Genomic DNA, 264,933 nt, shown 5'->3' with positions numbered 1-264,933 from the left:
ATCACACATTCTATTGCGTCATCTAGCACTGGCCTATATTTGTTATCCGGAGTACTCTAACCGGAAGTGACCTGTCACAGTTCACGCGGAAGCAAAAAAAAAAAAAGGTCCCCATTCGTCTGCGCTAGTCTTGCAATAACAACTTGTACAGTGCTAGTGCACTCTGTACATTGTACACACTTTTAGCAGAGACAAATTTACATATATGCGCGCGTACATTGGCCAGGGACAGCTACGCACTTTGTTGATAGCACGAAAGTAGACTTTCACGAGAGTATGGACTTAAATAGCTTATAACGTAGCCTACTTTGCACCTAATGTACTGACCTATATTTTAGTCACTATGTATGTGTCAGAGAGAACAAAGAGAGAGAGAGAGAGAGAAGATATTTGTTTAAAATTTTTTTAATTTTAAGATTGAAAGTTATTTTGTATTTATTGTATTGTTATTATTGATGGTTTACTTTTATTGTACATATTTTATGGCACGAAATAAAAGATCTGTGAATGACAGTGATGTCAGTTAGTGGCAGTGCTGTCAGTGTCAGACAGATGTTCTATTGCAATTGAATATTTGGACGTACGGTCTAGCATCAATGTCATGTCAAGGGCTGATCCACAAATTATGACTTGGGGGGGGGGGGGGGGGGCTTTCCCTTTCAGAACCCTAATCCTATAAAGTATAAATAAGCCATATAGTGTAAGGGGGGGGCGAGCGGTAGGTCAATCGCTCTTAATGCCCCCCTCCACCTTCTGATCCGCCTGTGAGTCGCTTGAGCTGAAAATGTCTATACATGTGTATAAACTGAAGTGTATCATAGGATTTTGATACTGAATGCATGGCGCGTAGGACGTAATCATCTTCTTTTTTGAAGTAACGTCTGTATTATATAAGATAAGATTTTTCTTAATACTATTCGGGCTTGTAGTTGTCTGTCCAAGTGAAAAGAGTAGTGTCCCTTACAATTACCGAGTTCTCTTTGGTTCATGATGTTTTCAAATGTTTTGTTTGGTTTTTTTTAATTTTATCTTATTGAAAATAAAAATGTAAATAAAAAGATTGACGTCATATTGGAGTTTCCTTTCTTTTTTTTTTTTTTTTAATAAAATAAAAATTCGTGGCAACGCAACAATGTTTTAACCCATGAACTGACATGATCCTCCAATCTGCTACTAACGTCTTGAGTCAATTACTTACTTAATCATGTGCACTCCCAGGGGAGCATAGGGCCGCAACCACACCTCTCCACCGAACTCAGTTCTGAGCAGCTTTCTTCATTTGCTCCCATGTCATTCCAGTACCCCCAGCTTCACTGATGACTGACCTCTTCCAGGTTTGCTTGGGTCTGCCGACTTTCCTCTTTCAGTGAAGAACAGAAATATGACATTCCTAAGCTCCACCAGGATGTAGCCTATCATGAAACGTGATCTGTTTGCTCACACGAGATGTTTCCTTTACAGTACAGCTCCCATGTTTGGTCATTGTGTGAGTCACATTCAATTAGATTTACTTTTCAGGCCTTGCCATCTCTAGGGCAGAGGATATTAAGGTCAGCTGTTTCTTGAGCCAACGACTAACGAGCAGGGTGTCATGTGGCCAGCACAAAGACCAACCGTGTTACCTTTCCCAACTTGCGCTAGGTACCGATTAGAATTGGGGTGGACTCAGAAGCGCCCTAAAAACCCCGAAATTCAAAATCCCATTCTTCACCGAGATTCGAATCCAGGACGCCAAGGTTCGGAAGCCAAGCGCTTTACTACTCAGCCACCGCGGAACAGGGAAAACATTTTATTCGCGAAGTTTTATTTTAAACAAAGCGAAATGGTGAAAGTTCTAAATGAGTATTGTATGACATAGTGCATCTTTTCTTCACTATCATTTGGATGGGAGTTATGACCAAAGATATCTCCAGCCCCATTTAGGGCTCACGGTTAATATCAACTAGATTTTCAGCATATTTCAGGGCTACCTCAGATGCTCACGATAAACTCAACAATGTCAAGGACTTTCACTTGATCTTCAATATTGCCAACTTAATAAAACTCACAAACAGAAGAGTTTCAAAACTTTGATTCTGCACTGCTAAACATGTGCACTCTGTGATGATAGAACTTTCTAAAAACAAAACACAAAGCTTATCGACACTGCCTTTATTTTGTACACCGGATACACCACAAAAAGCGTGCTATATTTAGATTCTCCGCCATGTTTGAAAATGTAGGTGATGTTTCGTCCAAATCTGCTTTCTCTAAATGAGATGGATAAACGTATAAATTCTAATAACAAAAAAAGATACTTACACATATGACCTATATATAATGTCAAATGAATGAATCAAGGAATGGCAATGTCTTCAAGCCCAATGTTTAAGAATGAGCTCAGTGTTTCACATGGCCACGTAAACCCACTTGCGACCTACATATTTTCCCAGAACTCATGCAGACAAAGAATTTGTCCACCTTAGGTCTTTGTTTTAGATTTTCTTTAGGTCTTTTGCGCCTGTTTTTTTTTCTTTTTTTTTGGTGGCCTCAAATGTGTGTCCCGCGGCCTTCGTGAGAGTTCTCCAACTGTCTTTTTCAGGAACCATCTGCTGCCTGCTAATTTCCTAAATGTCCAATAGGATTCTTACAAATGATCCATGGGCGTAGCTGGGGGGGGGGTTCTTGGGGTTCAACCCCCCCCAAATGAACCCCCCCCCTCAGGGGGCGGGGGGGGGGGAATTAAGTGACTGATTTTTTGCTTTCATTTTGTTTATTTTAGGTGATATTTTAATACTAAATCATCACTTACCACAGCACAGCCGAGGGGGTTTTGAGTTAAAAACCCTCTAACAGGGGGGTTTGAGTTTAAATCCCCCTACCAGGGGGTTTTGAGATTTAAAAAATCCCTATCAGGGGGTTTTGAGATACAAATCCCTCTACCAGGGGGCTTTGAGTTTAAAACCCCCTACAGGGGGGGGGGTGAATTTTAAACCCCCTACCAGAGGTTTTTGCAGTTAAATCCCCCTCTTCTATAAAACAAAACAAAAAAAAATGCAAACAACAATCCCCAAATTCCAACAGCACAGTTAAGGAAGATTTTGATTTTAAAACCCCCTCCAAAATTTACGATAAACCCCCTCTTCAATATAAAAAAAGCAAACTACACACTCAAAATTCTATGAGCGTAGCTAAAGGAGTTTTGAGTTTAACCCCCCCCCCCCCTTTCCAGTTGGGGTTTGAAGCTAAAAAGTACCTCTTCAATATAAAAAAAAAGCAAATTACACACTATAAAATCTATGAGCGTAGCCAAAAGGGTTTTAAGTTTAAATCCCCCTCCTCCAGAAGGCTTTTTCTTTAAAGTTTAAAACCCCTCCAGATGGTTTTGAGATCAAAATTCCCCTACAGAGCGTTTAGAGTTGAAATACTCTCTCTCTTCAATATTATTTTAAAGAAAACTACAGTCACCAAATTCTATGATCGTAGCTAAATGGGGTTTTGAATTTTAAAAAAACAATAAAAAAACTCCAGAGATTTTTTAGTTTAAAACCCCTCAACAGATGATTTGACGAAATAACTTTCCTTTTCGATATAAAATCTAAAGCGAAATACAGGCATGTAATTCCAAGAGCGTAGTCAAGAAAGGTTACAAATTTCTACCAGTGGCTTGGGCTCCATTAATAAAGTGTGAATAGTCTTCTGCAGAAATTGAAAAACATTAAATGTGGCTCAACAAAGATGGCTAAGACAGATTTTAGGAGTCAGTCATAGAGATCGGGTCTAAATCAAAGAAATCATATTCCGAACTGGGAGTCGAATCCTTAGTAAGGTTGTGACAGAGCGTCGCCTGAGGTTTTGCGGGACATGTTCTCCGACAAAATGAATTACGCAAAATAAGAGTTGCGGAAACAGCTTGCCGGAAAATGCGCCGAACGGCGCGAGAGGGTCTAAGTCAGTAAGAATAGCACATTAGGTTTTTGAAATAAAACTTTTTAATAGCAAGATAATGCACTGTAGATACCTCAGAATATGCATTTTGTTGGCTTTCAATACCTAAAATAGTGCTCGGCGGCGGGGCTGCGAACTCCCCCAGACCCCTTGCTAGCAAGGGCGGGGAGTCTACTATAAACAATAAACGTCTTCCGAAAGGGTCAGAATGTAATAAAGATTAATTATGTACACACACACACACACACACACACACACACACACACATATATATATATATATATATATATATATATATATATATATATATATATATATATATATATATATATATATATATATATATATATATATATATATATATATATATATATATATATATATATATATAATGACCTATTTATAATTTCAAACAAAACGCTTAAAAATGACCTTTACATAATGTCATACAAATGCTTATACATGACCTAAATACAAATTACAAATGACCTGTTGATAATGTCATACAAAACGCCTATATATGACCTGTATATGTCATACAAAATGTTTACAAACAACCTGTATGTATTGTAAGTCATACAAAATGCTTACAAAAAACATGTATGTATTGTAATGTCATACAAAATGCTTACAAATGACCTGTATATAATGTCACACAAAACTTTTACAAATGACCTTTATAAAATGCCATACAAAGTTCTTACCAATGAACTATTAGCTATCAATGAACTTCCTAGAGCTCATACAATGAAGATTTGGATGTTGAATGAAGATTTTGTTGAGCAGTCTCGTGTGTCTGCAAACTTTGAGCAGGACGTCATGAGCATGTGTGTCACGTCACAGTCACGTGACCAAGTCAAGGTGTAGAAGAGATTCAGGTCCATCCGTTCACTGACGACTTTTTGTTTCACATTGGAAGAAGCCACATCCCACCCACTCCAAAGTGTATTATCCAAACTAAAGTTGTTTGGACTGAAGGGAAAATGACCGGATGTAAGCTTTGTAGCTAGTCAGTATCCGGCATGATCTCCATCAAATTGCATACTTTGATTAAAGTGATGCTACTGTTACTGAAATCAAAAGTGCATTGTTTTCTTAGTAAGGGATGTAGCCAAAAATATATAAAGTAGAAATTCCTAAAATAAAATCATGGGTTTATGATTACTTATGGTCATAGACTTTATATATAATCTATGCTTATGGTTCTCTAAAATAGTACATTTCATTTTGAAACAAATATATTCATTAATAAAGAGAAACTATTTTTAAAACAAGATTATAGAGTATAAATTGGCCAAATTTTCAGTTTGGTTTATTGTAAATACTACAACGAGACTCACTTGTAAAATCCGATCCTATTACATGATGACTATGTCCAATATTGTCCAAATAAGGCCGTACTGTACAATGTAGATGGGAACATTAAAGACCAACTGAAGAGGTTTTTTTCGAAATTGAGATAGCGATTGATTTAGATAGTAGATAGCATCAAAGTTAGTTCCTAAAAATTTGAGATTTTAGAAAAGCGTATTTATATTAGAAAAAGTAATTTGAAAGTGTAAAAAATAACGAGATTTGAAAATCAGCTTCAATGGCCGAAACCGGAAGTGACGTATTGTAATGGACTGAGAAAATGTAAATAAAAATAGACATGGCTGGATACGTTATTGATAGCGATTCAGATGATAAACTTATCTAAATCTAGCTGTCCAACAATTTTAAATGATACTTATCATGGGATGCACCAAAATGCCATGAAGAGAACTCTTCTACTTTTTCAAAATATATTCTAGAGCAGAGAGCAGACTATTGAATTAATATAATTATAGATAGATTATAATAATAGGACTAGACACTAGTCACTAGATTGTCACTAGATCATTAGTAGATCTACTACTCAGAGCTCAGATCTAGACTCTAGACCTAGTCTACTCTAGTAGTAGTCTCTAGTATCATCAAGTACTAGTAGATCATCTAGGACTAGGTCTAGGTATACTATACTTACTTTTTTTTACTTAGACTTAGACTATACTAAGTCTAATAGTTATAACAAAACTAAATGGTTAGATCTATCTATATTATTTTCTATATCTCTAAATACTCTAATTCTAGCTAGGCCTTCTAACACTTTTACTAGTCACTCACTAGATCTAGAGTTTATAAATACTTGACTTGTATTATTGTACTAATTGTAGTAATACTACTAGTAGTACTAGTAATAGTTTATAAACTAGTAGATTTAACTAATTAAGACTAATTAAGTAGATCTAGACTCAGTCTAGAGTAATCTAGACTAGCCTCTATGTTAAGTCTAAGCCCAGTCGCCAACATTTTTTGGTAATAGTTTGTAATACTAATAGTAAGACCTAGTGAGTAGTGTCCTAGCAATAGCATAAAGATTATTCATAGATATAAATATAATATTATAATAGTCAAGGACTAAACCTAAAGCCTAAGCTAAATCTATATAGAATATATTTATACTCTTTACTAGCCCTTACTATACTTATTAATAAGGCTAAACTTTAGATCTAAAAAAATAATAAGTCATCATTTATATTGGTAATATAAAATACAGATTTTTATTAAACACATGTGACATTTCTTTAAGTCTTAAACTTAAACAGGGCCGGTCCTAACGATTGCGGGGCCCTATGTGAAACTGATTGCGCGGGGCCTAGTCTGGGTGGGAATAAGGATAATAAGTGAAAATTAAGATCTCGTATTTTAAAAAAATTCGACTTTGAATTTTATTAAATCTTTACTAAGTACAAGATTACGATCAAATTAACTTTACTTTACGAACTTTGCAACCTATGGCATATTAAAATGCCAGTCAATCTATTAAAGTAAATAAAGTATGGAAACTTCTGATTAAAGTGAAAATTTGCCTGATTATTACATTTTAGTACATGAAAGCTGACAATGTCTTATTTCGTTTATCGCGCATAGGATTAGCGTTTTCGGAATGAATGACACCCACAATTTTGTCTATTTTTCAGGAGATTTTTATGAGATTTCCAGGTTTTATATATACCGATATATATATATTATATATATATATATTGCAATTTAACTATTACACCTAGAATTAGCACGAAGCCTATGAAAGTGCAGGGCCCACTGCGACCGCATAGGTTGCAGTGGCTTAAGACCGGCCCTGGTCTTATATATATTAGATTGCCTAGACCTAGAGTAGAGTAATTTATTATTATTAAGAACAATAAGAGTTAGATGTTGATGTTAGATCAGATAATCAGTATAACATATAATATATAATATATATATATATATATATATAACCACTAGTTCTATATATGTATACATAATTAAGTATAAATGTTAATAAATAAATTTTTTAAAATCTATTTTACAGGAAACATATATGACATGTGGCATACAGACAAGTTTACTAGATGGATCTTTCATCATTTTGGAAATACAATATTCCCTGTGAAACAAATCACAGAAACATTCTACAATTTTATTTTATATAATAAATACCAATAAATGTAAATACAAAATCACATTTTAATAGAGTTCTTCATTATACACACAACATTATTTTAGTATGTTCCTTTTCACTTGCTAGGTTTAGACAAAGTTTCGAATCAGGATTTAATATTATTAAGTCATAGCCCAAAACTCCAGCAGGATGTTAGTTAATGGCAGTGGTCAATGTTTGAACCTGAGACCACAGAGAAGACAGTTCGGAATGCAAACCACACAACTTTCTGCGTTTCGAAACCTATTCAAATTTTGATCATTTTTATGTTAATGCAGATCTGAATGTCCATTGCAATGATGACTTGATCTGTAAAGGGGTTACATTTTTTAAAAATAAGTTGGATCTCATTCTTCGAATGATGCTATTTATTAGAAATTGCAACGTGGAATACATATTAGAGGCCAAAAGAAAATCCACTGATGAGGGAAGACGTAGACGTCGTAAAGAACATTTAAATTGACCACCAGCTGAATATGGTTATGTCTTCGCTGGACGCGGCAAAATATCTAGTTTGCAGCTGGGGCTGCGTAGCCATGGAAAATACTGCATTTCTCATTAATCTTTTGACTCGACTGCCAGCCTTATTTATTAAACACTTTAAATTATGAATAGCTCTGCATTTTTTAATAACAATTAAAAAAATATATATATATTCAGTGATTAACTGGCAATAATTGGGTTACTAAAATTTAATAAAATGAGTTGCATAATTACATCAACAGTAGCCTATATGCATTACTTAACATTATATTGATACTATAATTTATTTTCCACTTCCCTGACTTCCCAGAGAAAAGAAAAAAATGACAACTCCTTCTCCAGTAGGATAATCTCTTTCATTTATAGTCTAAACACAATTTAAAACTTTGTTACCTACAGTTACAGATTAACTTGCTAACTTAACTATCTAATAATCTAATGATTCTATTCCAATCAACAAATGAGTCAAGCGTGAGATAAATGAAAACTCTTAAATTTTTAGATATATATTTATAGAACTATGTAAGTATATAGGCCCGAATATACGGTATGAATATATTTAAATAAGAGTGTAATAAAATCCATATTTCGTATATTAATAATATTATAGAATTGGTAGATCTAGGTCTAATTTTTGCCTTATAGATTAGTTTTTAGAAATTTAGATCTAGTACTTTTTTTACTAGTAGATCTAAATCAGACTACTTTTAAGTCTAAGTTAAGGTTTAAGTTAAAGCTATTTGCCTAGTGTTGTACGGGGTTGTGACTCTAGATTCAAACTAAATATAATCGTATACTACAATAACTACATTGAATGAGCTCAACATTCACATTGTAATAATTGTTTTTTTCCCATATTGGGCCTATTTAGGGACGACTATAGGTTAATAATCACTAAGTGTATAGATAGAGTATATAATTTTAAACTTTGTTTTTCTAGATCTAGGCCCAGCACCTCGATCGGATCAGTCTAAATAGATAGGTCTTATCTCCAAATATCCAATACTACTATTACTAGATCTAGACTTCATCTAATTGGATTTAGATCTTAATTTAGGTCTACTTCGTACATCATTAATGATCTGAGAAAAGAACTCTGCTCTTGATCAAAAGCAGTAGATCTAGAACTAGAATAAGCCTGAAGCAGTAACATAAGCCATAAATTGCGTAACTTGACTAAAACGAAACATGTGAACTGAGGCGCGCGGTACTGCGTGGGGTGAAACGCTGTTCGCTTGACTAGATCAAGAATAAGCCGACAAACAGTAGATCTAACATGCAAAGCCATAATTTGCGTGATTTGACCTAATTTCCCCAACTCTAACATCCACTTTTTATAAATTGGCGTGTTTTAGTCGCCTTTGTTTTTAGAAACTAGCATTCCTGTAAAAAGGAATAGGTAAATACGCTAAGCCATAAACTGAAAAATTTGACCTAATTTCCCTTAAACTACGTCATCGACCTTGGTTGTCTGGGAAATACTGATCTCGAATGGCTTCGAGATTGTGAAATTTAATAGTCCCTAAAACTCACATTAAATTGCTTATATCTAAATAATTACAAAGAATATATGTCTAAAATTTCGTATGTATGTTTTTTTAAGCATTATGAATCTAAAAAAAAGTATAACACCGGTTTCCGCGTCTGACCCCAAAACCTCTTCAGTTGGTCTTTAAACTTGCTGTTTAGTTATGTCAGACTTCAAAACAAAACAAAAATACTTTTTTTTACAAACAGAGCTTGCTTATACAAAGTGTAATTGTATCAATTACTTTTGAGCAGAGCAGTCATGTAATAAAATTTGTAGTAGATCTAGACAAGTGAGAAAACTAGGACCCACGGGCCAATTCCGGCTGCGGAATGGCTTAATCCGGCCCGCCACATGTTTTGAAATAATAATTTTTAAAATTACAGCTTTCATTCACAATGTAAGGATTCATTTTTTTGATACCCAAAGGAACCATTGAAGTAATATTGCGAATTTTCATTTCACTCAAAGTTGTTGTCCCATTAGTAGAGTTTCAAGAGTATCCTTAGTAGAGTTTCAAGAGTATCCTTAGTAGAGTTTCAAGAGTATCCTTAGTAGAGTTTCAAGAGTATCCTTAGTAGAGTTTCAAGAGTATCCTTAGTAGAGTTTCAAGAGTATCCTTAGTAGAGTTTCAAGAGTATCCTTAGTAGAGTTTCAAGAGTACCTTAGTAAAGTTTCAAGAGTATCCTTAGTAGAGTTTCAAGAGTATCCTTAGTAAAGTTTCAAGAGTATCCTTAGTAGAGTTTGAAGAGTATCCTTAGTAAAGTTTCAAGAGTATCCTTAGTAAAGTTTCAAGAGTATCCTTAGTAGAGTTTCAAGAGTATCCTTAGTAGAGTTTCAAGAGTATCCTTAGTAGAGTTTCAAGAGTATCCTTAGTAGAGTTTCAAGAGTATCCTTAGTAGAGTTTCAAGAGTATCCTTAGTAAAGTTTCAAGAGTATCCTTAGTAGAGTTTCAAGAGTATCCTTAGTAGAGTTTCAAGAGTATCCTTAGTAAAGTTTCAAGAGTATCCTTAGTAGAGTTTCAAGAGTATCCTTAGTAAAGTTTCAAGAGTATGCTTAGTAGAGTTTCAAGAGTATTCTGAACTCACTTTTAGTGTACGTTTTATGACGTCCTTGAGTCCACTCAACTCCAAATGGGTACCTGACATTAGCTGGGGAAAAGTAAAGGCAGTTGGTCGTTGTGCTGGCTACATGACTCCCTCGATCACGGTAGGTCAGAGGAACAGTTCATCCATCCGCCGTCGTGTCTAAGAGTGAAACTTCATTTTTTTTTAAATTGTATTCAAACATGTTCCTAAAACAGGTTAGCTTTTAAATGTTCAATAAAAACTTTTCTGTACCAGCTGAGAAAATATTAAGTTCGGCAAAGAAAGGGATATCTGGGTGGATTTTACCGTAGTCGTTCTTTTAAAAGCATTTATTTAAAAAAAAAATGAGGAACGACTTAAATTCGAAATCATGTCTCAAGCCTTCTCAAACCTTCTCAAGCAGACATATTAACCACTCTTCTAGTGTGGTGCTTATGAAAATAGAAGATTTTATAGTTATTTATTGTTTTGTTTGTTTTAAAACATAGTGTTAAAGACTTTCTAAAACGTTCCTGCCAGGAAAATGAGAAGAGAGGTCGTTTAAAAAAACAACAACATTGTGCTATAAAAGTCAAGAAAAGGGAAATTCTAGACCTTTAAAGTCAAGACCAGTAAAGTCAAGACAAGTAAAGTCAAGACCAGTGAAGTCAAGACCAGAGAAGACAAGACCAGTAAAGTCAAGACAAGTGAGGTCAAGAACATTAAAGTCAAGACAAGTGACATCAAGACCAGTGAAGTCAAGACCAGTGATGTGAAGACCAGTGACGTCAAGACCAGTGAATTTAAGACAAGTGAAGTCAAGACCGGTGATGTCAAAACCAGTGACGTCAAGACCAGTGCCGTCAAGACCAGTGACGTTAAGACAAGTGAAGTCAAGACTAGCGATGTCAAAACAAGTGAAGTCAAGGCCAGTTCTTCTTCTATGTTCTCATTGTCATGTTGGAGCGTTCAGATGACTAGACCAATATATGAAATGAACTGCGCAGTGGTTTCCAAATCAGGGAGCTCTCCATTTAGTTTTCTTTCTATTGGGGTGTTTTGAGGCCAGAGATTAAGCCCAGTGAAAGCTGATGTCTTAGCCAAGTCGGTCATGCAAACTAGAGATGTAAAATGAAATAACTCGTTGGTGAAGTCATATAACTTATTCAATGCTAGAATGTTACGTGTTAAGAAAGGTTTGCATATGGGTTTGTCTCAGTTTAAATCTCAACAACTTTTTTTGTATTTTCTAGTCTGGGTATTTTTTTTTCACTATTTCCATTAGTAAATTACATGGGATGGACATGAAAAAAAATCAATACAAACATAACGTCTTCCTGTGTATGCTGGGCAATATCATCTGTCTGGGCAATATCATCTGTCTGGGAAATATCATCTGTCTGGGCAATATCATCTGTCTGGGAAATATCATCTGTCTGGGAAATATCATCTGTCTGGGCAATATCATCTCTGTCTGGGAAATATCATCTCTATCTGGGCAATGTCATCTCTGTCTGATATCTAACTTTCAATGTCATCTCTGTCTGATATCTAACTTTCAATGTCATCTCTGTTTGATATCTAACTTTCAATGTCATCTCTGTCTGATATCTAACTTTCAATGTCATCTCTGTCTGATTCTGATATCTAACTTTCAATGTCATCGATGACAATTGATAAATATGTTCCTAACATTTAATGACATCAAATTAAAAGATTCTTAATATTTAATGACACCAGATACACAAATTCCCAATCTTTAATGACATCTTTAATGAAATCAGATACACATATTCCTAATCTTTAATGACATCAGATACACATATTCCTAATCTTTAATGACATCTGATATGCCTTATCTTTAATGACATCTGATATGCCTTATCTTTAATGACATCAGATACACATATTCCTAATCTTTAATGACATCAGAAACACATATTCCTAATCTTTAATGACATTAGATACACATATTCTTAATATTTAATGACATCTGATATTCCTTATCTTTATTGACATCAGATACACATATTACTAATCTTAATGACTTTTTATTTGTGTTGTTATTGTTATTAGTATTACTTATTTTTATTTTGTAAACTTCTCTCTCTCCTTCTCTCTTTCTCTGTCTCTCTCCCTCTCTCTCTTTCGATTTTTTTTCTCTCTCCCTTTCTTTATCTTCTCCCTCTCTCTCTCTCTCTCTCTTTATCTCTCTATTCTCTTTATCTCTTTCTTCCCTCTCTTTATCTTTCTCTCTCTTTCTCTCTTTTCTCTTTCTCTTCTTCCTCTCTCTTTATCTCTCTCCCCTCTTTATATTTCTTTCTCTCTCTCTCTCTCTCTCTCTCTTTCTCTTCTCTCTCTCTCTTTCTCTTCTCTCTCTCTCTTTCTCTTCTCTCTCTCTCTCTCTTTCTCTTATATAAAACTGATCCGATTTCGTCTTCATTTCAACTTGTTTCTACTTGACTCTAGTTCAAGTCTTTGTCCCTTCTACATTCTTTCTTTCTGTGTCTTTCTCTCTATCCTCTTGACACCCCAGCGCACCTTGACCCCCCCCCCTCACCATGCTCGGCCCTACCCCTCTGTGGCCTTTTTTTTCTTTCTTTTTTTTTTCTCACTCTCTCTCTTTTCATCTGATGACGACAAGGGCGGGGTAGGGGAGAGATGAGTGACAGCTCATGGTCCGGGGATCTTTCAGCGGCGGATGGATTAGGTCCGACCTTATCACGGGCTCGTCCCTCGGTGTCAATGCGCCGGGTCACTCATTCGATACACAATTACACCTGACCCAGGGGCCCTCGCGCTGGGGGTAAATGGGAATTTGATTGGTCATCTGTCAATCAAACAGCCGGATTGATTCTATCTAGCCGGCCCCACACCCCCCTCCCCACGGCACTCACCTACCTTACAAACCTGATCAGCTCAACGGAAACATGGAGAGAGAGTTTGTGTGTGTGTGTGTATTATGTTTGTGTCGATGTGTGTGTGTGTGTGTGTGTTGGTGTAGGGCATGGTGATTTTGTGCAACTGTAAAATGTTTACAGTTGACTAAATGACATTGAGGCTTGTCTCCTGATGACAGAAACTATCCAATGGCACGACGTTTGAATGTCATAGGTTTCAATGAAAGAGCCAGAGGTCACCTGGTCAGTATTGAGCCAAGAAAAAAAAAGTTGACTACATCATGTATGAAACTGCTCTCTCAAATTGTATTTGTGTCTGTTAGATACAGACTACTTAATTCTATCCACCCTTCTCCTTAGTGGCGTAATATTTGAAATAACTTGACTTTGAATCTACTTCACTTGCCTTGACTTTACTTGTTTGACTTCACTGGTCTTGACTTCACTTGTCTTGACTTCACTTGTCTTGACTTCACTGGTCTTGACTTTACTTGCCTTGACTTCACTGGTCTAGACTTCACTGGTCTTGATTTCACTTGTCTTGACTTCACTGGTCTTGACTTCACTGGTCTTGACTTCACTTGTCTTGACTTCACTTGTCTTGACTTCACTTTTCTTGACTTCACTTGTCTTGACTTCACTGGTCTTGACTTCACTGGTCTTGACTTCAAGTCTTGACTTCACTTGTCTTGACTTCACTTGTCTTGACGTCAGTTGCCTTGACTTCACTGGTCTTCACTTGTCTTGACTTCACTTGTCTTGACTTCACTTGTCTTGACTTCACTGGTCTTGACTTGTCTTGACTTCACTTGTCTTGACTTCCCTTGTCTTGACTTCACTTGTCTTGTCTTCACTTGTCTTGACTTCACTTTTCTTGACTTCACTTGTCTTGACTTCCCTTGTCTTGACTTCACTTGTCTTGTCTTCACTTGTCTTGACTTCACTTTTCTTGACTTTACTTGTCTTGACTTTACTTGTCTTGACTTCACTGGTCTTGACTTCACTTGTCTTGACTTCACTTGTCTTGACGTCACATGCCTTGACTTCACTGGTCTTCACTTGTCTTGACTTCACTGGTCTTGACTTCACTGGTCTTGACTTCACTGGTCTTGACTTCACTGGTCTTGACTTGTCTTGACTTCCCTTGTCTTGACTTCACTTGTCTTGTCTTCACTTGTCTTGACTTCACTTTTCTTGACTTCACTTGTCTTGAGTTCCCTTGTCTTGACTTCACTTGTCTTGTCTTCACTTGTCTTGACTTCACTTTTCTTGACTTTACTTGTCTTGACTTCACTGGTCTTGACTTCACTTGTCTTGACTTCACTTGTCTTGACTTCACTTTTCTTGACTTCACTTGTCTTGACTTCACTTGTCTTGACTTCACTGGTCTTGACTTCAAGTCTTGACTTCACTTGTCTTGACTTCACTTGTCTTGACGTCAGTTGCCTTGACTTCACTGGTCTTCACTTGTCTTGACTTCACTTGTCTTGACTTCACTTGTCTTGACTTCACTGGTCTTGACTTGTCTTGACTTCACTTGTCTTGACTTCCCTTGTCTTGACTTCACTTGTCTTGTCTTCACTTGTCTTGACTTCACTTTTCTTGACTTCACTTGTCTTGACTTCCCTTGTCTTGACTTCACTTGTCTTGTCTTCACTTGTCTTGACTTCACTTTTCTTGACTTTACTTGTCTTGACTTCACTGGTCTTGACTTCACTTGTCTTGACTTCACTTGTCTTGACGTCAATTGCCTTGACTTCACTGGTCTTCACTTGTCTTGACTTCACTGGTCTTGACTTCACTGGTCTTGACTTCACTGGTCTTGACTTCACTGGTCTTGACTTCACTGGTCTTGACTTGTTTTGACTTCCCTTGTCTTGACTTCACTTGTCTTGTCTTCACTTGTCTTGACTTCACTTTTCTTGACTTCACTTGTCTTGACTTCCCTTGTCTTGACTTCACTTGTCTTGTCTTCACTTGTCTTGACTTCACTTTTCTTGACTTTACTTGTCTTGACTTCACTGGTCTTGACTTCACTTGTCTTGACTTCACTTGTCTTGACGTCAATTGCCTTGACTTCACTGGTTTTCACTTGTCTTGACTTCACTGGTCTTAACTTCACTGGTCTTGACTTCACTGGTCTTGACTTCACTTATCTTGTCTTCACTTTTCTTGACTTCACTTGTCTTGACTTCACTTGTCTTGACATTGTTGGGTCAAATTGAAACATTACATAATCAAGCATAGTCCATGACAATACACGAATCAATCAATAAAATAACCAATCAAGTAGTGGTAAATAATTTTGCAGTATTGAGATATATGGCGGTGATTGTGTGGTTTCTTGCCCTATGATAAGCTTTTTTAAAAACATTATTAAAAAATATTTTCCTTTTTACTTTTAGTGATATGTACTAATAAATATAACTCAAACAATGAAACTCGAGAATGTAGGTCAGTTAACAAAAGTTGGTCTCAGAAGTGTTCCACTTTGAGTCAGTCCAGTAGGCCTGTCTGGGTGTGATCCTACTTGAGTTGATACTCACAACAGTGCTCATTGAGGAGACAGTAAGAAGTGATAGTACTCACCAAGACCTATCGCGTCTGTCTGTCATTGACGCTGAGAAATCTCACCCTTGACATCGTTTTGGGATCGAATATTAGTTGTTTCAAGTTCTTGTTGAAATATTAGATAGTTGACGTTCTTGTTTTGAGATGTTTTATGTTGTTGAGATGTGAGATGTTTTATGTTGTTGAGATATGAGATGTTTTATGTTGTTGAGATATGAGATGTTTTATGTTGTTGAGATATGAGATGTTTTATGTTGTTAAGATATGAGATGTTTTATGTTGTTGAGATATGAGATGTTTTATGTTGTTGAGATATGAGATGTTTTATGTTGTTGAGATGTGAGATGTTTTATGTTGTTGAGATGTGAGATGTTTTATGTTGTTGAGATGTGAGATGTTTTATGCAGTTTTGAGATATGAGATGTTTTATGTTGTTGAGATATGAGATGTTTTATGTTGTTGAGATGTGAGATGTTTTATGCAGTTGTGAGATATGAGATGTTTTATGTTGTTGAGATGTAAGATGTTTTAAGTTGTTGAGATGTGAGATGTTTTATGTTGTTGAGATGTGAAATGTTTTATGCAGTTTTGAGATATGAGATGTTTTATGTTGTTGAGATGTGAGATTTTTATGTGGTTGAGATGTGAGATGTTTTATATGTTGAGATGTGAGATGTTTTATGTTGTTGAGATGTGAGATGTTGAGATGCGAGTTGTTTTATGTTGTTGAGATGTGAGATGTTTTATGCAGTTTTGAGATATGAGATGTTTTATGTTGTTGAGATGTGAGATGTTTTATGTTGTTGAGATGTGAGATGTTTTATGCAGTTTTGAGATATGAGATGTTTTATGTTGTTGAGATGTGAGATTTTTATGTTGTTGAGATGTGAGATGTTTTATATGTTGAGATGTGAGATGTTTTATGTTGTTGAGATGTGAGATGTTGTTGAGATGCGAGATGTTTTATGTTGTTGAGATGTGAGATCTTTTATGCAGTTTTGAGTTATGAGATGTTTTATGTTGTTGAGATGTGAGATGTTTTATATGTTGAGATGTGAGATGTTTTATGTTGTTGAAATGTGAGATGTTTTATGTTGTTGAGATGCGAGATGTTTTATGTTGTTGAGATGTGAGATGTTTTATGCAGTTTTGAGTTATGAGATGTTTTATGTTGTTGAGATGTGAGATGTTTTATGCTTTTTTGAGATATGAGATGTTTTATTTTGTTGAGATATGAGATGTTTTATGTTGTTGAGATATGAGATGTTTTATGTTGTTGAGATGTAAGATGTTTTATGTTGTTGAGATATGAGGAGTTTTATGTTGTTTTGAGATGTGAGATGTTTTATGTTGTTGAGATGTGAGATGTTTTATGTTGTTGAGATGTGAGATATTTTATGTTGTTGAGATGTGAGATGTTTTATGTTGCTGAGATGTGAGATGTTTAAGCCCATTTACCCTTTCGGATCAATACATCATCATTGGCAATCTCACAAGAAATTTTCAAACGCGTATCGAAAAAAAAAAACTATCAGTGAAACAAAACATCCTGATTAGGGTTAAAATGTAATATTTAAAAAACAAATTACACTAATACGTACACAAAAACACACATTTTTTCTGAACATGTTCCCCTTCCCCACAATTGTTTTTGTTTTGGAAACACCCTTTAATAATAAGAACAGCTTGTCAACTTTCTTCACATCGTGATGGAGTAAGTTGTTGCCAATTTGCCATATCTCTTTCAACTCTTGTTCTTCTTCTTCTAGCCAGCTTTATTGCTGCTGAGCTGTCAGCTCTTTTGCAGACTGTGCCAAGGAAAAAAAGTGTGCTGTTTTCTTCAGTTGTTGAGCACTGCCGTACAGGGTGTTGGTTATATTGGGCTGTAGTGGAAGTAGAGTCTGCCTAAGGTGGATTAGGGAGGGGCATTCAAAGAGGATATGGTTAACGGTTTCAAAGGGGTGGGCGCAATGTCTGCAAAGGGGTAGTTGTGTGGAGTTTATTTTGTTCAGGTGGTAATTTAATAGTGGTGTATGTCCTGTTCTTAGTTGGAAGATTGTAGATTGTTCTTTGCGGGGGAGGAAGTTAATACTGTCCAGTTTGTTAGGCGTAGTCATTTCTCTGTACATGGCTCTGCCTGTGTTTCCTGATGCCCATTGGTTGAGTCACTCCTCTTTGTGATTGTTGACTAACATTGACCTTAGGGTGAGGTAGTTAACAGGTCTATCTGGTTGTTCCATAGATGAACCTGCCTTTGATAGCTTATCTGCGTTTTCATTTCCCATGATGCCAATGTGTCCAGGGATCCACTGTAGTGTAATATTGATATTTAATTTTGATATCATCTGGTGGATTATCACAATGAGTGTTGTCAACTCTCTTGGGCTGTTTGAGGTGCTGCTGTTAAGTGCTTGCAGAGTAGATTGGGAGTCTGTAAAGACAACAATATCTGATGGTGGTTGCACTCCTTCATATAATTTGTTTTCCACTGTCTGGAGTGCTATGGTAATTGCCTCAATTTCGGCTTGGAAGTTTGAGCAGTAATCACCACAGGGTGCGCTTATCTCAAAGTGTTTAATTTTAGGGAAGACCAGGAAGGCACCAAGACCAGCATTGATGGTAGCTTTGAAAGCCGATCCGTCTGTATAAATATGGATAGCTGTTTTTTGATAGCTTTCGATTGTTTCAAGCGTGCCTACTTTGAGCTCCAGTGGATTTGATTCTTTTGTTAAGGTGTTATTTAGTAAATGTGTTTTGATGGTTGGTTGTTTGTAGTTTAGTCAGGGTGTAATGTTTGTTATATAATTCTCACAATAGTGTCCAAACATTCAAGGATTACACAGCACTACAGACAGCAGGTCTTGTACATATATACTCCACTCGGATCACGACATAAGGCAGATAATGTAAAGGTCATCTGTTTCTGTGGCCTACGGTTAACGAGGGTGTCATGTGGCCAGCACAGTGACCAAACGCCTTTACTTTTCTCCAACTAATGTCAGGTACCCATTAGAGCTGGGTGGACTCAGAGGTGCCCGAAAATTACAGTTTCACCAGGATTCGAACCCAGGAACCCGGTTCGGAAGCAAAGCATTTTACGCCTCTGCATGGCGCATTAACCTACCGGTGTGTATACGTCATGTCCTAGAAAATGTATTCTCTATGCTTCTGTAATGTCACCAGCACATTACAGTTCATTCATTATTTACATAGAAACAACAAAAAAGCGATCAACACTAGTACAAGAAAGACTTGAATATAAATGTTTAGATATTTAAAAAAAAAAAACTCCAGTAAAAAACAAGGTTACAAAGACAGTTTGTGTGGAAACACAAACTTAAAATCGGCCCCCGAATTGGTCCACCCAGGCAGGCTTCAATATTTTCAGAAAGAACATCTAAATGAAATTATATCAAAGACAAATGAGAGATAAGAATGGAGAAAAAAAGGTTGACAGATCTTGTGTAGTGCCCCAACGGTCCAGCAGATCAAAGGATAGGTGCAAGTTAATGCAAAGTTAGATGTGAACCTGGCCTAACTAGTTCCCCTTTCAGACCTTGTGGTCTATAGGGCAGATGATGTAAAGTTCATCTGTTTTTGTAGCCTACGGTTAACGAGGGTGTCATGTAGCCAACACAACGACCAACCACTTTTACTTTTCCCCAGCTAATGTCAGGTACCCATTAGAGCTGGGTAGACTCAGAGGCGCCCAAGGATTCCAAAGTTGAAAATCCCAGTCTTCTCTAGGATTCGAATTCGGGACCCTCGGTTCGGAAGCTAAGCGCTTTACCGTGCCTCTCCTGGTCTTCACTTGATGTAATTGTTTTAAAAATACTTCTTCTCTTATTTGAATTCTGTAGCCTATTACAATATAGAAATGTTCAAGAAAATAAAGTTTATAAGATTACTATTCGTTTTAAATTTGGTCTAAATTATAATGCTTACTAATAAGCTTTTTCACTTTGAAAAACTGCTTTCAGGAAAAAAAAAGTAGCCGTTGCATCGGAACTTTGAATGGTCTAAACTCTAAAATATTGTGATGTCGGATTTTCAATATCTTTTCTAGTTTACGAGATCTAAACGGGACAGACGGACAGACGGACAGACATTTCGCACAAAACTAATAGCGTCTTTTCCCCTTTCGGGGGCCGCTAAAAAAACAATTTTCATTCATCGGTACAATAGTTAAATAGTTGTTGCTTTACCACATAGAATTTTCAGAATTAAGTTGATCCAGTTATCTGCCCTATATTTACACTTTCAATTCAAAAGATCAGGATAACGTTCTTTACAGCAATAATACAACGTCATCGAAAAAAAGAAGAAAAAGCGATAAAGAGATACGCGAGGCATTGTAGGGTCCTTAGGTTGGAATCCAAGGGAAAAAGAAAAGAGGAACTTTGGGAGAGACGCCATATTGAAAGTTCTCTGTCACCCAAACGAGAGAGTTTAGAAATGTGGAGTGCTGAAAAGAGGAGATTTTTAAAAAAAAAACATACTCTGGTATCCCGACTGTATTGACCATTGACCACAAGCTTTTGTTCCTGAATGTTCCTAGCATGTAGACACCGTCTGAAATTTGTGTAGACATTCAAAAAGAAGCCTCTTGACCCTTCTATTTATTTGTTCAGTAATGGGTTCTCTTCCATTAATTATACGCGATATATCAAACTTGACACTGGCCTATGTATCTCCTTATATTCTCCAACAAAGCGGTGGCACTAAGCGAGCAGAGGGTCTGGGCAAACAAGTCTTTTCAGGTTGAGCTGACCTTCCAGCAGACGACTTCAAGCTATTGATGAAATAAACAGGCACGCATGTTTCCTTGCAGGCCAAAAGCGTCTCCATTGCAACCCCCACCTCCTCTCGCTTTCTAGTTTCTCTTGTATTCAAACGTGTTCTGTTCAATAGTAAAAGACGTCAACAAAATAGATAAGGATGGAGAAGTTTTGGAGCTAAGAGAAGTTTACTGGTGGAGAAGAAGAGGAGAGAGAAAGAATAAGACAGAGAAAGAGAAGGAGAGAGAGAGAAAGAGAGAAGAAGAGAAAGAGAAGAAAAGAGAAGGAGAGAGAGAGAGAAAGGGAAGAAGAGAGAAGGCGAGAAGGAGAAAGAAAGCGATGGGGATAGAGAAAGAAAAGAGAAGGAGAGAGAGTTGGAGAGAAAGAGAAGGAGAGAGAAAGAGAGAGAAAGCAAGAAGCAGAGAGAAAGAGAATGAGAGAGAAAGAGAGGAGAAAGATAGAAGACAGAGAAGAAGAGAGAGAGGGAGAGAAATTAAGCAATACACTGTATCAAAGAAACACATCTTATCAAAGCAAACACAGTATTCAACACTACAAGCATTAGCAGCACACTGTATCAAATGTACATTATTCTAGTCATCTCCATGAGCTGAGACTCAGTACTGAATACTTCCTAAACTGAATACTCATGACCAGATACAATTCCCCCCCCCCCCACACCCAAGCACACCACCGTCTCCTCATTTATATCTTGTGTCTTGTGTCTCTAACGACTCAACTCAGACAAACTAGAACACTCTCCTAAAAATCAATTCCTTTAAAAAGTCTGAACAGTAGAAGAAAAAAAAAAAAGAAACGAACTAATTTTAGCGCTGGTAAAAACAAGCGGAACAATTAAAAAAAAAAAACTTGATCGCGAGAAAAGAAAACGAATAATTCCCGGAGATCGGCAGTCAAAGTCATCCAGTCATTGAGCACCTCAGCAAGTGTTGACACCGTGTCAAAGTCACGAGGGAAACGCCGAGTGTGGACAAACATAGACAGTGTCCTACACGGGCTCTAAGCAGTAGCCTACAAAACTAACACGTGTTTCCCCCGCCAATAGAAGTTGGGGTTGTCTCCCTTCGCTATTAAATACGTTATGAAAGGTATCTCTTGACAGCCGCGGGGATCTTTTCCCCATTCACTGATCAGGAGAGGGCAGGGAAGGGGGGAACACGTCTCTATTGTGGAGCCCCTCCCTCCCACCCCAGACTAAAAAGTGTTAGCTTTGAATATTGTTCTATGAATGGTACTTTGGCTTGTTGACTAGAATTTTTTTTCTTTACCTGCTTTTTGTTTTCCTTCTTACTTCCGACATAAAAAAAAAACAAAACACTTCAGTATAGAGCGGCCAACCAATTGAGGCTGTGCCGTCAAAGTCAGAATAAGACAATTTTAAACATGGGGGAGGGGGGAGAAATGGAAAAAGGGTGGGGTGGGGTGCATGGAAAATGTAATATATAAAGTCCTTAAAAAAAAGCTATATAAGAGGAAGAACTCCGTTCTTTCAGTTATATCACTCAAGAAAGTTAAAGTTATCTCCCTTTTTCGATATATTATAATAATAATAATAATCTTTATTATCCGTAAGGAAATTGTCTTACAATTTGTGCATTACACCAAACAAAAAACATTATAACTATAAGAAACCAAAGTGTACATTCACACCAGACTCACTCATAATTTACATGTGATATCAGATTGTTCTTATTTAATGATTTTATTGCCAGGGGAACAAAAGAGTGTTTGTGTCTGTTTGTCTTTGCCATCGGTGTCTTGTATCTCTTTTGTGATGGTAAAATCACAAAATCCTGACACAAAGGGTGATTCTCCATTTCGAGGATCTTGTTAGCTTTTTTATAGATGTTTGTCTCAAACAACTGCCCAAATGGGGTTTGTTTTTTGCCAATGATTTTGCCAGCAGCATTTAGGATTCTATAAAGTTTATTCCTATTTTTAATGCTCAGATTGCCATACCAGGCAGTGATATTGAAACTTAAAATATTGCAGATGTGAGCGTGATAAAACATAGCCAAGGCCTTTTCGCTAACATTAAACGAGGACAATTTTCTTAGTAATCGTAATCTTTGCTGCCCTTTTTTGCTGATATAATCAGTATTTGCAGTAAAATTTAGTTTATTGTCTAGGATAGTACCAAGGTACATGGGCGTAGCCAGGGAAGGGGGGGTTGGGGTTCAACCCTTTCCCCCCCCCCCCGAAATGAGGGGGGGGGAAACGGAATTCAGTGACTGATTTTTTGCTTTCATTTTGTTTATTTTAGGTGAGATTTTAATACTAAATCATCACTTACCACAGCACAGCCGAGGGGGGTTTTGAGTTAAAAACCCTCTACCAGGGGGGTTTTGAGTTTAAAACCCCCTACCAGAGGGTTTTGAGTAAAAAAAATTAATAGTGGGTTTTGAGATAAAAATCCCTCTACCAGGGGGTTTTGAGTTTAAAACCCCCTACCAGGGGTTTTGAGTTTAAAACTCCCTACAGGGGTTTTGAGTTTAAATAAAACCCCTACCAGGGGTTTTGCAGTTAAATCCCCCTCTTCTATAAACAAAACTAAAAAAAAAATGCAAACGATAATCCCCAAATTCTAAGAAAACAGCTAAGGAAGATTTTGACTTTAAAACTGCCTCCAAAAATTATGATAAACCCACTCTCAATATAAAAAAAAGCAAATTACACACTCAAAATTCTATGAGCGTAGCCAAAGGGGTTTTGAGTTTAATACCCACCCCCTCTAGTTGGGGTTTGAAGCTAAAAAGTACCTCTTCAATATAAAAAAAAGCAAATTACACACTCAAAATGTTATGAGCTTAGCCAAAGGGGGTTTGAGTTTAAATCCCCCCTCAGAGGGTTATGATGCTAAAAAATACCTCTTCAATATAAAAAAAGCAAATTACACACTAAAATTCTTTGAGCGTATCTAAGCTAATGAGGGGTTTTGAGTTTAAATCCCCCTCCTCCAGATGGCTTTTTTTAAAATTTAAAACTCCTTCAGGTGGTTTTGAGTTTAAAATTCCCCTACAGAGCGTTTTGAGTTTAAAATCTCTCTCTTCATTATTATTTTTAAGCAAACTACAGTCACCACATTCTATGACCGTAGCTAAATGGGGTTTGGAGATTTTTTTAGTTTAAAACCCCTCAACAGATGATTTGACGATAAAACTTTCCTTTTCGATCTAAAATCTAAAGCGAAATACAGGCATGTAATTCCAAGAGCGTAGTCAAGAGAGGTTACAAATTTCTACCAGTGGCTGGGATCCATAATAAAGTGTGAATAGTCACATGCCGAAATTGAAAAACACTAAATGTGGCTCAACAAAGATGGCTAAGACAGATTTTAGGAGTCAGTTATAGAGATCGGGTCTACATGAAAGAAATCATATGCCGAACTGTGAGTCGAATCCTTAGTAAGGTTGTGACAGAGCGTCGCATGAAGTTTTGCGGGACATGTTCTTCGACAAAATGAATTACGCATAATAAGAGTTGCGGAAACAGCTTGCCAGAAAATGCGCCGAACGGCGCGAGAGGGTCTAAGTCTGTGAGATGAGCACATTAGGTTTTTGAAATAAAACTTTTTAATAGCAAGATAATGCACTGTAGATACCTCAGAATATGCATTTTGTTGGCTTTCAATACCAGAAATAGTGCTCGGCGGTGGGGCTTCGTCCCGCACAGAGCTCCCACACACCCCCTTGCTAGCAAGGGTGGGGAGTCTACAAGTTTTCCATTAATTCCAGGAAGAACCTATTCTAGGGCACAAAAAGCGTCTTCCAAAAGAGTCACAATGTAATAAAGATTAATTATGTTAAACACACACACATATATATAATTTTTTTCCTCGGGGGGGGGGGGGGGGGCGGGCTCCCCCCCCCCCAAACCCCACCCGAAAAAAAATTCTGGCTACGCCCATGCCCAGGTATTTAAAGGTTTGCACAATTTCAATAGTCTCTCCAGCTACAGAAACAATATCATTTTCCTTCTTGTCCCTACGAAAATCGATTATCATTTCTTTGTTTTTTTTTTACATTTAATAATAAAAAATTATCTTTACAGTATTTTTCAATGTGTTTTATTTCTTTGAAATACTCATTTACGTCTGAGCTCTCTGAAAGCAGGGCAAGAAGAGCCGCATCAGCAGCGAAGTTTGTGAAGGAGCAACAAGAACTATCGGATTGAAAATCATTGGTGAACAAAATGAACCACAATGGCGATGTCACAGCCCCCTGCGGCGCCCCTGTGTTAACTATGCGTTCATTAGATATAACATTGTTTACCCTAACCCTCTGAGCTCTCTGGGTCAAAAATTCATTAGCCCATAGTATTGTTATGACTTTGCCATGCGCACCGCCATCCAAGATAGTGCAGAAAGAAGGTGCGCACTATCAGTGACCAGACAAGTCGGATGTTGACATAAGAGACTAACGATTTCCGCCCAAGTGGAGAGCCAATATGGAGATGCTGTGCTCAAGGCAGATGCCCCTTTGTGTTTGTCATGTCTTAGTGTAAATAAACGTCTATGTCCTCGTTGAGTTGCCTCACTGAAGTTATTACAGTATTATGTATGGACTAATCAGACAAAATTAGTGGCAAGCTGATCAAGCTATGTGCAGAGCAAATTTCTTCTATCTTCTGTCATATCTTTAACCAGTCATTGCAAACGTGCGTAATTCCAAACATCTGGAAAACTTCAGAAATCATACCAGTGCCTAAGAAACCAAAAATAGATTGCTTAAATGATTTCCGCCCAGTAGCACTAACACCTCTAGTTATGAAATGTTTTGAAAAATATATCCTTAAACAACTTGTAGCAAAAGTCAATAACAGCCTAGACCATCACCAATTTGCATACAAAGCAGCTAGAGGAACTGAGGATGCCATTCTATTGCTTTTGGACCAGCTTTATAAGCATCTCGATATACCCAAAACATATGCACGGGTCCTCTTCGTAGATTTCTCCTCGTCTTTCACTACCATACAGCCACATCTAATGATAAACAAACTGAGTAACTTAAATGTAAGCCCTTACTTGCAAGCATGGGTTCTAAACTTTTTAACCCAACGGCCCCAGTATGTTAAAGTCAACAACACCAAATCGTCAACTCGAGTACTATGTACGGGTGCCCCACAAGGTTGTGTACTTTCTCCTGTACTATACACTCTTTGCACTAAGGACATAAGAAGCATCTATGACTCAGTTAAACTCATTAAATTCGCTGATGATACTGCCATAGTCGGTCTTATCTCAGGAGACGAAACTCAGTATCGAAGCTCGATAGAAGAGTTTACAAACTGGTGCACCGACAACTTTCTAGAAACTGAATGTAACAAAAACCAAAGAACTTATAATAGATTTTAGAAAGAAAAAACAAACTATACGTGAACTGCAAATAAACACTACATCTATAGAACAAGTAAAGGCATATAAATATCTAGGCGTTATCATCAACAACAAGCTTTCATGGGAAGACCACCTTGGAACTCTGACAAAGAAAACAGCCCAGCGACTCTTTTTTCTGTACAAACTTAACAGTTTTAAATTAAACAAGAAGATCCTTGAGACATTTTACGGCGCGACTGTACAAAATCTGCTAACATACGGAATAAGTTGTTGGCAAGGCAACGCCTCATCTAAACTGTTGCAACGTCTAGAAAACATCATTAAAAAAGCATCAAAAATTACACTCACAACATTACCACATTTAAAGGAACTTTTTGAACAAACGTGCCTAAGAAAAATAGAAAAAATCTTGGAAGACAACGGCCACCCGCTCCATCAGAACTACGCCAGGTCGTCGCGAAGTGGGCGACTGCTGTCAATCAAAACAAGAAGGGAGCGGTACAAAAACTCGTTCGTACCTCACTCGGTCAGACTCTATCACCGCCACTCATTCATCAGGGAACATGAAATGCACCAAGATACCTGTGTGTAGTCGCTGAATGAACTCTTTTTGTTGTCTGTTGTATTTATGTGTATTTTTCTGTTGTGTTGTCTTTATATGAGAAACGAGTCCTTGTAATCACAACAAATTTCCGTAAGGATCAATAAAGCAGTCTAATCTTATCTTATCTGTCTTATCTGCAACGCTTTCATCTTTTCAATGAGTAAATGAAGTTGTATAGTGTTAAAAGCTGATGAGAAATCAATAAAGAACAATCTTACATAAGTGTTCGGTAAGTCCAGATGTTTGTAGACAGTTTAAAATATTTAGGATGGCATCGACTACACATTTACCCTTTTGGTAAGCAAATTGTAAAGGGTCTAACTTACTACAAAGATCATTCAGAAGAAACATTTTAACCAATTTTTCTAAACAATTAGACACAATGGAAGTAAGTGAAACAGGTCTATAGTCATTCATTTCCTTCGGTTTGGAAACCCGTATTAATTGAGTCTTCCAGCTGCGGTAGTTTCTCCTCCCTTCCTCAAGAACGACGTTGAGATTTCGTTGAGCAATTTTCCTTGTCTGTCCATCGCCACTCATAAATGCTCTTTTCTTTTTGATTATTTCCCGTTTTATTTTTGCAGTGACCCATGGTTTATTGTTGGGGTATATCTTGATGCTCTTAGTGCTGACACACATCTTTTCGCAGAATTTGATGTAATTTGTCACTGCGTCGACCCATTCTTCCAGATTTGAAGTGATCTCTTTAAACAAATTCCAGTCATCGCAGTCTAGACATCCCTATAGTTTGAGAATATTGTCTTGTGTCCATTCTTGTACGTTTTTTTGAATGATTTTTCCTTCTTTAAGTTTTGTACGGTAAGTAGGCAGCAGTTGTAGTGTTTTGTGGTCCGATGATCCTAGTGGTGGCCTTTCACGAGATGTGAATGCTCCTTTGATGTTACAGTAACATAAGTCCAGAGTTCTGTTCTCTCTTGTCGGACATGAAATGTGTTGATAGAAGGTGGGTAGGTCAACCTTCAAGGTACATTTATCAAAATCACCCAGTATAACTACTGGTGCGTCCGGTGACCTTGTCTGAAACTCATGCACTACGTCAGCGATGATTGCAGCTGCAACTTCCGTTTTGGCACCAATGAATAGTTGTGCAATATTTCAACATGATCCGAGAATGGGTATGGAAGAAATAACGTGTTCAAACGTTTTACCTGACAGACAGAAGAACAGACAGAGTCGATGTAAGCTTTGTTTAAAAAAAAGTCCTTGCTTCTTTTAAAAGTGATGAAACTATTGCTAAATGGGGTGTCTGCTCAATCATACATACTGTTGAAATCCTGTGATGCTCACGACGTCCTGATAGGAAAAATGTGTGCACCATGTTGTGTGAACTGTTGGAAACTGCAATCATAATGAAAGGTTGGCTAAAGAGAAACTGGATTCCCACGAAGGTTTTTGTCGTACGTTTGTTAACCTTCGTTGTTGCTTTCTTTCCCGTTGTTTCTGTAGATTTTGTAACAATTGATGTCAGAAGTGGGATCTTTGTCGACAGCTCAACGGAAGAGAGCTGAGATTAGTAATGGCTTTCAATACCATGAAATATTTAGATCAGCTCTTAATTAAAGAACTGTGGTAGAAAGAAGACGCTTACAGCTCAGCTCTGATCGATGAAGAAGAAAAGTCGGGCATTTACTTATTCGAAATAGAACCTGATATCGCTGAGCTCTATGGGAATACAAACTACTCCTTCGTGGGACTCGGTCTTCAGGCTCAATGAGTCATAAACTAACAATAGACAGATGGTTGTACATGGACTAGAACAATGGAAAAGATAAACGTGATTCTGGAACGAATAGGCGCATTTGTGACGCAATTGGGTTTACTGGAAGGCTAAATAGACTCGCTGGTGAAGGAGCCGTTACCTAATCAAGGCTGCGGCGTACAAACACTTTTCACAGAGTCGCTTGGGGTTGTAGCGCTGTCTGTGACTGTGTTGTTAGGAATTCCTACGAGCGTGGCCTTCAAGACAAGAAACGTGACAGCGACTGCTGCATCTCAACGATAAGTCCCGACCTGAACGGGAAGAGATGGAGAGACGAGAGAAGAAGTAATAAAGAAGGAGACATCAAATGTAGCCATGGGACTTATTTCAAATGTAGCCATGGGACTTATTTCAAATGTAGCTATGGGACTTATTTCAAATGTAGCTATGGGACTTCTTTCAAATGTAGTCATGGGACTTATTTCAAATGTAGCCATGGGACTTATTTCAAATGTAGCTATGGGACTTATTTCAAATGTAGCCATGAGACTTTTTTCAAGGTTAATAAAAATCAAGCGTCAAATGTAGCAATGGGACTTATTTCAAGGTTGATAAGTCAAATGTAGCCATGTGATTTATTTCAAATGTAGCCACGGGATTTATTTCAAGGATGATAAAGTCAAATGTAGCCATGGGATTTATTTCAAATGTAGCCACGGGATTTATTTCAAGGTTGATAAAGTCAAATGTAGCCATGGGAATTATTTCAAGGTTAATAAAGTCAAATCAGATATATTTTTTAAAAATCTACTATGACAAATGGACAGTCAGACAAACATTTATCCAATTGTTATTAAGACGTGTACATTCAGCTACGAAAATTGGTATCCAGGCGTTTCGTGGCCTTCCTCATAAGAGTGTTATAAAATAAATTGAGAAACGTTGATAAATTGTTGATCAGAATTTCGGATTCGTCTTCACCTTCATGTCTGTCTTACCTGAACCGTCTATCTTTACATTCTATCTTTACATTCTATCTTTACATTCTATCTTTACATTCTATCTTTACATTCTATCTTTACATTCTATCTTTACATTCTATCTTTACATTCTATCTTTACAGCGTTGTCTGTTTCTTGGATGTTGTTTTCTTACCTTTACATACTTACCTTCTAACTCAAACTTTACAGTAATGTCTCTCCGTCAATTTACAATCCTGTTTTGTTTTTTTCTTCAAAGTAGTATTTCTTTTTAATTTGTTAAACACTAACACCAAATCTACGCACCAAACTAACACACACACTAAAAAACTATCTCTACCATGCTAAGCATCTGAAACTAAACTACCCACCAAACTTGGCAACAAACAACGAACTACCCAACAAATTTTTCACCAGTCACCTAACTACCCACCAAACTTAGCAACAACACCAAACTTATCACCAAACTTTGCACCAAACACCAAATTACCCCCCAAACTTGGCATCAAACACCAAACTAATCACCAAACTTTGCACCAAACACCAAATTACCCACCAAACTTGGCATCAAACACCAAACTAATCACCAAACTTGGTACCAAACACCAAACTACCGACGAAACTGGGCATCAAACACAAAAATATCCGCCAAACACATTTTAGAGTCTTCCAGACACTTTACTGACCACCAACTGAAACAATTCTAGCAATGACGCGAACATCCAAGAAAACAAACCCCAAATTTGTTTCTGTACGAATCATTTTTATTGCTCGGAAATCTGGCTTGTAACAAAGAACTGAAAAAAAAACCACTTTATTTTTAGTTCACAATGAATTTGAATTAGGATACGTCATGCAGTTGCAGCATTTTTTAAATAGAATAAATGTATTTCAAATGTTGTTATTGCGATGTTTTTAAGGCCAGAGATTAAGGATGAGTGTAATTTTTCACATGACTACGGAGACCCGGTTGCGACCTCCATATTTCGTCCCATATAATGCGGACAAAGCCGTTATCCGCCGGGGTTCTATTAAAGTTTTCATCTTCTGCACTTGTCTTCAGCACGGGCTTGAGGCTTCACAGGTGTGTTTTAAGGTCTTCGAGAGATATCTGCAACTGTATCAGAGGTTAGCTGTTTCTAGTTATTTTCCTCAATGCCAGTAAGGGCAAAAATGGCGCCCACTTTGATCTTTATAGCGTTCCCGAAAAGGAAACTTTGTCACGTTGTCCCTCTCTAAGCTTCCCCCCAAAAAGATCGCCTTTTGTATGCTGTGGTAAAAAATGGTCTCATCTTGGTTACAAGCAAGTTCACGAGCCTGAACAATCACAACTCTAGAACCCCTGCATCCAATAAAAAGAGAAAAAATAATTAAAAAAAAAACTTATCTAGGAGGAATAACTCCACATTTTACAGCCACTTATCTCATTACTATAACAATATTTCCCGTTTAGATATCAAACAAAATTAATTACAACTATTTGCTTTATTTTTGTGGTCGGTGTATATGTTGTCCTGGACAAGAAATAATTGTGCGAAGTTTGAACTTAGTCTGAGAAGGGGAAGTGGGAGAAATAACGCGTTCAAATTTGCATCAGACAGACTTGATATCAGCGTCCTTATCTCAGTCATGGCTCTTGTCACAGCCTTTTAAAGATGAAGGTCTTAAAGGGTTAACATATTTAGTATATTTATCGTACGACTGGCGTAATTTTAATTAACCCACATGCGCCTATTGCCTTTGAGTTGCTTCCTGTGCATGTTGTTTAACAAATGTTGGTAAAATGACCTAATTAATAGTAATAGTTGTTATTGTAAAGAAAAAAATATATTAGAAGACGGGGGCCTTAAAGTATCAATTAAATTGGGCATCGCAATTCGTAATTCCGGCCCTGCTGGCAAATTGAAAAGTAAATGATATGTATTTGTTACGAACTTGTAAACAATAATATGTTTCAGTAGATAGTGTACCCTTACTTATAGTAGGTATATATATGTGGACCTTCCAAACTATAGTGCAAGCGCAGCACTTTCTTCCATTTACATATGGTTTTATAAATAGTGAATACCCTTGGACATATTTATATTTCATTATGTTTTAATAACAAACCGCAACGCGTTCAGAATACCGTAGGTGACTTTATAGCAACAATGAGTAGACGGTGCTAAGTTTTCCCCACTTTTTTTCACCCTGGCATATTGTAAGAGAGATAATCGTGGATTTGAAGTTTTTCTCGATAGAAAATGTTAGAGTTATCGTTTATAGAGACATTTCATCCAATGAAAAGTTTGTAAAATTTATTACATTATTATATGTAAATATCTACATTTATAGGGTACATATGTTTATAACTTTATAAAACAAAATTGTCAACGTTAAGTGTGTGCTGACGTAGTATTATAATAATAATAATCTGTACTCCAGATACACATTTCAGTTAGTCTGTTGAAACGTTGGTCCACAACACGTGATCTGTTGTTTCTGCTACGATCGAAGTTTTACTTAATATATTTTTCTTGCTAACTAAGATATACCAATGTTCTAGGTAATATAATCTGTACTTACCGGACAAATTTAAGTTATAAATTATACACAAGCTCTAGTTAGTCTAGTAGTACACTTACCTTTTAAGCTTAGCTACTAAAATTCGACTTTTAATTACTAATATCTAATTACTAATATCTATTTCGTAATCACCTTTGACCTGCCAATGTTTATGTTTTGTTGCTACGTGTTGGATTATTTTTTCGTTTCCATGTATTGCGGCAAATTTTGAATGTGAGCAAGAGAGGACTGGTGACGTTGTAGGTGTAGGGACCCTAAGGGAGTTTATCATGTGATGTTGAGAAGGACTGGTGTCGTTGTAAGTGTAGGGTCCCTAGGGAGTTTATCATGTGATGTTGAGAAGGACTGGTGTCGTTGTAAGTGTATGGTCCCTAGGGAGTTTATCATGTGGTGTTGAGAAGGACTGGTGTCGTTGTAAGTGTAGGGTCCCTAGGGAGTTTATCATGTGGTGTTGAGAAGGACTGGTGTCGTTGTAAGTGTAGGGTCCCTAGGGAGTTTATCATGTGGTGTTGAGAAGGACTGGTGTCGTTGTAAGTGTAGGGTCCCTAGGAAGTTTATCATGTGATGTTGAGAAGGAGGCATAGAACAATAGCGTGCAATAAGTGTGATAGTCTGCTGTTGTGTAGTGCGTGTTGCTAGGGGTCTGACAGTGCGTCATCTGTTTTTTTTTTCTGTTTTTTTTTTTTTAAATTATAAGCTCTTTAATTGTTTGGTCATTATTTCACACAGAAACAAACACCAATTATATGCTAAGAGTATTCAAGCAAATACATCAAAATTAAAAAATGTCCATACAATGAATTCAACTTGACAGGATTATATAAAACAATGGGTGTCAGATATTTATAAATAGAACTTTTTTACTCGTGGCTAGGAACAGCAACTCCTTCACACCATCCTTCTAATGTCAGGATGTACACATTAAGGGCAATCTTTAACAGCCTGGCCAGTCTTGACATCTTTACAGTGCCATGGATCAATTAAGCGGACATTAATCTAGATATATACCAATAAATAGTGACTCTATATAAAGACTTAATGATGCTACTTGGCTATAATAAGGATCATAACAATCTAAGATTTATGCTGGGAAAGAAAAAAGAATATATTCTAGCATACATACTACAGTAACCATTGAATACAGATTTGTAAATAAATGAGACTAATGGGTTTTTTATTCTTTTGATTTTGTTTTATTTTTGGTTGTTTTTTTTAAATAGGAAACCTCAGAATTTGCGCTATTCAATTTTAGCTTTATCATCATAGGAATCCTTGGGCCTTAGGCCTCTTTTCTTTGCCTCCTTATTGGGCTTATATGCCTCTTTTTTGGGCCCTTTTGCCTCTGTTGTGGGCTTTATTTTTATTTTATTTTTTTATTTTTATTTGTAAGTTCTCATAATTCACAAGTATTAAATCATAAACAATTGAAAAGTGATTAACCTAAAAATATAATAATAGTAATAGAAATATTATTTAATAGTTTTTTGTTGTTTTCACTGATATATTAGTTTTTTTAAACCTACCCCCCAATAAAACATGTTTTCGCAATCCTTGAAGAGACATTTGCTCGAACGTAGAAGTGCTCGGTGTGGCAGCGAGTTTGTTTTGTGTAGAGATTAAACCAACAGTTCTAAAAATAACAAAACAAGATGTACATTTTGTGTATCTAAATTTAAAGATAAATACGCAAACTTTTTAGATAGAAGACTGACTCATTAGTAGGCTAATTCTCGCATGTCGAGAAATTGAGAAAACAAAATTTACATATTGAAATTAAACCGTGTACCCTAAAAAATCTAAGCTGTTTTGACGAACGAAATGGCAGTGCTTTAATTTTCCCAAAGCAATAATTTTTTTCCGCAGTTTTGTCCCAAAACATTTTCTCAATGAGCCGACTTACAAATGTTGGATCAAACAAATGTTGAATAATATTGTTGTAACCTTGCCTTGCACCAGCAGTGCCTGTAGTGCATACCAGCGCACTATTCGACAAGGACAGGAAGACGCTGGTATAGAAGAGAAAACAATCGGAATTGTTGGGTTCTAAGAAGCCTCCTTTGTGCTGCCTGAAGACTGCAGTAGGCACCTGGAGCGAAGCGGGGAAGGCTGTCGTTAGTCCGTATTCATGTTGCTGGAGAAAGGACTGGTATAATTAGAACAAGACTCTTGGTACCAAGTTGAATAAACTCAATTTATTTACTGTATAACTTTGTTGAGTTGCCTGCCTTAGATTTACTACTATACAAATGTTGAATGATGTTAGATCTATTATTGAAGCACTCATTATTTTTTTTTTATCCTCTTATCTTATATAATACAGACGTTACTTCAAAAAAGAAGATGATTACGTCCTACGCGTCATGCATTCAGTCATGCATATTAACCAATGACTTAAATTCTGCCAAGTCACTGGTTTTCCTGGCTAGCTCAGGCAACCCATTCCATGCTCTAATAGCACTAGGGAAGAAGGAGCTTTTGTACAAATTTAGAGTCAAAATGAACAGAATTAGGCTATCGAAATAAAACTAGGGCTTAAATTAAAATTGTGTCCGTTATTTAATATAGATATACGCAAACTAATAAGGCTTGACTTCAAGTCCGAAGATAAATGAGGGGGAAAAGTATTTTATGAGGGGCAGTATTTCACGCAGTTCTAACTGCGACTTACATATTTTGTCACATCCAACGCAGACATAACCGTGGTCTGAAGGTGGTCAATTTAGCTTCTAGTTGCACTGTCTACGTCTGTCCTCGGCTTTGAATTTTTTTTTGTTCTAAAAAAACGCAAAATACCACTCACTTATCTATTAAGCAATCTCTGCAACTGCCTGACAAATTAGCACGAAGTCTTATACACCATCACAAAGGAACCTTTTACCTTTTCGGCCTCGCTAAGAAAAGATATTGTTAATTAATTAGTTGATACTGTAATAACTCTGCAGTGGTCCTTGTGGTGAATAGAGCACTAGTTAACAAGCCACATTGTTGGACTATTTAATAGATTCCGATTTTGAATCCCGATAGGTAGAGCGGTTGAAAAGAAAGCTGTATATAATAAAGTATGATGATCGTATTTGACGATGTGTGTTTCATTTGTATTAAACCTGTCTCATTCTTTCACCCGTCGTTGAGTTGCTTGCCATGAAGGTAAATTATTTCAATACAAATGTTTTACCTTCATTTCATTCACCTTCTGCCCATTTGTCTGTTGAATCGTTGGGGCACCATACATGATCTGTTGACGATTTCTCTCCATTTCTTTCTGTCTTTTGTCAGGATTAGAGTGTAGAGATGCACCTAGGCGACTGCTATTGAACGCGCTTTTGATAGATAAACAGACAGTTAAGGTAAGAATTTCTTAGGAACAGCAATTTCGTTATAATGACTGAGACTAGATTATAGTGACTGAGACTAGATTATAGTGACTGAGACTAGATTATAGTGATTAGTGACTGACCTTGGAACTCTGACAAAGAAAACAGCCCAGCGACTCTTTTTTCTATACAAACTCAACAGTTTTAAATTAAACAAGAAGATCCTTGAGACATTTTACGGCGCGACTGTACAAAATCTGCTAACATACGGAATAAGTTGTTGGCAAGGCAACGCCTCATCTAAACTGTTGCAACGTCTAGAAAACATCATTAAAAAAGCATCAAAAATTACACTCACAACATTACCACATTTAAAGGAACTTTTTGAACAAACGTGCCTAAGAAAAATCGAAAAAATCTTGGAAGACAACGGCCATCCGCTCCATCAGAACTACGCCAGGTCGTCGCGAAGTGGGCGACTGCTGTCAATCAAAACAAGAACGGAGCGGTACAAAAACTCGTTCGTACCTCACTCGGTCAGACTCTATCACCGCCACTCATTGATCAGGGAACATGAAATGCACCAAGATACCTGTGTGTAGTCGCTGAATGAACTCTTTATGTTGTATTTATGTGTATTTTTCTGTTGTGTTGTCTTTATATGAGAAACGAGTCCTTGTAATCACAACAAATTTCCGTAAGGATCAATAAAGCAGTCTTAGTCTTAGTCTTAGTCTTAGACTAGATTATAGTGATTAGTGACTGAGACTAGATTATAGTGACTGAGACTAGATTATAGTGACTGAGACTAGATTATAGTGATTAGTGACTGAGACTAGATTATAGTGATTAGTGACTGAGACTAGATTATAGTGATTAGTGACTGAGACTAGATTATAGTGACTGAGACTAGATTATAGTGACTGAGACTAGATTATAGTGACTGAGACTAGATTATAGTGATTAGTGACTGAGACTAGATTATAGTGACTGAGACTAGATTATAGTGATTAGTGACTGAGACTAGATTATAGTGACTGAGACTAGATTATAGTGATTAGTGACTGAGACTAGATTATAGTGACTGAGACTAGATTATAGTGATTAGTGACTGAGACTAGATTATAGTGACTGAGACTAGATTATAGTGATTAGTGACTGAGACTAGATTATAGTGATTAGTGACTGAGACTAGATTATAGTGACTGAGACTAGATTATAGTGATTAGTGACTGAGACTAGATTATAGTGATTAGTGACTGAGACTAGATTATAGTGACTGAGACTAGATTATTGTGACTGAGACTAGATTATAGTGATTAGTGACTGAGACTAGATTATAGTGACTGAGACTAGATTATAGTGACTGAGACTACATTATAGTGACTGAGACTAGATTATAGTGATTAGTGACTGAGACTAAATTACAGTGACTGAGACTAGATTATAGTGACTGAGACTAGATTATAGTGATTAGTGACTGAGACTAAATTACAGTGACTGAGACTAGATTATAGTGACTGAGACTAGATTATAGTGACTGAGACTAGATTATAGTGACTGAGACTAGATTATAGTGACTGAGACTAGATTATAGTGATTAGTGACTGAGACTAGATTATAGTGACTGAGACTAGATTATAGTGATTAGTGACTGAGACTAGATTATAGTGACTGAGACTAGATTATAGTGATTAGTGACTGAGACTAGATTATAGTGACTGAGACTAGATTATAGTGATTAGTGACTGAGACTAGATTATAGTGACTGAGACTAGATTATAGTGATTAGTGACTGAGACTAGATTATAGTGATTAGTGACTGAGACTAGATTATAGTGACTGAGACTAGATTATAGTGATTAGTGACTGAGACTAGATTATAGTGATTAGTGACTGAGACTAGATTATAGTGACTGAGACTAGATTATTGTGACTGAGACTAGATTATAGTGATTAGTGACTGAGACTAGATTATAGTGACTGAGACTAGATTATAGTGACTGAGACTACATTATAGTGACTGAGACTAGATTATAGTGATTAGTGACTGAGACTAAATTACAGTGACTGAGACTAGATTATAGTGACTGAGACTAGATTATAGTGACTGAGACTAGATTATAGTGACTGAGACTAGATTATAGTGACTGAGACTAGATTATAGTGACTGAGACTAGATTGTTCTCCTTCTGGATTAAACGTTCACATTTAAAGACTGTGTTACGCAGGGCCGGTCCTAACAATTGCGGAGCCCTATGCGAAACTCTGGGTGGGAATAAGGATAAGAAGTGAAAATTAAAATTTTGTATTTTAAAAAAATTCTACTTTGAATTTATTTCATTCTTTTCTAAGTACAAAATTGCGATCTTATTAATGTTACCTCACAAACCTTGAAACCTATGGCATATTTATATGCCAGTCACTACAGAAGTAAATAAAGTATTGGACCTTCCGATTAAGGTAAAAATTCGCCTGATTATTACATTTTATTACATGAAAGATGACAATGCCTTTTTTCTTTTATTGCGTAGAAATGGCGTTTTCGGCAATAAATGACACCCACAAATGATACTTTTGTCTATTTTTCAGGAGCTTTTTATAAGTTTTCAGGAGATTTTAATAAATTCAGAAGATTTCCAGGAATTTTTCGTATATATTTTGCGCTTTAATAATTACACCTAGAATTAGCGCGGGGCCTATGAAAGCGCGGGGCCCACTGCGACCGCATAGGTTGCAGTGGCCTAAGACCGGCCATGCAGTGTTACGCTTCATCAATTCGTTAAAGAAATCGGCGGTTCCACGACAATTCGTTCACCGAGAAATCGTTCACCCGACAACTTGTTTACCAGCAATTAGTTCACGACGATTCGTTCACCGACAAATTGTTCACAGACAAATCGTTCACTGGATAGTAACATATTGTTAATCTCTCTCTCTCTCTCTCTCTCTCTATATATATATATATATATATATATATATATATATATATATATATATATATATATATATATATATATATATATATATATATATTGTTATAACCCTGCCATGCGCAGGTGCGCACTGTGATCTAAATGGATGTCAACAATAGTAAGAGAACGATTTCCGCCCAAGGAGAGAGACAATATGGAGAAACTGTGCCTAAGAGAAGATGTTGTTTTGTGTAACTGTGATGTCTTGTAAATAAACATCTATGTCTCGTTGAGTTGCCTCACTTAAGTTATTACAATTGGTGTCAAAAATGGGATTACAGGCAACTCAACGAGAGGAGGTAGGATTCGATCTCTATGGCATCGTTGAAGCTATTACATCAGCTCTTAATTAAAGAGCTAAGACAAGAGCTTCGGGACCGAGGTTTAAAACCCGTCGGTAGCAGGGAAACGCGGCAATCTCTGATCGTGGAAGAAGAAGATCCGGAGACCTATCAATTTGAAATTTAACCTGGGATTGTTGATGTCATTGGCAAGATCCAGGACTGTGGGGATGCATTTAAGGAACAAATGAACATGATTAGGATCATGATGGGGAACATGAGCAGGAACATAATTTTGAACAAGGTAGATGAAAGTGTATTGCAAGTAGAAGGCCAAATAGACCAAAGTGATAAAATTTTGTCGCAAGTGAAAGAGGGAATAAACTCGTTAGTGAAAGGGCAGTTACCTGGTCAGAACTGTGGCTGCACAAACAGTGGTGATGGAGGCGCTGGGGATTGTAGCGCCGTCTGTGACTGTGTTGTGAACAAGTCTGGCGGGGATGACTTTCATGGCGAGAAACGTGACAACGATTGCTGCTACGATCTCAACGGGATGTGCCGAATCGAAAGGAAAGAGACAAATGAAGAAACAAGAGAAGTCTGTTATGTGCCTGAAGTTTTTGTTCCAGGTGTACCTGAAATGAGCCTGACAGATCAAGACAACGTTGGGTCTGCGTCCAAGCTTGCTGCTATGGACCTTAAAGACCTCTGTTTATCTGTCAGTACCTTTGATGAGAACTCAAACCATGAAAGCCTCAAGACCGTTTCTGATTCCTTGCCTTGGATTTCGTCGAGTGAAATTGCGAATACGGGCCTCAACAATAGCCTAGACAGAAACAACGAATTTGACTTTGGCAGCGGCATAAGAGAGAACTCGATGCTTGGCAACTGCATCCAGGCGATTGACATGAACTGTATATGCGGGGACAGTGCCCATGCCAAGAAACCCAGCTACAAGACCTGAACTTGACAGAAATGTGTACTTCTGCCCACATCAGAGAGAGTGACTTGAACGGTGGTGAATTAATCCCAGCAAAACCTGATGTAGCGGTGGATGAACATTACAAGAATGCTTCATGGGCATACCTTCCAGATGAAGCTGAGAAAGACTATGTGGTTGAAACCATGGCTAGCTGTGGGCCTACAACTGTGTCACGACACGTCCATGAAAAAGGTCCGCTGACTCAGCGTCTTAGAACAACAATCCTGGAATCTACGGTGATCACCACAACCTCCATTTGTGTTACGTGGCTGGCAACCCTGACCTCCACTAACTCTCCATGTGTCAGCTGGCTGGCATCAGCGACTATCGTCATGAGGTCGAAGCAGCGACCACGATATCGCCTCAAGCGTAGACTGGCCAACTGGAAGAAGAGGAAGCGACGACCACGGGAAACTGTGCAGAAGGCTTTGTGGGCAACAGGCACCCTACCGTCTGTGGTTCCAACCAATCGACCTCCACCTGAACTGTCAAACCTCCACTGCACTGTTTCTTTTCGGGACGAAAAGCTCTAAGAAGGGGGGTGTTACGGTCGTAGCGCAGCACGGTGTGCATGAATAATGGTGCGAATTTGTGTAATGAATGGAAGTGATGTTGAAAAGGGGAAGCCGGGAGAAATGTTATAACTCTGCAATGCGCACCGCCATCTAAGCTAGAAGGTACGCACTGTGATAAACTAGATTGAAAAGGATGTCAACATTAGGAAGAGAAGAGGAGAACGATTTTCTGCAAAAGTTGAGAGCCGACGTGAAAAGACTGTGCCTAAGATAGATGTTGTTTTGTGTACATGTGATGTGGTGTAAATAAGCATCTATGTCTTGTTGAGTTGCCTCACTTCAGTATTAAATTATTATAAAATTCTCAAGCAGTATTCTAAAAAAAAAAAAATATTTAAAAAAAATTGGAATACTTATTAAATATTGTATTATATTTCCTCTCGTGGTGTATAAATAAATAAATGTAAGCGTGTATCATTGTGTGAATATATGCAAATAGACTAGGTGTGTATGGTTATGCGTGTATTTATGTGTACGTATTGATGTGTATTTACTTTTATTTCGGTTAGATATCTATTAATCTTTAATATGCTAATCATAGCATCATATTTTTAACTCTGAATAATCCATCACATCTGATTGTCTCAATAACTATTTACTATATCTTTGTTTTGAAATTATAATAATAAAGATTATCATATCAAATGAAAGCAACAAAATCAAAACATCCTTGTTCTTTCCCATAGCAAATCCTCTTTGAACACAAACACACATGCACAAATGTACACATGTCTCATTCTTTTGAAAGGCAAAATAAAATAAACATAAAATATATCTACAACATTTAACACTAAAACGATCTAATAAAAAAAAAAAGCGTCCAGCTTCAAAAGTGAAGCACCTCAGAATCAATGAAAGTGGAACAAATGGGTTCTTCAATTATTATGGTACAAGGGAGATAGCTGGGGAAATTATAATCTTGAGTTTTCTTTTTCACTTACCTCCCTTTTAGTTTGACATTTAATGCATATTTATGCGGTGGTCTATATTTAGGCAAGTGAAATACTGCACTCCCCCTTATTGTTGGGTCTCGAAGAGAAGTCTTAGTATTATTAATCTATAGATAGGATTCGAACCCATCTTATAAAGTTCGGTTCTATTGAATGTAAGGTTTGGCTTGATAGCGAGATTTGCTTTACATGTTTCGGATGTTCCTTCAGCGTTGAAGATAATTTACTTCCTAATCCCAACCTCCCGCAGGACAACGGGGATGGGAGTGGGCAGGGTTTGAACCCGGGACCATCGATTAATCCAAACTACAGTCCAGCGCGCAAACCGCACGACCAGACAGCTCGGGTTTGGTGCCCTCGGTTAAATCTAATGTTTTGAGTTCAGGTTCGGTTCGATGTCATGAGGTTGGGCAATTGATAAACGAAGTACTAGGACTCAATGCAATTTATTAGTTCAAACAATTGATCTTGAAACTTGACAAATATAAAGATTAAAAAAACAAGTTTTTATTGCTGTGTTGTATCGCAAAAGGAGTTTGACAGGGTATGAGTCTTATTACAGCAGTAATCGGCTCTTAGCATGTGCCAATTAGAACTCTGTTTTATCTATGTATGTAGTCTGCTATATTTTGCTAAGCCATCAACTGACTCGCGTATTTTTTATATGTTGCATAGTCTGTGGTGGGATATGAAGTATGATCGTCGAAATACAGTTCTACTCAAAGATATACCGTAGTTAAGCTTTATTAAACCTTTGGAGCGCTCCGCCCCACCCCCCTTTCAACTACTCTCACGGTTAGATAGGTATTATTGTTGAGAAACTGCTCTCACACTCTCTCTCTCTCTCTCTCTCTCTCTCTCTCTCTCTCTCTCTCTCTCTGTTAACATTTGTTTGAAAGTTTCAAAAGGGCGTCGTTTAATAAAAAAGAAATCAGTGTATTTATGTATGCATAAACTCATTATTTGTTCCCTCCTACTCCTATTGGTCTAGTTCTAATTCCTATGTCCTATGACAGTGTTACTTCGCAATTTACATTGCAGTTAGCAAGGGCAGACAATGCTGTAGAAGTATCTCTTAAAAGAACAAATCCTGAATTATTGCCCTTTGCTTTTTTCAACAAATTGGTAGTGTACTCCAGTGATGCCCAAACTACGGCCCGCGGTCCAAATCCAGCCGCTACGTGGTTGGTTCAACCGGGCCGCCCGGTTTCTGAAACATCTATCCTCGAATGACAGATCAAAAGAAAAAGTAACTTCCAATGGAAAATCTTTGTACAATATTAAGTTGAACGCGTCTGAATAGACCAAAAACCAAATCTTTTCGTTGATTTAGGCGACCCATGGCAAATTGTTGAGACACACAAATTATGAACCGCTGTTCTAAGGTCTCTCGGTGTCAATTGCCAACTAACGAGTACCGACAACAATCAATTATCATGCATTCCCACGAGTCTGCGATTAAGGGCAGTGTACAATCACTGATATTGTGTATTGCTTGTCAGTGACTTAGCAAAGTTCCACTGGTGCCAGGTTCAAGAAAATTGTGATGGGATTTCTCAGGTAGGTTGAGTAGAACAAGAATAAATACCAAATGGAATCGTCCTGTAGAGGTCAGTACATTTATGAAAAATTCTTGCAATGAAGGTCAAACTTTGTACAAGTATTAGTCTCATTATTCTTCATTCAGATACGATTTCTTAAAATTAATACTTGGTATACATGTATACATTTATTTATTCATGATATACATTTATACATTTACACTTGATCTACGATATAAACTCAATTTCTTTTCTCTAGTCCGGGTCCCTGTGTGTCGCTAATGGTTTCAGACTGGACAAGGCAATTAGCTAAGTATCTAATAATAAGAAGAAGACAAAGAATGATTTTTTTTTTTCAGATAAACAAAACAAAAAAGTTTCGATAATCAATTTTATTTAAAACAAGTTGTAATGTCTGTGGATCTCTGGAGCAGGTAGCTCGGACAGACAACTGCGCGCTCTGGCTTCTCAGCTCGAAACTTTTGTTTTGTTGTCTTCTGAGTTTTTGCTTTGGACTGAAAAAAAAACAACAAAATGTTAACAAAATAATAATACTTGAGAACTAATATATGTGTGTGTGTGTTTAAAGTCATGTAGGAGACAAAAAGGTGTGTTAAAGTCATGTATGTGCCTAAATGTTATGAAGGTGCTACAAAGTTATGAAGATGCTACAAAGTTATGAAGGTACTACAAAGTTATGAAGATGCTAAAAGTAATGAAGGTACTACAAAGCCCTAGCTAATTGTCCTGACCTGATGGAAACGGTTGTAAGGGATAATTATTAGGCCAAAAGGGTAAAAATGAGGTGCTGTGGCCGAGGGGTTAAGCGCTTGGTTTCAGAACCTGGTGTCCCGTATTTGAATCTCGATGAAGACTGGAATTTTGAATTTTGAGTCCATCCAAGCTTAATGGTTACCTGGCTTTAGTTGGGGAACGTATAGGCGTTTGGTTGTTGTGATGGTCACATGACACTCTACTCGTTAACCGTTGGCCAAAGAAACAGATGTACTTAACATCATTTTCCCTATAGATCGTAAGGTCTGAAAGGGGAACTTTAAAAAGGGTAGCAAAATAAGACTCCCGTAGATGTGCCTAAAAAGTACAGATCGGGATTGCGAAGAGAGCTCTTGCAACCATGCTAACGATTCACACGCCGTTCCCGCATGGTAAGCTTGGTATAGAGAAGGACGTCCCCGGTGTGCTCAGCCTTCGGTCACGTCTCTAGACCCGTGCGTCCGGAGTTCTCGAGACACTGGAAATATTGGTGTGATACGTAGACAACAAAGCAATAACTCTACACCTACCTACATAACTCTACACCCACCTACATAAATCTACACCTACCTACATAACTCTACATCTACATATATAACTCTGCACCAACCTACATAACTCTGCACCTACCTACATAATTCAATTTGTTCTTTGCAAGAAGGCAGAGGAAACTCTTATATGTTATGCTGGTCTAGATTTTCTTTAGCTTAGCTCTTCTATACCTACATGCTCCTCATTTTATGTCTTCCAAGACATTCAGTCACTGTTCTTTTTTTATAATGTGTGAAGTCTACAGAAGGGATCTGCGGTTTGCCCTTTTAGGGGCCCTGCATTTTGACATTCGACATCATGACATGAGATAATGGAGTTAATAAATATATGCCTAAATTCCAATAGGTACAGTTATATAAGTAAAATTAATAGCAAAAAAAAATTTATATTTATTTTGACTCTTTTATTGAATAATGCCGTAGTTTATTGGCGAGATAATGCAAGATAATACACAAGTGACAAATCTTAATCCATATCACCTCACGTCGTGCTTCCTGTGCAGCGAAAGGTATCTATAACATCATCTAGATCAATGCTGTCTAGTGTTATTGAATCCACGTGAATAGCAAGATTTCGTGGCAGTGGCGTAATATTTAATATAATATTTAATGTTAAAAAAAGGAAAGTCATTTGAGGCCCCTCTCAAGTGTGGACCATAGGGGAACTTCGAATTTTGATTCCCCCCTTCCCCTCCCCCACCCTAGTTACGCCACTGAGAAGACATAACCAATACTTATATGTATTACAAAATAAAAAGATTCTATAGAAGAAAACAACATGGCTGCAAAATGATTCCTTTACAATTTCCCAATCAAACCCCAGTGCTATGGTTCATTGTCATGTCTCTGCTCTCCACCAATAGATCTGTGGTAATATTTTTACATGCTCTTTTATATTTTAATAAGTGAAAAAAAAAAGAAATATATTTTCAATTAACTATCAGCAACTTTAAACAGGAGACTTTAAAAGCGTCTATAACCCTATATTAATAACTGAGGGGGAGGGGAATAGTAAAGGTGTATAACTCTTCATTAAAACTAACCACTGTTGATTTTCCTGGATTACTTACCTTGATTCTCACAGCTATGAGAAGAATTAAAACCATGTTCAAATGCTTTGGTATCCATCTACAACTCTCTAGGTATGTATTAGCTTTCACTTCTATGTAAAACAGAACTGGAGTGTCGGCTGTACAGATATGGAGTCTTGTGGAAGCTCTCACATGGCATGTGCTCGAATCTAGACTCCCTGAGGGAGAAAGCAAGAAATGAATTTTTATTTTCTTTGCAAATTCATTTTAAAACTTTCTGTAGTCGTGCATGACTGGTTGAGTGAGAGAGGGAGGGGGGAGTGGGGAGGGATAGAGAGTAGGGTGGAGAGTCCGAAGGGGAGAGAAAGAGGGAGAGAGGTTGGAGAGGCAGATAAATTATCTAAGCCATTCAATGTTCAAATCCTTAAAGATATTCTACAGTTTGTATATCTGTATATATAACTCTCTACGCCACCCATACGAGACAAGACGATGGAAAATTAACTCTTTTTTTTTCTTTATGCAAGTCGGACAAGAGTTACCACACGTAACTTTCGCGGCGACAGAGAGCGCTGCTCAGAAAAAAAAAGGGAAGGGGGGGGGAAGAACAAGTAATCTTCTCTGTACATATATACAGAGTTCCTTCCTTTCATTAACTCACAGTCGTCTCCCCAAACCCACCCCATTTGGACAAGTGTGTATTTCAGGGCGTGCTCACCCGTCACTAAATAGTGGTGTATGCTCCGTCGCGGCTCGGCTAGTATAGTATATTTTATTATATAGTTTGTATATTGTGTATATTGTAGTCTGATTGATAAGAGCATAGAATTTAAAAACAAAAATGGAGAAACGCCTTATCGAGAGAGAGAGAGAGAGAGAGAGAGAGAAAGGGAGGAGAGAAAGAGGAGTAGAACGAGTAAAGGAAGAGCATAGGAAGAGTAACCCAGTTAGGGAAAGAGTGAGTGAAAAAGAAATAGAAGCTTTCTTTGCTAAAGGGTGCACGAAGCAGGCAAGGGAGGCTTGAATACTCAGGGTGGGACAATTCATTTCTCCTTAAGTTAAGAATGATTAGAAGAAGGGGGAGTAACTGACAGAATAAAGGAAGATGATTGATGCCGGGATATTGTGTGGTTAGGGGGGAGGTAATCAATATGTAACCTGCTCATTATTGATTAGGTTATGGGCCTTGATGAGGCTCACTGAATGAAAATATGCAAAAGGGAGAGTGAAAGTGGAATTGATGTTCTCTGTGAGAGTGGTGTGTGAGAAAGGGGCATAATTCATTCATTACTATGTTGATTTGGGTTGGGAGATATAAGCGGGTAGCTGCTTATGTTACGTAAACACATGGGCGTAGCCAGGATTTTTTTTCGGGGGGGGGGGTTTGGGGGGGTGAAATTCCCCCCCCCCCGCGCGAAAAATTTTTTTTATGTATTTGTGTGTGTGTGTGTACATAATCTTTATTACATTCTGACCCTTCATTCTTTCGGAAGACGTTTATTGTGCCCTAGAATAGGTTATTCCATGAGTTAGTGGAAAAATTGTAGATTCCCCGATATTACTAGCAAAGGGGTCTGGGGGAGCGCTAGGAGCTCCCCCAGCGCGGGGCGAAGCCCAGCCGCCAAGCACCATTTCTGATATTGAAATTCAACAAAATGCATATTCTGAGGTATCTACAGTGCATTTTCCTGCTATTAAAAAGTTCTATTTCAAAAACCTAATGTGCTATTCTTACTGACTTAGACCCTCCTCGTCGTTCGGCGCATTTGCCATCAAGCTGTTTTCATAAAATTGTAGACTCCCCGATATTACTAGCAAAGTGGTCTGGGGGAGCGCTAGGAGCTCCCCCAGCGCGGGGCGAAGCCCCGCCGCCAAGCACTATTTCTGATATTGAAAACCAACAAAATGCATATTCTGAGGTATCTACACTGCATTTTCCTGCTATTAAAAAGTTTTATTTCAAAAACCAAATGTGCTATTCTTACTGACTTAGACCCTCCCAGGACGTTCAGAGCATTTGACGTCAAGCTGTTTCCATAAAAATCTGTCACTGGTAATGTCTGAAGCCTCTTCCCACCTACCATGAGAACCTCCATGAATGAGTGGCATCAAGTTGTACTAGGATATCATTGCAACTCTTCTTATGCGTAATTCATTATGTCGGAGAACATTTCCCGCAAACCTCATGCGTCGTTCTCTCACAATCTTACAATCTCACAATCTTACTAAGGGGTCGACTCCATGTTCGGCATAGGATTTCCTTGATTTAGACCCGATCTCTATAACTGACTCCTAAAATCTGTCTTAGCCATCTTTGTTGAGCTACATTTAGTGTTTTTCGATTTCGGTAGATAACTATTCACTGCAGTTTATTAATGGAGCCCTGCCACTGGTAAAAATGTGTAACCTCTCTTGAATACGCTCTTGGAATTAAGTGACTGTAGTTTGCTTTAGATTTTATATCGAAAAGAGAAGTTTTATCGTCAAAATCTTCTGTTGGGGCATTTCTAACTCAAAATGCTCTGTAGGGGGATCTTAAACTCAAAACCATCTGGAGGGGTTTTAAACTTAAAAAAAAAAGCCATCTGTACAAGAAGGGTTTAAACTCAAAACCCCCGATTGGCTTGGCTACGCTCAAATAATTTTAGTGTGTAATTTGCTTTTTTTTTATATTGAAGATGTAATTTTAGCACCAAACCCCTCTGAATGGGGGTTTAAACTCAAAACCCCTTTCGGCAACGCTCATAGCATTTTGAGTGCGTAATTTTGCTTTTTTTTCTTACACTGAAGATGTATTTTTATCCTCGAGAGGGGTTTAAACTCAAAACCCCTTTGACTACGCTCATAGATTTTAGAGTGAGTAATTTTCTTTTATTTATATTGAAGAGGTACTTTTTAGCTTGAAACTCCACTGGAGGGGAGTTTAAACTCAAAACCCCTTAGACTACACTCATAACATTTTTAGTGTATAATTTGCTTTGTTTTTATTATTAAAGAGGTATTTTTTACCTTCAAACCCCGCTGAAGTGGGGTTTAAACTCAAAACTGAGTCAAAACATTTTGAGTGCGTAATTAGCTTTTTTTTATATTAAAAAGGGGGTTTATCGTAAATTTTAGACGGGGTTTTAAAATCAAAATCTTCCTTAACTGTGCTCTTGGAATTAGGGGATTTTCGTTTGCATTTTTCTTGTTTTGCTTTATAGAAGAGGGGGAGTTAACTGCAAAAACGCAGGTAGGGGGTTTAAAACTCAAAACCCCTGGTAGGGGGTTTTAAACTCAAAACCCCTAGTAGGGGTTTTTAAACTCGAACCTCCCTGGTAGGGGGTTTTAAACTCATAAACAAAATCAAAGCAAAAAATCAGTCACTAAATTTCGACTCCCCCCCCCCCCCGGGGGGGGGGATTTCATTTCGGGGGGGGGGGGAACCCCCCCCCCCCCTGGCTACGCCCATGCGTAAACATCTTACATTGTCTCGCCTTTTATTTTTTGGTTTCTTTGATATGTTTCTGTATGTACACAACCTTTGGTGAAATAAATCGATTACAGAACGGTGTGCATAAGTTCATAAACGCGACGACACAACGAGAGATGACGTTAACAATGATTCCAGACGACGTGAATGCCAGTAGCCATTGTTCTTACAACGCTTGTTTATGTGAATTTTAATGGTTTTAATTGCTACCCATTCTTGTCTCCCTTCCTCCTTACTAGTTGTATGGTTTAGCACAAAGTTTGTATCCACTCAGATTTTGAACACGTCATTTCTTCCACATTCAGTACTCAAATAAAGTTGAAATTTTGCACAATTCTTAATTGTCGATGACAACACATGAATCAATCAAAAAATTAACTTATTCGTTGATTAATTAAGTTTACTTTATATAGAAAAGGGGGAAAAGATCTTGCAGTATTAAGATATAAGGCAGTGAATATGTTAGGCGTCACTTTTATATAACAGAAAGGGAGCCAAACCCTTTAATTTTCTGATAAGCGGTTATCTGAATATCTTAATTCTTCGGGATCTTTTTCCCCTAGATTAAACAAAAATTAATTAATTACTACTAAATAATTAACTATTCGGTTATTTTTTGGATTGATTCGTGTCTATTGAATAATTGTGCGAACTTTCAACTTGATCCAAGAATGGGAAGTGGGAAAAAAAAAAAGATGTTTAAACTTTTGACCAGACAGAGAGACAGAGTGAGTGAGTGCTTGCTTTATAATACATGCTCTAATAGCACAGATTTATTATATCTAGGTCAATCCTACATATGCATGACTGACCCAAACTAATTGATACCATTACACTTAATATAAGCTCTGTTTATACGTTGTTGTTTTTTGTTTGTTTGTTTGTTGTTGTTTTTTTTTATATAGCGCATCTCTTTTGCTTCTATCAGGCCCAGTTCTGTGGGAGGAGGAAGAAAGCTTCCATTCAGCAAACACAACTCAAGTCGAGATTCGACCTCGAACCCTTTTGTTAGGTGTCCAAGCCGTAGCCAAGCGGTTTTGCCTTCTAAGCCACACAAAGACAATCAGTTTATATGATCAAGGGTTTACTAGAGTGTCACGTAACCAACCACAGGCATTTTATCGCTACACTACTCGCTTAACTAAATTTCGTGAGTTTCTGGGGTCCTGTGACCTTGACCTACTCTTGCGAGCCCACCAGCTCGCCACATCATTTGATTATTTATTTATTTTTGCTTTTATTTTAGATTTTTCTTTAAGCACATGCCTCATCACAGAAAGACAATCGTCGAGTGAAAACCAACTGAGCTCTAGCCAAGTCTATTTGATAGGTATCCGGGGGTGGGGGAAGGGTTTGAGTAGAACCCTTTTGATAGGTATCCGGGGGTGGGGGAGGGGTTGGAGTAGAACCCTTTTGATAGGTAGGAGGCCCGTTGGCTGCGCGATAAAAGGCTTGGCTTCCGAATCACGGTGAAGACTGGAATTTTTAATTTCGGGATCTTTTGGCACCTGAGTCCACCCTGCTCTAATGGTTGCTTAACATTACTTAGAGAAAATGTAAAGGCGGTTGGTCGTTGTGCTGGCCACATGACACCCTCGTTAACCGTAGGCCACAGAAACAGATTATCTTCCGATTGTATGACCTATAGACCACAAAGTCTGAAAGGGGAAATTTGATGGGTCGCCAAGTGGTATGAAGTGGTTTCGTTACACATTTCACATCTATGTTTCATGTATTTCGATATACAGTTGTCTACCCCTACATGCGGTACACGACTAATGCATATTACATCTGTAAATTATCGAATTGCCACTATTATTTTTTTGTTCTTTTAAAACAAAGAAAATCCCAAAATACACAACAGTCCGTCTTTTACAGAATTGTTTTGTTTTGGCCACTGAAAGAATCTTGCAGGTTAGATAACTGGTCTCGAATTTCAGTTCAAGGGAGTTCAGGTTGCCTTCTCTTGGCTTGCCCTGTCGTGGTTACCCCCCATTCTTTTAAGTGGCCGATATTCGCAAAGCAAACAAAAGGCAAGGGCTGCAACTCTCGCCAAGCCTTCTAGAATGACGTTTCCCCAAACAAGGGGCAGGTAATTTATGCAGAAATTTGCCAAGCACTAGACAAGGACTAAGAAAACAGAACTTAGAGTAAGGTCCCTCCCCCCACTCTCCTCCAAAGGTCCTCACTGCCCCCCCCTCCTCCCCGTTGTTGTTTTTTTCCCATTGTTTACATACCATCCACTTTGTACATTCATACATTAAAAGACAAACACACACACACACATACAACACACACACATACAATACATACACATCTTCATCTTTCACTTTTTGTACAGTGTTTCGTTCTTTCTCTCTGAACTACCAACATTGTTATTTCTTAATTCTTTCAGAGCTTCTCTCTCTCTCTCTCTTTCATTTTCTCTCTCTCTCTCTCTCTCTCTCTCTCTTATTCCCTCTCTCTCGCTCATTCTCTCTCTCTAATTTTCTGTCTCACTCTCATTTTCTCTCTCATTATCTCTGTAATTTCTCTCTCTCTTGTTCATTTTCTCTCTTTTTTCTCTCTCTCTCTCTCTCTTTCTGTCTCTCTCTTTCTGTCTCTTTCTGTCTCTCTTTCGCTCATTTTCTCTCTTTTTTCTCTCTCTTTCTCTCTCTCTCTCTTCCTCCCCCCACCCTCTCTCTCTCGTTCAAAATTAATCCCAGAATGGCAGTCCTGTTTGTGATGAAAAGTGAAAAGTGATTTATTGACACCAAAAAAATCTTTAAACTTTTCTTCTGCAATATGCAGAAATTGTTTCCTGTATTTTATCAGCTCTACACAGGTGCACACAAACACATATACACATTTAGGTAACGTCAAAATGGTACACTTACACCAGTGATGCCAAACTAAGACTCACGGGACATATTTATTCAGCCTAGCTATCCGACCCACTAAAAACGTCTGTCGACAGTGCTTAGTATCATGTATTGGGGGGGGGGGGGAGAGGGGGGGGGCTGAGTGGTAAAGCGCTTGGCTTCGAACCTAGGAGACTAGGGCTCGAAACTTGGTGAAGATTGGGTTTCTGAACTTCGATATTTTTAGGGCCCCCTGAGTCCGACCAACTCTAATGGGTACCTGATATTAGTTGGGGAAATGGTGATGCGGTTGGTCGTTGTGATGGCCACCTGACGCCCTCGTTAACAGAAACAATTATCTTTGTATCATCCGCCCCATAGATAGCAAGGTCATAAAGTGGTTAACTTTAATAAAGTCGTAGAAATAATCGGTTTCATTAATTCGATTTTATTTTATGTTGTTTTTATTTTCGCTAATGCGGCCAGCGACAAGTGTGACCCCCTGCCGCCCCTGATAAAAAAGTAGCAACAACCACTAACCTTAATCTATATCAATTTTCTATCCAAGTTTATAGACTTACTTCTTCTGGGTATCTCATTAGACTCCTAGATTAATAGAGGACGTATGGACAGTATCTATACAGAGACACAATCTTATGACAGCAGCGACGCCTACATAAACTATGAGAAATGACGAGAGCTGGGGAAAGAGGGTAAATCTTGCATGAAATAATGTATTATAACGAGTCAACAAATATAAACATAAACATCTAGACTGTCTGAGAAATAAACAAAAACGTAAATAAAAAAATAAAAATAAAAAGATACAAAGAGTAGTAACTCCGACCTAGACATAAATATATGCTAAAGGTGTACAAGTCGTGTTCACACCACTGGAGGACGAGACTGATTGTCTGGTGTCTTCTTTTAAGAATTTTTTGAAATAAAAAATTGAACCGCAAATAACTAGATCTGGAACTAATTTAAACAAAAAGAGAAATGGTGTTTTTTTTTTATTCCTTTAATATTACTTTTGAATTGTGACGTTAACAGAAATGTATGGAGCCAACTTCAATATAATTGTCTTCAAATGAGAGTGCACTACACATTAGCTTTAGTATTATAGGCGGATTGTTGAACCAATGCTTCATGGCTGTTAAACTGAACAGAGTTTAGTTCCCCTGGCATACGAACGGACAGACAAACAGCACAACTTATTTTCGAATTCGGTTCATCGGATCAGCCACTTATTCGGACCGAATCCTAAAAGTACAGAAACGAATATTATTACATAGTCTAACCCATTTAAGCTGACCAGCCGGTTGTTAAGACCGCACTGGTCAATACTAATATGCGAGGGACATTCTTGGTAAAAACAGCGCATTAACGTCTGTAGTGAGCGTGACCGACGTAAAATCGTCTTCATGAGAAGCAAGACGATAGTCGCAGACCTTTTTCTTTAAATCGCAAACGTCGACATCATAACGATGTATGGATCGTCCGATACAAGAAAGTGGAGAAGAATCGCGTTTTGAAATTTCAGCTTCAAAATATTTCCAGTCGATATTGTTGTCGACGCCTCTCGCAGAAAAAGGTGTACCGGTATATTGTGAGACGTCCTAGCTGGAATATGAAAGTAGTGTCTCTTATTAATGGCACGTTTTGAAACCTTGTCATGTCATCTTATTAGGATTACATTCAAGTCTGCATTTATAACTACAATAACAACTTTTTAAAATAACTCATTAAAAAAATGGACCCCCCCCCCAATCTCCTTTTTTTTTTTTATTATTGTTGTTGGAAAACGCTGGAATAGAGAGATAGCAATTTTAAAAAAATTATCAAAGATAAACACGACTTCGGTTCGAGTCATTTGTTTATCTCGATTCAAATATTCTACTCAAGTTCAAATTCTACAAAATAAACTCTCACTTTAAGGCAAGCAGGACAAATACATAGATCGTAAAACAATACAAACCCGTTTCAAGATGTATAAAACGATAAATATTAAATTAAAAATACAACACTTTAGTAAGGGCACAGACCAATCCTCGCAATTTAATATACCGCTCCGATTCCCTTAATGTAGATGTGTACTTGTAGCAACTTTGAAAATTGTCTGAATGTGTTGATTAGTAAATACTTAATGGCCAGTCACTAACTCTGTGGTTGCAAACCTACAGTCAAAGGGAGGCAACTATGGTGTTGTTGAGCTTTGACTAGGGTGCAGTGGTTCCTTACGTGATAATTCGATTCAAATTGTGAAATTTGCACCTGGAATGGGATCCTATGAAATTGAGGATTTCGAGTCATTCATCAATTAATTTCATTTTCTGCTGTTTGTGAGGTAATTTTCTCATATGTAAAACCTCTTTTCTAATCAGAATGACAGACAGACAGACAGGCACATACCGAAATTACTAAATACTGAGACAGACAGACAGACAGACAGATAGATAGATAGATAGATAGATAGATAGATAGATAGATAGATAGATAGATAGATAGATAGATAGATAGATAAAAAGACAGACAGACGGACGGACAGACGGACAGACAGATATAGCCTCAGCCTCGTACATAATATTGCCCCCCTCCAAACACACACACACACACACCTCTAATCAGCACCAGACAACAGCACCACTGAATGCTCTGAGTGGTGGTCGATAATCTACTCTCCGTCTGGCCTTCCCATTGTGTGTAGTCCTGAGTGTGAGTACAGATCTGTCCGTTGTTTGCACACATGCAGAAGGAGGGGCGGGGGAGATTATTGATAGGGATTAGGGGTCGAGGACTAATGACAAGCCGTGAACAATGTCATGTGATGATTCAAATGGATGAGCGCTCCCTTTTTAAATTATTTACTCACGTGCTGGTACAGACAAAGGTGAACACTTCTAGGCTGACTAAAGAGCCTCTGTTCGTATTGGTGGTGTTGGTTTTCTAATGACATTGTCATTTGATGACATTCTATAGAATGTAGCATATGCCCATACCAGTTCTATCCACCGGTTACGCCCGTTTTTTTTTTAATCCACTTATTCCTTAAACAAGTTTTTTTTTTTTGTCTAGCGCTATTTCTTGCTTCTACCTTTCTCAGTACGCTATGATCCAGGGCCAGCCTTAGGCTGCAGTAGGCCCCGCGCTAATTCTAGGTGTAAATTATTAAATTAAACCATTTTATAACTTATAACAGAGCTCACGCGTCCCCCTGATATTCAGAGAACTTATGGAAATGGAAATTATTAAAATCTCCTGAAAACGCATAAAATCTCCTGAAAAATCATTCAATTACTTGAGGTCAACAATTCATGAAGATAGATTGAACAACTTGCCAATTCTTGCTATTGAGCCAGATCTATGTAGGAAACATTTTTTTTTTATTTATATACTGTATGAGTTTTCTGCATGCAAGGCTCGTAAAGTAAATTTGATAGTGATTCTGTACGTAGTAAAGAATGAATAAAATGCAAAGACGAATTTATTCTCGAATACAAAATCTTAATTTCTACTTATTATCCTTATCCCTATCCAGACTGGGCTCTGCGCAATCCGTTCGCATAGGGCCCCTCACTTGATAAGGCCGGCCCCTGCTATGATCCTATCACTTATCAGGACCAGTTGGGAAATTTGAGATGGGGGGGGGGGGGGGGGAGACAGATAAAGAAAGGAATATCTGGGTGAATTTTACTGTTTTCGTTTTTTTAAAGCATTTAGAAAAAAAAAGGGGGGGGGGGGCGAGTCGAACTCATGACTTAAGCCGACATTCTAACCACCCTGCTAGTGAGGTGTGTATGAAAATAGAAGATTGTTTAGTTATCAATTGTTTGTTTCAATTTTAATTTAAAGCGGCGACCGATAAAGAGGACTAATTCAGCTTATACCACCACCTCAGTCAAGTACAATTTCTTTACCTTATTAGAGATACAAACAAAATAATTATTTGCCTATAGTCAATTAACTAATTGGTTGTTTGTTTTTTTTATTGATTCATGTGTTTTCATGTAAAAGAAATAACTGTGCAAAATTTCAGCTTGATCCGAGATAGGGTGTGAGAGAAATAACGTGTACAGGCTTTTTTTTTAATCAGACAGACAGACAGAGCGAGTTAATAATAAGCCTTGTAAAAAGGGCATGAACGCGTTTGGTTTCGGTAGCAAATAAAAACAAACTTCAAAGTCTTGGGAACTTGCTAGTACTAAGTAGTAGATAAGGTTTTAACTCAATGCATAGGTAGCGAGATGTACTGCTGTCTTTAAAATCAAGACATTAAGTGCAATATGCGTTTTGAACGCTGACCAATGAAAGGTCATCATTCTTCATTCTAGATCTACCTCTGTTGTCTAGATGGGAAACAACAGTTACATGATGGCGGAACTTACAAGGCAGAAATACATTTGTCTTGAAATATGGGGCCTTGTTTTTTTATATTTTATGCATGTCTAAACAGGTTTATGATAGTATATACAGTGTATACACTCAGTGTGTGTAAAAGGGGGGGGGGGGGGGGGATTTGTGTTATCATTGTGGAGTGTTAGATAAAGATACAATTTATGAACTAAACATTTATACTACACATGGACCTATTCTATCAAGTGAATATAGTGAGTTTGGGATATAGGACGTTATATTTTACTTACTATAATTACGAGATTACCTACACTCCTCCTTACCGTTAAATATGTGTAGGTAATATATAATATAATTTATTGTAACTAGGTGTTGGTATGTGCGATTTCTTCCTACGGAACATATAACTAGATTTAGATACTTACCATACCATCAATCCCTTGAATGAACCGCATTTTAAAACCTATTTATTAAACTAGCAATAGACCTCCACTGTAAAGTCTAATGACACAATTACTGAATTAGTGAATTAGTATTATTGTAGCTAAACCAGATGCCAGATGCTCTACCATAGTGCTATTCTACACTTATACAGGCTGTAGATGTGACTAAATGACAGGATCGCTCTAGTAGCCTACAACATTTCCAAAATTAATATTTTAAAAAATTAGATCTAGACATATTTAAAAAGAAAAAAAGGTGACACGTATCACCGCCTTCTCGGGTTTAAAGCCACTGTCTCTCGCTACGCAGTTCGACCGTTGCAGTAGAACGAGACTCCCCCCCACCTATCAGTCTCGGGCTCAGTGCCCGCCCTTCTTTGCTCTTATTGGTCGCCGCTGTCACGTGGCTCTAAGCCCGCCCACTGCAGAGAACGGGAAAGAGAGGAAGAAGAAAAAATACTGTCATTTCTTCTTGGGCCTAATCTTCCCCTTTCATTTATTTTAGATTTGTCTAGTGCATCGACAGGTGATTTCTCTCCCTTGGCTTTCCATTTGACATTCTTTTTAGCTTAGGGGGCCCTAGTAGTCGCAAGAATAACGCAAGACCAGGACTCTGAAAAGTGAGAAAAAGATTAGGGATTGACCAGGACACATTATGAATTCCGAAGCGGACTACACCCTGTGTAATCTGGACTCACATCACGGTTATCAGAACGCCTACGGTTCCGGTACAGATATTTACGGATTCCACTCTCTCAATGGACGTAGCAGCCTGGACACCGGTCAAGCGTGCGGTGCCTACTACAGCGGGGACTCCCTTTCGCCGCAGCTGGGCACTCCGGGAGAGCTCCCTCTGGGCTCCGGAGGTAACCAGCCGTCGATGGGATACGCTTCGGCCGGGGTGCTGAGCAACAGGCAGTCCGGCAGGGGCGCCATTCACGGGTATCCTCACAGCATACCCGCCGCCCACCATCACCATCAGCACCATCAACAACAGCAGCATCAGCACCACCACCACAACGGCGGGGGAGGACAGCACCACGCCTACGCCACCCACGACCTGTCCATGACCACATCCACCGACTGCTACACCTCATCTCAACAGCAGCACCACGGCTTGAGCACGGCGCCCAACTTCCTGGAAATCGCCACCGTGCGCTCCGGATACCACACGTCCAGCCTCGACTCGGTCAAATACGGCTCCGGCAGCCCTGGCCCTGGTCACCTGATGGGCTCTCCGGCCGGAATGACCAACGGCTACCTGCCGGCGCCCCAGCCGACATCCTCACCACTCAAATCCGAGGTGTGCACAACCCCACAGGGGGTTCAAGGAAAACCGTTCCGTTGGATGACTATCAAAAGGAACCCCACCAAACCAGGTAGGTCAATTAATCATCCTCTGTTCTCTCCTCCGCTATTTACTAGTAAGTCACACTAGTTTAGTGACACTACCAGATGAATGACTTCGCTCAATATCTCTCCTTCCGTAGAATGCAACGTAGATGGTATGGATATTTTCACAATGAACGAAACAATGTCAAGGTCGCTCAATTATAATTTCACTGTTGCCTGCTAAAGTAAAAAGAAATGCAATGTACACGATATGAATGCGTGGCAACTGGTCTTAATGTCAACTCGTGAGCTGTTATAAATAGGCTTTTAAGTCATAAAGTGAATGTTTAGTAGCGAACAAATTTTTTGTTCTAAAAAAGTGGAAGAGCTAAAGAAAATTTGATACTGCAGTACTAAAAAATTATCATATAGATTTTTTAAAAAATAGCACATCAGCACTTCCTGTCTATGTACACCGGATACACCAAATAAAGCTACCTATTTATAGTTTTTTTCGTGTACGATTATCTCTGGTATAAACAGAATGACCCAAATCCTAACTAAATGGTTTAAAGTCTCATTACTACACAGTATGTGGTAGGCTTTGTTGTGAATTTTACACTAGAGAAAAATGTTTCTTTTGAGGTGTTATTTAATTTGAATATTTCATTTACATGTAGACTATTTAAAAAAACAAACTATACGCCTAATTGTTAAAAGCTCACTATAACATGTTAGAAAATGTAGAATTACAGGAATACCATCAAATAAAGTCTGTCGACAAGCTGTTAGCAAACTGTGAAACGAGCCAGGAATAGCATTTCACTTTAGGCTAAAATTCAGTCACCCGTGACGGCCTCTAGATCTCTCGATTTCGGTCTACAATGGGTAATAGATCTACAAAGACAACGCCATAGGCATACAGCCAAGAAGAGTTAGTAAGCATCGCTTCGTTACATCATCATCATCTTTTACCAGAACTAGCACTCCCGCCTTTTTCTGGATGGCTTCTCATCCTACCATTTCCTATCGAATGTCACCCGGACCAAATCTTAAGACTTAAAACAAAACACAAATCTCTTGGACATCTTCATAATAATCTAACCAATGTCAAGGACGCTTAATTGAAAGTCTTTGATGCCAACTAAAAAACAAAGAATTGACCTTTGAACCCTATCTCTAGCGTTGCAGTGTGTATCAACTCTCCTTTAGTGCCGTGACTTAAGTTTTGCCCGTTTGTTGTTCACCAGGTATGAAGCCTTACAGTGAAAGTTGAATGCAGTATTTCCTGTGTTAATCCTAGACTTACCTTATGACAATACGCAAATGTATTGGAGGCAATATAGTGTTAATCTATGATATGACTAGCATAAATAGACTATAAATAAAATGACTACAAATATTTTAGATCTGTTAGAGATGTTTACAGTGGCGTAACTAAGGGGGGGGGATGGGGGGGGAGAATTTTAAAATCCCCCCGGGCCCCCACCTAGGGGGGGGCCCCCAAATGGGTGTCCGAAATTTATTTGTAAATACATAAATTAATATATTTGATTGACAAATAGTGTCAACGGGTGTCTTTTTTTTTATCAACATTTATGGATTAAATTTATCACAAAGACTAAACCTAGATCTAGATCTATCAGTATGTTGACTTTGTTGACATTTATAAATATTTTTGCCGCAGAGATCAATTTAAAAAAAAAAAATTACCCTTACATTTTAAATTTTGTGCCACTAATAAAACTGCATGATATACAGCGAATTCCAGGTATCTTGTTACCTTTACTAATAATAGATCTAAATGGCGAGTATTATATGGCTACACTAATTAACCTTGAAGCAAAATTTACAGAATCGAGTATAACAGATCTCAAAGTTATTCTTAACAATGCTAAAATTGTCCATTATTCGGGTTTGGCGTCTATAATTTCAGAATTAAACTTCACACTCGAGTTATTACCCCTTTATTCATCTTTCCTCAATCCAATGGAAACTCTCTTTCTCTTTTTATTTACATCTAATGATCTAATCCTTTTGCTTTCGCACAAAACATAAACAAAAAATAATGACGTAATATCATATAATATTAATACATCCTTCCTATTGAAGTTATTATCACACCCTTCCTTTTAAAGTTCTTAATAGTGATATCTACTAGCAGGGCCGGCCCTAGCATTTGCGGGGCCCTATGCGAAACGGATCGCGCGGGGCTTAGTCTGGGTAAGGATAAGCATAATGTCAAAATTATTTTTTTTTAAATTAGAAAATAGGCCTACTTTTGTCTTTTGCAATAAATTTTTATCAAATGAAAGTTCGCAATGCCACTTTTTATTTATTGGCACCTCAAAATGTCAATTTCGTCTATTCTTCCGGAGATTTGAATAAATTCAAAAAAAGTTTAGGACTTTATTGTATATTTTGCCTTTTCATGAGATTTCCTGGAGGCCCTGAAAAATCAGGAGGTCGCGAAAACCCTGTTATTTTATATACGTTATAATTGTTTAATTTAATAATGTACACTTGGAATTAGCGCGGGGCCTATGAAAGCGCGGCGCCCACTGCGACCGGCACTATCTACTAGGAACTTTAACAATTCGTCCACTTCTAGTTGTCTTCACTGAACAAGTTCTCTAGACGTTGGTCTATAACTGTCTGTTTCGTTTGTTCCAACAGTTTGCAGTTCATTGTCTTCATCGGTATCATAGTACCCAGAGATGTCTTCATCGAAACTCTTATTTAAAAAGCGTTGATTTCTTCTGTATGTTTTACCATTGTTTGTCTTTATGATGTAAGATCTGGGTGCTGAATTTTTTTTTTTACAACTGCTTTCTGCCATGTTTGACCTAGACGATTTCCCCTCAGAATAATCTTTAGGTAGTCTTGCTTTTGCATCGTATTTCACTTAGCTTTTCATCTGTCGTTCGTTGAGTAATGTCTCTGCATTTTCAGCTACCGATGGTTTCAATAGTTTGTGATCAGCTGGAATGATTCCCTGAGTCTTCTACTCGTCAGCAGTTGTGATGGTGAATACGGCAGTCCACTTATCGGGGTATTTCTATACTCGAGCATAGCGAGATATGGATCTTTCCCACTTTTGTATACTCTGAATCCTTTTGCTTTCGTACAAAACATAAACAACCAACAATGACGTAATACCATATAATATTAGCACAGAATCTTCTTCATGCAGTGGAAAATTAAGAATTTTTTGCCTATCTGGAATTCTGGTCAAAGCTCCTATGCCCAATTAATATAGTTCGGAAGAAACTACAAAAGTCTGGACTGCATATACGGGAAGCTGATAAAGAATTTAGTACCCTTTCATGCTTTCTGCAAAATGATGAGAAACTGACAAAAACCCAATCCATCGAAAAAGCAAAAGAAGGTAGTGAATACTATGGATTCCCTGTAATCAAAACAACCATATGAAAGAAAAGACTTGATGGGAAGTTGAGTTCTAATGTAGGAATGTCAATACAACTGCAATTCAAACGTGTTGCGACAGAAGTGCTGGACAGATTTCATATGGAGATGAAGGGCAGATTCCAAAGGTTGGAAAGAAATTGGATACCTTTGGGTTTCTTCCTCAACCAAGACACCTGTTAGATGAAGACCTGCTTATGACAAACTGTGCTACTTTTCCTGTTTGTATGATGAAATAAATGGAAAATCGCTTTTTCAATGATGTCATTGATGCACGAGAACTTTTCATCAACAAACCAGTAATACAATCACCAATAGACATAGTGAGGAAACAGGCTTCATATGGGAATTACGTGTGCTCAAACTTTGCAACCTCCTCCGAATACCGCTAACTCAGGCCACTTCCATTACGTCATGTGAGAGATCATTCTCAAAGCTCAAGCTCATCAAAATGTATCTCAGGAGCACAATGACGCAAGAAAGGCTTATCATGGTTTTAATGTCATTGAAGTCACAAATACTATCGATGTAGTTGATGTTATAGATGTCTTTGCTGCACAGAATGCACGACGTGAAGCGATATCAATTTAGATTTGTCACTTGTGCATTATTTAACTAATAAACAACGGTATTATTCATTAAAAGAGTCTTGATGATTACTTTTTGTTAAGTATACTGATATACTGAACCAATTTGATTTGGGGCTTATATATTTTTGCGTACATTATCTCATGTCATATGTCGAATGTCAAAATGCAAAGGGCCCCCAAAGAGGTCAATCCCCCCGGGTCCCCTAATCCCTAGTTACGCCCCTGGATGTTTATCTGTGATCTAAACACTAGAAATAGCAAGCTTATTGGTGTATCTGGTGTACAGACTCAAAGTAGTGTTAATCTGTTTTGTAAAGAATTATTATAACTTATATTCACTTTTTAGCTCTGTAGAATCAGTTTATGTAACTTTCTTATTTGAACCTCATTTTTTGTTTCATGTAGTTGGCAATATTAAAACTCATTTTATTGTCCCTGACATTGTTTAGTTTGTCGTCAAAATCGTCGTCAAAATAAGGTTATAAAAAAATTCTAAACATGTTAATTTGAAACATAGACCTAAAACTAAAACGCTACAATAGGAAGAATGATATGTCTGGTACTTCTAAATTGGGTCTTTATGTTTATTATATAAAATTGGTTTATTCGTAGTTGAGCTTTATTATTGTGTTTAGTAATTCTACAACCATATACAGTAGGGGTGCTGTTGTGTTATATTGGTTATTATTATTAGTATTATTATTATCCTATTATTATAGGATTAAATTTGTAGAGACTTATGCAATTAAGGGGAACCTGAAATAAATCAGATTTCTTCTTGACAAATGCAATGTGCAACATAACACACATGTGGGACACACTACCTCTAAATCAGTAAATCAATCCTAAACATCACTGTAAGCATTATAGGTACAGAAAATATAAACAATCAATTCGTATCAGCATCATTATTGTTATTATTATTATTATTACACAATGTAAAAATTATAAACAGTAGTCGGCAATAGTCTAGTTACCACATGGGATTCTCAATTTGTTCGAGAATGGAAAGGGTGAGAAATAAAAGTGTTGAAAATTTGTAACAGACAGACAGACAGACAGACGAGCATAAGCTTTGTTTTCAAAACGAAATCAGTTAATGAAAAGGAAGATGAACTGCTACTCTTGAGATAGTCGCTAACTTTAAAGTTTCAGTGCATCGTTCTTCACATTGATTCTTTCATCTATTTCTTTCCCAATCTTACAATGTCTTCCTTTTTAAATTCTTACTTTCTCAAGTTTTCCCTTTGGTTCTCTTATCTCTCTCTCACATTTCTCCAAATCGCTTTCTTTTTTTTTTTTTTTTATTTTCAAGCACACTTTTAAACAGAAATAGACGCTTTAGGCTCCTTGGACATTGCTATTATAATTCCATTTGCGAGCCATAAATGTGAGCTCTTTAAAAAAATGAAGTTATTCTGGTTATGACGATTTTAAATAGATACGAACTTTATTGTTTTATTTTTATTTTTGCATTATGATGCATATTGTGTGTCCGATCGTTGCATTTTTCCCACTAGGTTTCTTTGTATCGAATATTAAGAAACAATACAATTTCTGGCTATTTGAATAAATATTTAATTTCAAAATCGTATCATTAGATTCAAAACTGTTTCTGTATAATGCAAGACGTCAATGTTAGTAGGCTTAATTTGTAACCACCTATGTAGACGGGACCGTCATCCTCATCAATATCCTCCTCATCATTATCATCATCTTCACTTTCATCGTCCTAAAACAAGTTATGCATGATTGTTTTAAACTTACCTTACATAGTAACGACTATCCATGTCAAGGTTATAAGCAGCTCTGTGTAACCCAGTGTTTCCAAGACTGTGTTCCGCGGAACCCTAATATTCCGCGAGGCCTGTATAGGTAGGTGTTCCGCGAACTACTGAAAAACAAAATAACTAGTAGGCCACCATGTGAATTAATCTCTCTAAAAAAAAAATAAGCAAAGTGTTCCGCTTAATACTCAATATGTGCGAAAAAGTTTGAGAAACACTGGTGTAGCCAATGAGTCACTGGTGATAGTCAGCATGTATATATATGTGTGGTCAACATAAAAATGCGCCATGATTGGGTTTTGTTTTGTTTTTCACCTTTCATGTGAGAGAGCGCAAAATATCCACTTTAAGAAAACAAATATATGCCTATAGATTTACTTACAAGAAGGAACTAGATTTCTTGCCCATTTAATTTACCGTGGAGCGATTCCCTTCAATATCTACATCTCGATATGTTGTTTACATGTGTTGAAGTGACGAAGGCCTCTAGGCCTAAACGTTTCCTATTTTAATCTTTGTTCCTCAAGGTATCTCCACTAACTTGTACTGTGTACACTTAACCTAGTTAGGTTTTTTTTTTGTTGTTTTTTTTTTTGAAGTACAAACCTCATCGTCTGAGCCCCCCTCCCTTCTCTCTAACTACTACTCCCCCCCCCCAACCTATCGCTGACTTTGAGATTTGGTGTACCGTTTGCATGAAGAAAAAAAAGGAGGGGGGGGGCGGGGAGGAGTAAAGATTATGAAAGGGCTTGACAAGTCGAGTAGCCCAGGGCCTTAACAGATCTAACTCCGGCAATGTTTACAAAAGGAGGCATGCGACACAGCCTTAATTAATCAACTTTTTTTTTTTAAAGCTTTAATTAATTTAAATGTCTTAAATTCGAGTGAAAATGGACCATAACCTGGTTTCATGTCATTGGAAGTCTGTTGAGATTTTGACTCGCATGTATGAACTATGACCCTAATATAACTTTCACTTATTGGTCTGTCCTTCACCAAGCATAGCCAGGGGCGTAGCCGGGGGGGGGGGGTATTGGGTCCCCCCCCCCCCCCCCCGAAATGAAATCCTCCACACAAGGGGGGTGAATTTTATGACTGATTTTGCTTTGAGGAGGGATGTGGAACATTGTGACTGAATTTTTTTGCTTTGATTTTGTTTATTTTAGGTAAGATTTTAATGTCAAACCATCCCTTGTCCCAGAGCACCAATGGGGATTTTGAGTTAACCCCCCCCCCCCCTTCTATAAAAAATATTTATACAAACGACAGTCACCAAATTCCATGAGCGTAGTCAAGGGGGATTTTGAGTTTAAAACCCTCTCCGAAAGTGTTTTTAATGATAAACCCACCTCTTCAATATACGACTAAAGCGTACAACAGTTACCAGATACTATAAGGGTAGCCAAGAGGGGTGTTGAATTTTAAAACACACTATATAGGGATTTAAGTTAAAACCCTCTCCAGAGGATTTTGAGCAAAACGCCTTTCAGTGGGGTTTGTAGCTAAATAACCAACTCTTCAATATAAAATTAACTCAAACTACATTAACAAAAATTATATCAGTGTAGCCAAGAGTTTACCCCCCCCCCTTTTTTTTTCCAGAGGGCTTTAAGTTTAAAACCTCCTCCAAATGGTTTTGACTTTAACCCCCCCCCCCCCCCAGACAAAGATATTTTGAGATTTTAAACTAATTTAACCCTTCTCTTCACTATTATTCTAAAGCAAACTACAGTCACCAAATTCTTTGAGCGTAGCTAAGGGGGTTTTGAGTTTATTTAAAAAAAAACTATATAGATTTTTTAGTTCAAAACCCCTCAACAGATGGTTAAAACTTCCCTTTTCGATATAAAATCTAAAGCGAACTACGGCCACCGAATTCCATAAACGTAGTCAGGAGGAGTTACAAATTTCTACCATTCACTGGGCTCCATTAATAAAGTGCAGTGAATAGCAGATTTGGTTTTTGAACTAAAATGTTTTAATAGCAGGATACCTCAGAATAGGCATTTTTTTAAATACCAGAAAGAGTGCTAGGCTCACAGTGATCCCCCAGACCCACTGGCTTTCGGGGTGTCTACAGTCTTTCCACTAACTCCACGAAGGAACCTATTCTAGAGTACCAAAAGCGTCTTCCGAAAGAATGAAGGGTCAGATTGTAATAAAAATTAGTTACGTACACACACAGACACACACACACACACATATATATGTAAAAGGTAAAGATGTAGACGATGCCATCCTAAATATTTTAAATTGTGTCTACAAACATCTGGACTTACCGAACACTTATGTAAGATTGTTCTTTATTGATTTCTCATCAGCTTTTAATACTATACAACTTCATTTAAACTTTGAAAAGATGAAAGCGTTAAAGATTAGTTAATATATAATACTATGGGCCAATGAATTTTTGACCCAGAGACCTCAAAGGGTTAGGGTAAACAATGTAATATCAAATGCACGCATAGTTAACAGAGGGGCGCCCTAGGGAGGGTGTGACATCGCCATTGTGGTTCATTTTGTTCACCAATGATTTTCAATCCGATAGTCCTTTTTGCTCCTTCACAAAGTTCGCTGATGCTGCGGCTCTTCTTGCCCTGCTCTCAGAGAGCTCAGACGTAAATGAGTATTTCAGAGAAATAGAACAAATTGAAAAATACTGTAAAGATAATTTTTTATTATTAAATGTCAAAAAAAAAAAACTAAAGAAATGATAATCGATTTTCGTAGGGACAAGAAGGAAAATGATATTGTACCTGTAGATGGAGAGACTATTGAAATAGTGCAAACCTTTAAATACCTTGGTACTATCCTAGACAATAGACTAAATTTTACTGCAAATACTGCTTATATCAGCAAAAAACGGCAGCAAAGATTACGATTACTGAAAAAAAGTCATTGGCAAAAAAAACAACAAAAAAACATTTGAAACAAACATCCATAAAAAAGCTAAAAAGATTTTAGAAATAAAGAATCACCTTTTGGGTCAGGATTTTGTGATTTTACCATCACAAAAGAGATACAAGACACCGATAGCAAAGACAAACAGACACACAAACTTTTTTGTTCCCCTGGCAATCAAATCACTAAATAGAAACAATCTGGTTTTAAACTTTTCACATGCAGATTATGAGTGAGTCTGGTGTGAATGTACATTTTGTTTTTTATAGTTATAATGTTTTGTAAGACAAATTTCCTTACGGACAATAAAGATTATTACCATTATTATAATTATATATATATCATGGGCGTAGCCAGGATTTTTTTTCGGGGAGGGGAATTTCTTTTTTATATATAAGTGTGTGTGTGTGTGTGTACATAATTAATCTTTATTACATTCTGACCCTTTCGGAAAACGTTTATTGTGCCCTAGAATAGGTTCTTCCTGGAATTAGTGGAAAACTTGTAGACTAGCTAGTTTTGTTTATAGAAGAGGGGGCTTTAACTGCAAAACCCCTCTGGTAGGGGGTTTTAAACTCAAAACCCCCTGGTAGAGGGATTTTTATCTGAAAACCCCATGATAGGGTTTTTTAAAACTCAAAACCCCCTGGTAGAGGGAATTTAAAATTCAAAACCCCCTGATAGGGTTTTTTAAAATCTCAAAACCCCCTGGTAGGGGGTTTTAAACTCAAAACCCCCTCGGCTGTGCTGTGGTAAGTGATGATTTAGTATTAAAATTTCACCTAAAATAAACAAAATGAAAGCAAAAAATCAGTCAATGAATTCTTTGCCCCCCCCCCCCCATGCGGGGTGGGGGTATGGGTTTCATTTCGGGGGGGATTTCATTTCCCCAAAAAAAAACCTCCCCGAAAACAAATCCTGACTACGTCCATGTCACGTTGTATGAATATTTTCCTCTTTCTATTGAGATGAAGACTGCTGTTTGCTAGTGTATGCTAACATGCTGACCTCTGCTAACTTTTGTGGATATTTTATCATGTCACATGAGCGCAAATCGTCACATTCATAGAATAGTAACACGCATAGTCATTTTTTTAAGCCGTTTTGTATTATTAGTTACGTAAATTTAAATGACCTGAATTATAACAAACATATTAATAATAAGAATTTCCACAATTATAGTTTTATTTAATTTGATAATTTAGAATTAGATTAAGTTGACAAGAACAAAAAGTAAAAAAAAAAGTGTTATCAATGAGACGCATAATAGTTAGATTATCAATGAAGAGTTTTGACAGAGAATCTCGTAGGTTTTTAAATGTCCACTGGTAATATAATAATGACCTGAATTATAACAAACATATTAATAATAAGAATTTCCTCAATTGTAATGTGTTTTTGTTGGATAGTCCCAATTAAGTGAAAAAAAAAATAAGTGTCTTCTATGCACAAGAGATGCACAAGAGTTAGATTATTAACAGAGAGTTTTGACAGAGATTCTGATAGGTTTTAAATGTCCAGTGATAATATAATAGTTACATAAAGTTAGCCTCATGTATTTGAAAATGTTGGTTGTTAAATTATTTCCAATTTACTGTAACAAATCAAGTATTTATTTCTTATTTCTAGGAATTAGTTATTTATTATGTTATTGCAATTTGACTCCTTTAGCCTTTTGATTCTCCAAGAAAGACAACAAATTGTTATTTTTATGTTTGGTTTACGTTTTTTTTTAAATAAATAAATCAAAACATTTTTTAAAGATTTTATAAATCATAATTTTGAAAAGTTATTTAAAGGAATACTAAAAGGTATGATTTAAAATATATTTGTGTGTGTAAATGTGGAGTGTATTATACACTACAGAAAAGAAACAAACAATGATAGTGTTGCATGATTGAAGTGATGGAATGACTAATACAAAATAAAAAGAAGTATGGTAAGTTTAGGTTTTTACTTTGCAATGTTGACATTTTTTTTTGTTGTCATAAAACTTTTAGCTAGTTTCCCACTGTCTGTCATTGCTGTGATGTTGAGTTTGGCATGTAGATTTGTGTAGTAGATTTGTGTGTAGAATTGTGTAGATTTGGATTTGGATTTCTTGGATAGTTGACTATAATAAATTGACATTGTTATTGAAAGTTTTTTTTTTTTTTTTTAAATCGTGTCTTGGTGCGGACCTTTTCATGTTTGTTTTGTGTACTAGTGGCTACAACTATGCTTTAATTTAATGTAAACTTTGGTGTTTTTTGTTTTTTGTTTTTTAAAGTATTTTTGTTATATTTCCTTGTTGGTTATAGTCACGTAACAGTACCAATTATCACCATGTTTAAAACCAGATATATCACAGATTTGAATTTAACAACATAGATTACTGTAATGCAATGGAGCGAAGGCATCGGTTTTGTAACTTAAAATAAACGGGCACATTTTAAGGATCCCCCTAACATACTTTTAGCCGGTGAATTATTTTATGAAATGAAACGGCTCGATCTATTTCTCTTTCCTTTTACTTCTCATTCTCTCTCTTTCCCTCTCTCCTTCTCTCTCTCTCACCCTCTCCCCTCTCTCTCTCTCTCTCTGGAACACCATTTTTTTCTCAGCCAGAGCATCGTTTTGTTCTCTGACATAGACTTTTAACTTGATTTGGAACGACCCGCTTCATAACGCCTCTGTCCTCTCTATGTCCTCTCTATGTCCTCTCTATGTCCTCTCTATGTCCTCTCTATGTCCTCTCTATGTCCTCTCTATGTCCTCTCTATGTCCTCTCTATGTCCTCTCACACGTGCACTCATGCTGTTGGACCGTGAATTGTAGTATCACTTTTATCCGCCCCTCACCCACACCACAAAAACAATAAAAGGCCAGTCCTACGTAGAGCGTCTCTCTTTTCTTTTCTCTCCATTCAATATTTCATAGATCTATGTTGCTTTTCTTGGCTCTCCATTCAATATTTCATAGATCTATGTTGCTTTTCTTTTCTCTCCATTCCATATTTCATAGATCTATGTTGCTTTTCTTGGCTCTCCATTCAATATTTCATAAATCTATGTTGCTTTTCTTGGCTCTCCATTCAATATTTCATAGATCTATGTTGCTTTTCTTGGCTCTCCATTCAATATTTCATAGATCTATGTTGCTTTTCTTGGCTCTCCATTCAATATTTCATAGATCTATGTTGCTTTTCTTGGCTCTCCATTCAATATTTCATAGATCTATGTTGCTTTTCTTGGCTCTCCATTCAATATTTCATAGATCTATGTTGCTTTTCTTGGCTCTCCATTCCATATTTCATAGATCTATGTTGCTTTTCTTGGCTCTCCATTCCATATTTCATAGATCTATGTTGCTTTTCTTGGCTCTCCATTCCATATTTCATAGATCTATGTTGCTTTTCTTGGCTCTCCATTCCATATTTCATAGATCTATGTTGCTTTTCTTGGCTCTCCATTCCATATTTCATAGATCTATGTTGCTTTTCTTGGCTCTCCATTCCATATTTCATAGATCTATGTTGCTTTTCTTGGCTCTCCATTCCATATTTCATAGATCTATGTTGCTTTTCTTGGCTCTCCATTCCATATTTCATAGATCTATGTTGCTTTTCTTGGCTCTCCATTCCATATTTCATAGATCTATGTTGCTTTTCTTGGCTCTCCATTCCATATTTCATAGATCTATGTTGCTTTTCTTGGCTCTCCATTCAATATTTCATAGATCTATGTTGCTTTTCTTGGCTCTCCATTCCATATTTCATAGATCTATGTTGCTTTTCTTGGCTCTCCATTCCATATTTCATAGATCTATGTTGCTTTTCTTGGCTCTCCATTCAATATTTCATAGATCTATGTTGCTTTTCTTGGCTCTCCATTCCATATTTCATAGATCTATGTTGCTTTTCGACCAGAAAACCCCACCTTCACCCCCTTTTACTCTCTTTCACTATTTTCGACCCTTTATTTTTAACAATTACAACCGTCCCCTTTATTTTATTTTTAGTATCCTCTAATTAATCGATCCCCAACTACACACGTTTCAGCGTTTGAATTCTAGATTGAGCACCATTGGTTAGTTTTAGTTTTGTTTTGTCGCATCCTTGAAACATAAGGCAATATATATATAAGGTATTACATCTAGATATCGCTGTTATTATTTTAGACCATCAGGCCTAGATGCGGAAAAAATGCAGTTTGCGAAGGCCCCAATTGAGTTCCTCCTTCCGGTTACCCACGCCACATTTATTTCGGCATTGTGCCCACTTAAAAGAAAAGGAAACATCGATTTGGTTTTATTTATTTGTAATCTTTTTTTTTTTGACCTATTTTGAATGTAGAGACTGTATATTTAGTAGAATAGTCTTTGTATGTGTGCAACCTCTCCTCTATCGTAGTTTTATCTACACACGCGCAAACACATTATCATTCCTCACTTTCTCTGGGGAAACAAAATTAGACCTTAGATCTACCATAGTATAGTTCCATGGATTAGGCTAAGTTTTCTTTTCTTTTCAAGGAAACGGCAATGAAATAAAATAAATTAAACATAAGTTGACTTAAGGAGAAAAAAAAAGAAAATATGCTTCAAAATACAGGAAGTGGTTTTATTTCTTAGATTTGTATGTATATAAAGAATGCAGCCATCTGGGGAAATATAGAGCAAAAAAAATTACACAGGTTTAAATAGGAAGCTTGCGGTTTTTTGCGAATTGTGGAGTTCTGGCTGCGAATCTGACAAAGCCATGTCTAAGTGAGCACCTAAGGGGTGAAAGGAGCCAATGTACGCAATTGTATGCCATTGTATATTTAATAGTCTCACTATCTGACTATTCAACCGACTATTCATCTGCTTTTCAGTTCTAAGTCGAAATATTTGATAGTTTTTGGCCTGGACCAATATTTTCTTCTAGCATCCTGCAAATCGTAACATTCACATAATTTGGTCCGAATCCCCCCCCCCCCCCCAACACCTTAATTTTTTATTTTGGTACTTTTAATAAAACTAAAAGTCTCTTTGATGCTTTTTGGCTGGAGCCTTTTTTATCATTGTATCAATCGCTCTACGTCTGGCCTTCACGTGTGGCTCAGATATTGAGTCCGGCGGAACTGTTCTCTCTAACAGGAGAAGGGGCAAATGCGAGTAACTGGTACCTTAACCAGTAAGCTTCGGGCAGGAGGCGCTCGTGAGCCGTGACTGGCTTCCCGCCTAGGAGAAGGAAAACTCTGAATTCAAACTTCTGTTCCCTTGCAGCTAAATCAAATCATGGGAAAAGCTTCGGGAGTCAACCCTAAGGAAAAATCAGGAGCTGGCGACCCTAAGGCAGTTTGCAGCACCCAGTGTTACACCCTATCAGAACCTGCGACGCCGCTGACCCCAAACTGTTTCGGCGCTGCCGTTACTTTAGAAACATCCGCTGCGTGAAGAGGGGGAACTGATGTGTGGGCGACATCGTTCCGACCACGGCTTATACCCAGGCATTCATCTCATTTCCATGAGATGATCTATAGTCGCTTCTCGACTGAAGGGGGCTATAGAATCCCTGGAATGATATTTAAGCCTAACCCCCCCCCCCATTCCCATTTTAACGATCCACTAACATAATTTAAGGCTTACTTAGGCCATGAAGTTTGTTACATAACATTAGAACGGCACGATATCTCGACCTCTAACATATAATAAGCACATACTTCTGGCCTGAGAAATACAGTAGCCTTTTCCAATCCCACATCGGTTTAGGTCGTGAAAATGGCTCAGTTTTTCTAGGCTTCAGGTAAGTAGTAGCAGGTTAAATTAACGTACTTTGGGTCCACCACAAGTGGGAGAATTAGTTATAGGGGAATGAGCCAGGGCGCTTGCGTTGATATTCTAGATGTATACGTACAAATCTAGACAAAGTGGCGAAGTAAACATGGGTCGTGATGTCAGATCCTATTTATGTCACAAACTGACTTGGCATGACTCCAGACAAAAAAAAAAAGTGTTACATTATGCACATTCAACACTTTTGAGAATTATTTGGTTGAGATAATTTGTGTGTGTGTGTGTGTGCTTAATGTGTGACATGTTAGACGATGTTTTATTCATTCATTAACAGCTCACTTACACACACAAACACAAACACACATACACAATTACATAAACAAAAAAAAAAACGAGGTTTGAGGGATGGACTGCCCCCTCTCCCCACCTCTCCCTGTCCCACAACGAGAAGACCGGAGCGTTGGTTGATGTCACGAAAGACATTGGTGTGCATTATTGCATGTCGCTTCATGTCAAGTGTGACAGGGTGATGATGTCACTTGTCATGGGCACCCCTCCCTTCATTCTCATGTACATAGATGTTGTAGATATCAATAAGGCGCCATGTAACACCATCTATCTATCTATCTGTCTATCTATCTTTCTATCTATCTATCTATCTATCTATCTATCTATCTATCTATCTATCTATCTATCTATCTATCTATCTATCTATCTATCTATCTATCTGACTGTCTATCTGTCTGTGTGTCTGTCTGTATCTAAAACAAAATCTAAATCCATTCATTCTTACATACCTACATGCATATTATATACATACATACATACATACATACATACATACATACATACATACATACATACATACATACATACATACATACATACATACATGCATACATACATGCATGCATACATACATACATATATACATAGTATTACATACATACATACATATATACATACATACATACATACATAGTATTACATACATACATACATACATACAGCATACATACATACATACATACATACATACATACATACATACATACATACATACATACATACATACATACATGAGACTTTTAATGTAAGAAAACAAATTGTCTCCTGTACCCAAAGACAGACATTGTAGACAACTTGATTTGCACACACAAAGTATTTGTGAGTTCATGTCGCTAAAGAAGAAGAAACTCCGAGTATTCTTACACTGTAACAAACAAATGGGCTCAAAATGTGAACGCACAAGTGGGAACAAAGAGATGTGAACATAAAAATGGGGGGGGGGGGGGGAAGGAATGTTAAAGTACAAATGGGAACAAAGAAATTTGATTGTAAAAATGTGACTGTAGAAATTTGAATGTAGAAATGTGACTGTAGAAATGTGAACAAAGAAATGTGAATGCAGAAATGTGAACGTAAAAACATGATTGTAGGAATGTAAAAAAATGAAATGTGAATGTAGAATCGTGAATACAGAAATGTGAATACAGAAATGAGAATATAGAATACAGCTCTGCTTATCAGGTTCAACAGTTTTCTATGCTCATCCCAGAACTTCAGATTCTAACGCATGACGGCTCACACAGTAATCAAAGTTTTCTCTGTTAACTAATACCAGTTAGCACCAGAGACAACACCTCACACACACACACACTCTCTCTCTCTCTCTCTCTCTCTCTCTCTATCTCTCTAGCACACACACACACACACACACACACACACTACTAGTCTCTAGCATACTCTAACACACACAACGCGCATTTCTCTGCGGATCAATTTGAACGCAATTAAAAGTTTTCTTCCATCTCTGATGACGTCCGAACAGCCGCCCCCCCCCCCCCGGCCTCACTCTTACACCCTCACAGTCTGATCACCTCTCTCGTTCTCCCCCCCCCCCTCCCCCTCTCTCCATCTCTCTGAATCTCCCCACTCTCTCCTTTTGAAAATTGAGAAGCAATAACTTGTCCAGATTATTTCCTCCTATCAATGACGAGCCATGGGTTCAATCCGGTCCGCTATTCCAGCTCATTTGGAGGCTCTTTTGTCTCCCCGGGCGCCGCTCACTCTCTCCCTCCACGGGAGGTGCTACCACCTTGCAGTTTCCACTGGAATCACACTGGATTTTATCGCTAAATAAAACAATACAAGGAGAAATGGGGTCTTAGGGGTTGGGATCGAGGGTGAAAATTAGGTTGGTGGGGGGGGGGGGTCCGCCCATATTAGATTTTAAAGAGGAGAGGAGGGGGAAAACAAATTATGTCCGAGGAGGTATAGAGTTTAAATTAGCGAGAAGACAGAACTTCCGGTAGTTGCATAACGGTCGTCTCGTATTGAAATAAAAATTAGAAATTAGGTTTTAATCGAAATGTGTCCATTTATTGCATTGTCCAATAATCTGACCAAATGTCTGACCGAGCAGCTTGGGTAATCAAAAAGAAATGGCAGTGTGAACACCGGGGGCTTAATAGGCTCTTTATCTATGTATTTAGTGCTCTACAAATCGTGAAAAAAAAAACGCTATTTGTTTTGTGCTGTTCGTATGTCATTCTGTTTGTCACGATTAGATTTATAAAAAAAGTATTAGCACTAATTTAAAGTGAAGTTTTTTGTTTTGTTTTTTTTTAGCTCCGCTTTGATTTAGATGGTGACATAGGGCGTATTAGCTGATGATTTGAGTGATTTGGTTTAAATCCTGGTGGAAAGTTGTATTGGTATTCAAAACGTCTGGGTGTTGTTGTTTTTTTTAAATCCTGCCAGTCTTTTGCCATATCTCGGGAAGCTCCAAAGAGAATTAGGTCAAAGGCAAAGTTCAAGGACACAGACACGACAGAGAAGAACCACACCTTTACGTAAGGGACTAACCCCAATGGTTTGGGTCAACGAAGAATTTATCGGAAGAGTGAAGAGACATAAAAAAAAAATGCAAACTTCCGCCCCCATCCAGATCCCCACAGGGTACTGCTGGGGTAAAGAGAAACATAAGAACTGAGAAGTAAAAAAAAACTAACGTGATTGGACTATATGACATATGATATTTCAAGCAGGATAAATTAGTCACCTTGTCAAGTCATATTGTCTCTTTTCTCATTTCTCGTAAAGTTTGAGAAATTCTGAGATTCCTCCAAGAGGTTCAAGCTTGATGAAAAAATACGCCATAGTGTAACCCGTTTAAGTGCATAGCAGATTCTTATTATGCAATTCTTATGCGATTAACAGAACTATGCGAATAAGCGTTATGTCACATTTTTTTCGTAATTAGTTTAGAAAGGCTCAATTCGTGAACACGCACTCGGTCTTGCCTGTCAGGTGATCATTGTTTGATATCTAGTTGTTTGTTTGTTTGTTTGTAGTTTGTCATGAGGGCACCTCAGTCGCTCCCTTACCCTTTCAATCTCATGTCCATAACTGTTATAGATATCAGTAGGGCGCCATGCAACACTATCTATCTATCTATCTATCTATCTATCTATCTATCTATCTATCTATCTATCTATCTATCTATCTATCTATCTATCTATCTATCTATCTATCTATCTATCTATCTATCTATCTATCTATCTATATGTCTATCTAAAGAAGAGTTACAGAATACAGTCTTCCGTATGTCCGAGTCAAAGAATTCAGGGTATAATTCCCGCATGCGCGAAACTCAATAGTCTTGAACTCGTGGTCTAAATGTTTCCATTTTATGTTTCTCATCTGAACCACCTCCGATCAGTTTTATTGACCAATTCAGTTTCAATTAGCTACTGCCATTGTCTAACTAAACGAGAATGCGCGCTGAAATTAACCGCAACCCTCCCCGCCATTACTGCCCTAGCCCCCGTCCGTGTCACTTCCGGTATAAACCTTCTCTCATTTCCGGAGTTGGGATGGGGGTGGGGAGACTACTCGTGGCAGTGCTGCAACCATCAGATTATCTTATCTTTGTATGTGAGTGACGGAGAGAGAGAGAGTGAGAGAGAGAGAGAGAGCGAGGGAGAAATAGAGAGAGAGAAACTCTGGAGAGTCAGGAGCGAACGATGAGAAAGAGAGAATGAAGATGAGAGTGGAAATAGAAATTGAGAGAACTTTAGAAAGCTAAGAGAGACAGAGAAAGAAAGAGAGACAGAGAGAGAGAAAGAGAGAGAGACAGAGAAAGAGAGAGAGACAGAGAAAGAGAGAGAGACAGAGAGAGAGAGAGAGAGAAATGTTACTTTTCAATAAGATTATCCCAACTATAACAACATGCAAACATTTAGCAATTAAACTAGTAATGTAGTAGAACTATGGCCCGTGAGGCACATCCAGCCCCTCAATACTTCTGCTCACCGTGCTTAATGAAGTTGCAGAGACTGGGATCCGTTGGTGGCCCCTTTTTATTTTTTTTTACTAAAAACCATCAGATTATCTTATCTTTGTATGTGAGTGACGGAGAGAGAGAGAGTGAGAGAGAGAGAGAGAGCGAGGGAGAAATAGAGAGAGAGAAACTCTGGAGAGTCAGGAGCGAACGATGAGAAAGAGAGAATGAAGATGAGAGTGGAAATAGAAATTGAGAGAACTTTAGAAAGCTAAGAGAGACAGAGAAAGAAAGAGAGACAGAGAGAGAGAAAGAGAGAGAGACAGAGAAAGAGAGAGAGACAGAGAAAGAGAGAGAGACAGAGAGAGAGAGAGAGAGAAATGTTACTTTTCAATAAGATTATCCCAACTATAACAACATGCAAACATTTAGCAATTAAACTAGTAATGTAGTAGAACTATGGCCCGTGAGGCACATCCAGCCCCTCAATACTTCTGCTCACCGTGCTTAATGAAGTTGCAGAGACTGGGATCCGTTGGTGGCCCCTTTTTATTTTTTTTTACTAAGCTTATATCAACTCACTATGTCTGTCTGTCTGTCTGGTACAAAGTTGGAACAAGCTATTTCTACTACTTCCCATTCTAGGTACAAGTTGAAACTTTGTACAATTGTTCATTGTCCTTACAAACACGTGAATTTATCGAAAAATCGACATATTAGTTAAATGAATAATAGTAAAGAGTTAATTTTTTTTTCAGTTAAAAAAGAGAAAATAAATCTTACATTATAGAGATATGTAGTTGTAAATGTGGCATTATTCCCTTTAGATGAGCTTTTGTTTTTTTGTTTTAGTTAGCTACTTGCTTTGCTTGTGTATGATGAGCCCAGTGGCTCGTGTACAAACTATTAAAATATCTCTCATAACAATAAGTTTGTATAGACCTACTATTAAGCAAAGTGGAAGGATTTAGTTACTACCTTTACTCGCAGATTATAATGTCTTTTTCTTCTTGACTCGAGTGCATTACTATTACTGATCTCGCTTTAAGCAACGAATTCTGTTTCGTTCCTTGAGTCTGTCTTTTTGATGTTTGCAATTTGAAACGTAAACCACGTGTAGTTATTAGTGTGTGTGTGTGTGTGTTTGTGTGTATGTGTTTGTGTTTGTGTGTGTGTGTGTCTTTGTTTGTGTGTGTGTGTGTGTGTATACTTCAGTTAACTGCGAGACACATGTCAGACACATAAAGATTTCTCTTTGTCAAGTACAGTGTTTCCCAAACTGTGTTCTGAGGAACCCTAGTGTTCCGCGAGGCTTGTATAGGTGCTCCAAGAATTACTGAAATAATTAACTAGTAGGCCACCACGTGAATTAATCTCTCTCTAAAAAAAAAAAAAAAAAAAAAAAAAGCAAATTGTTCAGCTAGATACTCTAAATGTGCGAAGTGTTCCGATGAGGAAAAAGTTTGAGAATCACTGATCTAGTGTTGTAGTATTGGAACAAGTTCAAAACTCAGTCATTGTGTCCGGTAGAAGATAATGACAAAAGATCAGACTTCTCAAACATTTGAGCGTCCTGGTCTCGACTTCTTAATTGTCTCAAATTTTACCAACTTTGGTTGACGTCCGTGCAGGATCTTTTTAATTATGTACATTTTTAGCGGTTCCGAAAGGGGTAAAAGCGCTATTAGTTTTGTGTGAAATGGCTGTCCGTCTGTCCGTTCGTCCGTCCGTCCCGTTTAGATCTCGTAAAATAGAAAAGATAGTGAAAATCCGACATCATATTTCTTCTATTTTCTGCTGCAGACCGAAACTTTATATTACATACATTTTTTCTCTCATGATCTGAACGGATTTGTGATGATGAAAACAATAGTCTTTGTAAACTACAATCATATGCATTCTTTTTCTTAGACTAAGTCTGATTTATTGATCATTATTGGATATTCTTAGTGATTACAATTTAAATAAGGTTAACAAGACAGTTTGTGTGGAAACACAAACTCAAAATCGGCCCCCGAAGTGGTCAACTCAGGCAGTCTTCAATATTTTCAGAAAGAACATCGGAAAGAAATTATATCAAAGACAAACGAGAGATAAGAATGGAGAAAGAAGGTTAACAGATCTTGTGTAGTGCCCCAACGGTCCAGCAGATCAAAGGATAGGTGAAAGTGAATGTAAGGTTAGATGTGAACCTGGCCTAACTGGTTCCCCTTTCAGACCTTGTGGTCTATAGAGCAAATGATGTAAGGTTCATCTGTTTTTGTGGCCTACGGTTAACGAGGGTGTAATGTAGCCAGCACAACGACCAACCGCCTTTACTTTTCCCCAACTAATGTCAGGTACCCATTAGGGCTGAGTGGACTCAGAGGCGCCAAAGGATTCCAAAGTTAAAAATCCCAGTCTGAACCAGGATTCGAGCCCGGGACCCCCGGTTCGGAAGCCAAGCGCTTTACCGCTCAGCCACCGCGCCTCCCCTGCCCTAACTGATGTCTTATAATTGATCTAATTTTTTGAAAAGGCTCAATCTCTTATGTGTATTCATACTATATCCACTAATAGATGTTACGCAGGAAAATGAAGTTCATAAGATTACTAAATGTTTTAAATTAGGTCTAACTTATAATGCATACTAATTAGCTTTTTCTCTTTAAAAAAAAAACTACTTGCATAACTGATTTTAAAAATTAGATTTTTCGCTTGCAGAAAAAAAGAAGTAGATGTTGCATCAGAACTTTGAATGGTCTAAAATATTGTGATGTCCGATTTTCAATTTTTTTTCTAGTTTACGAGATCTAAACGGGACGGACGGACAGACGGACATACATTTCACACAAAACTAATAGTGTCTTTTCCCCTTTCGGAGGCCGCTAAAAAAACAAAGAAACAAACAAACCAACAAACAAACAACATACCACAAAAAGACATACAGAGAATTTCATTGTGACACCAGACAGACGTCTCGATCTTTTGTTTACCTTCCTTAGCCAACGAGTAACGCAAATACAGTCTGACCATAGCGTCATCTGACCAAAGAGTCATCTGACCATAGAGTCATCTGACCATAGAGTCATCTGACCATAGAGTCATCTGACAGAGTTTTTCTCTTCTTCTATGGATACAATTTACAATAGCGGCAGGACACTCAAGTCGAAGACAGAGGCAGAATTATAAAAAAAAAAAAGAAATGAAATAGACCTTGGCGGACATTGGCCTTACCTGCATTCCATCCGCCTATCCCAGTCCATGTAGAGCTAAGCCTCAACACATTCCTCCATTCAGATCTCTCCAGAGCCTTTTGTCTCCATGCACGAACCCCAAGCTGTTGGAGATCTGCCTCCACATCATCACTCCTACTCGTGGTCTGCCTCCACATCATCACTCGTATTCTCGGTCTGCCTCCACATCATCACTCGTATTCTCGGTCTGCCTCCACATCATCACTCGTATTCTCGGTCTGCCTCCACATCATCACTCGTATTCGTGGTCTGCCTCCACATCATCACTCGTATTCTCGGTCTGCCTCCACATCATCACTCGTATTCGTGGTCTGCCTCCACATCATCACTCGTATTCTCGGTCTGCCTCCACATCATCACTCGTATTCGTGGTCTGCCTCCACATCATCACTCGTATTCTCGGTCTGCCTCCACATCATCACTCGTATTCTCGGTCTGCCTCCACATCATCACTCGTATTCGTGGTCTGCCTCCACATCATCACTCGTATTCGTGGTCATCCTCCACATCATCACTCGTATTCGTGGTCTGCCTCCACATCATCACTCGTATTCTCGGTCTGCCTCCACATCATCACTCGTATTCGTGGTCTGCCTCCACATCATCAGTCGTATTCATGGTCATCCTCCACATCATCACTCGTATTCGTGGTCTGCCTTTGGGTCGCCTGCCTGTTAGTATATAACTTTGGCTCCTCTGTTCTCTGACGCTTATCTGCATTACATGTGGTACAATATCCAGGTCGCGGGTGAGTTTGCCTGGTCAAGTGGAATACTGCACTCATCTTTATTCTACGGAACCGAAGACAATGCCTTATTGATTATTAAATAGTAGTTAGCGTCTTTCTCCATAAATAGAAAAATGTTGTAAACAAAGGTCATGACGTCATCACATGAAAACCCTGCCCCCCCCCCCTCGAGCGCAACATTGAATTCATGACAACCATTCTATAGGCTATAGGCCTACTGTTTGGATGGTTGGAGATGTTGGAAGCATCGCTGGAAGAAGTACATAGATCTCAAAGAAGATAATGTAGAGTAATGTTTCCCAAACTTTGTTCCGCGGAACCGTATTGTTCCGGGAGGCCTGAATAGGTGTTCCACAAACTACTGGAATAATTAACTAGTAGGCCACACTATGAATTAACCTCTCTTAAAAAAAAATATAAGCAAAGTGTTCCTCTAAATGCTCAAAATGTGCGAAGTGTTCCATTAAAGAAAAAATGTTTGGGAACCACTGATTTAGAAAAAAAATATTAATTTGAAGTAAAACTACACGTTGGATGATTAGGTTATAGAGTGTATATTTTTCCGAACATCCAGCGGTGTAATTATGTACAGACTTGACTTGTAAACTTCAAACTAGTCACTCAGTAAATACTGTTCTCACCCAAGTAATACTCACACACACCCATATACCAACTAAAACACACGCGCATTGAAAGGGAGACTACAAACCGGAAACGCCTAGCTAAAGTTATCAACTGACCACGTGATGATGGGTTGCTAGGCAGCGGTACCAAAGACAAACATTTGATTTTCACTTACAAGAACTGGTTAGAGAATGGGGGAAGGGAAAAGTGGGGCTGTGGGGGGGGGGGGGGCGTGATATCAACGCAGGGTGGGATGCTGCGGTAACTGGTTTTGTGAATGGCGCAGGTTGCGCCCCAAGGGGTGTTGATTTAATGATTAATTTCTGGAAATGAAAATACTGGAGGAAAATGTCATAGCGAGACATGAGGAGCATGTCATATTTTTGGAGAGAGAGACAGAGAGAGAAAGAGAGAAGGAGAGAGAGAGAGGGAGGGAGTGATGAAAGAGAAAGAGAGATTAGTGAAATGATTTTTCTAAGTTAATACCAATTAAAAAGGACGAAATACATACTTTTAAAAATGTTTTTGTGAGATAAGGGTTGTGTAGTTGCAAGACAAATGTCTGTGTCTTCGTCTATTATGCATCCATATTTGTCTTTGTATGGTTTCTTTTGTATGTAAGAGGTTGTTATGTAGAAGTGAGGGTTACGTTTTATACCTTAAAGTTTAGGCATTGTCCTGTGTATCCGCCTGGCTACACACTACACACTACACACATTAAGCACAGACACAAAATATCCCATCTCGTCACGGAAGTCTTTCTAGAACAATACAATCACAACTTCTGTTTGGCTGCCTGCAAGTTCCTGTTGATCTGTAAACAATAGAACTTACAAATCAAAACACTGTGGCGGTAGGAAAGAGACAACAGTCATACAAAAGGGGAAGGGGGGAGGAGGAATAAAAATTGGGGCTAGAAGATTTGCAGGAGGTGTAAAATACTAAGAATTGATTGTCGTCCCACCCCGCCTCCTCCATGGGCCAAGACATCCACACATACACACACCAACTCTAACATACAAGAAGCCCAGACAAAAATATGTCCTTTTGTTTCTTTGTATTGTGGACTTCTGGAAATTGTTCGGACATTTCCGTCAAGTCTTTCATTTAGATTTATACTCGAACCATAAGCAGTGGCGAATCCAAAATAAAAAAAAAGGGTGGGGGGAATGCTTGACTTAAACTTAGGGTTGGTATGTGCTTAATTAAACTAAGTGGCATAAGCCGGGTGGCTGCTAATCCAAGAGCTTGAGTTCGATACCTATGTCAAGGCATTATTGAGTAGCTGTAACGATATCTACCATTGGGTTTCATTTGTTCAAAATTAGGGGTGCACCGGATAGTACTTTTTGATATCCGGCCGGGGCCGGATATGACCGGATAGTAAAATTTGATATTCGGCCGGGGCCGGAGCCGGAGCCAGATACCTAAGTGTCTTGTTAATAGCTTGTGTTGCTGAACATTTTACGAAACTGTTAAATAACATACCTATATTGGTTGGTTTTTTTTTTTCCTTTTATGTACCTTATTGTTTTAAACTCTGTTACTGATTGATTTATTCAAGCTTAACAGTATTTCTAAAAATCTGTATAGCATGAGTGTGTCTGTGTGTATGTACGATGCCACCAACTGTAAAGGATGTGTGTAGGAAGGTCAATGTAAATAATGTTAGTATATATTTGTAAAATGTTTGTGAAATGTTTTACTTATTTCGGATGTTCCTTCAGAGTTGAAGATAATTACTTCCTAGTCCAAACCGGATAGTAAAAAATGCCGGATATTCGGCCGGAGCCGGAGCGACTATCCGGTGCACCCCTATTCAAAAGTAGCCTAGAGTATTTAAACTAATTCAGGTGTACAATTTGTCAGTGCAAGTGCATCACCTCTTTAACCTGCCACTCCCCCCCCAGTCCTTTTAAGTGTCGTTAGCTGCATGGTCACGTGGTAAGCGCTCCAGACTGTTGGTCCCACTGCCGTCCCCTGTCGTCTTCCATAACGTAGTCAATTAAACAAGTCCGCTTCTTGATAGGAAAGAGGATCAGGCCCTTAAGAAGACAGAAGCCTTATTTTGGACTTATTGTTATCATGAAGTCATCGAAAAGATGTGTGTGTGTGTGTAAGGCGAGACTATGGGTCGAACCGAAACCAACCGTTACCGTAGGCCTGAACCTGTGACGTGGCGAGCTATGGGTCTACACCGCCCACAGGTTGCAACGTCACAGGTCAGTGTTCAGGTCTTCTGTAACGATTGGTCTCTGTCCTCCACCGTTTGGACACCACAGCCATGACTCACCCGAGGACATTCCTAATAGCATTGTGTTTTGAATTCCTTTCCCTACACACACACATACAAACGCACACACACACACAGAGTCAAAGTAGTGTCCGTTATTCAGAGCGGCGCGGCAGTGTCATGGGGCGCCGTAAGTGAGGTAGTAGAAAGGAGACCTCTGGACGACCCACCAACTCAGGCCTCCACCCATTTTCATCGATTTTGCTTGGGGGGGGGGGGGAGGGAGGAAACCAGTCAGTCACCAAGTAAAACTAATATTTGAGATTTGAGATAATCGTTTCTCCATTTGTGCCATGACGTCACGCATCGGAGGAAGAAGCGAGGGAAGAAATGACAGAGAGAGAGAGAGAGACAGAGAGATAGAGAGAGAGACAGAGAGAGAGAGAGACAGAGAGAGAGAGAGAGACAGAGCGAGAGAGAAAGGAAAGAAAAAACAGAAAACGGCATCATGTTCCTGCGTGCTGGGGAGGGGCGAATTGATACTTTTCCCGACACACAAACTTTGAATAAATGCGTTTATACCAGCATCGAAACGCCTGATGGACACAAGAGGGGCTAATTAAGTATTTGTGAGCTCGTGTTTATCCATAGTTTTTTTTTTTTCTTATAAAGTGTCCAAGTCATACACTATAAAGGCAGATAATACACAAGAAATACACATAATACACAAGAAAAACAGATAATACATTCAGAAAAAATGAAGAAACTAATAATGAATAAATGAGAAATGGACTAGCTCTCATGCGAATCACAAGAAAGATGACGCCTATTATCAGCTATCCCGACAAGATCAACGTCTAATCTTCCGACTCAGGACCGGACACAACAGAATGACACAACAGAATGAACAACATATGTACCGGAAGCTCAAAATTGGAACAAGTGAAATCGGCCCATGTGGAATGTCACCAGAAAATGCTGACCATGTCCTCTTAAACTGCATTTTTTACCAAGAAACCCTAATAAGACACTGGTCCCATAACACCCCAACAGGAAGAAAACTATATGGAGAGCTCCTTGATTTGGAAACGGTTGTGCAGTTCATCTCATACTTTGGTCTAGTCACCTGAACGCTCCAACATAATAATGAGAACGAGGAAGAAGACAAATAATACACAATAAATACACCTAATACACAATAGATACTGGGTGATACAAGTGGGACAACGATTGTGACAACCTGACATTCTCAACTTAGCTTTTATTTGGTTCTTAAGCATTTTTTTTATGATGCGAAGTAGTCTTATCAATTGAATTCGTTCAGTGGCTGCAGACACCCTAGCCTATGTCTGGCAGGGTTAGTCTCAAGCACCAAGGCCTTCACAATTCTTTTCTTCAGCTGCTGGATTAGTCCTTAGATAATCTCTGGATAAAATGCATTAAGTATAACTGAGTATGTGGTAGGTAGATCTATCAGTTGTTGACCTAGGGAGTTCCTTTGTCACGTGACCGCTATATAGTTTCTTCGTACTAAATATACGTGTTACCAGCAAACTATAAAATCTGGGAACTATACAGTAAACAAACGTCTGACAAAGTAATAAATAGCTTTGGTAATTCCCGTTTTCTCTAGGCATTCTATTGGACATTTGTATCAAAAGGCTGATAAACTATTAATAGCAAGCTTTTTTGGTGTATCCGGTGTACAAAATAAAAGAAGTGTTGACAAGCTAGTTGTTTTGTTTCAAGAGCTGTGTGAAGATTTGTGTGTGCACTCTTTAGCACTCTGCAGAATTACATGATCTATGTGCTTCCAATTGTACCACAAATAATTTCAACATGGGGGAAACACTTTCACTCTACGATTTAAAAGTTGTTTCAACATCTAAGGGGCAACTAACTAGCGGTGACTTAAAGGAGATTTGATACGAAGATAAATTGTTACGCATTGGGAAAGTGTTTCAAATTATTGCACATTTTTTTAAAAGGTGTTATTTAGTTGGCAATAGTCAATTTCAAATTAGCGTCCTTGACATTTTCTAGTTAATGGTGAAAATCTCAAATAGAATACTACTTCAAGCAAAGTAGAACATTTGGTATCTAGAAAAATAGTTAAAATTAAAAAAAAAAAAAAAAAAAATAAGGTTAAAAATACCTTTGTATTTCTTTATTCAAAATCCAGTTTTCAGAGTATCCAATTTTTCATAGCAAAGAAATTTGATGTGGATTTTTGTTGTTGTTTGTTTGTTGTTGTTTGTTTGTTGTTGTTTTTTGTTGTTGTTGTTTTTTTTTGTACTAACTAGAAAAAGTGTGAATACGCGTAATGTTTTACAATATTTTCATACTTAGCGGGTCAAACGGCTTAAATTAATAGTAACAAGAGTTGGCTGCCTGGGTGTGTGGTATGTGTTCTGGACTATCGTTTTGGTGGTACCGGGATCGAATCCTGTCACCTGCCATATTCCGCTGTTTGGAACATCTGAAACAAGTCAATGTAAGAAACAAGTTTCAAGTAGTTCCCAAGTAGCTGCCAACTCAGAATTGAAACATAGTGTTTGTGCTCGTTTCTTTTCATGTACAAAACAAGATAAAATGTTCCAATTGGTCGCCTTTATTTCTATCATCTACACATCCATAGGAGGACCAAAAAAAAAAAAAAAAACCGAAAGGGGAGATAAAAAGGTTTTAAAAAATAGAAAAATAAAATTTTAAAAATCTTCCTGTAAATGGTGCAATATGCCGAAACAAATATTATTTTTAAAAAATATGAACCTGGTTTCTGCCATTACTACTTCCGTTAGATTTATTGTCATGAAGAGATCTGTGTGTCTGTGTGTGTTTAGTACTTTGAGTTTTATTTATATAAGTAAGGACTGAGTTTCGAAAATAGTCACCTAAGGACCTTTATTATTATTATTTTTTTTTATGTAGAAGCTGGCCTTTCTCCCCGGTCCACCAGCACGGTCTGCATTCACCTGATATCAACTGCTGAGGTAGTCAGCATGTTTGCTTTGCTAGCTAAGCGCGCGCTGAGGGAAAGGGGGGGGGGTTGTCATTGGGGGCGGGGGGTGTTGATAGTTGGTGGAGGGGAAAGATTGGCGGAGGGTCAACGTCATCCCACTGCGTGGACATCCCCGCACCGAGCGGTCTTACCTGTCTCATTGTTGTCCACCTCGTGTCCACTTCAAGAGACGTAAGTGCTTTGAGATGGACTGATGGCCACTGGTCTGTTTCATCCTCTTCTTTAGCTCATCTAATACAGAGTGACCAGTGACCTATATAGTAACATAACAGTTGATGTTTAGTTTTAGACTATCCGGAACTATTATTATGTAAGAAAAATATGAAAAACAATCATTCAACTATAATTTTATTATGACGTAAGCAGGCCTACATTTATTATTAGCAGTCCTGATTAGGGGTGTAGCCGCTATTTGTATGTGTTTCCGTCCGTCCGTCCGTCGGATTGGGATGTTTGGATCCCCAAAACTAGTTTTATTATAGTGTTGCTCTTTGGGTCAATAAAATATAATTATAATATTTTAATTAATATGTATTTTGCATTTAGAAATTCCCCTTTTAACTTTAATTTTTTTAAAATAAATTTTATTGTGCCCCTTCGACACATCGTCACTCAGTAAATTGCCTCCCTTTGTTTTATCTCTGACCATCTTTGTAAATCATATTTGTTTTGTGATCAGCTTTGTTTAATAGTCACAGACTCCCAAACTAACTGATTGATGAATCTTGAGAGTTTTAGTTTCCCGTGAAAGTGATGCTTCCGACTCGCATATCGGAATATACTAATGGTGCTAATAATTATTGTGTTCTGACCAGTTTGTGGACGTCTTCCATTGCATTGTAATAGTCGTTTTGAAGGCTTTAAGGACATCCAGTCAATAATATCTGAATTGAAAAACCTTTACCTGGACATAGCTACTGGCCAACTATGATAATTACAAACTCAGAATGTGGTATGTCAGTCAAAGCCCATACGGTGACAGTGCTATTTGGCCCTTCAAAATTTCTGCCCATGGTGGAAGCCAGTACTTTGTGGACTTTTATGTACTGTTAGCGGAGGTTTCGACGAGTCAAAAAGCAGTGCATCTTGGCCCGGATATGGACCGCGGGTGGTAGGTTGGACATCACTAGCTTACAAATGTGACATAATTTATTAGGCTTTCTTTTATTGAACTCAACAGATTTTTTGGGGGGTGTTAAAACATTAAAGTGTTATAAGCAATATAAGCTATAGCTTAGCGCCCCGCTTGTCTGGTGCCCCCCCCCCCCTTCCTGAAATGGTTACGGTGAAATTTTGAATTATTTGGAAGAACGAGCAGAGGAAAGATGACCTTACAAGGGGCCCCATATCTCCAATAGCTGGGGGCCTTAGCTAGTCTAAGCCCTACCCTGCCCACCACTCTAAATCTACAACAGGTTGTGCTCACTCTTTTGGATTGTTAATTTGCCTTGTGTTTGTTATATCTTTTTTTTTAAGTTGATTATTTAAGCGTCGTTCATTGTTCTTTTAAGTTTATAACGATCATTGCTGGTTGACTTGGGCTTCTAAGTTCCACCTAAGTTCCACCTAAGAAAACTTTATTTTATATTTTACTTGAAAGTTTGTTTTTCTTTCTTTTTTTCTTTCTTTAATCTTAAATTCCCAGGCCCCAGTTAATATTTAGTGTCAGCCGATGCCGGCGTCTTACTTTTTAAATCGACAACCGTTGGTCATCCCTGTGTTCAAGTGGACGAACTAGGTACTGTACTACTGAGGTGGGGTTAGGGGTAGCACATTAGCATGTGAGGATGTCAATGCGTATGTATGCCCCCCCCCCCCCCGGGAGGAGGGGGGAGCTCTGTAAGGGGGAGGGCTAGGGGCGTAGAACATATGTTGCAGATAATGACCATGCAAATATTATAGCACGATAATAAAATTTGCAAAATAAAAGAATCCCAGGTCTTATTTATATACATTCTGATTGTATAAATCTTTTTGGTAAGCAGTTTAAAACCTTTATTTTTCTGTTACTTTGTATGTTAGAATCAGAAGATATGAAGGATTGAAATTGGCCCCCGTAGAGTGTCATCAGAGAATGCCGACCATGTCATTTAAAGCTGAGAGGCCTCTGACACTAGAACACCCAGTCAAGAAAAACTACCTGGAGAGCAGCCTGATCTGGAATTTAATGAGGCGTTCTCTCAGATACTGGACTAGCCATTTAAACCCTCCAACATGACAATGGGAGGTGAGGTGGCTGAGCGGTAAAGCGGTCCCGGGTTCGAATCCTGGTGAAGACTGGGATTTTTAATTTCGGGATTTTTAGGCGCCTCTGAGTCCACCCAAAGTCGGTTGATGGTTGTGCAGGCCACATGACACCCTCGTTAACCGTAGGCCACAGAAACACGTGACCTTTACACCATAAAGACCATAAGGTCTGAAAGGGGAACTTTATTCCAACATAATAATGAGTAGCAGAAGAAGAAGAAGGATTGTGTTTGATTACAGCGTAAAATACAATGACCAACACAATTGACCAACACAATTGACCAACACAATTGAACAATATAATAGACCAACACAATTGACCAACACAATTGAACAATATAATAGACCAACACAATTGACCAACACAATTGAACAATATAATAGACCAACACAATTGACCAACACAATTGAACAATATAATAGACCAACACAATTGACCAACACAATTGAACAATATAATAGACCAACACAATTGACCAACACAATTGAACAATATAATAGACCAACACAATTGACCAACACAATTGAACAATATAATAGACCAACACAATTGACCAACACAATTGACCAACACAATTGAACAATATAATAGACCAACACAATTGACCAACACAATTGACCAACACAATTGAACAATATAATAGACCAACACAATTGACCAACACAATTGACCAACACAATTGAACAATATAATTGACCAACACAATTGACCACCCACAATAAAAGCCGAACATTTTCACATTTTAGCCAATGCCTGCCGGACGGAGAACACGGACCCGATTAGGCGGATTTGTCCTCCTTTAGCCTGACGACTGGTAACTTTAGATGCTAAAAAGTTAAAATAGGTATCTATAGTGACATAATTTTTATAATTTTTATCCCGTTATTTAATATTTTGTTTGGAGTTTCAAAACAATGGAAATCCTGAGATCAACGAGGCCAAACAAGAATATATGCTGGACCGTTTCGTTTGTGTGTCATCAATGTTTGCATTATTTCCAAGTGTCGTTGTTTGTAGACTGAAGTTGTTGGTTGTAGGTCTACCATAGAATACGACTAAGAGGCGGATGGATTATAGACAGAAGTTGTTTGTTATAGGTCTGCTAAAGAATACAAATGGGGGGGGGGGGGGCGGGGGGCGGGTGGTTGGACTACAAAAAGAAGACCAAAAGAAAAACATTACAATCCCACAAAGCATCCGGAAGTGGCGCTTGACTTAGAGACCCCCGATTGCCTTTCTTGATGACTGCCCTGCGGGGTTACTTGACACCACACGAGGGTAGGGATCTGCACGAGGAGTGCTGGTCATTTATCATCCAACCCCCCTCCACCCCGACATAACAGCTGACCTGCCCACTCGTTCACTCACGATGGGAAAAAAACTGAAATAATTTTTAGGGGGGGGGGAGTCTGCACAATAATAAACTGAAAATACTAACAATAACAATAATGATTAAAAAATATCTCGATCCTGACCTCGAGACTTGGGGTTCAAGTTAAAATTGTAAAAGCCAAAAATGAACAAATTTGCACTAGAAATTAACTATATTATTTCAAACATATTTTAAGAAATGCATTAGAGGGGTCATTTTTTTTTTTGGTACTGTTATCACCCGGTCATCTGGTATAGGATTAGATGTGTCTATTTATAGTAACGATGATGGAGCTGCATAGTTTGCAGCAGCAGTGAAGGAATCGCTATTCAAAATGGTAGATATTTCGCCTCTATATGGTCCTGTAGTATGCGCATAGGATTATTGATGTGACGATCTGGATTCAGCTTAATATTCGCTTTTATCTCTGTCCGCAAGGACGTCACAAATATAATAAGATAAATGACGTTTGTAATAAGACACTAGTCTACATCAGTACCTAATGTATTTCTCTAACAGCCTTATACTTGCAATTATATACGTCTTGTTATTTCAGACTTTGGATTGCACATACACATGTAAGGTAAACGAGTACTATGTAATTAGTTGTGACCAATTGTTTTACACAATTTTAAACTATATCAAGTTGTTTGAATTCACTTTCATTACTATAAGAAGAGTATAAATCTTTCCAATTGAGAATTACATTAAAAGGGGATTAAGTATTGTTTGATGCTTAATTACATCAGGGTTTATTTAATGGTTTTGATGATGTCTAGAAAACCGCCTCCATCACCTAACAACAAAAAAATTAGTTCGGACAATATTCCACTGAGCATCCTGGAGTATTATAAAGGCGCTATATATAACAACAGTATATATATATATATATATATATATATATATATATATATATATATATATATATATATATATAGCTCGTCCTTCGTGGTCGAAGATGAGCACATTTCTCATTTCCTATGGACTCGAAGATGGCTGTTAAGTTCAATCCTCGCTTTAAAAAGCCGGCCGCATATGTGGGATGGGTGGGTCATGTCAATTGCAGATATGCCTGCTTCTTCTCTCAGCCCTTTGTTGATCCGGCGCCCTTTCGCAACAATACTAGACGGACAGAAGTACATGGTCTTCACCTTCTTATAGTCCTGTATGTTAGATCATAGAAAGACAAATGCATTATGTCCCAACTACTGTTTGATTGCGTTATGTCCACGCTCTTATTGTCAACAACAGTCCGCCCCCTCCCCAGCCACTATGCCCCACTTCCGTGCACGCTTCCTTGTGGCCCCAAGACGAAGACTTGGCTGCCATTAATAGGGCCGCTAACGAAGCCCCAGGAGAGGCCCGAAGGTCCGGCTGTCTGTTTTAGCTCACCGGTGAGACCCCCGTCACCATCCACAACTTCGACTTAAGGGAGGAAGGATTTAGACATAGAGTGGCTCCGCGGGTGGAGCTGGCACCCGCTCGTGAGGGTTAGGGACTCGCTGTAATGAGACGTTTGATTTTATCTCCTTCTCTTTCCTGTTACTTTAATATGCTTTAATAATTGTTATATGGGTCAGTGTCCTGTTACTTTGTTCATTTTAATAATCGTTTATAGGTTAGTGTCCTGTGACTTTAATGTATAAATAATAATTGTTTATTGGTCAGTGTCCTTTGACTTTAATGATTTAATAATCGTTTATATGCCATTGTCCAGTGACATTAATGTTTATTAATCGTACATAGGTCAGTGTCCTTTTTTTTTGTTGTAGGTGTGTGTATTTCATTACAAACGTATCAGTGAAAGTCAACCCATAATGACTCTCCCATTATTATTGTTCACTGCTACCTTTTGTAAAGGAAATATAACAAAATAGAATGAATGAGCATAGGATATTATTTTATCTTGTCTGAGTATTTTGTTCATTTTTTAGTTAGAAAAACTGGACACTGATGGAAACTGTACTTCATTTCAAAATTATACAGGGCTCAATGAAAACAGACAACTGCACTGTTTATTTTTTTTTTTTTTTTATCTTTTTCAATTGTTGGTATCGTTAAGTCGCTAAATCTCATCTATAGTGAACACATTGCTTATTAGTTTATGAAAGAGTTTCTCCATGTTTCGGAAGAAAACTTTGCATTAACAATATTCAATTAGGTCACAACCAAAAGGACATGTGTGATTGTTTCCGTAATATGACAAATCATAAATTTTCGCTTGGTTACAATACTCAGACTATTTGAGAATTAAAAACTACAGGAATGAAAAAAATAGGGAATGATTCTTACAACTAATCATATTCTATATTAAGACAGACTTGTCCAATGATAAAACAGTTCGGTAGTATCCCAGGTTTGACCAGCTCCATAAAACGTGGTTCATTTGATATTTTATTTAACTCCTACTTCACACAACTCCATTGTTCTCACAGGCTCTTTCACAATTTGTCGTTGCTAGTTCCTAACACTTGGTGGTGTCGATATGACTGATGGCACTCCATTGTCGTGTCAGTGGACTGCCAGCAAACCAATGACACCCTCCTGACTTCTGAGGAAATGAAAGGGGGGAGGAGGAGGGAGCACGCTGCACCCACATTTTTTTTTTGTCTTCTCATTCATAGAAAGAAAAACCCAACTCTGGAGCCTAAAATAGATACTTCTGTGGGTTTTTTTTTTCTGTATTTTTTTAGCACCCATCGGTCAAAAAAAAAAAAAAAAGGACAGCTAGACTGGACATTAGGATGGACATTGTATGAGCCATCTGTTATGAGGTACAGTCCACTCAAATCGGAGTGACTGAGTTTAACTATCGTTCACTTTGTGCTTCGCTATTCGAGGGCGGACACACCTACGACAGAACTCCATGATCTGCTGGGTGACTGTCGAATCATGAGACCTTTTTTTTTTGTTGTAGTCTATGAAGACTCGGATATGATATGGTAAACATATGCCATACACCTGACATACACCAACCAGGCAGTGGAGTAGCTAGGGTGGGGGGGGGGGGGGGCGAGGGGGAGAATACAAAAATACCCCCATGGTCCAAATTGAATTTTTTTTTACATTAAATATTGAATATTTACGCAAAATGCAGGGGCCTCCAAAGAGGTCAAGCCCCCCGTACCCACAAAAGATAGAAAATTCATAGCTACGCCCCTGCATTCTATGGTTGATTTCTATGGCAAAGTGGATGTGACAACATTACATAAGAAGCAAAATATAAAAAAAAATCCTTTTAAAAAAAGCGTATTTAAAGCAGAAGAGCTCCGTCCGTCAAACTATATCTACCAATAATGTGCAGGTGTTTGCCTTATTGGATTTTAAACAAAATAATTAATTACAAATAATTAATTGACTAATTGAGTATTTTTCTTCATTGATTCATGTTTTGCTAGGTACAATAAATGATTGCTTAATGTATCAACTTGATTGGAGATATGCGTGAGGAAGAAATATCGTTAACAATTATTTAAGGGGACTAAACCCAACACATTTAGCAATATTTGTGAACACTGAACTATTAGTTTCCAATGTTGCTATTAAACAAAAGTAATGAATTACCAGTAATTAATTGGTTACTTATTTTTATTGATTCATGTCTTGTCTACGTCAATGAATAATTATGCAAAGTTTTAACTTGATCCGAGAATGGGTGTGGCAGAAATAACGTGTACACATTTTTTACCAGACAGACATGAGATAAGCTTTGTAAACATGAGATGAATTCCTCGGAATTTCTGAACATTAGCTGTGGTCGGACGATGTTGACCACACATTAGTCTACCCCCCCCCCTCTCCACTTAGCTGATGTCTCGAAAGGAACAAGTGTCGACACTGCTTGAGATCTGCAGCGTCGCAAATTCTGCCAAGGTGCAGCACCCTGTTGCTGGAAGGTGCCCACGTGTTACCGGCACCTGATTTCTCCTCATGTTGGTCTCCTAGAACTTTACCCTGTTAGGGTATAGCTTCAGGGCAGAAAAAGTTTGATTTCCATATTCTAAGACAAATAATTCATCGAAGTGTTCCTTCTTCCGTAGAGCATTAACAGGTCGCGTGAATCAGTCAGGAAAGACCAATGACATGGCAGAGTTTGGTCTGTAATTAACATGCACGACTTGATTAATTATGACGTAATTATTTTCTTTAGAAGGGACGTCTGTGATTTATAAGATACTTCTAAGATAGTTCTTAGTGCTTGCATCTCGCTTAACGCATATAGGAGGTACGGTCATTGTGTGTTATGACTCTTGTGATTTGAAAAGAAAGTGAAAGATAATGTAAATAGAGATTTTATTTATGACTGAAGCAATTATGACGTTTTGTTATAAGAAAGCGGGTGCCTGATGGCGTGAATATCCTTTTACCTTTTGTTTGAAACAGTTTAGTTAAAAATGTGGCTACTTACAAAACACGATATCTGCATTCTAAATTCATTGTTAGAGTTATGCTTACTGCTTTTACTTTATGCGACCTCTCTGCAATAATGATTAAAACCAATATTTATATATGTTAAGATGTCTGTTAAAAAGTAGGTTCCTACTGTTTGCATTGCGTCTTTAATTACTATTCTTAGTCCGAATTATAGACTGGACATAACCAAACATATACTTGTAGCTTAAATAATTGTATCGAAATAAATTTTAATAACGAGAATTGAAGAGATTGAAGAGAAATGTTGTTACTGACCTTGTGATCTCTACACGTTAAATAAAGTATACACATGATTGAAACCCGAGACGATGTAGTATTATTACATGAACTTTGCTACTAGCACAAAAGCGATATCCGGCTTTATTCGAGTTTATGTTAAAAAGTAAAACAAATGTTAAATTTCAAAAGAGCTTTCAATAATATTACTATTAAAGCAGAAATAGGAAACATTCTACATAGTGATTGATATAGGGCGCTAAGTCAGAATGCAACATATCAAAAGTCTAAGGAATATTATTGCAAAGTTTCATCATTTGAAATTGTCGAAAGGTGTTGATAACTACAAATAACATACTTAAAGCCACACACCTAACAATCTGGTTTTTCGTGACCCAACTTTTTTTCTCCCTCCTGTGGATTAGTGAAACTCTGAACCTCTTCATTCAATTCTTCGTGTGCGGTGCAGACATTTTTTTTTATATCCAAAGTTTATCCCCTGGGTCCTAATATTGTTTCCTTTCATTTGTGTCGCAATAAGATGCTGTCCCTTGAAATGTGAGTAGCCTCCCCCATTGTCTTCCCTTGGATCAAACGATGCTGTAAGTTATTTTGTTCAGTTTTTTTTTTTTTTTTTTTTTTTCGTTCTGCTTTTTCTGGTATTTGTCTGTCTGATCCACAGGAGAAGACTTTAATAGATAAACATTTGTTGAGATTAGATTTCGGTCTGTTTAGAGCTTGTCCCGGGACAGACCTATGTTATTGTCTTTTGCGTCCTGCTTTCTAGTGTGCACCTTGAGTTGTGGTTCTTGTTGTCAAGCAATTCTCTCCCTTGTTTCCCCAACTGATCCTATAATTACAGCTTCCACCTGAAAGTTCCCAGCATGGGGTACACACAGTTAAGTCCGAGGGGGAAAAGAAAAAGTTAAGGCGTAAACGATCCCACGACAAGAAGGGTGGAAGGTTGAGGTTGTAGGCGCCCCTTACACTCCTTTTTATTTTTTTTCCCGACATTCGACACCCCAGGTCTATGTGACTTGTGGCTTCTTGGGTGTGGGGTGGGAATTAGCGTATGTAAGAGGGGGGGGGGGAGAATAGATGGGGCGCTATAAGATCACACGATGCGCCACGGATTGGAGTCCGTATTCTGTTTGACGGTCTGCGCAATACGAGCTGGACCTTGATTTAAGTCGAAGTTAAGTATTTGTTCTCTTAGTGTTATTCGAAATTCTCCATTGCTCGATGAGATCATATACAGGGCCGGCCTTGGCTATTTGGAGGCCCTAGACGAAGAGTATTTGGTTTCCCAAAAGGAAATAAAAAAAAAAACAGTGAAAAATAAAATTACACATTTTTTAAAAACCTGGCGTCTATATCTAAATCGACAAATAATTGAGGCCCTATCCCAATGCGTAGTAGAGACGAGTTGGACTGACATACTGCATATGGTTAATATTGTATATGTGTGCGTAGAGTTGCTCTCCTAGGATAGGCTGATGCAAGAATTAGTGTTACCGCTAGGGTAGAGTACCGTGTATTGCGTCGTATCTAAAATAAAGAGTTTTACTATCCTTTGAGTTTTGGAAGTGATACACACTTCCTGGGTAGGTCTAATTAATATAAATATCAGGTGACCGAGCCTCGCTCGGATGAATAATTTGTTAAGGAAGGATATATACCCGAAGTCATTTTGAGAATATTTTTGTACCAGGTGGCCGAACCTCGCTCTGTTAAATAATTTCGGAAGGTTATATACCCGAAGTCATTTTGGGAATATTCTTGTAATTACGAAAATGAACGATCGGATAAAGACTACTAATCTGAAGAGTTGTTTTAGTGTTCTGTTAGTTCTAATTGTAGGCCTAATTGTACATGTCGATTAAATTTAAAGTCTTTTAAGTCCTCCTACAGTCTAGACAAACTACAGCTCACGTCCGTCTTATAGTTTTACAATCTATCTTTTGCGTAAAACTATTGTAGGCTTACTATTATTGGCTTGGAAGAAAGTCTTTGCAATGTAACTTCTCTACGTTATAGGGTAAAACATGCACTTAGTGACAAAGTAAAATGGCGCATTTTTTCTTATTAGACTTAAATCATGGCATTAGTTTTCTAAAGAAACGTTTCCGTGGGGCACCTCTGTTACGCCAAACAATATGCTCGTTACCCATACGGGATACGTGCCCTGCCCAGCCTGACAGTCGGACTATAGGAAGTTCATACCGGCTTTTGCCATCCATCCATCCTTGTGGTACTATGGCCTGCTTTTACACATCCACCCATTCAGATCTCTCCTGGCCCTAACTCCAAGCTTTTTACCGAGGTTTATAGTTAAATCAAAAGAGGCTGCAGTGTACTCAAACTCGTTGACCGCTAGATGGATATCATGTTAAGTGTGAGCAAGTAAGGCGTAGAGAAGCTGTGTTATGACCAGTTCCTTTGTTTTGGTACAGGAGAGGTAGACACTGAAGCATGAACACATGGTAATAATTCACCAGCAAAATAATAATAATAATAAGGCTTGTCTTAGAGTCCGAAAATTAATGAGGATTGCAGCTGTGACCTACATATCTTGCCACATCCAGGGCAAGCATAACCATTGTCCGCGATGCTCGATTAAGATTTTCTTTTAGCGTCTGCGTCTGTCCTCTGCAGCAAATTTTCTTTTGGTCTCAAATGTGTATCCGCGGCCTTTGTATAGAGGGAATTCTTTAAGTCCGACAGTTACGCTGGACAGAGCAGTATCCTGTATGGGAGACGAATCTCAGACGAACGCATGCCAAAGGCAGGATTTTTTGGTGAGCTAAAAAGTGGTCGACGTAACACCGAAACCCTTAAAAGACCAGCTTATGGCGCAAACTTGACTTAGCTGACATAGAAGAGAGCACATGGTTGCATGCAACCTCAGAACGAGACAGCTGGAGGTCACCAGCAAAATAAACAACAAAGTAAAAGGTATCTACACCGCTCTACACAATTAAAGTGTAAACAACTTATTTAGCACTTAAAACACAATAACTAATCATATATCGGCACATTTAATTTCATTACTTTTCTTTCATAGTTCTATAATAAATCAATCTACAGTAAGATGGTGCGCAAATGTTTAATTAGGTCTATTGATCCTTTAAAACTCGTTCTTGTTTGCAAAGAAATATTTTAGTATACTGCGGTAAGCCTAGTGACGTAAACAGCGTTTTTCCCGTTTACGTCATGGAAAATTTTCATTCATAAAACATTCTAGCCAAAATTAATTTTTCGATAATGAGGAATTTTCAAACTGATATAACGGTCGACCTCGAGTTTTCCCGATGTGGCCAATGAGTTGAGAATTTTTTTCTCACTAATATGCACATACCTTGAAATTTTAAAGAAAATCGTTAGAGCCGTTTTCGAAATAAAATTTATATATATATATAAATATAAATATATATACATACATACAAACAAGAATTGCTCGCTTAAGAGTATAGGATTTATATTTTGTTAATACCTCTCATGCCGATTTTGATATATATTATTAAATTATCCAGCAGAAATAAAAGACATTGTTGTTATCTCCCATGATTATTTTTTGTTACTGGAAAATACGTTTTTATTCAGTTACCTCCCATGTCTAAGATGTATTTAAGCACTGTTTTATGTGGTTACCTCCCAACTTGATGTAATAATAAAAAGTAGCATGTGGTTACCTCCCATGTTGATATTACATTTTGAAAGAGGTGAGCTCTATTTTTATAACATTATTTATAAATATATGGCCCCAGAAGATTACTTATGAAAGTTGACCACAATTAACCTCCTCATTATTATGTTGGAGAGTTCAGATGACTATACCATCATATGAGATGAATTGCACAGTGGTTTCCAAATCAAATAGCTGTCCATATTGTTTTCTTTCCATAGTTGTGCTTTGTGGCCAGTGCCTTGTTCGGGCCTCTTGATACAGAAAGCAGTTTTGAAAAACGTGGTCAGCATTCTCTGGTGACACTCCACATGGGCATATTTCGCAAGTTGCTTATGAAACAACATACCAGGAGAACCATGGTGATGAGATCGCTGAAGGGTTGGGGTTCACATCCAGATCATGGCATAGATTTCCTATTCTCCGCTTCACTAATGTATTATTCGCTACCACGTAGTGCTACCCTCCAATGCTGCATTCTATCATATTATCATTTGGCTATAATTGTTAATAAGTAGTGATCTCAAAAGTGTTTTACGGTCAGCCTTCCACCTCAACCATCCCCCACCCACAAGAGAGCTGTTCAAACCTTTCACCTCAAGAAGATCGCTCTTCAACCAAAGCTCGGTTGGAGTAGATCGCTCTACTAATTATTTTGTACAAACTTTGTCCGAACCGGAAGTGATCTCTTGGAAGAAAAAAAACACGTCATCGCCTGTGTCCCCTAGACGTCACAGACGTCACATAATCATTACCCGGCACCCAATTAACGTCATTGACGAGCCGGCGGTTTAATTTCTGCGACGTGCTAACTAATGAAACAAGGCAAACCGCAAAGAGAAATCATCATAACGAGGGCGCGTCGAGGGCTGCGTGAGGGGCGCGAAAGGAGCGGCGTAGGGGTGTGAGAGAAAGGCGTCGATAGCCCAAGACATTGGTCTCGTATTGAAGCTAATTTCAATTTTGGTTAAAGCCTCTTCTATTTTAACGCCTCCATGATAAAATACAAGGGTCAGAACCCACGGCATTCATCATAGGATTAGACTTTGTCACCAAAAAAAGAAATGGAAGATTTTTTTTTTATCTCTGCCCGTCCCCTAGCACTTTGCGTGTGTATTTGTGTGTGTGCGTGTGTGTGTATGTGTGTGTGTGTATGTGCATGCAGTCCTTCCCTTCCCCACCTCCCTGTTCAAAATCCACGTGCTCACTTCGGGAGATCTTATTAAAATTTCTTGACTCCAAGAATGTGTGGTTTGGCCAAATGGGAAAACGATTGTTGCCATGGCAACGCATTAACTTAACATCGTCATTTAAAGCATTGATTTATTTATTTTTTTCGAAAAGGATTTTGAGAGTTTGCTCCTACAAACATTTTAGGAGATTCATTAACAAAACATTTTAGGTGATTCTCATACAAACATTTTAGGAGATTCATTAACAAAACATTTTTAGGTGATTCTCATACAAACATTTTAGGAGATTCATTAACAAAACATTTTAGGTGATTCTCATACAAACATTTTAGGAGATTCATTAACAAAACATTTTTAGGTGATTCTCATACAAACATTTTAGGAGATTCATTAACAAAACATTTTTAGGTGATTCTCATACAAACATTTTTAGGTGACTCTCATACAAACATTTTAGGAGATTCATAATAAACATTTTCATGTCATTCTTAAACAAACGTTTTGCCTTTGGTTTTTTGCCTGTGAACAATCTTTGCTTCTCTGTCCTCTGACATTCACTCGAAGTGACCTGCCCCCAACGTTATCTGTTTCTTTCCTTCACTATGGAAGGGTCTTCATACAGCTGGTATATTTCTTGGTTGGTGCGAGTCCTCCATCCGGTTTCCTCGTGTATGGCACCAGACATTTTTCTGAAGATTTTTCTTTCCCAAGTAGTAAGGAGATTTTCTGTTGTATTTGTCAGCGTCCAGGTTTCCCCTGCATACATGACTACAGGTCTGGGGAGGGTTTTGTACATGGTTTTCTTTGTTTTCTTTTTGAAAGGCAACCACAACGTCACAACCACAGAACGTCACAACCACAGAACGTCACAACCACAACATCACAACCACAACGTCACAACCACAACGTCACAACCACAACGTCTGGTCAATGTCTTATGTTCATTTTATCTATCGATTCAATTTGTGATTGGAATTGTTTTAATTAATTTATTTTCTGACTTATTCATGCTGCATCTTTTATGGTGGAATAGAGCTTAGAGACTGAGAGAAAGAGAAAGTGAGAGAGAGAGAAAGTGAGAGAGAGAGAGAAAGTGAGAGAGAGAGACTAATGTAATTTATCTGTATCACTGTTAAAGATTTTGTCAACAAACAAAACAATGTCGAAAAGGCCAACAAAATAAAGTTACAAGAGGACAGAGATTTAAATGTTTGATTAGACAATACACAGCAGGTTAACATAGCCCAGAACAAACATTTGAAGAACAACAAAACCTTACCAACATTTCCTTGACTTTGTACACCGGCTACAATTAGCCACACACACTAACGTCTCATGCAAGCTCAGTGCTCTATGGTCCAATCTCTTGTGTGTAGACACCTAGAGAAATGAGTTGTCTGGGAGAAGGGTTCCGTGCTGTCTTATAGCCACTTACCAAACACAACTCAGCTCAAATCATTTTCCCCAATTTAAGAACTCTAGTCTGAATCGGGGTTTAAACTCCAGTCCACTTGCTAGGTAGCCAAGCGGCTTACGCCTCCTATCCACACACCATTCAAGTTGAGCTGTGTTTTCTTCGCACAATAGTGGCCAGTGGTCATACCAGGACTTTTAAATTAGGTCAATTGAAGCGAAACAGTTTTTGAAATTCCTTCATCGCTTGATACTTGTGCTACCTAGCTCATCAAACCGTAGACCCACCTCGTTGACACGCTCTATAATTCAGACGTATCTTTGACAAAAGCTTTATCTTGATCCAATCGACGTTTAACATTTTCCATGCAGTGTTATTGCTGTTCATATTGTTATAGTATCGTTATTTCGTTTCGTTACACTTTATTGAACTTTCGTTTTACAATGTCGCCATGCAGAGATTCTATACAAACAAATACTATATTAATAAGGTCGAGAGGGGAAATAGAAAAAAAAGAACAACTCAATTCTTTTGAAAAAAAAAAAAAAGAGGGGGGAAAAGGTCATCACCGAAATTATATTTCCTTTATATTTTCTTCCTTCTTGCTGTCCGCCATGAGAAGCACACGATCCCTCAAAGTCTCGCGCATCGCGAGGTCTCGCGAGAGTCTCGTACCATGAGCGATTATGGAAGCTATTCCTCACAATCGAGAAAACAGAAAATTGGCAATTTATCATTTAAGGTGACAAGCCATTTCGGCCCCGGCCGGCACACGCAATTTGCTCATCAATGCACGCCTACCACAGCCGCGCCACAGAGAGCTACAGCAGTCCCAACTACTGATAACAATGAACTCTTTTTGGATTTAGTCGGAGGCTAGCTGAAATTATTTGGGGGGGGGGGATGGAAATCTCGCTCTCTTAAAAAAAAATAATCTCAGAGGATACTAATGTGTTTCCAAAATGCTACGGACTTTCTCCGGCACTCTGGAGGAATTCACTCGCTGAAATCGCATGAAAGGTAGTGAAATTTTAATAACGATTCCTCACCCCGGGGAGGAAGCTGGGAGTTGTAGTGTGGTGGAAAGGGTAAAGGTAGGAACTGTGGCATCAGAGTAGTTGGAAAGGGTGGTCGTAGGCGCCCTGTTAGGTGTGGGCTGGGTGGAGAAAAAAAGAAGGGGCGCTAGGGGAGCGACAACAACGGTGTCAATCTTCGGGTGAAAGCGGTTTAACTGTGCATAGCGTCACGCATCGTCTAGGAGGAACGCGACTCTCTAGCTTGGGAGTTCAAAAAGTTGCACGACGAAACCAGTTGGCGGGAAATTAAATGTATTCTGTCTACTGGTACACCTGGGGAGGAGAAGGGGGGAGGGGTACGAACAAATATAAGATACTCATTTACAGTGATTCTTATATTTAAATGTAGTGGAGCTTATTCACTTGTTCATATTATTATTATTTGTGTAAACATGAACCAAATGTTCATTCTCTGGCACTACCATAATTGAAGTGGTTGCTGTCGATCTTGAATTGTGATGCCAAGGTCTAGAATTCCAGCTTTTCACAATGCTTAAAGTGCAGCCTTGTCGATGTTGTTGCCAATGTTGGACATTGTCCGTTTGATATTTTCTTTTCATTGGTAATTACCACATCAGTTTATTTTTCCTTATTAACAGACTCGCCTATTTAATCCTATATAACCAAATGTTTCAGACCTAGCCTATTTAATCCTATATAACCAAATGTTTCAGACCTAGCCTATTTAATCCTATATAACCAAATGTTTCAGACCTAGCCTATTTAATCCTATATAACCAAATGTTTCAGACCTAGCCTATTCAATCCTATATTTATCTATGGCCTCCTTCAGTCGCGAAGCGACTATGGATCATCTCATGGAAATGAGATGAATGCCTGGGCATTAGCTGTGGTCCTATACAAACAGATGTTTCAGACCTAGCCTATTTAATCCTATACAAACACACATACCCACAAAAAAATGCTTTCGAACATGGAACTATTGAGGCACTGATGCTCAAACTACAGCACTCGGGCCATATTCGACCCCCTGACTTGATGCTAGCTATAAAATAAACTTCACGTCATTTTCTGTCAATGTCCATTGAGAAATTCTTTGATGATATAATAGCTCTGCAATTGTACCACCTTTTGATTGGGCACAGGGATATTATTATTACTATTTTAATTTCAAACGTGATTTCAAATTCTCCAAAAATGCTAGGATGGAGATAAAATTAGATGTTATCGCCCTTAATTTTGAAATTTTCGGAAATGTGTCCAATTCTAAATGCAAACAAGTGAAATACAAAATGTTTGAAATAATTTTATTTTAATATGTTAAAAAAATAACAATTGTTCAATTATCATAAGGCTCTAAACAGAATCAGAGCGAAATAGTAACTCCGTTCATATATCAAACATTAGTCGGCCAGTTAGACTGTACGTAAGTCACACACTCAATGAATGAAAGGCACTACCAAGGAATATAAGGTGAGGGGGGAGGGAGATAAAGCTAATGAGAGACAAAAAAAAAAAAACAATAAGAAAATAGGGAATACCGTCCTAAAAAAGAGAGAGAGAGAGAGAGAGAATTCCAAACTCTTAACCCGAGACCCGAAAGACTAGATCTAGAGTTCGAGACCCTATCTGTTTAGGTCACAACAATTCACTAGAGAAGGTAAAGACGAATGATGCAGACACTTTTTTTTTTCACTTGAGTCAAGTCAATGTATTTCCTTGTATTTTTGGGTTGGTTTTTTTTTTTTTTTTGTTTTTTTTTTGTTTTTTAACTTATTCTTTCTAATATTTTCTTTTCTTGTTTAATTTGTCCAAAAGAAATTGAAAAGCACTGATTGGTCCGTCATCCTCTGGCGCCGACTAGCACGCGCAGTCGTCGATGTTGTTTTTTCCTCCTGCTCGAGGTATTCTGTGAACTCAGCTCGTTCATCTTCATCTGGACAGCTCGCCGACTTCTGCAGACAATTCTTCAGCATTGAAAGAGAGAAGAGGGGTGGGCAGTGTAGGAGGGGTGATAGTGAGTTACGATGGAGGGCGGGGCGCGGACTTGAGGCCCGCAAGGTGACACCCGCAGACAAATTGAAAAGGGATCTGAGTGAGAGCTTTTGGAATGGGGGCTTCAATTTTTTAGGGAGCCAGTGAAGTGGGTGTTGAAAGCATTATAAATTGTGTCTCATGAACATTTTAACTAGTGATATCCAACCTACTGCCCGCGGTCCATATCAGGCCCAAGATGCACTGCTTTTTGACTCGTCGAAACCTCCGCTAACAGTACATAATAAATCCGCAAAGTACCGGAATCGACACAATTTTTTATAGCGATTTGATTCCATTACGCATGGGTCGGAAATTTATATTGCTTCTAATCCAAAAAAAAAGGCTTGCATCCACTGACCAATTTATACGAAGGGATTGTGGCTTTAAAGTTGATAAAAAGCTGATTTTTCAAGAAATGAAAGTCGTCTAATTGCAGTTCTTTGATAAGAAGATCCCTACGTTTGAAACACTTTTAAAGTAAAGTACCCTTTACAGACCTCGCAATCTATAGGACTGATGATGTAAAGGTCATCTGTTTCTGTGGCCGTGGCCATCACAACGACCAACGACTTTTCCCAAACTAATGTCAGGAACCCATTAGAGCTGGGCATCCTGACAATCAAGAAACTAAAATTATCAGTCCTCACCAGGATTTGAACCCGGTGCCCTTTGGTGTATCACTCAGTCACCGAGCCACTTTTATAGCTTGAAAAATCAATTTTTGAGGAGCTATGTGATTTCTTAAACAAGTGACCTTTTTATACGTGGCTGTTGTGTGGCCAGCACAATGATGTAAAGTCTTGGTTAGAAACCAGAAGCAAGGGACAGACACGAGCCTTTAGTTTGTTTTGTGCAACTCAGATGTTCTAGACCACGCCTATTTTATCCTTTACAAACACACATACCCACAAAAGTTGTTTTTAGGCATGGAACTATTGTGTGATGCGCAAACTACAGCTTGCGGGCCAAATCCTACCCTTGACGTGATGCTGGCCCCTAGAAACATCTGCTCAGTGTATACTGAAGCCACAGGAGATGAGTTCTGGGCTCGTGATCGACTTGTGTCTAGACAGAAGGTTATACCTGAACAGTTTTGAACACAGTATAGAGATGCGAAGGAAAGCATGGGCTTCCATTGACATAGGAAACATTATGTCACACATACAATGGTTTGGATGACCTATATAAATGACCTATATAAATGGAAAACTCCGTTTCTTAATCGTTCACTGCATCACAGGAAATGACATCACAATCATTTTTTAAAATTAACTCCCAGGTTCAGAAGTTGAAAAGAAAATTGTCGTGGAGACAAAAATCGACATTTTATTTTTTAATTTATTGCAATCTCCGAACTTTTGAAAGTCACTGACCTCTGGCATTAGTTTATTTCATAAGTCGCTCAGCTTTTCAAACTGTATTCTTTCATACCGTTATTTTAGTATGAATCCATATTTTAAAACCAAAAATAAGCCCCGGATGTCACAGAGTAATTGAAAGTTAAAATTTTAGTCTTTTTTCCAATCTAAGAAATGAGTTACTGATAGATTTTTTTTCTTAGCAAAGTTGTGGAGTCACTTAGACTTGGATCTTTTTTATGGAACTGCGGTCACGACTGTACAAATGTTTTTGTTTTTATTTTTTTCAAAATTTCTTTGATATAAGAATTAACTGAGATATTCTATACATTGGTATTGATTTGGATTTGTTATCAGTCGAACAAGCTGTTATCGCAATCACATCCCGCACTGATCTGATGGAGGCCTCGTCTGACTTAAATATTGTGCTTCAAGTCGTTCATCCATATGTCCGACATACATATTGTACAACGTGTCCTTGACACATATTTTTGGCACACATATTATGTATCTCGTCAGCTGATGTTTACATACAAACAACCTGGGGGGGGGGGGGGGGATTTCATTCTATTTGATGATATTTTCTTTAAAGGTAGGAAAAGAAACAACAAAAAAAAATCAGAAAAAGAAAACATTTAATTTCAGAGCGTATTATTTAGAATTCTTACAGTAATTGAGAATTTGAAACCCATACTTGACAGAGTGGATGTTCAGTTGCTAGCTACGGAATGAGGAAAACGTTGTTGGTAAGGTGAGTGGGGGGGGGGGGAGGGGTGGCAAGAGAAATTTGTGAAAATAAAAAAAGGGGGGGGGGCTGTGGGCATATGAGTACCTGACGATGGCGTGTGTCTGTTTAGTTTTTACTTTTAGTTGTCACAAAAATATGTCAGTTATGAGGTCCAACATTTGATTATCCGAATGTGTCATTAAATGGAAAGGTTAATATAAAAGTCCTCTCAACATTTCCTACTTCAAAAGTATTTTGCTACTTGAAAATAATAGATATATATAATTTAGAATATGATTTGTTATGCTTGCCATAGATGTGGGGAATATGTAGGTCACAGCTGGGGCTGTGCAGCTACGAGGAAATAATGCATTCCTCACTAATTTTCGAACTCGAAGACAAGCCTTATATAGAATATGATTTCATTATTATTATTATTATTATTATTAAACCAATTAAAAATAATCCGACCTATAACTTTGTAATAGATGGAACAAAAGATAAAATCCAAGCTCTCCAAAGGTCAAAATAGTCATAGTCCAAATGTTTTTGAGTTGTATCAATGATTGACATATTTAGATCAGTATTATTCTTCATATGTCTTATAAGGTTAGGTCTGAGTTACTGTTTAGGACGAGAAGGTAAGAGTTAGTAGAACATTGAACGTGTTTAGTAGTCAAAGTGTTTAAATAATCTGTGTGTGTGTGAGTGTCTATATGTGTGTGTGTGTTCAATACAGCCCGACAGACAGACAACACAATGTAGTTATGAGACACTGATCAATGTTCTGCTTGTTGTCATAGAATGACTTTAAGACTACAAAGTAATCAATACAAAGATGGCTGACTATTGATATCTGTTTATCTCTTTATCTCTTTCAATCTTTACTTCTCCTCCCTCTCTTCTTCTTACTCTGTTCTCTCTCTATCTCTCCCTATGACATTCTCTCTCTTACTCTCTCTCTTTTTCTCTATTACGTTCTCTCTCTTTCTCTGTCGCGCGCTCTCGCTCTCTCTCTCACGCTCTCTCTCTCTCTTCCCCTCTTGATCTCTCTCTTTTTCTTGCTTTCTGTGTGTGTGTGTCTCTCCTTGTTTCACTTTCTTTCTCTCACTTTATTCTTCTCTTTTTCTCTCTTTTCTTTTTTTCTCCCCCTTTATCTTTCTATTTATCTTGTTCACTTTCCCCCTTCTTCTTAACTCTGTCTCCTATTTTAATGGCACACATTTTTTTTTACAAATCATCACCGATGTATGTGTTTAGAATAGTGTATGTGTATGTGTGAGCGTTAAATCATCGGGATTTCCCACAGTGGTTGTAAAGAGAAAAGAAATACCACAACAAGGGAGACATGGGTTTGTTGTGTGTGTGTGTGTGTGGAGGAGGGAGGATGAAACATTGTAAAAACAGATTCCTGTTCGCTGGGAGATATATTCACATCAACTTACACCCTTTGAGAAACTGACTCCAGTTAATTTAACTCCGCAGTCGATTAAAGCTACTTCCCCTCCCACCCTGCATTTTTTCCCCATTCTCATTCTACTTAATCTATATTCCTCCGCCGTTCCGCTCTCTCTCTCACTTTCATTGGCTGTAAGTAGATTACTGTAAGACTTTTTTTTATTGCAGTAAGAAAGAACTTTTGGGCGTTTTCCTGGACAATAATATTGTGTTAAAAAATTAACGTATGGTGAAGGGGAAGGTAACCAACAGAAACATAATTTCCCTCTAAGTACCGACACTTATTTTTGTACACAATAAAAGCACTGTATATATATATATGTGTGTGTGTGTATCTATACCTCACAAGAAAACAACTGTTCGATAACTGATGTCACAGGCAAAACTGATAAATCGTTTACAAAAATTACGAGTTCACAATACAACATTTTTTGGACTTATGGATTTAATAATTAAACAAGGTAATAAAGACAGTTTGTGTGGAGACACATACTCAAAATAGCCCCCTCCCCCCCCCCCCCGGAAGTGGTCCACCCAGCCAGGTAAAAAGGCAGGTTTCAATATTTTCAGAAAGAACATCAAAGACAAATGACAGAGAAGAATGGAGAAAGACGCATCTTGTTTAGTGCCCCAGCGGTCCACAGACCAAAGAATAGGTGAAAGTGAATGTGAAGTTGGATGTGAACTTGGCCTAACTAATGTCTTATAATGAATATATAATTGCTCTAATTGTTCTGTAGTGTGGTGTACTCTTGTTCCTCAGGAATAATATGAAAAACTATTTATTAATTGTTGTTTTAAATTATCTCCAACTTATATGCATACTAAATAGATTTTTTCTCTTAAAAAAAAAGTAAACATTGTTTTTATGTAAATGTAGTACTTAGTATAACAGAACTTACTTAACATAGCAATACAAATGTACAAATAAAAATCTAAAACCGTTTGCATAAATGTGTTTAAAATATGATAAGTGGTTCCCTCCTCTATTAAGAAGCTTCCCGTGTTTTTTACTATTAATAGTGAATAGTTGTAAAAGTGGTGTATTTTTAAAAACAAACTGCTTGCATAAGTGATTTAAAAAATTAGATTTTTCGCTTTCAGAAAAGAAAAAAGTAGCCGTTGCATCATAACTGTGAATGGTCTAAAATATTTTGATGTCTAATCTATTATTAGTCCCGTCCTAAAACGTTTCCGGAGACACTTCTGTTGACTTTGAGATCCAGTCAGCACCAAATGGGTTAAATGCTCCGTCCATTGCAGGTGTCGCGCATTAATCATTGTCTCTCATAGAGACATTGTTCCAAACATTTTGTTCTGTGGTGTAGTCTGGACATTTTGTTCTGTGATGTAGTCTGGACATTTCCTTCATCATGGAGTGCAAAGGACATTTGATGCCATTGTTATAGATGAAAAGAAAGAAAAAGACATTTTCATAGAGAGACAAATCCACAAGCTTTGTGGTGTATCCGGTGTAGTGAAAACGGAAGTAGTAATACGCGAGGTAGTTTAATTAACAACGTAATAATTGTATGCGCTTGTCAGCAGCGCACAGTTCCATTTCTTATCTCTTGGGCTTGTAGCACAAACTAAGTTTTTTAATTTTAGTTGTCAACAGTCGCCTATCATTGACATTGTTTGTTTTGTGCTTTTCTATCAAAATGTTTCTCTTTTTTTATTTTCTTAGTTAAAGCTTTTATATAGCGCTACTTTCATGCTTATAGCATGCTCAGAGCGCTGGGGTCCTTTTATGTATCAGTGGTAGGAGAGGGTATCTGCCTATAGGCTCTCGGTAAACACAACTCTACTCGAGTCGGATGTCAGGTACCTCATAGGTAGCCAAGCCAAGCCAAGTTTAAGTGTGCTTGGCCTCTCGACCACGCTGCCCACATTTTCTAACTTACATTATATCGCCACCCCATTTCTTCAGATTGCTTTTCTCTTCCTTTTCTCTTCATCCCACGTAAATGGGATCTTTAAAATAAAAATACATGTACCAACAAAGAACAGATTACTCTTTTTAACTTTTAATGTGAAATCTCCAATTCAAATAAATAAAAAAAAATACTCAAATATTTCACAATAAAAAATTCGTAGTTAATAAATTTTGTGAAACAAAAAAATCTGCTTTATAATAAAACAATTCTAAATTCTTGAAATGTCTCTATCGTAACTCTATTACCAATGTCTGTAGCCCCTAAAACAAGCAGACGTTTTATTTTTAACCACGATGGTATCTCCGGCCCTGAGAATGAACAATTCCACTAACATTCATCCACCTGCACCGCTTTCCTGGTGAGCTCCGAAAAAAAAAAACCGCCATACTTTTTGTCTCCGTGGTCAGAAGAGTGAGGCTAGTGGCACATTCTCGCCAGTTATTTCCCCTTGAGGGTTGCCATGACAAATGGACGCCACCATTCATCATGGCGGCTCTGACGGCTCTTGTTATGATCCCGTTAGAGTTTGATTATAGAAAAAGTTCTTTGGCTGTCATTAGCCACTTGGTCAAAGTGAGAGTCTGTGTGTGAGAGAGAAAGGCTGTGTGTGTGTGTGTGTGCGTGTGTGTGTGTGTGTTGTCACCATTTGTCTTCTGGGTGTTGATTGTATGAAGTTAGTCATTTATTCTGAACTGGGCTTTTTGTACACTTTTATATTAAAAGATTAGAATTCATCAACGGACTGTTCAAGAAATGTTCATTCTGAGACAAAGGTTCATGTATCACCCCTTTACACTTACAGTGAGGACTAGAGTTAGAAGTTTTAAATGGAAATATTTTTTAGTTAATAAAAAAAAATACCGAAAAGGAAAATATAATCTTAATTCTAATTACTTCCAAAATCGATTTTAATTTACTTGTAGTGTCCAATCAAAAAATTATTAGTATTATTTTTTATAAAATTAAGTTACCAATGAAAGGTTCAACACGCAATGTAGTAAGCGGTTAATCGGCATACATAAATACTCAGGACCTAGATTTACTTTTACCTTTACCTATCCCTTAGTCTGTTGGATCGTTGGGGCACCATGCAAGATCTGTCGACTATCTTCCTCCATCCCTCTCTGTCCTTTGCTTAGAACTTTTTTCAATGGCAGGTACGATTTTCCCATTTGACCATCACAAAGAAGCTTTAAGACACCGATCACAAAAACAAATAGACACAAAAACTGTTTTGTTCCTTTGGCATCGTTGAGCGGTATGTAACTTACAGTTGTGACATTAGAGAGGATGAGAGGAAGCAAGAGTGAGGTAACGAGAGAGAGAGAGAGAGAGAGCGTCAGTGAGAGAAAAAGAAAGAGAGAGAGAGGGAGTGAAAGGAAATGGGAAGAAAGAGAGAGAGAGAGAGAGAAAAGTGAGAGAGAAAGGGAGAGAAAGAGAAAGAGGCAGAGAAGGAAAAATGAGAATTAGAGAGAGAGAGAGAGTAAGAGCGAGAAGGTGAGATAGAGAGAATGAAAGACAGACAACGAGAGAGAAATATATGTGAGACATAGAGAGTGAGAGAGTCCATTTGTGAAACCATATTATATGTAGATTTTTGCTACATATGCAAATTATGTGTGCTGTACAGTGTACAATGGAGAAAGACGGTTGACAAATCTTGCTTGGTGCCCCAACGGTGCAACAGACTAAGGGATAGGTAAAGGTAAAAGTAAAGTACAGTGTAATGGCAGTAGAAACAAGTAACCCCCCCCCCCTTTCCAACCTCCTACGAAACACCGTCACTATTACACTTACATAACAGGTACTGTGTAAGTCTGTCATTGTACATATGTACTAGTTTACATTGTATAATGTGATGACCTCATCATTGGGTCTCAGCACTGCCACATATCACGTGACTACGCTAGGTCTCCGTGGCACGACCTGTTGTCAGTGTCACCGTACATCTAGATCTCACGACATCGACCTCCGCCCCTCCTTTTACACGTCATGAAAATCACGAGGGGGGTGAGTCGCACGACCTGGCGCCATTCTCTTGGTACTTAAAAATGGTGCTTTAGTATCTTAGCCACTATTGTTCCTTCTCCCACAAACACACAGCCAGCGTGAGTACTAAGGCCTCGAAGTATAAGCTGCACTTTTTTTTTTGTAGTACCCTTATTATTATACATGTCCCAATAAGATCATAGGGAACGTCTCGATATTACGTGTCGCGTGGCATAAAGCAGCTGATGCATTAAGTTTATTTTTAGATTTCTGCTAGCGTCTGCACAGGAAGGTCATGGTTAATTGTCGACAAGTTCTTGGAACAAGCATGCTTTCTTGGGACAGAAGCGGGCAAGTTAACTCTATAAGGAGCGAGTTTGATTGCTTCTAAATATAGTACGAGGTAGATAATAAAAAGTTTTTGAACGGGCGGAGAAAGTCAATTGTAGTTATGAGTTCGAACGAAGATTAATTGTATTGCATTGTATAGTGTGTATCAGTGGCGTAGCAAGGTACCCGTGGGCCCGGGTTCAGGAATGCGAAGTTGGGCCCCCTCTTAGAGTGTGACTGAACCCAAACTGGGATCTACTGTATCTAATGAGAGAACACATGTCAATGAAAACAGACTTCTACATCAGACAGTACACAAAGTACACATGTTCCTTATGGGGTAAGAGAGCGATTTCCTCAAACTTTGGATCTGTTCTGTCTTGTCCTGTCTTGTCCTGTCTTGGATTGTGAGTGTTGTCTTACACTACTTCACTTATTCTAATGTGAGTCCTAAAACATCCAACAATATAACATAATGCAACTTGTGAAGACTTCAACTGATGTTTATTTACAGATGGGGTTGATCGTCTTGTCTCTCTATCCATCGTTTTAATTAGCAGTCTGTTCACTAGACATCTTTCTACAAGCCCTAGCCATAGTCTTCTCCTATCATGTACCCGTATTCTGCAACGTCATTCGCCCGTCTGACTACGTCACTACTTTTTACCGTCGCTATAAAGCTTAGCTCAATATATTTATTTACAAAACTAACATAATCTCTAAACTAAACTCGGTGACTGCTGAACTAACATAATCTCTAAACTAAACTCGGTGACTGCTGAACTAACATAATCTCTAAACTAAACTCGGTGACTGCTGAACTAACATAATCTCTAAACTAAACTCGGTGACTGCTGATCATTGGAAGGGCCAATGTCATAAGTCAACCATGTAACATTTCTAGTCACATGCTGAATCTTCAGATATTCTGAATATGTATTGGTCATCACGTGGTATGGGAACTGCAGAACTTCCCATAGTGAAATAGTCCAGTTCTACACCAGCTTCTTTATCCAGGAAACAATGAGTCCTGTTCTACACCAGCTTCTTTATCCAGGAAACAATGAGTCCAGTTCTACACCAGCTTCTTTATCCAGGAAACAATGAGTCCAGTTCTACACCAGCTTCTTTATCCAGGAAACAATAAGTCCTGTTCTACACCAGCTTCTTTATCCAGGAAACAATGAGTCCAGTTCTACACCAGCTTCTTTATCCAGGAAACAATGAGTCCAGTTCTACACCAGCTTCTTTATCCAGGAAACAATGAGTCCAGTTCTACACCAGCTTCTTTATCCAGGAAACAATGAGTCATGTTCTACACCAGATTCTTTATCCAGGAAACAATGAGTCATGTTCTACACCAGCTTCTTTATCCAGGAAACAATGAGTCCTGTTCTACACCAGCTTCTTTATCCAGAAAACAATGAGTCATGTTCTACACCAGCTTCTTTATCCAGGAAACAATGAGTCCTGTTCTACACCAGCTTCTTTATCCAGGAAACAATGAGTCCTGTTCTACACCAGCTTCTTTATCCAGGAAACAATGAGTCCAGTTCTACACCAGTTTCTTTATCCAGGAAACAATGAGTCCAGTTCTACACCAGCTTCTTTATCCAGGAAACAATGAGTCCTGTTCTACACCAGCTTCTTTATCCAGAAAACAATGAGTCCAGTTCTACACCAGCTTCTTTATCCAGGAAACAATGAGTCCAGTTCTACACCAGCTTCTTTATCCAGGAAACAATGAGTCCAGTTCTACACCAGCTTCTTTATCCAGGAAACAATGAGTCCAGTTCTACACCAGTTTCTTTATCCAGGAAACAATGAGTCATGTTCTACACCAGCTTCTTTATCCAGGAAACAATGAGTCCTGTTCTACACCAGCTTCTTTATCCAGAAAACAATGAGTCCTGTTCTACACCAGCTTCTTTATCCAGAAAACAATGAGTCCAGTTCTACACCAGCTTCTTTAACTAGGAAACAATGAGTCCTGTTCTACACCAGCTTCTTTATCCAGGAAACAATGAGTTCTGTTCTACGCCAGCTTCTTTATCCAGAAAACAATGAGTCCTGCTCTACACCAGCTTCTTTATCCAGTAAACAATGAGTCCTGTTCTACGCCAGCTTCTTTATCCAGGAAACAATGAGTCCAGTTCTACGCCAGCTTCTTTATCCAGGAAACAATGAGTCCAGTTCTACACCAGCTTCTTTATCCAGGAAACAATGAGTCCAGTTCTACACCAGCTTCTTTATCCAGGAAACAATGAGTCCAGTTCTACACCAGCTTCTTTATCCAGGAAACAATGAGTCCAGTTCTACACCAGCTTCTTTATCCAGGAAACAATGGTTTTTAAAGTCCCTTTGTAAAGAAATTAATGATCGACCTACTGAGTAGAAAGTCGATTATGATCTCAGGCTCGCTTTCCATGCACACATGTTTGTGACTTCAAATAATTGGAAGACATATTGTCTATAGGTGGGAGATTCTTGTATTTCTATACTTAGATATGATTAGATATACAGCAATGCTAAGAAATGTTTGTTTGTTTCTTTCTATTTGTAAAAAGGTACAATTTAAATAATTACAATTTAATATAAATTAATCGCAGTGTGAACAAACATGGAAATGGAAATAACGACTTTGAGGTTGACATAACATTGTATCGTTATAGGTGCAATGTACAGGTTATTCATCATAAAACATATGTATTAGTGCAGCGGTTCTCAACCTTTTATGCTCGGCGACCCCTTTTTATAATCCCCCACTCTGCCGCCACCCCCCCCCCCAACACACATACAGCAATAGAAGAATAGACAATAACAATCCATATTTTCGATGGTCTTAGGCGACCCCCAAGGGTGTCGCGACCCACAGGTTGAGAACCCCTGTATTAGTGTATGAATTTTTTAATCGTTTTATTATATATTTTTTAGTTAACATTAAGCAGTCTTCATCGCGCAAGAATACAAATTTAAATCGACTGTATACTTATACAGCTAATTCAAGTATTGCAACTAGTCAATATGCGTTGTAATATTGAAGAAATAAACACTTGGACCAAAAAAAAATCAAATATTATACATCATATTGTCTATAGAACACTTTCACAATGAATATGGCCATAATAAAGTATAGTTATTTAGTTATTATTTCTATTATTAGACAACAAAAATTCCACACGTTAGATTTCATTGAAACGCAGTACTGACAATTTAAGAGTTACTTACCTTTAATAGATTACATACTAAGTAATAAGATGTACATAGATTTGTTATTTTGCTCGGGCACCAGACATTTAAAAACAATGAACACGATTTCATTAAAATAATGTAATAATGGAGTGATCGTGGGCCCGGGAGCAATGAGCCCCCCTCGCTCTATAGTGTGTATGTGATAAAAGTGGTTCCTAGTTCCAGAATTAAAGCTTTCTATTCATTACTATGGTATCTTTGTTGCTGGAAGTAATAGTTTACATTTGAATCACCGGCATCACGATATTATTTGAGTGTCTAGTAATGGTTTAAAATAAAAAAAAATCTACACTAAATTATAGCATCAGAAACGCATTGTCTAATCAACACAATCTTATCGTAGCATCAAGACATCTCCACATCTAGCATTCAAATAGGAATGACCGTTACATCCGTAACGCCCCCCCCCCCCAAAATTACTTTAGGTTAGACCCTCCCTCCATTCCTTTAGACTCGAGCAGAAAACACAATACTAAAACACACACACAAACACTCAGATAGAGTAACATAACACACACACACTCAAAGACAGAGAGACAGAGTAACATAACACACACACACACACTCAGAGACAGAGAGACAGAGTAACATAACACACACACTCAGAGACAGAGTAACATAACACACACACTCAGAGACAGAGTAACATAACACACACACTCAGAGACAGAGAGACAGAGTAACATAACACACACACTCAGAGACAGAGAGACAGAGTAACATAACACACACACTCAGAGACAGAGAGACAAAGCAACATAACAAGGAAATTCGAATTTTATAAAAACATTTTTTATCATTTTCTCAAATTACATTTTTCAGCGTGGTATCGATAGAAATTCTGTGAAAAGTATCGACCTCTTTCGTTGTTTCGATAGAAATTCTGTGAAAAGTATCGATCTCTTTCGTTGCATCGATACCTCATTATCTAAATTACCAAAACGATCTTCACAAAATTCAATCACGTCTCTCTATTCCACCTCATTGCCATCAAAAACTAGGAATTTATAGTTCGTCAAATTTTGTTTTTTCGTTTTGTTACGTAACAAATCTTTAGCGCCCTCCCCCTTTCCCCCTTGTAATAAATCGTAGCAAATATTTAACACCACCCTTTGCTTTGTTACGTACTATATAGGCAGGGTCCCTTATGACGTTGTCAGAATAAAGTCCTTCTAAAGCTGAACAGACTCTGGTGGGCTAAGCACTTCCGCTAGAAACAATGAGAGTTATCTTAGGCAACATTAGTACTCTATAATTTGAGCAGTTTATTGGATACTATATTTACTTATAATTATGGTTATGCTTTCCTGGATGTGGCAAAATATGTAGGTCACAGTTGGGGCTGCGTAGACACGAAGACAAACCTTATTATTATTATTATTATTATTATTATTATTATTATTATTATTATTATTATTAGAGAATTAACTCAGATGCAATTCTTCATTTTGCTCATTACTATTTCACTACCATATTATGATTAAGCTTCAATAGCTTTGTTCGTTGGAATCAGAAAATGTTTTATTTGGTATCGAATTAAAGGGGAATGCATGATCCTTCTATATAACATAAATCAATCGTCGATTAGGAGAGAAAGAGTTTTAATGAAGTTCACTCATATAATGTAATCAAACTGATCACATTTACACCCGCGACATCCAATCAAATTTACATAATAGGACTAGGACCACCTTTCTCTTGAGAAATATTGATACGGGGCTTGTACTCCTGGACATTAACAAGTCTTGAACATCTATGCCATACATTCTGGGACATGTATGTCATATATTTTTACTTTATTGGACATCTAAGTCATACATATTGTTTGAACATTTAAGTCATATATTCTTGGACATCTAAGTCATACATATTGTTTGAACATTTAAGTCATATATTCTTGGACACCTAAGTCATACATATCGTTTGAACATTTAAGTCATATATTCTTGGACATCTGAAAGTCACGGGGCCTAATCATGTTTGTCCTGGAGTCACGTACGGTTGAGCACTTTATAAGTCATACTATTTGTTCACATAAAAGTCAATAGAGTAGACGATAAAGATCTCATCCGAGTCAATGACTAATCTGCCCAATGCGTGTAGTATGTCCTAGTCAGTAACCAATCACGAGCTTCACTGTTTCTGACTGATACAAAGTCTGGAGAAACAACCAGAAGACCTGATGAACAAAAAATGTTGCTGTCAATCAAAGAGTTCACCAAGAGTTACCTTCCCAAAACTCGTGTTAGAATGGAGCGATTCCCCCCCCCCTCCCGCCCACCATTTCGTACTTCTATTTCCCAACGACCATATCTTGGCTTATATCTTTTTATCTTCCTCATCATAGCTGTTCATTCTGTTTTTATTTTCTCTGTCTGTCTGTCTGTCTGTCTCTCTTAAACACACACACACTTTTTTACTTTTCTCCTCCGTTCTACCCCCCATCTAAATATTTCTCTTTCTCTCTCTCTCTCTCACTCTCTCTCTCTCACTCTATCTCTCTTTCTCTCTCTCTCTCTCTCTCACTCTCTCTCACTCTCTCTCTCTCTCTCCCCCCTTTCCACCTGACTCCCTTAGCATTATGTTCCGGCTGTGACGTCACGCCGCCAGCTGACTTGGACATTAGCATCTTCAAATATTTGGACATTTGTCGTCAGTGACTTTCCCATCCCCCCCCCCACACACTCACAATGAGGCCTGACAAAACTGATATAACAAAAAAAAAAAACCTCCGCCGTTGGCATGCACTTGTGTGAACCTCAACTGAGGCGATCTAGAGGGCTAATTTATTTCAGATAATCGCCCGTGTATTGACGTAAGGACAACAAGACGATGGCTAGTCGGCGAAACTCTAGCCTCGCGCCATGCCCCCCACCCCCTTCATCTCACCCCCCCCCCTCGCATTTTCCCCCCAACCACGCGTCACTTCTCTTCCTGGCAGCGAGCCTGGAACCTGGTGACGAGAACTAGAGAGTCCGATTGCTGGACCACTTTCTTACAGTTGTTTGTTTTACTTCATTGTCATTCGCTCGATAAGACTTGAGCACAACAAATACTACTTGGGTGAACTTACTGTTAGACTTTAGATGTCCTTTGTTCTATTTAGACTTAAGGCGTTCTATGCCATTATGCCAGATTTAAACTATAGATGTTCTTTGCAACTGCTACACTCTATATCATGGGCGTAGCCAAAAAAAGATTATAAATATGTGTGTGTGTGTGTACATAATTAATCTTTATTACATTCTGACCATTCATTCTTTCGGAAGACGTTTATTGTGCCCTATAATAGGCTCTTCCTGGAGTTAGTTGAAAAATTGTAGACTCTCTGCAGGTGGATTTTAAACTCAAAACCATCTGGAGGGGTTTTTAAATTTAAAAAAAAAAGCCATCCGGAGGAAGAGGGTTCAAACTCAAAACCCCCCATTGGCTTGGCTACGCTCAAAGAATTTTAGTGTGTAATTTGCTTTTTTTGTTATATATCGAAGAGGTATTTTTTTAGCTTTAAACCCCGCTGAAGGGGGGGGGGGTTCAACTCAAAACCCCTTTGGCTACCTCAAAGCATTTTGAGTGCTTAGTTTGCTTTTTTTTATATTGAGAGGTATTTTTTGCATCAAACCCCGCTGATGGGGGTTATCGTAAATTTCGGAGGAGGTTTTAAAATCAAAATCGTCCTTAGCTGTTTGCATTTTTTTATAGTAGGGGTTTTAAACTCAAAACCACGTAGGCTGTGCTGGGGTAAGTGATGGTTTAGTATTAACATCCTAACTCAAATAAAATAATCAAAGCAAAAAATCAGTCACTTAACTCCGATCCCTCCCCCTGCATCGGAGGATTTTATTGGGGGGGGGGTGAACCCCACCACGGCCCTGGCTACGCTCATGCAGTCTAGATGTTCTGTGCAATATTGAAACTCTAGGTGTCGTCTGTTAGAGATTAACGTAGATATGAACCAAATACAATGTTAATTGATTTATCTTATCTTATTGTTTCATTAGAAAAACAAAATCTAATAAAATATTCAGAAAGACACAAAGATAAGGCACATTCCTCATTCCATAAGCTGGGACAAATTTGTACAAATGCTCCATCTTCCCAAGCGCTATTAGAGCATGGAATGGGTTGCCTGAGCCAGCCAGGAAAACCAGTGACTTGGCAGAATTTATGTCATTGGTTAATATACATGACTAGATGCATGACGCGTAGGACGTAATCACTTTTTTTTTAAACTAACGTCTGTATTTTATAAGATAATTACGGAGGTCCTAAGAGTATCCATGTGTCAATTTGGACGGTCAAGTTAAAGACAATAGTTTTCCTGGCTGATTCAGGCAACCCGTTCCATGCTCTATTGACACTGGGGAAGAGGGAGCTTTTATACGAATATCCTAGCATACAGAATAAGAAATGCGTCTTTACCCTTGAGTCATTATGAGTATTCACAAATTCCATATAGTTACAAAGTCACAACTTACAAACTTTGCCTTTTTAATATTTTTATGAACTTTAAAATAGTTTTTAAAAAACTTTTTAAGAATAACATTTTTAAAAAATATTTTAATTTCACTATGTAAGTATTCATTTAAAATAACTTTCAAAATTATATTTAGAAAGGCAATGAAATTAGAAATTTTTTCTTCATTAACAAAAAAAAAGGCCCGCATATCGATTACAAGTTCAATATATTCAGTATCGATCTTTTATGCGCCCTAATTAGTTTACAACTTTATTGAAAGATCGATGCCGTTATTTTTTTCTATGGCAGTAATCGATTTGTAAGTCAAGCTTGTATAACTTCGTTTAGGATCGAAAACAGACCCCAAAGATTTTTTTCTCTCTCCAGAAAGTGATTAGTCAGGAGTTTGTATAGGCGCTACAGTCAATTGATTTTTCATTTCTTTGTCAGCTTTCTTGAAATACGAATACCAAGACGAAGTAGTAGGTCATTGCCTCCTTCTGAAGCAGACTAAAGGCTCCAAGTAGTGCCTAGTTCAATGAAGACCTAGACTCTATACATTAGACAGTGGCATAGTCTTCCGCGAGGACTATATCTCCAACGTTGACTTCGACCTAGATTTCAACCTAAACTTCCACCAAGTGTTTGCCTCCATCCAGTAAGACTACACATGCTGAGATTATTTCTACCAAGATTCAATCTAGAGTAATCTAGACTTCAACCAAGATTCAACCTCGACTTCTAATCAGCGTGCCTTAACAAAAGTGCATGTATGTTAAAAACAGTAATTTTTTCATCAAATCATATACCACTCCTCTCTCTCTCTCTCTCTCTCTCTCTCTCTCTCTCTCTCTCTCTCTCTCTCTCTCTCTCTCTTTCCTCTTGTTTTTCCACAAACCAATACACATACACAAAAACACATAATAATAAGTCTTGTCTTCGAGTCCCACACAAATACATGACAACACATTTAAACACAGACAAACACATAACACCACACACTTTTTAATTAGGAGTTCAGAGAGGAATGTGGACCTAGTTCTGTTCATATTTTACAAGAACAAAACAACAAAACGAAACCATGTAGAGTACATAAATCATTACCTTGGGGAGGTATCTGCAGTCTATTACAACTCACTCTATGCCCAACTTCTGACACCATACCCCTACCTCTAAACATAATTTCTAATTATTTGTCTATAGACTGTGTTAACGCTTAACTTCACGGCGCATTCTAACTATGTGAACAGGGGCGCGTTTTCTACCGCTCCCTGCGTACTTCTCATAGCGCCCTCTGGGCCACCACGCATACCAAGATTTAGATGAGACGCCAGCGGGAGTAGCTCGCTGGTTAGATGGGAGGAAAACGATCTCATGGTGAATTTAAGTCTCGTAAAACTGCACACCCCAGCTCCTGTGGATCTAGCAAGGCTTTTCACAGACGTTGCTTCTAAGGAACTGATCGCGGCTTAAACAAAAACAGCCAAAACGCTCAATGTTTTAGACACATGCTCCTAGCGCGCACACACACACACGCAATGGAGAGTATCCCTTGAATATATCGCAATTTAAACCTGTACAAAATTACGGCGGTTCTAAAAATCAGAACAAGGTAAACCATAAAAATAACAAAGGGCGCTCAGAGAAAGCTGTAACTATAGACCACGCGTGAGTTACCTTCGTAGAAGCGTAACCGCCATCAGGGCATGGAACCCTCAAGACAGGGTAGTCATAAAATCTCCACTCTTTCACTTCTCTGTTGCCTTCAGCTCATCCTGAGCCTCCCCCCCCCCATCCTCACCCCCTCCCCCCACCTTTCTGCACGTGTTTCCCATCTCCACTCGCCCCCCGTTCTGGTTTTGCCGAAATGAAAATGGCGAAGACGCGAAAAAAACAAAAATCATGGTTCAGGCCATGTCCATGACAAGAGAAAGGTAGAGCAGGGGTGGGGGGTGGGGTCTCAATGTGCCGATTTGTTACAATGTACAGTGTTTCACTCCTCCCCCCCCCCCAACACACACACACACACACTTTTAGATCCATTTTCGTTTCATTTAAAATTTCTCTCTTACTGATGTCGGAAGTGAAATTGACTCTCTTGCGTTGGAAAGTGATCTTCTGTGTCTGAGCATTGTTTTTGTTTCATCTTAAAGACTACATTCCAGAAGTATTCCTGTCACAGGATGAAATTCTAAGACCTTTTTTAAACAAAAAAAAAAACTAGACGGTCTATCACTAATCAAAAGACTGAAGAGATTCTGCATGAGAAACAAAACAAAAAAGTGAGTTTTGGTCAAATACAGAATGGAAATTGTTGTTTCGTTTGTAGTGTGGGAAATTGTTACATTTAGTAAAAATCTTTTTGAATAATTTTTTCCCACATTCCTTCTTTCTTTTGTTTTTTTCTTAATTTCTTTCTTTTTTTCTCTCTTTTTTTTTTGTTTTTGTTTTTTTTCTTTTTTTCTCTTCCCCTAGTTTTCAGAATTCAGAAAAAATCTTAATGTTCAAATCAAGGAAGAGAATCACATAAGAATCCTGTCAGGGGGGCTGCACTGCTGCAGGCCTGCCATTTCATTATTAAATTCCTACGTAGGCACTGTTCGGGGGAGACAATTCTTTTATTTTTCTTTATAACGAATCTTGATCCTGGCAGTGTCAGGGAATGTTGGCACCTATCTAAATATATTCTTATAATTTTCTTTCGTAACTTCCATTTGGGAAATTGGGTTCATGTTTTGCATCTGACTTGTATATCTAAACTTGCAGCAATATGGCCCATTTCCGCCAGTTTGAATTTTAAAACCAGAAAAACATAAAAGAATACTTTAAAAACAAAAGCTTATATAAAGTGTAATAGTATTAATTAGTTTGGATCAGTAATGTAATTAAATTTGTAATAGATCTAGACTATCATAATTTACTAATATGTAATTACTAGACATGTTGACCTGTTTTAAAACTTAAATTTCTCATCAGTGCATAAACTTTAAGATTTCAAACCTTCCATCTTTTGCTGGACAACAAGTGGCATGCCTGCTTCCTCCTCCTCCCATCTTTTATTCAACTGACCAGACATCATCTTTTTTCTAGCTCTGTTGTCCTCTACACATACACATTGATACACACGCATACACACACACACACAGACGATAACACAGACAGGTGTAATTATTATTTTATGATTTCAATCAGAAAGACTTTATGTATTCCTTAACTCTGGTCGGCAGGTTTGGAGAAAAATGGACTCGGTACCCTCACGCCTCACTCAGGGCCCTGGCGCTAACGGATAATCGCGGGAGACATTTTTACGATCGCTCCCGCCGTCAAGTTGAATGGAGTAGTGCGCATTGAGAGTAACTCGGGAGAGCGTAGGCTACGTCTAGGTTACATCCAGACTGCGGATATCTGTTACTCGTGTAACTTTACTGTTTAATATTTATAAAGGATGTTTTGTGAGTGAAAGTACATAATGTGGTATTGTGGGATTTTTTTTATATTATTTAGGTCAAAGAGGGTATTGTGTGCTAAGTAAAATTTTAGCCTTCTAAAATTTGCATAAAATATAAAATGAAATTTCGGAAAAAATGCCTGGTATTAAATAAAATTTGGTTTTTAAAAGGAATGTCTGTAATTCATAATAATAGAAAAATATTATTATGTATTGTATATTTAACTATTTTTATTCTATATAATTCATTTACATTGCCTAGATAAGTTATGCCACGCCAACTTTTGTGGGTTGTTAAATAAGTGCTCATTGTTTGTTTTCTTTTTTTCGTTCTGACGAAGGCGTGATGGCTCAAACTTACCTTTTTTTTTTTTGTTCTTCTGAGATGAAGTCTTTTAAAGCGTTGAAGTCAACACTGACATCCCTGGTAGTGTTTTCTTTTAAGTATATTCAATTTCTCTATACTGGGGAGATAGAACATTAATATATGAGGTTTCGTAAATCAATCAGTTATGTATAAGTCATAGATTGCATCTAAAGTCAACTTTTTTGGTCTAAGTCCATCAGTTGGTGGCTGATAAAAAAAAAATAGAAAATACATTCCTTAAGCGCCCCGGAAAGTTTGGTCAAAATATTTTGTTGAAAGAGAATGTTGGACCATTATTTGTCTATTAGAAAGGGGGAGATAGAGGAAGAGAGAGTGAGAGAGGAGGGGTGAGAGAATGAGGAGGAGTACGATAGGGGAGAAAGGAAGGAGAGTGAGAGAAGGAGAAAGAGGAAGAGAAAGAGAGAGTACAATAGAGAGGGATGATGGTGGAGGAATAGAAAATATTAGGCCTATAAGTATTGTTAGTGAAAATTCGTCCTAAACTACATTTCTTAAAGAGAAAGTAACTCTCATTCATTGATTGACTCTTAATTACGGATCTTGAGGCCTCATTATGCCGTTTAATATTCACTGAAGATCGATGATGATTAAAAATCAATCATTTCCCGCAAATAGTTTTTTTTTAAGTGCATCGATATTAGCAAGGAAAATGCAATAGGGCGGTACATCACCTTCACCTAGACTAATCATCAGCAGAATTGAAAGATTTCTAGCGAAATAGGTCTACAAATATTTGTTAGTGGCCAGTGTTTTTATTTAATAAAAATAATTTAATAATTTCGATCGGTTGGATTTAGCTTTAATTTAGCTTTAATTTAGCTTTCATTTACTCTTGCACTGTATTACCGTGAATCAAAAAAATAACAAAACGATACACAAAGCAATTACTATTTTAGTCTATTTTTAGCTCAATGAAGCTATTATGCATACAGGTATAAACCACATCAAAGCTTTAGCACATTATAAAGGGAAGTTATTCAATATTTTCTTTCATAACTTCTACGACATTTTCGAATTGAGATCTAGATCTCATAGACGTTCTCTCATGTCAATGTTGTTGTTTTTTTAATGTTTTTTTTTTTAATTAATTGAAAAACTTTGAATTTCATGCCCCGAATGATGGCAAATTCCTAGCTACACCCCCTGCTACAATACACAGTTACTTTTCATTTTCACGTAAGCAATGACACTGACTCACACAGTGCATAGTGGAGGATTTTCCTTGTTATTTTGTGCTCCTCGTGAGTATCACGTGATAAGTGCTCAGATCTACCAATATGTTTCTTTCATTCCTTTTCATATAAATGGGCATTAATGTGACCTTATACATACATGTGCGTACAGCCTCCTTCTGTCGCGAAACGACTTTGGATCAACTTTTGATGAGATGAATGCCTGGGCATTTGCAGGGTCGAACACAGCAGTTTCCTCAATTCCACGCCGCTGGTCTATTCGAAGAAACTATTGTCAACACAGTTCAATCTCAGCCAGGAGTGTACTTATGTGTGATGCATACTGCCGAAAGGTCGCCGCTCCTGATTTTTCCTCGGTGTTGACTTGCGAAGCCTTTTTCATGTTAGGGTCTAGCTGCAAGGCAGCCGTTGTGGCACCACACAAGATTGGTCAAACGTCTTTCTCCATTCCTCTCTGTCCTATTCTCCTTGCCCCAAAGTAGCAGTTTCCCCCCTTCCCGGTGTCCGCCTATGCCATATTCTAAATAAGCAAGGTTTACAACGTCCCCCTGTTTAAAAAAAAAATGTAATGATCTGATTGAACATGTCAGGAGCACAACAAGATGTGACTGTTCTCACAAGGTGACGACATCTCCTACAGGTGCTTGTCAAGTTAAAATTGCTTTTAGATCCTTTGATTTGAATTCGCTTCAGAAGAGATTTGAACTGGGAAGAACAAGAAAACGCTGGAAGATTTCCTACAATTTTCTAAATATGAAAAAAAAAAAAGAAAAGAAATATAGGTCCCAGTGAAATGTACGGGAGTGTGTGTGTGTGAGAGGAGGGGGGCAGAGGGCTAAGACCTGAACCCATACAGAAAAAAAAAAGTACCTCGCAAATTACAAGTTGTCTAACTTGTCCTGCGTGATTTATCGCCCCTTGCACATGTCTATAAATATGTTTAAGTTTTTTTGTTTTCTTTCTATGTTAACTTGCGTCTGTGTTCTTGAAATCTTTTAAGTTTCTTTGAAGGAAATAAACCTGCGTGTGTGTGCTTGCGTCTGCGCATGTGTGTGCGTGTGTGTGTCTATTGCTATTGTTGTTGTTTTGTCTCGTGCATGCTAGCCTATTGTTCTGTCAGATCAAAATATTTCCGTAAACCCAAAACAATGAGGGCTTCTAAATCGGAGGGGGGGGGGCATTAACGCCGGCACTGAAGCGAACTTAACAGCAATCGCAACAGCGTATGTTCCAGTTTTAATTACATCTGTCACCGCAAATGATTTTCGCAGATGGTAGGATCAGAGAAAGGGATAACGCGAGTTGAGGCGTGGGGGGTGGGGGGATAGCTAGAGCGTGCAGGGATCACATGTCGCAACTCTTAATACTAGGTCTACTACGCGTAAAAATATAGATCCCACAATGACATACTTGCATAGATACGCTCACACCAGAAGGGGAAACACGCTCTTTTGAGAGAGAGGGGGGGGGGGGCACTTTGCTTTTTCACCACGCCAAAAAAAAAAAGGTTATTTGACACGTCTCGTCATTGCTGTAAGCGAGGCGGGTGACGAGGGTGCGTTGAGCACATTGTTCTAATTAGCTACGTGCTAGGTAGCACTTCAGGGGTAATCTAGACCGATGTCTCTATGGTAGCCGTGTTTTATGGGCCGGACTCCGCCCGCGGTTGTGAGAGAAGAAGTTGTCGAGCTTCATATTTTGTTGACTTTTGGTGTGTCTGGAGTTAAGGTTCTTGCATTCCGGAACTCGGATGAGGAATGGCAATGAAAATGTTGAGACTCAGGCCAATCAAAGCCCCGCCCCTAAGCACGTGAGAAGTGGATATTTATATTTTACTTTTGTCTTTTTAAGTTTTCTTTTTTTTAATAGCAATGAAATTGGGTTTTAAATTGTCTCTCACACCCACCCCCTTTTTCTTTTCTTTTTATTTCCCTTTTCAATGTGCTGAACCGGAACATTTTTTTTTCTGATGCTTGATATAATAGATGTGTACTTTTTGTGTTTTTTTTTCTATTCACCCCCCCCCCCCCCCCGTTCTTTTTCCACCCCTCTCATAACGCTCCATGACATGATTGACATGAAACAAAGGCCCACTATTCTTGCTCTTCTTTGGCTTGCCGTGCTTTATTTTAAGTGTGTGTGTCTTGGGTTGTTGTATTTACTTTTGTAACGCTGTCAAGATTGTTCTCATCTGTCTACTGTTTGTACGATATAACTTTGTTGCAAAACATTGGCCAGGCTCATTCAACATTTTCTACACTTGGACTTTTAGCTGGAAATACAATGTTTTAATAGTAAAGTTCCCCCTTCAGGCCTTGTGGACTATTGGGCAGATGATGTAATGGTCAATGTTTTAATAAGATGAAATATTATAATCTCAAAAAGTGAAGACCTGCTAGTCTTTTATATCCTGGTCTCAAAAAGTGAAGACATGCTGGTCTTTTATATCCTGGTCTCAAAAAGTGAAGACATGCTGGTCTTTTATATCCTGGTCTCAAAAAGTGAAGACATGCTAGTCTTTTATATCCTGGTCTCAAAAAGTGAAGACATGCTAGTCTTTTATATCCTGGTCTCAAAACGTGATGACATGCTAGTCTTTTATATCCTGATCTCAAAAAGTGAAGACATGCTAGTCTTTTATATCCTGGTCTCAAAAAGTGAAGACATGCTAGTCTTTTATATCCTGGTCTCAAAAAGTGAAGACATGCTAGTCTTTTATATCCTGGTCTCAAAAAGTGAAGAAAAATAACCTTTTGATTAAAATGCGTTTTACTATGACTTTAGTTTGGGAAGCTAATGGCGGTGGTCGTTGTGCTGGCCACATGACACCCTGCTGGTTAACATTTGGCCATAAAATCAGATGACCTTAAAATCGTCTGCCCCATAGATCGCAAGGTCTGAAAGGGGAACTTTACTTTTTTTTATTATTATTTAGTATAGTGCTTTACATAAAGCATCTCAGCTACTCAAATGAAATGCACATGCATACCACATTACATGCGAAGTTTACATCAGAAAAAAATTGCTCTTATTTTATTTATTTATTTTTTATTTTTTTTTTTGTAATTTGTGTCAGAAAAGTTCACGTGTCTGTTTGTATTTATACTTTGGATTTTTTATTTGTGATTTGTTAAACATCACTTGCCTTATTGACCGTGTAGTTTGAAAACCCTGCTTGAATTTCTCTGCTACTTCTCTATCATGTAGGTGTCTATGTACAAAGTAAGGTACCCCCTTTCAGATCTTCTGATCTCTAGGGCAGATGATGTAGAGCTCATCTCTTTCTATGGTTAACGAGGGCGTCATCTGACCAGCACAAATACCAACTGCCTTTACTTTAATACTACCGGTACTGTTACCCATGAGAGTTGGGTGGGGCTCATTAGTGTACTAAAAGAAATCCCGAAATTCAAAATCGCAGCCTTCAACGAGATTTGAACCCGAAACCTTTCGGTTCAAAAAGCCAAACGCCTTACTACTAAGCCACTCCACCACCAGGTGTCTTTGTACCATTTGTAATGTAAATTTCAGGTTAACTTCCAGATACTACCAGACTAGCAGTCATTACACAAAGAATAATTAATCAGTTATGAGACTTTCAAATCACGTGACTACACAGACATCTTAAAGCTGCTCACTCTGACAACTTGTTGAAGACGGACGTGAGTTATTTACTGCCTTCTCCTCCCTAAACCCCTTGTCATTACTCTTCTCATTGCATGGACTTTTCTAGTGATGTTTCGGCCAGTCTGAGTGAACTATTGGGCTGCCCATGCATTAAACACACAAATACTTGAAGCACACTTTTTGTAGTGGGTTGATATAATGTGACATGGTGATCTATAAAACATTGGTATAGTTGGGTTTTTGTTTTGTTTTTTTTTTGTTTTTCTTAAATAACATTGGATACTGGTATCCGATAAGAAAATCCATTTGAAATCTTGAAGAATTACACAGGCTTGTGTTGGCTCCTTCTTTACATGCCTTCTAGACAATACTATTGGTGAGCAATATGTTCAATTAGAACTCATGTTAAATACACAGATTAGGGTTGTTGTTGTTGTTTCATCTTTTATTTTTCTTATCTCTCAATATACATTCTCTCACTCTCTCTTTTATTCTATCTCATTCTCTCTTACGCGCACACACACACTCTCTTTCTCTTTTTTTCTCTGAGTGGCTGAGTGGTTAATCTCTTGGCTTTTGAACCTGGGGGTCGTGGGTTTAAAGCTCGGTAAAGACTGGGATTTTGAATTTCGGGATTTTAAGGGCGCCCCTGAGTCCACCCAACTCTAATGGGTACCTGACATCAGTTGGGGAAACTAAAGGCGTTTGGTCGTTGCGCTGGCCACATGACACCCTGCTCATTAACCGTTGGCCAAAGAAACAGATGTACGGTAGTTAACATCGTCTTCCCTATAGATCGCAAGGTCTGAAAGGAAAACTTTATTTTTTGCATTACCCTCACTCTCTTTATTTTCTTCTTATCTCTCTCTCTATTACTCTCTCCCTCTCTCTCTCTCTCCCTCTCTCTGTCCGTCTCTCTCTCTATCTCTCTTATTATCTTGCTTTTATTCCCTCTTTGTGTTTCGCTTTCTTTCTCTTCCTCTTTATTTCTCCCACTCATCCCTCTTTGTCTTGCTCTTTTCCTCTTCCTTTCTCCCTCTCTCTCTCTCTTTCTTGTACCTTCTCTTTTTCCCTCTCTCGTGCTGTCTCTCTCTCCGAATGTCCCCCACCTTCATTGGTTTCCTAGTCCTCCTTCCTATCTTTAAATGAACTTCTCTTACTGTGTCTCTCTTCTCTCTTGCTTCCTCCACTTCTGCTCCCAGAAAAAAGATGTCTAACGTCTCAACACCAGTTGGCTGTGAGGGATGAAGCTGTGTTTATCCAATGACTTATCACTGACCTCCACAAATCACAGTCCTTCCAGTTTTACGGGAATTCCCCACACAAAACAATAAGCGATTAGTTCCGGTTCATTTCTTGACAACGACCCTTTTTTCGGGACAAGAAGTAAAGACACGAGCACGCTGTGAAAATACGGGAATTTCCTTTTTTTTTTCCCTTTCGTTCTCTGCCCCAATGAGAACTGGGGAAATGCCTCAGATTCGAAGATCCAAAAAGTATGCAAATTATTCTTTCATCTCCTGGGCGAAAATACCGTTTTAATCAGACTGGAAGAAACAGAAAGGGAACAGGAAGATTTTTTTTGTGTTTAGGTTGGGGGTGTACGTCTTACGGAGACGTCCTGTTTCCTTGTGAGGGGGGGGGGTTAGGTTTTTTTGTTTTGTTTTGTTTTGTTCGGCGTTTGTCTCGACTAGCTGGATACAGTGAATGATTGATACGTCTGTCAGGCGATACGTCCATCCGTCATTCAACATGGTATCAATTTAACGAATGGGCGTACAGTGGGTCAAATAAACAGAGAGACAAGAGGGGGGGGGGGGGCATCCAATTTACTTTCTGAGCCAAGGAGAGCTCACTTTCTTGGGTCTAGCCTCCTCCAAGAACCCCCCCCCCTCCACGACTCTTTGCACCGCGCCCCAATTTTCTTTTTCCAATTAAGCTCTTGGAGTTTATCAATTGAGATTACTAGAGACTTCTCCCATACCTCCCCCCCCCCCCGCCACTGTTCTACGATTGTTGTATCTTTCGTTTATCAAAGCGCTGCTGATATCCCTCCGCCCTTTCACTCATCACCCAAGGCACGTGATGTAGAGATAGGCTAATGCGATTGGCTACCACTAGGTACATGGAAGAACCAAGCTCGCGCCGAGATAAACCGGAAACGCGATACATCGCTGACGACATCGCCATTGCGCAGGCGCATATAAAGGGTGGGCGTGGACATATCTACATTGTTGGGTTTTAGAAAGCAATAAAAATATCCCAAAGGTTCGCTTAGATTAAATGGCTACCGTGCTTTCATTTCTTAATATTGTGCATCATTAGTTTACGTTTTTTAAAAATTATGTTATTGAAATGGATGGCTGTCTGCAGTGGCGTAGTATGCGCCATTATCGCAATGATTCCGAGTTCCAACCTTACCCGTTACATGGCTTTTGAATTTAAGTAATAATATTCATTTCAAACTTATAAAACAGGGATGAATCCATATAAGAGATTGCTCGCATCCTAGATTCTAACAGTGTCTACTTTCAACAAAATAACTATAACTCTGTAGATATTGTCCGATCTTAGACGTAAAAAATATTTTGTATTGTCAACGGAATAGTTTTTTTTTAGGGTTGAATATTATTCCATTATTTATTTATTATTATTATTATTATTATTATTTCTACTACTACTACTACTACTACTACTACTACTATTTGGAAATAAATTAATTTTAATTTCTGGCACTGCCAGGGTCGAGCTTCGTTAAACGAAAACAAAATTCATTGTAGTCCCTTTTTAAAATGATGACCTGGCAGGTCTGCAGCAGCACTGCCCCTTTGACAGGTAATATGGATCCTGTTAGGAACGCTTAGGGCTTCGAACGAGTCTGCGAGGTCAGTTGTCATTATCCATTCGATCGATTTAACAACAGGGTATATTGTTACTATTATTATATAAAAAGAACTTTCTAGTAATTTTCTTGCATAGCCAGGATTAGGATTTTTTGGAGGGAAAAAATGCACTTTTATTGCTTTTTATATTATAAAATAATTCAATTTCAACTCTCCCTATGGACTGGTGGAACACCACACAAGATTGGTCGATCGTCTTTCTCCTGTCCTTTCTGTCTTTGCCTTGGATAGAATCTTTTTCAATGGCAGGCCCGTCCATTCTTTGATATTGTCTTCCTATCGCTTGTTCTGCCTGCCTCTTCTTCTTTTTCCTGGTATTTTTCCCTGAAGGAAGGTCTTTGCAAGCCACGTAGACCTTGTAATATGGTAATAGAACTTAAATTTGCGTTTTTATACAATAGTTAGCAGGTCACTCCACGATGACCTTTTATATTTATAGAAAGTAAATATGTGACAAGTGTTCACGTGGACATTACTTAAAGTGAATCAAGACATTAGTGAAACCGGATGTTCACGTTTGTTTACACTAGTTACAAGGTCATCGTGAAGTCCAGTCACTGTAGTAACCCTGTCTCTTATATCTTCGTTTATGATGCGGTCTTTAAATGTGACACCTAGGATCCTTCTGTAAAATATTACTTTATCATAATCAAAATCTTTATATCTTTATAACTTGATTTATCTTTCTATCTGTATAAATTTGATTCCATGTTGTGACTTATGTTGTCCTATGGTAACAGTTACTTCCGCTCCCCTCTTTCCTTACCTCCACATGTATTCTCAATGCAATTCGTAATTGAGCTGTGCGCCATTACTCTCCCCTTTCCAACCTCACCCCACCCCACCACCATACACACAGACACCTCTCAAACACGCCATCAGTCTTAGAAACATTAAAGTCATGAAACCAAAAAGGGCGGTTTGTTGAAGTATGTCATTACTGCCTTTATTTTTTTGTTTTATTTCTATCACTCACTCGCCAGTGTATACCCACTCACTCCATCACGTCTTCACACACATACACACACACACACCGACTCGCGCACACTTTGCACAGACACACAAGATGGAGGAGAAGATAAATTAAAACTGGTCTCCCTGAGCAGAAGAGCTCAAGTGAAATAGAACAAGGGAAGTAAGAGCGGGTAATGTTAAGTCATACTTGTCTACCCATAGTAATTTGGAGAGATGGCACCGACCAGCGTGTCTACAAGGCCAGCCTGCTGTACACTTGGTCGGCCTAGGTAAACAAATAATACGCAGCGAGAAAGTAGATTTGTGTATTCATTCACTTGAACGAAAGGGACTACTTTTTATTGCGTCACATAGTAATTACACACACAAAATATGATAGTTCTGGAAAAAATATAGATAATATAGTTGTTACTTTAAGCTTTAAAAGGTGTTAAATGTTTCGAAATTGTGCATTAACTTCACTTACTGACTTCACCTAGTGACTTCACTTATTCCTGTGAGCCCCCAGGGGCGTATAGGGCCGCAACCACACCTCTCCGCCGAACTCCAGGATGACTGCCTGGTCTTGAGGTATGCGCGCTGGACTGTCGTCTCGGTGGTCCCGGGTTCATACCCTGCCCTCCCTCGTTGTCCTGCGGGATGTTCGGACTAGGAAGTAGATTATCTTCAACTCTGAAGGAACATCTGAAACTCTAGGGTTAGCGAAATATTGCTATCATTCCAATATTCTTTGAAGATTGTACTTAAAGATCATATTTGTGTTTTCCTTTAGGTCTACGGCCACCTACCTAACAACGACATATTGATCAAACTACAAAATCATCACCGTATTGATTGCATTGTTCCTGGTTGATTTAATTTTTGTCTGAATACCAGAGACGTAGTGAGCAAAACGTGCGCCAGGGGCAAGTTACTTTATTGGCGCCCCCCCCCCTATTTTCCATGAACATCACAGCAATAAAGGCTGAGTGCCCCCCCCCCCCCCCCCCCGTTAAACCGATACATTCATATCTATTAGAAACGAAAGGAGCGCGAGATGAAAAGGATATAAAGTACAATTAAAACGGGTTTACACGATTAGTTAATTGAATGGGATTATAAAGTACGTCAGGACGTCTAAATTCGCAGATATATGGAACGAATTTATGTAAAAATGCTTTTGAAACACAAATTTGAAGGTTAATTTTATTAAATACAAAAATCAATAGACCATATTTTGTATTTTCATGTGTCAAAGTAAAAAACTATCTGTGCAAATTGTAGTTTTAAAAATAATATCTAGATCCTTTCGATCTAAACATGGTAAACGTGGCCTAGATCCATGAAATAGTAATACTTTCATAGAGTTGAGCAGCTTTTTTTTTTTGAGGGTCTTTAGTTTTTTTAGGGCTACTATACATGCGTCACGGTTCCAGTTAGCACCCAAGGAATATTTGTGTAAAGTTTCATCAAGATTGGTCAAACGGTTTTGATTTCTATTCGGCACATACATACATACGCCTTACATTCTACTTTAATATATATATATATATAGTTCGGTGAAAATTTCATCAACATTGGTCAAAAGGTTTTGATTTCTATGCGGGACATATATACTCCTTACATTCTACTTTATAGTATAGATAAATGTATGTTTTAAAAGAAGTCTGTTCAAGTAGAGTTCACTCAGAATTGAATGCACCTACAAAGGTTTAGGTGTACTAACAGTGTGGAGCTACAAACCAATTAGCGACCATATAGTCTTGGTACCGAACACCCTACAATCAAATATAGCGCAGTGGTTCTCAGAGTGTCTCCCTCAATAGGTCACTGGCTCATCGACATTTTCTCTGCTTTTTCTTTAAAAAAAAAATCTTATGGTTGACTTGTTCGCGCCTTTCTCAGCTCTTCAAAACGAGGCTGGTGGTAAAACACAGTCGATGTTGTCTGCAATGAAATATTAGACTCCTGCGCGTTTCGCTTCTCTACGCGCGCGTTTGATGAATCTGTGTAAATGAGTTTGTTTTTTAATGTTTGCATATTACATCATCGTCCGCCCAGCGCGGTATTTAACTTTCAAGATGTGCTCACTACAATAAAAGTTCTCACTGTGGGTGTATGTGGGTTTTTTAACGACCAACTCATCAGTCAACTAACCGTCACCCTCCCCCGTACCGGGAGTTCGGACTAGTAATGATCTTCTGCTCGGAAAATCTTGGGTGCTAGCTTGGGTGCTAGCTTGGGTGCTAGCTTGGGTGCTAGCTATACAGATGTTTGTTCGTTTGTTTGTTTTTGTATTTGTGTTTGGCACATACGCAGATTGCATGTTTTGTTATCACAATCTTCCCCAATGGCACTACAGCCCATGCTGGCCTGCTCTAGCACATCTCTCCAGTCTGATCTCTCCTGGGCTTTACGTTTCTTTGCCTCGGACCTTTAGCTGTTGTAGATCTGTCTCTACGTCATCAAGTCACCTTGCTCGTGGTCTGCCTTTGGGGCACATGTCTTTTTTTTTCTTCATTAAACCAAAGATAGATAGATAGATATAGATAGATAGATAGATAGATAGATAGATAGATAGATAGATAGATAGATAGATAGATAGATAGATATAGATAGATAGATAGATAGATAGATAGATAGATAGATAGATAGATAGATAGATAGATAGATAGATAGATAGATAGATAGATAGATAGATAGATAGATAGATCATATTTCACTGGTACAAAACCTTTTTGGCTTGAGTGGACCATACAGAACTGGATTTAGACTTGCTAAGGCCCTAAGCTCCTAAGCTATTTGAGATCTGTGGCCCATTGTAATCATCTTATGGCAATTTTACCTTTGCTTTTTCTTCAAAATGATTGGTCGGGGTCCTAAGCTGTAGCTTATTTTGCCTTCATGTAAATCCGTCACTGGAACCATATAGGAGTAGGCCCTGTGGACCCTATTGACTTAAAATTTAGACAATAATGTCATGGGCCGCATCATTGCACAGAAAAAAAATTTGGGAGCTACAATGGGAGCCTCTAAGGCTCTGCAGGAATTTCAAAAGGCCGGACAGCAACACTTCAAGGACAGGATATTGCCCTCGGGCCCTAATTTGGGCATCAATGCTCTGTATTTTTATGGTAAAAAAAAAAGTTAAAAATTAGAAATTAAAAAACTAATAGTACCAAAATATAACTTTTATAATTTGACAATTTGACCGCTTTTTCGTTGGGAGCTGTGACTGCATTCCATTTCTCCCTCACATCCACACCTCCCCGTACACACACACACACACACACACACACACACACACACGCCCTATTGTTGCACCCCCATCTAGGCCACATTCAGGGATGTTCAACTCAGTGACTCTCTCTGACTACGGACACGACATGATAACCTGACATGAGTGTTTGGTTAGTACCTGGTGAACTGCACTACTACTTGGTCTGTTTTCTTTGGTACACGGAGGTATACAGCCTGAGAATCAGGAGGGGGGGGGGGGAAGGATATAAGTGGAGCAAGGGAGGAGGCCTCATGGGGGTGCATAACAAAAGAGGCACTCTTCGTATTTTTCTACGTCAGAGAATGATGAGACTTAGCCAGTTGGTTGCAAGGTCGTGTGGTAAGAGCTTCGGATTGTCAACCCAATGGTTCCGAGTTCGAGTCATGCTGCTGTCCTATCGAGCCGTCCTGCAAGAGGTATGGCCTGGGATATAATACTCTTCATTTCTGAAGTATTATCTTCTTATCTTATATTATTCAGACGTTACTTCAAAAAAGAAGATGATTACCAATGACATGAATTCTGCTAAGTCAATGGTTTTCCTGGCTGGCTCAGGCTACCTATTCCATGCCCTAATAGCACTAGGGAAGGAGCACTTGTACAAATTTGTCCTAGCATATGGAACGAGGAATGTGCTTTTTTCTCTGTGTCTTTCTGGGTATTTTATTAGATTTTGTATTTTGTATTTGAAGATTATGGTTCAGTGTTTTATGTATAATTGCTACTTTACTTTTGAGTCTTCTCGCCTGAAGGCTTTCTAAATTTAGTGATTTGATTAAAGGCGTCACTCTAGTCAAATGTGAATATTATTTTTGTTATGAATCTCACTGCTCTATTTTATATTGTCCTAAATGTCTAAAACAAAACCTAAACAAAACCATTCTTCTAAGCATAACCTACTTGAGTCTAACATGACCTACTTGAGTCTAACATGACCTACTTGAGTCTAACATGACCTACTTGAGTCTAATTTCTTTACAAGTCAGTTATACACTTGCCTCTCCTTAAAAAAAAAAAAGAACATTTTTTTTTTGTAAAGCAGTGGCGTCACTATTCGTCTTAAGAGAGGGGCGGGCCGCCTTAGAAGGTGACAAAAAATAGCTTTTTTATTAGACAATTTCTAAACAGATACAGCAATAGCTAAATAGGTCAAGGAGAAATCATGAAGGTCAGATAGTAAACACACCAGAACCAGAAAGAAGCAAAATATAAAATAAAAGAAAAACTTATCTAAAGGAGAAGAACTCCTCCCTTAAAACTATATATATATCTATATAATACAAGTTATTTCCCTTATTCGATATCAAACAAAAAATTAATTACCAAAATTAATTGACTTATTGAGTATTTTTGTTTATTGATTCATGTTTTGTTACGTACAATAAATAATTGTTTAAAGTATCAACTTGGTCGGAGAATGTCTGAGGTAGAAATAGCGTTTAACAATTATTTAAGGGGACTGAACCCAACACATTTAGCCATATATGTGAATACAGAAGTATTAGTTACCCTTGTTGCTATTAAACGAAAAAATGAATTACCAGTAATTAATTGTCTAATTGGTTACTTTTTTTTTCTCTATTATTTCATGTCTTGTCTATTTTAATGAATAATTGTGCGAAGTTTCAGTTTGATCCGAGAATATATGTGGGGAGAAATAACGTGTACACACTTTTTACCAGATAGACAGACAGAGTGATTTCATATAAGACTCACAACTCTGCAGTGTCTGGCTAACCAGTGACCTTGGATACATCAAGAAACTTCTGTAGATCTAATTATAACAAGATTTTAGTTTTTTAATTATATGGGGAAGAGATGATTGGGAGAAGTGCACCAGTGGCTAACCGTGACATCAAACCTAGTGACGCCTCTGATTTTAAGAAAAAAAGTTATTTAATCATACTACGCTTGCACGAACGTCCATGAAATATTGATTAATAAGTATTTTTTAAAATAAAGTATTCAAATAATGAAAACTAATAATCAAACTTAAATTTTCAAATGGTCCACATCTTGCGTTTTGAATGACAATCACACAGGCAAACATATGCTGCCAGTAAAATAACCGGTACGATCATTCAGAGCTCCGCACCTGTTGGCAGCTCCGAGTGGACCGATATATTTAACGTTTAGTGAGATAAGTTTGATGTTAAAAACATCGCTTTTCTAATTGTCCCGGGCCCCGAATCATTTCAAAGAACGACTCGCACAGACTCTCTCTCTCTCTCTCTCTATCTTTCTGTCTCTCTTTCTTTCTCTCTGAGTGTCTTTCTTGTCATCTCTCTCGCTATCTCTCTCTCCCCCTCTCTCTTTTTCTTTCCTACACACAGGGTGGAACCTGTACGGTCACAAATTGGCCAACTTCGACTTCACCATTTCGCAAGTTTAAAAATGTAACTGTAAAAGATTCGGAATAAATTGAACACATTTTTGTTTACAATTTCATTGGCTGTTATTAGTCTTTCCGTAATAAAAGACGTATAACTTTTTTTTTCCCTTTTAATCTTTTTGGGGTATTTCATGCGGTGGGAAGTATAGTAATGGATCGGAATTAACTTTTTTAATTTAAAAAAATAATAATAATGGTTTATATCATTTGCAATTAAAAATGAATATATCGTAAGATTTCTTAAAGATTATTTAGTTCGTATCTTTCAAACGAGAACGTAATGACGTAATGCTTTACTGTATTTGTATAAGTACCACTTTGTCCCTTACTATTTTACGTCACGGATGTATGTTGACAGGCTACACAAGTCCAAACATATAGCATTATCTCCCTTTGTAGCTACATTTCAAACTATTTCTGGCAGGCCCATTATTTTAAACTCCTTCGTACAAAGTCCTTACTTTATTGTCAGTGTCATTATTTACATTTAATTGCTCTCTCCTTTAAGCTAAGGAAGTGAAGAGGTGGCGGCAGCTTTGGTTGGGCTCCGTGACTGACTCCAGCAGCTTCTAGTCTGCTACAGAGAAAATTATATTGATAGCTAGTGGCCCCGCTAATAGCACCGGCAAGAGGAGATTGGGTGTTTCAATAGCTCCAGCTATGCAGACAACCATTTTATAGTAGGACTTGTATCTCCCTTAGATTTACTGAGGCCATTGGCCCACCTCACAGATTCACATCGGGCATAGTATATTAGATTATAAGATGAATCTAGGACATTAAGTTGAGAGTCTTTGCGTTGACAATATGATTTCGCGATTGTCAAATTCTTCATGGCATTGTCTCTATCAGTAAGGATGAACTTGAACGTGTGATATAGTAGTCCTTTATTTTGTAACCCGATACATTGCTCATAACTGAAAGATCGATACTCTGGTTTCGCTTGTATTTTTACATGACTTTATGACTGAAAACATTTTATGAGATTGGGCCTGGGAGTTGTTTTGTGACTTTATGACTGTAGCTGAAGTCATTCTTTGACCCTGTATATGAAGTCATTCTTTGACATTGTAATAGAAGTCATTTTGTGTCTCGATGACTGAAGTCATTTCGTGTCTGCGTCTAAACGGACTATTTGTTATTTTATTATCTGTGAAGAGCAACTGGACCCCGTGTGTGTCCAGAGGTCTCCAGTGTTTGAAGTCTGATAAAAACTCAACAGAAAACTAAGCTAGCAAATTGTCAGTCCCCAACCACCCCCACCCCGAGAGTTGATTCTTGGGATCGAATGTTCCGGAGTGAGTAAACAAGAGAAGATAATCGCTCGAGTTTTTGTTTTTTTTTGTTCCCAGTCACGTGGTAGTTGAAAAATGGGGAGAGACAAAAAAAAAGGAAGGGGGAGTCGTATAGTTTTAGAAAGTATCAAGTTAATTATTTGAATATCATCTGCATGCCACACACCAAGTAAATAAACTGACAATGAAAACATTGAAAAACATAGGTAATTATTACCTGTTTATGTATACATTCGGGTCCCCTGACGAAATTTGGAATATGACATAGTTTTGATTTTTTTTTCAAGTTTTAACGTTCAATCAAAATCTGTAAGTCTCAACCCTTAAGTCTAGAGAGATCTACTTCCTAGATCTAACTTCTAGACATCTCTACGTCCTAGATCTAACTTCTAGAGATCTTTAGGTCCTAGATCTAACTTCTAGAGATCTTTAGGTCCTAGATCTAACTTCTAGACATCTTTAGGTCCTAGATCTAACTTCTAGACATCTTTAGGTCCTAGATCTAACTTCTAGACATCTTTAGGTCCTAGATCTAACTTCTAGACATCTCTACGTTCTAGATCTAACTTCTAGACATCTTTAGGTCCTAGATCTAACTTCTAGACATCTTTAGGTCCTAGATCTTACTTCTAGACATCTTTAGGTCCTAGATCTAACTTCTAAACATCTTTAGGTCCTAGATCTAACTTCTAAACATCTTTAGGTCCGAGATCTAAATCTAGAGATCTCTACGTCCTAGATCTAACTTCTAGACATCTTTAGGTCCTAGATCTAACTTCTTGAGATTTTTAAGTCCTAGATTTAACTTTTAGACATCTTTAGGTCCTAGATATAACTTCTAGAGATCTCTAAGTCCTAGATCTAACTTCTAGAGATCTTTAGGTCCTAGATCTAACTTCTAGCAGGACATCAGAGTTATCTGAGTTTGCAGGGTTCAAACACGAGACCCTTGTACAGGAGATTTACATATTTAAAATGAAAATTCCACGGCGCCCCATACCACTATGGCGTTTGTTCCCCTCAATCTTCTCCGCCTGTACTCACTGCTTACTTTAGCTCTTGCCTTTCAATTCAATGTGTAATTAGGCCTTATATATTTTGTTAGCCAGACGTGTAACTACTGGGTCCTGAACAGTCAGCCCACGTCCTAAAACAGGACAAGACTGGACACGGACAAAGATTTGAAATATAGTTTCACATGGGACATAAGGGAGATAATCAGCTCCTCTTGTACCTCTTCTTATCTAACACCTCTAAGCTCATACATACACACACACGCGCGCGCGCACGCACGCAAGCTTTCACTAGCTTCATTAATGCTGGTATTTAGAGTCCCCTTCAACTCAGTTACAAAAACTTGCACAAAAACAAAAAAAAAACCTACCCACACAGAAACTCAAAGAAAAAAAAAAGTATGGTGTCTAGGTCTGCTAATCCCGATTGACCCGCCATCCATCATCGATTCACTCCCCTTCAGCCAGAAGTTGTCGTCCCTTGTCAGTGCTCTTCAATATTTCGGAAAAGAGGATTTGGCATCGAGGATTTTCCACCTGAGGCTAATGTATTGTTTGTTTTAAGTTGGGTCTCTCAGTCTCAGTGTGTTTCTAGGCACACGTGTGCTCGGCCTCCCTTAGCTACACCAATACCTGCCACATTCATCCAATGTTATTGAAGTTGTTTACAACTTTACTTATACAACTGTTCATAGTTTTGAATTTGTTTCGCTGTTTTCTCTATCGCCTGTCTTACAGTCAATGTCTTCTTCCGTGTTTTTAATTGCAACATTTTCTACTCCTTACCAAGTTATTCTTGTTGTTATTTTTTATTTATTGTTGTTATGGTTGCTGCTTTTGTCGTAGTTGTTATTGTTGTTGCGGTTGTTGTTGTTGATGATGATGTCTTTGTGGTATTTGTGATTATTGGTGTCGATGTTTTTTGTTTATTTTATTTATATTTATTTTTTTTTATTGTTTTTTTGCTGATGCCAGTGATAGATCATGATAAAGACAGCTTGCCGCCTCGTGCGGGAGGATCTAAGTCTAAGATGTTGTTGTTTCATTCAGAAGATCAAATATTTTGAGATCCCAAAAAAATTTTGACTCTGGTCTGTAATACATAAGAGGACGAGGGGTTTCCGCACCAATGAGTATGAGTCCAAATCGCAAGAAGTATGGACCTCATTCACCAATCGTAAACAAACAACATTTAGCCACGTGGTGCTTTATCTCTTCTATATAATTTACGATCTCATGTTTAATTCATGATGGTTGTCACGTGACAGTTTTTTTCCATTGTTTTATCAATAAGATCACGTGACTAAATGTTGTTTGTTTACGATTGGTGAATGAGGTCCATTCGGCGTTAAACGACCTTGTGCCGACCACGTGGCTTTCTGGTTAAAAGCTGAACGCATGAACTTTACATCATCAATACATCCAGAAAAGGTGTTTGTTTTTTTTTTAAATAAATACGAGGGGATGCGTAAGTACCGATTGATTCCTTTCAATTTTGTAGTCTAGAGTTCTCTCTGTCGAATGCATTTGTATAGATAAGTCTCTATTGTGTTCACTGATTATTTAATTTGGTGATTCTCTGCCTGTGTACGTCAAGGGATAAAGAACTCAAAAACAACCCAGTTTGTACAGAAGAAGCACATCTTTTATAAATCCGTTTCGTAAAATTAGTTATGTGCTATATAGTCATACAGTGAATAAGTCCCACTTTCTGTTACGTTTTTATTGATCAAGCGCCTCCTGAAATATCTAGTCATGTATATAACAGATTAGGCGCCCGTTCAATAGCATCACTCATATCTTAAAATATGGTTCCCCTAGTTACGCCCCTTTGAAACAGTCCTATAGATTTATCTGTCCCTTAAACTTTCTCTAATGACAAAAATAACAATAAAATGGCGTCACCCTCTGCTACGTCACCCTAAATGACTCTCTCGACGACTCTCCCCAGGCCATTATTTCTCCCTCTGTCAAAAAAGCCTGACTCAAGTTCCACGTAACGGCTACCTGTTGCCCCGCTCCCCCTCCCCGACCCATGCACATATTGTTAACCCTCGAGGGGCCCTGCCTCAGAAAAAAAAATCACGTCTGTCTTTTGACAGTTATTGGCATGTAAGACTATCAGCTGAGAACACTGGGCCCCCTAGGGGCGCGAGTGGCTACATGGACTTCTGAAGCAGGGCTGAGCGTATATGTGTTTGTGGGGGTCCAGGTAATGGGCGATGGGCTCCTAAGAAGCAAGGACGTGACGTTATTTAAGATGCCTCCTGGTCATTCTCGCCTCTGTCCTTACCTGTCATTAAGCAGAGAGAGAAAAAGAGAGAGAGGGAGAGAGAGAGCAAGAGAGAGAGAGAGAATGTGCTATAATTAGAAAATCGTCCGATATTGAAATATTATATTATACTAGTCGACCCACGGAGTAGCATACGCCGTTATTTTGCAGGGCCGGACTTTGGCCAATGCACCCTATGCGACCGCAGTGAGCCCCGCACTTTCAAAGGACCCGCGCTAATTCTAGGTGTAAATTATTATTAAATTAAACCATTTTATAACTTATAACAGAATTCCCGCAGCCTCCTTATTTACCAGGAGCTCATTGAAATTGCAAAATATACGAAAAAGTCATGAAAATCTTCGGAAATTATTAAAATCTTTTGAAAACTCAAAAAAAAAATATTTTTCTAATACAAACTCTTAAATTTCATTCCGTATCCCTACTTAATCTTGGCCCCACGAAATCCATTTCGCATAGGGCCCCACAACGGTTGAGTCGCTAGACTAGTATAATATAATATTTCAATATCGGACGCTGTTTATTGACGGGTCAATAAAGAGTTGATTACTTGTTCTGCTCCCCCCCCCCCATCATTTTTTCGCCGCTAAAACTACGTGGGGTAGAAATAAAAAAAGTGATCTTTCCATGACTTCTTGGTCACAACGGTTAAGTCCGGCCCTGCTATTTTGTGACGAGTGAATACTACTTGTTCTCCCCCCCCCCTATTTTTTCTTAGGGTAACTCTAGTCCGACTTGCAGAAATAATAGAGTAATCTTTCTTTACTTCTTGACCAAACTCTTGAGCCATGAAGAGAATTTTATATATAGATTTACTTATTGTCGTAAAAATACACCAAATAGAAGCTTAACGAATGTTAAAAAAACAAGTTCTTATTCCCTTTCTATCCCATAACAACTGGCGATCAAGTGTTTAATATATACAGCTTCCGAATGAAAATACGTACAATGTAATATTGAATCGAGTTTCAAACAGACTGTGGTCTTTCTTTTAAAAATCACTTACTATGAACTTTTTAAAGTGCTTTTAGGTTGTATTACATAGGTCAGCTCTAGATTTGTGTTTGGATTATCTGTGGACTTTTTCCTCTCAATCTCTTTGTTATTTGATGTCATTGTTGCTTTTGGGTTTTCTTAAGCGTGAGAAACTTGGTTTTACGTTGTTTTGTGTGTGTTTCAAACTAAGTGTTATAATAATGTATTGTCTGTCGCTACAGAAGTATTGTACTAGCTTGGGTTAGTCTTTGCACTGTTCACAGTAACACTGGAATGAACGGGATAGAGAGATCCGACTTGAAGAAATTAGGGTGAAGGTTTGGGTTGATATACAGGTGTCATGTTCTTGGTCATACTTGATAGCAACAAGAACAAATGAATTCAGCAGTCGTAATAGCTAGCTAGCTAGCTAGCTAGCTAGATAGATAGATAGATAGATAGATAGATAGATAGATAGATAGATAGATAGATAGATAGATAGATAGATAAATAGATAGATTAGATAGATAGATTGATAGGTATGTAGATAGATAGATAGATAGATAGATAGATAGATAGATAGATAGATAGATAGATAGATAGATAGATAGATAGATAGATAGATAGATAGATAGATAGATAGATAGGTAGGTAGGTAGGTAGATAGATAGATAGATAGATAGATAGATAGATAGATAGATAGATAGATAGATAGATAGATAGATAGATAGATAGATAGATAGATAGATTAGATAGATAGATTGATAGGTATGTAGATAGATAGATAGATAGATAGATAGATAGATAGATAGATAGATAGATAGATAGATAGATAGATAGATAGATAGATAGATAGATAGATAGATAGATAGATAGGTAGGTAGGTAGGTAGGTAGATAGATAGATAGATAGATAGATAGATAGATAGATAGATAGATAGTGTACAAACTAAGTGTACACTGTTATGTTTCTATTGTTAGTTTCTGGTGTAACGTACACATACATCGACAGCACGACCCTCCTCCTCACGGTAGATCAGGCCAGCTTAAAATCATAAAACGTTAATCCGCCCCTGGGGATTACGACTGACAAAAGACATGATCGACTTCCCTCTCGTCCAACACGCTCACACACACACACACGTGCGCACACAGACACACACACACAAAGAGGCTTCACTTGTTTGTTGTCTTTCATTGCTGTGCAGATTAAGTTGTTGGGGTTTTTTTTAAACTTCTATTCTGTGTTTTTTTTCTTGAAGTTCGTTGTTGGTATCAAAAAGTTTTCTCCTAGCGATATACATTGAATGGCAGTGTTAGACACCTTTTCGCTGTGTCTTGTGGTAGCTAAGTCTGGACGGTTAACACAGGCTAAAGGCCAACAGTAGGAAGCTAGTCGACGCTGATAAACAATGTCCAACTAGAAGTTGAATACGTAATGAAGAACCGTCGAATGTCAATAATAAATAAATAAAATTATAGCTTTTATATAGCGCGATTTTCATGCTTATAGCGTGCTCAGAGCGCTATGGTCCAATCTCATTTGTGGACCTGTTGGGGGGGGGGGGGGGGGCGGAGGGGGGTATCTTGGAGAAGGTTTTCCGTGCTGCCTTTAGGCGCTCAGTAAACACAACTCGTCTCGAGTAGGGTGTCGAACCTCGATCCCCCTTCATAGGTAGCCAAGTTCAAGCGTACTTAGCCTCTCGATCTAAATATCTACTCCAGAAACTAAAGCCGACCTATCTCTAAAGCTGCCAACAGTATTCTGCTGTTTACTTTCCTTACACTTTAAATCCTAGTCTTGTGTTGTGACATGGCTTTACCATATTGATGAAACAACTATTCGCGACACATTCCTAATCATGTCATAACAGTAGTATTCTAAAACAGAAGATGATATTATATAGATATCAGTCCGATCGGTCTAGTGGCCTCTTCAGTAATTGGTTATGCTGTAAACAATGCTGTTTCATTTTGTGTGAGTAGGCCTACCTGTCAACCTTCAGCAGACCTACTGACCCGACCAATCTATCCAATAGACAGTTTAGGTGACGACTCTGAATGAACATATGTGTATGTGTGTGTGTTTGTTTTACAATGTCCTACGTTCCTTTTTGTTTTGGTCACTTTGTAATGTTGAACTATTTGGGTTACTGAACAAAATGTGTCACGTGACTACAGCCTCTTTCCCTCTCCTACTCGTACCGGTGGCAATAAATTTCCTACTGCTGGAGAAGAGATCGGGTTCGAATCACGATGGACAACTGGGTATTGTTTTCCAATGCAAAATGGAAAATATTCGATGTATCTTGGATTATTTGATTGATGGAATTCGCAGACGTACATTGCGAGTAACAGCTGTAAGAATGGCTTGCAGGCCAGCGTCAAACTTTGGCCACGATGATGCCAAGATCAAATCCCTAGCCGCCCTGCAAGAGGTTTTTAACTCTTTCTCTCTTTCTCTTTTTCCACGTTCCAATGGAATTACTCATTTTGATGATTTGTATTTCACTATCCTGTTTTGATTCAACTTCAATAACTTTTGTTTGTTTTGCGAAAATGTTATAGTTGGTACAGAATCAAAGAGGGTTGCATGTTCTTTTTACACAACGCAAATTAATGTTCATAAATCTAAAATTAATTTAATGGGGTCAAAGCGACGTTGGTGTCATCAATAAGGAGAAAAACAGTTAATCCAGGTGGGAACGTCGGAAACGTTTAAAAATTTCTTAGACTAAAAATTGGAAGTGGTCCAGAGCCCACAATTAGTTCAGTTTTAATTTTACAAAAAAAAAAAAACTAAATTTATCTATATTTTATGGAGTGAAATTTACAGTCTGCAGTGTTATGACAGTATCTTATATTTAGTAGGAATGTGTCGGCTAAACTGGTAAATCCATTTTTTTTACATTCTAGTTTTATTTTCGTTTTAAAATTAAATTTGACATAGATGTAAATCCAATGCACTTGATCAAACTAAGGCCCGTGGGCCGCGGGTCTTATTCGACTAGTTTAATTATCAAAGTACCAGGTCACAGTAATTGTAAATCCTGTGTTTTAAAAGTACCAGGTCACAGTAATTGTAAATCCTGTGTTTTAAAAGTACCAGGTCACAGTAATTGTAAATCCTGTGTTTCAGTGGCGCGTGGCTCACGATTATCTATCCTCTTCAACTTTATCAATGTCATGGTGACCTCAGGGGTTTGATGACCAAGTGATACGATGACGCTGTATGGGTCAGTTGACGAGACAGGGTGTCAATTGAGTTCGGTTTGTCAACGTGAATGTATGGATAGTTTATTTGTTTTTTTTTAATGCGGCGCCTCGGTCACTCTTTGGTGTAACTTTTTTTTTTTTTGGTTGTAACTCTATCATGTCGCATAGTTTCTCGGTGACGTCTTTATCTGTGACATTTCTGCCCGTCACAATTTTCCATCATTGGAGTCAGATCACTCGACAAGCTTCTCGGAATTTGACGAATTGAAACTGCGCTCCAACGATGATTGAAACGATTGATGTCGTTCAAGGAGTTCGTCAAATTCCGGAGACTCTCGTGATTTATTTAGTCCATGTCGAGGCTCGTCTGACTGCAATCAATTAATACATGTCAAGGCCGTTACTCTACTTGCATTCCAAAGGGGAGGGGGGGGGGTATTTTTTAACTTAGGTTTTTAAAATTGATATTATTTGTTTAAGTTAAAATGTGAAATCTGGAATAGTCATTAGTAGATTTGTCTCACTGATAAATGGTGTATGTGTTTGAGACTTTATTCTTACAACCTCACCCAGAGACGTAGTGAGCGAAACGTACGGGTCGAGGTACTTTATTGGCGCCCCGGCCCTCCCCCCTCCCCCATTTACCATGACCATCACATAAAAATATAGGCTTAGAAATAAAGAAAAAGTATTTAATAATAGTATAACACAAATAACATGAGAATGTATTACCTAACTAAAATATATACTTACAGTCATTTTTTTTTGGCGCCTCTCAGTGTGTGGCGTCCTTCTGAGGGTAGCGCCCGGGGCATCGTACCGCACCCCCCCCCCCCCACTACGCATCTGACCTCACCAGATTTCTATTTTCTTTTTGGTATTCTCAATTTTGCGTAAGAAAAACATATTTTAGCGTGGAGTCATCAAGGTGACAGGGATTGCCCCCGCCTCATTTGCATGGTAGGCCATCGGTTTATTTTGAAGATACTAGAATAGAGAGAAGATAGTCAAATTGAAAAGAGACTTATTTTATATAATGTTGTATGATGTTGTCTGATGGTTTATGATGGTATATGATGGTGCATAAACAAAATAGTGTATATGTATTTCTCTCTCTCTCTCTCTCTCTCTCTCTCTCTCTCCTCTCTTGCGTCATCATTATCTCTCTTTTTCTCATATTCTCTTCCACATTCTCTCGTTCATATTCTTTTTATCTCTCTTTCCCTCTCTCTCTCTCTCTGTCTCGCTCACACATCGACTCTCTCTATAAATATATATCTTTTACACTCTTAAGCCGATACTCTCTCTCCCTAACTCTGTCTGTTAGTCCCTCATTTTTCTCTCTTTCTCTCTCTCTCCCTCTCAATCTCTCCTTCTATCTCACTATCTATCTTTATATACTTTCTTTACTCTGTCTCTGTCTGTCCCTCTCTCTGTCTTTCTCCCTCTGTCTCTCTATGTCTCTCTGTATCTCTCTCTGTCTCTGTCTCTCTCCATGTCTCTTTCTCTCTGTCTCTCTGTGTCGCTCTCTGTCTGTCTGTGTCTCTCTCTGTCTCTCTCTGTTTGTCTCTATCTCTGTCTCTCTCTGTGTCTCTCTTTCTCTCTGTGTCTCTCTTTCTCTCTCTGTCTCTCTCTGTGTCTCAGTCTCTCACTCTTTCTGTCTCTCTCTGCGTGTCTCTCTTAGTCTCTCTCTGTCTGTCTGTCTTTGTCTGTCTCTCCATATCCCTCTGTCTCTCTATGTCTCTCTCGCCTTCTCTCAGTCTCTCTCTCTCTCTCTGTCTGTTTCTCTCTCTGTCTGTATCTCTCTGTTTCTCTTCGCGCATTCTTTCGTTATTTAAAATTACTTAAATTTCCTCCTTTCCTTATACTTAGAAAGTATTAATTGCCTCCATTTATCTTAGCTGACCCTTCAATGGACAATCAGATGGTCATCAACGGTCAACATGTAAGGAGGAGGGAGGGTGCCACTTAGGGTCAGCTAATGACGCACCCGGCGGAGTCGCTCACGTCTGCTTTGATACTGATGCCATCAACTTCAAAATGAGGGGAGGGTCAGCTCTGGGTCAAGGTCAATTGTAGGCGTGGCTAATGGTCTATGAGTGACACCTAGCCGATTCCGTTGGTTTGTATTACATAACTTTTACAAGGTGAGGGGTCAAAGAAGGGGCGTGGGTTGGGAGGCGTAGCGGAGGGAGAAAGGAGTCAATGAATAAAAATAGAAGAATTATCAAAGGAGCGGGGTGGGCAGACCCGCTCAACTTTGAAGCGGCCCGGCAAATAGATTGGATCTCAGTGCTGACGCACAATGCAGATTTATGTTTCTGTAGCGTCAGGTAAGGGGCAGATAAATCAAGTAGCGCTTTTAGTTTATAGAAAACATCTCTATAATATATATCTTTTATTTAACTACTACAGCTTCCGTAAAATTGCTACAATATATATAATATCACGGTAATATCACCTTCACCTGTCTCTAAGTCTGTTAGACCATAGAAGTACTACATAAGATCTGTCGACCGTCTTTTGGTATATTGCCATTCCATCCATACCTTAAATATTTTAGTAGCTAGTTGTCATCATCCATGCTTTGACCAGTACTTCAGTCTACCCTATATGAATCCCGTAACTCTTCAAGATCTTTGAATTTTACTTTCCAAAATGTGTAGATCGGAAAAAAGAGTGTAGCAGACTTTCCATGGAGTCAATGAGAGACATTCTGATAGAGAACAAATGAAGAACATGGCGCATGGTCTGAGGAGTTAGGAAACTTTTTATTATTAAATGTAAAAAAACCCAAAGAAATGATAATCGATTTTCGTAGGGACAAGAAGGGAAATGATATTGTTTCTGTAGCTGGAGAGACTATTGAAATTGTGCAAACCTTTAAATACCTTGGTACTATCCTAGACAATAAACTAAATTTTACTGCAAATACTGATTATATCAGCAAAAAAGGGCAGCAAAGATTACGACTACTAAGAAAACTGTCTTCGTTTAATGTTAGCGAAAAGGCCTTGGCTATGTTTTATCACGCTCACATCTGCAATATTTTAAGTTTCAATATCACTGCCTGGTATGGCAATCTGAGCATTAAAAATAAAAATAAACTTAATAGAATCCTAAATGCTGCTGGTAAAATCATTGGCAAAAAACAAACCCCATTTGGGCAGTTGTTTGAGACAAACATCTATAAAAAAGCTAACAAGATCCTCGAAATAAAGAATCACCCTTTGTGTCAGGACTTTGTGATTTTACCATCACAAAAGAGATACAAGACACCGATAGCAAAGACAAACAGACACAAACACTCTTTTGTTCCCCTGGCAATCAAATCATTAAATAAGAACAATCTGGTATAAACTTTGTCACATGTAAATTATGAGTGAGTCTGGTGTGAATGTACACTTTGGTTTCTTATAGTTATAATGTTTTTTGTTTGGTGTAATGCACAAATTGTAAGACAAATTTCCTTACGGATAATAAAGATTATTATTATTATTATTATTATTATTAAACTCTGACAAGTTGTACAACCTTTGGTTGGCATGTTTCATCCATTTTATGCTTAGAAGTTTTTTTTAAGTTTATTTTATCTCGTTTTTTTGTCCTCCTTTGTAAGGTTGTGTCCTCTTTGTAAGTTTCGACCTCCTTTGTAAGGTTTTGTCCTCCTTTGTAAGGTTTTGTCCTCCTTTGTAAGGTTTTGTCCTCATTTGTAAGGTTTTGTCCTCCTTTGTAAGGTTTTGTCCTCATTTGTAAGGTTTTGTCCTCCTTTGTAAGGTTTTGTCCTCATTTGTAAGGTTTTGTCCTCCTTTGTAAGGTTTTGTCCTCATTTGTAAGGTTTTGTCCTCCTTTGTAAGGTTTTGTCCTCCTTTGTAAGGTTTTGTCCTCATTTGTAAGGTTTTGTCCTCCTTTGTAAGGTTTTGTCCTCATTTGTAAGGTTTTGTCCTCCTTTGTAAGATTGTGTCATCCTTTGTAAGGTTTTGTCCTCCTTTGTAAGGTTTTGTCCTCCTTTGTAAGGTTTTGTCCTCCTTTGTAAGGTTTTGTCCTCATTTGTAAGGTTTTGTCCTCCTTTGTAAGGTTTTGTCCTCATTTGTAAGGTTTTGTCCTCCTTTGCAAGGTTTTGTCCTCATTTGTAAGGTTTTGTCCTCCTTTGTAAGGTTTTGTCCTCATTTGTAAGGTTTTGTCCTCCTTTGTAAGGTTTTGTCCTCCTTTGTAAGGTTTTGTCCTCATTTGTAAGGTTTTGTCCTCCTTTGTAAGGTTTTGTCATCATTTGTAAGGTTTTGTCCTCCTTTGTAAGATTGTGTCATCCTTTGTAAGGTTTTGTCCTCTTTTGTAAGGTTTTGTCCTCCTTTGTAAGGTTTTGTCCTCATTTGTAAGGTTTTGTCCTCCTTTGTAAGATTTTGTCCTTATTTGAAAGGTTTTGTCCTCCTTTGTAAGGTTTTGTCCTCCTTTGAAAGGTTTTGTCCTCCTTTGAAAGGTTTTGTCCTCCTTTGTAAGGTTTTGTCATCCTTTGTAAGGTTTTGTCCTCCTTTGTAAGGTTTTGTCTTTCTTTGTAAGATTGTGTCCTCCTTTGTAAGATTGTGTCCTCCTTTGTAAGGTTTTCTCCTCCTTTGAAAGGTTTTGTCCTCCTTTGTAAGGTTTTGTCCTCCTTTGTAAGGTTTTGTCCTCCTTTGTAAGGTTTTGTCCTCTTTTGTAAGGTTTTGTCCTCCTTAGTAAGGTTTTGTCCTCCTTTGAAAGGTTTTGTAAAGTTGTGTTCTCCTATGTAAGATTGTGTCCTCCTTTGAAAGGTTTTTGTCCTCCTTTCTATCCTCGTTTAGGCGTGCAGGTTTCTAGATTAGCAGGTTTCCAGAGCAGCAGGTTTCCAGAGCAGCAGGTTTCTACAATAAATATGTTTCGTTTGATCTGAGTAGACAGAGAATGAAACCAATAAACTGATTGAATTGTGACATTCTAGATCAGTTGTTTTTTTGTTACACCGTTGTTCACTTCTGGTAGCCAGATTTTTCAGTACTTTATGCTAACCACAGACTTTGTAGATTTAACAACGTTATATACAACAACAAGGAAAAAAGAAATAAAGCAATCCAGACATGATTTTAGTTTTGAATATTTCGTTTTTCTTGACACAGTGTTATTATTGAAGTGGTCATTCTGAGGTGGACAATTGTCGTCCTTTCGAATTTTGATTTGTTTGGACCAATACAATAATCTTATTTTATCTTATCTTTTTAGACAGCCATAATCCAAAACAAAAACCAGACAAATAAGTATTTAAATATTAACTGACTAGAACCAAAGACAAGCAATCCAAACATTCTCCAAACATAATACTAAAATAAGCAGTTCAAACAGTATTCGACTAAAACAACCATAATTCAAGAGAAAGCAATTCAAACATATTACTTAGTCAACCAAATCCAAAAAAAAAAAAAAAATATATAAAAATATCGCAAACATTGTTAAGACTAAGAAAGCCATTTAGATCTACAAAAAGGTAATTCAAACCAGGTGATTCATATTTGTACAACCATGTTCAGTTACAATTCACCTAATTCTCCCTTTCATTCGCGAGTCAGTGAGCCTCCTATTACTCCCGCCCCTCACCAGTCTCTGATGCCCCCCTCCCTATCCCCCCTAGAACTCCATCCCACCCAGCCATTTTTCTCAATCAGTGTTTGGAATAATGTTGGAAGCACTTGAAAACTAGAATCGATAAACAAAGTATCGCTAGCAGAGGTTGTCCACGATACTCGCCCCTTACAATCGCGCATAAATAGCTTAGCGTGATATCGATTCTAATTAACGGAAGAAACGAAAAGTTGTAAAGAAGAAAAAAAAAATCAACCTCCCAACCCCCCGCCCCGTCTCCATGACTAGAACGAGGTGTTTTAAAAATAGACCTGATCACGTGACTCGTTAATTAGATTCCTTTTGCACGGCTTACGGTCATTGTGGCGCGCAGAATACAGCACTTTAAAATTATGGCGTGACGGCGCCTAGGTGTGAGAGTCACTTATTTCATTTGACTCACCAGGCGCCCTAGGTGGAGAAGGGGTTGTAGCTCAAGAAATGGAAGGGAAGGGGTGGGGGCTGTGTCGAGGCGCATTATGCACGTGCGAGTCGTCTGCTAATACGATGACTGACAGGAACGACATACGCAATATGGCTGCCATTGTTTCCACAAGGTTAGGGGAGAGGTGGAGATGGATGCTTGTTACGCTCCTGGGGAGAAGAAGGTATTGACATGCAGCGGAGACGATGGCTTGGGACTCCATAGTTGTTCTCTCTCTATCTTAATCGCTCCCTTCCTCCCTCCCTCCCTCTCTCTCTCTGTCTCTCTCTTTTACTCTCTCTCTCTTTTTTTATTTCCAAGAGAGAAAGAGCGAGACTGAAGCCCTAAAGTCCATCATCTTTTGTTGAGTTCATCACAGCGACATGGGTGTATGTGTGTGTGTGTGTGTGTTTGTGAAAGAAAAGAAGTGTGTTTAAGTGTGTGTGTGTGTGTGTGTGTGTTTCATTGTGTTCGTATAAGTGAGTGTACGTTTGAATGTACATAAGTGTGTGTGTGTGTGTGTGAGAGAGAGAGAGAGAGAAAGACTAAGGAGCTGACAATGTTGCTGTTACATTCAACAAGTTCTCCGACATTTTGTTTTAAAAAACCCTCTTGGCGTGAACCAGAAATATGTTAGTTACTTAAAGGTGTCCATTTTGTCTTGAGGAGTAACTGTAGACAGACTAGACCTCGAGAGTGTACACAGGATACACATAGAACAAAGTTACACTCTCTATGTTTCTCTCTCTCTCACTCACTTTCATCATTTCTTCTGTTCTCCCTCCCCCCCCCCTTTCTCTCTATTGTCTCTTTTTCTTTAACTTGCTCGTTTATTTCAATCTTAGTATATATTTCTCTCACTTCCATTATTACTTTCTCTTTCTTTTTCTCTCTCTTTCTCTCTCTTTTTTCCTCTCTCTCTCTCTTTTTCTCTCTCTGATTCTCTCTTTCCCTCTATTTCTCTCTCTCACTCTCTATCTTTCTCTCTTTCCCTCTATTTCTCTCTCTCTTTCTCTCTCTTGTTCTCTTTCTCTTTCTCTCTCTTTCTCTCTTTCCTTCTATTTCTCAATCCCTTTCTCTCTCTCTTTTTTTATCTCTCTCTCTTTTTTTTCTCTCTCTCTCAGTCTTTCTCTTTGTCTCAAACATTCTTAGTAAACTTATTCTTGAATCACTTCTCACTTGCCTATAAACAAAACAACCTCTTTACTTTTAACAACAGATCTGTTTATTTGTATTGGTAACCAAGACCCTAGGACCGACGTGTTATTGCTTCAATCTGGTTTCTTATATCCAAATTATCCTATCACTTTCGTTTGACTTGATTACTTGCTTTGTTGATATTAAACAGAAGCATAAGGAGTCACTATGAGTCTATAAGACTTAACTAATACGCCTACAGTCTCCATTTATCAGCCAATCACCCCCCCCCCCCCCAGATCCAGGTATTTAGAGGGACGATCTATTTCTATGTCTACCCCAGTTATAAAGCTACCCCTGCCATTACATTTTGCTCCCCCTTCTAAGCCTCGGTTACACTTTTCTTGAATATAAAGCTGTTAGCATTCTGTGGAGGGGAAAAAAAAACCTCTTTCACTCGCCATTTCCTCGTGAGTTCCCAGTCAAAATGGATTCTCACGGCAGCCTGGGTATTCACTCCGCGGCAGCAACACCTTTCGTCCACATCCGGTCTTAACCTACCGTTTCCGGTGTCATGGCGGCCTCGCTGTTTATGCAAATAACGGGAGAAGAAGAAAAACGATGGCGAAACTCAACTGAAGAGAGGAAGACCAAAAAAAAAAAAAAAGAAAGAAAGAAACTCTCAGGAATATGCCTTTATGTTAACAGAGTAATGTACCAGAGACTTGTAGTGCCATCGACAGCTGATTCAACGTCAGCCAAATAACTGGTTTCAGAGTCAAACCTCGTCAATACAAATGTGGTGTTGCAGTGTTCAGAATGTTGTATTTGTTTGTTATTGTAATAAAGAGAGAGAAAGAGAGCGAGAGAGAAAGACCAAAAGAGACAGAGACAGACAGACTGACAGACGCAATACATATTTCTAATGAATTTCAATCTTTTAAGACTTTATTTTGATTGTCTCAATTCCTCTAGTAGTGTCATGTTGTCTTCTGCATTGATAAATCAAAGAAATTACAGAGATCTAGATTTTGGAGTATTCATTCATATATTTCTTTTTATTTATTTATTTGCCAATTGAACATTCGACTAAATACATAATTCAGTCAATTAACGTTTTTGTTACGTTCCTGACGAGAAGCTTCAGGGCTGGATCAAGTTCTCATGTCTAAAAAAAAAAGGCGGCCCCTGTGGGTCCGTTTATTTTGGTAAACATTGCAGGTTATAAGGTTTTGAGCATGTCCACCGTAAGCTGAAGTTCTATTTCAATAGCGTTTTTCGTGTAATTAATAGTTAATGTTTAAAAAAATATTTAAGCCAACCTTTTGAGTTAACAACGAGTCATAGTAAGCCTTTATGTGTGGATATCAGAAACTATTAATAACAAACTATCATTAAACAAATAACCTTTCTTTACTCTTACAAATTTTGATTTGATACGCAATTGCCAACGGTTATATCGGATACCAGACTTCTGAAAATAGTGCCCGCAGTTGTGACCTTAGAAGAGGTTCCTCTTAACTTGATATCGACTTCACAAAACCAATAACGGCTTTTAAACTCTCTCTCCCTCTCTCTCTCTCGCTCTCTCTCTCTCCCTCTTTCTCTCTCCCTCTCTCTCTCTCTCTCTCTCTCTCTCTCACGCTCTCTCCCTCTCTCTCTCGCTCTCTCTCTCTCTCCCTCTTTCTCTCTCCCTCTCCCTCTCTCTCTCTCTCTCTCTCACGCTCTCTCCCTCTCTCTCTCTCTAGCATTTAGGAGAATTTCGGGGCACTACATCAGTTCGATACGTCACTGAGTTTCTTTAGTTAAAAAAGCGTGGTGGCGAGTAGTCAAGCGCTTGGCCTCTGAACCGATTGGTCTCTAGTTCCAAGTCAAGACTGAAAATTTGAAATTGGGCATTCGCTTCTGAGTCCATCCAATTCTAGAAGATACCTGAAATTAGTTGCGTAAAGTAAAGAATATTGGTCGTTGTGCTGGTCACTTGACACCCTGTAGAACCATAGAAACAGTTAAGTTGCCCATCACCTGTCTCATGGGTTCGAATCTCGGTAAAGATTTTAAATTTAGGGATTTTTAAGGGAGTCCACCCAATTCTAATGGGTACCTGACTTTAGTTAAATTAGTAAACACACTAATTGTTTGTTTGATTTTACAAAGCTTAAATATTAACTCACTCCGTCTGTCTGTCCGTCTGTCTGTGTGGTACCAAATTTTGTACACATTTGTTTTCTCTCATGTCCCATTCTCGGATCAAAGTGAGATTCTGTACAAGTTTCTATAGTCTATGATAATACATGAAAAAAAAAACAATAAAAAAAAACAATAACCAAATAGTAAATCTATTAATTAATTTTGATTTATATAGAAAAAGGGAGTGAAATATTGCAGTGATTTTTGCTGTTATTCCCCTTAAATAAGCTTTGTTTGGAAAACAATTTTTTTTTATTTATTTTTTTTTTTTTTTTAATTTTGCTTGTTTTTAATGTTCTTTTAAATTAAATGTTCACGAGGGAGTATGTTCATAACAAAATGTTCAATCAAACTAATCAAACAGAAAATCAGAAGCTATTTTTTTTTACTGATTTTATACGTAATAGTGAAATTCTCGAAGGAAGTTATACAAGATGGAATCCGGATTGTAATACACTAGCAGGTGGCATGTGCCTGAGAGTTGCCATTCGGTCCCAGAGTCTGCCACGTTATGGCTCCGACTTCCTCACGCGCGTGATAAGTGTGTCTAAGAATGACAAAAACTATGAACGAGTTTGCGCATGCCGGAAGTTTGTTAGCCTCAGTGTCTTCTTCACATTGCAAATGTACTTTTACAGGTTTACTTTTACGGGTTTACTTTTACAGATTAGTACTTCACTGACATCTATATTTTTACGGACGTTACGGACATACTTAATTGAGACAAAGTTGTCATTGATTGCCTTCAACGTGAAGCACGGGAGAGAGTGTGAGGCGGGCGCTCCCTTTAAATGCGTACACCCGACATTGTCCATTAAATCATTAGGTAACGTGAGTGGTGCGGCCGGGAGGGGGGGGACAAAGGATGTCACGACACTGTTCCACCTGTCAGATGTGTCACAAATCTCTTCTCGATCACGCTATACTGATCCCGGTAAACGAACCACGGTTCCATCAGAAGTTGCAGTAAATGTTACCCCGTTCCTGTAAATTGGGGGCTTTCAAAAGAAACATTTTACACCTAAAAGGTTTGTCACGATTCAATTGGGCGAATCTTAATTGAGAAATTGGCCTCAGTTTCAACTCAAAGTTCACAGTGTACACGGACTTCCGGTTACATTGTTGTCGTTAGTTACGATGACAAGTGAAAATTGTGAAAGAGAGAATGTAATGGGAAGTCTTTAAACTTAACTCATGCACACAAAATGTTTCGCAACGCTTACAAACTTTTTATCGGTTTTTCATAAAATTATTTTATTATAAATGTTTTAACTTTTTTTTTCCAGAATCAGACTTTTCCCGCCCACTCTCTTTATTCCATCTTCTAGTAATGTATGGTTTATATCACATTAGCATTAAGTAGGTCATATTACGTCATGGGGTACATTTGCAATTTTTGTGTTTGTAGAAATGCTTAAGAGACGAAGAGATTGTGTTGAAGGCCCAGTGAGGACATACAATTGGGAGCGTTTCAAGTATCAAACTAACAGTAATTGTACAATTAGAATTTGTTGAACAAAGAAGTAAGCGGAATTAGATTACTTAAAAAGTAAGAAAAAATATTTTTAAAAAGTAAAAAAGAAGAAATAAAAACAAACAAAAAGAGGAAAATACAAAATGCAAGAAATTTAAAATAAATAACAATCATAAAATTTAAAAAAGTTAGAAAACTAAAGTTAAAATGGAAGAAAATAACAATTCTGAAAGTAATAGAATGGGGTAAGTGAAAATAAGAAAAAAGGTTTTCTTTTGAAAAAGGAAGAGAGTACAATCTAGAACAATTAGTCTTGCATTAATCACACATGTGTCAATGGAGAGAAAGAAAGGTTTTCAAAAAGTAAATAAACATGCAATGGTTTCAAATAAACTGAATGTAAGGGAAGATGAATCCAAATGAATGAAAGCTAGAAAGTAAGAAAAGAGGAAAACAGACAGACAGAGGGACAGACAGAGAAGGGAACAAATTGATTCCATCATTCCCTCCCCTTTCCCTTGCTCTGATGAAAACCATTTAAATTAAAGATAGATGAGCGATCGAGTTGTCTCCCGATTGGCATTGCATCTATCATAGTAATGGATAGTTTTAACACAGAGTTCACTCCCTTGAGAGACGGGTGCCTCCCCTGGCTAGTCCACCCCACACACCACTCTTGACTCCCACCTCCAGTGGATTTTTTTATATTATGAACAGAAGAGTCGACCATAATAATGTCTTTTTTTCTTTCTCTTTTTTATCTCTTTTGTTTCTTTTCTCTTTCTCTCTCTCTCTCTCTATAACTCCTTTTTATGCGTCTATCTATCTATCTATCTATCTATCTATCTATCTATCTATCTATCTATCTATCTTATCTATCTATCTATCTATCTATCTTATCTTCATCTTTATCTATTTACTTATCTTATCTTATCTAATCTAATCTGTTAATCACTGTTAATTAACTTACCCAACATATCTACTGGTTCATGTATCTTCGTGTCTAGTGTCCACTATTAGATGTCTATATAGACTTGTTCAGCTGTTGTTCTTATCTGCTGTGCTTATCCTCTGAACTCTTCATCAAGACTTATCTCTCATTGACACACTTCAGCCACGACTGTGAATACACGAGATACGGAATGTAGGAATTGGGGAATGAAGACTTAGAGAATCAAAGGGTTAGGGACTCAATGAGTTTAGTATCGAATGAGTTAAATAATGAATGAGTTACGGAATGAAAGAACTCAAGAATGAATGAAACAGGGAATGAAAGAGCTAAGGAAGGAATGAAATAGGGAATGAAAGTGCTAAGGAAGGAATGAAATAGGGAATGAAAGAGCTAAGGAAGTAATAAAATAGGGAATGAAAGAGCTAAGGAAGGAATGAAATAGGGAATGAAAGAGCTAAGGAAGGAATAAAAAAGGGAATGAAAGAGCTAAGGAAGTAATAAAATAGGGAATGAAAGAGCTAAGGAAGGAATGAAATAGGGAATGAAAGAGCTAAGGAAGGAATGAAATAGGGAATGAAAGAGCTAAGGAAGTAATAAAATAGGGAATGAAAGAGCTAAGGAAGGAATGAAATAGGGAATGAAAGAGCTAAGGAAGGAATGAAATAGGGAATGAAAGTGCTAAGGAAGTAATAAAATAGGGAATGAAAGAGCTAAGGAAGGAATGAAATAGGGAATGAAAGAGCTAAGGAAGGAATGAAATAGGGAATTAAAGTGCTAAGGAAGGAATGAAATCATGGAATGAAAGAGCTAAGGAAGGAATGAAATAGGGAATGAAAGTACTAAGGAAGGAATGAAATTATGGAATGAAAGAGCTAAGGAATGCTAGAGCTATGGAAGGAATGAAATAGGGAATGAAAGAGCTAAGGAAGGAATGAAATAGGGAATGAAAGAGTTCAGGAATGCAAGAGCTTTGTCTGTTTGTTTGTCTTGTCTTTTTTCTCGTTGTGGTTTATGAATGAAAATTTTTGAGATTGGATTTTTCTGATTTCCAGGCGGTGGTGGTTCAGGGGAGAGAGGAGCGGTTTAGCAGAGGCCCCACTGGAGAAACCTTTTGTGTTCTTCACTCGACCTAGTTAAATCTACACCCTTCAGTTTTCTGTGCGCCCTTTTATCTTAGTATCCTGAACCACCAACCTTATTCTCACCTGTATCAAAGCGCCAGGAACTAATCCAGACAAAACTTTACTCTCCTCCCCTCCCCTTTTCCAATGAAAGCGTAGCAGTAATCTTTTAATTTCACACAAACTTTACAGACCTCCTGAGCAGGTGTACAGTATGTTCCAGAAGAATGGACTCCATTTTGTTGCTTCAGTTTTTGTTTTGTTTTGTTTAGTTAAAAAAATCTTTTTTTTTTTTAAACTGAGTCTCAAACGCTAAACTAACATTAACGTAACAATGGGTGAGGGCGCTGGGAGATATGTTTCGGGGGGGGGGGTGCTAGTTATTTACTTATTCTTCTTTGCGACATTAGTATGATTTTATTTTTAATTTTTAAAAGTGGAGAGAAGTTGTATAGAGTCATCAAAGGTGCTCACATGGTCACGGTATGGAAGAAGGTGCTCTCACTGTTTTGCTTGGGAGTCACTGGAGACCAAACTGTTTCCATACATTTCTGACATGCGTGTCACGGGCCGAATCAGCACACAAAATTCTCGAGATCCAATAGAACAAACAAACAAACTGTGTCTTCTTAATGCTCAGATGTTTCGTTTCCATTGTGCCCGAGAGCACCAATTCATAAGCAGGATATGACACGCCCGGGCATTTGCTTCTCAATCTAGACTTGGCGCTCAGGTGGAGACGGTCTTTAAGAAGAGACGATTAGACCAAAAGAGGAACCAAATGAAATCCCGTTCGGGTGCCTAAGGACAGAGCTCATTGCCCTGGCGGGGATAGATGAAAGCTCCAACAAAGACGTCACTACCCACACACATTTCTTCAAAGGACCGTTTTTATGGCTGACACTTGCTCGGCTGATATGGTTACATTAAAGGAACATATAAGAGTCTCCCCGGTGTGCTCGTCATATGGTCACAATTTTAATCCGAGCGTCTTAGGAAATGAACCATTGGTAATGAGGATGTAATAATTGACATCTGCTTGGATCCTTCCCAGACAGAAGTTTGTTCAGGGGCGAGCTTCCACAGACCTTAAGTTCCACTAGTCTTAGACTCAACTGTTAGGACAATTATGAAGGCCGAAGTTTTGGACATCACTGTTTGTAAGCCAACGAGAAGAGATGCATTCTGGTTCGGTGGGGAAGTGGGTTTTGTTTGGCACAAGACTATTCATCGCGTATCGAATACAACCACGACTCTATGACTTATGAAACACAAGTGCTGACTGCTGACCATTTCTCCTATCACAGAATTCCTGCAAGATATTGTGTTTATATTAGGAGACAGTACCGGACACTGTCAGGCTTTATCTTGTTGTCCAGATGCTGACACAGTGTAAAAGATTTGTTCAACTTTTGTTCTGTTTATCTCGACGTTATATTATTCTTTCATGGGCCTACAGGAAATCTTCGAAGACAAGCCTTATAGTTATTATTAATTCATTTAATGTCTTATTGAGTTTGATTTTTGAAACATTTATGGCCAACGGTGAACGAGCAGGATGTCATGTGGTCAGCACAACCACCAATTGCCTTTACTTTCCCAAACTTAAGTCAGGTACCCATTAGAATTGGGGTAGACTCAGAGGCATCCTTAAAAATACCTAAATTCAAAATCTCAGTCTTTACCGAGATTCGAACCCAGGACGCTAGGTTCGGAAGCCGAACGCTTAAACAGTCAGCCATCTTGTTAGAGAAATGCTCAAATTTGCTGTATATCGAAATCTTTGAGTAAAACCTTGATCTCAGCAAGCTCTAAAACTATATGTCTTTTATAATAATATCATTCATCTACAGCACTATTCATCTATCACTAAAGCACTTTGAACTTCATCTACAGCACTATTCATCTATCACTTCTATATAACTATCAAGCATTTGGAGCCATATCTATAGCACCAAGCACTATAAACTTTATTTAACATTATCACTAGCGTTATAGCAATTTCAACCTTATCTGAGCAGCCTCACTTATTTAGAAGACTATCAACCATGTATAGCACCTTCAATCATCTAGAGCACCACTAAAAGTCTAACGCACAACCAGCGATCTATAGCACTATAGTTCTCGTGTACCTCCCAGTTCCAACGAACATAACGGATGTTACTGTGAGAGACGTAAAATTAATTAGGTAGGCCTATACAGTTAAAGCCTACAACACAGTATTTGAGATCTAAAAACTAACTCAGGGATTAATCCGACTCTTTTGAACAGTGACATTTCAACTTTTTGATTTGATACACAATCCTATACAGAAGAGACCAGGAACACAGCATAAATACCTGTACATAAATATTATAAGACCTAAAAATGATTCGAAATGCTTGAAATTTATCAATATATATATATATTGTGTCACTGTGATTTGATTATATAAACACAAGTTATACAAGTTAGATTTTTTACAGAATATTTATGTATACAATTGACTACAAAATGCATTTGTGATTTCTTTTATACTATACAAAAATTAGTAATGAAATTTCTTTTTTTTTTATTTCAGCCGGGAAAACATCAGAATTTTCTACAACCGGAAATAGCTACACTCCAACCAACCAATCGCCTCACGCTACCAATGGCTCCACCCAAGCCGGCGCTGTCGGAGCGGCTGGTTCGGGGCGCACCAACTTCACCAACAAACAATTGACCGAACTCGAGAAAGAGTTCCACTTCAATAAATACCTGACACGGGCCCGCCGGATCGAGATTGCCGCGGCCCTGGGGCTGAATGAAACCCAGGTGAAGATCTGGTTCCAGAATCGGCGGATGAAGCAGAAGAAGCGCATGCGCGAGATTCAGTTCGAGAAAGTGAACAGTGACACTTGCCAACAGTTAGGGATGGACGGACTCACGGTGCCCAATATGGCGGCCCTATGTCACGATACAAGATAATTCCTGGTTGGGTTTTCTTTTGTTTGGTAGAGTTTCTTTTTCTGTTTCTGTGTTTATTTTGCAAGAGTGGCTGTGTCGTACAAACCTAGCGATATCGTCAACCATGACTTGTCATTATTCAGCAAGGTAGATAACTTCTAGTTTGCCGTACAGGAAGTATGACCCCCGAACGATCTCTTCTTGCACCGGATGTGATTCGCCCTCTCCTAGAAGGAATTAAGATTTGTTTTTTAAAATACTATTGTGGCAGACTTTGAGACACTTTCAAAGTGAGGAGTCACGCTTGATTTGCTTGGAAAGGTGAGAGTATGTCTTCCCTTTGCCCCCCTCCCCAAATGACGTCATTAAAACAGTAAAACGTTTGCCAGCACCACCAGGTGCTATAGGATCGAGGGGGAAGATGACATTGAGATGGCAAGACATGTAGTTGACCAGCTCTAGCTGCACATCTAGAGGCATGACTTCACGAAATGCCGTAAAGGTTGGCATTTTTTTTTTCACCGAGTCAAAGGTCGTGAAACACTGAGACAACATGAGTATCTTCGAAACAATTCTTCTGCAGCTTAGACGTCATATTGTAGGAAAGGATAACTCTATATTGTCATCATCACTTGTCAACACGTCTGTATCCAGATCTCGGCGCCATGCACTTCTGGGCCGTCCACTCTCCCTCTTTCCTTTGGGGCTTATCTTGTGAATGTTGGATGCTGTCTAGGAAAGGATAATTCCATATGCTAGGAAATGACAACTCCAGACTAAACTACAAAACCCAGTGACAAACCATGGTTTGTTAAATCTTATCACATTGAACAATATTAATCCCCGGATGTTGATTAAGGTACGCCCTTACAGCCCACTCACACGCCACGCTGTTGTTTCAGACCCCGAGCCGAACTCTCCGCTGGGGGGGTTGAAACGTCACTAAGCATCCAACAGAGTGTTGAGACAGCATGATATTATAGGCCTACAGCCATACCAATGACAAATCCAATGTCAAACTGACACTCTACCCTATTTATTTCTTGGACGTCTCAACTTGTTCATCGATTTCATTGAGTTTTTGGACCCTAAATGGGATCGACTGATTGAATGATTGACTGACTGATTGAGTGAATTGCCCATTGAATAAATCTTAATTTAATGATGTTTCTCTCTCTGTAATGTTACGTGTTGCGTAGAAGATTGTTGTCTCATCCCAATGACACGTGCGTCTGATAAAGTTTTAAATGAGGTGTCGTCCCAAAACATACTATTGACATTCGATTTAGTTTCTTTCTTTCTTCTATTATTATTATTATTATTATTATTATCACCCTTACGTTACATGAAGTCTTTTTTCATTTGAGGGCCAGAGTACCACTGTATGTTTATCTTAAATACATACTATGTGATGATACTATGTGTTACTGCAGAAGACGATGCAACTTATGCTACTAGTTTGCTTAAGTTTTATTTAGCATCTCCGAGATAGTTGGCATTGTTATAGGCAAGAAGAGATGTCAATTGTGTCATTTTAGTGCTAAAAGTCAAAGTCTGGACGAACAAAGAATTTAAAGAAGACTTCTGACAGTAATCTACAATTCTCGTCTGTGAGCACAATATATCAGAGAAACAGCTGTAGATTGGCAAAGACCTGGAAGAGGATTTATGGGTTGCATAAGATAGTGAGTTTTGAGTCAGTTTTGACGTTTTGACCCCCAGTCATAGCCAACGTAGCCACGTCTTCAAAATAGTTTTGGCCCATTGCCTCTTACGTCACAAAACTCACTAAACTGATGAAAAAACAACAGACGACCACATGGTCACCATATATTTTACACTTGCATCACTAAGTTTGTCATAGTAGGACAAGTCTGGAGGATGGGTAAAGGGGGCATCTTGCCCCACTTGCCTCAATATATCTGTAGGCCTTTTTTTTCCTTTCTATTTGCCCGTAATCCTCTATCCTTTCTTATAAAGTGAATATATGTCTGTCTGTCTGGTACGAATTTCGAAAACATTATTTTTCACGCGTTCCATTCTGGTGTCAAGTTGAAACTTTGCCCGATTCATCTTTGTTCCTAACAAAACATGAATCGATCAAACAATTAAGAAGATAATTAAATAGTGGTAATTAATTAATGTTATTTGATTTCGAAAAAGGGAAATATATATCATAGTATTGAGATGTATTGCTGTGAATTTGGCGTTTTCCACTTAAGTTAATAATTTTTTTTTAATTTTTTTTTGCTTGTTTTTCACCATTAAATTCGAGACTATCCTAATTAGACTGGGCGCGGTGGCTGAGCGATAAAGCACTTGGCTTGTGAACCGGCTTCGAATCCTGGTGAACACTGGGATTTTTAATCTCGTGACCTTTAGGGCGCCTCTGAGACCACCCAACTCTAATGGGTAACTGACATTAGTTTGGGAAAAGTAAAGCCGGTTGGTCATTGTGCTGGCCACATGACTTCCTAGTTAACCCTGGGCCACAGAAACAGATAAACTCATCATCTGCCCTATAGATTGCGAAATCTTAAAGGGGAACTTTGCTATCCTAATTCTGATATTGGGGTGTGAAAAACATGACAGAAGATAGATAACAAGATAATCACCTTACATTTATCTTGTATAGTAGCTAGCCATTCTCAACTCTTGTGAGCAAAGAGTTTAAGTTAATAACAAAGAGTCGTCTCGCAATGGGAGATCATTATTACACTTAATGTATGAACAAAGAAAGATGATTCATAAACTAGACTTATCCCCACCTGCCTATAGCATCTCGTGTGTAAGAGTGTCGGTGTGTCTCTAAGGCCTGGGGCAGAATTTATGGCTTACTCTAAGTCCACTGGGTTTGACAAAGCCATTATGTCCCCTCCTCCTCCTCAACCAACCCCGCTGTCTCCCTTCGCGTCTTGCTCATTCATGAACTATGTCTGACATATGACACATTGACATGCCACAATAAACGTTGTCCTTCAAAAACATGACCAAGACGCTCGTGTCACGTCTTAAATACGCGAATAGTGAGAAGAAAATGACATCGGAAAAAAATAAGTCCTTTGTGGAGGTGTGGGCGATGAATGGACACGGAATATTACCCAAATAGTGTTCTGTGTTACTGAAGTGTGTTGGCTTCTAGTCACTATGTACACACACACATACTCACACGCATACGTACATAAAATAAATTATGGCTTAATAGCGCTACTTTCATGCTTATATGCTCAGAGCGCTATGGTCCAATCTCGGACCAGTGGGTGCGAGGGGGTAACTAGAGAAGGTTTTGCCGGTAGGCACTCAGTAAACACAACTCTGCCCGAGTCGGGTGTCGAACCTCGAACCTCGAGCCCCTTTTATAGCTAGCCAAGCCAAGCCAAGTTCAGCACTTAGCCTCTCGACCACGTGGAAATCCCAATCACTTGCAATAACGCATTTCAGGCTGGGATAGGTTGCAATTACTTCTGAATCTTTTCTTGTCAGAAGATTTAATGTCACTTTACATAAAGTGCATATTTTGCATTCGATCAGAGCTAAGCCACGGAAGCTCTAACAAAACAGTAGAAAGATCTAGCGAGTCTGGAGAGTAAGGAGTATTTCACGTTCCTTAGCAATGTTACCTGGGTTCTAGTGCATTCTGGGTTCTTTGCGCCGCGGCCTTGGCAGCAGATCTCGTCGTTTTCGGAAGCCACTTGCTGCTAGGTGTTCTCCGCTATGCCAATTTTAGCGGCCTCCAAAAGGGGAAAAGAAGTTCACGACATTTCGTTCACCCGACAATTCGTTTACCGACAACTTGTTCACCGACAACTTGTTCGCCGACAGTTGGTTCACGACAAATCGTTCACACGACTATTCGTTCAGAGACAAATTGTTCACAGAAAAAAATCGTTCGCTGGACAGTAACATATTGTTAATATTATATATTCTCGTCGCGTGTTTAATTTATATTTACATTAAAACTTTTGTAGCTATTTTTTCCCCAAAAAAATTGATTGCTAGATATCGGGCCTAATCCGAGTTTCTTTATTTTTTTTGTTGTTGTTAATTCTTTGTTAATGAGGACAGTATGCGATAAAAATTATATTTAAAAAAAAAAGAGATCTTACAAGCTAGCTGAAAATTTTTTTAGTTTTGTGTGGAATGTCTGTCCGTCCGTCCGTCCGTCCGGTTTAGATCTCGTAAACTAGCAAAGATAGTGAAAATCCGACATCATAATATTTTAGTCCATTCAAAGTTCTGATGCAACGGCTACTTTTTTTTTTTCTGAAAGCGAAAAATTTAATTTTTTAAATCACTAATGCAAGCAGTTTTTTCATAAAAATACACCACTTTTACAAATATTCACTATTAGTAGTATCAAACACCGAAGGCCCTTTACAAGGGACTACAAATGTATCGTATTCTAAACACAATTATGCAAATGGTTTTAGATTTTTTGTGAAAAACATTTGTTTTACATTTTAATTGCTAAGTTACGTACGTTCTGTCATACTAATTAACTACATTTACACACACACAAAATGTTTATCTCTTTTTTTTTAAGAGAAAAAATCTATTTAGTATGCATATATAAGTTAGACATAATTTATAACAACAATTAATAACTAGTTTTTCATATTATCGCGTGACCTGCAGTAGTGTATTATAATTACAGAACATTTAACTAACGGATATTTTTTTTTCCTGAAGATTTAAATAAGAGGTTGACACTTTACAAAACAATTATGTCGATTAGATATTCATTATAAAACATCAGTTAGGCCAGGTTTACATATACCTCACATTCACTTTCACCTATCCTTTAATCTGCTGGACCGCTGGGGCACCACACAAGATCTGTCAACCTTCTTTCTCCATTCTTCTCTAACATTTGTCTTTGATAGAATTTCATTCTGATATTCTTTCTGAAAATATTGAAACCTTCCTTTTTACCTGGCTGGGTAGACCACTTCGGGGGCCAATTTTGAGTTTGTTTTTCACACAAACTGTCTTAATAACCTTTTTTTTTTACATTTTATTTTATTTTTACTTAGACTTGATTCCGCGCTGATCGGCGCATTAATCGGCAAGCTGTCTCCACAAAGATCTGTCACTGGCAATGTCTGAAGCCTCTTCCCACCTGGTGTCCACAGCTCTGAGTTCCTCCATGAAAGTGTGGCGCCAAGTTATACGGCGACGTCTCTGTCTTGCGTTTTCCTCGTATTAGCCTCCATGTCATTGCAACTCTTGGGATGCGTAATTCATTCTGTCGGAGGACATGTCCCGCAAACCTCATGCGACGCTGGGTCAAAACCTCATTAAGAGGCAGTTGTGCATCAGATTTCTGTGTTGAAAAGGTCATTATGTGATTAACAGTTTGGAAGAACAAGTGTACGAAAGACTGGAAGACACACTATTGGGCGTTTGTTTGTATCTAATGACAGTATTCTAGGGAACCTATCATGTATCATAGTAGCAGCCTATGTATATCAATAGAAAAGTTGCAGATTATCGCAATACTTGCCACAAATCAAAAGCAGACAATTATTCACAGCATAGGGGAAAAAGTAAAATGTAAAAATACTTTTAAAAGCTTTAAAAAAAAAAACTTACAGGGAAACTATACTGTAACATTTATTTCCCCTTTTTCTATACCAAACAAAATTAATTTCCACTAATTAATTGACTAATTTCTTAATTTTTTTAAATGGATTCGTGTTTTGTTTAAGACAATGAATAATTTGTGCTACATTTCAACTTGATACGAGAATGGCTCGTTGGAGAAATAAAGTGTACAACATTTTTACCTGACAGACAGACAGACAGACAGACAGACAGACAGACGTCCCCTGCCTATCTATGGTAGCCTATGGCCTAGGACATAATTATCTTCATTGTTGAAGATACCTCTAAAACGTGCATTGATTACTTTTTATTTAAAAATAGTGTTTAAAAATTGAGAAAAAAAAATGGAATAAAAAGCGACCTGTTGTTAATTGTACTCTTTCAGCCACCCTTCCCCCCCCCCCCCCCCCCAGTCACACACATATCACACCTCTTCTGCTGTTTTGTCTTCCGGTGAAATGGCGGGAAATTAGAGCAAGAGAGAAAAGTCTATTTTATGACAATTTCTATTGTTTGATGCCAAATTTTATTGTTAGATGCCAACTTTTATTGTTAGATGCCAACTTTTATTCTTGGATGCCAACCTCTATTGTTAGATGCCAACTTTTACTGTTAGATGCCAACTTTTATTGCTAGATGCCAACTTCTATTGCTAGATGCCAACTTCTATTCTTAGATGCCAATTTCTATTGTTTGATGCCAACTTCTATTATTTTCGCTCATCTACTTTTGAGATTGTGTGTTTATTTTTGTTTGAACGATAAATCTACGCATGTGTGTTTATGTGATCCTTGCATTGTGTTTATTTTGTATGTGTATGAGCGTCATATAAATAGGTTCAATTGTGTGTGTGTGTCTGTGTGTGGGTGTGTACGTGTGTGTTTCTGAGAAGTTCGGACATATTGAATGAAAAATTAGATCAACTATATACAGACCTATGTTACTTTACCAATGTGTCTACTTAATGTTTTTTATATGATATGAACTGTGTGTGTGTGTGTGTGTGTGTGTGTGTGAGAGAGAGAGAGAGAGAGAGGCAGAGCGTGTAATAGTTTTTACATGTCAGTTGACACGCTCACCCCCATCCCCCACCTACATTTAGAGAGTCTCTCTTCCGTGACATAATTTACGACAAATGTCACACATGTCGATGTCATTAGCCGTTGTTTACTTTGAGATCACAAATGTCAATCGTGATGTCATCTCTTACAGTCATTTGGTCCTACTTACCAATGGAAGTGTATTTCTTTTGTGATGAAATAAATGACTTTAAAACAAATACACATGTCTCCGTCTTTGTTTAGTATCTACTCTGTGACTCAGTCAGTGTTTAGTATCTACTATGTGACTCAGTCAGTGTTTAGTATCTACTCTGTGACTCAGTCAGTGTTTAGTATCTACTCTGTGACTCAGTCAGTGTTTAGTATCTACTCTGTGACTCAGTCAGTGTTTAGTATCTACTCTGTGACTCAGTCAGTGTTTAGTATCTACTCTGTGACTCAGTCAGTGTTTATGTATTCATTGTATTCACTTGGATTCAAAAAAGTTTCCCTTCAGACCATGCGGTCTCTAGGGTTTATGGTGTAAAGGTAAACTGTTTCTGTGTCCCACGGTTAACCAGGGTGTCTAGTGGCCAGAACAACGACAAACCACCATTACTTTTCCCCAACTAATGTCAGGTACCAGTTAGAGCTGTTTGGACTCAGAGGTGCCCTAAAAACCCCGAAATAAAAAATTCCAGCCTTCAACAGGATTCAAACTCGGGACTCTCCAGTTTGGAAGCCAAGCGCTTTACAATTCAGTCAGCGCACTTTCTATTCATTTCTATGTTGAACGAAATAGTAGATATAATCTATATCGATGTGTGAAGGTTAGTTCCGGGGTCGGCAACCTGCGGCTCGCGAGCCACATGCGGCTCTTTGGATGTGAAGCTGCGGCTCTTTAGTTCCATACACAAATATTAGTTATTTTATCGAAATATTTTTAAAAATAGTTCTGAATCGTTCAACGAGTATAAGCCACCGATCTATCTCTCAGACACTTGTACTCGCTTTTCATTACACACTTCCCCATTACGCGTCGTCACTGTTGTCTGTCCGTTGGAAGCTCTCAGCCGTCGTCAGATGTTTCTAGGTAGGTTTTAATTCTCATTTGACGCAATACTAATTATCTTGACCACTCGCTTTGGCTGCGACGTTTAGTTTATTGTTTCATCTAAAGAACCTTTTCGTGGTTTCAAAAACAAACCAGAAATCTTGGGAAAAATCAAAGATTAGCCACTATCCGCTAAATCAGTACAAGATAGAATAGCTAAAATTTCCTCAAATGTAACATATTTGCAGATGGAAGAGATTCAACTTTATTCTGTCTTATCACTTGCTATAGACGAGTCTTGCAACATAAAGACATGGCACAAGTAGCCCATTTTGTCAGGTATATGTTTTCCCAAGGGCTAAAAGAAGAACTTCTAGGATTGAAACCGCTCTCGTGACTAACTAGAGGAGAAGATAGAATGCCGTGCAAAAATATCTTGAAGACAATCGTTTAGATAGTTACTGATGGAGCCAGAATTATGACAGGAAAAATAAATGAGCAACAACAATTCGTCGGAGCAAAGTAAACCGCGAAATTCTGACGTTTCACTGAATTATACACCAAGAAGTGCCCAAAACATTTCTGGCCCGAAATATAGTTGAAGTAATGAGTTTGGTAATCAAGGCTTTTAACAGCAAAATGTTACTTTGTGGTGGATATAACAGAGAAATTAAAGAAGATAAATCTAAAACTGCAAGAAAAGGAAAACCCAGCCTATGTTTTTGGTAGAACAATCGGATGGTTTTGAAGAAAAATTTATTCTTTTTTGCAGAATATATTCAGAGCGGTAAGTTACTTCATTTTCAATGTCTAAAGCAGTATCACGATAAAGTCAGTGCAACTTTTGACACGAATTACTTCAGTACAGTTATAAACAAATCAGAATGAATTCCATGATGGATTTGAGCTATTCAAAACCAACAAAACCATTCTAGCATTCTTAGTTAATCGTCTCAACACAAATAGTAACGAAATCCATATTAAGACTAAGACTGCTTTATTGATCCTTACTGAAATTTGTTGTGATTACAAGGACTCGTTTCTCATATAAAGACAACACAACAGAAAAATACACATAAATACAACAGACAACATAAAGAGTTCATTCAGCGACTACACACAGTTTCATGTTCCCTGATCAATGAGTGTCTGTGATAGAGTCTGACCGAGTGAGGTACGAACGAGTTTTTGTACGTTCTTGTTTTGATACATTAGGAATTAATTCTGGATCTCTAGAAATGCAATTGATCGATTTAAAAAGTAAAGTGTTGTGGAGTGTAAAATTTACAGATTTGAAAAGCTAGGTGGAAATGTTGGAGGTCCAGAACTGTATGTACGTAACGCAACAAGAGTGGACAGCTTTAAAAGGAATGCCGCGAGTTAATTCGGCGCATGGAATAATTTTCCAGAATACTAGTCAGGTGAAGAAGTTGGCATTGATTGATTTTACTATCTTTGGATCAACATATTTGCGCGAGCAAGCGTTCTCTTGCAGGAATAGAATGAAAAGTAAAGTAAGAAACCAACTAACAAATGAAAATTTAGAGTCGTGTTTGAAACTTAAAACAAGCTATGTGTCAAATTTATCCCAACTTTCTAAAACCAAAGCCATCGCTCCAATTGAATTGGTTTTGCTCAATTGTTTGTTATTAAAGTTAGTGTTGTAAGTAAATTTTAAACTTCTTTATTTGTTACCGAAATAAAAAAAAAAACTTTCTGACAGTGACATATATCTAATTTGTTGTTAAAAACACTACTTATATTTGAATTAAATTATATATAGTTGTTGTTGTATTTTTTTCATAAAAAAATAAATTGTGTGCGTACTATTTATTTTTGGCATGGAAAAAATGTTGTGGCTCTTTAAAAAATTTACATTTTGTAAATTATAATTTTGGCTCTTCCGACTCAAAAGGTTGCCGACCCCTGGGTTAGTTGATGGTGTAAATTTCCATGTCTCAAAATAGAGTCTTTATTATAACGAAGAAACATTTGTCAACATATAATAGACATTACAGTACTTGTAAAATTATGATTTAACTCTTTGACTGCTGTGTTTTGTTTTCAAAAAAATGCTACTTTTTTTAAAAAAATAAGAAAATGTTCCAAACATGGCTAAAACAAAAATTTATTGTTTAAGTACCAATGATGCTATAGTAACAAATTTGGTATCAAAGTAAAGGTAAATGAATGGAGAATGTGAAAATGTAAACATCTTTCTATTTAAATATAAGATACAAATTATAATCTAAATAATATGACACTCAGAAAAAAAAATGGATGCCAACTTTAGAACTTTTGAGACCTAAATTTAGATTTTGTTCTTTGTATTACTGTTGAAACAGCATATTTAGACTATTTACAGCATTTTCAAAAAGAAATGTGATAAAACAGTCAATAAAAGATGATGAATCATTGATTATATTATTATTTTTACCTTGTTTTTTAGTCAGAAAAAAAGTGAAAATTATTGCGCTTTTCATTACTACCAATAACAATAGATACCAGTACTAAATCTATCAACCAAATGCACTCAAATATTATGTACATTTGAATCAATGGGATATAGATCTAGATTTGCCTTCTTTTTATTTGCATAGAACATCTTTCATTCTAATACTAGACCAGTGCAAGACATAGGCTAGCGAGAGATCAAAGCCTAAATCTCTAACTAGATGAAGGACAATAAAAATCCTAATTCATTTTACCTAAGATTTAGACATCAAATAGATCATTATTACTGTTCCTTTGTGATATTTTCAAAAAGAAATGTGATAAAATAGTCAATAAAAGATGATGAATCATTGATTATATTATTATTTTTACCTGGTTTTTTAGTCAGAAAAAAAAGTGAAAATTATTGCGCTTTTCATTACTACCAATAACAATAGATACCAGCACTAAATCTATCAACCAAATGAACTCAAATATTATGTACATTTGAATCAATGGGATATAGATCTAGATTTGTCTTCTTTTTATTTGCATAGAACATCTTTCATTCTAATACTAGACCAGTGCAAGACATAGGCTAGCGAGAGATCAAAGCCTAAATCTCTAACTAGATGAAGGACAATAAAAATCCTAATTCATTTTACCTAAGATTTAGACATCGAATAGATCATTATTACTGTTCCTTTGTGATAAATTATGGATTTAGAATAGTTTTATATTTTACTTTTATTTAGTAGTAAACCTTTTGGAGTGCAACTTGAACCAGTATAGTGATGGTGATGATTTTTACAAAAAAACAATACTAAAAAAAATTGCTAGAAAATATACCAAGAAAAGGCCCAGCATGGTGGATGAATATTGGATTTAGATCTGCCATTTCTGTTGTTTTCATTTATCTAAGGGTTAGATCTATAGGAATCTACAAAGGTGTAAAGATAAAAGCATAGATCTAGTCAACCTTGATCTACATTCAAGACCTAGCCCTAGTCTAAGGCTAAGGCCTAAGCCTAAGCATATAAGGCAATACTAGATCTAGATCTAAATCTAAATGCTAATAATGTCCAAGTCTGCTTCATCCTATGCTAAATCTTGATCAAGATCTTCATTATTACAATTCATAGAAGTATAAATAAAACAATAATAAAGCTTCTTCAGTAGTAAACATTGTGGGTGTGTCTTGGACAAGCATAGCCATGATGTTGTAGATTTTTACAGATAAACAATACTAAAAAAAAAAAGAAAATGGGTAAAAAATGCCCACAGTACAGTGGATGATTATTTGATGTAGATCTACCATTTCCTTTCTTTTTATTTACCAGAAGCTTAGATCTAAAGATATATCTAGATCTAGAGTCCAAGTCTAGAGATAAAAGCTTAGATCTAGTCAATCTCGATCTACAGACTACACCTAGCCTACTGATAATAATAGATTTAGATCTAAATACTAATAATATAGATATAAATATATATAAATACGCTAAATTTAGACCTACCTGAATCTAATCTAGATCAAATTCTTCATTATTACTATTTATTTGTGATAATTTTTAGAATAATTATAAAGTTTCTTCAGTAGTCAACATTGTGGGTGTGTCTTGGACTAGCGTAGTCATGGCGACGTTTTTTTACATTGTAAAAAAAGTAATAAATAAATGTCTAAATAAAGCCAAAAGCTTCTAATTTCTATGTAAACAAAGGATGAAGAACTCTTTTATAAATTAAAAATAGTTCCACTGTTGTTAGTTAAAATTTTTAATTTAAAAATGCAACGAAACAAAGGTAGGGTAAGAACGTCTATGGGATAGACGTTCCGTGCGTTTAGGGCAGACAGACCGTCTATGGGATAGACGCTCCGCACTCATTGAGTTAAGTTTTAGTACCTATTACATATAAAAAAGGAAGAATTAAAAAAGCTTATAAAAATATTGTTACCTTATAATTTTTATTTACATGACATTACTAAACCTGATTTTTTTTTATGGTTATCTTATATTTTTATCTGATAACTTGATATATTTTGCTATTGATACATTTCTTGAGTGTATTGTCAGCACGATAATTGTTTAGAAAATTCTTAAATAAGAATAGTACTGAGATCTGCAGTTACGTCCCCTCACTACTCGAGAGCCTATGCTCCCTTTTCAACAAGAAGTTAAAAAAACTTTTTGCGCTAACATTTAAAACCAGAATCCAATAATTATAGCTATCATTGCCGATATCTTAAATCTTGTTTGTAATAAATTGATGATAATTGCTCATATTAATATAATAAACAAATAATTAACAAAGTTTTCTCTTAATTTTTATTTAAAATGTTTGGGTGTCTCCACATATGGAGTCATGATGATTCTACATGTATCTTGTTCTGTTCTTTAAAATGGCGGTAAATGTGTAGCATCTTGTAGCACACAGAGTTAAGGGTCACAACAAATCGTAACCTTGATCTCTGACCTTTGATCTCTTCAGAAATATCTGTTACTGATCAAAGATGTCAAGGCCAAAGGAAGGTTGTCTTGATCATAAGAGAAATGTTTTGTTTGTTTGTAAAAATGCTTTACATGTTTCGGATGTTCCTTCAGAGTTGAAGATAGTTTACTTCCTAGTCCAAACCTCCCGCAGGACGACGGGGGATGGGAGCGGGCAGGATTTGAACCCTCGACCATTGATAAATCCGAACGACAGTCCAGCGCGCAAAACGCACGACCAGGCAGTCAGAAATAGGGATTTGTTTAATTTTTTCTCTTCTTCTCGACATTGAAATAATCTCGCCATTTAAAATTTTCATTCGCGCACAGACTTAGCAAGTCTAGCTACAAAATAACAACTTGCAGTGGTTCAAGACCTAACAAATGGGTTTAAAAAAATACACATTTTATAAAAATAGAGTTCTACAAAACTTCTATTCTCTCTCTGTCTCTCTCTCTGTCTCTCTTTCTCTCTCTGTCTATCTCTCTCTGTCTCTCTGTCTCTCTCTCTGTCTCTCTGTGTGTGTGTGTGTGTCTCTCTCTGTCTCTCTCTGTGTGTCTCTCTCTGTCTCTCTCTGTCTGTCTCTCTGTCTGTCTCTCTCTGTCTCTCTGTCTCTCTCTGTCTGTCTGTCTCTCTCTGTCTCTCTCTCTGTCTCTCTCTGTGTCTCTCTCTGTGTCTCTCTCTGTCTCTCTCTCTGAGTCTCTCTCTCTGTCTCTCTCTCTGTCTCTCTGTCTCTCTCTGTCTGTCTGTCTCTCTGTCTCTGTCTGTCTGTCTGTCTGTCTCTCTGTCTCTGTCTGTCTGTCTGTCTCTCTGTCTCTCTCTCTGTCTCTCTCTCTGTCTCTCTCTCTGTCTCTCTCTCTGTCTCTCTCTCTGTCTCTCTCTGTCTGTCTGTCTCTCTCTGTTTCTCTGTCTCTCTCTGTCTCTCTCTCTGTCTCTCTCTCTCTGTCTCTCTCGCTGTCTCTCTCTCTGTCTATCTCTGTCTCTCTGTCTCTCTCTGTCTCTCTCTCTCTCTGTCTGTCTCTCTCTCTGTCTCTCTGTCTATCTCTGTCTCTCTGTCTCTCTCTGTCTGTCTCTCTCTGTCAGTCTCTCTCTCTCTGTCTCTCTGTCTCTCTGTCTATCTCTGTCTCTCTGTCTCTCTCTGTCTGTCTCTCTCTCTGTCTCTCTCTCTGTCTCTCTCTCTGTCTCTCTCTCTGTCTCTCTTTGTCAGCGTGTCTCTCTCTCTGTCTCTCTGTCTCTCTCTCTCTCTGTCTGTGTGTGTGTATGTCTCTCTCTCTCTCTCTGTCTCTCACCCTCCTCAAAGTACTCACGATCTACATCTACATCTATTGTTGCATTGCTCCATTGGTCTGGATACGTTCCATAGTTGCTGTCTCTAGGCGACTTAATGAGCCTAGATTATGGAGGCACTAATGTCCATCTGGACATACATTTGGTTTGACTTGACCAGCGTCTCAAAGAATCACGGATACAATAATCACATGGATGTATGCATGTGTGAGTGTGAGTGTGTGTGCGTTACTTGGGGCTCAACTTACGCTTCCAATATAGCTTCTAACTGGCGTGTCAGGCTCGGCCCGAAAAAAAAAAGGTCATGTGGTCATTTTAGTACCATTCCTTCCCCTTCTCTACCCAGACTTCTCCAGGCGGCCGCTTGACCATCGCTGAGCAGTCACAGACCATTAACGAAGAATTGGGCTGACGTCCACGTCTGTGAAGTGCCACTAGTTTGACCAGTGTCTGTAGATGACCATTATGGAGTGGACATCATGACGTATGGGTCGCCGGGTCAGAGATCATGTGACCAAGATGGCGAGGGCATTTTCAAGGCATAAAAAAAAAAAAATTAGCGAGCACTTTTGTTAACTGGCCTTACCATTTTGGAGCATCAGTGGGGAAACTTTATAGCATATCACTACAAAAACTGAGCGCAGCTTTTTTTTTTTTTTTTTTTTTTTCATATAACAGAAAAAAAGTACGTCTCCTTATACTGGCTGGGGGGGGGGGGAGAAGTCAGCCGTGGAGCAATGCTGCTATTTCTAAGGCATTACGATTTATCTGTTTTATGCAGACTTTGAACGAAAATGAATTCCTGTATTTCCTAAACATAGAGTTGAAGCTAGGTGCTGAAACAAATGTGATACATAAATATATTAGACATACATGAATAGCAGCACCAGGGACCAAGTTTTTAAGAGAGAAAGTAGTGAATTACATGCTACGAAAATATATGTATGTATCACATCAGTATTTCCTAAGCAGAAATTTAGTATTGAAATTAATCACCTGATCATGCGCGAGTTGTTTTTGTTTATTTTATATTTTTAGGGTGTTCCAGAAAAAAACTGAGGGTGATGGGTTCCCACTTTAGGAGGAAGGTTCTCTACCAGTGCAAATTTCGCCAATGTTTAAATAAAAACAGGGCAACCTCAACGTGAATATTAACTGAAATTGAATAAATCTCAATATATCTTGTGATCGAGGCGGTGCTTATACAAACAAGATTCATAAGAGACGAAACTGGCACATGATTTGGACTTTTTTTTTTTAATTCCCAAAGACGTTTTTCAAAGGATAGATCTCTATTTCTCGCTCTTTGCAGTCTCACGAATGATTACAATAATTATTTATAAGCCTCATTATCCTGAACGAAATGTATTTTGACATTGTTAGCTTTTTTTAAAAACAAATTTAACAATGATAGGGCCGGATTTATCTATAGGCAACATTCGCTATATCTTAGGAGTCCCAAGAAATATTTCACATCGTCATACAATGTAAAGAGCACCAAAAGAGATTCATTCCTCAAACCATTGGAGACTTCTGTAAGTCTCAATACAAAACTGAATGTAACCCCATAGGGAGCCAAAGAGCTGGGGTCGTTTTCCGTCTTTCAGATGGTGATCTTTATAACTTTAAAAAAAAAAAAAAGAGCTTTCTTTTCAAATAGAAATTTAAAAAAAAAAAAAACGTGTTTATGACTACGATTTATCTGGCACCAGATGTTAGAGACTTTATAGTTAATGTTCCGATAACTAAAGCAGGCAGAGAGGCTTCAAAGTAGTGCAGATATTGGCCAGGTAAAACATGACCTTATTGTTTTGTTTGTTTTTTTTTTGTTTTGTTTTTTCATGATCTCAGGAACAAAAAGTGTATGCAAATATTTTTTTTCAATACCAATACCATTTTATTGTTTTATAAGGTCGGGAGTATTCTTCAAATCGGCCCGTGGGAGTGGGGGGAGTTAGGAGGGAATATGCGTCCAGGCAGCTTGAGATTCCTCTCCATTTGGCTGAGGAGAATGGCTTAGAAACAAATCCCTTTGAGTCTTTATAAAATATGTATAACTGTCTTATTTACACGTGAAAAAAAAATTCTTTTTCTTTTATTTGTTTGATTTGCTTTGTGTTGTATTTAAGTTTTATTCTGAGTTAATATTCCACTTTCTCATTTCATATATTTCTAAACTATATAGTAATTAAGAACATTCAACGTAAGCACCTCACAGGCCCGCAAGAACTCACGTTAGGTGAGAGGGGTAGGAGGGGAAGGAATCTATGAAGGCAAAGAGGGGGAGGGGGTGGAGAGGAGCTCGTAAAAACATTCTCAAAATGGACACCAAAAAAAATCAGTGAAAGACACTTGGTCAATTAACAGTTTGGTGGTCAAGCCGAGTGCTTGGACCGATGGGGAAAAAATAGAGGAACCGGCACTGGAATTACAGCTGGGTACACGCGAGGTTCTCGTTAACTGTCGGGTCACAGAATGGACCGCGCGACCTAACGCCCGGAAATATGGCGACGTCCGTTTTGTGTGTAGTTAGAGTCTTCTCAACGCTTTTTTTTTATTTCTGCACTTCTGAACATTTTACAGTGAACTTTTCAGATAGTTAGACATTTTTAAAAGTAAAGTTCATTTCATAAAACAAATATTGATTCATTTAAAATCTATACGTTATACGTTTCGTGACTTTGTATTCTGAATGCTTCTAGAATTGTAACTTTAAGAGAACACATGGCTGAGTGCCAGGACAGTCTGCGCTATGGACTCTCCTAACGATGGTCCAGGATTCGAACACTGCCCTCCGCCGACCCCCGCCGTCCTGCGTGTGATTTTGGGCCAGGATTTAATTATCTTCCATTCTAAATGTGCATCGGAAATATCTAAAACCAACTAACTCCAGTATAGACTAGAGTCACCACTAGAGTGTACTACAACTTTCTGACGTCCTGAAGGGTTCTCAATACAATAGTTTTTATATTTTCTGAAATTCTTGTGAAGAAATATAGAAATGATTACGAAACTAACAAAACTTGTTGTTGTTTTCAGCCTGGAGGCATCTACTGCTGGATTTACGTATAAGCAACATAGTTTAGTGCCCCGAGAGATTGGGTGCCCCCAAAATATCGTCCGAATGATCACATGTATTATTCAATATAGTACTGATCATTTTTTTTAATCGCTACACTCGAGCATGTGTTGAACTTTCTGTCTTTTCAATAGATATAGACCTAGTATTTAGAGTGTGTTTGATCACCATACCCAGGCGTTGTACGGAAGGTTTGGACCTAAGGTTTGGAGTTTAGGTTTGGACTAGGTTGTAATAATCTTTAATTCTTTGTAATAATCTTTAATTCTAAAAGAACACCTGAAAAATTTTGGGGATAAAGGATCAGATGTCTTATCTGGCCTTTCAAACAATATATGATAAATTAATCCAAATTATGGAATAAAAATTAAAAGACTCAAACTTGGATAATTTAAGAAACGGTACTTAAGTTTATTGTAAACCCTTCTTCAGACCGATCCTATATCTGTATATGTTATGGTAAAGCTTGTCTACTAGATGATAGGCTCGAGTCCAATCATTATAGAAGGCCTGAACACTGGCCTGCTACGTCACAACCTGTGGGCAGTTTAGTCCAATAGGTCGTTGCCACGTCACAGGTCTGTTCGACGTGGCAGCGAGTTATTGGTCAAAATTGCCCACTGGTTGTGACGTTGCAGGTCAGTACTCAGGCCATCTATAACCAATGGTCTCGATGGGCTAGCTATCGAACGTTGGATAACTTTCCTAGAGATGGCCAGGTACACAGGAGAAAGTAGAACGAGTGCAAAATAGATTTTTAATTAGTGTCAGGGGCAGTCCTCTGTAGTGTCAGGGGCAGTCCTCTGTAGTGTCAGGGGCAGTCCTCTGTAGTGTCAGGGGCAGTCCTCTGTAGTGTCAGGGGCAACAGGGGCAGTCCTCTGTAGTGTCAGGGGCAGTCCTCTGTAGTGTCAGGGGCAGTCCTCTGATAATGCTGCCAATATGTCTGGCTAATACAAGAGAATGCAAGAGATCAAATCGAAGATGAACAAGTTTGCTAGAAATGTTCCATGTGCTGGTCAGTCTCTGCACCTTGTTGGTAGAGTAGCAGTGGACTGTTGTTTAGGCACACTAAACTCTTTTGGAACTGTTCAAGAAATGTTTATTTTATTTCATTTCTTTACACGCCGATTGGGAGTTTTGTTGGAGATCTATTTAACAAAGATATTTCAAAATTTTGAAGTCTTTGTCGAGGACTAAATGGATAACACATTCAATGGCCACGGTCTTAATAATTGATAGTTATGATGAAATAGTATCCAAAAAACATGATCAAGCCTAGGATTCTGTGGAGTATGATAGTCTGACACATCTGTATAGGGGAATTTTGGACGAACCTGTTCTGACAGAATTCCCTTCTTCGTCTTCTCATAGATTACAGACGTTACTTAATAAAAAAAAAAAAAAGAAAAGATAATTACGTCCTACGCATTTCATGTGTCAATCTAGTCATGCATGTTAATAATAAGGTTTGTCTTCGAGTCCGAAGATTAATGAAGAGTGCAGTATTTCCCGTGGCTACCCAGCCCCTGCTGTGACCTACATATTTTGCCACACCCATAACAAGCATAAAGATTGTCCGCCGGTGGTCGATTAAGATTTTCTTTTCGCCGTCTACGTCTGTCCTTGGCAGCGGATTTTCATTTGGTCTCAAATGTTTATCCCGCGACCTTTGTAAGTGACCTCCAGCTGTCTGCTAAGTCGCTGGTTTTCCTGTCTGATTCATTAAAATAATTTTGTTCCCAATTTAAAAATTGGTTAAATGCTTAATGAATCACCGCCAACGTATTTAAAAGATGAGCTAACTGAATCAAATAAGAGATAAAATATTAAAATACAAAATCTTAAAGTCTTGGATTCAAAACCTAACGACAATGAGAATTGTTATTGTGTTTTTTTGTTTGTTTGTTTGTTTGTTTGTTTCAAATCACTACTTTTTTGTATTGCGTTGTCCACGTGACACCTTGGTATATTTTATTAATGAACAACTGACTAGCCATCAAAATATTTTTTTTATTAAATACAAAATGAAGCAACAAAGTACGAACACAAATAGCAACACAAACACAAACTTTAAACGCCATAAACACTTACATCGTATCAAAAAATCTATAAAGATTTCACCACATAACGTCTACATGTTCAACTTACTAGATCTAGTAGGGACAAAAGGAAAAAATTAACAAGAACAAAAAAAAATCCAATCAATTCCACAATCTTGCAAACGATTGCGCTAGAAAAGACAGCCCTACAGATGTCGCATCAAGTTTTACTTGCAAGTACTTGTGAATTGGTGAAACACGTTGGCCAGATTTCTATTCAGGTGAAAGTTCAGACCAAATAAAAAAAACACGTTGAAGTAATGGCGGGGGGGGGGGTAAAAACTAAAAATAAACAAACTCTACGATTCGGCTGTTTATGTATTTGTTTTTAATTTAAGTTTTACATTAAATCTGAAGTTGCAAAGTGAGATCAAATAAAAGTCCTTCAGTGAAAAGATGCGTCTTAATTTCTTTTAAGATGTGCCTTCATTATCACTAATCTTATATCAAGTCACTGTCTGTCTGTCTGTCTGGGATCTCATACACGTTATGTCTCCCATTTCCCCTTCACGGATCAAGTGGAAATTTTTCTCAATTATTCAACGTCGATGCCAACACACGAATCAATTTTTAAAAAATTGACCTATTATTTTATCAATTAGTTATAATTAATTTTATATATATATATATATATATATATATATATATATATATATATATATATATATATATATATATATATATATATATATATATATGGACAGTAACCTAAAAGAAGATTAGCCTTTTGTATAGAACTAAATCGGCAGCTAAAAATTTGAAACTAGCAATAGACAACTTTCAAACTTTCTATTTTCATAAGTATCTGGCCAGCTCGTTGGTTAGAAGAAGAAACGAATAGGTCGTTGCCACGTCTCAGGTCAGTGTTGAGGCCTTCTGTGACGAATGGTCACGGTTTAACCCATCCACTGTAGCAGTCTGGGCACGCCTCGTAGGTAGGGCACAGGAAAGCTGGCTATGGACACTGTTTTGTTTTGTCCACATGAAGGCTAGTAGGCTGTAAGTCTCTGCTGAAGTCGCAGGAGTGCTGACCAACTACTGCAGCTAAACAAGGTAATCCACACTGGTATTGCAGACATTTTTCCCAGACTCACTTTATTAATTTTATTTTACCATGTGTAAAGAAGATTTTCCATTCTACCTTTTCTTTAACCGCATTGCCTAGATTAAAATTGTAAGCGATACCTAAGTCCAGGTAAAGAGATTTCTACATTTCTGTGGGCGAAACTTTACACTAAGACTGACTAAAAGAACATGAAGGACGAACAACAAAATGTTCCGTTGATCAAACTCAAAATCTTTCAAGTGTGTAATCACGACTGACCACGGACACAAACGGTACGCAATACTACACATCTATACCACGTTAAGTGTGACAGTACAAAGTACAAACTGTTGGGACTTCTAGGGGCGTGAGGTCCTCTTAAATAGGACGCGACGTCCTGACAAAGGGGAGGGAGTAAGAGGCGGAGAAATGTCCTTTTTTTTTAAAAGATTGTAGTTAACAATCTATGTTTAACTGTTAACCAAGTAAAATGACATTATTCCCGATGTTTGACTGTTAACCAAGTAAAATGACATTATTCCAGATGTTTGACTGTTAACCAAGTAAAATGACATTATTCCAGATGTTTGACTGTTAACCAAGTAAAATGACATTATTCCCGATGTTTGACTGTTAACCAAGTAAAATGACATTATTCCCGATGTTTGACTGTTAACCAAGTAAAATGAAATTATTCCCGATGTTTGACTGTTAACCAAGTAAAATGACATTATTCCCGATGTTTGACTGTTAACCAAGTAAAATGACATTATTCCCGATGTTTGACTGTTAACCAAGTAAAATGACATTATTCCCGATGTTTGACTGTTAACCAAGTAAAATGAAATTATTCCCGATGTTTGACTGTTAACCAAGTAAAATTACATTATTCCCGATGTTTGACTGTTAACCAAGTAAAATGACATTATTCCAGATGTTTGACTGTTAACCAAGTAAAATGACATTATTCCAGATGTTTGACTGTTAACCAAGTAAAATGACATTATTCCCGATGTTTGACTGTTAACCAAGTAAAATGACATTATTCCCGATGTTTGACTGTTAACCAAGTAAAATGACATTATTCCCGCTGTTTGACTGTTAACCAAGTAAAATGACATTATTCCCTATGTTTGACTGTTAACCAAGTAAAATGACATTATTCCCGATGTTTGACTGTTAACCAAGTAAAATGACATTATTCCCGATATTTTAAACGTCGTTTCCCCCTCTAAAAAAGGAAGTTGAAAATGTCTACCCTCTTCATGAGACAAGACAATATCGGCTCAATTTTTTTTTAAAGCCTTTACTTTACTGACTATTGGTGTTAGTTTAAAGTACAAGATCTACACTTTTTATTTGGTGGGACCACATCAGTGGCGTAGAGGAGGTGGGGGGTCCAAATTTGAAAATCCCCCTGGCCCCTCTCTTGAATGTCAAAAAAAAATTTCCATTTAATATTAAGCCATGTTATCTTGCCATTCGTGTTGTTATATTAATTAGCGACCATCTTGCATGTATTCCACACAGTAGACTTATATAGTTATGAAGTACATTATCTCATTGTCATGATGTCGAATGTCAAAATGCAGGGGCTCCTAAAGAGGCCAAGCCGTCCCCCTCCCCACCCCAAATCCTTTGCTACGCCTCTGAAGCTTAACGACAAGAGAAAAAAAAACGCCTCTTTGATTAGAGTGTGGAGGAAAGTAATTATAAAAGGGAAAGTTCTCTCCTCCTTGTTCCTACAGAGACAAGGGCACTGAATCTACTGAGATCTAGGATCTATACATTTAGCAGGAGTTATCTGATCCCCAACAAGGCCACGAAAACTGAACCTAACTACACGTGCTGTCTGGGGGCGACCAAATGCTCATCACGGAGCTGACTCCGAGTGGAGTTCGTTAGGTTTCACTCTCGCGCGCTGGAAGCTGTGCGTTTGAAAATTGAAGCCATGATGGATGGGGCATGTCGGGAGTGCGACCGCCATGATGCATCGCTTGGAGAAAAATATTGAAATGATTGGAGGGAAAAAATGTGGGGGGAGGGGGGGGGAGTTTACTTATAAAAAAAATAGAGGTGCATTGATATAGATTTTTTTTTCTTTTTACATCAAGAACAAAATACACAAGATCTCGTATATGTCTGAACATATTATGCGCCAAGTCTGTTCAATGCCTGTAGAGTGCATGTGATTTGAACACATTCGTGACGAACAAATCTACATTTTATTTTGACATTCCAAAGAATATGTTTGAAAATAAGATAATTAATGTTTCTACAAGGCTATATCTGTCTGTCTGTCTGTCTGTCTGTATGTTTGTCTGTTTGGTAAAACGTTTGTGCACGTTATTTCTCCTACACCCGTTCTCGGATTCAGTTGAAACTTTGCACATAGACAAAACATGAATCAATTTTTTAAATTTACCAATTAGTCAATTATTTTCTGGTAATTAATTATTTTGTTTGATACTAACAAGGGAAAGTAATCTTTCAATTTTCACAAATACGACTAAATATTTAGGGTTACATCGCTTTAGTAATTGTACACGTTATTTCTCTCACACCCATTCTCGGACAAGTTGAAACCTTAAACAAGTATTCATTGTACCTAACAAAACATGAATCAATAACAAAAAAAAATCAATTAGTTAATAAATTTTTTATAATTAATTATTTTGTTTCATATCAAATTAGGGAAATAACTTCTGCATTATTGAAAGATATAGTTGTAAATGCGAAGTTCTTTCCCTTAGATAAACCTGTGTTTTTTTTTTTAATAATTACTACCTTATGATTTCTTTTTTCCCCTACCCACAGCACCACCTGTGCACAAGATCATCTGTTTTTTATTAGTTTGTTCAAAAATGTTTCTAAATGTAGATAATACATCATCAGAATAAATGTGTGAGAGAATACTCATTTTTAAGGCGAGTGAAATTTGATATTCTTAGTAAGCGAAAAAGAAATCTGTATTTGTTCATTACAAAAGTAAAACACCTGCGAGATCGTCTGCTGCAAGATCGTCTGCTAGATCCGAAACATCTTCCTTTATCTCCCCTTCGTCTCAATAGCATTGCGTCACAACTATTTGAAAAGAACAAAAACAAAACTCCATACCCTATTTTAAAATGGGAGGAAGCGAAGTAGAAGTTTAAAAAAAAAAAAATCCCTGAGCAAAATGTCCGGACATTTACGGCTCTTGCACTTCCGGTAGATGAAGATTAAAATTAGACCACGACTGGAAGTGTGGGACAAACTGGGGGTTAAACATCACCATCTATTAAGACAATTCTGTGTTATGAACCAGGGCCGGCGAACTTTGGGAACAGAGGTTAGGGCGAAGGGGGGGGAGAGTAGTTTATGGACTAACACGTGAGGTGAAGGGTGCTACAGGTGTTAAAAGTTTTAGGTACAGCATTTGGCGTAGATCTTTGTGCTGTCTGATGGTGTTGTAAAGACATGGGGAGAACCTGTCCACCTGCCGAGGTCTATTGAATATATGTTTACCTGGTCAGAACTTTGAAATGTTGCCAGGGGCGGCTTGAGCAAAACGCGGGACACTGGGCTAGTGCGGGGTCCTTTAGATTAGTCTGGTGGGCCCCACTCGCCATATTGAAAGGCTGACTCTGCTGTAGGGTAATGAAGACATGAGAAAAGCTCGTCGCATAAATAGATCTATTGGTGTAGTTGACGGACGTTGACTTACAGCACCAAACAACGAAACCGCTGGAAGCGTAGTATAGTTGAACTCGTAAAACTTCAAATAACTTGAAAAGGCCACCAACCAGCTTCCTCCGGTCCTCAGGGTTCTAGGCGAATGTCTTCAACTGTCCCCACGTCTTGCTGTTTGCTTTGCCAAGCTTCTCACCATCACCATAGAAACTTACACACACACACAAACACACTCCATAACAATGGGGACAGTGCTTTACATAGCAGAATAGCTTTGTGTGGACATTAGAATTCGTCCATCTTTAAATAGGCCGTATGACTTCTGTCTAAATATCTGTTTATCTGTCTAGCTATCTACCTATCTACCACTATCTATGAAAGTATTTCTCAAAGTGATGATGTTTGTATGCCATGACTACACCCCATGTTTGTATGCTATGACTACACCCCATGTTTGTATGCCATGACTACACCCCATGTTTGTATGCCATGACTACACCCCATGTTTGTATGCTATGACTATACCCCATGTTTATATGCTATGACTACACCCCATGTTTGTATGCTATGACTACACCCCATGTTTGTATTCTATGACTACACCCCATGTTTGTATGCTATGACTACACCCCATGTTTGTATGCTATGACTACACCCCATGTTTGTATGCTATGACTACACCCCATGTGTGTATGCTATGACTACACCCCATGTTTGTATGCTATGACTACATCACAAGTTAATTATGTCATGATTACACCGCATTGTTTGTAGGCCTATGCGATGTTTGTTTGCCTTAGATCTTCGCACTTCTCTCCCAGACCTGAGCACATTTTCTCCCAGACCTGAGCACTTCTCTCCCAGACCTGAGCACTTCTCTCCCAGACCTGAGCACTTCTCTCCCAGACCTGAGCACTTCTCTCCCAGACCTGAGCACTTCTCTCCCAGACCTGAGCACTTCTCTCCCAGACCTGAGCACTTCTCTCCCAGACCTGAGCACTTCTCTCCCAGACGTAAGCACTTCTCTCCCAGACGTAAGCACTTCTCTCCCAGACCTGAGCACTTCTCTCCCAGACCTGAGCACTTCTCTCCCAGACGTAAGCACTTCTCTCCCAGACCTGAGCACTTCTCTCCCAGACCTGAGCACTTCTCTTCCAGACATGAGCACTTCTCTCCCAGACCTGAGCACTTCTCTCCCAGACCTGAGCACTTCTCTCCCAGACCTGAGCACTTCTCTCCCAGACCTGAGCACTTCTCTCCCAAACCTGAGCACTTCTCTCCCAGACGTAAGCACTTCTCTCCCAGACCTGAGCACTTCTCTCCCAGACCTGAGCACTTCTCTCCCAGACCTGAGCACTTCTCTCCCAGACGTAAGCACTTCTCTCCCAGACCTGAGCACTTCTCTCCCAGACGTAAGCACTTCTCTCCCAGACCTGAGCACTTCTCTCCCAGACCTGAGCACTTCTCTCCCAGACCTGAGCACTTTTCTCACAGACCTGAGCACTTCTCTCCCAGACCTGAGCACTTCTCTCCCAGACCTGAGCACTTCTCTCCCAGACCTGAGCACTTCTCTCCCAGACCTGAGCACTTCTCTCCCAGACCTGAGCACTTCTCTCCCAGACCTGAGCACTTCTCTCCCAGACCTGAGCATTTCTCTCCCAAACGTAAGCACTTCTCTCCCAGAGCTGAGCACTTCTCTCCCAGACCTGAGCACTTCTCTCCCAGACCTGAGCACTTCTCTCCCAAACGTAAGCACTTCTCTCCCAGACCTGAGCACTTCTCTTCCAGACCTGAGCACTTCTCTCCCAGACCTGAGCACTTCTCTCACAGACCTGAGCACTTCTCTCCCAGACCTGAGCACTTCTCTCCCAGACCTGAGCACTTCTCTCCCAGACCTGAGCACTTCTCTCCCAGACCTGAGCACTTCTCTCCCAAACGTAAGCACTTCTCTCCCAGACCTGAGCACTTCTCTCCCAAACGTAAGCACTTCTCACCCAGACCTGAGCACTTCTTTCCCAGACCTGAGCACTTCTCTCCCAGACCTGAGCACTTCTCTCCCAGACCTGAGCACTTCTCTCCCAGACCTGAGCACTTCTCTCCCAGACCTGAGCACTTCTCTCCCAAACGTAAGCACTTCTCTCCCAGACCTGAGAACTATTTTCCCAGACCTGAGCATTGTTTTCCCAGACCTGAGCACTGTTCTCCCAGACCTGAGCACTGTTCTCCCAGACCTGAGCACTGTTTTCCCAGACCTGAGCACTGTTCTCCCAGACCTGAGCACTGTTCTCCTAGACCTTAGCACTGTTTTCCCAGACCTGAGCACTGTTTTCCCAGACCTGAGCACTGTTCTCCCAGACCTGAGCACTGTTCTCCCAGACCTGAGCACTGTTTTCCCAGACCTGAGCACTGTTCTCCCAGACCTGAGGACTGTTCTCCCAGACCTGAGCACTGTTCTCCCAGACCTGAGCACTGTTCTCCCAGACCTGAGCACTGTTCTCCCAGACCTGAGCACTGTTCTCCCAGACCTGAGCACTGTTTTCCCAGACCTGAGCACTGTTCTCCCAGACCTGAGCACTGTCCTCCCAGACCTGAGCACTGTTCTCTCAGACCTGTGCACTGTTCTCTTAGACCTGAGCACTTCTCTCCCAGACCTGAGCACTGTTCTCTCAGACCTGAGCACTGTTCTCCGAGACCTGCCTCACGGCGGTATAAACAAACTTAAACTTTAACTCCGCGCACATTTTGTCACCTGTCACAAACAGCGCAGTGAAAACTTGTCACAGAGTTTGTCCCGGAGATGTATGGCTCTGGACCCAGTGACCGTCGCATACAAAAACAGACTTAAAGAAACACAGCCTGAAGTTTTTTTTTTGTTTTTGTAGGGCTTTTTTTGTTGTTTTTTTTTTGTTGTTTTTTTTAGATCTAATACATTTTTAGATGTGGGTCTGTCTTGCAGTTGTCAGTAGCTATTCTGACAGACTAATGTCAACTCATTTATCAGTTCAAGGGAAATGTAAAATCGACTATTTCACAATTGCTTCCCAATGTGTCTGTTCCGGTACTTGCGTTTTCAATGGAAAAAAAAAACAACACTTTTTTTAAAATACGAAACTGTGTTTTTGTTTTCTTTTTTTAAATCGCTTGACCATATCCGTTTGCTTTTTACCAGAGAGGTGTCGCAAGGAAACGTAGAAGGCGGTATGTTGATAGATGTGAGTTGATAGATGTGAGTGCGATGAAGCATGATTACAAAGCATTTATCAACTCTGCTTGGGTGTCCTTTTCTACACGTTATTTTTTTCCCACTTCCATCCTCGGAACCAGTTGAAACTAGGTCACAATGGGGGTCACAATCACTCATTGTCGATGACGACTAATGAATCAACTAAAACAATAAACATTTTTAATCAATTAGTGGCAATAAATTAATTTTTGTTTTATATAGAAATGTACTAAGCTAAGGGGAGATAATCTTGTGTAAAGACATAAGCCATTTGCCAAAACTATAAAACCTTATATTTGTATAAGAGCTTGGATAGCTCAGTGGTCAGCCCTGCCTTAGGCCACTGCAACTTATGCGACCGCAGTGGGCCCCGCACTTTCATAGGACCCGCGCTAATTCTAAGTGTAAAATGTTAAATTAAACCATTTTATAACTCATAACAGATTTCCCGCGGCTGCCTGATTTAGCAGGAACTCCCGGAACTCTCCTGAAAAGTTATGGAAATCTAAAGGAAATTACAAAATATCTTTTGAAAACTCATAAAAATCTTTAGAAATATATAGACAAAAAAATTGTTATTTTAGGGGTGTCATTCAATATGGAAAATGACAATCCTACGCGCGATAAATACAAACCGCATTATGCAGTACCCGTAATTGTGTAATCTCGTGAAAGAAGCTTCTCTCGCCTCGAACTAATGAAGAATTACTTGAGGTCAACAATTCTCGTAGATAGATTGAAACATTTGGTAGTTCTTGCTATCGAGCGTGATCTATGTAGGAAATAAAATTTTTATGATATACTGTATGACTTCGCTACAAGCAAGGCTCGTAAAGTAGTTCTGTACGTAGTAAAGAATGAATAAAATGCAGCAAAGACAAATTTATTTTCTAATACAAACTCTTAAATTTCACTTACTATCCGTATCCCTACCCAAACTTGACCCGCCAAATCCGTTTCGCATAGGGGCCCACAACGGTTGAGTCCGGCCCTGCTATTTAGTGACGGGTGAATATAGAGTAGATTACTTGTTCTCCACCTCCCCCCCCCCTCTCTTTTTTTCGCCGCTAAAACTACGTGGGGTAGAAATAAAAAAAGGGATCTTTCCATGACTTCTTGGTCACAACGGCCCTGCTATTTTGTAACGGGTGAATACTATTTGTTCTCCCCCCCCCCCCCCCCATCTTTTTTTTTCTTAGGGTAACTCTAGTCTGAATCGCAGAAATAAAAGAGTGATCTTTCCTTTAGTTCTTGTCCAAAATCTTGAGCCATGAAGAAAATTATATATATAGATAGATTAACAATATGTTACTATCCAGTGAAGGATTTATCTGTGAACAATTAGTCGGTAAACGAATTGTCAGTGAACTATTTGTCGAGTGAACGATTTGTCGTGAACCAGCTGTCGGTGAATAAGTTGTCTGTGAGCAAGTTGTCGGTGAGCGATTTGTCGGGTGAACGAATAGTCGCGTGAACGAATTGTCGGGTCAACGAATTGTCGGGTGAACGAAATGTCCGGTGGACGAATGTTCGCGTGAACGAAAAGTCGTGAACGAATTGTCGTGGAACCGGAGTCTCGAGTCCTCGAGTTCGAATTAAGACTCGAGCGACATTTTAAAAATTGCTTTTAAAGAAGCGCAGAAACCATTTCCCAAATCCGCCCGCCCCTCAACTGTTGGCCCACAAAAGTGTGTTTGACCCTAGCGCTCTGAGCATGCTATAAGCATGAAAGTTGTGACAAACACAAACAATGAATAAAAACATTCACCGATCGCGACAGTTAGTAATTAATTACATGATTGATTCCAAATAATGGATGCCATTTCACTCTATAAAATGTAAATGGTATTGTGGTGTTGTTTTTTTTAATTTTACTTATTCAGTACTTAGCTTTGGTTTGCTATAATTTTATTTTTTTTTATGAACGGCTCGGTGGTTTGATTAACTATTTCTGTATCATTAGAGCTCCTCTGTTTTGCCTCTAACTTTAACAGTATTAAATATTGTGGATTTTCAATTCATTTTAATTACAGTTAACATTTGTTTATAATTTGATTTTGCAAGATTCTGAAAAGACTAAAAAAAACAACAAAGAGCGATATTGATAAATTTGAAGGTGATATAATGAGTGGTAAAACGCTTGACTTCCGCACGAAGGATCACGGGTTCGAATCCTGGTTTAGAATGTGATTTTCAATTTCGGGATCTTAAGCGCGCCTCTGCTCAAACCTGCTCTAATGGGTACCTGACATTAGTTTGGGTAAAGTAAAGGCGATTGGTCGTTGTGCTGACCACATGGCACCCTCGTTAACCGCGGCAACAGAAACAGATTCAGTGGCGTAGCTACCAATGTGCGGGTGGTGCGGGCCGCACAGGGCACCAAGTGGAGAGGGGCACCAAAATTCCCTCAGTGTGTATTAATTTCCTATTTCCCTGAGCGTTTCAGTAAAAACGACTAATTGCATGGACACGAACAAAGATAAACTACTGTATTTTAAACATGAACTAACGATTTATAAACTAGTCATGTCGCTATTTTGTTTCATCTCCTTGACTATTTCTTCCATACAATGTAAGCTATAGAACAGTTTGAATCTAATTTACTAGATTTATTTCGGACACACGGTACATGTTGTTACTACACTGATCAATGCTCTGTAATATAAAGAAGAAGAAGAAGATAGACCAACCTTTTTTTACTTCATTGTTTAGTACATTGGTTTAATCTAGATATTAAGTTTACAAATATATTACTTAACACTAGCTCTAGACAATTGTCTAAGTTTATTCATTTCTTTATGATTCTTTAAAGTTTAATTTTGGAAATAATTCTATTGTAATGTCAATATTTTAAAATAAGCTAACCTTTGTTTTCTACGAGTTTTTTTTTTTTAACTAACTAGTTAATTGTAATATTGTAACGTAAACAAAATGATGAACAGTGCTCAAGACTGACTAGTCTGGCTGGCGCCTCAAAACTCTTTTAAGCTCAGACGGAGAAATCGGCATCTCTAATTCTGCCCGGCCCTGGGTAGACTATAAGGGCCCCATACCCAGATCTATCGGGGTTCCTCATTACCGACTTATCGGTATAACAGAAAATGGCATCTGATGGGTAGGACTTTAGTGTAGCTGATGCCAAGTTTTGGAGTATGGCAGGTGTTAATCGCCTCTTGGAGGCTCCCTCTTGCCCTATAAGGGACATGTTTATTTGTGGGGCCGGAAATCTCCTCCACGGAGGACAAGTACTAATTCTTCTAATAGGAATTCTAACAGTGGAGAGCCCAGCTGATTTTGACAAATTGGCCACAATGTGGAGGAACGATAGCTTTTTTAATGCTTTTTTTATCTCTCCACTGTTGCACTTAGATTGTGGTGGGTAGCCTAGAGTCACCCCTTTTGTAGCGCTCGTAGGCCGTAAGTACCGCCCTCTCCCTCCTTAAATGTAAAGGGGCCACGTTTGTTAAGATTTCAGCAGAGTTTGTTGGGCTTGTCCTAAAGGTGCCACAAATGAACCGTAGGGCCTGTGCTTGTACTCGGTCGAGTGATTCGAGGGCAGTTTTACTAGCATATACTTGTACTGTATAGCTGTACTCAATTTGTGATCTGACTGCCCCTAAGTACAATGTGCGTAGCATGTAAGCTTTTGTCACCCCACTTTGTGCTGGCCAGCTTTCTTAGTAATGCTAACTTCTCAGAGGCTTTTCTTTCAACTTCCTGGACGTGCTGGAACATTGACAACTTTCTATCCAGGGTTACCCCTAGATATTTTGGCGTGCTTTCACGTTGGAGTCGCAGCCCACCGAGTTTAAGCTCGAATGGAGCCTTAAGAATGTCGATCCCTAGGCTGAACAGGGACCAGGTCGTTTTGGCAACGTTTATCTGAATCTGTCATTTGTCGCAATACGAGGAGGTCTGCTTGTAATGCCGCCTGTATTTGGTCGGCTTTCTTGCCGGTTGACCAGAGGACAATGTCATCCGCATAAAGCAGTTTCTTTGACCGCAGTGAGGTGCGTTTCTTAAATGTCTTAAGTCTAAAGAAGCATCGAGACAATTTCAAGTCACATCATTGCCAGAGTCAACCGACTATAGGCGAGCTGTTATTGGGTATGAATTAACTGAACAATTAAAAGCAACAAAGCAAGATGAGACGGTTATCATTGAATCCAGAAAAAAATGATGAGGCCGACATCCTGAATGATGAAAAAGAAGAAAATACTTCAATACCGCAGGTTCTAGAGACTAAAGGACAACACACAAGCAATACAGAAAGCAGGATAATAAACTCTAGACTGAACGACATTGGAGATTGGCCTGATGTCATCACAGATAATATTCGCATACACCTTGTCACTCAAGGTTCTGAAACAGTTCAGCGTATGGACAGTCAATTCAGAGAGGCGTATAGACATCAAGAATCAGCAAAAGAAAAGGCTATAAAGCTTTCAAAGGCTTGGTTTTTCCGGCAAATGTCAAACGGCGAGAAAGTTCTTAGAAAGTGGATGTGTTATTCGCCAAAAAAAGAATCCTTATTTTGCTTCATCTGCGTACTCTTCTCAACAAGATCAAGTACCAAATCTTCATTTAAATCCAAAGATGGATTTAATGAGTGGTGGAGGTTATCCCCGAAAACAGAAAAACAGAGACCAGCAGAGCTCACATTCAGTCATCGCCTGAGAGTAGGGAACAATATTGACAACAAGGCCCAAGATTTGATTATACAAGAGACGAAAACCTGGAGAGTTAGTAAAATTACTATCAAAGTACGATCCTCTCTTGGGGGAGCATGTGCTTCGAACTAAGCTTTGTTCCAGACCGAATACATACATGTCTCCACAAATACAAAATGAATTTATTACAATATTGAGGGATCACGCTAAAAAACAAATCATACAGCAAGTAAAACATGCCAAATATTTCTCTATTATTTTTGACAGTACACCTGACATCTCAAAGCTGTATCAAACTTCCCAAATTTTACGGTGCGTTGTCATGGATAATGACGGGGTGCAGGTTCGTGAGTCTTTTGTTGACTTCATCGACACAAAGGACAAGCATGCTGCTGGAATCGCTGAGATGATTCTGGAGAATCTGTAGGAGTTAAGGCTATGATAATGCTGCGGTCATGAAAGGTCAAAACTACGGTGTCCAAAACGTATTCTAGAAGTCACTATTCAATGCCTGCTCAGACCTTTTTCTTAATTTAGCAGAAATTCGAGCTGCTGAAGCAGAAGTCAATTCGGTAACATTTTTTGGTACACTGGACCGTTCACACCTCTTTTTCTCAACTTCAACACACCGCTGGGATATCCTCATCAAAATAACCGGAACTAGCCTTAAACTTTTAGCCGAGACCCGCTGGAGCGCCAGAGGAGAAGCAGTCAAGATGGTTAGGGATAAATTTTCTAAAATTTTAGAAACTCTGGAGACATTAACTAGCAGAGATGAAAATTCATCGACTAAATCTGAAGCAGGTGGATTAATTGGTTGCTATTCAGTCTTTTAATTTCCTCACCTATCTTGGATTTTGGGCTTCTGTATTAACTGAAATTAATGATGCGCAATTCTACCTTCAAAAACAAGGATTGTCTATTCGAGACTGCTCACTCAAACTAAAAACATTAGAGACATTTTTAAGTAGTAATCGAGAGGACATCGCTGAAGCCAGCATTACCTTGGCCGAAAGCGTGTGTTCAGATCTGAGAATCAGTACAGAACCTCAAAAACGTATTGGCCATAAGAAAAAGATGCCTGGTGAGAAAAGTGACTACTTTGTACTTACACACAAAGAAGAGCTACGAAGGGAAATTTATTCTACCTTGGACAGGATTGTTCAAGAAATAATCATCCGATTCGAGCAACTTCATAATGTAGCAGATAGATATGAATTTTAGCCGCCTTCCCAGCTATTAAATCCTCAGGTCGAAATCAATCTCGATAGTACTCCTAGCGACATTGATTAAAAGGAATTTCTGCTGGAGCGAAAGAGGCTTCAACGGTTTCTCACAGTTTCATCAGAAGCCTCCGAACTTCCAAAACAAGGACCTGTTGAGCTCTTGAATGTTATAAAAAAAATATCAGCTAGATGATTCAGTCCCGAATATCGTCATCATGATTCGCCTATTTTTTACTATTGTGGTAAGCGTCGCTACATGCGAGAGAAGTTTTACCAAACTGAAACTGATCAAGAATTACTTGCAATCAACGATGACAAATTTACGACTCACTAATTTGTCCATTTTGTCCATTGAACAAGAGCTGGTGGAAAAAATTGATTTCGATAAAATTATTGATACTTTTGCCAGCAAGAAAGCGCGTAAAATTCATTTGTAGTATGTTTATGTAAAAGTGAATTAACAATATTTGATTAATGAATACATATTATTTTGAACAAAAAAGTAAGGTTTTGCAATGTTATTAATTAGTTAGTTGTTGTTTTTTTTTCGGGGGGGGGGGGGCATCATGATGAGGTACCGCACCAGGCATCATATACTCTAGCTACGTCACTGGATAACCTTAACATATTACATTGTAATAACTGAACGAGACATAGATGTTTATTTACACGGAGACATGACAAACACATAGGACATTTGCCTTGAACACAGCATCTTCATATCGGTTCATATCTAGTCACTAATAGTGCGCACCTTCTGCACTATCTTGGATGGCGGTGTGCATGGCGGGGTTATAACAATATCTAGATAACAAGGTCTGAAAAGGGGAACATTACTTGTATAACGAAAATTAAGTAAGAAAATAAAAAGAGTCAAAGATTGGAAGAGATTTTAAACTCAATAAACAATGTCAAGGGTGCGATAGTTAAAGATCATTTTTTTTCCAACTAAATTTGTTTAGGCCTATAATAGAATATGCATCCTCTGTTTGGGACCCCTCAACTCAAGAAAACATTAAGAAACTGGAATAGACACAAAATAGAGCAGTGAGATTCATAACAAACGAATATTCCCATTAGACTAGAGTAACACCTTTAGTTAAATCACTAAATTTAGAAAGCCTTCAGGACAGAAGACGCAAAAGTAAAGTAGCAATCATACAGAAAACACTGAACCATAATCTTCAAATACAAAAACAAAATTTAATAAAATACTCTGAAAGATACAAAGATAAAGGCACATTCCTCATTCCATATGCTAGGACAAATTTGTACAAATACTCCTTCTTCCCTAGTGCTATTAGAGCATGGAATGGGTTGCCTGAGCTAGACAGGAAAACCAGTGACTTGGCAGAATTTAAGTCATTGGTTAATATGCATGACTGAATGCATGACACGTAGGACGTAATCATCTACTTTTTTTGAAGTAACGTCTGTATTATATAAGATAAGATAAGATAGACTACTAGACTTAGGCTACAGTTATGTTTAATGCGTGATACAAGCAGAATAATGTCGAAATTTGATTCTGTAGTGCTAAAGAGTGCAGACCTCAAATGTATGGTGTGTACTACACAGGCTATCACCACTTCCGTATTCTATACACCGAGACTCCATCTATGAAAATCGCCCATGCTAAGTAGACTATTAAAAATGTAAAAAAAAAAAAAAGATGTCGCCTGCCACCAACACGCCTCGTGTTTCGCGCCACCTGCCTCCTAGCCCCCATGGGATTTGCGCAGACACTTCGAAGAAGGGAGAAGTGTGACGTCATTGATGGGCGGTTAGCGTGCAAGGGAAATAATCACCGGCGTCTTAATTCATGCAATAGCCCACAACAAGGGGAGAGTCAGGGGGACTAAGAGAAAGGGAGAAGTGTCCTTTCTGACCAGCTATTGACTGCCCCCTTAATGAAGCCGTCTCTAGCGCCTACACTTTACTGTTAGAATTATCTCTGAGGGCGCGTGCTAGGCAGAAGGCAAGAAAATGTTTTTTAAAAGTGAACGTTGTTTTCTCCCTAAGTGATTTTTTTTTAAACTTAAGCTCATGAATTGTGATTGTGTAACCCTTGGTTTGTTTGCGCGTGCTCTTTAGGCCTAAAGTTTGAAAAGTAGAAACATCAAGACAAGAAAATAAAAGGTGTTTTCATTGAACATAATGCAATTGATAGCATGTCCTGCTGGGAACGCCTCAACACAGAACTAAATCATGTTGTTTTTTCACTTACTTCATGGAACCTGGATCCAGGAACCTGGACAGACGATCTCAAAAACGACTCTAACTATTTTCCTAGAAATTTAACAGTTGATGTATATCACTGTGAAGCGAATTACTAGCTCGTTGGCCAAGTGGGGAAAACTCTAGTCTGTTTGACTGATATAATTTTTCAAAGTTAAAAAAAAAAAAAATGGAAATTCGGATAGAGACTAGATATTGGTTTTGAAAGGGCTATCGCGTTCGGGCGTTTCGAATGTAAGGTTTAAGAGTATAATAAATTAATGTTCAGGATAACTTTTGCGCATCGTCTTCCAAGTCTAGATTTAAAGGCTTATCATTGGAATTATTCAATGGAGCCCATTCACCAATCGTAAATAAACACATTTAGCCACGTCATAACATTGATAAAACAATGAAAAATACATATCACGTGACAGCCTTTATGGATTACATAATTTGTATAGAAGATATATAGAATCACGTGGCTAAATGTTGTTTGTTTACGATTGGTGAATGAGGTCCATTATAAGAATTCTTAACAGCTTGACTTAGTCAGCCATAGTGTTGCGATAACGAGCAAATGTAAAGTTGCTTCAAGTATATTGAAAAATATCTAAGCTTTACCAATATATTTTTTTTTTTTGTAAATTTATATGGATTACATCTAGATTCTAGTTCTAGAAGTAGATCTAGCTAGTTATAGACTAGATCTTAAGAGTTCTAAATCAGAATTCTAGGTCTGGAGTCTAGTGTTAGATCTAGATGCCCATATAATGATCATATAAATAAGAAATCTCTAAACTAGGGCTGATTGGCTAACGTCGTTCTGTCACGAGGGTGACGGTGTCAAGATCGCGGGCTCGGGTTTGAACCAAATATTTGTTTCACTTAATTAGTTTCAATATTTTATTATATTCTATATTCTATAATGGAGATGTTATATTCTTTGTCCTATAATGGAGATGTTATATTCTATATTCTATAATGGAGATGTTATATTCTATGTTCTATAATGGAGATGTTATATTCTATATTCTATAATGGAGATGTTATATTCTTTGTCCTATAATGGAGATGTTATATTCTATATTCTATAATGGAGATGTTATATTCTATATTCTATAATGGAGATGTTATATTCTATATTCTATAATGGAGATGTTATATTCTTTGTCCTATAATGGAGATGTTATATTCTTTGTCCTATAATGGAGATGTTATATTCTATATTCTATAATGGAGATGTTATATTCTATGTTCTATAATGGAGATGTTATATTCTATATTCTATAATGGAGATGTTATATTCTTTGTCCTATAATGGAGATGTTATATTCTTTGTCCTATAATGGAAATGTTATATTCTATATTCTATAATGGAGATGTTATATTCTATATTCTATAATGGAGATGTTATATTCTTTGTCCTATAATGGAGATGTTATATTCTATATTCTATAATGGAGATGTTATATTCTATATTCTATAATGGAGATGTTATATTCTATGTCCTATAATGGAGATGTTATATTCTATATTCTATAATGGAGATGTTATATTCTATGTCCTATAATGGAGATGTTATATTCTATATTCTATAATGGAGATGTTATATTCTATATTCTATAATGGAGATGTTATATTCTATGTCCTATAATGGAGATGTTATATTCTATATTCTATAATGGAGATGTTATATTCTTTGTCCTATAATGGAGATGTTATATTCTATATTCTATAATGGAGATGTTATATTCTTTGTCCTATAATGGAGATGTTATATTCTATATTCTATAATGGAGATGTTATATTCTATATTCTATAATGGAGATGTTATATTCTATGTCCTATAATGGAGATGTTATATTCTATATTCTATAATGGAGATGTTATATTCTATATTCTATAATGGAGATGTTATATTCTATGTCCTATAATGGAGATGTTGTCTTTTTCAGTAGTGTATTTTTCCCCTTGTTTCTTTTTTTTTTTTCCATAAATAAGATTTTAAGACTGAATTAGGTCTGAAACAAAAATACAGAATAAACTCGACGTTCACGTTTTATTAGCGGCCTCCGAAAGGGTAAAAGACGCTAGTAGTTTTTTGTGGAATGTCTGTCCGTGCGTCCGTCCGTCCCGTTTAGATCTCGTAAACTAGAAAAGATAGTGAAAATCTGACATCATTATATTTTACACCTTTAAAGTTTTGATGCAACGGCTACTTTTTTTTCTGAAAGTGGAAAAATTAATTTTTAAAATCAACTGTGCAAGCAGTTTTTTCATAATAAAAATATACCATTTTCACAACTATTCACTATTGATAGTGAGAAACACACGAGGATGTTTAGTAAGGGAGAAAGTAGTAAGTATTATTTACCATATTTTTTAAAAACATTTTTGCAAACGATTTTAGATTTTTTGTAAAAAAAATATATATATATATATATATTATTTTTTTTTTTTTTGCAATTCTTTTGCCAAGTTATGTAAGTTCTGTCATATTGACTACTCCATTTACAAAAAAAAAATGGTTAATATTTTTTTCAAAGAGAAAAAAATCTATTTAATATGCATATAAGCGGAAGATAATTTGAAACAACATTTACGCGATAACTGCACGAAGACGAGACATCTATAAGACATCCACCACACAGATACAGAATGTTTTCTTCCTAAATGAGGCTTTGAATCAGAGACTGGCGCTATTGGAAGCAAGTAGATCAATAAGATAATCATTATATGACATCAGTTAGGCCAGTTTCACATCTAACTTCACCTTCACTTTCACCTATCCCTTGGTCTGCTGGATCGATGGGGTACCACACAAGATCTGTCAACCTTCTTTCTCCATTCTTCTGTGTCATTTGCCTTTGATAGAATTTCATTCTGATATTCTTTCTGAAAATATTGAACCCTGCCTTTTTACCTGCCTGGGTGGACCACCTTTCGGTCCGATTTTGAGTTTGTGTTTCCACACATACTGTCTTTGTAACCTTGTTAAATTTTGTTTTTGGTTAAATATTTTAAGCTCTCTAGCTCTGAATTCAGTTTTATTCTTATGTTACCACTGTGACGCAGTCTGTAAGGAAGAGAGAGCCTTTATATTGCCTATGGATGTATTGTCAAATGAAGTTCTTCATAAATTATTTGAGACATTAGCAGAAAGCAAAAACATGGTAGTAAGTGTAGTATGGTAGTAAGTGTAGCATGGGCGTAGCCAGGATTTTTTCTCGGGGAGGGTTTTGAATTCCCCCCCGACCCCCCCCCCCCGCGGAAAAAAATTATATGTATATATATATATATATATATATATGTGTGTGTGTGTGTACATAATTAATCTTTATTACATTCTGACCCTTTCGGAAGACGTTTATTGTTTATTGTAGACTCCCCGCCCTTGTTAGCAAGGGGGTCTGGGGGAGTTTGCAGCGCTACCCCAGCGCGGGGCGAAGCCCCGCTGCCGAGCAGTATTTCTGGTATTGAAAGCCAACAAAATGCATATTCTGAGGTATCGACAGTGCATTATCTTGCTATTAAAAAGTTTTATTTCAAAAACCTAATGTGCTATTCTTACTGACTTAGACCCTCTCGCGCCATTCGGAGCATTTTCCTGCAAGCTGTTTCCGCAACTCTTATTTTGCGTAATTCATTTTGTGTGAGAACATGTCCCGCAAAACCTCATGCGACGCTCTGTCACAACTTTACTAAGGATTCGACGCCCAGTTCGGCATATGCTTTCTTTGATTCAGACCCGATCTCTATGACTGACTCCTAAAATCTGTCTTAGCCATCTTTGTTGAGACACATTTAATGATTTTCAATTTCGGCAGAAGACTATTCACACTTTATTAATGGAGCCCAAGCCAATGGTAGAAATTTGTAACCTTTCTTGACTACGCTCTTGGAATTACATGCCTGTATTTCGCTTTAGATTTTATATCGAAAAGGAAAGTTTTTTCGTCAAATCATCTGTTGAGGGGTTTTAAACTAAGAAATCTCTGGAGTTTTTTTGTTTTGTTTTTAATTCAAAACCCCATTTAGCTACGATCTTAGAATTTGGTGACTGTAGTTTGCTTTAAAATAATATTGAAGAGAGAGGTTTTCAACTCTAAACGCTCTGTATGGGAATTTTAAACTCAAAACCATCTGGAGGGGTTTTAAACTTTAAAGAAAAAGCCATCTGGAGGAGGGGGATTTAAACTCAAAACCCCTTTGTCTACGCTCATAGATTTTATAGTGTGTAATTTGCTTTTTTTTTATATATTGAAGAGGTACTTTTTAGCTTCAAACCCCAACTGGAAGGGGTGGGGGGGTTTACTCAAAACCCCTTTGGCTACGCTCATAGAATTTTGAGTGTGTAATTTGCTTTTTTTATATTGAAGATGGGGTTTATCGTAAATTTTGGAGGGGGTTTTAAAATCAAAATCTTCCTCAACTGTTGGAATTTGGGGATTGCTGTTTGCATTTTTTTGTTTTGTTTTATAGACGAGGGGGATTTAACTGCAAAAACCTCTGGTAGGGGGGTTTAAAATTCAAAACCCCCTGGTAGAGGGTTTTGAGATACAAATCCCTCTACCAGGGGGTTTTGAATTTCACTGTGAAGCGAATTACTAGCTCGTTGGCCAAGTGGGGAAAACTCTAGTCTGTTTGACTGATATAATTTTTCAAAGTTAAAAAAAAAAAAAAATGGAAATTCGGATAGAGACTAGATATTGGTTTTGAAAGGGCTATCGCGTTCGGGCGTTTCGAATGTAAGGTTTAAGAGTATAATAAATTAATGTTCAGGATAACTTTTGCGCATCGTCTTCCAAGTCTAGATTTAAAGGCTTATCATTGGAATTATTCAATGGAGCCCATTCACCAATCGTAAATAAACACATTTAGCCACGTCATAACATTGATAAAACAATGAAAAATACATATCACGTGACAGCCTTTATGGATTACATAATTTGTATAGAAGATATATAGAATCACGTGGCTAAATGTTGTTTGTTTACGATTGGTGAATGAGGTCCATTATAAGAATTCTTAACAGCTTGACTTAGTCAGCCATAGTGTTGCGATAACGAGCAAATGTAAAGTTGCTTCAAGTATATTGAAAAATATCTAAGCTTTACCAATATATTTTTTTTTTTTGTAAATTTATATGGATTACATCTAGATTCTAGTTCTAGAAGTAGATCTAGCTAGTTATAGACTAGATCTTAAGAGTTCTAAATCAGAATTCTAGGTCTGGAGTCTAGTGTTAGATCTAGATGCCCATATAATGATCATATAAATAAGAAATCTCTAAACTAGGGCTGATTGGCTAACGTCGTTCTGTCACGAGGGTGACGGTGTCAAGATCGCGGGCTCGGGTTTGAACCAAATATTTGTTTCACTTAATTAGTTTCAATATTTTATTATATTCTATATTCTATAATGGAGATGTTATATTCTTTGTCCTATAATGGAGATGTTATATTCTATATTCTATAATGGAGATGTTATATTCTATGTTCTATAATGGAGATGTTATATTCTATATTCTATAATGGAGATGTTATATTCTTTGTCCTATAATGGAGATGTTATATTCTATATTCTATAATGGAGATGTTATATTCTATATTCTATAATGGAGATGTTATATTCTATATTCTATAATGGAGATGTTATATTCTTTGTCCTATAATGGAGATGTTATATTCTTTGTCCTATAATGGAGATGTTATATTCTATATTCTATAATGGAGATGTTATATTCTATGTTCTATAATGGAGATGTTATATTCTATATTCTATAATGGAGATGTTATATTCTTTGTCCTATAATGGAGATGTTATATTCTTTGTCCTATAATGGAAATGTTATATTCTATATTCTATAATGGAGATGTTATATTCTATATTCTATAATGGAGATGTTATATTCTTTGTCCTATAATGGAGATGTTATATTCTATATTCTATAATGGAGATGTTATATTCTATATTCTATAATGGAGATGTTATATTCTATGTCCTATAATGGAGATGTTATATTCTATATTCTATAATGGAGATGTTATATTCTATGTCCTATAATGGAGATGTTATATTCTATATTCTATAATGGAGATGTTATATTCTATATTCTATAATGGAGATGTTATATTCTATGTCCTATAATGGAGATGTTATATTCTATATTCTATAATGGAGATGTTATATTCTTTGTCCTATAATGGAGATGTTATATTCTATATTCTATAATGGAGATGTTATATTCTTTGTCCTATAATGGAGATGTTATATTCTATATTCTATAATGGAGATGTTATATTCTATATTCTATAATGGAGATGTTATATTCTATGTCCTATAATGGAGATGTTATATTCTATATTCTATAATGGAGATGTTATATTCTATATTCTATAATGGAGATGTTATATTCTATGTCCTATAATGGAGATGTTGTCTTTTTCAGTAGTGTATTTTTCCCCTTGTTTCTTTTTTTTTTTTCCATAAATAAGATTTTAAGACTGAATTAGGTCTGAAACAAAAATACAGAATAAACTCGACGTTCACGTTTTATTAGCGGCCTCCGAAAGGGTAAAAGACGCTAGTAGTTTTTTGTGGAATGTCTGTCCGTGCGTCCGTCCGTCCCGTTTAGATCTCGTAAACTAGAAAAGATAGTGAAAATCTGACATCATTATATTTTACACCTTTAAAGTTTTGATGCAACGGCTACTTTTTTTTCTGAAAGTGGAAAAATTAATTTTTAAAATCAACTGTGCAAGCAGTTTTTTCATAATAAAAATATACCATTTTCACAACTATTCACTATTGATAGTGAGAAACACACGAGGATGTTTAGTAAGGGAGAAAGTAGTAAGTATTATTTACCATATTTTTTAAAAACATTTTTGCAAACGATTTTAGATTTTTTGTAAAAAAAATATATATATATATATATATTATTTTTTTTTTTTTTGCAATTCTTTTGCCAAGTTATGTAAGTTCTGTCATATTGACTACTCCATTTACAAAAAAAAAATGGTTAATATTTTTTTCAAAGAGAAAAAAATCTATTTAATATGCATATAAGCGGAAGATAATTTGAAACAACATTTACGCGATAACTGCACGAAGACGAGACATCTATAAGACATCCACCACACAGATACAGAATGTTTTCTTCCTAAATGAGGCTTTGAATCAGAGACTGGCGCTATTGGAAGCAAGTAGATCAATAAGATAATCATTATATGACATCAGTTAGGCCAGTTTCACATCTAACTTCACCTTCACTTTCACCTATCCCTTGGTCTGCTGGATCGATGGGGTACCACACAAGATCTGTCAACCTTCTTTCTCCATTCTTCTGTGTCATTTGCCTTTGATAGAATTTCATTCTGATATTCTTTCTGAAAATATTGAACCCTGCCTTTTTACCTGCCTGGGTGGACCACCTTTCGGTCCGATTTTGAGTTTGTGTTTCCACACATACTGTCTTTGTAACCTTGTTAAATTTTGTTTTTGGTTAAATATTTTAAGCTCTCTAGCTCTGAATTCAGTTTTATTCTTATGTTACCACTGTGACGCAGTCTGTAAGGAAGAGAGAGCCTTTATATTGCCTATGGATGTATTGTCAAATGAAGTTCTTCATAAATTATTTGAGACATTAGCAGAAAGCAAAAACATGGTAGTAAGTGTAGTATGGTAGTAAGTGTAGCATGGGCGTAGCCAGGATTTTTTCTCGGGGAGGGTTTTGAATTCCCCCCCGACCCCCCCCCCCCGCGGAAAAAAATTATATGTATATATATATATATATATATATATGTGTGTGTGTGTGTACATAATTAATCTTTATTACATTCTGACCCTTTCGGAAGACGTTTATTGTTTATTGTAGACTCCCCGCCCTTGTTAGCAAGGGGGTCTGGGGGAGTTTGCAGCGCTACCCCAGCGCGGGGCGAAGCCCCGCTGCCGAGCAGTATTTCTGGTATTGAAAGCCAACAAAATGCATATTCTGAGGTATCGACAGTGCATTATCTTGCTATTAAAAAGTTTTATTTCAAAAACCTAATGTGCTATTCTTACTGACTTAGACCCTCTCGCGCCATTCGGAGCATTTTCCTGCAAGCTGTTTCCGCAACTCTTATTTTGCGTAATTCATTTTGTGTGAGAACATGTCCCGCAAAACCTCATGCGACGCTCTGTCACAACTTTACTAAGGATTCGACGCCCAGTTCGGCATATGCTTTCTTTGATTCAGACCCGATCTCTATGACTGACTCCTAAAATCTGTCTTAGCCATCTTTGTTGAGACACATTTAATGATTTTCAATTTCGGCAGAAGACTATTCACACTTTATTAATGGAGCCCAAGCCAATGGTAGAAATTTGTAACCTTTCTTGACTACGCTCTTGGAATTACATGCCTGTATTTCGCTTTAGATTTTATATCGAAAAGGAAAGTTTTTTCGTCAAATCATCTGTTGAGGGGTTTTAAACTAAGAAATCTCTGGAGTTTTTTTGTTTTGTTTTTAATTCAAAACCCCATTTAGCTACGATCTTAGAATTTGGTGACTGTAGTTTGCTTTAAAATAATATTGAAGAGAGAGGTTTTCAACTCTAAACGCTCTGTATGGGAATTTTAAACTCAAAACCATCTGGAGGGGTTTTAAACTTTAAAGAAAAAGCCATCTGGAGGAGGGGGATTTAAACTCAAAACCCCTTTGTCTACGCTCATAGATTTTATAGTGTGTAATTTGCTTTTTTTTTATATATTGAAGAGGTACTTTTTAGCTTCAAACCCCAACTGGAAGGGGTGGGGGGGTTTACTCAAAACCCCTTTGGCTACGCTCATAGAATTTTGAGTGTGTAATTTGCTTTTTTTATATTGAAGATGGGGTTTATCGTAAATTTTGGAGGGGGTTTTAAAATCAAAATCTTCCTCAACTGTTGGAATTTGGGGATTGCTGTTTGCATTTTTTTGTTTTGTTTTATAGACGAGGGGGATTTAACTGCAAAAACCTCTGGTAGGGGGGTTTAAAATTCAAAACCCCCTGGTAGAGGGTTTTGAGATACAAATCCCTCTACCAGGGGGTTTTGAATTTCACTGTGAAGCGAATTACTAGCTCGTTGGCCAAGTGGGGAAAACTCTAGTCTGTTTGACTGATATAATTTTTCAAAGTTAAAAAAAAAAAAAAATGGAAATTCGGATAGAGACTAGATATTGGTTTTGAAAGGGCTATCGCGTTCGGGCGTTTCGAATGTAAGGTTTAAGAGTATAATAAATTAATGTTCAGGATAACTTTTGCGCATCGTCTTCCAAGTCTAGATTTAAAGGCTTATCATTGGAATTATTCAATGGAGCCCATTCACCAATCGTAAATAAACACATTTAGCCACGTCATAACATTGATAAAACAATGAAAAATACATATCACGTGACAGCCTTTATGGATTACATAATTTGTATAGAAGATATATAGAATCACGTGGCTAAATGTTGTTTGTTTACGATTGGTGAATGAGGTCCATTATAAGAATTCTTAACAGCTTGACTTAGTCAGCCATAGTGTTGCGATAACGAGCAAATGTAAAGTTGCTTCAAGTATATTGAAAAATATCTAAGCTTTACCAATATATTTTTTTTTTTTGTAAATTTATATGGATTACATCTAGATTCTAGTTCTAGAAGTAGATCTAGCTAGTTATAGACTAGATCTTAAGAGTTCTAAATCAGAATTCTAGGTCTGGAGTCTAGTGTTAGATCTAGATGCCCATATAATGATCATATAAATAAGAAATCTCTAAACTAGGGCTGATTGGCTAACGTCGTTCTGTCACGAGGGTGACGGTGTCAAGATCGCGGGCTCGGGTTTGAACCAAATATTTGTTTCACTTAATTAGTTTCAATATTTTATTATATTCTATATTCTATAATGGAGATGTTATATTCTTTGTCCTATAATGGAGATGTTATATTCTATATTCTATAATGGAGATGTTATATTCTATGTTCTATAATGGAGATGTTATATTCTATATTCTATAATGGAGATGTTATATTCTTTGTCCTATAATGGAGATGTTATATTCTATATTCTATAATGGAGATGTTATATTCTATATTCTATAATGGAGATGTTATATTCTATATTCTATAATGGAGATGTTATATTCTTTGTCCTATAATGGAGATGTTATATTCTTTGTCCTATAATGGAGATGTTATATTCTATATTCTATAATGGAGATGTTATATTCTATGTTCTATAATGGAGATGTTATATTCTATATTCTATAATGGAGATGTTATATTCTTTGTCCTATAATGGAGATGTTATATTCTTTGTCCTATAATGGAAATGTTATATTCTATATTCTATAATGGAGATGTTATATTCTATATTCTATAATGGAGATGTTATATTCTTTGTCCTATAATGGAGATGTTATATTCTATATTCTATAATGGAGATGTTATATTCTATATTCTATAATGGAGATGTTATATTCTATGTCCTATAATGGAGATGTTATATTCTATATTCTATAATGGAGATGTTATATTCTATGTCCTATAATGGAGATGTTATATTCTATATTCTATAATGGAGATGTTATATTCTATATTCTATAATGGAGATGTTATATTCTATGTCCTATAATGGAGATGTTATATTCTATATTCTATAATGGAGATGTTATATTCTTTGTCCTATAATGGAGATGTTATATTCTATATTCTATAATGGAGATGTTATATTCTTTGTCCTATAATGGAGATGTTATATTCTATATTCTATAATGGAGATGTTATATTCTATATTCTATAATGGAGATGTTATATTCTATGTCCTATAATGGAGATGTTATATTCTATATTCTATAATGGAGATGTTATATTCTATATTCTATAATGGAGATGTTATATTCTATGTCCTATAATGGAGATGTTGTCTTTTTCAGTAGTGTATTTTTCCCCTTGTTTCTTTTTTTTTTTTCCATAAATAAGATTTTAAGACTGAATTAGGTCTGAAACAAAAATACAGAATAAACTCGACGTTCACGTTTTATTAGCGGCCTCCGAAAGGGTAAAAGACGCTAGTAGTTTTTTGTGGAATGTCTGTCCGTGCGTCCGTCCGTCCCGTTTAGATCTCGTAAACTAGAAAAGATAGTGAAAATCTGACATCATTATATTTTACACCTTTAAAGTTTTGATGCAACGGCTACTTTTTTTTCTGAAAGTGGAAAAATTAATTTTTAAAATCAACTGTGCAAGCAGTTTTTTCATAATAAAAATATACCATTTTCACAACTATTCACTATTGATAGTGAGAAACACACGAGGATGTTTAGTAAGGGAGAAAGTAGTAAGTATTATTTACCATATTTTTTAAAAACATTTTTGCAAACGATTTTAGATTTTTTGTAAAAAAAATATATATATATATATATATTATTTATTTTTTTTTTGCAATTCTTTTGCCAAGTTATGTAAGTTCTGTCATATTGACTACTCCATTTACAAAAAAAAAATGGTTAATATTTTTTTCAAAGAGAAAAAAAATCTATTTAATATGCATATAAGCGGAAGATAATTTGAAACAACATTTACGCGATAACTGCACGAAGACGAGACATCTATAAGACATCCACCACACAGATACAGAATGTTTTCTTCCTAAATGAGGCTTTGAATCAGAGACTGGCGCTATTGGAAGCAAGTAGATCAATAAGATAATCATTATATGACATCAGTTAGGCCAGTTTCACATCTAACTTCACCTTCACTTTCACCTATCCCTTGGTCTGCTGGATCGATGGGGTACCACACAAGATCTGTCAACCTTCTTTCTCCATTCTTCTGTGTCATTTGCCTTTGATAGAATTTCATTCTGATATTCTTTCTGAAAATATTGAACCCTGCCTTTTTACCTGCCTGGGTGGACCACCTTTCGGTCCGATTTTGAGTTTGTGTTTCCACACATACTGTCTTTGTAACCTTGTTAAATTTTGTTTTTGGTTAAATATTTTAAGCTCTCTAGCTCTGAATTCAGTTTTATTCTTATGTTACCACTGTGACGCAGTCTGTAAGGAAGAGAGAGCCTTTATATTGCCTATGGATGTATTGTCAAATGAAGTTCTTCATAAATTATTTGAGACATTAGCAGAAAGCAAAAACATGGTAGTAAGTGTAGTATGGTAGTAAGTGTAGCATGGGCGTAGCCAGGATTTTTTCTCGGGGAGGGTTTTGAATTCCCCCCCGACCCCCCCCCCCCCCCCCCCCCGCGGAAAAAAATTATATGTATATATATATATATATATATATATATATGTGTGTGTGTGTACATAATTAATCTTTATTACATTCTGACCCTTTCGGAAGACGTTTATTGTTTATTGTAGACTCCCCGCCCTTGTTAGCAAGGGGGTCTGGGGGAGTTTGCAGCGCTACCCCAGCGCGGGGCGAAGCCCCGCTGCCGAGCAGTATTTCTGGTATTGAAAGCCAACAAAATGCATATTCTGAGGTATCGACAGTGCATTATCTTGCTATTAAAAAGTTTTATTTCAAAAACCTAATGTGCTATTCTTACTGACTTAGACCCTCTCGCGCCATTCGGAGCATTTTCCGGCAAGCTGTTTCCGCAACTCTTATTTTGCGTAATTCATTTTGTGTGAGAACATGTCCCGCAAAACCTCATGCGACGCTCTGTCACAACTTTACTAAGGATTCGACGCCCAGTTCGGCATATGCTTTCTTTGATTCAGACCCGATCTCTATGACTGACTCCTAAAATCTGTCTTAGCCATCTTTGTTGAGACACATTTAATGATTTTCAATTTCGGCAGAAGACTATTCACACTTTATTAATGGAGCCCAAGCCAATGGTAGAAATTTGTAACCTTTCTTGACTACGCTCTTGGAATTACATGCCTGTATTTCGCTTTAGATTTTATATCGAAAAGGAAAGTTTTTTCGTCAAATCATCTGTTGAGGGGTTTTAAACTAAGAAATCTCTGGAGTTTTTTTGTTTTGTTTTTAATTCAAAACCCCATTTAGCTACGATCTTAGAATTTGGTGACTGTAGTTTGCTTTAAAATAATATTGAAGAGAGAGGTTTTCAACTCTAAACGCTCTGTATGGGAATTTTAAACTCAAAACCATCTGGAGGGGTTTTAAACTTTAAAGAAAAAGCCATCTGGAGGAGGGGGATTTAAACTCAAAACCCCTTTGTCTACGCTCATAGATTTTATAGTGTGTAATTTGCTTTTTTTTTTTATATTGAAGAGGTACTTTTTAGCTTCAAACCCCAACTGGAAGGGGGGGGGGGGGGTTTACTCAAAACCCCTTTGGCTACGCTCATAGAATTTTGAGTGTGTAATTTGCTTTTTTTATATTGAAGATGGGGTTTATCGTAAATTTTGGAGGGGGTTTTAAAATCAAAATCTTCCTCAACTGTTGGAATTTGGGGATTGCTGTTTGCATTTTTTTGTTTTGTTTTATAGACGAGGGGGATTTAACTGCAAAAACCTCTGGTAGGGGGGTTTAAAATTCAAAACCCCCTGGTAGAGGGATTTGTATCTCAAAACCCTCTGATAGGGGTTTTTTAAATCTCAAACCCCCTGGTAGGGGGATTTAAACTCAAAACCCCCTGGTAGAGGGTTTTTAACTCAAAACAGCCTCGGCTGTGCTGTGGTAAGTGATGATTTAGTATTAAAATCTCACCTAAAATAAACAAAATGAAAGCAAAAATCAGTCACTTAATTCCGTTCCCCCGGGGGGGGGGGGGGATTTCATTTGGGGGTGGGGTTTGAACCCCAAGAACCCCCCCCCCCCTGGCTACGCCCATGAAGTGTAGTATGGTAGTAAGTGTAGTATGGTAGTAAGTGTAGTATGGTAGTAGTGTAGTATGGTAGTAGTGTAGTATGGTAGTAAGTGTAGTATGGTAGTTGTGTAGTATGGTAGTAAGTGTAGTATGGTAGTAGTGTAGTATGGTAGTAGTGTAGTATGGTAGTAAGTGTAGTATGGTATTAAGTGTAGTATGGTAGTAGTGTAGTATGGTAGTAGTGTAGTATGGTAGTAGTGTAGTATGGTAGTAAGTGTAGTATGGTAGTAGTGTAGTATGGTAGTAGTGTAGTATGGTAGTAGTGTAGTATGGTATTAAGTGTAGTATGGTATTAAGTGTAGTATGGTAGTAGTGTAGTATGGTAGTAGTGTAGTATGGTAGTAAGTGTAGTATGGTAGTAAGTGTAGTATGGTAGTAAGTGTAGTGTAGTATGGTAGTAGTGTAGTATGGTAGTAGTGTAGTATGGTAGTAGTGTAGTATGGTAGTAGTGTAGTATGGTAGTTGTGTAGTATGGTAGTAGTGTAGTATGGTAGTAGTGTAGTATGGTAGTTGTGTAGTATGGTAGTAGTGTAGTATGGTAGTAAGTGTAGTATGGTAGTTGTGTAGTATGGTAGTAGTGTAGTATGGTAGTTGTGTAGTATGGTAGTTGTGTAGTATGGTAGTAGTGTAGTATGGTAGTTGTGTAGTATGGTAGTAGTGTAGTATGGTAGTTGTGTAGTATGGTAGTAGTGTAGTATGGTAGTAGTGTAGTATGGTAGTAAGTGTAGTATGGTAGTAGTGTAGTATGGTAGTAGTGTAGTATGGTAGTAGTGTAGTATGGTAGTAGTGTAGTATGGTAGTAAGTGTAGTATGGTAGTAGTGTAGTATGGTAGTAGTGTAGTATGGTAGTAAGTGTAGTATGGTAGTAAGTGTAGTATGGTAGTAGTGTAGTACAGCAGTATAATTATTTGTAACGATAACCATTTTTCGTAACAGCTTTGAAGTTACTTCTCTAGTCTTTCACTAGTTCTAGATTATCTCTCTTGAAAGGCTTCTAAATTTCCCCCCTTGAACTTTCATGTTTACTCCCTTGAACATTTATATTCACTCCCTTGAACATTTATATTCTCTCCCTTCTAAGTGGTTTTATTTTGTTCCTTTTTTTTTTTTTGATTCACATGCTATAATCACTGACACTTCCTTCAAGTCTGTTTTGCCGTTATTAGACGGGAAGGAGCTCAGATCATTGTATACATTCCGATTTTGTTAAAAATCTGGCTAACATGAGATAAAATATAGTTGCATACAAAAAGAAGAGAAAGCAATATGGGAATTTTTTTAAAAATGAGTAAGAATGAGAAATGGGGGGGGGGGGGGGTCGATCAAAGGAAACATAGAAAAAAAGCAAAAGGAAGATTTGGAGATTTTGAAAGAAAGTCAATGACTTAACAAGAAAAACATAAAAAATACTTTTGAAAAAAACAAACAAAGCTTACATTAAGTGTAATTAGTTTGGATCAGTCATGTAATTATTATTACGACTATTTCACGTAATGTATATCTATGCAATCAGAAATTTTTCAATTATTTTTAACCAATTGTTTCTGTTTAGCTTTCAGCTTTTTGAATGCGCTATGATCCTTTCACTTGTCTGGACCAGTTGTGAAAGGGAGAGGGAAGAAGGTGGTATCTTTGTGACTGTTTACATGATCGTTTTTTACCTCTTCCTTAGTCTGGTGGACTGTTGGGACACAGTGCAAGATAATAACATGCATGCATAAACAAACAAGCAAAATACAAAATAATACTTTAAAAAAAAAAGTTTATAACGACCTGAATTTGAACTCGTGGGCTAAAGCCTTCTCAGGCTTCTCGCGCCAACACGGTAACCACTTTGCTAGTGAAGAGCACATGAATATGGATGATTGTATAGATATATATTGTTTCAAAAATGTCATGTTTGTGTTCACTAAGCCTCAGTCGACGACCTATAAAGGGGACTAATTCAGCTTGTACCACCACTTCAGTTGAGTACAATTTCTTCCCCTTGTTTGAGATACCAAAACAAATAATTAATTTCCAATAGTTAAGTAACTGATCGGTTAATTTTTTTTTTTAATTCTTGTGTAGTCAGGTAAAAGAAATAATTGTACAAAAATTTTAGCTTGATCCGAGATTGGGTGTCGGAGAAATAATGTGTACAAACTTTTTACCAGACAGACAGAGTGACTTAATATAAGCTTTGTAAAAATAAAGTTCATTGTTGTCAACTAGTATCTTAAGATTAGCTGCTCATCCTCTTATAGTTATCGCTAGTTAGTTTTCAATTGCGCCCCTGAAGGAGATCGATCAACTGATACCTCCTTGTCAGAACTGAGTTAGTGTGAGTCTGGGTCTTCTGTTAACTTTAAAATAGGAAGGGGGAGGGGTGGCTATTCAGGTTATTTACTTGAAGATTGTTTTGTTTTGTTTGTTTTGCTTTGTAAGATGTTTGTTTCTTGTACAGGAAAGTTGGACTTAAGGTTCTAGAATCTGTTTGTTTGTAAAATGTTTTACATGTTTCGGATGTTCCTTCAGAGTTGAAGATAGTTTACTTCCTAGTCCAAACCTCTCGCAGGACGACGGGGGATGGGAGTGGGCAGGGTTTGAACCCTCGACCGTCGATAAATCCGAACGACAGTCCCTAACCCTAACCACACGACCAGGCAGCCATCATTTTGTGTGACTATGATTCGGTTCATGTGATAATGTTCAATTGGATATAAATTGATACTAAATATTTCATTTGCCAGAACTGTGTCTGATTTTATTTATAATTTCAATAAACAAGTTTTATGTCCGTGAATCTGCATTCTGAATCTTCATTCTGTCTTTATATATGTCGTCACAGTTAGGTTCATGACTTGGTGACATTTGGTGGTCAGACTTGAAGTACACTTAAGTATAGCAAGAAGAAAAGAACCTTGACACCCCCCCCTCCTTATGAAACCGTAAAGGCGTAAACCATATCCTCTTTGAATGTCCCTCCCTAATCCACCATAAGCAGACCCTACTACCACTACAGCCCAACATAACCAACACTCTGTACGGCAGTGCTGAACAACTGAAGAAAACAGCACACTTTTTTTCCTTGGCACTGTCTGCAAAAGAGCTCACAGCTCCGCAGCAATAAAGCTGGCTAGAAGAAGAAGAAATGTGTTGGAAACGGGTTTAGAAAGTTGTTTCTGCAGTGCACAAAGATATTAGGCCTATATACTTATTGAAAATACATAGCTTATTGAAAATACATAGCTTATTGAAAATACATAGCTTATTGAAAATACATAGCTTATTGAAAATACATAGCTTATTGAAAATACATAGCTTATTGAAAATACATAGCTTATTGAAAATACATAGCTTATTGAAAATACATAGCTTATTGAAAATACATAGCTTATTGAAAATACATAGCTTATTGAAAATACATAGCTTATTGAAAATACATAGCTTATTGAAAATACATCGCTTATCGATACTTCATGCAGCCTCTGCACCGGATACACCTAAAAACTAGCTAGGAATGAAATTCTCTACGACCTCAAATCATTTGTGTACAAAATATACTGGCCACAGACACACACACATATATATATATATACACAGTGCTTTTTTGTGACGGCACGTACCGGTACACACCGGGCACCTTTTTCAATGTGGGGAAAAAACGATTAGTTTTCTTGTGTTTTAACGTTTATGATTAATTTATAAGTCGTTAAAAGTGAGGCAGTCCATCACTGAGTACCGGCACCTATTTTATTACAAAAAGCACTGTGTGTATATATATATATATATATACAATCTAAATTAGAACCATAAATGGTCTAGCTCTGCGCTTGTTTCAACGTACGTACATTATAAATTGCGTAATTTATCTCAGGCATGTGAGGTTGATTGTTTTATAACTAAAAGTAAAGGCCCAAAGCATATTGCTGGGTTGATCTTAGTTTTTAAAAAATAATTCGATAATTGTAATTTTATCAATTATAATAGATCAGACTTTACGTTAAGATTATTAATTTGACATTTTTTAAGCCATGCAAGTATTTCTAAAAACAAAAATAAATAAAAATGCACGATTAACACCGAACTATATTTCTATAGCTATGGCATTACCTCTCCATAACTAAATTAATTTGACCAAATGCATGACTCGTAGGACGTAATCATCTTCTTTTTTTCAGTAACGTCTGTATCATATAAGATAAGAAGACTAAATGAGACTATTGCAAGCGAGATAAATGCATTTATATCTCAATTACAATTTATTAAAGAGTTATATCCCTTTGATTATATTTTGTTCACTTCAAGTTAAAAGTACGGTAGTTTGACTGATTTTGTTGCGTTTTTAATGGATGATACGAGCTAAACATTACAATATAAAATAGTTAATGACTTTTTTTTATTTGTCTTGTATTATTTCATTTCGAAGCCGTCAATGATTGTAGGTTTAAGTTTATATATATTTCCTCTTAATGTTGACGGCTATTGATTAAGACATTCTACAAGAGATTGATTTTGGATACTATCCTAAACAATGTGTCAGCGACTAGTTTCGTGATGCATACCGGTACGGTAGAAAGAACTGTGCTCCTTTTTCAGGTGCTTTGCACTATCCCGATGTCATTGCAAATATTTTCATAATTATGGAAAAAAGTTTTCTATTCGGACTAATTAATATTGCAATTGTACGATTGATTTTGAGCTTTCATATACCCAGTGGCTTTAATCTTTATGTACCAAAACAATATGTCACGTGATCTAACGCATGCAAGGGTTCAGTTTTTATCAAACTTTACATATTATGACGACTTATCGTATGGCACGCATGATTTTGGTCGATAGCATGTAATGCCCACATTTCGGCACCCAGTCCTCTCCCCCCCCCCCCCCAATGGTAGTACACGGAGTCATAGACTAATTTTGTTTTTTTATTAATTTATTTTTTTCCTTTTCTTTTTGAATCATAAATAAAATATGTCGCAGATGTGGCAGTGACGGTATTTATTTCCTTAGTTGTACTAGCTATTTGGAGCTACAGACCAATGAGTGAATACCACCAATCCCCAAGATAATTTGCCGTATATATAAATGTATATTCAGCTCTATACCGGTAGATGCAGGCCTATTGCACAGTCGGAGCAAATGCACAAGAAGACAGCGTCATAACATTTACTTTAGTATCTCTGTAACAAGACTATATTTATAGGACGGTTGAAATGTATTCTAGCCAAACTTGATTCAGCTTCAATCCTAGTGTCACAAGCAAGACCATTGAAACGGCGATTTCTGGGCTAGAGGCCTACTAGTTGTGTACCTTTACTTTGAAATATTTGTTTTATTATGAACTCACCTCCGGTGACCACATGAAAATAAGTCTACAACTTCAATTGTTTGTAAGGAAACCGACATGCTTTAGGTGAAAAGGTTATGGATTAAACGTGGAAAGTTTTACAAAGCTTGATCTCAACTCACTCTGGTCAAAAGCTTGATCTCAACTCACTCTGGTCAAAACGTTGAAACACGTTCTTTCTCGTATCACGTTGAAACTTTGCACAAATTATTCAAATAAAAATTATCCAATTAGCCGTAATGAATTGTTTTGTTTGATACCGGTACCGACAAGGGAAATTAATTCTTCAGTACCGGCATTCACAGAAATTGCTAAATTTTTGGGGCATTGTCACCATAAGTAATTGTAGAAATGATTTCCCTAACACCCATTCTCCGATAAAGTTGATGAATCAATTAAAAAATTAACCAATTAATAAATTATTGGTAATTTTTGGGATATTGAAAATGGAAAATAGCTTCTACATTAACTCTTTCTCTATTAATTGACGATATCATCGTTGATTTGAACTCATTAAATTATTTTTTGGTTTTAAAAACATTAAATTGTGTTATTTAAAAAGAGCACACATTCCCATTTCATTCTATATCAAATTATGACAAAAGCATTGCTTATTACGGTACCGGGCATATTACAATTTTATCATTCTAGTTGTGTTAGGGTCTTTCTGAAATCAGTTCTTATAAAAGAGTAAACAACATTCAACAATACCGGTGCCGCAGAAGCATAGACTCAGGACGACATCTCAATTAACACTCACACAAAAGCTAATAGACCGGGTACGTGTACACTGGATTCGAGATGGAAAACATATTTAGCAAATAATATGTTACGGTATTGAAACTAAAAAGAAAAGGAAGGCGCATTACAGATTGGGTTATGATTGGGTTATGATTGGGTTATGACTGCTCCGGTAAATCCAGATTTTATGTTGCTGACAAAGAGAAAATCAAGTTTTGCTCTATCGCTATTAATGAGCTCAATCAACTCGCCGCCCTAACACCTTCATCTCTAAATGTGAATAGACCCAAAAAGTATGTCAGATTTGGAAAGTACGATGAAATATCGTCCACAAGCATTCACACAATGCACTTTCACAGATGAGTTGATTACAAAGCTTATATCAACTCACTCTATCTGTCGGGTAAAAAGTGTGCACATGTTATTTCTCCCACACCTATTCTCGGATTAAGTTCAAACTTCACACAGTTAATCATTGGCATAAAAAAAGGCATAAATCAATAATAAAAAAAAAGTAACCTATTAGTCAAATAATTACTGGTAATTAATTTTTTTTTTGATAAGTATGAACAAGGGAAACTAATCTTTCGGTATTCACAGAACTAAATAATTGTTAACGCTATTTCAAGTATTTCTCCCTCAAGCATTCTCCGATCATGTTGATACCATTACTTTAAACAATTATTTATTGTAGCTAACAACAAAAAATTAGTCGATTAATTATAGGTAATTAAATGTTTTAATATCAAATAATGGAAATAACTTGTACATTATTGATAAAGTTTTAAGGGCGGAGTTCTTCCCCTTTAGATAACAGTTTTTTGTGTTTTTTTTAAGAATTTTTTTTTTACCGGAAATTTTGCTTGCTCGTTTGTAAGGCTTATTATTATTTTCGTCATAGAGAGTATGTAAGATTAACAAGCCCTATTTTATTGTCAATGTAAACTATCATTGGGAGAATCGGATTTTTTCCTGACTTAGTTAACCCTAACCACTGGCGGATTCAAGGGGCGGAGGGCGGTAGGGGCCATCGCCCCCCACTCGGCCGATCCCCCCCCCCCCATTAGGGGGGCGGACGAATTTTAGTATAGAATTCATACAATTTGTATACGAATTTATTACTTATGTTAATAATATATGCTAATTATTTATATTTCAACCTATTTTTAGATTATCTCGCCCCCCTCTAGTATGTTGGCCGATATGGTGGGGGTCGGGGGAGGAAGGCGATGGCATCAATCCCGCCCCTCCCCTTTATAAACTTTCGAGTGGGGGGGGGGCGGTCCAATGTATTTATAGATATCATAGCTTGCTAACAGAATCAATTAAATATCTATACGATTAAAACTGGTTATTGGTATTTGAACCAATCTTTATATTATGTTGTTCCACTGTTGGCCGATACCTCTACTGCCCTTCCACTCTTTGAGTGGGGGCGGTCCCTACTTTTATGGAGAAATCTTAGTTTGTGAACAAAATTAGTTGAATTAATATATAAATTTTATATTATGTCGCTCCCCTTCTGGTATTTTTGCCGATTCGATGAGGTAATGGGGGAGGGGGGCGATGCAGGGGCGTAACTAGGGATTCGGGGGCCCGGGGGGATTGACCTCTTTGGGGGTCCCTTGCATTTTGACATTCGACATATGACATGAGATAATGTACGCAAAAATATATAAGCCTCAAATCAAATTGGTTCAGTATATCAGTAAACTTAACAAAAAGTAATCATCAAGACTCTTTTAATGAATAATACCGTTGTTTATTAGTTAAATAATGCACAAGTGACAAATCTAAATTGATATCGCTTCACGTCCTGCTTTCTGTGCAGCAAAGACATCTATAACATCAACTACATCGATACTTTCTAGTATTTGTGACTTCACTGACATTAAAACCATGATAAGCCTTTCTTGCGTCATTGTGCTCCTGAGATACTTTTTGATGAGCTTGAGCTTTGAGAATGATCTCTCACATGATGTAATGGAAGTGGCCTGAGTTAGCGGTATTCGGAGGAGTTTGCAAAGTCTGAGCAAACGTAATTCCCATATGAAGCCTGTTTCCTCAATATGTCTATTGGTGATTGTATTACTGTTTGTTGATGAAAAGTGCTCGTGCATCAATGACATCATTGAAAAAGCGATTTTCCATTTATTTCATCATACAAACAGGAAAAGTAGCACAGTTTGTCACAAGCGTGTCTTCTAACAGGTTTCTTGGTTCAAGAAGAAACCCAAAGGTATCCATTTTCTTTCCAGCCTTTGGAATCTGCCCTTCATCTCCATATGAAATCTGTCCAGCACTTCTGTCGCAACACGTTTGAATTGCAGTAATATTGACAGTCCTACATTAGAACTCAACTTCCCATCAAGTCTTTTCTTTCATATGGTTGTTTTGATTACAGGGAATCCGTATTCACTACCTTCTTTTGATTTTTCGATGGATTGGGTTTTTGTCAGTTTCTCATCATTTTGCAGAAAGCATGAAAGGGTACTAATTTCTTTAGCAGATTCCCGTATATGCAGTCCAGACTTTTGTAGTTTCTTCCGAACTATCTTAACTATATTCGTAATTTTCCACTGCATAAAGAAGATTCTGTGCTAATATTATATGGCATTACGTCATTGTTGGTTGTTTATGTTTTGTGCGAAAGCAAAAGGATTCAGAGTATACAAAAGTGGGAAAGATCCATATCTCGTTATGCTCGAGTATAGAAATACTCCGATAAGTGGACTGCCGTATTCACCATCACAACTGCTGACGAGTAAAAGACTCAGGGAATCATTCCAACTGATCACAAACTTCTGAAACCATTGGTAGCTGAAAATGCAGAGACATTACTCAACGAACGACAGATGAAAAGCTAAGTGAAATACGATGCAAAAGCAATACTACCTAAAGATTACTCTGTCGGAGAGTTCGTCTAGGTCAAACATGGCAGAAAGCAGTTGTCATAAAAAAAAATTCAGCACCCAGATCTTACATCATAAAGACAAACGATGGAAAAACATACAGAAGAAATCAACGCTTTTTACATAAGAGTTTCGATGAAGACATCTCTAGGTACTATGATACCGATGAAGACAATGAACTGCAAACTGTTGCTACAAACGAAACAGACAGTTATAGACCAACGTCTAGAGAACTTGTTCAGTCAAGACAACCAGAAGTGGACGAATTGTTAAAGTTCCTAGTAGACAGTGCCGGTCGCAGTGGGCGCCGCGCTTTCATAGGCCCCGCGCTAATTCCAAGTGTACATTGTTAAATTAAACAATTATAACGTATATAAAATAACAGGGTTTTCGCGACCTCCTGATTTTTCAGGGCCTCCAGGAAATCTCATGAAAAGGCAAAATATACGATAAAGTCCTGAACTTTTTTTTTGAATTTATTCAAATCTCCTGAAGAATAGACGAAATTGACGTTTTGGGGTGCCAATAAATAAAAAGTGGCATTGCGAGGCTGCGAGCTTTCATTTGATAAAAATTTATTGCAAAGACGAAAGTAGGCCTATTTTCTAATTCAAAAAATAATAATTTTGACATTATGCTTATCCCTACCCAGACTAGGCCCCGCGCGATCCGTTTCGCATAGGGCCCCGCAAATGCTAGGGCCGGCCCTGCTAGTAGATATCACTATTAAGAACTTTAAAAGGAAGGGTGTGATAATAACTTCAATAGGAAGGATGTATTACTATTATATGATATTACGTCATTATTTTTTGTTTATGTTTTGTGCAAAAGCAAAAGGATTAAATCATTAGATGTAAATAAAAAGAGAGAGTTTCCATTGGATTGAGGAAAGATGAATAAAGGGGTAATAACTCGAGTGTGAAGTTTAATTCTGAAATTATAGACGCCAAACCCGAATAATGGACAATTTTAGCATTGTTAAGAATAACTTTTAGTTATACTCGATTCTGTAAATTTTGCTTCAAGGTTAATTAGTGTAGCCATATAATACTCGCCATTTAGATCTATTACTAGTAGAGGTAACAAGATACCTGGAATTCGCTGTATATCATGCAGTTTTATTCGTGGCAACAAAGTTTAAAATGGATAATGAAATGCATCCCTAAAAACTGATCTGTGCGGCAAAAATATTTTTAAAATATCTAGGTTTAGTCTTTGTGATAAATTTAATCCATAAATGTTGATTAAAAAAAGACACCCGTTGACACTATTTGTCAATCAAATATATTAATTTATGTATTTACAAATAAATTTCGGACACCCATTTGGGCCCCCCCCCCCCTCGGGGGGATTTTAAAATTCTCCCCCCCCCCATCCCCCCCCCCCCCTTAGTTACGCCACTGGGGCGATGGCATGTACAGCCCTCCCCACACTAACCCTCTGAGTGGGGGGGGAGGTCCTATTTTTATGGAGAAATCATAGTTTGTGAACAAAATTAGTCGAATATCTATATAATATAAACTACGTATTGATATGTGAACCCATTGTATATAATGTCGCACCTCACTCTAATCTATCTCAAATTTTATGATTAGTAAATATAAAATGAAAAAGGGTTGTACCAGGTGGGAGGGGCGATACATGCAATCACATTCACCCCATCGGACAAACCAATACTTTTTCTTTTAGTATTATAGTTAAGAAATTATAAAATAAAAAAAAATCTGTCACTTATATAATTTATATGCGGCATAAATTAAATTCTTATATTGAGTCGCCCCATCCCTATTCTTTAATGCCAAATGCAATCATTAGCAGAAATCATAAAAAGGAGCGAGGATTAATCATTTTCACTCTACCGCCTTCCCCTTTCCAGACAGAGTTTATGTAATTTCACAAGAATTTATCATAATTATTTTAAGAAAGACTTTGCTTTGGAAAAGTTATAATTCCAACGAAATTTTTCAGTATGAGTCACGAATGAGATGAGTTCTAAACCAAGACAATCTTTTCCTAGTCGCCTTTTTCCAACCTTTACTCAAACTAATTATTTATAGAATATTTTTTTTTTTTTTTTTTGGGTTTGGGGGGGGGGGCGATCCTCAAAGCCTTAATCTTATTATGAGGGTTTCTTATCTTTTCAAGGAAATGCGTTTCTGCAGTGAAGAATTCAAGAAAACGCTTTATGCGTAGGGGCTTCGCCCCGAACTCCACTGATAAATAATGAGCTGTAGATGTCAGGAGAATGAGTTTCAGCAGTGAAAAATGCAAGAAAACGGGAAGCTTACCGTACTCCCCCAAGCTTGCAAGAGAAGGGCCTCAACATGACTTTTTTCGCCGAAGGTTGAGAAACACTGCTTTATTTTATTCTCCTATATATATATATATATATATATATATTATTTACAGCATATATATAAGCTGTACGTACCTACGTTTATGCATAGGGTTTGGAAAAAAAAATCGTCCCCCCCCCCCCCACTCCAAAGTTCTGGATCCGCTACTGAGCCTTTACCCTAAATGATGAATTGCTATAATGATGAAATGTCTAGTATGATGTGTCTGGTCACCCCTTTTTTTCATTGCTTCTTGAGGCGGTGTATTCGTTACAAAATTCGCCAATTGCACGCGTTCAATATAATAAAGTATCATTCTCCGCCATGACACCAATGGTTGTTTGTTTATTGCTGAATGTGAACCTAAATTTAATAAATACCATGAGTTCCGAGGACTTTTGGTGAAATCCAGACAGACATACTAGCAAACTTTAGAGTACCATCTGTTTAAGCATTACTAATATTTTTTAATTGTCAAAAAATGAATCCACTTTCTGTAATACTAGTTTTACAGTCGTTTGCACACTCCTAAATCCTACATTACTTGCTGTACATGGCGGCAAAGTTAGGATGTTAAGATATCCAAATAACGTTGCTGTCTATATAGATTCACTGGAATTTTTCAACTCCTTATACAAATCGACTGCCAAAATTCAATGTGTACCGGTGACGAGATAAACCATTTTTATGGGTTCTTCCTTATGAAAATATTTAACCCCAACGGGGTCACAAGCCACAGGTTGAGAACCCCTGGTCTAAGTACGGTAATTATATTTTATGAAGTAGTCTGTTGTAGCCGCATATTTTGAGTTCCTTGCTTTTGTACCAGTAACAACTGCTGTTTTATAAAAAAGTAAATATATTTTTAATGTTTTCATTTCAGCATACTGGTACCCGTTTTTGGGGGTGGGGGTAAGGGAGAGTGTTTACAGTTACCTACTGATCATACCAGATCTATGATAATTCTGCTCATGAAAACACACATCTAGTGATGATGTCATTAAATGGTAAGTAGAAAATATGAACAAGTCCAAGTTATGCCTTGTGTCTGGTGATGACACTATTCTTGTTGCTCTCATTGTTTTTCCTTAAATAATTCAAGCCTCTATCATGCACAAAGGAATTGTTTAATGGACACATGCAAAAATAAAACAACATAACACTTTATCTCTGCCAATGAGCCAGAGGTATATTGCGCTCCTTTATTGCCAAGTGCCCCTGTGGACAGATTTTAGACAAATATCTCTACTACAAACTCATGACAAATAAAAACACTGACATTAGGTAAATTGTTTAGGGAAAAAAAAAAAAAAAAAAAAAAGGAAAAAAAATGAAAACGACTGATGAGTACAGCTACTGCTACCTGATTCTGTTTTAGTACATTACAGTAAGTCTGTTTCTCTCAAGCAAATTCAGCCTAACCAATACAGCTATTTAACCCTATCTATGAGGGAAACAAGAAAGCAAGCAACAGTACAAAAGGCCCTTTACAATTAATAAATGTGCCAGCACAACAAATGTCAAAGGACTTATGAATATCTTTTGATAATCCTTGACATCATAAACTCAAAATCATTTTATTCAGAAGAAAAAATCAAGTAAACATTTCATTACAATATAAATAAAAGTATTTATGATCAACAAGTTTGTAGCAAACAAAAAAAAAATGGCACGTTGTTCTAACACTGTACAAACTACTAGGAGATTGGACAATGGGCTCTACTTGAACTGATTCACTTTCTGTTTCCTTCACATCCTATGGAGGTTGGCAGACCGGTAGTAGAGGCTGGAGGTGGAGGGGAGGCAATGGCTCCATAACGCTAAACTAGTTCCTTTCAAGATTTAATGGGTGGCATTACCAAATGGCATTTCCATTGGTAGTACCACTGTCTAAAGAGTAAAATTGTATACTAAGTATTAGTCCAGTGTGACAAAATTCTGCAGGCCTAGAATGCAGAAAGAGCAAGCTTCTAGGCCTGTATTATTTGAGCCACACAGGTCTAATCCTATAACCCGGTCAACCTTTGTCAGTAGCTTGAGAAATGATCTAGCCATAGCAAAAGATGGAGTGCAAGAGGCTTGGAAGCACATGTACAAATAAAACAAAATTAAAACAACCATTTTTGTTTAGATGAAAATGAATAGCTTACACATGACCAACATCAATTCAATAGGACAAAATAAAAAAAAAGCAAATGATGGTGACTAAATGACAATAAATATGGTTGACAAAATGGAATGTCAAAAAAAATATAAAAAAATGACAATGCTATGTGATGTTAAAAAAAGGTTAAAATGAATGCCCCAAATGATGAGCTTCCAAGCCTGCATGCCACCTTGTGTAAGGAAATCACTAGAAATGGCCTGAAAAAACCCTTAGAAATGGACTGGACCGTTAGAAAAACTGCCTAGATCGCAAACCCCGTAACATAGAAAGAGCTAGACATGATTTTGATGAATGATACTTCTTTCCTCTTGACCAAAGCGTTCATCTTCTAGAGACACTCTCTGGACTCAAGATGTTCCTCTGCATTGGCCAAAATCCCAAGGAGTATACAACATAATCTGAAATCACATTGCAATGTAAGTATCACACTTGGGAAATATAAAAGAAGTCCACTCAAGGGAGGGATATCTGTCTCAGAGGGATGAAGAACGCCTGGTCAACCCACTGTACAAACATTTTTCTGACGGGGCCTTCTTCCACGGGTGGCTAGTCTAGTTCTGCGCTGCTGCCTTTAGGTTTAGATGGGGGGACGCAAATGTCCCCCCTCAGTTCTAGTCATTTATTCATGTACAAAACACACATACAATTCACATTTGTAAGTCAGCTCCGTCTTTTGTAGTACCGTATACATTCAACATTCACACTTGTCCAGACTAGAAACTAGACCTCACACTAGCTTTCCCGCCTGCCTGCCTTTCTCGCATAAATGCCATTGAACCTGCCTGTTAATAAAAAAAAAACAAATATATATTAGCAAACTCAATGTAACAAAAAGAATTTTAAAAATGTGAATACAAGGTAGTTATTTCAAATGGCTGTTCCATATGAAGAAGTTCCGCTCAATAATATGAAAAGATAATTCTCATTACATTCTAATTATTTTGATATATCATATGATACTTCTGTGCATTTCCCATTTATGCAACTCTTTAATATCACAAAATGACACAAAAAAAAAAAAAAAAAAAAAAAAAGCCAAGTAAACAAGTAGATGCATGGATGCAAGCAACAGAACCCTGTTTTGCCTGCAAGGGGGGGTCGGCAATCCCAAAAAACCTGCAAGCATGATGCCTCTTATACTTCTCGACATAAATAAAACATTTACCGCTATATATATATATATATATATATAAAATATATATGTCTTTAAATACAAACTATAAATTCTAAGCTTTTACTTAAATTACTATAATCTACATGTATGTTTAAACATTTCATTTTTTTTTATATATAATATGCACATAGATAGGCCTACCTACTACTACTATATTAGTATAAATCAAACTTTGTAGCACTTATGTTAAAAGTTAACTCTATTTCAAATAAAAGATCTAATAGATCTAAATATTTATTGGCTGAAAGTAGTAGTCAGTAGATCTTACCAAATATAGAACTAGTTAACTGGATCTTCTAACTAATAGTAGCTTAGAGTACTTAGTCTTAGACTGATTTTTATACTAGATTAACTAGATATCTAGATCTAGTCAAGATGTTATTTTAATTCTATGATAATAGTAACAAAGTAGATCCATCAATTTACATCTATCTATATCTAGGTCTAATAAAGAAACTAGTAAGTATTAAGTTAATTAAGTATTACAGATCTAGACATACAATATTCTCTGAGTCTAAGTCTAGACTTTAACTTGTCTAGGAATAGAGTGTCACTAGAGCTACTATTTAACTAGATATTAGATTTTCTCTAGATTTAGGTATAGACTAGACCTAAATCCAAATTATATACTCTAGATTTAGTTTCAGATCTTGAAGTTAGATCTATATACACTAATCTAGTAATGCTAGATCATAGAAGTGAGCCCTGCCCCTACTAGCCCTAGCTAGAATCATCTACTAGATCTAAAATCTAAATCTAGACTACAGTCTTGCCTTTTTTAAATAAGTTTTTTTTATTATTAGATCTAGAATCTAGATTTAATTAGATCTAGACTTTACTAGTAGAATATTATATCTGATAATAGATTATAAAATAATACTAATAGATACTATCTACTTTTGATCTATGCTGCTTCTGCCCAGGGACTAGACCTAGTCAGGCTACATCTAGTGGTAGATTGTAACTGTTTAACTGTAAGATTCTAGATAATTATTCCAATTATCTAGATCTAGCCTGACTAGGTCTAGATGTAGTCCCTGGGCCTGGATATAATTAAATCTAGATTCTAGGACTAGATCTAATAATAAAAAACTTATTTTAAAAAAGGCAAGACTAGAATTGACTAGATCTATATTCTATATTATTATAGATCTCTATAAGTTTTATAACTATCGTTACTATCATTATTAATACGGCGATGATCTGGTACGGTAATTTCGCATTTTCGGGTAAATACGTTCAACTTCTAAGATCATTTTAAAATGTAGAAATAGATCTAGAATCTAGATCTCTAGATCTAGCCTTTAGGTCTGGTTTCAATTTTTATGCCGGCAGATCAAACTTATTAGAATTAGATCTAGATCTAGATAAATAGATCTAATTGCTAGATCTAACTTAGTCTTAGGCGTCTCAGGCGGGGCCATACGGATTTGTTTCTAACTTTTGTTTACGTTTTTGATATAAAGCGAAAATTCGGAAATAGCGCATGCGCTGTAACTTAAGAATTGTAACTTCCTGTCTTTCTTTGAATTCGACTTATTAAGTTTTAGTTTGAAAGTACAAAACGTGAATGTGAAAAAAAAAAAAAAAAGTCCGATACTGAATCGGCAATCAGTCGGACTGGCGTTTGCCGGCAAGCTTTTTTTAAAACTTCGATTTTGCCGGCATGCCGGCGATCTTGCATCCATGTAGATGATACCGGAAAAGTTAAAGTGTAACCAGATGCCAGCATAGAAAGATGTACCCAAGTCTAATAATATAAAACCACTCAGCTCTACAATTAAATACCTGAGAAAAATGAAGACGAGCACTGCTCATCATCGTCTGTTGAACCCACCATAGCCATTTCCGCCACTGTAATTGTTGCCTCCTCCATAACCTGAAATATATATGGACATTTTAAAGAAACACTTTTCTCAATATTTTAATCCAATATCAGAGATGACTACATTTGTTATTGAAATGTCCATTTTCGAGTCCAAATGTGCATTTTAATAGTGTGAATCAAACTTAACATTTTATATTTGTAATGCTCTGTTTAAAAGACAAACACTTGCAACAACTAATAAAGAAAAAAATCTTGTTTGTCAATTACAAAAAGTTGGCACTAAATCATAAATAAATGATAGATCTCTCCCCCACCCCCTTTCCCAAATTTCCATTCTAAGAGGAATAACAGTAAATTTGTAAATAAAGATATGTACTTTTTACTAAAGCATTTAACAGTGCTAACCAAGAGATATAGTTCTAAAACTATTTTTAATATTTAAAAAACTGCAAGATAACCTAAGTGAATAAAGAAAATTAAATGTTACAATTTTTGATCTAGATTGCTAGCTTAAAATTAGAGGTTTCTCTAGAAATGATGGAAAAGTCTCTAACTAATACAAGCTTAAAGCTTTCAGTTTCCATATGAATTAAAAAAAGTACTCATGTACTTGCATTCACCTCTGTACATTAACCTGATGATAACTTACGAGAATTTCCCTGGTTTGGTCCTGGTCCATAGTTGCCATAATCATTGTAACCTCCCTGCCATCCACCTTGACCATATCCCCCTCCATATCCAGGTCCATAACCACTTCCATAGCCACCTTAAGAAGAATAAGTTTAGCTTTAGATATTTAAAGTAATACTAAAAATAGTAAATTTAAAAAAAAAAAAAAAAGGAAATTATGCAGATACCTAGTAGGTGCCATAGAATTTTTTTTAACATCAAGGCAAATAATACAAAAAATGATTTAAGGAATGTTATTCATGAGATCTAATATGTAGTAGTGATGTCTCTAACTGAAGTGGAATATGAAAGTGGATTCCTGCATCCAATAAGGTAATGAATTAGACAGTTAATGAAATATATTGAATTTAATTTCTATCAAATATCTATAATGAAAAAAAATGAGCAAGGTGGTGGATTTACTTGATATGAGGGTGCTATAGAAGGAAGATTTAAGGAATTAACAAATAAGTAAACACTGAGAATGGGCTAATATGTAATAATATAATAGTTTGATAGCAAGTTAATTACAAGAAAAAGCTAACATTTTTGTTTTCAACAAAGCAAGAGTAGTAAGTATGCATTATACGCAACTATTAAGCTGCAGCAATTTATCTTGATAATCAAGTGAAATTATATAAGGCTATGATGATAAGATTTGTTTATTTCCCATGATTGCTGTAAAAAAAAATTTAAAGCCATTTTGCAATTAAGGAAAACTCCAGAAAAATCACATTTATGATAAAGTAAAAAAAATATTTTCAATCATCCATTTTATTTTTCAAAAGTGGTTTTACCAGTACTAATAAAGAAAACTCAATAAGCAAAATCAAGCACAGTAATGGGAACAGACTTCAGAAAATTTTCTGCACAAAGGTGCTGAGGTAACCTAAATAGACATATTTTTTTTGGAGCAAGACAAGTGGTTAAGTAAGTACAAGCTAAAGAATAATGAATCAAAATAGTCAAGATGTTTTATCCATACATCACTTAAGATGCTTTATCCATACATCACTTTGGTGAAATAAATGTACAGTTATTAAAAGTATAAAGAAAAACAATTTCTAGAAAATATAAAGCATAGAAATTCAGTTCTTAGGAGCTTTCCTTAAATAAGTAATGGCATTTTTTTAAACAAACCAAAAAAAAAAAAAAAAGCACTATGAGTTATACCTTAAAACCAAATACAGACTATCAAGTCTGAAACAATAGGGATGGGGGTAAATCATGGGCGGGGAAAAAAATACACATTCTTACCGCCATAGCCTTGGTTACCACCAAAACCAAAATCACCACGACCTGCAAGAAAATCAATCAACTACCTTCACACATTTAGATAAGCAGAGGCTCCAGATTTATAACATAGCACAAGAATAAAATAAAGCACTAAGTTTTGATTTAATAAAGCATTACTCAAAGTATGTCACACATAACTTACCTCCACGACCCATGGGCATTCCCATACCCATGCCCATCCCCAGTCCAGGCATACGACCTCGAGCATCCATTTCTCCTTTAGCAAATGCTTTCTTCACTTCAACTTTTCGTGAATTCAAATTAACTCTTTTTTTCACTGTAAATGAAATTTATATAAATATATATATATATATATGTATGTATATACACACACACATATACATGTTTACAAATTTTTTATTTGACATACCTGCTTGAGATAATCCAAGGTTATTTCATTTTTTTATTGTTTAAATGGAACTTATATTTAAATGGTTAACATTATGTCTGTCAATAATTCTGAATACAGACAGCAATAATTCTACTTACAAACACACTTGTCCACTGAATCATAGTCTTTGAATGTAACAAAGCAAAAGCCTTTACTCTTGCCAGTATTTTTATCTGTAATTAGATCTACAAGTTCAATTTCACCATAATCTGAAAACACTTCTCTTATCATGTCTTCTGTAGTATCCTCTTTGAGACCTCCAACAAACATTTTTTTCACTGTCTGTTGATTGTTAATGCTTGGGTCCTAAAAAAAAAAAAAAAAAAATTTAACAAATTCAGATTTATAATTTATAACATAATCCTGACTAGCACTTGCAGTAAACAAAAGCAAATAAATAAAACACTTACTACTACTGGACTAATACTGTGAACAGCTTTTAAGTAAATACAGACATGCCTACCCCCAATACCCAGAATGTGGAACACTCAGGTTGAAAAAGTGGAATTTGAAGCCCAAATGTTGAACATAACCATGTTTACATTCGGCAGCCATATTGTGTGCATTAAATAAAACTTCAATTATTACTTATAACAATGCCAGTTAGCTTCTTACACATTAAAGATGTAAATAGTATAATTAAAACTAGGAAAACTTGCAGGTCATAATTATGTCCTTTGTATGAAATCAATAGTTATATCTCTAAGATATTTAAGATGAATTCTATTGCCTTAAACTAGACCTAGTGGTGAAAAAAAAATAAATACATTTATTCAGTCTAATAATATATATAGTTACTAGAACAGTTAAATTATTCTAGATCTAGGTGTAGAATATTCTAGAAATTATATTATAGATCTAAATCTAATGACTAATCTTTGTGTATACTAATGACCTATGTTAGAACTATTATCTATTTTTACTTGTTAATACTATTATTGTAGATCTTCTTGAAAATCTAGGGCTCTACTGACTCTAGTCACTATAGAACTCTAGATGTTCTCAAGTTCTTGATCTAAATTCTAGAAATAGATCTAGAATAATATAGAGTCCACTAGATTTAAGTCCTCTTGGCTCTAAGTCTAAGGACACATATTATAATAATTATATTATAAATAATATATATATATATATATATATATATATATATATATATATATATATATATATATATATATATATATATATATATTTATCTCTAGCACTCTAGATCAACAGACTTATTGAGAAATAATTTATTACACCAATATCTAGAATCTTCTAATTCTAGTCATACTTCTCAGTTTCTGGATTCTAGATTAATCTAGAATCAAGTTTTGACTTAGGCGTCTTAGGCTTGGCCTAAGTAATAAGTAGATCTATTGGACTATAGTCTTTTTTAGTCCTTAGCCTTACATTTAGATCTTGATTCTTCTAGATGTAGACTTTAAAAATGACAATAACATATTTTAAAATTAAACCTTTTCTTAGAAACAGGTTAGAATCTAGACTAGATCTAGAATCAGGAAAAGAAAGAATTTGAACGGAACATTTGGCTTATTAGCATTTACTAGATTCTAAGAATAGATCTAGTATCTAAATCTATGTATTGATCTAGATCTAACCCAAACATAACTTCGTAAATCTAGGACACACAGGGTCAGGGAGAAGACAAATTGTAAACAAACACAGACCTGTATACACATTTTATTTTGCATTGAATATTTTCATTTCGCACTATTAATAAATAAGGAAAATTTTTTTTTTTAGGAATCTAGACTTGGCAGAACAAACAAAAAAAAACAGCGAATGAGAATGAGTTTTTTTTTTTGTTTTTTTTAAATGATTTTCGTAAGCACAGCTAAATAACTATAATTAAATTAACACACACAAAATATACATTAATAAACACAGCACATACAAGCCTATTCTTGGATCAACAAATTTAATTGTACAGATTTTAACTGAGGATTAATACTTACATCTCTGGGCATGGCTCTCTTTGTTTCCACCTCTCTATCATCTATTTTATGTGGCCGATCCCTCTGTACACTGTCAACACTGTCTTTGTCCTTGTATGTGATGAATCCAAAACCTCTAGATCTGGAAATATTTTAACTAATAACTGTAAACTGTATTGAATTAAATTAATACAGCCAAACCATAACATTCTTTTTTTTTCTTCATAAAATCTAGCAGAAACATGTATAACTTAATAAAACTAGGAGATACAGTGGCTGAGTAGTAAAGCGCTTCAGCTCCGAATCGGGGGTCCTTGGTTTAAATCTTGGTGAAGACTGGGATTTTCCATTTCAAGATCTTTAGAGCATCTGAGTTCACCCAGCTCTAAGGGTTCCTGACATTATTAGGGTAAAGTAAAGACAGTTGGTCGTTGTGCTGGCCACACAGAACCCTCATTAACAGTTGGCCAAAGAAACAGATGACCTTTACATTATCTGTTCTATAGATCTTAAGGTCTGAAAGAGCGACTAATATATAACATTTTTTTTCTTCATATTTTAGAAAATTTTAAATGTATGTTACAATGGAAGGATAATAAATAGAGGTAACATGAAGCTTGAGAATCTTGATTAAAAAGACTGATTTGTGAATCTCTATAACAAGGCTTTCAAACTAAAACAGGAAATACATTTTTTTTCTTTACCCTTCACATATTGTTTAGTCATAACTAAGAATTAAGAAATCATTAGCCTTCAATGATAAAATGTTCAATTTACCTTTTGCTGTTGGGATCTCTCATCACTATGCAGTCGACAATCTCACCCCATTTTGAAAAATACTGTTTTAAGCTGTTTTCGTCAGTGTCGAAGCTCAAGCCACCAATAAAAAGTTTTCTGAACTGTTCTGAATTGGGATCTGGGTCACCATCACCACCGCCATAACGATTTGGGCCACCTCTAAATCCACCAACAGGGGGACCTCCATATCCTCTCTGTTGATACTGAAATAATAAATATTTATAATTGAAAAAAAAAAAAAAGATTACCAGTACCAGGTTACAACCAACTTTAGTCAGGGTTAAATATGAGAATTACAAATTAAAAAATTAAATTAACAAAACAGACAAAACAAGACAACAAACACAACAAATAACTAAGATTGTTTTCTTTCTATTTTTTTTGGACAGGGTAAATTACTTAAATTTATTAAAGTGTAAATAACTCATTGTGCATGTAGAACAATGCTCCATTCTTTGATTAGAGACTTCTGTTTGTTGCATAAGCATTGCCATCGACAGTGCATTAAAACTTTTTTTTACTTCCATATATGTTCTTAATTGCTTAAAACTTTATCCTGCATAGTTTTCCCCCATTACTTAACATCCAGAATTTCTTTCTTTCATCATGTTTTTACCAAGATTTTTAAAAGCAAGTGCTTAAATTTTCAATGATGGGTACAGACTTTGCAAAAATTATAGGAGGTTTTCTAAACCTGCATTTTTGAACTGGCACGTCGCTTCAACTTACAAAAGAAGTTAAATTATTTTTCCATTATGTAGAATTAATTATAGTTAATATTTTCTTTAAATAATGTTACATAATTACACTGCATTAGCACACAAAATGCAAGCAAGACACTATTATTTGTACATTTAGATGAGAGGACTTTGAAACCTTTTGGCAGATGCTTTATGTATGGTCCAGGGAGTCAGAACATTCTATAATAGATCTTATTTTAAAAGTTACAAAAACGAAATGAAATTGACCTGCAATTTTTTTATTTGTTTAGAAACCTGTGGATCTAGTACTTACATTATTAATGAGATATCTGAAAGTTTTTTTTTTTAAACATCAGAAAAGGGCATCATTTCTCTACTCAAATGTGAGCAACATTGAACTAGCTTTATTAACGACTAATTTTCTTGTCTTTTAGGTAAATATTCCCATCTATCCCCCAATGTCTAGGTGTAGTTTAACAATTTTTTTTAAAATCATGGCTTAAACCAAGAATGTTGTCATATTTGTATTATAATGTTGTTCATTTGTTATTGATTTTCTTCACAGATACAATATATTGGCTAAACATGACTTAATTATCATGTTTCACAGAAAGAAAAAAAAGTAAAGATCTGTTCACTTTTCCTGGTAGATTCTAAATTCAGAGTTCACTTGTAGTTTCTTCAGTTCTCTCATTTCATTAACGTACAAATGTTAAAGGTTATAGTACCAATCCATCAGAGAGAAAGTGAGTTACCTAACGTAGGTAAGATAATTTTAAAACCTTTTTTTCTTCTGGAAAAAAAAAAGGTGTGGGGTGGGGGGGCTCTACATTATGTGCCGGCTTGTTTTATAGATCGTCGCAGGGAGTATTTGGACATCACTGTATTAAACTGTACATGAATGAAAGTGAACTTTACTTTGATCCAATAAAAATGCTGTGAGAAAGATATTGAATCTCTTCTTTAGCAAGAACAACCAGACGAGGAACAGTGCTTTAGAGAGAGAATATACAGCATTAAAACTACATATTGAGACTACCATGTGCGACTAACTTTCATGCAGATATATCAAGTTATTTGCAAGAAGTGGATATCTAGAACTATGGCACTACCAAACTTGGCTTTTAAAGCAGTAGTTCTAATATCTAGGTGGATATAATAATGATCTAAATTTCTAAGTAAAAGCATATCTACCAAACAGTAATCTAGCAAAAAAAAAAGCATCAAGATTCTAAATCTAGGTGCTAATCCGTACATTTTGTTCTATGAGCTTTAAATGATATTTATTTTAAATAAAATCTAGACCTAGATTTATCAATCTCTACTTAGACCTAGACTTAAGATCTGTCTATCTCTGACCTAGATTTATCAATCTCTACTTAGACCTAGACTTAAGATCTGTCTATCTCTGACCTAGATTTATCAATCTCTACTTAGACCTAGACTTAAGATCTGTCTATCTCTGACCTAGATTTATCAATCTCTATTTAGACCTAGACTTAAGATCTGTCTATCTCTGACCTAGATTTATCAATCTCTACTTAGACCTAGACTTAAGATCTGTCTATCTCTAGGATCTAGAGTCATGATGACAATCACCTTAATTTAAATGTACTAGATCTAGATCAAATCTATTCTATAGTCAATACTATAGATCTAGTAGGCCTACTGGATCTAGACCTTTGATGTCTGGATCTAATCCCATTTCCTTCAGAAAACTCCTGGCTGGCGGCAGGCAGGAAATGAAAATGGGTAGGGTTCAAATTACATAACAACAGGGCTAAGCAAATAGCATCTGTGTATACTCTGAATATGATACTGCTCATGCAGCCATTCAAAGTCTTGATCTAGATCAAAAGTATTCAGAATGAAGAACCTAGATCTAGATCCAGACATCTTTCTTTAATCAGAAGAAATTTTAGCAATGTGAAAATACGGATGTTATAAATTTTTTTCAATTTGGTACAAAATAAATGACCAAGATCTAGTGTCCATCTAGATCCAGGAGATTTGTCTACATTCTGTAAGTTTCCATAATCCAAAATTTAATTATATATATCATATAATATTGAATAAGCATGTAGATCTCTTGGACTTGATTTATATAATTTTTAAATACCTAGATTTACTTTTTTTTTCTAAACTTGTTTCTAAATCCAGATCTATAATAAATAAATATCAGGAAATAATCATGCATTTGTAGTCATGCAATCATCTCTAATAGAAGTTATAGCATTTTTGTAGCGAAACTTTCCTTTTTCTGTCACAAAATCTTTTTAAATATAGGCTAAATTTTCACCAATAAAATAGCTATAACCTCTGTTCTAATTAACTTAGAAACATAAATGAGGTATCAAACCTGTTTCAACAAGCTCTATCTTACTATATTAAGTATATTAGATTTATTACAATTCATTGAGTCTGATTTTCAAGTATCTAAGTCATTAGTATGTCCAAGCAAATCTATGAAAGTAAAAAGTCATAGCTTTACAATTAGAGTTATAGTTACAAGAATAATGCTTGAGGCTTATTTAAGGAGCAGGATGATCATTGCACTAGTGTATAAGAGGTAAACCACTAGATCAAGGTGATAACAGTAACTGAATCTTTGAATAGCAGTGATGGGTACAGACTTTGAAAAAAATTTAGGAAATTTTGTAACACAACCCCCCCCCCCCCCTCTTTTGAACTGGCCTCTCGCGGTGACTTAAAAAAAAAAAGATGCTGAATTTTTTAAAATTATGTAGTCATTTTATTTAATGCTTTCTTTATATAATGTTGTATTACATAATAATTACACTGCATAAATACTTCAAAAGTATGAGCTACACTTCTGTTTGTTTCACTGATTATTAAATTTTGTACAGGAGAAACTGTTTATTAAACTTTGTATATGAAGTCCACCAAAAGTGCTTTGAAAAGCAATTGAGAGAAAGCTGCTGAATCTCTGCTGAGTACTTAAGCAAGACAAGCAAGAACAACCAGATGAAAAGCAATGCTTCGAGGAAGAGAATGTTTAGCAATAAAACTGCATATTGAGGATTCCTCTACATCTCTAGATCCAATATATTATTATTAGATCTATATTCTATCAGACTTGTACTCATTAACTCACTAAGTCATGTAAAGTAGGCCTACATGAGTACATCTATAAAAATATAGATGGCCGGTAGCTCTACTAGATCTAATAATAGATCTAAATGTCTAAATCTAATCCCATTTGAACTCATGGAAGTCGGCAGGAAGGGTTCAAATTAGAAAAATCTAGGGGGTCATTGTAACAACAGAGCAAAAATTAATAGCGCATAGTGGCCGGGTACACTGATATTATATACTTTTCTGAACTTTTCAAAAGTAGGCAAGCAGCCATTGAAGTCTAGATGCTCTGGATCTAGATAATCTAGATCAAATTAAAGAAACTAGATATTTTATCTAGAATATATCTATCTAGACTAATTCAAACCACTCTAGTCATTCTATTCAGAAGTCTAGACCGATATCTTGACTTATAAGACAATACAGTACCATAAGATTTTTTAAAACAATAGAACTTTAACTGTGTCAAAAGACCGGATGTGCACATGTTCAAAACAAATCAAAAATAAAAAATACTGATTTTTTTTCTTTACGGAAAAGAAAAAAGTCTTTAAAATTTTGATTTTTTTTTGCTAGAAAATCGGTTCAGATGAAATTTTCGAAAATTCCCATCACTGTTGATTGTACCCCATTCTGCAGCCTAATCGACAATATTATAGTTGATGCTTAGAAAGTCATTTTGTTTTTTTCCCCTTACAAAATGCTTTTAATTGCTCATAAATATATCATGAGTAGTTTCCCTTTGGATAAAATACAATTTTTTTTTTCACTTTCATTGGGGCTTTTTTACAAAAAAAAAAAAAAAAAGATGTTTTTAAAGAGTGGGACCTAAAAAAGTCTCTATATTTCTATGTTAATTTTTTTCTAGGTAGTGTGACATGGGATAGTAACCTAGAGACAATATAATTCTATATGGATCATGAAATATTGCCCAGATCTAGTTGAAAACATTTCCACAGTTGGTAAGTTTAACATTTTGGGTTCCATTATCTAAAATAAACTTTAACTTTGGTTTTATAAACATGAATTTATAATTATCTAAAAAGGGTGTGCATTCCAAATATAACATTTTCTGAAAAAGTGAAATCATAACAGAGTGATGAAATATATATATTATATATATGCACAAAATAAGTAAATCCGTCAAAACATGGAAAATAATTACGGAGAGAAAGAGTTAACATCCAAAGCTGGTTGTTTGGAATAAATTTTGGCAAGAATACCATACTTTTAACCCAAGCACCCTATTAATATTAAATATTTTTTTTTCATGAAATCAAAGAACTTGGCTTATGAAACAACAGCTCAGAATAATAGAATCAATTTTGGTGAGCTCATTATTATAAATTTAGCCAATCAAAAAATACAATCTTAATCCTAGGAGCTAGGAAGAGGTTAACATATGGGAGGAAAAGGATGGGGGGGGGGGGGGGGGGGACACTGACCTACAAATTTAAAATTCTTTATTCTTACAAAAAAACAACAGCAAAATGGAAGGAAATTGGGTCAGAATCATTGAAAAATTGACACTCGCAGTATATAGAGCACTGGTTTTATCTTAAAAATCCGGAACAAATTAATTACTCTGTTGATCAGATTGTATGGTAAGATGTTCATACCACAGACATATTTTCAATTTATAAGTAGTGATGGGCAAAAGTTAACTAAAAAGTTTAGCTAAAAAAAATAAATTAAAAACCAATGTTTAGTTGGGAAAAAAAAGTTTAGTTAAAATCGCAGTTGAAACGCACATCCCTGTTTTCTGGTCACATGATAACAGCTTTGATTATCAAAAAAATGATGCAGTTAACAACTGTTTAGTCAGTCTGCATATGAAGAAGGTAAATATAAGTAAGATGTTTGTATGTAAAAGTTATGGGAGTCAATATCTGCACTTGCAATTAGCAGTATTATAAAATGTTAAACATTTATGCCAAAAGCTTCTATACAAGATTATCAATAGGGTTGTTGAGAATATTTTTTAAAGTCGCGTGGTGGTATTTAATTTCTGTTTATAGTGGGAATTTGATTAGCGATTTAGGTCAATATTTAGTGGTTTGAATCAATTCATTTCCAACAAAAAATAATTTATTAACTGCACTGCAGAAACATCAAGTACACCCTATTTATAGTTTAAACCTTAGATGAAACTGAAAAGTATAATAGATTCTAGTATCTACTTATTATTGAGATCTAGGTCTAAATTGACAATTAGGCCTATATAGATCTAAAAGCATTAGGCTGATTAGGATAACCAACTCTAGGAAAAAAAAAAACATCTAAATCCACACACCCCCCTGACCAAAAAATAAATATACTGTGTCCGACTGATTTTAACAAACCTGGTCAGGTAGACATACACATGTAGGCCTAATGTACTGTATGTGTGTAGCCGATGATACTACAAAACTACCCTGCGTTGTTTTCATTGCGCATTATGCAATAGCGTTTGCTTAATGTCGAGTGGTCAAAAAAGAAAATAACACACTGGCATGGTTAGTCAAGCACGTACGTAGATCTATCTTTGCAATAAAATAGTTAACCACCCTACCAGCCCAAAAAGTAAATAGACTGTGTGTTCCACTGATCTTAACAATCTGGTCAGAGAGACGTACACATGTATATAACGACAAGACCACTCCGCATTTTTCTCCATGCGCCTTTAACAATTATGTGTTAGTTAGTTTCATGGTGAGTGGTCAGAGAAGAAAATAACATATTGGCATGGTAAGTCAAGCATATACTTTACACTAAAATAGTTACACACAGGTAAAAGGTTTCATAAAACTCAACAATTTCGTTTCTATTTCTATGTTTACTAGAAATGTGAAATGTTAAACTTTATCGGTATAAGTGAGATTTTCCGTAATATAATTATTTATTTTTTTTTAAAGTACCATTCTTTTCTAAAGGTTATAATATATTTATATGGCTCCTTATGTCCCAGAAGACAATTGTTAGCCCAAAACTCCAAAATGCCACAAAAAAAACAACACATAACTGTTAAATATGGTCATAGCGATAGTCATAATTCATACATTTGATACACATTGGAAAGTTCTGTTTAAGTATTTTAATGATAATGATGTACTAACGAAAAATTGTTTTTTCAAAGACAAAGATAATTTTTTTTATTTCACCTCCCTAGCCAAGAGTATGGTAGATAAGAAGATAAGATTCAATCATCAATGTGATGAAAAAAAATCGGTATGTGATTCATCAAGAAATATTTTTTGAACTGTAAATAGTGTAAAACTGAGGCCAGAGACTCTCACTCAGCGATGGAGCTTTAGAGTACTTTAAACTCTCTGGATTCTGGATGTCTAAGTCAAGTCTAAACCATTTTTGATTTTACCCATACTGGCCATAAGGTCTAGTTACCTCTAGTCTAGCTAGATCTAGATCCAGATAAATCTAGATCTAGAGTAATGTAGACTCTGTCTAGCTAGTACAGTAGTAGTTAAAAAAAAAAAGGCCAGTCTCAGTCTGACGGCTTCAAAATACACTGCAAGATCATTCAAGATGGTAAATTAGTTGACTAGCGGTTGCATTGTTTAAAAAATTAAGATGCCCGCGGGAGGAACAAAGCGGAAAGAGCACATGTGTCAGGATGTTTTGTCAAATAAAACTTATTACACATAAGAACAAAGTGTAATGTGCGTATTCGTAACCAATGGTAAACAGTTAACAATGTTTTAGCTGTTCTTAATGTTTTTGTTTATTTCATTCATTAGATTTAACAATAAACACGAAGGTCAATATGTTCTTGAGTGACCTCCCCAAAACGCTACAGAAGCATAAAAAATGGCGCTGACCTCAACGAAGCCACGCGCACCTAACTCTGCATCATTTAAAGACATTTATAGCATACTCGGAGAAAAAAAGTTGCCAATATAGCAATAAAAAATGGACGGTAGTTTAATTTTTAAAATGCATTCGATAAATAAAATGTACTTACACCAGGCATCCTAAATCGTTAGGAAGAAAATGTTATTCAAAAAAGTACAGACCCTAACAAAACGACGCCAGTTAGCAAGAGAATTCACACTTGGCGGCTTCTCGTATTCCGAAAACAGTTGTTATAAAAATGCGCCATATGAAAATATAGTCCATTTAAAGTTGAAATAGATTTAATGGGTTTGCTTTTTAGAGCAAATCCTGAGTTCTAAAGAGATATAAACTATTCTAAAACATAAATATAAAATAAATTGAATGTCGATCTATATTTTTTTTAAATTTTAATTAAGTATTTGCACGTTTAGGTAAATACAAGAATATATTCATATTTATATGGCATATTTAAAAATCTTTAATTAAATTACTGCATGTTTCGCCCAGGTCAATTTTATATAGATCCGCAACCTTCTTGATCAAAGTGTTTCGGCATTTGGTATAAACTTAAGTTTTCTTTTCTCAATATGTAGATCTATAATATATAGCAATACTTCATTTTGGAGGTAAAAGTAAGCTCGCCCTTATGGCAAGTGTAAATGATGCTTCGATATATTATTACCAAGATTGACCTAGATCACTTAACATTTAGCCAAACCAAATTGGAATAATCTAAATTCTGAAATGGATCAATTGAGAGAAATCTCGCGAGAGTAACGTACATTAATTATTCAAATTTTTTTATTTTTCTTTAATGAATAAAAGTAGATTTTGTTCACCAAATAAAATGTAGATCTAGTCTATATCGAAAATAAATATTTATTGACGTCTATTTAAAATTATTGGATATTTTGTGCAAAAGTTGTCATATGAATACTTTTCTGGCAAAAACGATTGGACGTTTGCTCTTGCCCTTCTTACCTACTTTCTCGTCCTTCCATGTTCCATTATAATAAATTAGCGGGTAAAAAAAAAAATGATGGAGGTTGCAGGGGAAATTTTCATTCATGCATGGGGGGAAAAAAAAGCCATAAAAAAGAGCTCAGTAGTATGTGATTTGATTATTTTTCTTATGTATGAAACATAGATTCATGTTTCTGGTGCCATTGTTGCTTTTAAATTCCTGTAGGTAGATGTATATAATTGTCAAATCCTAATCGTGTAGTAATAAATGACGATGGCTGATAGTAATATCGCTGTTCTGAGACGGAAAAAAAGGGGGGGGGGAGGGAGGAGCAGAGCTTAGCACAGCGTCTCGGACTCGAACAAGAAGCAAGTTTTAACTAAACAAAAAAAGATCGACATTACAAAACTGCTTTTGTTTTAAATCTCAATAACTCTCAAATACTTTTTGACTATATCTATTTTTATTCTTTCGATAAATTTTCATCGATTTTTTATTTTCAGTAGGCCTATAGTCCTGAAGGGAGGGGATGACTATAGCAAGTCAGTGGCATCACACAGGGGATGCGGACGCACCGGGTGACACCCACTCGCTGGAGCGCTCATCATGCTACCGTGAAAGAACGATTTGCTGAATGTGTGACGGCGATTGAAGCTCTTTGGCACGGCTCTGACAATACAGACACTAGATGCGCAGCTTTAAGACCATTGCCAGCTTTATGTAAATACATGTATACTTATCACTGCTTTACTTTTTTGGGGCAAATGGGCTTACAAAAAAGTCAACACTATACAAGAGTAACTTCATATTAAGCTAGGCTAGAGCACCTCATTGTGTTCTCTAGGAAAAGTGTGACACATTTATCTAAAATTGCTTTTAAGATAACTCTTGTCAAATCAAATTGGCATGTTATTGGAACAGAGAAAAATAAGCTTAAACGATATGAAAATGTCAGGACTCAGGAGAGTATTCTGAAGATGCCATATTCGCTATAGCCTACAATTAGAGAACAAGAGATTAATGCTTGGGTCCATTGATCCTCTGAGCAAGTTGGACAAATTATTTTGTCAGAAATAGCAAAACTAAAATAGGCCTACATCTATAGGCAGCAAAGGTTAATCTTGAAGATATAATTTGGCAGCATTTAATAATAATAATAATAAAAATCTTTATTATCCGTAAGGAAATTTGTCTTACAATTTGTGCATTACACCAAACAAAAAAACATTATAACTATAAGAAACCAAAGTGTACATTCACACCAGACTCACTCATAATTTACATCTTTTTGATAAGTCTTCAACAGCTTCTACCAAATTCACGTCGTTACAATATGTCTTTATTTTCTTTGAGATTTAGAAATCAACTGTTTTGTTTGTTTTAAAATGTTTTCGGGTGTTCCTTCAGAGTTGGAAGATAATCTAGTCCTTAGTCCTTAGTCCAAACTTCCCGCAGGACGACGGGGGATAGCAGCGGGCAGGGTATGAACCCGGGATCATCGAGAAGTCCGAACGACAGTCCAGCGCGCATACCGCACAACCAGGCATAGTGTTCCATGTTTAAGGACGTTGTTTAAAATGAGAGACTCGAGACTTATTGACTAAGACTAAGACTGTTTTATTGATCCTTGTGGAAAATCTTTGTTACTACAAGGACTCTTTTCTCAATAAAAAACAGCACAACAGAAATGTTCACATAGATAGAGCTGACAACAGAAATAGTCCATTGAGTGACTATACACACAGACATCTTGGCATCTTTATAGCAACATATTGCATCTGATTGGAAAACTCAACGGTGGAGGGAAAGATATCAAGGCTAAGTAACAGGATTTCTCTCTCCCCCCCCCCCCCGCATGTCATAAAGATTGAGCCTCAAATTTGTGACGCCACCCATCAGTCCACAGGTGGTCCTCCCACAGAAATAGTGGTAAATTGTGAAAACAAGAGACTGACCTGAAGGGAGGGGATGACAAAATGTTAGGCAAGGACATCTGGACCGTATGATCGCTGGTTAGAGCACACAGAAATAGTTGAATTTGGGACCGGAAATACTCGTTCCTGTTAGTCTCTCAGTGTAGCTTCCTGCCGTGTCGCTGTTGAGGGCCTAAACAGTTAATTTTTCATTCCTGGCCAGTTAGTCCCTCAAAGCGTGGCTTTCTGCGGCCTTGCGCTTGAGTGCCTTAAGAGTTGATCTTTCACTTCTGGCCAGTGGCCTGTTAGTCTCTCAAAGCGTGGCTTCCTGTGGTATCGCCGTTGAGTGCCTAAAGAGTTGATTTTTCATTCCTGGCCAGTGGCCTGTTAGTCTCTCAAAGCGTGGCTTCCTGCGGCCTTGCACTTGAGTGCCTAAAGCAGTGTTTCTCAAACTTTTTTGTCTGGCGGCACAGTAAAAAAAACTACAAAAATTTCGCGGCACACCACGAAGAGCAATAGTTGTTTTATAATAAAAAGAACAACATATTTGACCTGTTTTTAAGTATTACATTTAATGTGAAGGGTGTGACTGTTTTCCAGAGCTAATGCGATCTAATCGAGGCTCCAAAGTCAACAAACTCGCATTTCATCTTCTATTGTAAGAAGTTTTTCTCTTTTCTTACACTTGATTTCAATCAGTACTGAAAATCCAAACTGACAAAACCATGAAGTTGCAAATGGAAGAATTATTTTGATTGCTTTTAAACTGATTGCAGGATATAAGTTGTTAATTGAAATCCAAAACACTTTCAGGCTTTTCTCGGCAAAACTTGACTTAAAAACTGCATCGTTTTTTAAATCAATGAGCTGCTCTGCTTCTTCAGTTGTAAGATTTGTAGCTTCATTGTTTCCAAATGGAAAGCTGACCCATCCATATTCATTAATTCCAACTGTTGGGAAGTAATGCTGTAATGCCGACTGCAAGTGTGTCAAAATGTGCAGAATTTCGGGGGTGATTTCTTTGAAGCACATTCATTGTAAGTAGGAGAAGAATGTCTTTCGAGATCTTACTCTGCCACACAGACAATTTTTCACCAAATGACTCTCAGTTTTGAGGATGCAGTGATGATGGTTTCCAATGGTCATTGAAGACTAAAATTCAATGAATTTAATTTGTTAAATAAATCAGAGAAAAATGTCACCTTAACCCACCAGATCTCGTCATGAATAGAAAATCCGAAGTCTTTTTTTTTTCATCCTCCAAGAATGAAATCAGCTCAGCCTTAAGTTAGACGACACGCTTTAACAGTTTTCCCCTGTAGGAATGTCATCGCAACGTAAAATAAACATTAAATAGTAGGCAGGCCTGTGTAACGCTGCACGTATGGCCTTCTGATAACTCCCGCGGCACACCTGCAAATCTTCAGCGGCACACTAGTGTGCCGCGGCACACAGTTTGAGAAACACTGGCCTAAAGAGTTGATCTTTCATTTCTGGCCAGTGGCCTGTTAGTCTCTCAAAGCGTGGCTTCCTGTGGTATCACTGTTGAGTGCCTAAACAGTTGATCTTTCATTCCTGGCCAGTGGCCTGTTTGGAGAGTTTTCTCAAAATGTAGCATCATCGCTCAAAGTGGCTAAGGAGTTGATCTTTCATTCCTAGCAAGTGGCCACTTAAAGCAGCTAAAGCGACAATCTTGCATTTTTGGCCCTGGGGGAGGGGAATTCATTTCCATTGATCTCAATTTTATAGGGGCACGGGGGAAACTCTTCAATAATCCCAAACACTCGCCGCCATCGCACAGATCAAACAAAAAATTAAGGCATATATTAACTCATTGTTTATATTGCATGTCTTTTACTTGTACTGGTTCTTAGGCTAGACACACACACACTTCATTAGCACAACAGTTAAGGATTACAGCTTTCCAGAACATTGCCCGTTTGAAACGGCAATAAAGAGACAGGCTTCCGAAGAACATTCACAGCATCCCGTGGGCTAACGGAGCACGAGCCACACTACAACAAGGTGATTAGCTTTGTGAAAACAAAAAAAAAAGGGGGCTCGATTATTCCTCGTTCCACTATCAGCCATGCCGTTTCTCATGGAGCAGAACCCAGTGCTGGTTGTACCGTTGTAATTAAGTGAGTGTTGGGTGTGTGTGAAGCTGCATAGTATTAAGTCCACAGAGCAAGTGAACTAAGCTTTGTCTCCAGATTATCGTGGTTGGGGAGTTGGGTGACTTGAAATTCATTTTAAGAACTTGGATAAGGAGGTTGTGGTTGTTCTATTAGCAGCTCATTAAAAAAAAACAAAAAAACAGAATTCAAAGAAATAGAAAACTTTCATAAATATCACATCTCTATTGAAAGTTCACCAGAAAGAGTCTCTTGTTTTGTGAGTGTGTGTGTTTTTCTTTTTAAATTTCTTAAATAAAAAAGAATCAGTTTTACATTTAATTCATTTATAACAATTAGTAACATTATCCACAAATTATTATTATTTTATTAACAATGGCATCATCTTACAAATCTATACATTTGCAACAATAAATATATTTAATTATATTTTCTCAACATTGAAAATATTTTATTAGCATTGAAAAGTAAATCAGGATTATGTGACCTAATCACTACTTGCCAACTGGTCTGAATGGTCTCCCAGACTTAGCAATGGTTACAACTTTCAATCATAAAATCTTATTCATAATGCTAACAATATGTTACATAGTAGACCTCACAGACATAAAGAATACAAACTGTCAGATCAAAAGCGTGCAATGTTTTCAACATTTTGAATTAAATTTTTTTTTAAAGGTAAGAATCAGTTAAAGCTTATCAAAGGGGAAGAACTCCAGATTTACTGTAGGGTTTGAGTTTGAAATTTTGGCACATCTGCACAATTTAGGCCATGTTGTGCTCAAGGATTACTCTCCTTTACAAGAGCTAAATTCCATACAGTTAAATCATTAAAAACAAGGTCTATTCACAGTTAAAATAGTAAAGGTAGTAAAAATGTAATAATTAGTAAAAATCTTATGTAAATATTATAGGGTCACAATTTCACAAATCAGATCTTTGTAGTCAACCCCACCTCCCAGACAAAGCCCAGTATCTTCCCTGGGTCAACATTGTTGAATAGTGTTTTTAAGTTGTGCGCTCTAAAAAATTTTCCCTAACATCCTGGTATCTGGCAGATTTACTGTAGGAGTTATTTTCCTCCTTTGATATCAAACAAAATAATTAACTCATTGGTTAATTTTTTTTATATTGATTCATGTTTTGTTAGGTAAAATAAATAGTTGTGGAAAGTTTTAACTTGATCCGAGAATGGGTGTGGGAGAAATAACATGCACAAAAATTGTGACAGACAGACAGAGTGAGTTGAACCCAAGCTTAGTAAAAATGGCAGCACTGAAATATGGTTTAAATTGAACAGCTTAGATATGTTCAATTTCATTTGTAGAACTTCAATGTAAGAAAAAAAAGTCATCTACAACTACAACAAATCCAAGATTTGAAAGTAAGTCCCCAACAAAATGTGATGTACATAGTCAACTGAGGGCTCTGAGACATTCTAATAATTTAAAAAAATGTAGATTGATCAATGTCATTCTCCAACCTCCAATCAACCTTACACAATGTGACCCCCACTCAACCTATATACTGTGATAACTAAGACGTCAGTTTTACAATTCTTGTACCTTTCAATGTCTGTTCAAGTGGGGAGAGAACAATGCTAAAAAACAACGGAAGTATGCAATTTTTGACAGATTTGTGTTTTTAGGATTTTTACCAATTCACATAAAAATACTCTTTTACAGTATTGTCTAAAACCATTTAAAAAAAAACTTTTTAAACCTAGATGTTTAGAGATTATTTTTAACTTTCTTTCTCCTGATTTAAACCAAGGTACTCTCTAAGCAGTTTTTCAGCTTTGATTCTATTGGCCAGTTTTGTTGCTTTTCCTCGAAATGTTTCTTTATTTGCTGCACCTTTCCCTTCAAAAATATCACAGAGCCTGAAAAATGAATTAAAAAAAAATAAAAAATACATAAGTTCAAAGTTGTTAGTGCATGAATGATTTGTCAGCAAATATCTCACAAACAAACCAGTGCATGAATGATTTGTCTACAAATCTCACAAACTAACCAATCTAGGGAAGAGGATCTGGAAACCATTTATGGAAAAGTACAATTCAAATGTATACATAGGCTTCTCTAAGAACAATACTTGGCTCACAGACAGATGAGAACATGTTCTTTAGAGGGATCTGGTCCTTTACTTGAGATCGCAAAATTGGTTCCTATTTCATTGGTAACTACTCAGAAAGGAGTTTCAAAAAAGTGTTCATTATCCCTATTTAAGAAGTATTTTTAACAGAGAACGCAAGGAACCAGGGGAAGATTTTTATTACATAACATTACGTTTCCTCCTTACTTTTTCTGTGACTGTTTCCCACTAATGATTTTATGTCAAGACATCTTAATGCCTATGACATTCAAACCCTCCAAAAAAGACAGAATTTACAAGGAATCATAACATAAGTGTATACAGATACAAAGGTCAGCAAGCTCTAGCTATAAAACTCCATTTCTGTAGTAACAATCAGGAGTACATATTTCCCCACTGCACTCATGACTCATTGGGTTATTGCAGCAATTCTACAATTCACCATGGTTTCAGGCTGCACTCAGGCAGAAGCAATTTTCTATAACTTATTGTGGGACAGGTAGGTACACTCACAAATGTTATAAATACAGAGTAGTTGTTTTTTTCTGAGAACCTTTCTGGGTGTTTCTTAACGGATAATTAAGTTTAAAAAAAAATCATCCCAGTTTCTCCTACTTGTAAACTATTGATTGGTGTTTTAGTCAGAGAAGAACAATGACTTACCTGCTACCCATTTCCTTCACCAAGATCTCTGAACCAGCCAACACAAACATCCCACCATCTTTGTCATCTCCCACAGTGATCAACTTGGGCAAGGTCTGTGAGAAGAACAGCAACAAGTATAAGCAAGATATGAAACTCATATTCAATGAAAACTGAATAGTCAATGCTACAGGAAAAGAATAAAAAGTTTTTGGAAGACCGAAAATTATGCTAAAACATGCTAGTTAATGCTCTAATAAAAAAAAGATATTCATAAAAGACCAAAGAAACCAATCAGGAACATGATGCTGAAAGTAGTGAATAGAATAGTTCAGAATGATAGGATTCGAAGCTGAATATTTAAATGTAAAATGAGACACTATAGAGGTATATTTGAACTTACATTATCTCCTAATTCACTTATTAGTACACTTATATAATCATTGTCACCATCTTTTCTGAAATGAATCACAAACATTGAGTTCAAACTTCTCAGTTTTAGTTTCAGCAACAATAACTATCAGCTTAGACGTAATCTCATTGGGATTGGCAACCATTTCCTTTAGAAAGACAGTGAGCTCTACAGTACAGCCTAAAAGATCACAAACTCAACTGTTTTATTGGAGGGTGTAAATTTATGGACAATAAACAAGAGAAACAAACTACAGTCTATTTCTACTTGAGCACACCAGGGAATAATAATAATTAATGCCTGGAGAGATGTTTCCACCTTCCATCAATTACTTTTCATATGTGCTAGACAAGAACTTTCTCAAGTGGTGCCTCTTTATCACGTTTTTCAATATCTACAAAGGGTAATTATAAAGAAAGATTTTGATATCTGCAATTTACACGCAATACAGTCTATAATTTAAAATAAAAGGCAATAATCAATTTTAAAGAGGTTTGGAAGTGGGATCATCATTAAGGTTGAGATCTTAGAGTCAAGCACCTTCTACCATCAATTATCAGTAAAGACTTCAGTGATATTGCCATGTTCACTGTAGTCAAGACATGGGAGAGGGGCGGGGGGATCCTTCAAGCAGAGCCACAGAGATACTTTAGAGAGCCATGATGACAGCATTTTAAACAACGTCAAACTTTCCATGATTCAGCAAAGGAAAACAGCAGCAAAAAATGTCTGGAGCCCTCTCTTAAGAGAGACTTAACAGAGGGGGAAAAAAGAAGAACAGAAAACTGGCAAAGCAATAACATAATCTTGTAACAGTCACCCTAAGAGTTTCAGAGACAAGTAAAGATGAAGGAATAGGAAGTCACTCAAAATGAATAAAAACACAGTGAAGCTCAAATCATTACCAACATCATTAACCATCTCGCAGGAAATTTGTATTCAGATGTAATCATCTTAATTTCTGAAGAAACATATAAAACAGACAAGTCACATATCCTGCAAACCGAATGTCCGCTTAATCCAAAATTTAAATTAGGATATTTTATTAATTAAAAAAAAAAAAAAAAAAGAAGAAAGAACAGTGACTAAGTGTATTACATACTAAAAATGACAGAACATTTCAGAGATAAACAGTATAATAAACAAAACAAATAATGTTCTATGTGGTTCTAAACTAGATGTTTTATTCAATGATGTCTTCAATTGCATGGCTGCAACAGTACGATACTAGTATTTTAAAATCTGCTATAGTAATCTAGAAAAATACTTTGACTATTGTATAAGAAACATTTGACTCTCTTGTCATGCACTTCCTACACAGAATTGATTTCAGAGAGAGGAAATAAATACACTGAGCTTATCACTATATCATGTACCAGTTGATGTCATTAAAAGTTGTATTTCATAATTATGGTTATTTCAGTAATATCACTTAATCCAAAATATTTTTTAATCCACCCTATTAAATTTTGTTTCAACTGCTACTTTGTGGACTTTGTTCTGATCAATAAGATTTTTCTTATTTTTTCTTACCTATGCTTAACAAATATATTTTCTCTATTTGGTGACTGCTTATATAAAGCCACTTCCATTGTTGCCAACTCTCTTAGCTGTAAATTGCAAGCCTGGTGGAAAATAAAATTTTTTCTTCTTCATAACTTAGCAAACATTCTAAACCTACTTCAAAGAAAAACAAAATATAGGCCGAAATCTAAATTTACAAGCATAGTAATTAAAATGAATAAAAACATGTAAAAACCAAAATGTAATTTCAAGTTATAATGTAAAAATAACTCCTCATTATCATTACAATTTCTTCACTATTATGAAAATTATGTTAACTGATCAACTTTCCTATCTTTTCTAAAGCTAGATAGAAGTGGTAAAGCGCTTGGCTTCCGAACCGAGGTCCCAGTTTCAAATCCTGGTGACGCCTGGGATTTTTAATTTCGCCTCTGAGCCCACCCAGCTCTAGTGAGAACATGACATCAGTTGGGAAAAGTAAAGGTGGTAGGTCGTTGTGCTGGTCACAGAAACAGATGACCTTTACATCACGTCCTACAGAAAGCAAGGTCTGAAAGGGGAACTTTACTTTTTTTTTTAACCTGCTGGGGTTTCTGAATAATGATTTTGAAATGTAAGACTTCCTTAAGATTAAACTCCCTCCACGTTCAAAATATATTTTTAAAAATCTGGCTACATGCAACTTAAAACAGCGAAAAACAGAGCAAAGTCTTCCATCTTTAATTTATTTTATATTTATATTTTGAAATAGAATTTTTTTTTTTTAAATTTTAAGCTAAGTCTCTTTATAAGCTCTATTAAATAAAAGCATTTCCAATCCAAGTTAAGTTTATTAAGTTTACCTTCTGCATGTTTTTTAACCCTTTGACAGCTTTCTCAGCAAGGTCACAGTGTTTGTCTGATGGACCCCTGTACAATTAATCAATGATTAATTAGCACATTTTTAATTAACTTTAAGATTTTATTACAAAAATCATTACACTTAATTGTGTATATAACCTTAAGAGAGTGAAACTTGAAAAAACAAAATCAAGACATAAAACTAATTAATTAAATTGTACAGTAAATATGTTTGCATCATGAGAAGAAATGTGAATATCTGAAGATTTGTTGGTTTTGTTCAATTACATAGAGTTAGTTAAAAGGTATTGTGCATAATCATTTTAAAACAAGCTTTTTTCTACTCGGTACAGACATTGCATTGCATGATTGAAAAAAGTGAAAATTATAATCTTTGCTTTCCATTTTTGGAAGTGTAATTTGTACAAATATGCACTTCTGTCAAAACCAAAATACAGAAACGTTAACAGAAAATTTAACAAGAAAACCAGCTTAATGATACGTTGCAAGTCTCCATTAAATAAACACAAGAAATCACATACTAGACTATGTAGAAGCTAAACCCAAACAGCTATTTACTTGAGTATTCCAGTCAGTGTTCTTTCCCTTGTAAAACTGTCACCAACATACTTGAGTAGTCTCCCTCCAGCTAAAAAACTTAAGTTGATTTTATTCTTTTTGCCCTTTTCAGCACAAAGCAATTTGATAGCCTGTAAAATAAAAGTCACAAAATGATGAAGTTTGTGTGAAGGACAGCAGTGTTTATACCTCATCACACATTAACCTTATCATTTTTTTAAATTTTAGTTAGAATCAGTCTGTACGCAATTATATCAATTAATAACACTATGTCCAATCTGTGAGCCACAAGTTGAGCTGTCTTAATGAAATAGCTCATTTGTTCTATAATCCTTATTTTCTTGAGTTGATATCTTTTTAAATACTAGAATAAGAGTTAAAGCATACAATTAAATCCAATATCGTTTTAATGTCAATCTTTTCATTTACTAGAAATAAAAAATTAAAGAGGAAAAATGCATTTATATATTTATTCTATTTATTTATTTTAGTTAAAAGTCAAATAATTATTTTTTTTGTAAATAGAAATTTTGTTTTTATTACAAATAGATAAAAGATTTTTAAATTGAATAACTTTAAACTATTGTAACTCCTCAGGCATTTTTTGACTATTCTATTTAAACAAGAAGATCCTTGAGACATTTTATGGCGCGACTGTACAAAATCTGCTAACATACGGAATAAGTTGTTGGCAAGGCAACACCTCATTCAAACTGTTGCAACGTCTAGAAAACTTCATTAAAAAAGCATAAAAAATTACACTCACAACATTACCACATTTAAAGGAACTTTTTGAACAAATGTGCCTAAGAAAAATCGAAAAAATCTTGGAAGACAACGGCCACCCGCTCCATCAGAACTAAGCCAGGTCGTCGCGAAGTGGGCGACTGCTGTCAATCAAAACAAGAACGGAGCGGTACAAAAACTCGTTCGTACCTCACTCGGTCAGACTCTATCACCGCCACTCATTGATCAGGGAACATGAAATGCACCAAGATACCTGTGTGTAGTCGCTGAATGAACTCTTTATGTTGTCTGTTGTATTTATGTGTATTTTTCTGTTGTGTTGTCTTTTTATGAGAAACTAGTCCTTGTAATCACAACAAATTTCCGTAAGGATCAATAAAGCAGTCTTAGTCTTAACTGTTGTAACTTGTTATATCAAAAAGGATTATAGGCCTATAAGATTCATCATTAAATTGAAAAATATAAAAATAATAAGAGTTTCATAGACTTTCTAAGCATTCTATTCATTTGTTACTCTTTATTATCATAATTCTATGAATTGTAAAAACGCTCAGATCTCATTTATTATTGAATATAATTTATTCTTATGTTACAATGTTAAGACCTTTTCATAACCTTTACCTTGAATAATAATAAAATATTTGTACAAGTTTGTATTACAATTCACAATTATTCTTACAGAAAAGACCTCAAGAAATAGCTTGCCTGAACTCGATATGATAACAAAAAAAAAGGTTAAAATGTGTTTATGATGTTAAATCCATCAAACATTTTGTTAAATAAACAATACTGCTGGAACAAACAGGCTCTTCGCTGTATCAATATTCGAGACTAACCTGTATGTGAGATAGATTAGAGACATGAGTTCCACAGCATAAAGCATCATCAATGCCTTCTATAGATAACACTCTGACTGAGCCAACATGATCTGCTGGTAGGCCTAGGCCTCGAAACTAGAATAATTTAGAAAAAAAAATGAGTATACTTGTTAAAAAATATAAAGTGATTCTTTTATCGCTAGTGAACATGACTTTTTTTTTTGAAAACATAAACAACTATAATGTCCAAGATTTGCAAGTGCATATCAATGTGACCACAACCAATCTTTGTGTTGTGGGGTATTTTTGGTAATTTCTAATTAAGTTACATGAAATCTGCTGTGATCTGGTTTATCCTAGCAAGCAAGAAAAGTTCACGATATTGAGGTCAGCAGTAAAAGAAACTATTAAAAAAAAAATAAGGAAAAAATTGGTCTGTTACAGTATGACCCTAAAAGAGAGAACTGGTCAACAGAACATCTGTCATATAAAAGAGTTTAATAAAATATAAGATATATGAAAGTGATTGCCTATTCCGTAATAAACGAACACAAGAGAAACATTATTAAGGGTAAAATGTTGTGTACAGTTGCTCTTGTATATATAAATATATAGTTTTCTAGATGCATGTTTTCTTATTAGATGGTAGTTCATAGTGAAAGTATAAAAAAGTTACAATAATGTTTGTTTTGCCATTTCCTGCACTGGCTAGTCAATGTAAAGCGGTAATGGCCAGTACAAACTGGCCAGCCAGATCATGAATAGGATAATTTTGGGATTTGTCCATAACATTTATATCAAAAACTGGTAGGCCTAGGCCTCGAAACTAGAATAATTTAGAAAAAAAAATGAGTATACTTGTTAAAAAATATAAAGTGATTCTTTTATCGCTAGTGAACATGACTTTTTTTTTAAAAACATAAACAACTATAATGTCCAAGATTTGCACTGGCTATGGTTCAAATGTAGTTAATAAATATGCATAGATGGCAATTTTATCACTTAAAATCAGCGTTAGCATTGCATAGCAACAAAAACAGATAAAAAACTTAATATGCTAATAATAGATTGCTCAATCTGCACAATAAATAAACATCTTCTCAAAATATGCTGAAACCAATAATAGAAAAGGAAAAAACAGTCCTACTTTTTTAAGCTCAGGATCATTTTTGTCACTATAAAAAGTTGGACGGACAGAAATATTTTCTCTAATGTTTTCATTGGCAGATTTTTCTATGTCCAGCATTTGGTCTAATGTTAGAGAAGTAGTTTCCAGCTCTATGGTCACTATATCTGTACCTAAACTCCTGAAAAGAGAAGTATTAATAGTTATTTAAAGAGCTTCAAAATGCAATATGTATACAGGCAATAAAAGCTATAGAAATACAAGGACTATTTTGTAATGCTTTGAAAATATATAATTATTTATATAAATAAATTTTAACAACATTACTTAGTAGGGAGCATGGTGACTGAGTGGTAAAACACTTGGCTTTCAAACTGAGGAGTCTCGGGTTCAAATCTTGGTGAACACTTCAGTTTTTGAATTTCTGGATTTTTAGGACACCCCTGAGTCACCCAACTCTAATGGGTACTGGTACTTGACATCACTTGGGAAAAGTAAATGCAGTTGGTTGCTACACTGGTCACATGACAACCTTGTTAACCTCTTTAATAACATTCTTACTACCCCTTTTTATACCCCAGGAACATGATCATTTTCTCATGTCTCTGATTTTTTCATCATTTGAGTGAAATGTTTTAATCAAAATTCAGAGAAGTTACCAGTTAAAGGCTAGCATTATAATGAATATGAAAACCATGTTAATGAATCAAAATGATTCAAAGTAATAACATGTACAACAGGGGTTCTCAACCTGTGGGTCGCAACCCCTTTGGGGGTCGATTGACGATTTGCCAGGGATCACCTAAGACCATCGAAAATATGGATTGTTATTGTCTACTCTTCTATTGCTGTGTGTGTGTAAGGGGAGAGGGGGTCGCGGCAAAGTGAGGAATTGTAAAAAGGGGTCGCCGAGCTTAAAAGATTGAGAACCGCTGCTGTACAAAGACATAAACAATGTGCTATTTACATACACAAGATGGAAAACACAATTTATAAGTTTGGTTTTGTTCATCTATTAATTCTGACAAGCAACAAATATTACTTATTTAAATTAAAAAAAAAAAATATTTTCTAGTATTTTGTCATAAAGAGGCTATACTGATTTACAGATAATTTTCATGTTAAAACATTATAACTAGGAACTGCTTGCAGTCTTTTAGCTCACAATTTTATTTATCCTAAATCTATTTTGAAGATACAAGCAACTCTTGAAATAAATTAGCTGCTTTGTAGGATTATATTTAAGTGAAACAAACCATGAGGTTGTCTGGTAACCATATTTCTTATCTGTAATTGCTGTGATCAGATGCTGGGCTAAGGAACAAACATGATACACAAAAGAAGAAAATTAAAGGTATTTATTTAAGCGATCGTAACAAATGTTCATTTTTATTAAATCGATTTTTTGTTTTAAATTAATATGCTATTAAAATTTTTTTTTTACTGCTATAACATATCAAAATTATGGGATGGGGTAAAAAAAAAAAGTAAAATGTTTATATTAGTTGGGCTTATATCAATGCTTTCAGCTCAAATAATTTTCTTGTCATTATGTCATGAGATCAGTGGATGAGATCTCCATAGCTTTGTGGAGATATCTTGTCTGTCAGGTCAGAGAGAGATTACCATAGACATTTTGAGCTATATGTGAAAGCACATTCTAAACTCTAGCATATGTAAACCAAACTCTATGTGACGTGCAAAAAAAAAAACTCATGGTTTTACTTTATTTACTTTAAATGAACTAACCTGTATGCTGCTGCATGTGATCAAATCGTCTATTCCAATCTAGCTTCAAATAAACCTCAGTGCCAGCTGAAATGTCTGAAGATATGAAGTGAACGGCTTCAGCCCCTACCCTGGATATTTTCAGTACTGGTATATCATTTACCTGACGATAGATAAATAAAGGCGGTGTGGATTAGAAATCAATTTTATTACATAAATACATAAGACATAAACAAAAAAGATTTTAAAATTGTTATCTTTAAAGATTCTCTATCTATCTTTCATTCTCTTCAATACAAAATGAGATTTAAAGTGATGAACTTATACCTTGTTTCAGTAAAAGAAAAATAAGATTAAAAAAAAATGTTTTATCTAAATTGTGTAATCAGACATGGATTAGCTCATTTAATTTTTTTAAAAATTATTATTATTATACCAATCCCACTGAATACTGTCAATAATTGTTTAAAATAATAACAAATAGTGTAAACAAAAATATTCAAATACTTACTGTTCCTCTGTCATCAGGCTTGAAAAATAAAGAAAAGAAGCATAATAAAGAATGAAATATTTTTACTGTAAATATATTTATATTTATTTCATTTGTTTTTAGTGGGAAGGTACGTTGTGATGATAAAACGTATGTAGCAGAAAAAAAGAAGGTTATAAAAATATAAAAAGCTATTTATACATAAAAATTCTAGTCATAACTCACAAACCCAACCAGTATTTCTATAAAAATAAAAAACTTATTATTGGGAAACAAATTATCAGGCTGTGAGGTCAAAAACCTAGAATTAAGTATAAGAGTGAACAAATAATAATAAAAAAAAATTACTTAAGTTCAGATAATATAGTAAACTAAACTTTCATATGATATTTTTTTTTCATAGTTTTTTAAAAATTCAATTAATATAGATTTATGATAATCTTCTTATCTCATATGTTGAGCTGATACGAAGATAAATAACACAACACATAAGTGGTGAAATAGAAAGAGATTGTTTTCCTGATTTTTTAGTGTAATTAAAACTAAATAGATAGAGTTATATCAAAAACTCCACATATTCATTAAATACATATTTAAGATACACATTAATGAAATAAAAATTGTATCTTACTTTCACATGGGGCGGCCATGTGCAAAAGTGATATTACTGATACTCAGTAATAGCAGTAATAATAAAAATGCAATATAATTGTTAGTTTCATAAAGTCCCATACATGGAACACTGGATTTTAATGTTAAATAAATTTTTTAAAATTAATTTAATAATAATGAAGTGATCTTTTTTGAAATGTTAAAAAAACGTGTTGTCATGCAGCATGAATTTATGTGCGAAATTTTAGCTCAATTGGGATAATGAAAAGCTATCAAAATAAATTATTCAAATTTTTTACCATGACAAAAATGAGAGATAATAGTATGAATTGAAAAATATTTGAAAGTCTTAAGTGTAATTCTCTCTCTTTCAAGTTGATACCCCATAAACACCACAAACACACCTTTCCATGTTTGTACTTAACTAGTTTTTATTAATAAGGAAATCCTCCTTTTAAATCAGGTTTAGAGCTAGATCAATGTTTCCCAAACTTGTTTCTTAATGGAACACTTCCCCCATTCTGATTATTTAGCAGAACACATTCCTTATTTTCTTAATCGACCTGGTGACCTACTAGTTAATTATTCCAGTAGTTTGTGGAACACTTATTCAGGCCTTGCAAAACACATGGGTGACACGGAACACAGTTTAGGAAACACTGATCTAGATAAAATAATTTAAAATTATACCTGAGGTACAACCTAGTAGGGCTAATTCACAAATATACTACAGACACTAGCTCCAGCTGGAATAACCAGCCGAACATTCTGGGCTCAAATAGGTCTTTAACAGCCACATGAGGAGGCACAAAACCCCAGTGCAAAGCCCTCATCCCCCCCCCCCCCCTGGATGACAAAATTGATCATAATTGAACCACGATGGACAAACTATTTATATATATATATATATAGTGGTATACTACAGACATATTACCTGGCCTCCACCTTCAGGAAATAGAATGCTGTCTTCCAAAATTATTTCATAGCCTTGAACTTTAGTCTTTTTACCATCAACGACAAAGTCATCACATGCAGGGCGGGAACTTTTTACTTTAGTGAGGAACTTAAATGTAGAATAAATTTTTATTTAATAGAATATTTCAAATCAATAATTTAATTATCCAAACTATATATTAATACCACACCTAAAAAAATAATTTTGTTCTTAATAAATGTGATGTTCCGTAAAAAAATAAAATAATATTCTACGTTATTGATAACAGGCCAAAGTCTTGGATTTAGACTTTACATTTAGATTATTATTATTGCACTAAGTCTATATTAGGATATAATGTTAATGGTAGGGCCCTAAAGAGGTAGAGAGAGAACATAATCATAATAATAACAGCTAGTTTTAATTTATAAGATTATATATTATATTAATATAAGGCATTATCATTATGGTTACTAATCTAGATCTATGATCTACCTAAATTATCAGAAAAAATCTTTTTTGCTCATTCACTTAATCAGAATTATTATTCAAAATTATTGACAGGGCCAGCCTTAAATAGGCACCAGTGGGTTAATTAAAGCTATGTCAATCGTATTATATGTTAACCCTTCAAGTCCTACATCGTTAAAAGTCTGAGATAAGAGCCATGACTGAAAATAGCAATATAATGGCAATGTCTTCGATTCTGAAGATTAGGATGAGTGCAGTGTTTCACAAACCCAGTTGCAACTTGCATATATATATATTCTTCCACATTTTGTGCAAAGCCATTGTCTACTGGCGGTCTATTTAAGTTTTGTTAAAACTTCTGTGCCTGTCTTCAATAATGGCTTTCCTTTGGGTCTCAAATGTGAGTCCCACAGCCTTTCTGAGAGCTCTCCAACAGTATCTTTCAAAGGCTTTCTGCTGCCAGCTACTTTCCTTTATGCCAGTGAGTTATAGCACTTAAGAGGGCACCTAGTTACATTGTCCTCTTTTAAGCCGGCCAAAGAAGATCGACTTTAGCATGCTGTCAGCTACCATGCGGCATAGGTGTCAGACCCAGCGCAGCTGTCGAATGGTATATACTATACTGTCCACACCTATCTCCAGCATAACATAGTTATTTTTAATGTAGTCTTGTCAGCATATGCCCATTATAGGGCAAAGGCTTCTTTGATGGAAAAGTTTGAGGAGCCTTAAATGCTTTTCATGGAAACGTTTAAGGAACCTTAAAAGTCTGATACAGAACACATGTCTCGGAGCCATGCAACATTAAGGAGATGAGCATTCACATGATTTTTGGAACTATATTAGTTCCCACTGGGGACTTGTGAAGCATGACCTCTTTTTTTTTTTTAGATTGATGTACAGACCAAACAAGGCAGCAGCCTCAGTGAATTCATGGACAGCAAGATGAAGCTGCTGTTTGGTGTGTGCAAGAAAAGCGCAATCGTCCACATAGAGCAGCTCAGTAGCAATCATCTCTTTAAATTTGTGTACGGGAGAGCAGGTGCCGTATGCTGCAGTCAATGCGGAACCTGAAGTAGATGCCTTCATGCAGGCGTCATTTTATTTAGCATTACTCAAAAGAATATTGCAAAAAGTGTTGGAGCAAGCATATAACCCTGCTTCACACCATTCTCAATAGAGAATTGAGCAGATAGATCACCGGTGTATCTGATTTGGCCCTTTAGACCCTCATGGAGTTGCTTCAGAATGGCAATGAATCTTGAAGGGCATCCTTCTTCTTTCTCATTTTTATGTTGGAGCGTTCAGATGACTAAACCAGTACATGAGATGAACTGTGCAGTGGTTTCCAAATCAGGGAGCTCTCCATGTATACTTTTCTTTCTATTGGGGTGTTTTGGGGCCAGTGTCTTGTTCTGGCCTCTTGTTTTGTTAAAGAATGCAGTTTTGAAGGACATGGTCAGCATTCTCTGGTCACAATCCACATGGGCAGATTTAACTGGTTCCAATTTTGAGCTTCTGGTACAAATGTTCTCATTATATTGTGTCCGGTTCTGGGTCGAAAGATTAGATATTGATTTTATCAGATAGCTTATAATAGGCGTCATCTTTCTTGTGATTCAGATGACAGCTTGTCCATTTCTCATTTATTTATTCACTATTAGATTCTTCATTTCTTCTGGAGGAGGGCATTCGAGCTGTGATAAAATCATCCACAGGCCATTGCGACTCACTGCGTCAAATGCTTTGGTGAGATTGATGTATGCAGCATATAGTCCAGGTTCTGGTTCCTGCATGACTGATAGTGACATGTTAGTGTAAATTGCTGGGACCCTGCCAGGTTGGAGCCCAATTTACAATTTGGAGCAATAGCCGAATAGGTAAAATTAGCCTAAGGCCGGCCCTGATTATTGAGTTTTTAAAATGCACTGCCACTAGCTGATATTTTTAGAATCTAAAAGTAAAACTTATTTTTATTATTTTAAACAATTTATACTACTAAACTCTAATCTAAATATTAATACTATTTAACTATTAGATCTATAATCTATATTAAGATTTAACTTTTAACTAGATTTAACTAAATTTAGATCTAGATTTCTTTAAAAATCTAAGTAAAGTAAGTACTAGATCTATATAAAACAATAGATCATCACGATACTATACTTATATAACCATAATTAGTATAATGATAGATCTAGAATTTTTCAGTAATGAAAGTAAAGTAAGTAGATCTAGATCTACTAGATTTAACTAGATTCTAGATCATCATGGTCATGGTCATGTCAGTCATGAATATTCTAGAATCTAGATCTAGATCTAGAATTATAGGTCTGTCACAGTCTGTGATTAGTGTGATTCACTGAGAGTTGAGAGTCTAGACAAGACGTCATTAAATTAATTATTAAGTGAGATTTTAGATCTTTAACTTTTAACTTCAACTAGAGTTAACTAGAGTATAGATGATAGAATCAGATAGATCTAAGTCAATCTAAGACAATCTAAGTCTAGTTTACTAGATCTAGATTACTGATTAGTTATTAGTAGAATTTACTAGATTTTACTTATTTTACTACAACTCAGGCAGTGAGATAGATCTAGAATCAGATATTTAAGATATCATCAATTATCATCTGATCTTGATTTGCTGAACAAATAATCAAAATGATTAAAATTAAGAGTAGATCTAATGATACTAATCTAGATCTAGATTTGTCTAGATCTATATTCTAGATCTATATTATATATACTTCTTTCAGATAACTGTCTTTCTGACACATAAAAGTCATGTTGTCAATTTAGTCTTAGTTCTCTTAGACTTAGAATATCTAACAAGTAATAAAAGGGAGATAATCTAAATGAAGGGCTGGTGGGCTGTTTTTTTTTCTTTCTGCACATTTATAGATTCTATAGATCTATTCTAGATCAAGAATATATCTAATTATTATATAGTATCCGTAAAGTATGCCACTTGCCTATACATTATCATAGATATAGGTCTAGATTTAGAAGACCAAAACCCAATGAGAAAAGAAGGGAAAACGGGATAAGGTGTTAAGTAATGTATTCGAATATATCTTTATGGATAATCGATACAATGTACTACAACAGATTTTTTTTTGGGGGGGGGGGGGGAGCTGAGGGAAATATTGCAATCATTATTTAGACGACTGGAAGGGTAATTAATTAACCGACGTCCTCTCAAAACATCGAATCTGCTTCATGCACGTTGCTAAAGGGTCTGAAAAACTGCCAACCAGAGCCCCACGCCCAGGCCTGTTCGTTGGATAAAAGCCTTTCTAACAATCAATGGGATAATGGCGCCTATTTCCTACTGGACGTCACTGAAGGTGAAGGCTACCAGAAAGGCCTACGAAAAATGCTTCAGGTTTACCCAATTACCCCACAACTGATTCACAATTTTGTTCAGCAGACGAATAGTTCAGGCTCTTAAGTCTCTGCTATGACTTATTAAGACCTATGCGCGAATGCTTACATTTAGAACTGCTTATTTAGACTTAGTCGATTAGGCCTATAGGTCACCTATGTTAGAAGATCCCCGATGCGTCCTTTTTGGTGAAAATGTCAAAACGTTATTTCGAGACCGGTGCATCAAAGGCAAACAAAAAGCGTAGGAGGAGGCGTCTGTTTTAATACAAAGAGGCGCTTTCGTTACTCGGCAGCAGCCACCACATTCGGCAGCAGTACATTCAGATACTAAGAACGAAGAAAATACACGTTTTTTCTCGATCGCGCATAGGCCTATAACCAGCGGGTTATACAGTTTTTTTACAAAATGATGGCAGCTGTGCGGGGTGTACACAATTTATTTCACTCGTAAACACAGCAATATAACGGTAACTAAGGACATACCGGTGGGTCTTTAGACTTCCTATTGTTCGCTGTGTGGTTGTGAAATGTACATTGTAAAGTTTTATGAACATCTACTAATAAACTTCAAGAAAACAAATAGTAGGCCTACCGATGCGGCAGAGAATCTTTAATTTAGGCCAACCAATAATCAATTGTGACAAGTAACCAAACTATAATTTGACGATACCGGTAATGTCCAAATAGGCCTACATCTGCAAACGATCGCCAGTCTCGTTATAGCGAGTGGTCCTCGGGCTTCTCACTTATAGTTAGTGAAGCCATCGAAACTTGTAGGCTATCATATTCATTGTCTTCTTCCATTAAGCCACAACCAATTTCCGCTACATTGCGAGCTGCTGGAATATAAAAACAACAACAACAAACATATAGGCCTATCTCATACATTTTATTGAAGGATTTTATTCTGTTCTACGATATTATCGAGGAACAGAGGTCTGATGAGCAACAACTTTATGTACCGGTAGTTTACGGCAATTTAAGTCACGTTTGGACATGCGGGGTATATAAAAGGGTGCGAGCTGTAGGCCTACGATTTTGTTTTCACTTATTTTGTAATTTGTGCGGGGAAAGCCCCTAGAGGCGTGTGCAGGTTATATGCGCGAAAATTCATAGTCAAAGCATTCAGATGTCGTTAGAAAAAGTGGTCGACGAATCTTTCAATTTGCAGTAAGAAGTCAAGGACACTATCTCGAAAGCTGCAAGTTACAAAAATGCACACTTCGAGTGGAAAGACCTAGGCTGATGGCCATCTTCAATTAGCAATAAAGAACGCGTTTTCTTGGTCGACATTTTCTGATTCTGGAACAAAGTATATGAAAGATGAGTTCTGACGAAATCTTTGATTGCTGCAATGGCACTCTTTTGGAGTTTTGCATTAAATGTATCTTTTCTTTGGTTACTTTAGTCATCTGACATGATTGATTGGATGCATATCGTCATTGAGTTTGATGCCATCGAAAGTCATGTTCGACATTGCACTGGAAACACAGTTAATTTTTTTTTTTTTGCAATGGATTCAAACCCGCTCATATTTCAGACAGTGAATTGGCTCACTAATTATAAATGGAACCAGATGAAATCACATTTCCAGCAGCCAGGCACGAACACTTTATTTTTGTTGAAGGTTTATGACGTCACGACGCTTAAGGAATGCTACTCGAAAGCTACGAAAACTGCGCTATATGAATTTTAGATGTTGTCATGTTGTTTTAGAATTTAGATAAAGATACAAGAAAGTTTGTAATCAATGGTGTAATTTTTTTTTTTGGTATTTATTTTTTTTACTATTTCATTAAGTGCCACTCAGTTCACTGCGCTGCCCTGTTCACAGACTTGTTCCCCGAACATTGGCTCACGACAAATCTTTCACACAACAAACACTATGACATATTTGGTTCACCTACGATGTTGGTAAAGCTTTTCACTCTATCATGCCTGGCAGCCTGGAGGTTCCAAAATGGCAACTACGGTTGACCGACCATTAGGCCTACTATAACTGGGTCGTGTCATACAAAGAGCGCGATCCTCCGGTCCTTGGTCTACTGTAAGCGGCCGAAGGCAGCAGAACTACTGAGAATTTCTTCGTAAAATGCCTGACGCAATACCGTGTAGGGACGCAGACATATTTAAAACTATTGTTATATCTCTGCTCCTACGCTGGTGCACACCAGTGCACTGAAAAATAAATGTGAGGAAACAAGTAGAGACAAGATGGTTGACTTTTGATTTCGGCTAAGTAGGCCTAGATGGAGAAACAGAACTAGAGAAAGGCTAGAACCGCTTGAGTTGTCAAAGGGATCATTTCCAGTGTGGTCAGAGGGTGAGAAGCAGTGTAGGTTGTCTGCTCAGGAAGAAGTCTTGTGAGGAAACTGTGGAAAGGGTCGTTCCTGGTAGTTTGTGTAGACTATCGTTCTGGAGAGAACGCGAAGGTAGAGACTGGCACGTACTGTAACCTGTGTTAGTGGCAAAATAGTGAGAACCCTTTAGGAATGTTAATACATAGACGGCAACAGTGAACATTGTACGTTAGTGGGATGCAGTGGCGGCGGCAGTGAACTCTGCAGGCCAGATCTAAATGAACTCATAGGCAACATAGACATTTATGTTCATTGTGATCGGCTTACATCTTTGATCACATGTAATAAACATCACTCATCTCTTCACCTTGGTCCTTCGTTAAGTGGTTGTCCCAGATTCATTACACTTCAAAAGACAACTTGTAACGTAGCCTATAGCATAATTATAATGTTGAAATATTGTTTTCGTTGATCAAAGCAAAATTAACAAAATATAATACTATCTTCAATGATAGGTAGATAGATATATACTAGTAGATAGATAGATAGATAGATAGATAGATAGATAGATAGGGGACCCGACAAATCGTTCACGACTATTCGTTCACCCAGCAATTCGTTCAGACTTGTTCACCGACAGTTGGCTCACGACAAATCATTCACACGACAAATCGTTCACTGGATGTAACATATTGTTAATAGGCCTATATTATATCCTCGTCGCGTATTTAATTTTTCTACATTAAAAGTAGGCCTACATACAGGGGATTGATACAATATAACTTTTGTTGCTATTTGCTATTATTTCAATTTAAAAAATTTGATATTTAGAGATCGGGCCTAATCCTAGTTGCTAACTTTTCCAAAGCAAGAGGATATAGGGTGTAGTCCATATGGGCTATAAGCCGCTATAGGCCCATCATTAGTATATATATACTCATATAGGCCTATATATGACTATAATTAGTGATTTAAGTTTAGCTGTAGACCTAAATCTGTATCTAGATCTATTCTG

At 37.1% G+C, this 264,933-nt stretch overlaps 4 protein-coding genes and 3 long non-coding RNA genes across 8 annotated transcripts; 3 read left to right on the top strand and 4 right to left on the bottom strand.

The window, feature by feature from the left end:
* Positions 1 to 5,358: 5,358 nt before the first annotated feature.
* LOC129921822 (uncharacterized) lies at positions 5,359 to 7,456 on the top strand. The gene is made up of 2 exons (XR_008773799.1): positions 5,359 to 5,917; positions 7,304 to 7,456. It is a non-coding gene; the product is annotated as an uncharacterized LOC129921822 (long non-coding RNA).
* A 35,532-nt stretch (positions 7,457 to 42,988) lies between these two features.
* Positions 42,989 to 56,349, bottom strand: LOC106070574 (uncharacterized). The gene is made up of 3 exons (XR_001218267.2): positions 56,049 to 56,349; positions 44,998 to 45,176; positions 42,989 to 43,117 (listed from the first exon to the last, which is right to left on the bottom strand). It is a non-coding gene; the product is annotated as an uncharacterized LOC106070574 (long non-coding RNA).
* Positions 56,350 to 56,568: 219 nt separating this feature from the next.
* LOC106070573 (homeobox protein Hox-B1a-like) lies at positions 56,569 to 167,987 on the top strand. Its single transcript, XM_056004472.1, has 2 exons — positions 56,569 to 57,445; positions 161,613 to 167,987. The coding sequence occupies exons 1-2, from the start codon at positions 56,722 to 56,724 to the stop codon at positions 161,999 to 162,001; spliced, it is 1,113 nt and encodes a 370-aa protein (XP_055860447.1). The 5' UTR covers positions 56,569 to 56,721; the 3' UTR covers positions 162,002 to 167,987.
* An 18,569-nt stretch (positions 167,988 to 186,556) lies between these two features.
* LOC129928962 (LWamide neuropeptides-like) lies at positions 186,557 to 188,609 on the bottom strand. Its single transcript, XM_056045569.1, has 3 exons — positions 188,530 to 188,609; positions 188,159 to 188,375; positions 186,557 to 188,068 (listed from the first exon to the last, which is right to left on the bottom strand). Exons 1-3 carry the CDS (start codon positions 188,607 to 188,609, stop codon positions 186,557 to 186,559), a joined length of 1,809 nt encoding a protein of 602 aa, XP_055901544.1.
* A 34,998-nt stretch (positions 188,610 to 223,607) lies between these two features.
* LOC106076793 (heterogeneous nuclear ribonucleoprotein A3-like) lies at positions 223,608 to 240,473 on the bottom strand. Of its 2 annotated transcripts, XM_013237610.2 has the most exons (9): positions 240,327 to 240,473; positions 232,551 to 232,774; positions 231,795 to 231,915; positions 229,932 to 230,139; positions 229,585 to 229,719; positions 229,404 to 229,445; positions 228,127 to 228,243; positions 227,438 to 227,528; positions 223,608 to 225,257 (listed from the first exon to the last, which is right to left on the bottom strand). In XM_013237610.2, the coding sequence occupies exons 1-8, from the start codon at positions 240,333 to 240,335 to the stop codon at positions 227,467 to 227,469; spliced, it is 918 nt and encodes a 305-aa protein (XP_013093064.1). In that variant the 5' UTR covers positions 240,336 to 240,473; the 3' UTR covers positions 223,608 to 225,257; positions 227,438 to 227,466. The 2 variants fall into 2 exon arrangements, with proteins under 2 accessions (XP_013093064.1, XP_013093065.1); XM_013237611.2 differs by lacking the exon at positions 229,404 to 229,445.
* Positions 240,474 to 245,550: 5,077 nt separating this feature from the next.
* On the bottom strand, positions 245,551 to 261,131 carry LOC106076792 (alanyl-tRNA editing protein Aarsd1-B-like). Its single transcript, XM_056004392.1, has 13 exons — positions 260,979 to 261,131; positions 257,758 to 257,886; positions 256,233 to 256,250; positions 255,743 to 255,884; positions 255,250 to 255,307; positions 254,015 to 254,174; positions 252,886 to 253,002; positions 251,303 to 251,433; positions 250,726 to 250,792; positions 249,893 to 249,984; positions 248,351 to 248,405; positions 247,969 to 248,063; positions 245,551 to 247,093 (listed from the first exon to the last, which is right to left on the bottom strand). Exons 1-13 carry the CDS (start codon positions 261,015 to 261,017, stop codon positions 246,955 to 246,957), a joined length of 1,242 nt encoding a protein of 413 aa, XP_055860367.1. The 5' UTR covers positions 261,018 to 261,131; the 3' UTR covers positions 245,551 to 246,954.
* LOC129921747 (uncharacterized) lies at positions 250,806 to 252,701 on the top strand. The gene is made up of 2 exons (XR_008773708.1): positions 250,806 to 251,028; positions 251,900 to 252,701. It is a non-coding gene; the product is annotated as an uncharacterized LOC129921747 (long non-coding RNA).
* Positions 261,132 to 264,933: the final 3,802 nt, after the last annotated feature.

Source organism: Biomphalaria glabrata, chromosome 11 (genome assembly GCF_947242115.1).
Source record: "Biomphalaria glabrata chromosome 11, xgBioGlab47.1, whole genome shotgun sequence".
Lineage (NCBI taxonomy): Eukaryota > Metazoa > Mollusca > Gastropoda > Planorbidae > Biomphalaria > Biomphalaria glabrata.
The sequence above is the reverse complement of the archived record's forward strand: the minus strand, read 5'-3'. Positions and strand labels throughout refer to the sequence as shown.

Bases quoted from the DNA above. Each gene is read 5' to 3' on its own strand.
- LOC106070573 (XM_056004472.1), top strand. From the start codon at position 56,722: ATGAATTCCGAAGCGGACTACACCCTGTGTAATCTGGACTCACATCAC. The intron at 57,446-161,612 runs GTAGGTCAATTA...TTTTTATTTCAG, and splicing joins AAGGAACCCCACCAAACCAG to CCGGGAAAACATCAGAATTT.
- LOC129928962 (XM_056045569.1), bottom strand. From the start codon at position 188,609: ATGCGACGGTCACTGGGTCCAGAGCCATACATCTCCGGGACAAACTCT. The intron at 188,376-188,529 runs GTGACAAAATGT...CTGAGAGAACAG, and splicing joins CACTGCGCTGTTTGTGACAG to TGCTCAGGTCTGGGAGGACA. The intron at 188,069-188,158 runs GTCTGGGAGAAC...GCTAAGGTCTAG, and splicing joins TCTGGGAAAACAGTGCTCAG to GAGAACAGTGCTCAGGTCTG.
- LOC106076793 (XM_013237610.2), bottom strand. The intron at 229,446-229,584 runs GTAAGTTATGTG...ATTTTCTTGCAG, and splicing joins AATGCCCATGGGTCGTGGAG to GTCGTGGTGATTTTGGTTTT. The intron at 228,244-229,403 runs GTAAGAATGTGT...ATTCTTCTTAAG, and splicing joins TGGTAACCAAGGCTATGGCG to GTGGCTATGGAAGTGGTTAT.
- LOC106076792 (XM_056004392.1), bottom strand. From the start codon at position 261,017: ATGACTTTTATGTGTCAGAAAGACAGTTATCTGAAAGAA. The intron at 250,793-251,302 runs GTAAATAGCTGT...TTAATTGTACAG, and splicing joins ACACTGACTGGAATACTCAA to GGGTCCATCAGACAAACACT. The intron at 248,406-249,892 runs GTAAGAAAAAAT...GATTCATTTCAG, and splicing joins AATATATTTGTTAAGCATAG to AAAAGATGGTGACAATGATT.